Source organism: Lithobates pipiens, unplaced genomic scaffold (assembly GCF_037356315.1).
Source record: "Lithobates pipiens isolate NorthernLeopardFrog02 unplaced genomic scaffold, aLitPip1_a1.2 Scaffold_22, whole genome shotgun sequence".
NCBI lineage: Eukaryota > Metazoa > Chordata > Amphibia > Anura > Ranidae > Lithobates > Lithobates pipiens.
Genome location: NW_027507784.1, coordinates 19,193,998 through 19,482,355, shown reverse-complemented (window position 1 = coordinate 19,482,355; position 288,358 = coordinate 19,193,998). Strand labels below are relative to the sequence as shown.

Genomic DNA, 288,358 nt, shown 5'->3' with positions numbered 1-288,358 from the left:
GTTGATTGTCTATCCTCTTCCTCCTCCGCTAATATGTTGGAAGAACATTTCTGGTTATGGGTGATGCCATCAGTCCAATTTTTCTGCCCCTGTTTAAGAGGGGTGTTTAATTACAATTTTTGATGCAATGCTTTGCAGCAGGGCTAATTCCTGCACTAAAACTAGAGTATATGGGAGAGGTTGCAGTGTCATGGCACCAGCACCAGTGCCTAATGCCCAATTTTTCTGCCCCTGTTTAACAGGGGCGTTTAATTACAATTTTTGATGCAATGCTTTGCAGCAGGGCTAATTCCTGCACTAAAACTAGAGTATATGGGAGAGGTTGCAGTGTCGTGGCACCAGCACCAGTGCCAGCAGCCCAATCTTTCAGCCCCTGTTTAATAGGGACATGTAATTACAATTCTTGATATAATATTTCACAGGAGGGCCCGTTCCTGTGCCCACCCAGAGTAACTGTGAGGACTTATAGTGTTGTGGCACCAGCACCACAACCACCAAAGGTCAATTTTTCTACCACTGTTCAACAGTGGCATGTAATTACAATTCTTGATATAATCGTTCACAGCAGGGCGCTCCAGCGCCCACCAAGAGTCACTTTGAGGGCTTACAATGTTGTGGCAAAACCAACACCTTGTTCCGCCATTTCTGCAGAGCATATAAGGCAGGCCCCTACTTTCAAACATCCAACTTACAAACATCTCCTACTTGCAAACGGAAGGAGACAACAGCAAGTGAGATGAAAAAAGACGGACGGCAAAACAAATTATACAGGGGTGATAACCCTTCCCTATGTTTTCCAAAAAGCTTAAAAATTGTTTTTTGGGCCTTGAACTACACTTTAAAAATGTACCAGTTGAAAATTACAAACAGATTCAACTTAACACAACAAACCTACACAGTCCCTGTCTTGTTTGCACCGCCTGTATACTGCTGTTCTGAGTATATAGGGCCTGGGGGCCACACGTATTTCCTTTTTTTTAATATGGGTACGGGGTTACCCTTAATATGCGTACACGACCCAAAGGGGCTGGTAATGGGCAGGGAGGGCTACCCATGTCATTTTTCTCAATGATTTTCAACCATATTGCAGGAACCAGATATAACATTAAAACCGCAAGCAGTTTTAAATGATGTTATTTCCGTTAAATGTCATTTTGTGCAGGGACTGTTCTAAACACGGGAAACACGTGGCACTTCACAGGCATACTATAGACACCCCCCAGGCAGGATATTTAAAGGAATATTTCACTTTTTTTTTCTTCACTTTAATCGTCATGAAAATCAGTGCTCCCGCCAAAACGGCCATTTTAAAAACATTTTAGGCATTGACCGATGTCCCCTGGGGCAGGAGCCAGGTCCCCAAACCCTTTTTAGGACAGCATCTTGCATATTAGCCGTTAAAATTAGCACTTTTAATTTCGAACGTTTGAGTCCCATAGACTTCAATGGGGTGCTAACGTTCGTACAAATTTGAGGTCCGTTCGAAAGTTCTGTTGCGAACCGAACCGGGGGGTGTTCGGCTCATCCCTAGTGCACACACATCATATACTCGTAACCTGATGACAACCTGAAGGGGTATATGTGAACAGGTGCGGGGGGGGGGGGGGGGGGGGGTAGATTTCCAATACCTTTAACACATGTATGAATACCTTTCCACTGAGGCCTCAGCACACAGACCGGTACAAAATGCACAACACTAAATACAGTAACACAGTGAAAATTCTGATTACATCTCGCTAAATGGCTCCCCCTATGTTGTAGTTCAGAGCATAACTCCAATGTAGAACAGTAAAGCTTAGTAGAAGGAGAAAGTGGTAAATGTTCCTTAACCACTTCAGGACCGCCGTATTGCCATTGTACGTCAGCACAATGGCACAGGCAGGCACAATCACGTAGATTTACGTGATTGCCTTCCAGCGGGTGGGGGGTCCGATCGGACCCCCTCCCGCTGTTTACGGCGGTCCGATTCGGTCCAGGAGCGCTCCGTGATGAGGGGATGGCCGTTGGTTTTCGGCCACCCCCTCTGGATCGCTCCTGGCCAATGAGAATCTTCCTCCCCTGTGTATTGTTTACACAGGAAGGAGGAAGTGATGTCATTCTCCTCGGGGCGGTCTTTTTGACCGGACTACGAGGAGAAGACTAATAGTAAGTGTGCACCAACACTACACTGACATGTAGGTACACACAGGCACACAAACCCCCCCCCCGATCCCCCCCCCGATCGCCCCCCCCGATCCCCCCCCAGTCACAGTGTCACTGATTGAATTGATCATTTCTTTACTGATCAATGCATTCAGTGTCAGTTGTGACAGTAAAAACTGTCAGGACAGTTAGTGTTAGGTCCAGGGTAGCCCCCTATCACCCCCCAATAAAGATTTAACCCCCTGATTGCCCCTAGAGTTAACCCTTTCACCCCCTTTTGCCAGTGTCACTAAGCGATCATTTTTCTGATCGCTGCATGTGTCGCTAGGTAGCTAGTTATTTTTTTAGGTTCACCGCCAGGTTTTTATATCGCTAGGTACCCCGATATACTACCCAATAATGGTTTTAACCCCCTGATTGCCGCTAGTTAACCCTTTCACCCCCTTTTGCCAGTGTCACTAAGCGATCGTTTTTCTGATCGCTGCATTAGTGTCGCTACAGTCGCTAGGTAGCTAGTTATTTTTTTAGGTTCACCGCCAGGTTTTTATAGCGCTAGGTTCCCCGATATACTACCCAATAATGGTTTTAACCCCCTGATTGCCGCTAGTTAACCCTTTCACCCCCTTTTGCCAGTGTCACTAAGCGATCATTTTTCTGATCGCTGCATGTGTCGCTAGGTAGCTAGTTATTTTTTTAGGTTCACCGCCAGGTTTTTATATCGCTAGGTACCCCGATATACTACCCAATAATGGTTTTAACCCCCTGATTGCCGCTAGTTAACCCTTTCACCCCCTTTTGCCAGTGTCACTAAGCGATCGTTTTTCTGATCGCTGCATTAGTGTCGCTACAGTCGCTAGGTAGCTAGTTATTTTTTTAGGTTCACCGCCAGGTTTTTATAGCACTAGGTACCCCTATATACTACCCAATAATGGTTTTAACCCCCTGATTTCCGCTAGTTAACCCTTTCACCCCCTTTTGCCAGTGTCACTAAGCGATAATTTTTCTGAACGCTGCATCAGTGTCGCTAGTGTCGCTAGGTAGCTAGTTATTTTTTTAGGTTCACCGCCAGGTTTTTATAGCGCTAGGTACCCCGATATACTACCCAATAATGGTTTTAACCCCCTGATTGCTGCTAGTTAACCCTTTCACCCCCTTTCACCAGCGATCACAGTATAAGTGTCACTGGTGATGCTGGTTAGCCAGTTAGTTATTTAGGTTCCCCGTCAGGTTTTTATATAGCGCCAGGGACCCCCATATACTACCTAATAAAAATTTGAACCCCCTGATTGCCCCTAGTTAACCCTTTCACCACTGATCACCGTATAAGTGTTACGGGTGACTCTGGTTAGTTTGTTTTTTATATATAATCCGGAAGGCAGTGCTTGGTTTTCGGGGTCCCGTACGTGGCTAGGCTCCCAAAAAGTCCCCCACATGTGGTATCCCCGTACTCGGGAGAAGCAGCAGAATTTATTTTGGGGTGTAATTTGACTTCTGCCCATAGAATGTGTGAGCAATATATCATTTAGTGACAACTTTGTGCAAAAAAAAAAAAAGTTTGTAATATTCCCGCAACTTTTGGCAAAATATAAAATATTCCATGGACTCAACATGCCTCTCAGTAAATAGCTTGGGGTGTCTACTTTCCAAAATGGGGTCATTTGGGGGGTTTTGTGCTATTTTGGCATTTTATGGCCTTCGAAACTGTGATAGGTAGTGAGGAGTTAAATCAAAAATTTGCACCCTTAGAAATCCTGAAGGTGGTGATTGGTTTTCGGGGTGCCGTGCGCGACTAGACTCCCAAAAAGTCCCACACATGTGGTATCCCCGTACTCAGGAGAAGCAGCAGAATGTATTTTGGGGTGTCATTTCACATATGCCCATAGCATGTGTGAGCAATATATCATTTAGTGACAACTTGGTGCAAAAAAAAAAAAGTTTGTAATATTCCCGCAACTTGTGGCAAAATATAAATATTCCATGGACTCAACATGCCTCTCAGTAAATAGCTTGGGGTGTCTACTTTCCAAAATGGGGTCATTTTGGGGGGTTTTGTGCTATTTTGGCATTTTATGGCCTTCGAAACTGTGATAGGTAGTGAGGAGTTAAATCAAAAATTTGCACCCTTAGAAATCCTGAAGGTGGTGATTGGTTTTCGGGGTGCCGTGCGCGACTAGACTCCCAAAAAGTCCCACACATGTGGTATCCCCATACTCGGGAGAAGTAGCGGAATATATTTTGGGGTGCAATTCCACATATAACCATGGCATGTGTGAGCAATATATCATTTAGTGACAACTTTTTGTAAAAAAAATTTATTTTTTATTTTTTTGTCATTATTCAATCCCTTAGGACAAAAAAAATAAATATTCAATGGGCTCAACATACCCATCAGCAATTTCCTTGGGGTGTCTACTTTCCAAAATGGGGTCATTTGGGGGGGATTTGTACTGCCCTGCCATTTTAGCACCTCAAGAAATGAGATCGGCAGTCATAAATTAAAAGCTGTGTAAATTCCAGAAAATGTACTCTAGATTGTAGACGCTATAACTTTTGCGCAAACCAAAAAATATACGCTTATTGACATTTTTTTTACTAAAGACATGTGGCTGAATAAATTTTGCCCTCAATGTATGACTAAAATTTAGTTTATTCGATTTTTCTTATAACAAAAAGAAGAAAATATCTTTTTTTTTCAAAATTTTCGCTCTTTTTCCATTTATATCGCAAAAAAAAAAAATCGCAGAGGCAATCAAATACCATCAAAAGAAAGCTCTATTTGTGGGAAGAAAAGGACGCAAATTTCGTTTGGGTGCAATATTGCATGACCGCGCAATTACCAGTTAAAGCAGCGCAGTGCGAAATTGCAAAAAGACCTCTGGTCCTTAAGGTGTTTATTGGTCCGGAGCTGAAGTGGTTAAATTCTGGATGTCTTCAGCTAGCCTGATATTATACAGCAGGGAGGATTTTGTATTTGCTTGAAATCCAAAATAACAAAAGACAAGGGCTGCAGAACAAGATGCCAATAATTGCTCAGCTGAAGAACTATTCCCAGCTGCAGAGTCCTTCTTACATGTGTGAGTAATACAGTACTGACCTTACAGCACAGGGGCGAAAAACAAGGCCCAAAAGTCTCGCTGTATGGTGCCTGGGTGCAGCAGATCCACAGCCGTGGAACTACAAGTTTCACAAGCAGTCTGTAGGAAAGAAACTCACTCAGCAATACTGTAGTCACTACTTGGATGGGCAGGTGCCCTCTTACCACAATGGATCCCAGCAGATTTTGGACTCCGTCCGGAAGCTCCTCCTGGTGCCTCCGTCAGTGAAGATGGTGCCACTACGCCGTGCTGCAATTCCCGGTAGACTGGAATGCAGATGGATTCAAATGCTCTGAGGCGCAGGCCGATCCACTAGATCAGCAGGGCCGTCCTCCAAGATCCCTCTGGGGCGGGTGATCCCGCTCTCCGCTGTATAGGCCGCAGTCTTTCACTCCTGGTCACTCACAGACCTCCTGCTGGCAGGAGTTGAATGGCGTCCAGTGAGACTGAAAGCAGACCGTACTTGTCCACTTATCTCCTCTCCCAGCAGGCTGTTCTGTGGGCTTTGCATAGTCCTGTAGTCTAGAGCTGATTCAGCCAAACGAGTCACTTCCTCATCCAGACTACATATCCCACAATGCATGGCTCTGCTCACCTCTCAGGAGGAAGGAAAAATCCCGACAGAGTTCAGCAGACACTAGGGGGAGCAAAACTCTTATTCAAGAAATAATGAACCGTTCAACATAATAACTATAGTAGCAACCCCAGGGCTGCATGTAAAAACCACATATACAATTTTTTACATAACAAGAATATATATTCACAATTTAAATTTGAATGGAACAAATTAAATCCAACATCCTAACCCTTGCTTTTTTTCCCCCTTTCTTCAAGCAGGGGTTAGGATGTTGGATTTATTCTCCATTAAATTTTTAATTGAATTGTGAATATATATTCTTGTTTTGTGAAAAATAGTATATGTGGAATTTACACATCTTTGCTAAATGTTTAATATGCGTCTTTAAATACTATTGTAACGATTTCTGTATTGGTGGAGATTTGAGGTCCTGAGGAAGCTGGTTATCCCACTAAACGTGTCAACCTACAATCTATATTGTCTTTTAGGGATCCTACATTTGAAGTCCCTACCATTTACCAATCAACTGGCGTCTAATTGATTTTTAAAGATTTGTAAATTTTAACATGTCTAAATAAAAATATATGACTTTTTTTTTTTTTTTTGCAAATTAGTTTTTATTGAACATTTAAAAAAAAAAAAAAACAGTTTACAGAACAGCAATTCAAAGTAGAGATGGTAGTAGTTGGTATATATCAGGGGTGTCTACCCTTCCCCATTAAGATTAACCATACATATATTTTATTTAAACAGTTATACTGACATGGTTGCTTAACAAAGCTACATGGATCAGTGCTGTGGCAGCACGCAGGTAAAGTCACCTGGTTGTATTCAGGATGGGAAATATGTGTGCCCTAGATTCAGGCTTTATGCAGACCTTTACAATTAGAGGGGAAGAGTTAATGAGCCCAGCTGAAGTAAGTGGGCTCATTAAGACCTCTACAAAAAACCCCAGCATGCTTAGGGAGATGCTCCATCCTGGAACCAGTTTTGTGTTGTATAGACTGGGGAGTGTGATATCTGTTCTGTGCGGTGAGTTAACGCCTGTGTGGCAAACCTCTACAACAGAGACAGGGACTGGTGCAGCACAAGGCTGCACTCAGTTGTTAGACAGGGAATCTAAGTGTGTAGTTAGAGGTCAAGCTGACCAGGATTTATTTTCATGTTTTATTTTTGTTTGGCTGTTATATGTATCACTGCATGTAGCATAAATAAAGCGCACCTTTTGTTTTTTGCACCTACAATGCTGTCTGCTGTGCCTGATTTTGTGTTGTGAACCCATCCAGGGGGTCACACACACCCACTGCCGAGCTAACCCCTCACAGTTGGTGGAGAATTTTGGCAGTTTTTTTTCAATTTTTTTAAAGGCCAGCATGGAGGAGATACTGAGACAGCTGGCTCTAGCAAATGCAAATCAGCAGCAAGCAAATGCAAATCAGCAGCAAACAAATGCGGCTTTACAAAAGAGCCTTGCAGCTCAGCAGAAAGCTCACCTGCAGAGTCTGGAAGCTCAGCAACAAGCCCAGCAGCAATCTGAAGCCCGCTTCATAGACCTGTTGCAGAAGCAAAAGCAGAATTTTCAACAGAAAATAGAGACATTAATACAGCAACGTCCGCAGACCAATGAAGCAAGTGGTTACAATAATACCACATCCTTTGGTGTGAGCCGTTTATTGACAAAAATGACTGGAGAGGATGATCCGGAGGTGTTTTTGACCATATTTGAAAGGACTGCTGAAAGGGAAAAGTGGCCTAAGGAGCAATGGGCTGGACTGGTGGCCCCTCTGTTAACTGGGGAATCGCAGAAAGCTTATTATGACCTAGAGCCTGACCAAGCAAAAGACTATGTGGTGCTAAAAACAGAAATATTGGCACGGCTGGGTGTCACCCTGGCCGTCCGGGCTCAGCGTGTGCATAATTGGACTTTTCAGGTTGGAAAACCCCCCAGATCTCAAATGTATGATCTCATTCACCTGAGCAGGACGTGGCTGCAGCCAGAGACTTTGACCGCACCAGACATTGTGGAACGTGTTGTTATGGATCATTTCCTGAGAGCTCTTCCTACTGCCATCCAAAAATGGGTAAGCCATGGAGACCCAGAAAATGCAGATAAACTTGTGGATCTGGTTGAGAGGTACTTGGCTACAGAGAACCTGACCACCTCTTCCAGGGACTCACGGACTTTCCACCCTAAGACCAGATCATTCCCAGTGGCGGGTAAGATGACTCCAAGGGGTGAGGGTGGAGAGAGTGAGAGGGTGGGAGTTCTACCTAAGGTCTGGCGGGAGCAGCCCAGGAAGCCCATGCTGCAAGAGACAGCGAAAAAGATTATTTGCTACCGCTGCCGCCAAGAGGGACATATTGCAGCCAATTGCCCAGTTGTGGATGAGCCTATGCAATGTGACTTTATAAGGGAGAGACGTCAGTCGCTGTTTGCGACAGTTGCATGCACTGCCATTCGGGGACCTGAGAAACATTTATGTAAAATGTGTATTAATGGTAGAAATGTTGATGTGTTGCTGGATTCAGGTAGCCTGGTAACATTGATAAAAGCTGAATTAGTTACTACAGGGGTCTCTGGGAAGAACAGGGTGGCTGTTATTTGTGTGCATGGGGACACCCGAGAGTATCCTGTAACTTCAGTGTTTTTTGAGACCCCCAAAGGTAACCTCTCTCATCAGGTGGGGTTAGTGTCTCACTTACCACATGATGCTATTGTGGGAAGGGATTTTCCAAAATTCTGGGAACTCTGGGATTGTCCTGAGCCCCCCACTGGTGCCCCTATAAACCAGGAAGATGACCAGAATTCCTCTGGGAGTGGTGAGGACTCTCCTGAATTTCCCTTGTCGGTATTGGCGGGGGAAACTCGAGAAACTGGGGAGGAGCCAACATCCTCAGATGAAAACATGCCGTCTGTGGAGTTTTCGGATCTTGAGGTTCACAGGGAAAATTTTGCCACAAAACAGTTAAAAGACCCCACCCTAATAAAGGCACGGGAAAATGTGGTGAAAATAGATGGCGAGTTAGTGAACCCAGATAAGACTTGCCCTTATCCTTACTTCACTATGGAAAGGGACCTGCTGTATCGAGTGGCTCAAAGGGCAGAAGAAACCATTGAGCAACTTGTAGTGCCCAAACCTTACAGGAAGTTGGTGTTAGAATTGGCTCATGGCCACATTCTGGGAGGTCATCTGGGGACAGAGAAAACCAAAGAGAGGGTATTGCAGAGATTCTATTGGCCTGGGGTCATGAAGGAAATAGAAAATTATTGTTCCTCCTGCCCTGTGTGTCAGAAGTCGGCACCTATGCCACATTTCCGTAACCCGCTGGTACCTCTTCCTATCATTGAGGTCCCCTTTGAAAGGATCACAATGGATTTGGTAGGTCCGATAATGAAGTCCGCCAGGGGGCATCAGTACATTTTGGTTATATTGGACTATGCCACCCGTTATCCGGAAGCAATTCCTCTCCGAAATACCTCGGCCAAAACCATAGCCAAAGAGCTATCTCTTGTTTTTAGCCGTGTGGGTATTTGTAAGGAACTGCTTACGGACCAAGGTACACCCTTTATGTCCAGGGTTATGAAAGAATTATGCAAGTTGTACAAAGTGACGCAATTGCGTACATCTGTGTATCACCCCCAAACAGATGGGTTGGTTGAAAGATTCAACAAAACCCTTAAACAAATGTTAAAGAAGGTGGTGGATAGAGATGGAAAGAATTGGGACTGTCTAATACCCTATCTAATGTTTGCCATTAGGGAGGTACCCCAATCCTCTACGGGTTTCTCACCCTTCGAGTTGCTCTATGGGAGACACCCAAGAGGGCTGCTGGATATCGCCAAGGAAACTTGGGAAAATGAGAGTTCTCCTCACAGGAGCGTGATTGAGCATGTCGCCCTGATGCAAGATAGAATTGCACAGGTAATGCCAATTGTAAAGGAACATTTAACCCAAGCGCAGTTAGCACAGCAGAGAGTGTACAACCGTGGGGCCAAGACCCGTACTTTTTCCCCGGGGGATAGGGTCTTGGTGCTAGTCCCTACGGTTGAAAGCAAATTTCTGGCCAAATGGCAAGGTCCATATGAGGTAATTGAAAAAATTAGTGAGGTGAACTACAGGGTTAGACAGCCAGGAAGGCGAAAGCCGGAGCAGATCTATCACGTCAATCTGCTGAAAGCCTGGAGGGCTAGGGAATCCCTAGTCGCAGAGACTTTGTCACAAGTACAGCCTGATTGCTTAGTTCCTGAGGTTGGAATAGCAGACACCTTATCGAAAGCCCAACAACAGGAGGTTAAAGAGTTTGTACTTCGTAACAAAGAGATTTTCTCTGAGCTTCCGGGACAAACATCTGGCGTAGAGCATGACATTATCACCCCGCCAGGAGAAAGGGTAAAACTAAAACCTTATAGAATACCAGAGGCCCGACGGGAGGCAATATGTGGGGAGGTTCAAAGGATGTTGGAATTGGGTGTGATAGAGGAGTCCCAGAGTGACTGGTCCAGTCCTATCGTACTAGTGCCCAAACCTGATGGGAGCTGGCGGTTTTGTAACGATTTTCAACAATTAAATAAAGTTACAAAATTTGACACCTACCCCATGCCGCGTATAGATGAGTTGATTGACCGGCTGGGAACAGCCCGATATATGACAACTCTTGATCTCACCAAAGGCTATTGGCAAATTCCCCTGGCCGAGTCGGCCAAGGAGAAAACTGCGTTTGTAACCCCAGATGGGGCATTCCAATATAAGAGAATGCCGTTTGGGTTACAGAATGCACCGGCAACATTCCAGTGGAAAATGGATAAGATTCTGAGGCCCCATCAGAAATATGCTGCAGCTTACCTGGATGATGTGATTATCCATAGCACAGATTGGGTCTCACATTTGCCGAAAGTACAAGCAGTCCTAGACTCTATCCGGGAAGCTGGGTTTACGGCCAATCCAAAGAAGTGTACCATTGGACAGGAGGAGGCCAAATATCTTGGGTACACTATTGGGAGGGGGATGATAAAACCCCAAGTCAATAAAGTCGAGGCCATACAGAGTTGGCCACGTCCCAACAGCAAGAAACAGGTACGAGCCTTTCTGGGAATCGCTGGCTATTATCGACGATTCATTCCCCATTTTGCTTTTCAGGCTGTGCCCCTCACCAACCTGACAAAAGGGAAAGAGTCTGTCATGGTTAAATGGTCCCCAGAGGCTGAAGAAGCATTTCAGTCCTTAAAAACAGCCTTATGTAGCCAGCCAGTGTTGTACTCACCAGACTTCTCTAAGGACTTTGTTGTACAAACTGATGCATCAGACGTTGGGTTAGGAGCAGTGTTATCCCAGGTCTGGAACGGGGAAGAGCACCCAGTCATTTACCTCAGCAGGAAGTTGAAGTCCCATGAGGTAAATTACGCCACGATTGAGAAGGAATGTTAAGCAGTGAAGTGGGCTCTAGATTCCCTTCAGTACTATCTGCTAGGTAGGCACTTTGACCTGGTGACTGATCACGCTCCTTTAAAGTGGATGGCTCAGAACAAGGAGACCAATAGAAGGGTAAATAGGTGATTCCTGGCCCTACAAGAATTTAACTTTACAATTAAGCATCGCCCTGGTGTTAAAATGGGGAATGTGGATGCTTTGTCTCGGATACATGCGTGTCTGACTGCTTGTGTTACAACCCCAAGGTTGAAACAAGAGGGGGGGGGGGGTACGTGGCAGCACGCAGGTAAAGTCACCTGGTTGTATCCAGGATGGGAAATATGTGTGCCCTAGATTCAGGCTTTATTACCGCTTCCAGTTTAGTGCAAATGGGGGCCTTCATGCTCCAGTGTTTTAATAGGGACCCCCGTATAAAAAGCATAAGGGTCAAGGACCAGTACTGGGTGGCAACATGCTTAGACCCCGGTACAAACACAAAATGGCAGAAATGTTACCACCGTCACAGAGGGCTGTCAGAATGCAGCACTTCCAGGCCTTGCTTCGAGAAATGCTGCATTCTGCTTTTCCGTGCGCTGGCAGAGGAGCAATTCCCACTCCCAGAGAAGGAGTTGCGGGTACCAATCCAACAGCGCCTGCAAGAAGAGGCCGGTTTGAAGATGTGTTGGTGACTTCGGATATGAGGTCATTCTTTCAGCCGACCCATCGACAGGTGTCATCCGGATCCAGCATCAGGGAACGCCTAGACCGCCAGGTGTCCGACTACATCGGGTTAACGTCCGATGTGGACGCTCTGAGGAGTGATGAACCCCTGGACTACTGGGGGGGCAGGCTTGACCTCTGGCCAGAGCTTGCCCAATTTGCAATCGAACTGTTGGCTTGCCCCTCATCCAATGTCCTGTCCGAAAGGACGTTCAGCGCAGCAGGGGGGATCGTGACCAATAGGCGTACTCGCCTAGCTCACGACAGTGTTAACTACCTCACATTTCTAAAAATGAATGAGGCATGGATCTCGGAGGAATTCAACACATGTGACCAGTAGACCATGTATATGTCTATAAACAATTTTTTTAATCGAGCCCAGAGACCTTCTTTCTTCATTTGGCTCACTTCCTTGTCCAAAAAAAGCACACCGTACTATATGCCTGTACCCTCCTCTTTGAAGAGGTTGAGCGGTGTCATATTTCTACTGGGGCTGCTTATTATGAGGGGCTCCCACCATCCCTGTGCTGTGCTGACATCCTCCTGGGGCTATACCTCTGCTGTGCATATTATGAGGGGCTCCCACCATCCCTGTGCTGTGCTGACTTCCTCCTGGGCCTGTACCTCTGCTGTGCATATTTTGAGGTGCTCCCACCATCCCTGTGCTATGCTCATTATGAGGGGCTCCCACCATCCCTGTGCTGTGCTGACTTACTCCTGGGGCTGCTTATTATATGGGGCTCCCACCATCCCTGTGCTATGCTGACATTCTCCTGGGGCTGCTTATTATGAGGGGCTCCCACCATCCATGTGCTATGCTCATTATGAGGAGCTCCCACCATCCCTGTGCTGTGCTGACTTACTCCTGGGGCTGCTTATTATGAGGGGCTCCCACCATCCCTGTGCTATGCTGACATCCTCCTGGGGCTGTTTATTATGAGGGGCTCCCACCAACTCTGTGCTATGCTCATTATGAGGGGCTCCCACCATCCCTGTGCTATGCTGACATCCTCCTGGGGCTGCTTATTATGAGGGGCTCCCACCATCCCTGTGCTATGCTCATTATGAGGGGCTCCCACCATCCCTGTGCTATGCTGACATCCTCCTGGGGCTGCTTATTATGAGGGGCTCCCACCATCCCTGTGCTATGCTCATTATGAGGGGCTCCCACCATCCCTGTGCTATGCTGATATCCTCCTGGGGCTGCTTATTATGAGGGGCTCCCACCATCCCTGTGCTATGCTCATTATGATGGGCTCCCACCATCCCTGTGCTGTGCTGACTTACTCCTGGGGCTGCTTATTATGAGGGGCTCCCACCATCCCTGTGCTATGCTGACATCCTCCTGGGGCTGCTTATTATGAGGGGTGTGACAGTGGGGTCACTTTGGACACAGGGTGAATAAAAGAAACCCCCGATATGGTCTGTGATAGCCATATTCAAGGCTGTATAATACATTGTATACTGTATGTGGGGGTTAAGTGTCATTGCTGTGAGGAATTAAGTTGTTTTGCATTTCTATTGTTCATTTAAGCCTGTCCTTGTGTGTATTGTAAAGTGCCAGACAGACTGGCTGCTAACCCTTTGTGAAAAGATGTGTATTGGGTGGGATCGTTTGAAGCCTAGCAGACGTCTTGGGATGTGTGGGTGGAGCTGGGCTCTTGTTCATGTTAAAGCATGTGCCTTGAATTGTGTATAAAGTTCAATGTTGGTTTTTAATAAATTCATTCCTACTACAGCAGAGACAGAGTGCGTCTCGTCTTTTTGCCAGAGGGATCGGCTCCTATAGGAAAGGGTCGTTTAGCTGTGGATATTGGTACCGAGTGGATGTGTGTCTCGGAGAGGGAACATCGTAAACGGCGTTAACCCCCTTTATATTAGGGGAGCCGTTACAAGGGGCTCCCACCATCCCTGTGCTATGCTCATTACGAGGGGCTCCCACCATCCCTGTACTATGCTGACATCCTCCTGGGGCTGCTTATTATGAGGGGCTCCCACCATCCCTGTGCTATGCTGACATCCTCCGGGGGCTGCTTATTATGAGGGGCTCCCACCATCCCTGTGCTATGCTCATTATGAGGGGCTCCCACCATCCCTGTGCTATGCTGACATCCTCCTGGGGCTGCTTATTATGAGGGGCTCCCACCATCCCTGTGCTATGCTCATTATGAGGGGCTCCCACCATCCCTGTGCTGTGCTGACTTACTCCTGGGGCTGCTTATTATGAGGGGCTCCCACCATCCCTGTGCTATGCTGATATCCTCCTGGGGCTGCTTATTATGAGGGGCTCCCACCATCCCTGTGCTATGCTCATTATGAGGGGATCCCACCATCCCTGTGCTGTGCTGAATTACTCCTGGGGCTGCTTATTATGAGGGGCTCCCACCATCCCTGTGCTATGCTGACATCCTCCTGGGGCTGCTTATTATGAGGGGCTCCCACCATCCCTGTCCTATGCTCATTATGAGGGGCTCCCACCATCCCTGTGCTATGCTGACATCCTCCTGGGGCTGCTTAAAATGAGGGGCTCCCACCATCCCTGTGCTATGCTCATTATGAGGGGCTCCCACCATCCCTGTGCTGTGCTGACATCCTCCTGGGGCTGCTTATTATGAGGGGCTCCCCACCATCCCTGTGCTATGCTCATTATGAGGGGCTCCCACCATCCCTGTGCTATGCTGACATCCTCCTGGGGCTGCTTATTATGAGGGGCTCCCACCATCCCTGTGCTATGCTCATTATGAGGGGCTCCCACCATCCGTTTGCTATGCTGACATCCTCCTGGTGCTGCTTATTATGAGGAGCTCCCACCATCCCTGTGCTATGCTCATTATGAGGGGCTCCCACCATCCCTGTGCTATGCTCATTATGAGGGGCTCCCACCATCCCTGTGCTATGCTGACTTCCTCCTGGGGCTGCTTACGGTGCAGATGTCAGTGCTGTATATCACGGTGCTGATGTCAGTGCTCTCTGTCACGGTGCTGCTATCAGTGCTGTATATCACGGTGCTGGTGTGAGTGCTTTATGTCACGCTGCTGATATCAGTGCTCTCTATAACGGTGCTGCTGTCAGTGCTGTATATCACAGTGCTGGTGTGAGTGCTTTATGTCACGCTGCTGATGTCAGTGCTCTCTATCACAGTGCTGCTGTCAGTGCTGTATATCGCGGTGCTGGTGTGAGTGCTTTATGTCACGCTGCTGATGTCAGCGCTCTCTATCACGGTGCTGGTGTGAGTGCTTTATGTCACGCTGCTGATGTCAGTGCTCTCTATCACGGTGCTGCTGTCAGTGCTGTATATCACGGTGCTGGTGTGAGTGCTTTATGTCACGCTGCTGATGTCAGTGCTCTCTATCACGGTGCTGCTGTTAGTGCTGTATATCACGGTGCTGGTGTGAGTGCTTTATGTCACGCTGCTGATGTCAGTGCTCTCTATCATGGTGCTGCTGTCAGATGACTCTATCACGGTGCAGGTGTCATTGCTGTATGTCACACTGCTGGTGATCATCTCCTGCACCCTCTTCTTTGCCTACCCTGGTCCCTGACCTTCCCTCTCCTCCATTGCCTTCATGCGCTCCACAGTCCTGAATTGTTACAACAATTTCCCATATAAAAAAAGAATGCTTGTAGTTGTCGATCCCAGATTCACCTCATACATGTGTTATGTCATTGGCCATGTGGTGGGATTATGTTTGCACAGCTATTAATTATTTTGTGGCTGCAAATTTGACCTGTAGGTTTGCGAAGTTTGCCCCCCATTTAAGTCAATGGGGCCTGCCGCGAACGTTCCGGTTCGCGAACTATCGGCCGCGTTCGCGGTCCGCGTTCGCGAAACGTCCCGTCCGAAGTTCTTCCATCACTAGTCCTGAAAAAGATCCGCTATCAGTTCAATTCCCTTACTAGTCCATTCCTTGACACCAATATCTGGGATAGCTTCAGAGATTAAGTCAATAGGAATGGGGATCTCTATTAGATTAACGTCTTGGAATTTTGTTCTCAGATCTCTCCACACCAGCAATGACACTTGTATGCAGGGGCGTAACTATAGTTGGTGCAGCAGTCGCGACCACAACTGGGCCCTGTGCTGCAGGGGGCCGATGCAGCCCCCTCTACATATGGCCGGCAGCAGCATAGACAGCTAGGGGTACCAGTGCACTATGCACACGGGTGGCTGGAGGTGGAGGGTGACTAGCAGAGCTCCATGCTCGACTATCGCACTGGCTGCTCTTTAGTTGTGCATTCCCCGCACAACCTATGTCCTCGTCTGGCTCCTCAGAGTACCCCTCTCCTGCTCCATGCATTGCCGCTCAGTCCGATGTCTGTTCTCCCCAGCCAGAGTCCCGCCCTCCCGAGTCCGACCCACACTGCACTGGTAAACAAACTTTAAGCACACAGATGCAGTGCACCCCTATGAGAGCCGGCTCCCCGGAGGACACTGCAGGCTTGTCTGCCAGCCCCCCTCCTCCCCGTCATACACAGATGATGAAAGGTCTGTCTGGGAGATATGCTGATCGCTTGTCCAGCACACTGGATTGAGCCCAGGCCAAAATGGATAAGTGCGCGGCCTGCAGCTTGGTCATGGTGAGTGAGAGGACCCCATCCCCCACACACCATTACATACCCCCTCCATCTCCCCCTGGGGACAGGGAACCCTTCTCATATGGGGACAGGGACCCCCACGTCCCCTGGGGACAGGGACCCCTTCTCACCTGGGGGCAGTGACTTCATCTGCCCTGGAGAAAAAGACCTCCTCTCTTCTGGGGATGGGGACCCTATCCTGCCTAGGGACAGTCCCCCAATGGGGCACCTAAAAATAAAAAATAAATAATAAAAAAAACTACTGATGCCAGTGGTGGAACTACAGGGCTCACAAAGTTCATACCTGTGACCACGCCCTGGAGTTCCACTGCCGGACTCGGAGGGAAGGGCCCTGGCTGGGGTTCAGGGGGGCCCTTCATGGTTTCTTGCATCAGGGCCCTGAAGGTTCTAGTTACGCCACTGCTTGTATGGTTAAGGAGAGTTGTTTTAATGGGAATGGTTTCCAAATGTCTAATAGTAGCAGGGAAGGGAGGTCTTTAGTAGGGCTCATATCCTGCTCTATAGAGCGCCATGGTGTATGAGCTGTGACTAAAAAACAAGTTTTGAGTTGGGTAAGTATGGCAGCTCTAAAATAGTCATGTAAGTCTATAAAGCCCATCCCCCCCATTGATCTGTGTTTGATTAATAGGGCTTTGGAGCATCTAGGCCTTTTGTTGTCCCATATGTAGTTAGTTAGTATAGAATTCATTAGTTTAAGATGGGTGGGTCCCAAAGGGACAGGGAGTGTGCGGAATATATACAAAATTTGAGGGAGTATAAGCATTTTGAAGGCGGCCAAACGGCCTGACCACGATAGTTCAAATTTAGATAGACGTTTCCTTTCTTTGGATAACTTATCTATGAGGATAAGATAGTTAATCTCAGCCAATTTGGACGGGTCTGCTGTAATTTGAATGCCTAGATAAGAAATTTTGTCACTGCTCCACGAATAGGGAAATGAAGATTTCAACTTAGTTTGAAGATCTTGGGATATATCAAGGGGCAGAATAAGTGATTTGGTATAATTAGCCTTGTAGTATGACATTTTACTAAAATGATCCAACGTTTTGTGGATTGTGTTGTAATGATTGGGCTGGGGAGGTTATAAATAAGATGATATTGTCCGTGAAAAGGTTTATTTTATGCACAGTATCATGAATCTGAAAACCAAGAATACCCGGATGGGATCTAATTCTTTCCGCTAAGGGCTCTATTAGAAGATAAAAAATTGATGGAGATAAGGGGCATCCCTGACGTGTTCCATTGGTTATAAGAAAGGGTTGGGAAAGGGTCCCTGAGGTATATACTTGAGCAGACGGTTTTGAGTAAAGAGCTAAAATTGCCGACAGGATAGGGCCCTCAAAGCCAAATTTGCCAAGGGTGGATCTCATGTATCCCCAGTGCACCCTGTCCAATGCCTTCTCCGCATCCAGGGAAAGGAGCAGAGAAGGTGTCCGACTGGTCTTTGCATATTGAATAATGTCAATAACTCTACGTGTGGCATCGGAGACTAAAACCCTGTTTGGTCTGGATTAATCAGAGTGGGCAGAACGTGGGACAGTCTTAGGGCAAGAATTTTAGCATAGAGCTTGACATTGGTGTTAAGCAATGAAATTGGGCGGTAATTGGCGGGGTTGTCAGTGCTTTTCCCTGGTTTTGGTATAGCAATAACATAAGTTTTAAGCATCTCCGCTGGTAAGGCAGTTGACTCTATGGCCATAGAGAAAATTGATAGTAATGTAGGGGTTAGAGTAGATTTAAACACTTTATAATAATCATTAGGCAAGCCGTCCGGCCCTGGAGATTTACCCGCCGGCAGCATTTGTATTACCCTATTTATCTCTTCTTGTGTGATGGGTTCATTAAGGTTTAGTAAGTGATTTTGTGTTAACTTTGGGAGTTTAATGTGCTCTAAAAAAGATTGAATGGCTTCTTCTGTAGGTTGAGGGGTATCTCCATCTTTACTAATGTTGTATAGGGAAGAATAGTATCCAGCGAAACTGTCTGCAATGTCTTAAGGGTTGAATATTTTACTTTTATTTGTATCATTAGTGAGGTATGGGACTTTTGAGCGTAATCTATATTCTTTTAAACATCTGGCGAGAAATTTCCCAGCTCTATTCCCAGCCGAGTAATATGTTAATTTAAGAGCTTTAGGGTATTTGTCGTGTTGAGATAGCATTAAACACCTGAGTTTATTGCGGAGTTCAGCCAGCCTGTCTGCTAGTCCCATCCCTGGGGTGGCCTTATTTTGAGTTTCAATCCGTTTAATTCCCTGTAAAAGGAAGTCTAATTGATATGCTTTTTGTTTTTTAAGCCTAGAGTTAGCTTGTATCATGATTCCTCTGATAAAAGCTTTGTGGGCACACCACATTGTCATTGGGTTAATAACTGAATCCTTATTTAACAAAAGAATACAATTCACAATGTAGTGCTACAAAAGGGCATACCACCATCTAGTGGAAAATATATATATTGCAACTTGCCTAAAAATAAGAAATAGACAATAATAGACTATATTTAGTCAAAAAATGGTCTGGGAAGGCATATGCATCCCAAAAAATTATAATAATAACATTAAAATAAATGTATTAAAAAACAAATACATGACTAAAAACAAAATAGAATAAAAAAGAAAGCGCTGAACTGTTAATAAAACAATTAAAGTCGCATTCCACATTAAATCCCAGGTGGGTTTTTTGTTGTTAGTTCATAAATCCAACAGATATTCCATTGGAATATTTGCCTTTTAGCATTACTTCCCTGCCAGTGTGGATTACGTTTCTCAAATACAACTAACTCCAGAGAAGGTGGATCTCTTTAATGGCAACAGCAGTAAAGTTTTGGCAGGCTACTGTATGTCCTGTAAAGCCTTTTTGTATATTGGTAGTATGAAAACAAAAAATACATCATGTCCAGAAGGCCACCAAGGAGAGGCAGATGCTCACATGCCACTAAAAGAGGGCAAGCAGCCTCTGTGTTTACAGTCAACAGTGTGGGTCGTAGACATGGTGCATCTTCTGCACGTGACCGTGGGGCATGCTTGTCCTTTTTTTCCTGCTGCTGGCCGTGTTATTGAGCCACAATATGCAGAAGAGTTTGTGGAGTGTCACCCAGACTCCTCAGAGTAGTTTGCCTTCCAACGCAGTTGCCAAAACAGCCTATTCCACCGGCTCTTTGTCCACAGTCATTCCTACCGTAGCCCCACCATAATGCATGGACGAGTCCCCAGAATTATTCTAACACAGTGTCAGTTATATGCTGCTGGATGATGCGCAGCGATTTGAAGGCTCCGATGTTGGTACACAGGTTGAGGAAGGGAGTAACGTGAGCCTAGAGAGAGGGGGTGTCACAGAAGGACAAGAAACTGGCAGTCATGTTCACCCAGCTGCAGCATACTTCCAAGTTTGCTCCTGTGACGAGGAGGGAGGGGTTGATGTGGTTACTGACTCTACTTGGGTGCCTGATAGAAGAGAGGAGGAGGAGGAGGCAAAACTCCAATGAGGCAGGATGTCCTCTAGGGGGCAGCTTAAGGGCAACCACCCTACTGCATCACACCGCAGAGCTCCGCAGGTACAGGGCGCTGCTGACTCCCTGCTGACTTTTAAAAGTTCCTTGGTGTGGGCCTTTTTCGACACATGTGCAGCAGATCGCACCATTGCTGTTTGCAAACTATGTCTCAAGTGTGGCCAAAATAGCAGCCACTTGGGCACCACATGCTTGATCAGACATATGACGACCTGCCATGCAGTCCATTGGCAACAACACTTGAAAGACCCACATCATAGAAAAAGGCAGACTTCTTGTTCCTCATCTGGGATCTCCAACCCTACTATACCTCCAGTCCTCACAAAAACCTACACTGAGAGGAATGAAGTTATAGCAATAGGCATCCCAAATACTTGCAGCCAATCTGCTAGCAGTACACCACCAATTGATTTTAGCAGTCATGACGTCACTTCCCGTTTACTCGGCTGCCAATGGCCCCAGCTTTAAAAATATATACGATATTCAGAATCGCCGTTTTCGGCGATCTGAATGCATTGAAGTGTAAAGGAGGGATGGCCCCCCATCTCTCCATAAAAAGTACCTGTCACCACCTATTACTGTCACAAGGGATGTTTACATACTTGTGACAGCAATAAAAGTGATTCATTTTTTTTTTTTAAACAATTTAGTCATTTTAAAATAAAAAAAATAAAAAAAATTTAAAGCGCTCGCCATCCCCGCGAGCTTGCGAAGCAAAGAAAACGCATACGGAAGTCACGCCCGCGTATGTAAACGGTGTTCAAATCACACATGTGAGGTATCGCCGCGATCATCAGAGCGAGAGCAATAATTCTAGCACTAGACCTCCTCTGTAACGCTAACCTGGTAACCGTAAAAAAAAATTAAAGCGTCGCCTATTGATATTTTTAGGTACCATACTTTGTCGTCAATCCACTAGTGTGTGCAATTATAAAGTGTGATATGTTTGGTATCTATTTACTCGGCGTAACATCATCTTTCACATTATGCAAAAAAATTGGGCTAATTTTACTGTTTTTTTTTTTTTTAATTCATGAAAGTGTCCCTTTTCCCAAAAAGTTGCGTTTAAAACACTGCTGCGCAAATACCATGTGACATAAAATATTGCAACAATCACTGTTTTATTCTCTAGAGTCTCTGCTAAAAAATATATATATATAATATTTGGGGGTTCCAAGTAATTTTCTAGCAAAAAATATGGATTTTAACTTGTAAACACCAAATGCCAAAAATAGGCTTAGTCAGGAAAGGGTTAATCATTATTAAAATCACTGCTCCTGAAAAAACGGCAGTTTTTAAAACTTTTTTTGCATTGATCCATGTCCCCTGGGGCAGGACCCGGGTCCCCAAACACTTTTTAGGACAATAAGGCCGCGTACACACGGGCGGACTGTTGGCTCAACTTTGTCCGCTGAACAGTGTTTCAGCGGACAGTCCGCTCGTGTGTGGGGCTTCAGCGGACAGTTTCAGCGGACAGTTTGACGAACAAAGTTTTTCGGAAATTCCGAAAAACTGTCCGCTGAAACTTGGTTTGAGCGAACAGTCCGCCCGTGTGTAGGCTACTTTCGAAATGAGCAAACTGTTCCCGCTCGGAGGGAAGTCTGCTCATTTCGAGCGCGTGTGCAGGTAGGCGGGGCCCGCGACGAAGACGTCGCGGGCTCCGCCGCCTGGAATGGACTTAAAGGGGAACCCCAACGGCGAAAAAATCGGCGTGGGGGTCCCCCCAAAGTCCACAACAGACCCTTGTCCGAGCACGCTACCCGGCCGGCCAGGAAAGGGGGGCGAGCGAGCGCGCCCCCCCCTCCTGAGCCGTACCAGGCCGCGTGCCCTCAACATGGGGGGTGCCTTGGAGAAGGGGGGGCCGCGCGCCCCCCCCACCCCAAAGCACCTTGTCCCCATGTTGATGAGGACAAGGGCCTCTTCCCGACAACCCTGGCCGTTGGTTGTTGGGGTCTGCGGGCGGGGGGCTTATCGGAATCCGGGAGCCCCCTTTAATAAGGGGGCCCCCGGATACCGGCCCCCCACCCTATGTGAATGAGTATGGGGTACAATGTACCCCTACCCATTCACCTGTAAAATAAAAGTACCCAAAAAAAAACACAACACACGAGATAAAATATTTTATTGCACAGCTCCGGGGGTCTTCCGTCTTCGGGGGTCTTCTCGCCGGACTCCTCCGCTATCTTCTTGTAGCTCTTTTGCTAGCGGAGGAGTCCGGCTTTCTTCCTCCCCGCCGCCGGCCTCTTCTCCCGACTTCGGGGGTCTTATCCCCCTCTTCGGTTCTTCTGCCGGGCCACCGCGCTTTCTTATAGCTCTTTTGCAGGCGGTGGCCCGGTCTTCTGTCGCCGCTGTCGCCGCTGTCGCCGCCGCCTTCCGTTCTTGTTCTTCTTCTTGTTCTTCTTGCTCTTCTCCAGGAGATGTTGACACGTCGCTCTCTCCGGCCGGAATGCCAGAGCCGCGCTGTGCGGCCACTTATATAGTGACAATGGGGCGGTGTCACATGGTATATGTCACATGGGTTGGTCACATGGGTTGATGTCACATGGGGACTATGACATCGTAAGGGGGCGGGGTCACCATGTGACCAACCCATGTGACATATACCATGTGACACCGCCCTATTGTCACTATATAAGTGGCCGCTCAGCGCGGCTCTGGCATTCCGGCCGGAGAGAGCGACGTGTCAACATCTCCTGGAGAAGAACAAGAAGAACAAGAAGAAGAACAAGAACGGAAGGTGGCGGCGACAGCGGCGACAGAAGACCGGGCCACCGCCTCTAAAAGAGCTATAAGAAGGCGCGGTGGCCCGGCAGAAGAACGGAAGGCGGCGACAGAAGAACGGAAGGCGGCGACAGAAGACCGGGCCACCGCCTGCAAAAGAGCTATAAGAAGGCGCGGTGGCCCGGCAGAAGAACCGAAGAGGGGGACAAGACCCCCGAAGACGGAAGACCCCCGGAGCTGTGCAATAAAATATTTTATCTCGTGTGTTGTGGTTTTTTTTGGGTACTTTTATTTTACAGGTGAATGGGTAGGGGTACATTGTACCCCATACTCATTCACATAGGGTGGGGGGCCGGTATCCGGGGGCCCCCTTATTAAAGGGGGCTCCCAGATTCCGATAAGCCCCCCGCCCGCAGACCCCGACAACCAACGGCCAGGGTTGTCGGGAAGAGGCCCTTGTCCTCATCAACATGGGGACAAGGTGCTTTGGGGTGGGGGGGGCGCGCGGCCCCCCCTTCCCCAAGGCACCCCCCATGTTGAGGGCACGCGGCCTGGTACGGCTCAGGAGGGGGGCGCGCTCGCTCGCCCCCCTTTCCTGGCCGGCCGGGTAGCGTGCTCGGACAAGGGTCTGTTGTGGACTTTGGGGGGACCCCCACGCCGATTTTTTTCGGCGTTGGGGTTCCCCTTTAAGTCCATTCCAGGCGGCGGAGCCAGCGACGTCTCCGTCGCGGGCCCCGCCTACCTGCACACGCGCTCGAAATGAGCGGACTGTTGCCTCGTGTGTGGGCGAGTCCGCTCATTTCAAAAGTTGCGCGGACTTAGTACGACGAACAAAGTTTGCCGTATTTGTCCGCTCAAAAAGTGCCGTGTGTGGGCGTGTTCATTCATTCAAAAGTTTGAGCGGACTGTTTGACGAACTTAGTTTCGGCAGACAGTCCCCGCGTGTGTACGCCGCCTAACTTGTATATAAGCCTTTAAAATTGTCACTTTAGATTGTGAACGTTCGAGTCCCATAGACTTTAATAGGGTTCACACGAAGTTTAGGTCTGTTCGCAGGTTCTGGTGCGAACCGAACAGGGGGGTGTTCGGCTCATCCTTACAGAGGAACACCGATCGGTCTCCTCTCCTTGTGAGTCCCCTCCCCCCCACAGTTAGAATCACTCCCAGGGAACATAATTAACCCCTGCAGCGCCCCCTAGTGTTAACCCCTTCCCTACCAGTCACATTTACACAGTAATCAGTGCAATTTTATAGAACCGATCCCTGTGTAAATTTGAATGGTCCCAAAAATGTGTCAAATGGTGTCTGATATGTCCGTCACAATGTCGCAATCACGAAAAAAAATCGCAGATCACCGCCATTACTAGTAAAAAAAAAAAAATGCCATAAATATATCCCCTATTTTGTAGATGATATAACTTTTGCGCAAACCAATCAATATACGCTTATTGCATTTTTATTTACCAAAAATATGTAGAAGAATACGTATCGGCCTAAACTGAGGAAAAAAAAAATATTTTTTTAAAAATGGGATATTTATTATAGCAAAAAATATTGTGTTTTTTTCAAAATTGGCGCTCTTCTTATGTTTATAGCGCAAAAAATAAAAACCGCAGAGGCGATCAAATACCACCAAAAGAAAGTTCTATTTGCGTGAAAAAAATTACGTCAATTTTGTTTGGGTGCAACGTCGCACGACCGTGTATTGTCAGTTAAAGCGACGCAGTGCCGAATCACAAAAAGTGCTCTGGTAAGGAAGGGGGTAAAATCTTCCGGGGCTGAAGTGGTTAAAGAATAACTTGCATTTATATTTTTACCCCCCCCCCCCCCCCCCAAGTACATTAGCTTACGTTTTTCACAGTTAAACTTCATTCGGCATGTAGTAGCCTTCTCCATTAACCACTTCAGCCCCGGAAGGATTTACTCCTTTAATGACCAGGCCATTTTTTGTGATATGGCACTATAAACAAAAAAAGGCCAACAATTAAAAAAAAAAGAGCTTACAGAGGTGGAGTCGGTGTGCTTAAAAGGGGAACAAGTCCTGAAAACCACCTTAACCACCTGAAAATAGCTGAGAAATTTGACAGACCCAGATACAAATGCCGCGTACACACGACCGGACTTTTCGAGGGACTAGGTCCAATGGACTTTTGGCGGACTTCCGACGGACTTTCCGAATGAACGGACTTGGCCACACACAATCACACCAAAGTCCGATGGATTCGAACGTGATGACGTACGACTGGACTAGAATAAGGAGGTTCATAGCCAGTAGCTAATAGCTGCCCTAGCGTCCGTTTTCGTCCGTCGGACTAGCATACACACGAACGGATTTCTCGGTCCGGCGGAGTTCCGGTGGGAACATTTAAAACATATTCTATTTCTAAAGTCCGCCAGATTTTTGGCAAGCAAAGGTCCGATGGAGCCCACACAAGATCGAATTGTCCGTCGGACCTTTGCTGTCAAAAAGTCCGGTCGTGTGTAAGTGGCATAATAGGCTCAGAGAGAGATGGTCAGATGATTTAGAAGCTGCAATTACAGATACCCAGTGGAAATGAGCCTGCACTATGGCACACAAATGCTCCTTAAGTACTAGAATGCAGGAAACGGCATGCAAGGTCCTGACCCACTGGTATGCAACTACAGACAAAATACATAAGTGGTTCCCGCAAGCACCTGATACCTGCTGGAGATGCAACAAGGAAAAAGGAACCTTGATAGATATTTGGTGGCAATGTGATTGAATCAGCCCATTCTGGGATAGAGTTATAGAGTTGACACACAGAATCACGGAGATCAAGCTTAAGCTAGATGCGGCGTGTTGTCTGCTACACATTTCCAACTTCTCCTCTAGGAAATACAAAAACTCGCTCACCAGACACTTCCTAAACGCAGCTAAGTCTCTTATTCCGCTATCATGGAAATCAACAACAGTCCCCACTATGAAGGACTGGATGCAAAAAATGTCATATATTTGCGAAATGGAAGACATCCGAGCCCAATCAGAGGAAAAAGTCGAGCGCCAGGGGCGTAACTATAGGGGGTGCAGCAGTCGCGACCGCAACTGGGCCCTGTGATGCAGGGGGCCCATGCAGCCCCCTCTACATATGGCCGGCAGCAGCATAGGCAGCTAGGGGTACCAGTGCACCATGCACACGGGTGGCTGGAGGGGGAGGGTGACTAGCAGAGCTCCATGCTCGACTATCGCACTGGCTGCTCTTTAGTTGTGCATTACCCGCATGACCTGGGTCCTCGGCCGGCTCCTCAGAGTACCCCTCTCCTGCTCCATGTATTGCCGCTCAGTCGGATGTCTGTTCTCCCCAGCCAGAGTCCCGCCCCCCCCGAGTCTGACCCACACTGCACTGCATACTTCTCCTGGGTAAACAAACTTTAAGCACACAGATGCAGTGCAGTCCTATGAGAGCCCCCCGGAGGACACTGCAGGCTTGTCTGCCAGCCCCCCTCCTCCCCCATCATACACAGATGATGAAAGGTCTTTCTGGGAGATATGCTGATTGCCCGTCCAGCACACTGTATGGAGCCCAGGCCAACATGGATGAGTGCGCGGCCTGCAGCTTGGTCATGGTGAGTGAGAGGACCCCATCCCCCACACACCATTACATACCCCCTTCATCTCCCCCTGGGGACAGGGACCCCTTCTCACGTGGGGACATGGACCCCCACCTCCCCTGGGGACAGGGACCCCTTCTCACCTGGGTGCAGTAACTTCATCTGCCCTGGAGAAAAGGACCTCATCTCTTCTGGGGACGGGGACCCCATCCTGCCTAGGGACAGTCCCCCAATGGGGCACCTAAAAATAAAAAATAGAAGTAATAAAAAAAAACTACTGATGCCAGTGGTGGAACTACAGGGCTCACAAAGGTCATACCTGTGACCACGCCCTGGACTCGGAGGGAAGGGCCCTGGCTGGGGTTCAGGGGGGCCCTTCATGGTTTCTTGCATCGGGGCCCTGAAGGTTCTAGTTACACCACTGTCGAGCGCTACCATGAAACTTGGTCTCCGTGGTTCACTTTCAGATACTCCTGGGAGTATCATAGCCTGATCAATCACCAATGATTATCCAAGTAACCCCAGGGCTAGAAAACTCAGGGCACCACCCATTTTGGGTTAATGCTAAGATTAATGAATTCTACCATGCCATTCTAATTGGGGGGGGGGGGGGGGGGGGTGAGGGTGGGGAGGAAGGGAGAAAAGAATTAAGAAATAAATATATGTCAGCTACCAGAATTCAGTAGACTCCCCACGACTGCAGTATTACAAAGCACTATTCTGAAAATATCTTTACTTTTCTTATTTTCATCTTATTTCCTTTCTTGTTTCTATTCTACTCTTTTCATACTTCATAGAAAGGTGCAAGAACGAAAGTGATTTCAAGAGTTGGGCACAGGCGGTTGGGAATCGTAGGCTACTCATAGATACAATGTGATTGAGATGTTTAGGAAGGTGGCCGTGACCCACAAAGGAGTTTGGTATGTTTCATGTTTATGCCTACCCATGTAACCATGACAAGTTGAATACCAAATATGATTTGCACATTTATATGTTATTTGTTATATGAATCATTTTCTTTCAATAAAAATCTTTTGATGAGAAAAAAATAAAAATAAATGCCGTACACATCCAAAGAAAATACATAAAAAAACACAATTTCTTTATCAGTTTAGGCCAAAATGTATTCTGCTACAAATGTTTGGTAAAAAACAAAAACAAAAAAAAAAACGCAATAAGTGTATATTGATTGGTTTGCACAAAAGTTATAGCATCTACAAAATAGGGGATAGATTTAGGGACTTTTCTTTTTTTTAATTGTTTTTGCTGGTCATGGTGGCGATCTGCGATTTTTTAGCGGGACTGCAACTTTACGGCGGACAAATCTGACCTTAGGTGACACTTTTTGGGGACCACTGACTCCAATACAGTGATCAGTGCTATAAAAATGCACCGATCACTGTAAAATGACGCTGGCAGTGAAAGGGTTAACACGAGGGGCGATCAAAGGTTTAAGTGTGTCCTAGGGAGGTGCTTTCTAACTGTGGGGAGGGGGGGGGAACTGACTGGGAGTACAGAGAGATCGCTGTTCTTGATCGCTGGGAACAGCTGATCTCACTGTACTCCTCTGACAGAACGGGGATCCGCCTTGTTTACATAGGCCGATCCCCATTCTGCCTCTCTGTGGAGCAATCGCGGGTGGCCAGCGGACATTGCGGCCGCCGGGCACGCGCATCGGCTCTGAGGTCGCCTACGCATGCCCGCTGCATCTATTACACAAAGCCCCGTACTGGAATGGTGTTTCTCACGATAGAGCTGCCTTGCCGCAGTACATCTGCGGTGGGCAGTCTTAATTTATTCAGGTCATCTTGTAAGGTTTTTATATCCTGCTGTGTTATTGCCCTGCATATTTTTGTGTTGTCAGCAAACACTGAGATCAAGCTATTTATCCCATCCTCTATATCAGGGATATGCAATTAGCGGACCTCCAGATGTTGCAGAACTACAATTCCCATGAGGCATTGCAAGACTCTGACAACCACAGGCATGACACCCAGAGGCAGAGGCATGATGGGACTTGTAGTTTTGCAACAGCTGGAGGTCCGCTAATTGCATATCCCCCTGCTCTATATCATTTATAAATAAATTAAACAGAATTGGTCCCAGGACAGAGCCCTGGGGTACCCCACTAACCACTCTAGACCATTCTGAGCACACGTTATTTATCCCAACCCTTTGGACACGCCCCGTAGCCAGTATTCTATCCAAGTACATACCCTTTGGTCCATGCCTACAGACCTCAGTTTATAGATTAAACGTTTGTTAGAGACTATCAAATTCTTTTGCAAAATCCAGATAATCCACATCTACCGGGATACCTTTGTCCATATTGCAGCTCACTTCCTCATAAAATGTTAATACAATAGGTTGGTTTGACATGAACGACCTTTCATAAACCGGTGCTGATTAGCAAATTCTTGGATATAGTTGATTATCATCCCCTCAAATAGATTACAAACTACGTTAGACTGACAGTCCTATAGTTCTCAGGAATAGATCTCTGCCCTTTTTTTTTTTTATCATTTTTGAATATTGGTATCAAGTGGGCTTTTCACCAATCTGCTGGCACTAATCCTGTCCGTATGCGGTCCATTAAGATTAGGAATAGCGGTCTGGCTATAAACTGACTGAGTTCTTTACGTACTCTTGTGTGTAAGCCATCTGGTCCTCATGATTTTACATTGAGCTTCTCTTCCTTTGCGGATTCCGGCCTCTGTTAGCCACAAGGGTAGATCCTATGGCGTGTTGCTAACAAAACTGTCTTGGACTGTATATCCATCTGTTTCCTGTGTGAAGACTGAAGTCTTTTGTGGGGGCTTTGTGTTCCTTCCTCGACTTTTTACTGTCAATATATTTAAAAGACTTCTTGGGATTATTTTTATTCTCCTCTGTTAGGTGTCTCTCGTATTCTTTTTTAGCCACCCTAATTGTGTTCTTACACATCACATTGCATTCCTTGTATTGTTTGAATGCTGACACTGACCCCTCTGCTTTGTACATTTTTTTCGTCCTTCATATGACATTTTACTTTTTGGTTCAGCCACCCAGGTTTAACCTTTATTTTTCTATATTTATTACCCCTTGGAATGCACTCTGTGATACTTTGATTTAAAATATTCCTACAGCATTCACATTTTTTCTCTGTGTTTAATCTTTCAAGGATTTGGTCCCACGTAATATCCTACATTATTGAACGGAGTTTAGAAAAGTTGGCTCTTTTGAAATTTAGTGTTCTTGTATTGCCCTCGTGCCTCCCTTTTCTATGTCTCCTGTGAGTCCCGGGTGATCTCTTGGTTGGGCCTGTCACTCACAGGAGACAGAAGACAGAGCAGATCCAGCGGGGCGGGGTTTTATCTGTATCTGGAAGCCTCCTTTAACAAGGAGACCCCCAGATCCCCCCCCCTGTGTGAAATGGTAAGGGGATACAATAGTACCCCTAAAAGTGACAAAAGTGTTAAAAATGACAAGAGACAGTTTTTGACAATTCCTTTATTAAAGTCTTCTTCTTTCCATCTTCTTCGGGTCTTTTTAGGATGCATTAAGGTGAAAAAATAGGAACCTGAGAGCGCATGAGCGGAGTCTACTAAGATTGCGGCGTAAGCCTGGAGCTCCGCACAGTGCTGGCCATGCAGCAATGATAGCAGCGGAGTCCAGCTTCCAGGCTCCCTACCGATAATGGGAGATGACAGGGGAGATATCAGAGACCACTTTCATGCCAGGTGGACAGCCTAGAAGAGAGTTGGGTCCCCAGTTCGAGCCCGCGGACGGCCGCGCCATTACCAAGTTGGCGGCCGCAACACAGCCACGAGACCAGGCCGCAGAGGACTCCTCCATTACAGGCAGGCAAATGCTGAAACCAGCCACCCTCCCATATACAACACTGATGCCAGGACAAGCCCCAGTAGGGGAAACCCCCTCACTAGGGATGAGCCGAACACCCCCCGGTTCGGTTCGCACCAGAACTTTCGAACGGACCCCAAATTCGTACGAACTTTAGAACCCCATTGAAGTCTATGGGACTCGAACGTTCGAAATTAAAAGTGCTAATTTTAACGGCTAATATGCAAGATACTGTCCTGAAAAGGGTTTGGGTACCTGGCTCCTGCCCCAGGGGACATGGGTCAATGCCTAAAATGTTTTTAAAAACTGCCGTTTTGGCGGGAACATTTTTTTTAATGACGATTAAAGTGAAAAAAAAAAGTGAAATATTCCTTTAACCACTTCCCACCCGGCCAATGCATATATACGGCCGGGTGGGAGCCGTCTACTCCTGATAGGACGTTCAGGAACGTCCTTCAGAAGTAGCGGCGCGATCCCAATGTGCTCTTGTTACCCGGACACGGCACATCTCAGATCGGCAGGAGGGCTCTGTGATTGGCCCTCCTGATCACATGACAGCCGTGTCCAATCACGGCCGTCATGTGATGTAAACAAACAGCCGGTTGCTAGGCAATCGGCTCTCCTCTCCTCACACGGAAGTCATCGCTGAGGAGAGGAGAGCAGAATGCTGCAGCCGGCTGATGATCAGTGAGTATGAGCTGTTTTTTACAGCTTTTTACTCACTGATCATCAGTCTAGTGTCAACACAGAACACACCACATAGTACAAACACAGTCCCCACATATGTCCCCAAAACACACATGTCCCCAAAACATACATGTCCCCAAATAATAAAAACACATGTCCCTAATAAAAAAACATGTCCCCCACATATGTCCCACTAAAATCACATGTCCCAATGATTATCTGCACACATATGTACGTGATCACCTGCACACATATGTACATGATCATTTGCGTACATATGTCCGTGATCACACAAACCAATTGTTATACACTTAACGGAATTTTTTTACCAAAAACATGTAGCAGAATACATTTTGGCTTAAATTTATGACAAAATTTGATTTTATTGGATTTCTTTTCAAATAGAAAAAAGAAAATATTGTTTTTTTTCCAAATTTCCGCTTTTTTTGCGCTTATATCGCAAAAAATAAAAAACGGAGTCGTGAATAAATAACAACAAAATAAAGCTCTATTTGTGCGAACAAAATGATAACAATTTCATTTAGGTACAGTGTAGTACGACCGCGCAATTGTCACTGAAAGCGCTAGAGCGATGAAAGCTGAAAATTGGGCTGGGAAGGAAGGGGGCAAAAGTGCCCTGTATTGTAGTGGTTAAATATGGTGCCTGGGGGTGTCTGTAGTATGCCTGTGAAGTGCCACGTGTTTCCCGTGTTTAGAACAGTCCCTGCACAAAATGACATTAAACGGAAATAACATCAATTAAAACTGCTTGCGGTTTTAATGTTATATCTGGTTCCTGCAATATGGTTGAAAATCATTGAGAAAAATGGCATGGGTAGCCCTCCCTGCCCATTACCAGCCCCTTTGGGTCTTGTACGCATATTAAGGGGAACACCGTACCCATATTAAAAAAAGGAAATGCGTGTTGCCCCCAGGCCCTATATACTCAGAACAGCAGTATACAGGCGGTGCAAACAAGATAGGGACTGTGTAGGTTTGTTGTGTTAAGTTGAATCTGTTTGTAATTTTCAACAGGTACATTTTTAACCACTTCAATACCGGGGGGCACTTAAACACCTTCCTGCCCAGACCAATTTTGAGCTTTCAGCGCTGTCGCATTTTGAATGACAATTGCGCGGTCATGCTACACTGTACCCAAATTAAATTCTTATCTTTTTTTTCCCACAAATATAACTTTCTTTTGTTGGTATTTGATCACCTCTACGGTTTTTATTTTTTGCGCTACAAATAAAAAAATACAGATTTTTAAAAAAAAAAAATGTTTTTTTTTTGTTTCAGTTTCAAAACTTTGTAAATAAGTACGTTTTCTCCTTCACTGATGGGCACTGATGGGGCTACACTGATGGGCACTGATAAGGCGGCACTGATGGCCACCAATGATGTAGCACCAATGAAGTGGCACTGATGAGGTGGCATTGATGGACACTGATATGTGGCACTGATAGGTGGCACTGATGGGCACTGATAGGCGAAACTGATGGGTGGCACTGATGGGCGACACGGATGTGCACTGATAGGTGGCACAAATTGGCACTAATAGCTGGCACGGATTGGCATGGATGGGTGGCACAGATGGGCATGGATAGGTGGCACAGATGGGCATGGGTGGGCACTGATAGGTGGCACGGATGGGCACTGATAGGCGGCACAAGTGGGCACTCATAGGCGGCATTGTATTATGTTATACTGTACTAATGGATGCCAATCAGTGCCAAACAATAATGCATGCCAATCAGTGATGCCCATTGTGGGCACTGATTGGCATCCATTATGGGTACTGATTGGCATCCATTGTGGCACTGTCTGGCATCCCTGGTGGTCTAGGGAGGATTACCTTTTGCTGGGCATCCCTGGTGGTCTGGTGGCGTCCCTGGTGGTCCAGTGTGGGCATCCTCGGGGGGGCTGTGCTGATAATCGATCAGCACAGACCCTCCCGTCAGAGGAGCAGTCGATCGGCTCTCCTCTACTCGCGTCTGACAGACGCGAGTGAGGAAAAGCCAATCACCGGCTCTTTCTATTTACACTGTGATCAGCCGTGATTGGACACGGCTGATCACGTGGTAAAGAGTCTCCGTCGGAGACTCTTTACCGAGATCGTAGTTGCCGGGTGTCAGACTGACACCCCGCAACAACGATCGCCGCGATGCTCGCCCCGGGGGCGCGCAGCGGCTCATAATCCTGATCACGTCATATGTCGTCCGATCAGGATTATGCAACCACTTTGCCACCGTCAATTGCCTATAGGGCGGGCGGCAAGTGGTTAAAGTGTAGCTCCAGTCAAAAAAACTATTTTTAAGCTTTTTGGAAAACATAGGGAAGGGTTATCGCCCTTGTATAATTTGTTTTGTCGTACATCTTTTTTCATCTCACTTGCTGTTGTCTCCTTCCATTTGCAAGTAGGAGATGTTTGTAAGTTGGATGTTTGAAAGTAGGGGCCTGCCCTATATGTTCTGCAGAAATGGCGGAACAAGGTGTTGGTGTTGGACTCTTGGTGGGCTCTAGGTGGGCGCTGGAGTGCCCTTCTGTGAACGATTATATCAAGAATTGTAATTACATGCCATTGTTGAACAGTGGTAGAAAAATTGACCTTTGGTGGTTGTGGTGCTGGTGCCACAACACTATAAGTCCTCACAGTTACTCTGGGTGGGCACAGGAACGGGCCCTCCTGTGAAATATTATATCAAGAATTGTAATTACATGTCCCTGTTAAACAGGGGCAGAAAAATTGGGCTGATGGCACTGGTGCTGGTGCCACGACACTGCAACCTCTCCCATATACTCTTGTTTTATTGCAGGAATTAGCCCTGCTGCAAAGCATTGCATCAAAAATTCTAATTAAATGCCCCTGTTAAACAGGGGCAGAAAAATTGGGCCTTAGGCACTGGTGCTGGTGCCACGACACTGCAGCCTCTCCCATATACTCTTGTTTTATTGCAGGAATTAGCCCTGCTGCAAAGCATTGCATCAAAAATTGTAATTAAACGCCCCTGTTAAACAGGGGCAGAAAAATTGGGCCTTAGGCACTGGTGCTGGTGCCACGACACTGCAACCTCTCCCATATACTCTTGTTTTATTGCAGGAATTAGCCCTGCTGCAAAGCATTGCATCAAAAATTGTAATTAAACGCCCCTGTTAAACAGGGGCAGAAAAATTGGGCTGATGGCATCACCCAGAACCAGAAATGTTCTTCCAACATATCAGCGGAGGAGGAAGAGGATAGACAATCAACATAACAGGACAGTCACTCAGCATCAGCATAGGCAGTCTTGAAGGGATGTGATATTTCAAAAAAAATTATTCGGTTACATCAGCTTCAAGTGCTTGGTAGCTGTGGGTGATCCAAGACTGATTCATCTTGATGAAGGTCAGTCGATCAACTGATTCGGTGGACAGGCGCACCCTGTGATTGGTAACAAAGCCACCAGCAGCACTGAAGGTGCGTTCCGAAAGAACGCTGGATGCAGGACATGCCAGTAGCTCAATTGCATACTGTGCAAGCTCTGGCCAGTGATCCATCCTCAAGACCCAGTAAGCCAGAGGATTTGCGGTGGGAAAGGTGTCCAAGTCTGACCTTGCCCCTAGGTATTCATGCACCATGTAAATCAGACGCTGGCGATGGTTGTTGCAACCGATCATACCTTGGGGCTGCGGACTAAAAAATTGTCTGAAAGCATCAGTCAGACGGCCACCTTCTCCACCGCTCCTTCTGACCGATGCCTCAGCAACATGTTGTCCAGGACCAGGAGTTTGTAACCTCCCAGTCTCTGGGAACGCGTTGCACAGACCTTTCTGCAAGGGCTCCCGGAGATGTCTCATCCTCTGCTCCCTCTGCGATGGAAAGATAAGGTCGGCAACCTTACCCTTGTACCGTGGATCAGGAGAGTGGCCAGCCAGTAATGGTCCCTCTCCTTGATCTGAAGAATACGAGGATCCTTCCGCAGGCTATGCAGGATCAGGAAGGCCATGCAGCGTAGGTTAGCTGAGGCATTCGGTCCGGAGTCCTCTGGGTCACTAAGGACAACATGATCCGCAGCTACCTCCTCCCAGCCACGTACAAGTCCACGTGTTTCTTGGAACTGTAAATCATCCCTACAAGACTGCTGCTGCTGCTGATGCTGAGTGCCAGCCTCCACCTCCATGCTGACACAATCATCCTCCTCCTCCTCTTCCTCCTCCTCATCCTCTTCCTGTGTGATGGGTGGCACAGCAGGAACACTGTCTGGATAAAGGGGGCCTTGAGAGGCAAGGAAGTCCTCCTCTTCCTGCCTCTGTTCTGCCTCAAGTGCCCTGTCCATTATTCCACGCAGCGTATGCTCCAAGAGGTGGACAAGAGGTACAGTGTCACTGATGCATGCACTGTCACTGCTCACCATCCTTGTGGCCTCCTCAAACGGTGACAGGACAGTGCATGCATCCCTGATCATGCCCCACTGGCGTGGTGAGAAAAAACCGAGCTTCCCTGACCCTGTCCTGGTGCCGTAGTCGCACAGGTACTCATTGATGGTCCTCTGCTGCGTGTGCAGCCGCTGCAGCATGGCCAACGTTGAGTTCCACCTGGTGGGCATGTCACATATAAGGCGGTTCTTGGGCAGGTTCAACTCCTTTTGGAGCTCAGCCAGCCGAGCGCAGGCATTAAATGATTGGCGGAAATGCACACAGACTTTCCTGGCCTGCTTCAGGACATCCTGTAAGCCTGGGTACCTGCCCAAGAACCGCTGCACCGCCAGGTTAAGGACGTGAGCTACACAGGGCACATGGGTCAGTTGTCCCTGTCGGAGGGCGGAGAGGAGGTTGGTGCCATTGTCGCAAACCACCATTCCTGGCTTAAGCTGGCATGGTGTCAACCACCTCTCGGCCTGCCCCTGCAGAGCTGACAAAACATCTGCCCCAGTGTGGCTCCTGTCCCCCAAACAAACCAGCGCAAGCACGGCATGGCATCGTTTTGCCTGCGTACTTGCGTAGCCCCTGGAACGCCTACGGAGCACCGCTGGTTCTGAGGACAGAGAAATGGAAGAGGCCATGGAGGAAGAAGAAGAGGAGGGGGTGGAGGAGAGAGGTGTGTCACAACCAATAATAGCATTTTGGAGGCGTGGTGGCGGAACAACCTCCAACACTACTGCACCTTGTCCTGCATCCTTCCCAGCTGCCAGAAGAGTGACCCAATGGGCCGTGATAGACAGGGAACGTCCCTGTTCATGCCTGCTGGACCATGAGTCAGCGGTAATATGCACCTTACCACTGACCGCCCTGTCCAGCGAGGCAAGGACATTGCCTTCCACATGCTGGTAGAGAGCCGGAATCGCCTTCCGTGAGAAAAAGTGGCGTTTGGGGACCTGCCACTGAGGAACTGCACATTGTACAAACTCACGGAAGGGGGCCGAGTCTACCAACTGAAAAGGCAGCAGTTGAAGTGCTAGCAATTTAGCCAAGCTAGCATTCAACCGCAGGGCATGTGGATGGCTGGGAGTGAACTTCTTTCGCCGGTCCAGCAGCTGGGGCAGGGACATTTGCCTGCTATAATCGGACGTGGGTGTACTGCTAGCAGAGTGCCCGGAAGCACTTGGCTGTGACACACCTAATTCTACACCTTCATTCCTCTCAGAGCAGGTTTCAGAGAGGACTGAAGGTCTAGTGGGGTTGGAGATGCCAGCTGATGAGGAGCAAGGAGAGGTCCGCTTTGTTCTTTGGTGTGGGTCTTTGAGGTACGCTTGCCAACGAGCTGCATGGCAGGCCAACATATGTCTGGTCAAGCATGTGGTGCCCAAGCGGCTGATGTTTTGGCCACGCGAGATACGCTTGAGACATATGTTGCATATAGCAGTGGTGCGATTTGATGCACTCATCTCAAAAAAGGCCCACACCAAAGAACTTTTAGAATAACGCGCAGAGGCAGCGCCCTGCACAGGCGGAGCTCTGCGGTGTGATTCAGTCGGTGTACTGCCCCTAAGCGGGCCCCGGAGGGCATCCTGCCTCGTTGGACATGTGCCTCCTCCTCCTCTCTCCTACCAGGCACCCACGTGGAGTCAGTGCCCTCATCATCCCCTCCCTCTTCATCGCTGTAGCAAACCTGGCAATATGCTGCAGCTTATGGAACATGACTGCCAGATTGCTGTCCTTCTTGAGCATCCCCTCTCTCTGCATTCACGCTACTGCCTTCCTCTAGCTGAGTGTCATCATCAGAGGCTACAAAACACTGGGCATCCTCCTGGAGCATGTACCCAACACTGTGCTCAAAGAGTTCAGGAGACTCCTCAGGAGGACGTGGCGGGTCTAGGGAAGGAGTCACTGATGATGACATTGAGACGAGGGAAGACAATGCGTTGGCAGCTGCTTTGCTAGTACCCTGAAACTGGGTGAGGGAGGATAAGGAGGATGAAGAGGGCTTGGTCATCCACTCTACCAAGTCGTTGGCATATTGCGGTTCAACATGTCCAGCTGCCGAAAAGAAGGACAAGCGTGTCCCATGGCCATGTGCTGATGACAATGCACCGCGTCCACGACCAGCACTGTTGTCTCTAGACACATAGCCTGCTTGCCCTCTTTTATCGGCTCGCGCCTGTCTGCCTCTCCTTGCTGGCCTTCCAGACATGGTAATGGCCTGAAGGGAGTTGGGTAAAACAGCAGTTGAGTAGTGTATATTGTGCTGGAGGCACACAACACCCACTAACTCCTGCAGATGCCTTTATTATAGAACACCAGAGATAAAGGGGTATACTGTAATGGAGGCACACAACACCCACTAAGCCCTGCAGATGGCTTTATTAGAGAACAGCAATAAAGGGTAGATACAGGTGTATATTGTGCTGGAGGCACAAAACACCCACTAACTCCTGCAGATGCCTTTATTATAGAACACCAGAGATAAAGGGGTATATACAGATGTATACTGTGCTGTACTGGAAGCACACACAACTTCCAATAACTCCTGCAGATGGCAGATGGCTCAAATAGAGAAGAGCTATGTAGGTGGATATAACGGTATGTACTGGGTACAGAGCACGCAGACAGCACGCACAAGCTCCTAACACTACTGACTGCAAGCTCTATTATAAAAGATAGATCACTAGCTATATAAGTGAGGTGAATATATCGGTGTATACTGCGGTCAGGTCACGCAGACAACAACCACTACAGAAGAGCAAGATCGAAAATCGGCCGATAACGATCGGTGTATACTGTGTTGAAGGTACACAGAACACCCTCTAACTGCTTCAGACGCCAACACACTACACAAGGCCGCCGCGCTGGCGGCCTTATATAGTGTGGGGCATGTACTACACAGCCTGAGCTATGATTGGCCACAGCATCCTGCCTGTGGCCAATCATGGCTCTCCTCCCTGCTGGCGCTGTGATTGGCCAAGCATGCGGGGTCACAGTGCATGCTTGGCCAATCATGAACCAGCAATGCACTGCGATGATGCAGTGCATTGTGGGCCGTGAGCGCCACACGAATTTGGCGCGAACGGCCCATAATGTTCGGAATTCGCCGAACGGGCGAACAGCCGATGTTCGAGTCAAACCTATGTTTGACTCGAACACGAAGCTCATCCCTACCCCTCACCAGCCTCCACAGTTTCTCTGTTAGAGCGTTCTGTAGGGCCATATGGACTGTCCTCATTTGCAGCCTCTCCTAATCAGCCTGACTCCATTACAGCTCAAACCGTGCAGGCTCTTGATGTCACATTTAATGCATCTGAACTTTTTACTAAAATCTCAGAGATGCTGAACAGAGATTTATCTCAGAATGCAGACAGGATTACAGGAGAAATCAGAGCAGATTTCCAAAATCAGGGCTCCAGAATTGAACATATTGAGCAGAAGCTGGATATTACTATTTCCAGGGCAAACCAAAACACAGACCATCTGCACTTTGTACAAGAGCAGCTTGAAGTAGCTCAGGCCCAGATTGACGAATCTCAAGAATCGCTCTAGGAGGGAGAATTTTAGGATAAGAGGAATCCCTGAAACAGTTAAGCCCCGTACACACGAGCGGACTTTTCGACATCCAAAGTCCGACGGACTGAGTCCGTCAGACTATTCGATCGTGTGTGGGCTGCAACGGACTTTAGCTTCGCTAAAGTCTGACGGACTTTAGAAATGAAGCATGCTTCAAAATTTTCCCGAAGGAACTCCGCCGGACCTGGTCCCTTCGAAAAATTCGCTCGTGTGTGTGCTACTCCGGCGGACTAAAACCGACGCTAGGGCAGCTATTGGCTACTGGCTATGAACTTCCTTAGTCGAATCCAGTCGTACGTCATCACGTTCGACTCCGTCGGAGTTTAGTGTGATTGTGTGTGGCCAAGTCCGCTCGGTCGAAAAGTCCGCCAGAACTCTGTCGGAACTCCGTCGGAACTCCGGCAGAACTCCGTTGGAAGTCTGTCAGACTTAATCCCTCTCGTGTGTACGGGGCTTTACTGATATTCCGTTGGCTGTGCAGGAGGTTATTAAACATCTGATTCCCTCTGTCCCCTCTGTGTGGCCAAGTCCGCTCGGTCGAAAAGTCCGCCAGAACTCTGTCGGAACTCCGTCGGAACTCCGGCAGAACTCCGTTGGAAGTCTGTCAGACTTAATCCCTCTCGTGTGTACGGGGCTTTACTGATATTCCGTTGGCTGTGCAGGAGGTTATTAAACATCTGATTCCCTCTGTCCCCTCTCACAAATTGTAACTGGACAGAGCTCACAGATCCCTTGGCCCCCCAAGGAAAGATGGATTCCCGAGAGACATTGTGGTGAAACCACACTATTATTGCATTAAGGAGGAGGTAATGAAACATTCCCGCCAACAGGATCGCATTCCGTTTCATGACCAGGAAATTAAGATTTTTGCTGACATTTCCCCATTCACCATTCAAAAACGGAGAGCTTTGAAGCCTCTACTGGCAGCCCTTACCAAGAAGGACATTCCCTTTTGCGCTCAAGTTCTCCTACAAGGGTAAACAGCACACAATACATAACTTCCGTGAGGGCGAACGGTTACTCTTAGAACTCAAGCTCATTTCCTTGGACTGGGAATGGACACATCAAATTCTCAACAGGGGTCTGCCAAACGACCCACACTCCAGAGCCTTAAGTCACCCTTATGGGAGAAGACCAACTCCAAGAGAGCCAAGGATAACCTCCCCCCATAACATTGCCCCATGTGAACTTGGCGACAAATTCCTGTCTTCTTTAACCACTTTCCTTTTCAGGATGGAAGTCTTACTTGAGAACTTTATCTGGGACCGGATGGAACCTATATACCCAATCCTCTGACCTCTGATGATATGCAGCCTTAGGGCCCCATGTCCCCCACCCTCACGGACACCCCAATTACTATGTTCCTCTCTCCCCTGGACACGCTCCCCCAAGTTGGAAATTTTAGTCTACATTATCACATAGGGAGACTGTTGGCTGCTTCTACTTTATAGCAAATTTTAATGTTTTGTTACTACGCTGTATAGGGCCAGGGCTGATGCCTTGTGCTCCATCCTACTACCCAGTCAGGGATCTTTCCATCTCTGGGTGGTGGGACATTAGCCCTACATACGGGCTACACAAAATTGCTTGTTCTGATTGAGGGGAGGAAGACCCTCTCCTCCCCTTAATCCGGGCCTGTCATGGGCTTTGCATCTTTTAAATTGTTGGCAGATTTTTCATCTTCCTTTCCTTCTCTAATTTATATTTTTTGTCTTTCAGCCTACTTCTTGTTACACTTCCTCTATAAGGTGTCCCCAAGGTTTTCACAAGCTGGTGTCGTGTTTCATTTTTCCCTGGTCCCTATGCAGGATGGGGTAAGTGATGGTAGAACAAGTGACATTTCTTCCCTTGAGCTCCATGGCTAAAGACAATACTACTTTGCATCCTTTACAGATAATTTCACACAATACTCAGGGACTCAATTCCCCAATTAAGAAATGAAAGGCCTTTCATGTCTATTGACATAGACTCATAGACGTACTCCTATTGCAGATAACTCACTTTCCGTGGGGTACTCCCCCTCTTTCCTCCATGAACAATTCCCAGTGTTTTTCTTGGCCAATGCTGATGATAAGACGAGAGGGGTTGCGATCTTGTTTGCTAAACAATGCAAATTTTCTGTACAACTGGAACACATGGACCCGGAGGGGAGATTCCTCCTGGTAAAAAGTACCATTGATGATCAACTGTATTCATTAATTTCATATTATGCCCCTAATAAAGTTCAGACAAGGTTCTTTCAGCAAATGTTCAACTCCCTAGGACCTATGTTAGAAGGTATCACAATTATGGGAGGGGACTCTAATATGGCTTTTGATTCTGGGATTGACAAGTCCAAACCTAGCCATTCACAAACAATTAGACCTACTAAACATAGTGTTCAAGTAGCACAACTGATTTTTCAGTCTCACTTAGCTGATATCTGGAGGGAACTAAACCCCTCCTCTCGAGACTTCACCCACATCTCAAGTCCATATCAATCCTACTCGCGCATCGATCACATATTATTATCCACTCGCCATATCCCTCTAGCCCTCAAGTCTAATATCTTAGATATCTTAGATGTTACTTGGTCGGATCACTCCATGGTCCTCCTAGCACTGCGCAGAGATGCTCCCAGACAGAATATTTCCCATTGGACCCTAAATCAGTCCATGCTGAATGATCCTATTAGGGTCACCAAGATACAAGAGGCTCTTCGCGAATATTTCTGACTCAATGATGTTGGGAATGTTTTGGCCGATCTGGGCAGCGCATAAGGTGATGATTAGGGGTAAGCTAATCCAAATTCCGGCACAAAAAAAACGGGGCGATATCGAAAAACTTGAGAGGGATTACTGCGAGCTTCGTAAGCAACATAAAAAAGACCCTTCCAGAGTCCCTGGGCATACTTTGGAACGCAGACCGAGCTGCCTTTAACCTGGCCCTCACAACTAAGGCTGAGAAATCCATTAGATGGACTGGGGCTAAATTTCACCAGAAACGGAACAAAATAGGACCCTTGCTTGCGTCCAAATTATCCCCTAGATTCTTCTCCCTCTCTCTACCCAAAATCAGACAGGCAGATGGCACTCTCACTCTTAACCCACAGAGCATTGTTAAAGCTTTTTAGGACTTTTACAAGGAATTCTACAAAGCAGATAAACATTCTAATATTAACTGTGTAGAGGAATTTCTCAGAGAGCTGAAACTACCAAGACTCTCTGAAGATCACAGAGCAGAGATGGAGGCTCCCGTCTCAGTTTCCGAGGTAGCGGAGGTAATTAAATACTTAAAAGGGAAAACGGCACCGGGGGCCCGATGGATGCTCTATCCCTTATTACAAAACATTATCGGACACCTTGACCCCATACCTCACTAGATTCTTTAATTCAATGATCAAAGGTACCCCCATCGGCAATCAACTCAACATGGCCTATATATCTGTAATTCCTAAACCAGGTAAAGACGCGAGCCAAATAAGGAACTACAGACTCATCTCATTGATTAACAATGACCTCAAAATGTTTACTAAAGTTATGGCAAATCGTCTGGCGTCATTTATAGGCCTTTATATCCACAAAGACCAGGTCAGTTTTTTCCCTGGCAGACAAGGCCCAGACCAAGTTAGAAGGACGGTTGACCTCATCTCAATTGTACAATCAAATTGGACGGGTGAACATAAACAAGAGGGCATGCTACTATCTTGGGACCTTCAACAGGCCTTTGATTCAGTCTCGTGGTCATACCTTTTTGCGGTGTTAAAACAATGGGGTTTTGGACCAAACTTTATGGGGGCTTTGGAGGCCCTTTATTCAAAGCCTGAGGCCAGAGTTAGACTCCAGGGACTTTATTCTGAACCAATAATGATTGCTAGGGGTACTCGTCAGGGTTGCCCACTATCCCCCCTAATTTTTGCCGTAATGATTGAATCACTGGCTATCGCAATCTGCGGACATCAAAGGGGTCCAATAAGGTCAAACAACGCATAAATGCACCCTTTTTGCCAATGACCTCATGCTTTTTGTCACCTTCCCATCCTCCTCTCTCTCTGTGATCTGTGCATTACTGAATAAGTTTGCAGCTGTCTCAGGCCTACACGTAAATATCTCTAAATCTCAAGCTTTCAATGTGTCTCTTCCTAGCTCGCTGGTTTCCATTCTTAAGAACACATACCATTTTGAATGGAGTGATTCCTCTATTAAATACTTGGGGCTTAATACCACACCAAAAATTGAAAACCTCTACCAAGCAAATTATCCCCCAATGTATCGGAAATTGGAGGCAGATCTCAGGAGCTGGGAAACTCATGAAATTTCTTGGATAGGTAAAATTAATTCAGTTAAGATGACCCTTCTACCCAGACTATTATATCTTTTCCGCTCCCTCCCTATCCAGATTAGGAGGGACCATCTTAAGGTGTTTCAGGGCAAAGTCACTACATTTATTTGGAACAAGAAAGGACCTTGTCTTTCCCACTGTACTCTGTTCAATCTCTCCTCTCAAGGGGGACTGGGGGTCCCAATCTTTCGATGGTACTACCAAGCTGCACGGTTAGCACAATTGTCCACCATCTATCTCAAGGTCTAGAAACCTGACTGGATAGCCATTGAATGACAGGCGGTGCCTATATTTACTCTAGACTTTCTGCTATGGTGTCCCTCTAAAAGTAGACCTCCCATTTTAGCTCCAACCTTATCGCACTCATTTTCCCTGTGGGACTCACTAAGGAAGCTTCCCTCACTGGTCTCTGGGTTCCAACCGTTAGATCACTTATTTCACAACCCTCTATTCCAACCTGGCATGGACATAAGAGCCTTCAAATTGTGGCTCAATAAGGGGGTATACAGCATCAGACACTTCTTCTCTAATACAGGTCCTTTACCTCTTAAGCATTTTGTGAAGGAGCATGGTCTCCCCACCACAGAGAAATTTAGGTTCCACCAAATCTCTGGATTCATTCATTCCCTATGGTCAAACAAACCTAATCCCCCAGGGTTTACACAATATGAATCCTGGTGTGGTCAAGCCATGGAGCAGAGGGGAGGAATCTCCGTAATCTACCAGTCACTGGCCACTAATCCACACAAATTGCCATACATGATGGCCTGGGAAAGGGATCTCCAGATCTCCTGGGATGTTGAGGATTGGTATGACTCCTACTTTAGATCCTCAAAGGCATCTACAACATCTCTCTTATAGAGGCCAATATCAAACTCTTAACAAGGTGGTACCTAGTCCCTACCAGATTGGCTCTTATGTATCCCTCCTCATCTCCTCTATGCTTCAGAGGATGCCAAGGCCTAGGTACCATGCTCCACATATGGTGGGAATGCCCTAGGATCTGAGGTTTCTGGAGAAGGGTCTTTCATCTTATCCGTAAGGTAACGGGATGTACTTTCGCCCAGACTCCTGCAATAGTATTACTTAATGGCCTTGCATCAGGCATTCCTAAACTCGCTCGCATTAATTATATTTTGACAGGTGCTAAATTAACCATTGCCAAGGCATGGAAATCACCCTCAGTTTCGCTATCATCCATGAAGAGAAAAGATTCATGGGTGATGGCACAAGAAAAACTGGTGAGTTCCTTGTTAGACACAACCGAGCAGTTTACAGCAATTTGGACCACCTGGGCTCAGCACCTTGGCATTTCACTGATTCCTGGCATAGATAACAAGTAGCCACTCCGGCTTTAGAGCCATGCATCAGGTAGAAGGACACCTTACCTACTCTCTCTTGCTTCTCCTTTCCCCTATCTTTCTTTCTTTTCTCAGCCCTTCCTTTTCTTTCCCTTTTTCTTTGATGTCTTTGTTTGTTTTTGGTGGTTCGCTTTAGGGAGTTGATTTCTCTCAATCCTTGACTATTATCCAAGCTGGTTTAATTATATTACGGATGAGTCCTCATAGTGCGCCCTAGGACTGGTTGTCTCTGGCTCCAAACTGGAGCTAACTCTCAAACGCACAATACTCCGGCTATAAGCTCAGGTTTTGGTACAAAATATTTATAAGCCTTCATTCTACAGAAGCTGGTGATCACTCCCCACATGAAAAGTGGACCTCTATTAGGAGGGGTTCAGCTGGGGGGCCGGGTCCGGGTTCCGCGCCTGACACAGTGTGTTCCCTTTTGCGGTGTCTGGCGGGGGATGCGGTCCTCGGAGATCTCCAGCGTAGAGGACCCCCTTGTGTTTTTCTATAACACTCACAATGTGTGATACAACATTCTTTAGGGGTGATCCCAGACTTAGATGTTCTTGTATTGTAAGGCCGCGTACACACGCGCGGACTGTTCGCCCAACTTTGTCCGTCCAACAGTTTCGGCAAACAGTCCGCTCAAACTTAGCATGGACGGACATGGCCACACACGATGAACGAACAGTTTGCTGAAACCGTGCGCGATGACGTGAACGGCACGTACGACGGGACGAAAAATACGACGTCCTATACACTGCATTATAACTTTCGGCGTGAAAATCCTTTCTGAGCATGCGCGGAACTTTGTTTGACGAACAAGCCTACACACGAGCGGACTGTTCGCTGAAACAAGGTTTCAGCGGACAATTTTACGGAATTTCCGAAAAACCTTGTCCGTCCAACTGTCCGCTGAAACTGTCCGCTGAAAGCCCACACACGAGCGGACTGTCCGCCCAAACACTGTTCAGCGGACAAAGTTGGGCGAACAGTCCGCCCGTGTGTACGCGGCCTTAGTCGTGTGTATTTCTCTCATGTAACTTCTAATCCGCCTCTTATGAATACCATAATAGGACTCAAATGTTATCTTGGATAATACTTTGTATTTCTTTGTAATGATACAAAATAAAAACCTTTTATTGAAACGAAAAAACAGGAACCTTTGCAACCCCTTTAAACCTAAAAGCTGATTGGTTACTGTGTACAGCTGTGTACAGCTGCACCAGATTCTGTGCACTCCAGAAATGGCCCAGACACAGGCACTAGGGGGAGGGCCGGCATGACGAGGGGGGGTGGACGTGAGGCGGAGGCTGAATAGGAGATGGGCAAAGGGCGGCGAGCATAGCGGAGGTGGGCGGAGCTTGCGCGCAAGGGAATCAGTTGGCGCCATATTAATCAGGTAGCAGGAGCTTTTCCCACCCTCCCTCCCTATTTTACAGTTTATGGGTTTGGATAGATATGGTCTCGGGGCGTTCTTTTTGTTAGGTGGTTTACTGACGGTGGTGATGTATGCCAGGATGGTTGTATTGTTTATCGTCGTAGCAGCAGTAGGTCCATGGGGTCTTTGAAGGCGGTGCTAAAATAATGGAGCTCTAGGGGAGTTGGGCTCATATGGAGCTATGGATGTCCATTCCCTTAAATGGTAAAGATGGTGCAGAAGGTTATATCTGGAAGGAAGTTGCTGGTTATTGTCCTCGAGCTTTCGTAATACGCGGCAGGGGCCTGTTCATGGGTGTACCGATACAACTAGTTGGTTGGAAATGATAATTTACCTTCAAAGACCTCTAGATCAGGAATGTGTAATACAGAGATATATATTTGGTTTATAATGTTTGTTGTAAAATGTATTTATATGCATTAACCACTTTCAGACCGGACCAATTTGCTGGTCAAAGACAAGACCACTTTTTGCGATTTGGCACTGCGTCGCTTTAACTGACAAATGGGCAGTCGTGCGACGTGGCTCCCAAACAAAATTGACGTCCTTTTTTTCCCACAAATAGAGATTTCTTTTGGTGGTATTTGATCACCCCTGCGGTTTTTATTTTTTGCGCTATAAACAAAAATAGAGCGACAATTTTGAAAAAAACGCATTATTTTTTACTTTTTGTTATAATAAATATCCCCCAAAAATATATAAAAAAACATTTTTTCCCTCAGTTTAGGCCGATACGTATTCTTCTACATATTTTTGGTAAAAAAAAAATCGCAATAAGCGATTATTGATTGGTTTGCGCAAAAGTTATAGCGTTTACAAAATAGGGATAGTTTTATAGCATTTTTATTAATTATTTTTTATTATTTTTTTTTTTACTAGTAATGGTGGCGATCAGCGATTTTTATTGTGACTGCGACATTGTGGGGGACCCATCGGACATTTTTGACACATTTTTGGGACCATTGTCATTTATACAGTAATCACTGCTATATAAATGCAGTGATTCCTGTGTAAATGACACTGGCAGTGAAGGGGTTAACCAGTGGGTGGCAGTGTAGGGGTTAAGTGTTCCTAGGGGTGTGTTACTAACTGTGGGGGGGTTGGGCTTTCATTTAGTGAACACTGATCTCTGCTCCAATCACATGGAGCAGAGATCAGCGTCACTAGTTGCTAGGCAGAATGGAGAAATGTTGTTTACAACGGCACTTCTCCATTCGGCCGCTCCGTGAGACGATCGCGGGGATGCCCGCGGCGATCGAGTCCACGGGTCCCGCGACCGGACTCACTGAGGCCCCGACCAGCGCGTGCCATTTGCCTGCCCGTGCCATTCTGTCGACGTACATCGTCGTGCGCTGGTCGGCAAGTGGTTAAGTTATGTTTTTCTAAGATTTTTGTATTTTTTCATATGTTGGTAATAAAAAAAATGGCTGCTATGGCCATTCAACTCCAAAAAGAGAATGTGTCGTCTGGTCAATCATAAGTTATTTAGGATAAGGGGGATATGTGTTGTTTTGGGGAGCCTCACGAAATAGGCACCTCCCTTAGTCATGTTTTAGTCAATCCCCTCAACATTGCTTTAGACAACTATGTGCCATTTACCTAGGTTTTATATCTCCTTTAATATTATTATCAGTGCCACATACAGTAATGCATGGAAGCTTAGAACTCACTTTGCTGAATATATGACTCATTTCTTTTTGTACTCCTTTTGGCTACATTACAACAGATCTTAGATTCCCTGACGGGTGACTGAGAAATAGAAACTATCAACAAAATAATCACAAGTGCTGGGATTATAACTCGGAGGAAATGAAACTAACAGTACAGAAGCCGTGTCCGCTCTCATAGGAAGGTGAGTACACAATTTGCTTTTCGCAACTAGAATTTAAAGTGTATGAAGGGTATGCAAACCCATTTTCCTTTCTTTTTTTTTTTTTTGTTGGCAGAGTGTTGAAGGACTAAAAGCCTTTTTTAAGGTTTTTATTGCTGTTGTGCCCCCGCTGGTGAGGTTACCCCTCTCTATTTGTCCTGGTAACCATTGTGGGTGAGATACAACAGAAGAAGAGGTGAGGTGAAATCCTCCAAAAAGTAAACATGTTCTGGTGACAACAGTGAAAGTCGAGATATCCAATCACTTTATTGAGATCTTCTCCTACCTTCCCGTTGTGTCTCTGGGAGAGGAAATTAATGCACACAAGGAAGAAAATCTGTTACAATGGTGTTAATTATTTCCGTTTAAAAAAAAAAAAAAGAAAAATTCTTAAAAAGACCCTATCACCAACTTAAAAACATTGCACATAGAAAATGTAAAAAATGACACACTAAAAATATTTGCCGTGCCTTTTTCTTTTCACAAAATTTTTTTATTCACTTGCAACGTGCCTTTAAATTTGCAAGCAATTGTGAAGGTTTATTTTCCTAATATATATATATATATATCCACATGGCTCAGAGAATAGGTGCAGGTACTCCCCCATTCCTAGTCACCCCTTGTCTCTGCTCTCTACCCAGCTTCCATTACCCCACCTCCCAATACCACCCCTAATAGAGAACCTAGTATCATTTTGTGGGGCTAAGTCACTTGGAATTTGTTAATGATAACAAGAAAGACAGTAAAATATATCCCCTGCAGTCAGCAACAATACATCCCTCCACAGCGATAGTCACCCCCCCACCAACAATAGTTTCCTTCCAGCAACAACAGATCTCACCCAGCAACAATTGACCCCCAGCAACAATAGATCTCCCCCTCTGAAACAATGTACATCCCCCCCAATAACAATAAATCTGCTAGGAACTAGCATCAGTAAGTAGACCCCCCCCCCCCCCCCCCTCAACAGCATGCAACTATATTTCAAAAAGTTGGCAACTATATTTCAAAAAGTTGGGTGGAGTGGGACTTTGATTGTGGAGTTGGGTGGAGTAGGAACAAAAAAGGTAGATATACTACAATTACAAAGAAATAGAAACATTTTATTTGCCTGCAGTAGGCAGTACCTTCTTAAAAATTTGTAAGCCCTTGTACACACAGTCAGACATTCCAACAACAAAATCCTCCATCGGATTTTGTCCGAAACTGGTGTTGCATACACACGGTCAGACAAAGTTGTCGGAAAATCCGATCGTTCGTAACGTGATGACGTTATTTAGTTACGATGGGACTACGTTCAGGCTAGTGGCCAATAGCTTTGGTCTAGGAATTTGATCTGAGCATGCGTGACACTTTGTCCGATCGGAATTCTCTACAAACGATCGGACAAAGTCCAATCGGATCATGTTGTCGGAAAATTTTTAGATCCAGTTCTCAAACTTTGTTGGTCGGACACTCTGACGGAAAAAGTCAGATGAAGCCCACACACGGTCGGATTATCCGACAACACGGTCCGATCGGACATTCTCCATCGGAATGTCCAACCGCGTGTTCAAGGGCAAATAGTTTAAGACAAAATACAGTCTACTATTCTTAAATTCAGGGTGTGCAGGTCCTGGAAATATCAAGAGGTGTGGCCTACATGTTTCCTGGGCAATCCCGCTTCGTCAGGGCCTTAAAAATAGCACAAGAAAACATCATATAACATCATACAGCTAATGAAAACATCAACTAGGATTAGCATGGGTTACAAGATTGCATGAATGATAATATTATATAAAGTAAAAAATGTATATATACAAATAGCTTTGTATACACACATTTACATTAGTGCCATGTCATTCTAGAGTAGCTAGAGATACTTATTAATTAAATCAAATCGCAGCATTGTAGAGCATTTGACATAGAGATACAGTTACATGTTGTACTACTGGATGTGCAGCGGTGTCTCACATACGTATAGCAGGAGAAGGAGTGAGGGAATGAACAGTCGAACATTATTAGATGTCTAAATGTTAAAATCTATTTTTCATAAGTGCATAAGATTTTATTGTCTATTTACCTAAAGACTGTATTGGTAGAGCGCCGCTCCAGGAGGGGCCTGGGGAGCCTGTGGGGATGCTCCACCCAATCCCACCGGAGAAAGCAGGGCAGGCCCCTATGTATGAGTGATCAAACTGTAAATGTATGAAAATGTATCAGAGAGAGTGATGGTGTAATATTCAAACGGAAGAGGGAGGGAAGAGGGCGAGAAAGAAGAAAGGGGGACACTAGAGAGAGGGAGAAAACTGAAAGGAAAGAAAAAAGAGAGAGGAAGAAGCAAAGTTAAATGTATTTGTGGGTGCTTACCGGATGTATACAATAACGATTATATATACTCTATTGAGAATTGTTGGGCACAAAATTCTGAAGATGTATGGAAGTCTTCCAAGGTAGATGATATTTGCCTTGCCATTTTAGACTACATACCAGATAAAGCAGTATATATATATATATATATATATACAGTATGTAGACTTCAAAGGTAATCAGAGAAGGCAACCCAGGGGAGGAGGAGAGCGGAATTCACAGCTAATGGGAAAATAAACAGAAAGACAAACAACCTAATGCCGCGTACACACGATCGAATTGTCCGGCGTACTTAGTCCAGCAAACAAAACGGCGGATAGTCCGGCTGACTTTCTACCGAACGGACTTGGCCACACACGGACACACAGAAAGTACGGCGTTTGTTAGCGTGATGACGTACAGCACGTACGATGGGACTAGAAAAAGGAAGTTCAGTACCCAGTAGCCAATAGCTTCCTTCTCGTACTTGCTTCTGAGCATGCGTCATTCTTAGTCCGCCGGACTAGCATACTGACGAGCGTATTGTCCGCTGAAACCCAAGTCTGGAGGAAAGATTGGACTGCAAAACTACTTTCTAAGTCCGCCGGACTTTGCGCTGAGAAAGTCCGCTGAAGCCCACACACGATCGGATTGTCCGGTGCATTTTGGCGGACTAAGTACGCTGGACAATTCGATCGTGTGTACGCGGCATAAGTGTTACCTTTCTTTGAAGTGGTGTGTCCGGCATGTAATTAGGATAGAGCTGCAACTAACGATTAATTTGTCTGTCGACTAATCTATCGATTATTTTTTCGATTAGTCAACGACTATCCGATTATTTTTTATTTATTTTTTAAATGAATCTAGTGTGTTCTTTTTGTGATTAGATAATAATCCTTTGGATAACTTTACAAAAAAAAACAACTTCTTATATAATATTTCAACTTTTATAAAAAAAAATCCAAAAAGTACTTCAATGTGGTAAAGTTTTTACAGTATAAAAAAGTGCCAAAAATAAAATGTAAACAACACTTTAGCATCAGGCACAAAATATGGCATTGCCATTAATTCACAGCCAGAAGCATTAAAAAATGCCATATAAAAATGCTACAAAAGCACTGCTGCTCAACACTGTGTACAAAACACATGAAAGACATAATATACAAAAATAAAGTGCCCAAAAATAAAAGGTTATGCTTTAGGGCATGAGGCAGGAAAATGCCATATAAATTCTGCCTAACACTTTGCAAAAGATGCATTCAGAAGGCATTGTGCATGTGCAATGTGTGGTAACCTTACCTTACTACTCAACCACACATAATGCCTTCAGAATGCATCTTTTGCTAAGTCTTAGGCAGAATTTATATGGCATTATGCCTCTTGACCTAAAGAGTTGTTGTTTAACAAAAATGCTGGTCAACATACAATAACACTATGTAATTGTAATCATTATTACTTACATAGTGTTATTGTAGAGTTGATTGAGCAGTATTTTTGTGGTGTGTAATTGTAATGTAAAACATACCTGAGGAGGCAACAGTTTTCAAGGAAGGAAGCAAGGAGGAACCAAGCCCACCAAAAGCACTGCTCAACACTGTGGCTGTGCAAAAATATGGCCAATACAACACTGAAGGCAGCCATGAGCCATCTCAACATAAATACACTAATACAGCCCAACAAGAACACAACACAGTCATGACGAGTGCAAAAGGTTGGGGGCCTGTGTTACTTCCTCCATTGCAATGCTATATTTTAGCATTGCAATGGAGGAAGGTTAGCATATCAACATGCTCTGATGTTAGGCTCGCTCTTTTTTTAGTCACAATGTTGCCAGCAACTGAGAAAAGCCTTTTAGATGGGGTTGATGTTGCCGGCACAGACAAGTAACTCTTTGCCAGCATGGCCAAGATGGGAAACCTCTTTTCATTTTCCTTCCACCATTTCAGCGGATTTTCTTCCTTTAGAATAGCCTGCTCACTGAAATACATGTGTATCTCATGACATTTGTAGGACTCTCATGACCAGCCTACCCCCCCCCCCCCTACAAACCCTGTCCCTCTTAACAAATGACTGGACAGATTTTGTAGTAAATGGCCATCAGGCCTAAACTTTATTAACAAAATATAATCTTTAATATATTCCAAAACATTTAAATATGGTAAAACTTTCCCAGCCTTTCCAAGGGGTCATGGGTACGTAGCATCACAACATAAATGGTCACTGCCAACAACTTCAACTGTAACCTCTTGACCTCCAGATGGCAACCCCTGTCTCGGAGGCTATAACCAACTGTAGCAGTGACCTACCCGTTTTAAACCCTTCCAGGTTAACCCCTCGTAAACTGGAAGTACATAAAACCACCCCTATCCCATGGATGGGTACAACAGGCCTTTTACCTGTACCTCACTTCCTCATCTAAAGCCCCAAGAACCGCCCAACGGAACACACTTTCACACCCGAGACCAACCCCCGTACTAAACACAGGGAGGGTGGGTGGGGATTGCTTCCTCCTCCGCTCTTCGACTGCTAGCATTGCCTCTGCTAGCACGTACTAGACGCCGTGGCTCCGCCCACCCCCTAACCATTAAAGCGGCCAGACTCCCTTAAAACAGCGACTGTGCAGTCCAGCACATGTCATGCCATCCCTATGCCTACCTCCCCCTTGTGGATGCTAGCTGCGGGACTCACTTTCTGCACAACTACACTGTGGGTTTCTTGATCTTGGATGTGACCAGTGTCATCCTCGCCATTACTGTGGTGGTCATCTGAATCTGAAGAACCGAGCAAAGTGTCTAACAGAGACACTTTCCTCTTCTCAGAAAATTTCATGTCTGCACTGGTTGACCGTTGTTCCTCACATCGATGTTGCGTTTGCTCTTCCTCATATCTTCTTTTCACTTCAAGAGCAAGAGCTTGGACCTTGGAGGGGAACTTTTAAACTGTCCTCTGCTGGCAGGAATTTTAGTTTGCGGAATCTGGGGTCCAGGGTTGCTGCAATAAGACATCTATTTTCTCCACCATCATCTCTGAATTTAGTTTCCCGCTCCCATCTTGATGTCATCTCCTGTGCAGCAACACTTTGGAAAGCTTTGACTGCTGTTGTCTCGCAAATTGTGCTCCGTATGGATTTCTGGAGGCCTTTTACCAGAGGAGGTAGAGCGGAAGCAGTCACATCGGACTCTCCACTCAAGAAAACAGTAGCACACTCAAATGGCTTCAGGACTTGTTCCACTTCCTCAAGTAAGCTCAACTGATCATGTTTTAAATCCAGGAAGCGCTTCCCTCGTGGTGTGACATCAGGATTGGAAAGAGTTGCAGTCACAGGCCACCTCTGTTCAAGCAGGCGGCTGATCATGTGTAAAGTGCTGTTCCATCTTACGGATACATCATTTATTAGTGCATGCTCAGGGGTACCCATTTGTTGCTGCTTTGCTTTAAGCTTTGTAGTGGCCAGCTCACTTTTTTTTTAAATGTTCCACAAGGCACTTTGCAGCCCTCAGGCCGCGTACACACGCGCGGACTGTTCGCCCAACTTTGTCCGTCCAACAGTTTCGGCAAACAGTCCGCTCAAAACTAGCATGGACGGACATGGCCACACACGACGAACGAACAGTCCGCTGAAACCGTGCGCGATGACGTGAACGGCACGTACGACGGGACGAAAAATACGACGTCCTATACACTGCATTATAACTTTCGGCGTGTAAATCCTTTCTGAGCATGCGCGGAACTTAGTTTGTCGAACAAGCCTACACACGGGCGGACTGTTCGCTCAAACAAGGTTTCAGCGGACAGTTTTTCGGAATTTCCGAAAAACCTTGTTCGTCCAACTGTCCGCTGAAACTGTCCGCTGAAGCCCCACACACGAGCGGACTGTCCGCCCAAACACTGTTCAGCGGACAAGGTTGGGCGAACAGTCCGCCCGTGTGTACGCGGCCTCAGGGTCTTGCTGATCTGGGGATCCCTCAGGGCATGTTTGACAACTAACTGCAATGTATGACCAGCAAACCTGAGAGAAGAGATGCCATGCTTTTCTTCCAAAATACGCAGAGCAGCGACAACATTTGCAGCGTTATCATGGACAACTACATTTACATTGGCCATGGATATCTCAAACTTTTCAGCTGCTTTTTCCACCCAGTTAGCAATGTTTTCAGCTGTGTGCCGATCTTCAAGTGGCATAGTGGTCAGATTGTAGGCTTGTGCAATTCGTTTCGTAACGAATCGAAATTCGGCTGAATTTTGCATCTTTCGGACATTCGGATGCATCTGAATGTCCAAATAAAAAAATAACGAATAACAACGAATACGAAAGAAATATAACGAATGAATTTGAATGAATTCGACATGATTCGGTAATTCTTTAAGGATCTAATGAAACAAAAGGTCAGCTCAAAGTAAATCTTATAGTCCAATCAGCTAATTAATTTTGTGTCGGAGGATGGATTACTGGCAAAGTGCATTCCTGAGAACTGAGTTAGAAGGGCGTTGTATTTGAGCCGAGGAGAAGAGACATTGTCATTGTGTGTGTGTTAAAAGATTCAATAAACAAACGACTTTCCAAACTACGAATCATTATCACGAATGTCTATACATACATAAATAGCGAATTTCAACGAATACGAACGAATGAATTCGACACTCTACGAATAATAACGAATTATCCGAAAACTTATTAATGTAACATAACGAATATAACAGAACGAAATGATGTATTTTACGAATGACAAGGAACCGAAACTAAACAAAATTTTCCGTTGTGCACAAGTCTATCAGATTGTACGATGTAAGATTCCAATCTTCATTGATGAAGTGGCATGTGACACCCAAGTATGCCTCTGTGGCAATGCTGGTCCATGCGTCTGTGGTGAGAGATATTTTTGATTTCACATCTTTGAGTGACGCTTTCAAAATTCTCCTCCTATTTCTTCTCCATCAGTTTAGTGAAATGGGACCTGGAGGGAAGTGTGTATCCCGGGTAAAACGTGTTGATCATCTCACGAAATCCTTGACCGTCTACAATGGAAAGAGGTCTCATATCTTTTACAATCATGTTGAGTATGCTATTGGTATATGCAACGGCCATTTGGGGTGAGCAAACAGTGACATCCTTTCTATGGAAGAAGAACTCCTGTACACAGCTTTGCCTTTCCTGAGAAAAAAAAACAAAAAAACATACACAATAATAATTAACATTTAGGAACCTGAACCAAGTTTAACCAACATGAATGCTCAATGCTGCTAATAATGTACTTGTACTGCACATTTAAAAGAGGGTACGGGTAGGGTAGTAATTTTCTGTCTGCAATTAAATAAATTAATATTATATTGTTGCTGCTCTGTGTATTGGAAGAAAAACATGGCATCTCTTCTCTCAGCTCATACACTGCAGGAAGTTGTCAAATTCAAGGTCATTGTCAACCATGCCCTGAGGGATCCCCAGATCAGCAAGAGGGCTGCAGTGCAAAAAGTGCCTTGTGAATGTGAAACATTTAAAAAAAAAACATGAGATGGCCACTAAAAAAAAGAAATTAGCAAAGCAGCACAGCAACAAATATGTACCATCTGAGCATGCACTAATAATGATGTATCTTACTTACTAGCAGTAGCAGCATGACCATATAATATATTAATAAATATTTACCACAAATTACTCCCATTGTCTCCCAAAACGAACAAAATACTAGTAAGTAGTACTTAAAAAGATGGCGTCGTCCGTTTGAGGCCATACTGCGCCAGGATGTTTTCTTCTGAGGTGCTCGTGCATCGCAGTAGTGCTGCCGTGGACCGCCATTTCGGTTTTGCAGAGGGAACAAAGGACCATTTTATCTGGCCTCTGTTTAAATAATTCCCATACCTTTGAAAGTCGTGGTCTGGCTTTTCGTGCTGCACCGGAACTTTTTTCCCCATTACCGGGAGCAGGGGGAGCAGGAGCATCAGCAGCAGCTGCCGCCATTACCGCCACTTACCCCCATTTACACATGAGATGACACGTGCATGACGCGTCAACGGCATTCACGCACCTCAAAGTATTTTCGTAGTTGATTACGTTGACGCGTTATGGCAGCTCTAAATTAGGACAATCAATGCATAAAGGGAGTGAGGAAAGAAGTTTGTACCTGGTTTCCTAAATGAATACATGTCTCTCCTCGGTGTCTCCAACATGTGAGGAGATGAACCGCAGAGGAGAGACTGATCATGTGTGGGTATATATTGGAGATGGGAGCCGCCATGATTCGTCGAGAAGGGTGTATGGGGGGAGGATCCCTGAGATTGCCCGCGTTGCCCAGATCATGGATCCGAAATGGATCAGAAGGATCTGGAGGGAGGGGGGCAAGCTCATCTGCCCACTCTATGCTGAGGGGGATGCATGCTCAAATTGCATGCAGATCCCCTGATCCTTGTCCCATGGCTGTATATACCAGTGGTGAAATGGGAGGGGGCAGGCTCTCGTCCCTCTCAGCCGTGATTCGTGGTAGAGAGAGGGGGGAGGGAAGAGCCAAGCAGTGTAAAGAGGGGCTGGACCCAAATCGGAATGGCGTCGGAATGACGTACGTCAAACGTGCGTCAACAATGCTGCGTTCCACATCAGGAGAAAGATGAGGGACTGAACACTAGCCAGCCCCGGAAGCTATCACATGTCGGAGTCCCCCAATGGAAAGACTGATGGGAGCGCCTCTATGGGGACACTTTTGGTGTTGGGAATCTGTCAGTGGGTCACCAAAGGGAAAAAAAAAAGGTTCCATGGTGACACAACAGCAACCCATAGGCAGTGGACAGACACGGGCAGCCTGCAAATAGAACAAAGCACATAAAGCTGTTTAATACACAAAAAATAAATGTATTCGAAATAATTTAAAATATATGTACATGCATATATATAGAAAAAAGATCTTTTAAAGGCTTATCGCTCCTCCTATGTTGGATTCACAGCTGGACATTTAGACAATGCATATGGATCTAAAATACATGTTTACACCTTGTAGAAGGGAAAGTGGATACATCCTAAGCTATATGTATCCCAAAGGGATGTCAGTTCATTAAACAGTGCAATGGCCGGGTAGGGGATAGGAATAGGAAGGGGGAGGGGGGGAAGAGAGGCAAAGGAGAGGAAGAGGGTCGGTGGGCCGAGTGGATAGGGAGTGGAAGAATAAATATATTTGAATGATTACAGAAAGGGGGCATAGCTTATAGCATCATTTAAACCTGGTGGCTGAGTTGCCCTTAACTTGAAAATCCATTTAGCCTCAACTTGGAGGATTTTTTGGTCAAAGTTGCCACCTCAAGTTGGTCAGTGTACCCTGGCAAGTACCTGGAATTTCAATGAGTCTGTATTGTAATCATGAAATTCTGCAAAATGTCTGGGTATTAGACATGGGCGCCGTCAATAAATTTGTTTAGTTCTGTTCCGTTTCAATTCGTAATAAAATTAATTCGTACTTCGTATTTCGTGTCCGAAATTCCGTTCTGTTTCGTACGAAATACGAATTGTCGTTAGGTTCGTTAACATGTACGAACGTTCTTTACGATGAATTTAAAGGCAAAAACATTGCTCATTATGCTTGTTATGACTTGCAAAAGACTTCTGTAATAGAAGTCAATGTAAGTTGCCTGAAGACATCAGTGAAGGACTTTCCTCCTCTCTGGGCAGTCTGCCAAGAAAAGATCAAAGTGATACAATGTTTCTTCTTCAATGGGCTGAACTCCTTGTGTAGAAGTTCTCAGTTTAACCATTTAAAGAGGGATTCCACCAAAAAAAAAAATATTAAAAGCCAGCAGCTATAAATACTACAGCTTTTAATAAATGGACACTCACCTGTCCCGGGTTCCAGCGATGCCGGCAGCCGAGGCCGATCGATCGCTCGGCCCTCGGCTGCTGCCGCCACCATTCCAGGTGAGGGAATCAGGAAGTGAAACGAATCGGCTTCACTTCCCGGATCCCTACTGCGCATGCGCGAGCCGCGCCGCGCAATAGGAAATCTCCGCGCTGTCACTGGGACCCGTGTGTGTCCCAGCAGACAGCGCGGCAGGGCAGGAAGTGGCGTAGACTCCCGTGGGAGTCTATGCCCGGAAGTGGGTGAAAATACCTGTCTTTGACAGGTATCTCCACCCCCCTCCCCCCTGAAAGGTGTCAATTGTGACACCGGAGGGGGGGGGGTCCGATCAGCGTAGGTTCCACTTTAGGGTGGAATCCCGCTTTAAAGACTAAATCTTTTCTGACACTTGTTGCTTACAAGTAAAAATCCAGTATTTTCTGCTAGAAAATCACTCAGAAGCCCCAAAAATTATATATATATTTTTTAGCAGAGACCCTAGGGAATAAAATAGCGAATCCCATGAATAAGTCCTAGTGACGAAACATGTCGGGGGCGTGGCTATCTGGCAACCATTGATTGAATCAAACTCTGCAAACAAGGCGGAAGTGTGTGTGCCTCTTACACGAGGAACAGAACTGGAGAGAGAGTGTCATTGAGAGTCTGGCTGTAAGGTACCATACAGCATAAGGAGGGGTGAGAGATATCACTGACACTGCTAATTGCGACCAGTATCCACTGTAACCACCAATGCCTTAGAGTGAAGTTTTGCTGATGTGAAGTATTGCAGTGATTTTGAAGTGCTTTTTACAAGTTTTTTACATGTGAGTGCATTACCAAGTGGCTTTTAAGTGTGCTATTAAAGTTGTTTTATAGTATTACACCATGGGAAGCCTTTGTTTTTCTTTTTGAGGAACTTGGGGAGATAATCCTATTGGAATCTGCAAAGGGGAATTAATGCTCTCTGGATATTTTGTGCTGGACATCTGTGATTCCTAATTTAAACAATAGTGATGGCCGAACGGTTCGCCCGGCGGTCGTTTCGCGGCGAATTTCCGACTTTCGCCGTCCGCGGGTTCGAACGCCTTTTTCCGTCGTTCGCCCCGGCGGACTTACGTGTTTAATGTATACAAGAACTTTAACCTTTCGTGACACGTTTATCATGTGTTACAGGACAACCAATTGAGACATGACAGCTCATGGACACTTGGACATTCCCCCTAACCTATAAATACACCCGATCCGGTGGCCATTTTACATTCTTTCTTCTGTCACTGTAGGGAAAGGATCCTGTGTGGAGTAGGGACAGAGAAAACGCTAGCTATTTGGTACACAAAAGTTCTTTTCAGGACTGGTATAGGTGTTAGGTCAGCAGCCTGAGTTTCTTTTGTCAGTTTAGATAAAGGGACAGAGCGCTGTATGCTGCTATTTTAGGGACAGCTCAGCCAGATTAGTCTTTCTTCATCATCATCATCATCATCATCATTAGCTGTTACTATCAGGTCCACAAAAGAGCTGTTCCAGCTAATCGTTCCAGCCTACTCTTTTTTGCCAATTTGTATAGGGACAGGCAGGAAGCAGTGTGTCAGGCAGTGAGGATAATTTTAAAGACTTGCTGTTACTATTAGTTCCACAAAGGTTCTTTTCAGGACTGGTATCAGTGGTACGGTAATAGGCTTGTACACGTATAATATTCTTTCTTCCAAATATAGAAAGAATATTATACTTGACTGCTGCCCTTCTGCTGCAGTCTGCTAATCATTCACAACTCACTTGTTCCACAAAGCTCTTTATCAGGACTGGTAACTTGGTCTGTCTAGGGTGCTACGGTACATAGGCTTGGGTGCGGTACAGTCTGCTGTTCTGTAAGGACCGCTATCGGTCCACAATACATAGGGTTGCCGTGCACTACTGCTGACCGCTGCCCTATACTGCAGCAGTCCTTCATTGGTATAGGGACTGACGTACAGTCTGCTAATCACTAACACACAACCTGCTTGGTCCACAAAAGTTCTTATAAGGACTGGTAACTTGGTATAGGGTGCTACGGTACATAGGCTTGAGTGCGGTACAGTCTGCTGTTCTGTAAGGACCGCTATCGGTCCACAATACATAGGGTTGCCGTGCACTACTGCTGACCGCTGCCCTATACTGCAGCAGTCCTTCATTGGTATAGGGACTGACGTACAGTCTGCTAATCACTAACACACAACCTGCTTGTTCCACAAAAGTTCTTATAAGGACTGGTAACTTGGTATAGGGTGCTACGGTACATAGGCTTGAGTGCGGTACAGTCTGCTGTTCTGTAAGGACCGCTATCGGTCCACAATAGATAGGGTTGACGTGCACCACTGCTGACCGCTGCCCTATACTGCAGCAGTCCTTCAGCGGTATAGGGACTGACGTACAGTCTGCTAAACACTAATACACAACCTGCTTGGTCCACAAAAGTTCTTATAAGGACTGGTAACTTGGTATAGGGTGCTACGGTACATAGGCTTGAGTGCGGTACAGTCTGCTGTTCTGTAAGGACCGCTATCGGTCCACAATAGATAGGGTTGACGTGCACCACTGCTGACCGCTGCCCTATACTGCAGCAGTCCTTCAGCGGTATAGGGACTGACGTACAGTCTGCTAAACACTAATACACAACCTGCTTGGTCCACAAAAGTTCTTATAAGGACTGGTAACTTGGTATAGGGTGCTACGGTACATAGGCTTGAGTGCGGTACAGTCTGCTGTTCTGTAAGGACCGCTATCGGTCCACAATAGATAGGGTTGACGTGCACCACTGCTGACCGCTGCCCTATACTGCAGCAGTCCTTCAGCGGTATAGGGACTGACGCACAGTCTGCTAAACACTAACACACAACCTGCTTGGTCCACAAAAGTTTTTATAAGGACTGGTAACTTGGTATAGGGTGCTACGGTACATAGGCCTGAGTGCGTTACAGTCTGCTGTTCTGTAAGGACCGCTATCGGTCCACAATACATAGGGTTGCCGTGCACTACTGCTGACCGCTGCCCTATACTGCAGCAGTCCTTCATTGGTATAGGGACTGACGTACAGTCTGCTAATCACTAACACACAACCTGCTTGGTCCACAAAAGTTCTTATAAGGACTGGTAACTTGGTATAGGGTGCTACGGTACATAGGCCTGAGTGCGTTACAGTCTGCTGTTCTGTAAGGACCGCTATCGGTCCACAATACATAGGGTTGACGTGCACCACTGCTGACCGCTGCCCTATACTGCAGCAGTCCTTCAGCGGTATAGGGACTGACGTACAGTCTGCTAAACACTAATACACAACCTGCTTGGTCCACAAAAGTTCTTATAAGGACTGGTAACTTGGTATAGGGTGCTACGGTACATAGGCTTGAGTGCGGTACAGTCTGCTGTTCTGTAAGGACCGCTATCGGTCCACAATACATAGGGTTGCCGTGCACTACTGCTGACCGCTGCCCTATACTGCAGCAGTCCTTCATTGGTATAGGGACTGACGTACAGTCTGCTAATCACTAACACACAACCTGCTTGTTCCACAAAAGTTCTTATAAGGACTGGTAACTTGGTATAGGGTGCTACGGTACATAGGCTTGAGTGCGGTACAGTCTGCTGTTCTGTAAGGACCGCTATCGGTCCACAATAGATAGGGTTGACGTGCACCACTGCTGACCGCTGCCCTATACTGCAGCAGTCCTTCAGCGGTATAGGGACTGACGTACAGTCTGCTAAACACTAATACACAACCTGCTTGGTCCACAAAAGTTCTTATAAGGACTGGTAACTTGGTATAGGGTGCTACGGTACATAGGCTTGAGTGCGGTACAGTCTGCTGTTCTGTAAGGACCGCTATCGGTCCACAATAGATAGGGTTGACGTGCACCACTGCTGACCGCTGCCCTATACTGCAGCAGTCCTTCAGCGGTATAGGGACTGACGTACAGTCTGCTAAACACTAATACACAACCTGCTTGGTCCACAAAAGTTCTTATAAGGACTGGTAACTTGGTATAGGGTGCTACGGTACATAGGCTTGAGTGCGGTACAGTCTGCTGTTCTGTAAGGACCGCTATAGGTCCACAATAGATAGGGTTGACGTGCACCACTGCTGACCGCTCACCTATACTGCAGCAGTCCTTCAGCGGTATAGGGACTAAGAGTTTTGTCACAGGGTCATTTAAAAAATGACATGCAGAGGAAGAGGCAGGCCCTTCCGCAGGGGTGGTAGGGGTAGGGCAGGAGCAACAGGCTTGAGCCAAAGTGGGAAGTTGCAGAAGGTGCGTTCAATTACTTTAAAGGATGCACCAGACTTGGTTGAGTGGCTCGCTCAGCCTTACTCTTCTGCACCCTCCTCATCCTCTCGATCTGCACCCTCTTCTTCACTCTCTGCTATGTGCACCCCCAAAGACACTACCACCAACAACACGACCACCACCACCACCACCACATACCTTCCGCTTGAGTCACTGGAATTATTTTCCGATCCATATCAAGAGGACATTTCTGATGCGCAGCCACTCTTGGTATTGGATCAGGAAGAGGAGGTAGCAACAAGCGCTACTCAGCAGTCTGACGCCAGTACCCAGATCAGCCCAAGGAGGAGGTTGGTCCCCGGTGTTGCTGCCTACTCTACTTATAGCGGTGGGGAAGGTGACGTTGATGATGACGTGTCTAGTGATGTCACGTGGGTGCCCACAAGAGAGGAAGAGGAGGGGAGTTCAGAGGGAGATATGGACCAGCAGATAGGGAGGAGAAGCAGCAATGACTTACATTGCACAGCAGGGACAAAGCAGACTGCAAATGTATCAGGAGCGAGTCATCGACCATGTACGGTCACATCTGGCGCTCCCAGGACACCGGCACATGGCTCCGCAGTGTGGGCTTTTTTTAACGTGTCCGCTGCTGACAATAGCGTTGCCATCTGCAATCTTTGCAGTCAACGCGTTAGTCGCGGTAAGCCCAATACTCACCTAGGGACGACCGCCTTAAGAAGGCACATGAGCAGCCATCACCGAGCCCAGTGGGAGCAACGGAACACACAAAGCCACACTGCAGGCTCTCACCGTCCAGCCTCGTCTTCTACTTCTCCTTCTCCTCTCTCCTCACAATTGTCCTCCACTCCACCTTCCATCACGCCAAGCTCACATTTTTCTGCAAAAAGGCAGGCTTCCGTGGGCCTAATGTTTGAGCGTAAAAAAATGATGACGCCGGATAACCCTCTTGCCCAACGGTTGGCGGCTGGCTTGTCAGAACTCATAGCCCGCCAACTACTGCCATATAAACTGGTGGACTCGGAGGCCTTTCGCAAATTTGTGGCCATTGGAACACCACAATGGAAGGTCCCAGGAAGGAAGTATTTCTCAGAGAAGGGCATCCCAGAGCTATATGGCCATGTTCAGCGGCAAGTGAATGTATCTCTGGCACACAGTGTCGGTGCCAAGATACATCTGACCACAGACACGTGGTCTAGCAAACACGGGCAGGGAAGGTATATCAGTTTTACTGCCCACTGGGTGAACCTTCTGACGGCCGTCAAGCATGTAACCCGTGGCACCCGTGTAGATTTGGTTTTACCGCCACGGATTGCATGCAGGCCTGACTCTTCTTCTCCTCCTCCTACTCCATCCTCCTCCCTCTCCTCCTCAGCTGCCTCCTCCTTTTCCGCTGCTAGCGTCTCTTCCACTGCACCGCCCAAGCTCCCCAGAACCTATTCCACATGCCAGGTGAGACGTTGCCATGCCGTGCTGCGTCTGTTGTGCCTGGAAGCAAAGAGCCACACTGGCCCGGCACTCCTTTCAGCTTTGCGTTCACAGGCAGATGAGTGGCTAACACCGCTCAATTTGACAGTTGGTAAAGTGGTGTGTGACAACGGTGCCAATCTGCTTAGCGCATTGAAACAGGGCAAAATCACGCACGTGCCGTGCATGGCACACGTCTTAAACTTGGTCGTGCAGCGATTCCTTGTCAAATACCCTGGGGTCCAGGACATCTTGCGGCAGGCAAGGAAAATCTCGGCCCATTTCAGAAGATCTTACACGGCCATGGCTCGCCTTGCTGACATTCAGCGGCGACACCATCTGCCGGTCAGACGTCTTATTTGCGATTGCCCGACGCGATGGAACTCAACCTTCTATATGCTTGATAGGCTGCTCCAGCAGAAACGTGCAGTTAACGTCTACCTGTATGAACTCTGCGAAAGAAACGGTTCTGGGGAGCTGGGTTTTTTTTCACCGCGCCAGTGGCTGCTCATGCGCGACACATGCAGACTTCTGCGGCCATTTGAGGAGATCACCAAACTGGTCAGTCGCAGCCATGGCGCCATCAGTGACATGGTACCTTATGCCTTCTTTCTGGAGCGTGCATTGCGTCGTGTCATTGATCAGGCTGTGGAGGAGCAGGAGCGGGAAGATGAGGAAGTCGCAATGCTGGATGAATTCCCAGGGGGGGCTACTCTATCTGAGACAAGTCAACAACAGGAGTCTGATGAGGAGTCAGAGGAGGATGGTGCCGGGGCGGATGAGCAGGAGCAAGAAGAGCATGCTTTAAACCTTTCTGGGATCCCTGTTGTGCGAGGATGGGGAGAGGAGAATGAAGAGGACGACATTATCCTGGATGATGAGCAGGAGCCAGGCCACCACACCGCTTCCACTTTAGTGCAAATGGGGGCCTTCATGCTCCAGTGTTTTAATAGGGACCCCCGTATAAAAAGCATGAGGGTCAAGGACCAGTACTGGGTGGCAACGTACTTAGACCCCCGGTACAAACACAAAATGGCGGAAATGTTACCGCCGTCGCAGAGGGCTGTCAGAATGCAGCACTTCCAGGCCTTGCTTCGAGAAATGCTGCATTCTGCTTTTGCGTGCGCTGGCAGAGGAGCAATTCCCACTCCCAGAGAAGGATTTGCGGGTACCAATCCAACAGCGCCTGCAAGAAGAGGCCGGTTTGAAGATGTGTTGGTGACTTCGGATATGAGGTCATTCTTTCAGCCGACCCATCGACAGGTGTCATCCGGATCCAGCATCAGGGAACGCCTAGACCGTCAGGTGTCCGACTACATTGGGTTAACGGCCGATGTGGACGCTCTGAGGAGTGATGAACCCCTAGACTACTGGGTGGGCAGGCTTGACCTCTGGCCAGAGCTTGCCCAATTTGCAATCGAACTGTTGGCTTGCCCCTCATCCAGTGTCCTGTCCGAAAGGACGTTCAGCGCAGCAGGGGGGATTGTGACCGATAAGCGTACTCGCCTAGCTCACCACAGTGTTAACTACCTCACATTTCTAAAAATGAATGAGGCATGGATCTCGGAGGAATTCAACACATGTGATCAGTAGACCATGTATATGTCTATAAACAATTTTTGGAATCAAGCACACAGACCTTCTTAATTCATTTGGCTCACTTCCCTGACCCAAAAAAGCACACCGTACTATATGCCCCTACCCTCCTCTTTGAAGAGGTTGAGCGGTGTCATATTTCTACTGGGGCTGCTTATTATGAGGGGTTCCCACCATCCCTGTGCTGTGCTGACTTCCTCCTGGGTGTTCTTATTATGAGGGGCTCCCACCATCCCTGTGCTGTGCTGACTTCCTCCTGGGGGTTCTTATTATGAGGGGATCACACCATCCCTGTGCTGTGCTGACTTCCTCCTGGGGCTGCTTACGGTGCTGCTGTCAGCGCTGTATGTCACGGAGCTGCTGTCAGCGCTGTATGTCACGGAGCTGCTGTCAGCGCTGTATGTCACGGAGCTGCTGTCAGCGCTGTATGTCACGGAGCTGCTGTCAGCGCTGTATGTCACGGAGCTGCTGTCAGCGCTGTATGTCACGGAGCTGCTGTCAGCGCTGTATGTCACGGAGCTGCTGTCAGCGCTGTATGTCACGGAGCTGCTGTCAGCGCTGTATGTCACGGAGCTGCTGTCAGCGCTGTATGTCACGGAGCTGCTGTCAGCGCTGTATGTCACGGAGCTGCTGTCAGCGCTGTATGTCACGGAGCTGCTGTCAGCGCTGTATGTCACGGAGCTGCTGTCAGCGCTGTATGTCACGGAGCTGCTGTCAGCGCTGTATGTCACGGTGCTGCTGTCAGCGCTGTATGTCACGGAGCTGCTGTCAGCGCTGTATGTCACGGAGCTGCTGTCAGCGCTGTATGTCACGGTGCTGCTGTCAGCGCTGTATGTCACGGAGCTGCTGTCAGCGCTGTATGTCACGGAGCTGCTGTCAGCGCTGTATGTCACGGAGCTGCTGTCAGCGCTGTATGTCACGGAGCTGCTGTCAGCGCTGTATGTCACGGAGCTGCTGTCAGCGCTGTATGTCACGGAGCTGCTGTCAGCGCTGTATGTCACGGAGCTGCTGTCAGCGCTGTATGTCACGGTGCTGCTGTCAGCGCTGTATGTCACGGAGCTGCTGTCAGCGCTGTATGTCACGGAGCTGCTGTCAGTGCTGTATGTCACGGAGCTGCTGTCAGCGCTGTATGTCACGGAGCTGCTGTCAGCGCTGTATGTCACGGTGCTGCTGTCAGCGCTGTATGTCACGGAGCTGCTGTCAGCGCTGTATGTCACGGAGCTGCTGTCAGTGCTGTATGTCACGGAGCTGCTGTCAGCGCTGTATGTCACGGAGCTGCTGTCAGCGCTGTATGTCACGGAGCTGCTGTCAGCGCTGTATGTCACGGTGCTGCTGTCAGCGCTGTATGTCACGGAGCTGCTGTCAGCGCTGTATGTCACGGAGCTGCTGTCAGCGCTGTATGTCACGGAGATGCTGTCAGCGCTGTATGTCACGGAGCTGCTGTCAGCGCTGTATGTCACGGAGCTGCTGTCAGCGCTGTATGTCACGGTGCTGATGTCAGTGCTCTGTATTACGGTGCTGCTGTCAGTGCTCTGTATCTCCTGCACCCTCTTGTTTGCCTACCCTGGTCCCTGACCTTCCCTCTCCTCCATTGCCTTCATTAGCTCCATAGTCCTGAATTGTCAGAACAATTTCCCAAATAAAAAAAAAATGCTTGTAGTTATCGATCCCAAATTCACCTCATACATGTATTATGCTATTGTCCAGGTGGTGGGACTACGTGCTACCCCCTAATAATTACCCCGTGGCCGCAAATTCGACCTAAAGGTTTGCGAAATTCGCCTCCCATTGAAGTCAATGGAGCCCGCGGCGAACGGTCGTTTTCGCGAACGTTTGTGTCCGTTCGCGTTTCGCGTTCGCGAAACGTCCCGTCGGAAGTTCGTCCATCACTATTAAACAATTTAAAACGCCAGTTGAGCCTGGTGCGAGAGTGCTAGGCAACCTGTCTGGTGAGTGCTCCATCCATAGGGGGTCACTGGTGGTGTGGTGAAGGAGTTTTTCATCGATTGGGGACACTGATAAGAAAGCATACATAAGAAGTTTTTGCTGATTTTTTATTTTATCACTACCTGTCGCTCTACTTTGGGACATTTCTACTGAGCACTTTGTTCTCTTTTTGTTTATGTGCTAAGAAATTGTTTTGTCTCACTTAAGAAAATGACTTGTTTTTTCTGCTTAATATAAACACTTGTGGAATTGGTATACACTATTGTATATATATATTTTTATTTATTTGTTTATTTGTGAATATATTGTTTTTTGTTGAGGGATATGCACATATTTTAATGGATATGAAAATTTCTGTTTACTCTTGCACTTATAATTATTGAATGAACTAGGTCATTTGATAATTTCTATACACTTGATTTGTTGATTTTGCTTATATACACTTTATTTTAGGTGTATGCAATAAGGGTTGGAGAATCCACTCTGTACACTCCCATTATTTAGGTTTGGTGGTTTTACAGGGGGATTGATCTTACCTATTTAGCGCCACAAGGTGATAGTGATTTAACACAGTGTAGGTGTGTGGTTATTTTTACCTTCTAATTATTTAATTTATATATATACAAGTGGCAGCTGGGGGGGGGGGAGGTTGATTACTGGCGCAGTGTTGACACACTGGGTGGCGGTGTTTGATGTGTGTAGTATTTGTGGAATAAAATAGCGGTTGTTGCAATATTTTATGTGACGCGGTATTTACGCAGAGGTCTTTCAAACGCAAGTTAGCACTTTTTTTTTCGGTCGACCTCTAGAGAGCACTGACATCAGCAGCGTGACATACAGCAATGACACCTGCACCGTGATAGAGTGATCTGACACCAGCACCATGATAGAGAGCACTGACATCAGCAGCGTGACATAAAGCACTGACACCAGCACCGTGATAGAGTGATCTGACACCAGCACCGTGATAGAGAGCACTGACATCAGCAGCGTGACATAAAACACTGACACCAGCACCGTGATAGAGTGATCTGACACCAGCACTGTGATAGAGAGCAGTGGCATCAGCAGCGTGACATAAAGCACTGACACCAGCACCGTGATATACAGCACTGACACCAACAACGTGATATACAGCACTGACACCAGCACCGTGATATACAGCACTGACACCTGCACCGTAAGCAGCCCCAGGAGGAAGTCAGCACAGCACAGGGATGGTGGGAGCCCCTCATAATAAGCAGCCCCAGGAGGAAGTCAGCACATCACAGGGATGGTGAACTTTACAAACCTACAGGTCATATTTGCAGCCACAAAATAATTACTAGCTGTGCACACATAGTCCCACCACATGGTCAATGACATAACACATGTATGAGGTGAATCTGGGATCGACAACTACAAGCATTCTTTTTTTTATATGTGAAATTCTGAAAATTCAGGACTCTTGAGACAATGGAGGCGAGGGAAGGTGAGTGTAGGCAAAGAAGAGGGTGCAGAAGATGATCACCAGCACCAGCACCGTGATATAGAGCTCGGTTATACAGAGAACACTCATTGAGTATTCTCTGTATTATGGGAGCGGACAATTCAAAGTGATTTTAAAATACTTTTTTTCCTTACGAAATGACACTTTGTGCAGGGACAGTTCTAAGCACGGAAAACATGAGCCCCTTCACAGGCATACTATAGACACCCCCCAGGTAGGAAATTTAAAGGAATATTACACTTTTATTGTTTCACTTTAATCATTATTAAAATCACTGCTCCTGAAAAAACGACAGTTTTTAAAACTTTTTTTTGCATTGATCCATGTCCCCTGGGGCAGGACCCGGGTCCCCAAACACTTTTTAGGACAGTAACTTGCATATTAGCCTTTAAAATTAGCACTTTAGATTTATCCCATAGACTTGTACAGGGTGTTCCGACTTTTCGAATTTGCCGCGAACACCCCAAATTGTTCACTGTTCCCTGAAAAGGCGATCAGGCAATGTTTGAGTCGAACATGAGTTCGACTCAAACTCGAAGCTCATCCCTAGTCAGCAGGACAGAGGACAAGAGTCAGTAAGGCAGGGTAAAAGGGTCAGCAGGACAGAGGAGAGGAGTCAGTAGGGCAGGGTACAGGGGTCAGCAGGACAGAGAACAGGAGTTACTAGGGCAGGGTAAAGGAGTCAGCAGGACAGAGGACAATAGTCAGTAGGGCAGGGTAAAGGGGTCAGCAGGACAGAGGACAGGAGTCAGTAGGGCAGGGTAAAGGGGGCAGCTGGACAGAGAACAGGAGTCAGTAGGGCAGGGTACAGGGGTCAGCAGGATGGAAGACAGGGTGTGAATAGGGCAGGGTACAGGGGTCAACAGAACGGAGGACAGGAGTTAGTAGGGCAGAGTACAGGGGTCAGCAAAGGACAGTTGGGATGTATGCATCAGTATCCCCCTCATTTGTCCTCCACCATCAGTGTCCCCACACCATCAGTGTCCCCAACCATCAATGTCCCCCCACCATTAGCGTCCCCTTATCTGTCCTCCGCCATCAGTGTCCTCCTCATCACATACCGCCAGCCAGCATCCAGCATGAGAAGTCGGGCTGTCAACTCACAGAGCCCCGCTCTGCATTACCACCTTCGGGCTCTTCTGGGCATCAGAGCAGCAGGGAGCCAATTGCCACCCAGTCTGCCCCTGTCCTGACTCCTCCCTGCCTCCCCCTCTTGTCTGTATGCAGGAAAGCATCACAGCCAAGGAGGAGGCGGGTTCAGCCACAAGCTTTTGTGAGCCGTGTCTGTGAGGCAGCTGTTATCTCTCACCACTGGCTGCCTGTCCCATTTACACAGCTATGCTTGCAGTATGCAAGACACTAGACACCCTCCACAAGCCGCAGGGTAGTGATACTGGTGCCCCCGCTGATGTGTGCTCGTGGGCAAGCCACTGGAGTTAAGTGCTGGAACTTGCTTCAGCACTTGGCTCCACACCGGGACAAAGCCTTTCATCAAGTCCTGGGAAAATCCCGGCGAATCCTGGAAAGTTGGGAGGTATGGTGTAAACAGTGGGCAGTGCCCTCTCACCAGTCCCTATGGTGCAGCTGTAGGAAGGGGGGCTTCCTCAGTCTCTCCACAAGATCTGAATGGGCACCATTGAAAACAATGTGATTTCAAATGCTATGCAATTCTGTGCGGCTGAAATCGCATTTGTGAGAATCAGGCCTTACTGACAGGTCCGCCTTAAGTTTTTGCAAGTTTTGGGGGAAAATAGGAGTGCAAAGTTTATTCTGACACACAGGAACCCGGCATCTCTTCTAATTACAATAATGATAATATAGAATTGTCTATTCTTATTTTAGGAAGCTGGAGTGACATTTACACACCCTCCCCTGTGTACAGACATCTTCCCAGGAAGAGGAGAAGACGAGAACACAACAATAATAACCAAAGACCTTACACCGACGCTCCTATTACTCATATATACAGACAGAGAGAAGATCAGCTGTGCGGCCTGGAGAAAAAAAACGACCACAGAAAATGGAAGCATTGAAGGGAGAGGTGACAGCATTGAAGGGAGTGGTGGCAGCATTGAATACAAAAGTGAAAATGTTGGAGAAAGAGGGGGCAGCATTGAATAAAAAGGTGAAGGTGTTGGAGAAAGAGGGGGCAGCATTGAATAAAAAGGTGGAGGTGTTGGAGAAAGAGGGGGCAGCATTGAATAAAAAGGTGGAGGTGTTGGAGAAAGAGGGGGCAGCATTGAAGCAAGAGGTGTCAGAATTGAAGGAAGAGGAGGAAGCATTGAAGCAAGAGGGGGCAGCATTGAATAAAAAAGTGGAAGCGTTGGAGCAAGAGGGGGCAGCATTGAAGGAAGAGGTGACAGAATTGCAGGAAGAGGAGAAAGCATTGAAGCAAGAGGGGGCAGCATTGAATAAAAAAGTGGAAGCGTTGGAACAAGAGGGGGCAGCATTGAAGGAAGAGGTGACAGAATTGCAGAAAGAGGAGGAAGCATTGAAGCAAGAGGTGTCAGAATTGAAGGAAGAGGAGGAAGCATTGAAGCAAGAGGTGTCAGAATTGAAGGAAGAGGAGGAAGCATTGAAGCAAGAGGTGTCAGAATTGAAGGAAGAGGAGGAAGCATTGAAGCAAGAGGTGTCAGAATTGAAGGAAGAGGAGGAAGCATTGAAGCAAGAGGGGGCAGCATTGAATAAAAAAGTGGAAGCGTTGGAGCAAGAGGGGGCAGCATTGAAGGAAGAGGTGACAGAATTGCAGGAAGAGGAGGAAGCATTGAAGCAAGAGGGGGCAGCATTGAATAAAAGAGTGGAAGCGTTGGAGGAAGAGATGGAAGCATTGAAATAAAAAGTGTCAGAATGGTAAGATGATCTAAATACATTCTTCTCATCTCTGTTTATACCTTGTAACATAAAGTCCCAGCAATCATTAATATTCATAGTACTTTACCCATCACTCACACTTCTTGTGTGCTGAGTAGTTCAGGAATTCAACCCAACTCTCGCTTATATGCCCCCCCCCCCTCCGGTGCCACATTTAGCACCTTTCACGGGGAGGGGGATTGCTGTTCCTGTTAGGGAGTTTCACCCTCTCTATTTGTCCTGTTTCCCATCATTATCAATAGTGAAATCTCCTGGGAGCTCCTGCTGTCCTTGAGCTCAATTCCTCCTCCACAGTAGGGATAGTGCTCCACCTGATCCCCAGCTATGTCGCACTGATGCTGGACCGCTTCACATTTTCCCAGCCAAGGTAGTTCCCGCACAAGTGGTCTGGACTCCTTCTTTCTTCCGAGCTCCAGCTAGCTTGCTCTTGCAGTCAAGATGGTGCCCAATTTCCAGCTCTCACAGGCTTCGTCTTTGAGCAGGGGAGAACACTGTGATGAGGCTGAAGCATTATGGTTGGAACTGCATATGGATGTGCATAGTTCAAAGTTAATCATTGGAGTTTGTTATAGGCCACCCAATGTTACTGAGGAGGTGGAGACTTAGCTTTTTGCACAGATAGAAAGGGCTGCAAAGACTGAGAGGGTAATAATAATGGGGAATTTACCTACCCGGAGATTGGCTGTAGTAATGGCACTGCTGGAACAGTTAAAAGGCACATTTATAAACCTATTACAAGACAATTTTATGGTCCAGTTCATTGTGGCCCCAGCTAGGAATGATGCTCTGCTGGACCTGGTAATCTCAAACCATGCAGAGCTTAGTACCAATAAGGACCATCTGGGTAAGCGTGACCATAACATGATTTGATTAATGTCAGATGTATGCAACGAACACATACAGTAAATATAAAAAAAACTTTAATGCCGCATACACACGAGCAGAAATTCCACCAGCAAAAGTCCGATGTGAGCTTTTGGTGGGAAATTCCGACCATGTGTACGCTCCATCTGACTTTTTCTGTTGGAATTTCCGCCAGCAAAAGATTGAGAGCATGTCCTCTATTTTTCCGACGGAAAAAGTTCTGATCGTCTGTGGCAATTCCGACACGCAAAATTCCGACGCATGCTCGGAAACAAATCAACGCATGCTTGGAAGCCTTGAACTTAATTTTCTCGACTTGTCGTAGTGTTGTTGTACGTCGCCGCTTTCTTGATGGTCGAAAGTTCAGAGAACTTTTGTGTGACCGTGTGTATGCAAGCCAAGTTTGAGCGGAATTCCGTTGGAAAAACCATCCAAGAGTTTTCTGATGGAAATTCCACTCGTGTGTACGGGGAATTAAAGGCTAATAATAAAGCTCACGGCCAAAGTTAAAAAAAAAATATAAATAATAAGAAATGTGCTTTTAAAAAATATGAAAACGAGCGACAGATTGCAAAAGATAGTAGGACAAACCCAAAGAAATTCTTCAAATATATCAATAGTAAAAAGGTCAAGTCTGAGCATGTAGGCCCAAAATAATCTGGAGTGGGTGACTGGGGACAAAGAGAAGGCACATTTATCAAATACATTCTTCAGCTCTGTGTATACAAAGGAGCATGGGGGAGCTCATGTCCATAATGGGGGTGGTAGTGACACAGCCCCAAATGAACCCGCAAGTGATATGGTCCAGAAATATTGAGACAGAATAAAGGTGGATAAAGCACCTGGGCCAGATGGCATCCACCCACAGATCCTAAAAGAATTGACCTTTCAAAGCCATTTTTACTAATTTTAACGACTGGAATAGTACCACTGGATTGGCGTAAGGCCAAAGTGTTGTTGTCTTTACTAAGTAACGACTGATGTGGAAATATGAGGCCTACAATGATTTTTACCTTTAAATTACATTAATGATAGACATTATTTATAACCTGACTTAGGCCCCTTTCACACTGGGGCGGTGCGGGCGTCGGCGCTATTTTTAGCAGCGCTTTACCGTCGTTTTAGCGGCAGTCTGCGGCTGCTAGCGGGGCAGTTTTAACCCCAGCTAGCGGCCAAAAAAGGTTTAAAACAGCTGCTGCGGCGCTTTGCCGGTGGTTTAGCCACGCTGCCCCATTGATTTCAATGGGTAGGAGCGGTTTAGGAGTGGTGAATACACCGCTCCTTTTACCGCTCCAAAGATGTGTCCTGCTAGCGCACCACTCCAGTGTCAAAGCCCTCTGGCTTTCACACTGGAGTGAAAGGGGCCGTTTTTTTCAGGCGCTATTTTTAGCGCTGTAGCGCCTGAAAACCGCCCCGGTGTGAAAGGGCCCGTACAGTGAACTTTTGACATACAGCAGGACTCTAAAGTTTCAGAACACTGCTTGGACATTCTGAGAAACAAAAGGATGCCATAAACCAGCTCTGGAGTTTTATCTGGAGGAGCTATCTGACAAAAGCCTCCTCTCTGGCCATTTGGTAATATAATTATGTATAGATTACAGTATGTGTAATGTCACTTCAAAGGGTCCATCTGAGGTGGGAATGGAACAGGAACCATTTAAAGGAGTTGTAAAGACAGAAGATTTGATATCTTAATGCATTTTATACATTAAGATAAAAAACCTTCTGTGTGCAGCAGCCTCCCCAGCCCCCCTAATTACTTACATGAGCCCCATCTCTCTCCAGCGATGTTCACAAATGTCTAAAACATCCAGGACACTCCTCCTGATTGGCTGAGACACAGCAGCAGTGCCATTGGCTCCTGTGGCTCTCAATCATAGTCAGTCAGCCAATCAGGGGGGAGAGGGGGCGGGGGCAGGTCCGGGGTCCATGTCGGAATGGATACACCGATACACGGAGCTCGGACTCAGCTCGGGTGCCCCCATAGGAAGCTGCTGGCTGAGGTGGTACTCAATAAGAGGGGCCAGGAGCAGCGAAGAGGGACCAGAGGAGAGGAGGATCGGGGCTGCTCTGTGCAAAACCAACTGCACAGAGGAGGTAAGTATAACATGTTTGTTATTTAAACAGTTCCCGACCAGTGCACGCCAGTGTATGTCGGCAGAATGGCACGGGCAGGCATATTGGCGTACAGGTACGTCCAATCTTTAATGCCGCCCTGCCCGCGATCGTCTCACAGGGTCCCCTTTATGCATAGCAACAAGTGATGCTGATCTATGATTGGAGCAGAGATCAGTGTTCACTATATGAAAGCCCAGCCCCCAACAGTTTGTAACACACCCCTAGGAACACTTAACCCCTACACTGCCACCCACTGGTTAACCCCTTCACTGCCAGTGTCATTTACACAGGAATCACTGCATTTGTATAGCAGTGATTGCTGTATAAATGACAATGGTCCCAAAAATGTGTCAAAAATGTCCGATGTGTCCGCCATAATGTCGCAGTCACAATAAAAATCGCTGATCGCCGCCATTACTAGTAAAAAAAAAAAATTATTAATAAAAATGCCATAAAACTATCCCCTATTTTGTAAACGCTATAACTTTTGCCCAAACCAATCAATAATCGCTTATTGCGATTTTTTATTACCAAAAATATGTAGAAGAATACGTATCGGCCTAAACTGAGGGGAAAAAATGTTTTTTTATATATTTTTGGGGGATATTTATTATAACAAAAAGTAAAAAATAATGCGTTTTTTTCGAAATTGTCGCTCTATTTTTGTTTATAGCGCAAAAAATAAAAACCCCAGAGGTGATCAAATACCACCAAAAGAAAGCTCTATTTGTGGGAAAAAAAGGACGTCAATTTTGTTTGGAAGCTACGTCGCACGACCGCGCAATTGTCAGTTAAAGCGACGCAGTGCCGGATCGCAAAAAGTGGTCTGGTCTTTGGCCAGCAAAATGGTCTGGGGCTAAAAAAAAGTGGTTAAAAAAAGAAAAAAACAAGACTTTACAATCACTTTAATTAAATTACGTCTGGCTTAAAGCTGACCTACCTTAAGATTTCCATCATAGCCTAAATGTGCCACCAATTGACTGATTGTGGCAAAAATCTTAAAATACCTTCACCTGGATGGGTGGGAATAAATGTATGTACTACGTGATCCAGCACTTCCGAGTCTGGGGCGTGCATGTGCGCTTCCGGCGACCCGCTCTCTGTGTGATTAGACACAGCGGGAGTTGATCTGCGGATATCGCTGATTCAATGTTCACCGACACTCGTCGATCATTCGTCACAGAGACAGAATGGTGATCTGCCGATGTAAACAAGGCAGATTGCCGTTCTGTCAATAGGTAAGGCTCTGATTCTGTGTTCCTGCAAAGCAGGAACATGGATCTATGCCTTCCCATATTTCAAGCACCTCCCCCCCCCCCCCCCACAGTGAGAAAGCACAGGTTAGGCACACGGTTAACCCTTTGATTGCCCCTGATGTTAACCCCCTCTCAGCCAGTGTCATTAGTACAGTGTATATTTTTTAGCACTGATCAATGTATTAGTGTCGCTGGTCATCAAAAAGTGTCAAAAGTGTCAGTTTGTGTCTGATTTGTCCACCGCATTATCACAGTATAAGTAGCTGATCGCCGTCATTACTAGTAAAAAATAACATTTCTATAAAAATATCCTATAGTTTGCAGATGTTAGAACTTTTGCGCAAACCAATCAATATACGCTTAATTTTTTTTACCAAAAATATGTAAGAGAATACATATTGGCCTAAATTGATGAAGAAATTATATTTTTAAAATTATTGGATATGTTTTATAGCAGAAAGTAAAAAATTATTATTTTTTTTTTCAAAATTGTCACTTTTTTTCTTTATAGCACAAAAAATAAAAACCGCAGAGGTGATCAAATACTACCAAAATAAAGTTCTATTTGTGGGGAAAAAAATATTTATGTGGGTACAGCATCGCACGGCCACACAGTTGTCAGTTAAAATAATGCAGTGTTGTATCGCCTAGAGGCGATTCAGTTCGCATTGTGCGCTATACAAGTATTTCATTCATTCATTCATCGTAAAAAAATGGCAAAGTCATAAAGAGGGGGGGGGGCGGGGTACATCTTCCAGAGCTGAGGTGGTTAATACTGCTTTAAGAGCAAACGATCTTTTGTTTTTAACACATTCGTTATCATTGTTATTAACTTTATGGTAATAAATGTATTACAATTCCCTAGTAGTGATGGCCGAACAGTTCGCCCGGCGGTTGGTTCGCGGTGAATTTCGGCTGTTCGCGGTCCGCAAGTTCGGCGGACTATTGGCGCCGTTCTCCCGGCGGACTTCCGTGTTTTTACTGTGTAAAAGAACTTTGACCTGATGACACATCCATCATGGGGTACAGGACAGCCAATTGAGACATTACAGCACAAGGTCACTTGGACATTCCCCCTAACCTATAAATACACCCGATCCGGTGGCCATTTTACATTCTTTCTTCTGTCACTATAGGGAAAGGTTGCTGTGTGGAGTAGGGAGAGATAAATCGCTAGCTATTTGGTATACAAAAGTTCTTTTCAGGACTGGTATAGGTGTTAGGTGTATATAGGTTTGCTGTGCTACTGATTGTTGCAGCAGCCTGAGTTGCTATTTTAGGGACAGCCAGATTAGTCATCATCATCATCATCATCATTAGCTGTTACTATCAGGTCCACAAAAGTGCTATTCGAGTAACCAGTAAATTGTTCCAGTCTCCTCTGTTTTGTCAGTTTATATAGGGACAGGCAGGAAGCAGTGTGTCAGGCAGTGAGGGTCAGTTTAAACAGTAGCTGTTACTATTAGTTCCACAAAGGTTCTTTTCAGGACTGGTATCAGTGGTATGGTAATAGGCTTGTACACGTATAATATTCTTTTTTCCAAATATAGAAAGAATATTATACTTGACTGCTGCCCTATACTGCAGCAGTCCTTTATCGGTATAGGGACTAAGAGTTTTGTCACTGTCACTGAGTTTTGTGCTGTGCTGATTTTCTCCTGGGGGTTCTTATTATGAGGGGATCACACCATCCCTGTGCTGTGCTGATTTTCTCCTGGGGGTTCCTTATTATGTGGGGATCACACCATCCCTGTGTCCTGTGCTGATTTTCTCCTGGGGGTTCTTATTATGAGGGGATCACACCATCCCTGTGCTGTGCTGATTTTCTCCTGGGGGTTCTTATTATGAGGGGATCACACCATCCCTGTGCTGTGCTGATTTTCTCCTGGGGGTTCTTATTATGAGGGGATCACACCATCCCTGTGTCCTGTGCTGATTTTCTCCTGGGGGTTCTTATTATGAGGGGATCACACCATCCCTGTGTCCTGTGCTGATTTTCTCCTGGGGGTTCTTATTATGAGGGGATCACACCATCCCTGTGTCCTGTGCTGATTTTCTCCTGGGGGTTCTTATTATGAGGGGATCACACCATCCCTGTGTCCTGTGCTGATTTTCTCCTGGGGGTTCTTATTATGAGGGGATCACACCATCCCTGTGCTGAGCTGATTTTCTCCTGGGGGTTCTTATTATGAGGGGATCACACCATCCCTGTGCTGTGCTGATTTTCTCCTGGGGGTTATTTTTATGAGGGGATCACACCATCCCTGTGTCCTGTGCTGATTTTCTCCTGGGGGTTCTTATTATGAGGGGATCACACCATCCCTGTGCTGTGCTGACTTCCTCCTGGGGCTGCTTACGGTGCAGGTGTCAGTGCTGTATATCACGGTGCTGATGTCAGTGCTCTCTGTCACGGTGCTGCTGTCAGTGCTGTATATAACGGTGCTGGTGTGAGTGCTTAAGGTCACGCTGCTGATGTCAGTGCTCTCTATCACGGTGCTGCTGTCAGTGCTGTATATCACGGTGCTGATGTCAGTGCTGTAAGTCACGCTTCTAATGTCAGTGCTCTCTATCACGGTGCTGCTGTCAGTGCTGTATGTCACGCTTCTGATGTCAGTGCTCTGTATCACGGTGCTGCTGTCAGTGCTGTATATCACGGTGCTGATGTCAGTGCTGTATGTCACGCTTCTGATGTCAGTGCTCTCTATCACGGTGCTGCTGTCAGTGCTGTATATCACGGTGCTGATGTCAGTGCTATATGTCACGCTTCTGATGTCAGTGCTCTCTATCACGGTGCTGCTGTCAGTGCTGTATGTCACGCTTCTGATGTCAGTGCTCTCTATCACGGTGCTGCTGTCAGTGCTGTATATCATGGTGCTGATGTCAGTGCTGTATGTCACGCTTCTGATGTCAGTGCTCTCTATCACGGTGATGCTATCAGTGCTGTATATCACGGTGCTGGTGTGAGTGATTTATGTCACGCTGCTGATCATGTCAGTGCTCTCTATCATGCTGCTGTTGTCAGATCAGTCTATCACGGTGCAGATGTCATTGCTGTATGTCACGCTTCTGATGTCAGTGCTCTCTATCACGGTGCTGCTGTCAGATGACTCTATCACGGTGCAGGTGTCATTGTTGTATGTCACGCTGCTGGTGATCATCTCCTGCACCCTCTTCTTTGCCTACCCTGGTCCCTGACCTTCCCTCTCCTCCATTGCCTTCATGCGCTCCACAGTCCTGAATTGTCAGAACAATTTCCCATATAAAAAAAGAATGCTTGTAGTTGTCGATCCCAGATTCACCTCATACATATGTTATGTCATTGGCCATGTGGTGGGACTATGTTTGCACAGCTAATAATTATTTTGTGGCTGCAAATTTGACCTATAGGTTTGCAAAGTTCGCCTCCCATTGAAGTCAATGGGGCCCGCCGCGAACGTTACGGTTCGCGAACTATCGGCCGCGTTCGCGGTTCGCGTTCGCGAAACGTCCCGTCGGAAGTTCGTCCATCACTATTCCCTAGATCTTTATATAGACAAAAGATTGTAATCACTTATTATATTTATCATTAAGCGAATAAGTGAGGGAGTATAATTGCCAAAACAAATGGTGCCCATGTGTGAGGAAAGGTTTTGAACATCTGGGGGAATGTTACTTCTTGCATGGAAACCAAGCATTATTTACTGTACATCTTTCTTTGTTTTTGTCAGGTCACCTGAGACCAGATGACAGATGCACTCTGTAGGAGTCGGAAGTGAACCACAAAGATAGTGGACCCTAGAACTGACTGCTGTGGATAATACCCAGGGAGGTTCAGGAAGCAGATTCCCTAAGACTAACACCAACTCTGAAAAAGGGGATAAAATTCTCTGTGGGGCAAATTTGCCACACGTAGTGTCCCCATCCAGCCCCCATGCACCTAAGAATCCTTCTTCCTTCGCTGGGGGAAAACCAAGGGTATCCTTCCAGTGGAGCCAGAAGGGATATCTGAGGAGCATATTTACCTGATTTATTCAATTCATCTCACACAGATAAAGAATTCCGGGTTAAAGGGGGTGTCCAATCTGAGAGGCCCCTGGATATACTCGGAATCCATGGGGCACCCGCCTGATTCCTCCCTGCCATTGTCTTCTCCAAAGGGACCCACATTTTGCTTGAGGAGTCATGGCACCAGTTCAAAATACGTACTAAAGACTTAGCTTTGTAATACAAATCTACATCTGGTAACCCCACTCCCCCTCCCAGTTTGCTTCTACAAAGAATATCATAAACCAACCTAGGACATCTGTCATTCCATACAAACAACACAAAGGCTTTCTATTGATGTTTAAAAAAGATCTGTGGGAGTGTAATCGGTACCGTATGTAGATGTAGCGCTGGTACTCCTGATGAGTATGCGCTATGTCTGTAAATTTCGTTTTTTTTCTCAGGACTGTAGTTGAGTCTTGGGGTTAATTATGCGGAATTGTATTTTGGCTTCAGTTTGGCTGGTGTACTAAGGTTCTGCTTGGTCATAGGTGGGGTTTTCACCTGTGAGAGGCATTAGAACGCAGCCAATCAGTGGGCGCATTTGTCTCGCTGTTTATTCCGGGAGAGGGTACTTAAGGTGCTGAAGTCACGTGGTTCTGGGTTTTGGTCCAGAAGTTGTTGCTGACTCCATGGTCCTGGTCCTCCTGACCAGCCCCCAGAGGCCCTCATGGCCTGGGGTGCGGATCCATCCATTTCCGAGCCTCGGAACTGGCTAGTCCGAGGCACAGTAACTGGAAGGAGAATTCTAAAGTGCTCCGGTGCCGGCTCGGGTTTGGAGTGGCCCAGCAACTCTACATGCAACCAGGGGAGGACTCTTCAGTAGGAAAGCCACGCACGAGGCTGACTGCTCGGTAAGAGCCTGGAAGCTGAGCTGCTATGGACATTAATTGAATCCACATTTATTACGGTATCGCCAGACCAGCTGCAAGATACTGGAAGTTCCTACTTCTATCCTTCAGTTTGCAACTAAGTTCCCATGAGCATCTAAAGTTTTCCAACCAAGTCTGTGGCAGAGACTTTGCTAAGCTAAAATAACTTGTTGGCTGCTAGATCCACAAGCACAAGATTTATCCAACAGTTAAAGAATCCAGTTGCGAGTGGCTATTCCCTGGATTATGTAGCGAGAGACTTTTATTGAAGTCAGCAGTTCCAAAGTACCTGAGCTATACTTTATCCTTTTACCCTCTTTTCCCCAACTGAGAGACTAAGTTTTGTTCAACTGTTTTATGCAAATAAAAATACTAAAAAGGAAGTCAAGTGTCGGTCTCTGCAGTTACTGGGCCATCAACCTTGGGAACCCCTAGACAAGAACGACGAGTTACGAGCGGGGGGGGGGGGAGGTAATCGGAAAGTCCAGAAAAAAACAGCCGCTCCTTCCGGGATCAGTGCTACAAATATATAAATTATTCTGGGTAATATACTCATCTTAAAGTGGTTGTAAACCCTTATAAACCACTTTGACCTACAGGTAAGCCTAGACTAAGGCTTACCTGTAGGCCCAAGAAATATCTCCTAAACCTACACGGTTTAGGAGATATTTACAAAAAGACAGGCACCGTAGACAGCGGCACGCAGGCACACTGAGCAGGCCGCAGATCACGGCAATTTGCCACTCGTGTCGGCTCCCATGCACAGGAGTGACGTCATCGCGGCTCCGGCGAATCACAGCGCCGGAGCAGCGAGACCCGGAAGTCTCTCTGGGATACATGGCAGCGGTGAAGATGAAGAAGGAGGACCGCTTCGGGGGCTTTCTTCCTAAGGTAAGTTATTCATAATGAACTAGTATGCTATGCATACTAGCTCATTACGCCTTTGCCTTGCAGGTTGCATTTAAAAAAATATATATATAAAGTGCCTTTACTTTCTCTGTAAGAGCACTCACCCTTCCATGTTAAATATTGACCCTTCTATTTCTGCAGGTCGCCTATTATCCCTGTTAATAAAGAACTATAATTAAGATCATATAAAAGTTTTGGATCCCATGTAATATGTACCCCCAAATAAAATATAGAATCAATATTCCAAATTAAAGGATAAAAGTGTTACAGAGTCGTTGCCATAGCTGAGGGGACGTGGCTGGGTAAGAGTACAGACTTCTCCGTTTTTTTTTTTTTAATTAGATAGAATGCCAAATCTATAAACTTCAGACATCAAAGCAGATAATGATGCCTGAGGGGTGGAGAGGTAAAATAGTAAATCGTCAGCAAATGCTGAAACTTTGTGTTCGACAGACCCAATGCATATCCCTGATATCTCCATATTTCTCCTCACTTTAGAGAGGAAAGGCTCCAATATCATAGCAAATAATAATGGAGAGAGCGGACACCCTTTCCTCGTACCATTACATATATGAAAATAGTCAGAGAGTGTACCATTCACCTTGAACCTAGCTCTTGGATTCGCATATAGTGGCAACACTTCGGTCATAAAGACCCAATTCACCCTATCAAATGCCTTTTTGGCATCCATGGATAATACCACTCTTGGGGTTTTATCGGGGCCATGTTGCATCCAGTGGAGAATATGAAGGGCCCGTCTGATCTGGGTGAACTAACTTCACTATATGATCCTGTAATTGAAGGGCTAAGATCTTAGCTAAAAGCTTAGTGTCAGAATTAAGTACGGAGATGGGTCTATAATTAGCACAATATTGTGGAGTACTGTGATGTAAGCCAACAAGGTTTCTGGAGCCAAAGGATTAGAGGCATTAGTTGAATTGAAATAACTACATAATGGGGATGCTAATGTACAAATACATTTCTTATAGTATACATTAGTCAGGCCATACGGCCCCAGACTTTTACCTATTGGCAAGGCTGATATTACCCAGTTCATCAATGGTAATTGGACGTTCTATTTCTTCGATAACCATGGAGGGCAACGTGGGCAGTGATGAATTCTTGATATAATCTCAGATCTCATCAACCTGCTGTCCCTCCTTGGCACTCAAAGAAGACGGCTGGATATTATATAAGGCCTTATAGAATCTTCGGAATTCTGATGCTATAGATTGAGTTTCAACTATCTTTTTACTGTGAACTAGTAAATTATGAACGTGCCTGGAGTCCTGCTTTTTAAGTTGTCTGGCCAGTAACCGGACACATTTATTCCCTTGTTCATAGAACCGGTGTGCAAAATATCTATACTTATTTTTTACTTGAGACCACATCGTATTGTCTCTAATTGTTGGGCATCTGCTCGGTCAAGATGTATTTTATGTTTAGTCTCCAGCTCATTAATTTTTTCCAACAGGTCTGCTATCTCTTTTAATACAAGAGCCATGTGCTATCAATTCCTCCCTAACCACTTTAAGGGCTACCCAGACTGCTTGTTCAGACACTTCCCTGGGTATGTTTATTTCAAAGTATGTTCTCATTTTATTATTATTATTTAAGGTACTTATATAGCGCTGTCAATTTACACAGCGCTTTATACATTGTACATTCACATGGGTCCCTACCCTCAAGGAGCTGACACTCTAAGGTCCCTAACTCACATTCATACACGGGCCAATTAACCTACCTGCATGTCTTTGGAGTGTGGGAGGAAACCGGAGTACCTGGAGGAAGCCCATGCAGGCACAGGGAGAACATACAAACTCCAGGCAGGTAGTGTCAGTGGTTGGGATTTGAACCAGTGACCCTTTTTTACTGCTAGGCGAGAGTGCTACCCACTACACCATTGTGCTACCCGTTTTTGTCAGAACTAACGCCTCCACTACAAGTTTATCATTTAATAGTGACTCATTCAATAGCCAGGTCCGTTCCTAGTGACCTGTGGAAACCGGAAAAAGGGTCAAGGTTATAGGGGCATGGTCTGAAATAGTTATAGATTCAACAGTACAAGAACGTGCATTTTTCAATAAATAAATAAAACTGATCTACAAAAAATAAATCAAGGCGAGAATAGGTATCATGCGTTTTGGAATAATAACTATAATCCTTTACCCTGGTGTGTATTATCCACTAGCTGTCAACCAGAAGGACAGAGTGCAAAAGTTGCTTTACATATTTTAAAACTGTAAAAGATAGTGGGGTTTTACCCGTTGAAGTGTACAGACTTGGATCTAGTGTAAGATTAAAGTCTCCTCCCAAAATCAAAAAACCCTCCCTGAACTTCTCCAACATCCTCAGGGTTTTGGCGAGAAAATTGATCATACCTGTATTGGGTGCTAAATTGAGGTATAACAATGACCATGCCACATACCCTTAACAAAAAGAAAGCGACCCTCTGGGTCCATTTTCAAGGACATAAGAAGCAGTGGGCATGACTTTCTAAAGGTTATTGTCACCCCCTTGCCCTTACAATAAGGGATGTTGCATGGAACCATTGGTTAAATGGATATAGGGGCATACTAGGGGTGGACCCTGCCACAAAGTGCCTCTCCTGCAAAAAAACAAAACAAAAACATCTGCAGCAAGGTGACACAATTCATGCTAGAGACAGCCCCTTTTGTGAGGTGAACACAAACCCCTCACATTATAAGATACAATTTTTAATGGAGCAGCCATTACCTAAATTCCAGCTGGGTACCCAATACAATAACCATGTTACCGCTATCTCCAATTTGTTCTCTGCAAATGCAGCTGAATAGAACACAAATAAAAAACAAAAAAACTGAAAACAAAAAAATTAAAAAACCAAAAGGGAATAAAAAAAAGGAAAAGAAAAATAGAACCGTACCAAAATACTCCACTCTGTGGAGTATACCAACTAACAGGAAGAGGGGTCTGTGCAGGTGTCGACACCCCATACCCGGACCTCTCCACCCGCCTGCTAAATTGCAGATTATCAAATCCCTTATGTCGGGACCAACCTAATGAAAAAAAGAACATATACCTAAATACATTGATGGGGGTCCATCTTCCCCAGGTTCTATAACCTTAAGGCCGCGTACACACGGGCGGACTGTTCGCCCAACTTTGTCCGTCCAACAGTTTCGGCAAACAGTCCGCTCAAAATTAGCATGGACGGACATGGCCACACACGACGAACGAACAGTCCGCTGAAACCGTGCGCGATGACGTGAACGGCACGTACGACGGGACGAAAAATACGACGTCCTATACACTGCATTATAACTTTCGGCGTGTAAATCCTTTGTGAGCATGCGCGGAACTTAGTTTGTCGAACAAGCCTACACACGGGCGGACTGTTCGCTGAAACAAGGTTTCAGCGGACAGTTTTTCGGAATTTCCGAAAAACCTTGTTCGTCCAACTGTCCGCTGAAACTGTCCGCTGAAAGCCCACACACGAGCGGACTGTCCGCCCAAACACTGTTCAGCGGACAAGGTTGGGCGACCAGTCCGCCCGTGTGTACGCGGCCTAAGGCCCAATTTAGTAGCTGAATCAATCTATCTAGATATCTCCTCTATAGGACCATCTATTACACCCACAAAAAAAAAAGAAGAAAAGTATCAAAAACAAACACAAAATACACAAAACAAGAAGGTGCCATAAATACAAATTACCTATGACATCTGATAGTCTCATAGTTAGTAAGGTTGAATAAAGACACCAGTCCATCCAGTTCAACCTGAGTGAGTATCTACAATTGTCCCTATCCCTGTATATTGCACACTCACATCAGTCCATGCCCTCAAGGAGCCCACATCCCAAGGTCCCCACTCATATACTAGGGCCAATTTTTGGACAGAAGCCAATTAACCTACCTGCATGTCTTTGGAGGGTGGGAGGAAACCAGAGTACCTGGAGGAAACCCACGCAGGCACAGGGAGAACATGCAAACTCCAGGCAGGTAGTGTCGTGGTTGGGATCAGAACCAGTGACCCTTCTTACTGCTAGGTGAAAGTGCTAACCACTACACTACACCACTGTGCTGCCCCACTCTACTCTGAGATGTGTCAGTAATTTCAACTATATTTCAACCAAAAAAAAGGGGGGGGGGGAAATGTTTTTCTCTAAGTGGTTCCTGTAGGGGTCGGTCTGCGCCTGCCAACGATTCCTACGCTGGGCCTTAGTAGGAACTTGCTGCCAGCGTTCAGGGCACTATAAGGGAGATCCAGAATTAGTCATTCTCAGTCCAAAAAATCAGTTGGGGGAAGATCCAATGTTTCCACAAACAACTGTAAGTCATCCTTAGTTCGGTGGGTCACTGTTTTGCCATTCTGAGAGGCCGTTAAGCTAAATGGAAACCCCCAGCGATAATTGACCTCCACAAAGCATAAAGCTTCCAGCAGAGGTTGGACAGTTCAAAGCCTGCAAAAGAGTCCGGCGTGATAGATCGGGATATGAGGACAGATATGCTTCATCAAAGACAATATCATATTTACTGCAGGCGATTTTCATAATAGTTTTTTTTACTGAGAATTTGTGTAATTTACATATAACATCTCTCGGCCTCTCTGTATTCTGAATAACATGAGATGGAATACGGTGAACCCAAGCCACCTCAATAAATTCAGGTGCAGAGTCCACCATAATCTGACGAAATAACTCTTGAACTGTTGAAAGCAATTTGGGTGTCCGAATCTTTTCCGGTAAGTCCCTTATGCGGATATTTTGCCGGTGGTCCCTGTTTTCATAATCATCCAGCTGATCCCTGTAGGAGTTTAAAACCTCCTCATGATGTATAGTGTTATGTTGAATATCAGCCACAGCCTGCACCATTGCCTCATGGCCATTTTCCATTGCTTCTACCATATGTTCTAATGCCAGTGAGTCTTCCCTAAGGTGCTCCACTGTTTGTTGGCATGATTGTTCCACAGAGGTTATCAGTTGCTGAATGTCTGCCTTAGTGGGAAGAGCCCTTAAAAGCTCTCTAATGTCCAACTCTATGCCCTCTACAGCCACACCTGACCTTAGAGATGGCTTACCCCCACTCCATACTGGGCTACTGCACATTACCTGTGATGTTGATCCCTCTCCCAGCGAGCTGAGTACAGCTGATACCTGTCTGTTGTCAATGTCCATGAGGTCCTCTTCAAATGCTAGAATACTTATAGAAAAATTAACAAAAGAGCTGCGCCAAATAATATAAGTCAAAAAAACTATTTATAAAGAAAAGTCCATGAAAACTTTATGTTATCCGAAAAAGGAAAACAATCGCACCACAGTGATTCCACACTTCCTTATCGCTATAGTGTCCCACCACCGACCAAACAGCGCGCTTACCAGATGGTAAAAGCACAAGGAGCGTTTAAAGTACCAAGCCACCGGCAGCTCCTCGCTTCCACCGAACACTTTGTCCATAATCCCTCAGGAACGAACGATCCATACACTGTAGCCGCTCCACAATCTCATAAGTAACCCAGGTACACGTTCGTAATATAAAAAGAAAAGAAGCCTCCCATAGTGTAAAAAACTTCAATGCTTTTTTTAATTAGTAGAAATACACTTACATAAAAACGAACGTTTTTCGCATGTAAAATCAAGCCGGCCGGAAAAAACGAGAGCCCGTCCTCCTCTCGTAACACGTGGTGACGTCACAGCGTGCCCTCCCATACACGTTTCGTCATACGTGACGTTTTCAATGGGGGACGGGGAATACTTATGCCCATTGCAGACAGGTCCTCACTAAGAGCTGGCATAGCTGGCATACCACCACTGGCCGCTAGAGGCATTAGGTCACTATGGTCTTGTGCCAGGGGGTCCTGGTCAGAGGCTGGTGAGCCATCCCTGTGTCTCAGAGCGCCATGTTCAGAAACCAGGGACTCCTCATCAGACACCGAATGACCCTGATCGGGGGTTAAAAATATCTCTTAGTCCTGGGGTGCCTCGGCTGGGTGCTGAGCTGCCATGTTCTGGGACCATCCTTCTCTGTCCGGTTGCCACAACCCGATGACAGGGACCCATGGTCTGATCTCAAGGCGTTGCGCCCGCTCGCTGAGTGGCCTCCGCTGGAGTCCAGGGCACCATGCCTCATCTCCTTGTGTCTCCCGACTGGGCTTCCCAGCTCCACTGCACGCGGGAAAAGGTAAGCTCTGTAACGTTGCTTGCCTGCGTGTCATCATGGTCAGCTAGCTGTGTGGATGAGCTTTTAGCAGCTGATTGTGTTATCTCTCAAGGACCGGGGATTGGAGAGTGGAGAGCGTTACTCAGCACGTCCGCTCATCCCCCCCGCATCCCTAGCGATCTCAGTGAATTGCTGGTCTGGTATGAATTCTAAAGGGAACCCGCACCAAAATAAAAAAATGGCATGGGGCCCTCCCCCCAAAATCTATACCTGACCCTTATCTGAGCATGAAACCTGGCAGGCTGCAGAAAAAGGGAGGTGGGGATGAGAGAGCAGCCCCCCTCCTGAACCGTACCAGGCCACATGCCCTCAACATGGGGTCCCCCCAAAACACCTTGTCCCCGTGTTGATGGACAAGGGCCTCTTCCCCACAACCCTTGTCCGGTGGTTGTGGGGGTCTGCAGGTGGGGGGCCTTATCGGAATCTGGAAGCCCCTTTAGCAAGGGGGCCCCCAGATCCCATCCCCCACTATGTGAATGGGTATCGGGTACATTGTACCCCTACACATTCACCCAAAAAAGCGTAAAAAAAGTAAGACAGTTTGGGACAATTCCTTTATAAAAAAAAAAAAGAGTCCCGCAATGTCCATCCATCTTCGATCACAGCACAGACGGACCGAGAAAAAAACTGAAAAACTCTGCCTCGATGGGAGGCATCCCCGCGACTGCAAGCTTTTTTCTTTGACAGCTGTTATATAGCCGAGGATGGGGCCACCGGATGACGGAAATATTTTTTACTATTTGCTATAATAAATATTCCCCAAAAATATATAAAAAACTATTTTTTTTCCTCAGTTTATACGTATTCTTTTACATATTTTTGGAAAAAAATGTCATTAAGCGTTTATTGATTGGTTTATAACTTCTACAAAATAGGGGATAGTTTTATGGCAGTTTTACAAATATTTTTTTTTTTTACTAGTAATGGTGGTGATCAGCGATTTTTATTGTGACTGCGACATTATGGTGGACATGTCGGACAATTTTGACACATTTTTGGGACCATTAAAAATGCACTGATTACTGTAAAAATGTCACTGACAGTGAAGGGGTTAACCACTAGGGGGCAGTGTAGGGGTTAAGTGTGTGTTTTTTTAACTGTAGGGGGCGTGGCTTGGCATCTGACGTCACTGCTCGTCTTTCCCTATGACAGGGAACAGGCGATCAGTGACAGCCACAGTAGGAAGCACGGGGAGAGGTTTGTTTACACTTACCTCACCCCGTTCTTCAGCTCTGTGACCCGATCGCGGAACACCAGCGGCGATCGGGTCCACAGGTCCACAGGTCCCGCGGCCATGGTCACGGAGCTCAGGACCAGGTCGCAAGTGCGCCACCAGCGGCACGCGCGTGACCCACGGCTGGGCACTTAAAGGGAACGTACAGGTAGGTGATTGTGCCCAGCCGTGCCATTCTGCCGACGTACAACGGCGTGAGGCAGTCCTTAAGCGGTTAAAGGGGGATTCCAGATTCCGATAAGCCCCCTGCCCGCAGACCCCCACAATCACCAGGCAAGTGTTGTGGGGAAGATGACCTTCCCCACAACAGGACCTTGTCCCTATCAACATGGGCATCTAATGGCTCCCAAACATCTGTAAACCCTGCTGCGTAAAGGAATCATCCTCTCGTTTCCCAATGCTTGGTGCTCTGTAGTGCATAATAGCTCCTCTATAGTGGTATGAGGGTCCTCTTGCAGGAGCCCATTAAGGGTGGGAGGAACAGTGCTGGGACAAGGTCATCAAGTGCCCAGGGTGAACATACCAAAATGCGCCCCCCCCCCCCCCATTTACAATGCAAGGGTTCAGTAGCAAGTGATGCAGAGCTCAGGAATGGGGGGAAAAAAACGTATTAAGGATTGTGGAAATAGGGTTCAGAAGACTGGTATAAAACCCAAGATGTTATATATTGCAGCTTAACAATCATTAGATGTGGTGGCTGCATTAGTTTTGTCTGGGAAGGAGGGTAGTATTAGATGTAGATTTAGGAACTCTTAGCCCTTGTACACACGGTCGGAGATTCCGACAACCAAATCCGTCAGATTTTGTTCGTTGGATTTTGTCCGAAACTGTTGCATACACACGGTCGGACAAAGTTGTCGGAAAATCCGACGTGATGACGTTATTTCGTTACGACGGGACTACGTTCACGCCAGTAGCCAATAGATTTGGTGTAGGAATTTGATCTGAGCATGCGTGGCACTTTGTCCGATCAAAATTCTCTACACATGATCGGAGTATGTCCGATAGGAGCATTTTGTCTGAAAGTTTTTCCAACAAGTTGGAAAACTTGGTTTGTCGGATACTCCGACGGAAACAGTCCGATGCAGACCACACACAGTCGGAATCTCCGACCGTGAGTACAATGGCTAAGAAGTTGAAGCCAAACTCACTAGCCTATGGAAAACAGGATCACACATTCTCCACACTTCAGCACACTGGACTCCTCTACTTTCTGCTATGCTGTCTAAAGTCAACATGGGAAAGAGAATGAGGAGGACACACGCTGACACACGGGGGGGGGGGCTCTGACACACGGGGGGGTCGTACACACAGAGGGGGCTCTGACACACAGAGGGGCTCTAACACACAGGAGGGCTCTGACACACAGGGGGTCTCTGACACACAGGGGGGGCTCTGACACAAAGGGGGGCTCTGAGACACGGGGGGGCTTTGACCCACAGGGGGGGATCTGACAAACAGGGGGGGCCTGACACACAGGGGGGGCTCTGACACACAGGGGGGCTCTGACACACAGGGGGGCTCTGACACAAAGGGGGGATCTGACACACAGGGGGGATCTGACACACAGGGGGGGCTCTGACACACAGGGGGGCTCTGACACACAGGGGGGATCTGACACACAGGGGGGCTCTGACATACAAGGGGGGCTCTGACACAAAGGGGGGGCTCTGACACACAGGGGAGGGCTCTGACACACAGGGGGGATCTGACACACAGGGGGGCTCTGACACACAGGGAAAGGGCTCTGACACACAGGGGGGCTCTGACACACAGGGGGGATTGGGCACACAGGGGGGCTCTGACACACAGGGGGGGCTCTGACACACGGGGGGGGCTCTGACACACAGGGGAGGGGCTCTGATTCCCAACAACGTCTATGGCATTTGCAGCTTGCTGAAATGTTTCCCAAGCCTTTATCCCCAGTCTGCACATGTACAGAGCTATATGCCAACACCTCAGCTCTTTGCTGGGAATGTGGGGCTGACAGAGCAGGGGAGGGCTCAATACACTGACATCAGACTGGGCTCATAGGGACAGGTAGTTTTTTTTCATTGCACACAGCTTATTTCAGGCAAATAATCTAGTAAGTAAACAGTGAGACATCTGGGGGGGTGTTAGTTAAGCACTGGATCCCCTCCCCATACACAAGTACTGGATGGATCAGTAGAGAACATTCACAACTGAAAAGTCCCAGAATATTCCCAACCAGGACAGGACTTATGGTGGTGGGGGCCCCTGGGCTTTAGTCACTTTCGGGCCCTACCTTCTATACATTATTGTATTTATCGGCGTATAACACGCGCCGGCGTATAACACGCACCCCAAGTTTAGGAGGGAAGTTTAAGGAAAAAAACTTACATTTAAATGCCCATCAATGCAGCCTTATCAGTGCCCATCTGCAACCTTGCCCATCCATCTGCAGCCTTGTCAGTGTCATTTACAGCCTTGTCAGTGTAGCCTTGTCATTTGCAGCCTTGCCTCAGTGTTATTTGCAGCCTTGTCATTGCAGTCTTGAAGTTTAAAAATGGCACCGGGTCCACTCGGATCCTCTCGGCGGCTCTCAGGTCCTCTCGCAGTCCCGAGCGGAGCCGAGAGTAGCCGAGTGTACTCAGCTTGGCTCACGGTCACGCCAAGTCCCTGTGTTATGTCCATCATAGGGCGGGACTGGGTGTGACTGTGAGCAGAGCCGAGCCAAGTAAACTCAGCTATGTATCACGGCGGGGCCCCCTATTGGGTGGGGCCCATGGGCTTGAGCCCAGTCAAGCCCAATGGTAAGTCCTGCCCTGTTCCCAACATATATAAGAATTTTTCTTCTCTTTTTGTAAACCTGCTCTGCAAAGTACAGGGCAGGTTTACAGCACAGCCAGGTACAGTTTGGAAGGCAGAGCAGTGGGCACTCACATGGAAGAAAACTGCCATCCATCCTGTGAGATCTTCATGTTGGGAGAGCTGTGTGATGATCACACTGTGATGTATGCAGGGGGCGGGGAGCAATGATCGGAACTGCACTGTTGTGTTGTCTTCTTGCTCCGCCCACCTGTAGAGGAGCTCTCAGTGTCACAGCCCGATCCAGCCAGACTGATGACAAATCAAGCCGGGAGAGAGAATTCTTCTCCCTCTGTGCCACGATGTGGCTGCTGCTATAGAGAGGAGGCAAGCAATATGTATGGGCGCATCCTCAGTCCACTTTTTGGGCAGGCTGTAGCATTGAGTGGAGCCATAACCTAAATATTCTCTGCCCAGATTCCTGTGCATGCTGCTGCCGGTGACCCGGCGCCGCTCCCACACCCCGCCCAGGGCAGCCACCTCTCCGGCCCACCCCTTGTACCAGTCCTGGGGAGGAAAGAAGGGGAATGCCCAAATAGTGTAGTAACGTTTGCTTTAAAAATGTATTGTTAAAACTTAGCATTGAAAAAACTCACATTTACTACTATGAGACACTGCATATCATCCACAAGCAGCACGCTCATGTTTACGCGTCACTTCTGGTGTGATTTTCAATCTCAACGGGCATCGTCACATGACTTCATCAGGGATTCCCCTGCTAAAAGTCGCTGATTGCTACCAGTATTAGTATAAAAAAAAAATTATAAAAAAATTACATTATATATACCATAGATTGTGGATGTTATAATTTTGTGCACACCAATCAATATATGATTTTTTTTAACAAAAAAAAATATATATTTTTTATTAGATATGTTTTATAGTAGAAAGTAAAAAATATATATATATATTTTTTTTTCAAAATTGTCAGCCTTTTTTAGTTTATGTTGCAAAAATAAAAACTGCAGAGGTGACCAAATACCGCCAAAAGAAATCTATTTGTTGGGAAAAAAGGATATCGATTTTATTTGGGCACAGCGTCGCAAGGCCGCGCAATTGTCAGTTAAAGTAACGTAGTGCTGCATTGCAAAAAAAAAATGACCTGGTCATGAAGAGGGGAAAAAATTCCAGAGGGCAAGTGGTTATAATATGTTTGTTTTTCCAGAGAGACAGTTTTGAGGAGTTTCATTGTGATGGAGTATAATATATATTTTTTTTAAATGGAGTAGATGGTAATGCTAAAATGTTTATTCCGAGCTGCTCATTTTTAACCATGGTGAAGAATAATTTTTTGGGATATTGATGGTATACCATAAACAAAATCCACGTGGAAATAATTAATTTGACCTCAATAATTTTTGGTATTTGGAAAAAGTGCACTGTTCCAAAACAACTAAGGAATTTCTTTTTTTTTTAAAGACTTCCTTGAAATATAATGTACTGTATGTTCACGTTTTTCGTATGCTATGTTTTGGTACATGTATCTAACCATTGGTTTATTTTTTAGGAGAAGAACTGAATGTTTTTTACAAATTTTTTTTTTTTCTGTTTTATCTCTCAGGTTCGATCATTGGCTTTCAGAACAGAAGGAGATCGCAGCCTTCTTGGACAAGAAGTGTCATACAAAATAATTTTTATTTTTCTTGGTTTGTCTGTTTTTCACATGTAAACGTTTTAGCCCTTGTACACACGGTCGGAGATTCCGACGGAATGTGTCCGATCGGACCGTTATGTCGGATAATCTGACTGTGTGTGGTCTCCATCGGACTGTTTCCGTCGGAGTATCCGACGGACCAACTTTTCCAACTTGCCTGTAAAATTTTCCGACAAAATGCTCCGATCGGACATACTCCGATCATGTGTAGCCTACTCCGACAGACAAAGTGCCACGCATGCTCAGATCAAATTCCTACACCAAAGCTATTGGCTACTAGCCGGAAAGTAGTCCCGTCGTCACGAAATAACGTCATCACGTTACGAACGATCGGATTTTCCGACAACTTTGTCCGACCGTGTGTATGCAACATCACTTCCGGACCTCTTCCGGAATTACTCCGACGGATTTGGTTGTCGGAATCTCCGACCGTGTGTACAAGGGCTTAGGTTTTCATCACCATTATCTAGATGGTGCTCCTGTTTGAGGCTGGGTTTACACATACGTGGCTGCGTTTTGCGGTCCGGAGTCCTGTGTGTTTCTGTTCACCGGTTCAGGTGCAAAATTTACCTGAATTTGCACCCGAACCAGACCCAAAAAAGCACAGCACCCTTTTCAAAACTGCACCGCGGCCGCCCCCCCCCCCGCACATGTGTAAACTGGCTCCATTGAAAGCCGATCACATTCACGTTATGTAAATTGGATGCCTTTAAAAACGTGAAACCAGCCTGAGTTTGTCAGTCCATTTCTCTATTGCTGTGTTTGGGTCTAGACCTTGTGTATGTTGTATGTTGTGATCTGACATGTATGGAGCTCTGATATGAACAAGTTTCTTAGCTTCACTCATTGTCAAAACCAACTTAAAAAAGTCAGCAATCCCCTATTACCATCTACAATATGATTAGTCATCTCCAGTCTTACTTAGTTTTTTAGATGGAAATTTGATTACATTGAATAATTTTTTCTCTAAGCCCTTGTACACACGGTCGGACATTCCGACGGAAAATGTCGGATCGGACTGCGTTGTCGGATAATCCGACCCTGTGTGGGCTCCATCGGACTTTTTCCGTCGGAATGTCCGACCAACAAAGTTTGAGAGCTGGATATAAAAAGTTTCCGACAAAATGATCCGATCGGACTTTGTGCGATCCTTTGTAGAGAATTCCGATCGGACAAAGTGCCACGCATGCTCAGATCAAATTACAAGACCAAAGCTATTGGCTACTAGCCTGAACGTAGTCCCGTCGTAACGAACGAACATCATCACGTTCCGAACGATCGGATTTTCCAACAACTTTGTCTAACTGTGTGTATGCAACACTAGTTTAGGACAAAATCCGACGGATTTTGTTGTCAGAATGTCCAACTGTGTGTACAAGGGCTAACACCTATATTGGGCTAAGAAGTGTTATGCATCTATGTCAATCTATGTTACTACATGTATTGTTAAGATTTCTTAGTATCTTGTGAGTATAATACTTACCATATCTTATATTAACCCTTTCATGACTAAGCCTATTTTTGGAATTTGGTGTTTACAAGTTAAAATCCATATTTTTTGCTAGAAAATTACTTGGAACCCCCAAACATTATATATATTTTTTTAGCAGAGACTCTAGAGAATAAAACGGCGATTGTTGCAATATTTTATGTCACACAGTATTTGCGCAGTGGTGTTTTAAACGCAACTTTTTGGGAAAAGGGACACTTTCATGAATAAAAAAAAAAAAAAAACTGTAAAATTAGCCCAATTTTTTTGCGTAATGTGAAAGATAATGTTACGCCGAGTAAATAGATACCAAACATGTCACACTTTATAATTGCGCGCACTTGTAGATTGACGACAAAGTACGGTACCTAAAAATCTCAATAGGCGACGCTTTAAACAATTTTTACGGTTACCAGGTTAGTGTTACAGAGGAGGTCTAGTGCTAGAATTATTGCTCTCGCTCTGACGATCGCGGCGATACCTCACATGTGTGATTTGAACACCGTTTACATACGCGGGCGCGACTTCCGTATGCGTTTTCTTTGCTTCGCGAGCTCGCGGGGACGGCGGGCGCTTTAAAAAAAATTTTTTATTTATTTTATTTATTTTAAAATGACTAAATTGTTTTTTTTTTTTTTTTTAAATTGATCACTTTTATTGCTGTCACAAGGAATGTAAACATCCCTTGTGACAGTAATAGGTGGTGACAGGTCCTCTTTATGGAGGGATCGGGGGTCTAAAAGACCCCCCACCCCTCCTTTACACTTCAATGTATTCAGATCGCCGAAAACGTCGTTTCTGAATACCGGATATTTTTTTTAAAACCGGCGCCATTGGCAGCCGAGTAAACGGGAAGTGACGTCATGACGTTGCTTCCGTGTTTACGATGAGGAGACTGGAACAAAGCCGATTACGGCTTCGTTCCAGTTCCTCCGCAGCAGCCGGAGGCGTCGGACCACTGATCGGTGCTCCCGATCGAGCGGGAGCACCGGTAACAGCGGCGAGAGGGGGGATGTCCCCTCCCGCTCCTCCAGCATAACAGCCGAGCGGCTTTTAGCCGCATCGGTTGTTATGGCTGGATAGCCAATCGCCCGCTGCAAAAAACGGTACCGGGATGATGCCTGCAGGTGCAGGCATCATCCCGGTATAACCCCCGGAAGCCGAGTACGCAGATCTGCATACGCTCGGCGGGAAAGGGTTAATAAAGCAATGGTTTTAGGATAATATACTAGATCTGTACGTCTTCTCTGTCTTTTTGTGGTTTCAGTTGGTACCAGCCAAAAATTGATAGCATGTTCTCAATTTTCCCAATGGAAAAACTTTCTATCGGTAATTCCCAACGTGTGTATGCAATTCCGACACGGCAAAAAATCACGCATGCTCAGATTCAACTACGAGACAGAAGCTATTGGCTACTGGCTATTGAACTTCCTTTTTCTAGTCCCGTAGTACGTGGTGGACGTCACCGCGTTCTTGGCAGTTGGAATTTGATGTGACCGTGTGTAGGCAAGACAGCTTGAGCGGAATTCCGTCGGAAAAACCATCAGAGCTTCTTCCGATGAGAATTCCGATCGTGTGTACGCGGCATTAGTCTCCTGAGTCAGTGGAAGGTATAAGGCCAGTGATAGAGGAGTTACTACAGGAGGGGGTCCTTATCCCTTGTAGGGGTCAGGCGAACACACCAATTTACCCAGTGCCAAAACCATTAAAAGCAGGAGAGGATAGTTGTCACTGGAGATTGGTGCATGACCTCCAGGCAATTAATAAGGTAACTATACCATCAGCTCCTGTTGTACCAAATCCATCCACTATATTGTCAACAATACCTCCGTCTGCCACTCACTTCACTGTGATTGATTTGGCATCAGCTTTTTTTCAGCATACCTATTCACCTCGATGATCAATGGCTGCTGGCTTTCACATTTGATAAAAGCCAAACACGCTAGATGAATGGCAACCCCTCGGGGGTCGGTGTTGGCACAATATGTGGATGATCTATTGTTAGCTTCCCCTTGTCAGCAAGCCTTCACGGAAGATTCAATTTCCCTGATGAATTTTCTGGCCATGATTCAACTAAAGTACAGTGGATTAAAACTAAAGTTCAATATTTAGGGCATTGCATTTCGCAGGGAATCGAGCATCTAACAGAAAAACGTAAGACAGTAATTGCTAAACAGTTGATGCCAAAAACACCTAAACAGTTAAGGGCATTCTTAGGACTGGTGGGGTATTGTAGACAGTTCTTGCCTCACTATTCCACAACTAGGGATGAGCCGAACACACCCCGGTTTTGTTCGAACACTGTTAAAGTCTATGGGACACAAACACGAATAATCAAAAGTGCTCATTTTAAAGGCTAATATACAAGTTATTGTCATAAAAAGTGTTTGGGGACCCGGGTCCTGCCCCAGGGGACATTGATCAATGCAAAAAAAAGTTTTAAAAACGACATTTTTTTTCGGGAGCTGTGATTTTAATAATGCTTAAAGTGAAACAATAAAAGTGTAATATTCCTTTAAATTTCATGCCTGGGGGGTGTCTATAGTATGCCTGTGAAGGGGGAGCATGTTTCCCGTGTTTAGAACTGTCCCTGCACAAAATTACATTTCTAAAGGAAAAAAAAGTCATTGAAAAGTACTAGAGCTAGCACCGGCTATAATGAAAAGTCATTGAAAAAAATCGGCCTGGGATTCCCCCACAGTGCATTACCAGGCCCTTTGGATCTGGTATGAATATTAAGGGAAACCACAAACCAAAATTAAAAAAAAAAAAATGCGTGGGGGTTCCCCTAAATTCCATATCAAAAAAAGAGAAAATTTCACCCTGGCACTTTAGATGAGGTGAGCAATGTTGGCTCGGCTATGTGTAGTGGTGATTATGGGGCCTCTACTTATTAGGCTCCTCTTACCCTCTGCCTTAAAATACCAAGTATCCTGCCATATACCAAACTGTATCCTTTCACCTTAGGTACAATTCATGCACATCTACCCCTGAAGAGCGAGCTGGGACTCGCGAAACCTGTCGGTGTACATCTGATGTTTGTATGTTATGTTATGTGATTGTTCATACACAATTGTACTATTACTACCAATTTTATTCAATCCAGTTATATGTACCTTGTACTAAGTGGCTTTCTCTGATGACAATAATGCTTGTAATACTTTTACTGAATAAAAACATATACTGTACTTACTCTTGTTACTTTTATTGGCTTAGTGGTGCTCACCTCATATAAAGTCCCAGGGCGACATTTTCTCTTTTGTTGCATATTACAGGGATGGAGGCGTGTTACTGGTGACACCAGACCTTATCTTGTTTCTACAAATTCCATATCAGGCCCTTCAGGTCTGGTATAGATATTAAATCACGGATTGTGGGGATGAGGCCCTTCTCTCCATCTCATGAGGCCCTTCTCTCCATCCTCCCCATGTTGAGGGTATGTGGCCTGGTACGGTTCAGGAGGGAGGGGGGGCCGCTCTCTTGCCCCCCCTCTTTTCCTGCGGCATGCCAGGTTGCGTGCTCGGATAAGGGTCTGGTATAGATTTTTAGGGGGACCCCCATGTCATTTTTTTTTTAATTTTGGTTTGGGGTTCCCCTTAATATTCATACCAGACCCAAAGGGCCTGGTAATGCACTGTGGGGGAATCTCAGGCCGATTTTTTCAATGACTTTTATGTGTATTGTAGAAACCCGACAATTCATTCCTTTAGAAATGTCATTTTTCTCTCGGACTGTTCTAAGAACGGGAAACATGCACCCCTTTACAGGCATACTTTACACACCCCCCCCACGGGTACGAAATTTAAAAGAATATTTTACTTTTATTGTTTCACTTTAATCATTATTAAAATCACTGCTCCCGAAAAAATGTTTTTAAAACTTTTTTTTACATTGATACATGTCCCCTGGGGCAGGACCCGGGTCCCCAAACACGTTTTAGGACAGTAACTTGTGTAACGTCCACCATCTTTAGGTGGGTGCTAGTTAGGTAGTGTTAAGCAAATTGCCAGTGCCTTACCTTTTGTTTTGGCCTGGTTGTTTTGGTTTGGTTTGGGATGAGTGATAGAATAGAGGGGGCTGTGGCCACCTGTACTCTGCCCTGAAATATCTCCCTTAATTTCCATAGGAAATATTCTGGAAAGAAGGAGGACTGGGGACTGGGGTGCATGCAGTTTGTATGGAGAGCCCTGGACCAATCATTAATTTGTATTGGCAGGGGCAGGACTCGCATATAAACTGGGGTCACATGCTTCCTGGGAGGAGATGGGAGGAACTGAATCCAGAGAAAGAGCAAAGATGTAACCCTAAGGAGCAGGCTTGAAGGCCTGGGGGTTCAGGGACCCCAGCTCTAGATAGCAGGAACAAAACCTGAAGGCCTGAGGGTTCAGAGACCTCAGTGCTGGATGGTTCAACACCTAGTCACCAAGTAACCCAGGGAGAAGTGGACCGGCCATCCTGGCTGGGATGTTTCTGACCATGAGGAGCGGGAAGTAGCTGCAAAAAGGACGTGGTAGACAGGGATCGGCTTTCTATGGCAATCATGGGCTGTCAGTGGGAGATTGCAATGGCAGTGCAACCCAGTGGTGTCCTATCATCCAGAATTTTCCTGAAAGGACGCGGGAGGATCGCCAGAGTCAAGATAGGCAGGTGAGGCCTGGGGCTCCTAACATACATATACCACAATGTCTTTCAGAGGGGCATTGGTCAGTTCGTTAAGGGAAAGGACTTTAAATTTACACTCAGGAACCAGAAGGAGAGAGGCAGCTCATATTCCCGTGACTGAGCTTGCAACACAACCTAACTAAGAAAATAAAGTTATTTTTTTAACGTTATTGACTGTCTGCTGATGTGATTTGTGCGGGGGTGGAAGAACAGAGGCATGTTAACAGTAAGGTATGAACACACCCAGCAGCTCCCAAGGGAGTAGTGCCTTACACTTGCGTATTATTCTTTAAAATTAGCACTTTTGATTTCTCCCATAGACTTTTAAAGGGTGTTCCGCAGGGGTCAAGTCATGGGGAAAAAGTGTGGAACTCCCACCCAAGATCCCCTCCCCCACCAAAAATAAATAAAAAATTATACGCTCATATGCACAAACGCTTCAAAAGTGGTATTTTTCATCCAATTTTCGTATTGTGTGTATGAAGCTTAATTGTTAGTACATAAAAAAAAAAAAACAATCCTCAATAAACATAAATCCGGTAATTCTCTGAATAATCCACATTCATTCAATTGTGCTTCCATGCAAATGTGACCATCATGTTCTGATCTTTATTGGGGAATGTTATTTTGTATATAGAGTGTTTATGTGGTGAGTTTACACTTTTCATTGAACAGAGTTTGGATAACACAGGGTTAAATGGAAAGGTCATAAATGAACTGCACATTATCTGGACAGAATGCTTGGGGAGATAGTGATGTGTTCCTGCTTAGAAGATGTATGTTAGTTTGGGGGGGCTGCAAACTCTGCAGGGGCTCCAACACACACTCGCTGCTATTCCAACCCTTCACATATTTCCACATAAACTTCCCTCCTGGCATTAAACTTTGCCAGGTATTGTGCTCAGCTTACCACCCCAAACTGATGTTCCTCCCTCAGCTCACCTCTCTCCCTGCATGTCCTGTGAGCAGAATAGCTGTGCTCCTCCTCTGGGGTCTCTCATCATATGGCACTGAAGATAGAGGAGGGGAGGATTCAGCACACAGAGCAAGTATGCAGGAGACTGGGGGGGAGGGGGGATGAGGAAACAGACAATAAGGAGGGGGCGGCGGGGAGGAGCTCATCACGAGAGGTCTGACTAAATACAATCTCTTAGCAGCAGGGACCTGATCTACCCATCAGATAGCTGTGATTGACAGGTAGATCGAAGCGGAAGCTGTCATGGCGCCCCCTACTGGCAATGCCTGAATGGTCAGGTGTGCGGCACTTACTATTGCGAGCTGTGTCGCCGGCTGTTGGTGTAGCACCTCCCACACACCTCACATACTTCAAAGTCTTGCAGGACGTGGCTGCTAATGGGAACGGAGTTCCTGTTGTGGAAAAAGTACAGTAACTCCGTTCCCATCCGTTCCCGCAGGACTTGAGCCCTGGTGTTTTCCGCGGCTTTTGAATTTGCAGTGAACACCCCAAATTGTTCGATATTCGGCGAACTGGCGAACAGCCAATGTTCGTGTCGAACTCATGTTTGACCCGAGCAGACAGCCCATCCCTATCCACCACTATAGGTCCTGTACAGCAATTATTAAAGGGGCATGCTAAGGGTAGTCACAAGTTTACATGAGGATGAATAAACCCCAGCAGTGAAGAATGCTTTCAAAGAGATCAAAGCAGCTTTACTGACAGCCCCAAATCTCGGATTACTTGACTACAGTAAAACCTACTACCTATTTTGTGCAGAAGTTAATGGTCATGCTAACGGAGTACTAACACAGCAGTTTTGTGACAGACACAGACTGGGGGGCTACTACAGGTACCCACTGGACAGTGTAGCCAGAGGACTTCCTGGCTGTTTAAAATTAGTGGCAGCTGCTGCCTTGTTAGTAGAGAAAACAGCTGGCATTGTGTTGGGGAACGCCTTAAACGTGATGTGTCCGCATGATCTAGAAGCAATGCTTAATAATGCTTAATAAGGCATATACTGTACTAAGCATTTCTCCGTACATAGAGTCACTCATTATCATTTCGTTTTACTGTCAGTCTCAAATCTGTGTATCCAATGGTGTCAGACTTTAAATCCAGCGACCTTTTTGCCTGAAGCTGACACTGATGCTGATGACACTAATGACTGCATTAAAGCGGAGCTCCACCCGAATTATAAAAAAAAATCTCCCTAATATTATTTGTAGCTCTGATATACAATGAGGACCTGTATCTTTCATGTACCTTTTTCATTCTTCAAGCGGAGGTCCACCCTAAAGTGGAGCTTCCGCTTGTTGGAACCCTCCCCCCCTCCAGCACCACAATTGACAACTTTCAGGGGGGAGGGGGGTGCAGGTACCTGTACAGTACAGGTATCTGCACCCACTTCCGGCGTAGATATCTGCAGAATATACGCCCCTTTCCGCAGATATCTATGCCCCTTTACGAAGGTCCCCCGCTGTCTGCTGGGAAACACACGGATCCCAGAGACAGTTGGGGACCATCCTTATTGCGCAGCGCGACTCGCGTATGCGCAGTAGGGAACCGGGAAATGAAGCCGCAAGGCTCCACTTCCTGATTCCCATAGCCAAGATGGCGGCGGCAGCACCCTAGAGACGATCGAGAGATCGGCTTCGGGTGCCGACATCGCGGGCGCGCTGGGCGGGTAAGTGTCCTTATTTTAAAAGTCAGCAGCTGCAGTATTTGTAGCTGCTGGCTTTAAAAAAAAAAAAAAACGGCGGACTCCCGCTTTTAGTTACTGGCCATTTCCGGGTTCGGGTTGCTGCGGATATGGGCGGTGTTGCTGCGGATATGGGCAGTGTTGCTGCGGATATGGGCGGTGTTGCTGCGGATATGGGCGGTGTTGCTGCGGATATGGGCAGTGTTGCTGCGGATATGGGCGGTGTTGCTGCAGATATGGGCGGTGTTACTGCGGATATGGGCGGTGTTGCTGCGGATATGGGCAGTGTTGCTATATGGGCGGTGTTGCTGCAGATATGGGCGGTGTTACTGCGGATATGGGTGGTGTTGCTGCGGATATGGGCAGTGTTGCTGCGGATATGGGTGGTGTTGCTGCGGATATGGGTGGTGTTGCTGCGGATATGGGCGGAGTTGCTGCGGATATGGGCGGTGTTGCTGCGGATATGAGTGGTGTTGCTGCGGATATGGGCGGAGTTTCTGCGGATATGGGCGGTGTTGCCAGGGGAGGACTGGCAGTCTTAGGCCAGGGGGGCAAGTCCAGTCAAGTGGCCCATAGAACCACCGAATCAGCTCACTGAGGGCTCCATTCAAAGCAGAAGAACCAAAATGCAATGCGGGCCCATTAGGGGCACCAGGGCGCCGCCCCCTCTCTCCTCTCCACCCCCTATATGCATCTTGCTGCCTGACCCACCACTAAGATAGGGTAAGTGGCAGGCATGCAGCAGGCGGGTGTCCTCCCAGATCAGTCTGCTCCACTGACCGGGGGGGGTCTAGGGGGTGGCTGTGTGCATCTGTGCTGCTGGCCGTGCATGCAGGAGAGGGGGGGGGGTTGGTTGGGCTAGTCCGCTGGTGGGGGGGTGTTATCTAAGTCCGCTGGTGGGGGATGAGGGTGTTATCTAAGTCCGCTGGTGGGGGAGAAGGGTGTTAGATAAGTCGGCTGGTGGGGGAGAAGGGTGTTAGATAAGTCCGCTGGTGGGGGAGAAGGGTGTTAGATAAGTCCGCTGGTGGGGGAGAAGGGTGTTAGATAAGTCGGCTGGTGGGGGAGAAGGGTGTTAGATAAGTCGGCTGGTGGGGGAGAAGGGTGTTAGATAAGTCCGCTGGTGGGGGAGAAGGGTGTTAGATAAGTCCGCTGGTGGGGGAGGAGGGTGTTAGATAAGTCCGCTGGTGGGGGAGAAGGGTGTTAGATAAGTCCGCTGGTGGGGGAGGAGGGTGTTAGATAAGTCCGCTGGTGGGGGAGAAGGGTGTTAGATAAGTCCGCTGGTGGGGGAGAAGGGTGTTAGATAAGTCCGCTGGTGGGGGAGGAGGGTGTTAGATAAGTCCGCTGGTGGGGGAGGAGGGTGTTAGATAAGTCTGCTGGTGGGGGAGGAGGGTGTTAGATAAGTCCACTGGTGGGGGAGGAGGGTGTTAGATAAGTCCGCTGGTGGGGGGTGTTATGTCCGCTGGTGGGGGGTGTTAAGTCCGCTGGTGGGGGGGTGTTAAGTCCGCTGGTGGGGGGGTGTTAAGTCTGCTGGTGGGGGGGTGTTAAGTCCGCTGGTGGGGGGAGGGGGTGGAGTCCGCTGGTGGGGGGGAGGGTGTTAAGTCCGCTGGTGGGGGGAGGGTGTTAAGTCCGCTGGTGGGGGGGATGTTAAGTCCGCTGGTGGCGGGGGATGTTAAGTCCGCTGGTGGGGGGGAGGGTGTTAAGTTCGCTGGTGGGGGGAGGGTGTTAAGTCCGCCGGTGGGGGGAGGGTGTTAAGTCCACTGGTGGGGGGGAGGGGGAGGGTGTTAAGTCTGCCGGTGGGGGGGAGGGTGTTAAGTCCGCTGGTGGGGGGGATGTTAAGTCCGCTGGTGGGGGGGAGGGTGTTAAGTCCGCTGGTGGGGGGTGTTAAGTCCGCTGGTGGGGGGGGGTGTTAAGTCCGCAGGTGGGGGGTGTTAAGTCCGCTGGTGGGGGAGGGTGTTAAGTCCGCTGGTGGGGGGGAGGGTGTTAAGTCCGCTGGTGGGGGGGAGGGTGTTAAGTCCACTGGTGGGGGGGAGGGTGTTAAGTCTGCTGGTGGGGGGGAGGGTGTTAAGTCCGCTGGTGGGGGGGAGGGTGTTAAGTCTGCTGGTGGGGGGGAGGGTGTTAAGTCCACTGGTGGGGGGGAGGGGGAGGGTGTTAAGTCCGCTGGTGGGGGGGAGGGGGAAGGTCTTAAGTCTGCTGGTGGGGGGAGGGGGAGGGTGTTAAGTCTGCTAGTGGGGGGAGGGGGAGGGTGTTAAGTCTGCTGGTGGGGGGGGGGGGAGGGTGTTAAGTCTGCTGGTGGGGGGGAGGGTGTTAAATCTGCTGGTGGGGGGGGGGGAGGGTGTTAAGTCTGCTGGTGGGGGGGGGGAGGGTGTTAAGTCTGCTGGTGGGGGGGGGGGAGGGTGTTAAGTCTGCTGGTGGGGGGGAGGGTGTTAAGTCTGCTGGTGGGGGGGGGGGGAGGGTGTTAAGTCTGCTGGTGGGGGGGGGGGAGGGTGTTAAGTCTGCTGGTGGGGGGGAGGGTGTTAAATCTGCTGGTGGGGAGTGTTAGAAAAAAATCACGCTGCCACTGCCAAAATGTTTAATTGTCATGACTAACTTCTCCCATTACAGATAGCTTACTTCAGGCTGGGGAGTGTTGATTGAGAGCACTGCAAGACACTGTGCCAGGTCCTTGCCACTCGTCGGGGGTGGGGGATGATGAAGCAGGTCTCGTCTTCTCCTTCTCAGCAGACTGCAGTTAGCCACGCCTCCCAGCAGGTGACGTGACGTTCTTGACGCCGGGCGTCCCCTCCCTTGACGTGCCACACACACCTGGCCTGCCTCTGGGACTCCTGGGAGGTGGGAGTTGTAGTCTGCTGCGCTCACACCTCCAGGAGCTTTAGACTACAGCTGGACTACAACTCCCACAATGCAGCGCAGGCTGAGCAGCACCATCGAGCCAGCCAATCGGCGGCGGCTGCGGGGGAGGCTGTTAAGATAACTGTGTGACCCAGGCCGCTCCCATCACAGCATTTAAAAAAATAAAAAAAAATAAAAACTGCAGCCGTTTAAACATAATGTAGACGCCGGCCTGGGGGGAAATTTCCACCCTGCCCCCCGGCCCAGCCAGCCCCTGGGTGTTGCTGCGGATATGGGTGGTGTTGCTGCGGATATGGACGGTGTTGCTGCGGATATGGGCGGTGTTGCTGCGGATATGGGCGGTGTTGCTGCGGATATAGGCGGTGTTGCTGCGGATATGGGCGGTGTTGCAGCGGATATGGGCGGTGTTGCAGCGGATATGGGCGGTGTTGCTGCGGATATGGGCGGTGTTGCTGCGGATATAGGCAGTGTTGCTGCGGATATGGGCGGTGTTGCAGCGGATATGGGCGGTGTTGCTGCGGATATGGGTGGTGTTGCTGCGGATATGGGCGGTGTTGCTGCGGATATGGGCGGTGTTGCTGCGGATATGGGCGGTGTTGCTGCGGATATGGGCGGTGTTGCTGCGGATATGGGTGGTGTTGCTGCGGATATGGGCGGGGCTGCAGTGGATATGGGCGGTGTTGCTGCGGATATGGGTGGTGTTGCTGCGGATATGGGCGGGGTTGCTGCGGATATGGGCGGTGTTGCTGCGGATATGGGCGGTGTTGCTGTGGATATGGGTGGTGTTGCTGCGGATATGGGCGGTGTTGCAGCGGATATGGGCGGTGTTGCTGCAGATATGGGCGGTGTTGCTGCGGATATGGGTGGTGTTGCTGCGGATATGGACGGGGCTGCAGCGGATATGGGCGGTGTTGCTGCGGATATGGGTGGTGTTGCTGCGGATATGGGCGGGGTTGCAGCGGATATGGGCGGTGTTGCTGCGGATATGGGTGGTGTTGCTGCGGATATGGGCGGTGTTGCTGCGGATATGGGCGGTGTTGCTGCGGATATGGGCGGTGTTGCTGCGGATATGGGTGGTGTTGCTGCGGATATGGGCGACATTTCCTCTGTGGCCGCACTGTCTCCTGGGATCCTTTTTTCTTGTTCCCAGGATTCTGTGCGGTGGCCAGGCGCGAGTTATCGCGCTCTCTCTCCTCTTGTCAGCTTCTCTTCTGTTATAATTTCCTTACTGCGCATGCGCGAGATCGGAGCTAGAACGGCCTTTGCATGCTGGGAGATTGATGTGATAGAAGCCGGGAAGAGAATGCAAGATGGAAACGTTGGAGATTTTTTTTTTTATAAATCTTTCTTTTATTCACAAAAAGCAATCAGCACAGATATAAAAAAAAAACGGAACATCTGAATAAGATGAAAAAAGAGAAGGTTTTGGATGGGCACCTTTAAACTCCCGGCGTCCCCGATACGTATTTGTCTACACTAATCTTGTATGTCACCATAGGTGAAACCTAGGGCTGGATGTTCTATTCCTTTCTTCCCTTTTTGGGATAGCTTCATCGATTGTGGGCCCGTGGATGAGCCAGGGTTGCTATTCATCCTCCTTTGGGTCAAAAAAATTGGTTCCCCTGAAGAAGCCATGGTTATGGTGAAACATGTTGGGACTCTCTTGACCAGCGATTCAAATTGAGTAGATTGAATATTGTATCCTTTGTATTGTGGTGTCTTGTGTAGTATTCTTGAGAATACATATATTTTTTATGAATAACTGTCTTTTCAATAAAGCTTTTTTTGCTAAATTTTTATGTAATGAATTATATTCAATTGTCTGAAATTCTGGTAACCTATGTCACACTCTATCACTATTAGGCACCGTAATAATCCCCTCTCCCATATACCAACATTCTCTATCTGAATAAGATCTTTAAGCGCTTATTCATTTATAAATGTAGTGAAAAAAAAAAAAAAACCTCGGAGGCAGTGGAACCCCGTTTCAACCATGATTGTACTACAGCTATTGACAAAGTGACCAGGCCTAGACCTGACTTGCAGGATGTTCCCATAGCACGGTTGGCCCCCTGTGTGGATGGATCATTGATTAGAAAGGATGATGGGCTCACATTAGCCATAGCTCCCAGCTGTCCCTGATTTTGAGGGACGGTCCCTGATTTTGGAGAATTGTCCCTCTGTTCCTCTTTCCCCCTGATTTGCCCCTCATTTTGGTCTGATCTATATAGTTGTATATAAAATACACTTTTTATCTTTCAAAAAGTTTTTCCCACTGCTAAACCTTTCATCCAAATTCTAAATGGCTGCGTATTTCAATTTTAAAAGCCAATATAAAGGAATAGTAGTGGTAAAAAAAAAAGGTCTTGTGGATTTACTTAACCTTTATTTTGTTATTTCCCCTTTAAGGGGGTGTGGCAGGGGGGCGTGTTCTCGGCCTACATATGTTTTCTAGTAGGTGTCCCTCATTCCCATCTCAAGATGTTGGGAGTTATGCATTAGCTGCTAGTGCAGTGGTGAATGGTGAAGGAAATCTGCTGCCTGCTTTAATTCTGTCAAATTCCAAATCTGCACAGGCGGCTGAGCTAACTGCTCTTTGTGTTGCTTTTGAGTTGGCACAGAGAGATACCGTAAATTAGGGTTGCCACCTTTTCTTCAAGTCAAACCCGAACACTGCAATTTTTTTTATAGTATAAACTATACATATATTTTGTTATTAAATAACATTTGTAATCATATGAAGTTAATAAAAAGAGTCCCCCTTTACATCAGAGTCCACAGAGTTCACCTTTTACATCTGAGCTCCCAGAGTTCCCTTTCACCGTAAGGGGGGACTCTGCAGACTCTGTTGTAAGGGAGAACTCTGGGGCCTCTAACATAAGCAATGCTCTGGGAACCCTGATGTAAGGGGTGCTCTGGGAACCCTGATTTGCCTTAGTGTACTCACTCAGATGCTGGGAGACTTCAGTCACAGACAGGGATGGATGTTGAGCTCACTGATCCCTTGGCACCTCTCACCCAGATGTATCTGAGGCTGCTGGACTTAAATTCCCGGCCCCCACTTTCCTTTTCTGAGGCACAGTGCCGGGGATTGGAGTGTGGGCAGACACAGAGGGGTAGGGGGGAGGAAGAGGTGCCCTCTCTCCTCTTCCATCTGTGTGTGTGTGTGTTTGGGGGAGGGGTTTGTTAGTGCTGGCTTTGGGCAGCGTGAAAGAGTGTAGCAGACACTCTAAGCTTAGACAACTGCAGCCAGCAACCCTGCTGGGAAGCCATAGTCCAATCTAATTAACCTGTCCGGGTTTCAGGCAGTCTGAAACCCGGACACATGATTCCAAACCCGAACTGTCCGGGTGAATCCTGTACAGGTGGCAACCCTACCGTAAATGTCTAGAGTGATTCTGCTTAGGCAGTTGGAATACTGCATAGCTTTGCTCAGCTGTGGGAGGAACAAGGTTTTCTAACTGCAGCAGGAACGCCAATACAACACAAGGATTTGATCATCAGATTGTTAACAGCAGTGCAAATGCCCTTGTAACAACATATTCGGCGACCCATCGCAGTTTGCTACGGAAGTGACGTTCCGTCGCCGCCATCTTGCTACACCCCACACTTGTCCACAGTAAGGATACACTAAGAAGGGGGAAAGAGGACATGTTGTTACACCCACTGGAGTTTTGCATTTTACACATATTTATAACAGTAAAGTAAGTTTATATAGGAAAGCCTGGAGCGAAAATAAATAAAATGAAGAAATAGCATAGGGCTGGGCATGAAAGTGTTAACAGGGTGCAGAAGTGAGAGGGCTTACATGATTGGAGGAGCTTGGGGAGGAGGGGACAGGAGAGTAAAAAGGAACTGGTCCCTCCCCCAAGCATCAGTTCAGTGTACAGGAGCAAGCTTTGTGCTTGCTAAAGAGGGAGACAGGCTGAGGAGCCTAGCTGCGGTCAGGATCGGCGGCATAGAGAGCGGGATGGCGGCAGGCAGAGAGTGGGGGCTGGTCTGGGTGAGCGGGCTGTATGTCTGGGAGTCCGCACGTGCTGGCAGACCAGTGCCGCCGGAGCCCCTGTCCCAGGACTTCTCCCCCATGGGACAGCAGCAGGCGGGATGGGGACTACTCACGGTGCACGTGAATGGGGGATCCTAACGCCCCCCGATGGCACTCGGCAGGCGGGAGGCTCCGGGAACAGTGGGGCGGACAGCAGTGTGGCGGCCCTCAGTGCTGCACTTCCAGGAGCGCGCGGGGAGACGGCGGGGGCGGAGCTTTGGCAAAGAAAATGGCCAGCAGCGGCCCGCCGGGCCTACATTGCTTTGGCCAGTGGCCTTTCGCTCTCCAGAGGCCGACGCGGGGGTTACACAGCCCCCCCCCAGACGACCAGTGGCAGCTTTGCTCCCCCCCCCGGCTGCAGCAAGAGAAACATGCGGGCTCCCTCAACCCCCCTGGCAGTGAGACGGCAGGGGAGGCAGAGCCCGGCAAAAAAAAAAAAATGTAAATAAATCCTGCTGCGGACATTGGGCCTCCACTGCCACGGCCGGTGGCTCTCAATGCCCCGGGCAGTGGGCACACTACTGAAGGAGACAGGTAGGGGGACAGGGGTGCCCCCCACCACATGACCAGGCACAGCAATGAAGGAGGCGGAGGCAGCAGCCGTGCGAATCCTCGGCATCCTGGGATGCTTCCCCAGGAGGGCTTCCGCTCGCTGGGGGACGGAATGTGGGAGCAACGTTCAAGGGGGCGCATGGTCAGTGTCGGAAGAGGAAGAAGAGCCACAGAGACGATCAGCGACGATGAAGGCGGGACCTTTGGCTGGTGGGACTCTCACTAGGCAGCTGGGTAAGTCCTTTCACAATTTTCTATTTCTTGGCAGGCTGTGGGTTAGCAGAGGGGATCAGTGTGGGTGGGCCTAGGCCACAGCATATGGGAAAGGACACATGGTCGTGTTTTCCGCGGGGGTTTTCCCCGGGTTCTTTTGGCCCACATTCACGCTGATGCCAGGGTAGATACGGGAGTATGGAGGTTTCAGGGTTGGGGGGAAGATACACAGGTGGCCCATCAGTAGCCTGGTTTCCGCAGATGGGGTGAACAGGGCTGGAGGCTGCTAGTGCATAGGTGGCCATGGGTTTAGCTGCATCGGACACAATAGGCAGGGTTGGTGCTGGTGAAGGGCCCCTAAAAGCGCACCTTACACCAGGGTATGGAGGACGGCTGTGGAAGGTGGGGCTGGGGCACTGTGCTCCTGGAGGCTCTGGACACGTGGCAAGACAGCTGGGGTCTAGCGAGAGTGGAGCACAACGGGGGACGAGGGAATGAGGCGGTACAGAAGGAGCTTGCAGAATTTTCCCTGATTAGTTACTGGCTTTAGCTATTATGGTGGGGTCTACCCCAATACAGGGGCGGGGGTCCGCATGGGAAAAATGGAGGGCCAGGCCCATCTGAGGTATGGATGTCTTGTCCTACCTGGGGGGAAACTAGTGGGTGGGGCCCAGAGGAGGTATGGGGGACCCTTACTACCTGCTTAGAGACGGCGGGTTGTGCCCATCCGAGTTTGGGTGTCCCTGCCTGGCTGGGGTGGTTCTGTTATTAACAAATAAAGGGGGGCTGTGAGCGTCTAGACGGGGTGAGGGTGTGGGGGGCCCCATGGAAAATATGGAGGGCTGGGCCCATCTGAGGTGGGGAGGTCCGGTCCTACCGGTAAAAAATAGTTGGTTGGGCCCAGCAGAGGTATGGGTTGTGCGCATCTGTTGGGTGGCCCTTCCTAACTGGGAAACAAAGTGGGTGTGGCTGATTTGAAGTATGGGGATTTCCTTTCTAACGGTAAGAAACCGGGGGGTTGGGCCAGTCTGAGGTATGGGGGGCCCCTTCCTGACTGGGAAAGAATAGTGAGTTGGGGCCCATCAGAGGTATGGGTTTTTATTTTCCTTCTTAAAAGTGGAAAATAGTGGGGGTTGGGCCCATCGGAGGTATGGGTGCCCTTTCTGAGTTGGGGAAGATAGTGGGTTGGACCATTTGGAGGTACGGTTGTCCCTTCTTAACTGGGAAGAGCTGTGGGTTGGGCCTATCTGAGGATGGGGGGGTCCCTTTCTAACTGTGGACAACCGTGGGTTGCGGCCCATTGGGGGTATTGTCCCTTAGTAACGTTGGATATCAGGGGGGGCTGGGCCCATCGGAGGTATGGTTGTCCCTTCCTGACAGTGGAAAAGATGTTGGTTGGGTCCCATCGGAGGGATGGGTGTCCCTTCCTAACTGTGAAAAAGATGTTGGTTGGGACCATCGGAGGTTGGGTGTCCCTTCCTAAATGTGAAAACATTTTGGTTGGGGCCCATCGGAGTCATGGGTGGCCCTTCCTAATGGTGGAAAAATGTTGTTGGGGCCCATCGTAATTATGGGTGGCCCTTCCTAACGGTGGAAAAATGTTGGTGGGGGCCCATCGAAGGTATGGGTGGCCTTTTCTAAGTGTTGAAAAATGTTGGTTGGGCCCATCGGAGGTATGGGTGTCCCTTCCTGACATTACGGTGGTGACATTGGGGTATCAAGTAAGTATCTGGTAAGTACATAAATAGTTCATTTTACAATCGCGGTGATAACATCGGGGTATCAAGTAAGTATTGGGTAAGTACGTAAGTAGTGTATTTTACGGTCGCGGGGGTAACTTCAGGGTATCCGGTAAGTATCTGGTGAGTGGTTATTGATACAAGCATGAATATGTAGGACTGCATAGACATTAGGGCACAAGGTGAGGTGGGTTTAGTGGTTATGTATTGACTGTTATTATCTACATCTAACTTGTTTTTGTGTGATTGTGGGATGTAATGGTTTGTAATCAAATGCTTCTTGGGGGAGGTTCAGGTAGGTTGGTGATGACGGAAAAGAGTGTACGGGTATGCGACCGTCAAGACAGGCTGTGGGGCTTTCTCTGGAGGCCAGTGGAAGTAGGGTTCCCTTTGCATTCATGAAGTACGCCGGTGAGATACATAATGTATATCAATGGTATGGCTTCCGGTGGTGCTGGCCCTGGAGAAAGGGGTGAGTATGTTGGGGTTCGGTCAGGCCCTTCTATGGGGACATCATAAAGGTGAAATGGGTTACCACATGTTTGCAGTCTCGTTTCAGCCGGGGGTCAGGCCGCTCTGTCCTTTGGGGTTTAGAGATTAGCAGTCATTGGTTAGTGGTGCTGTCCACCTCTCGGGGGTGGGAGTATCATGGCATAAGCTTGGTCTAGCTTGCGTTGGGTAGGTATCCCGGGAATGGGGTTCTGGCGCCGCAGCAACCAGGGGGGTTCTTTGTCCCGTATGCGGGGGTTGGATCCCCTAGAGGTGGGGTCCGGTGGGCCCAAAAGGCAGTAAGGCATGGTACCTTGACTTCATCCTGTGGGGGTTTTGGCAGGAATGCCTGTCGTTGGTGCATCAAGCAGATTTGGAACAGGGGGGCCCAGGGGAGGGTTGCTGGTTCTGTACTGGGGTTTTGCGGATCCTGATGCAGTGGGTTGGGCGTTTTTTCTACAAATCGCAGGATTGCTGGTACTTCATTACAAGTTTTTTTAGGATCGGCACTGAAAGGGTATCGACTCTTTCGTTGTGCCGGGACACGGAGCTTACTGTGTCGTTTTTTAGATTTGCCGGAATGCTTTATGTATTATTTATTTATTTAATTTTAACCCATTGGGTTTGGTGGGTTTTATCTGTGAGGAAATTTCCTTGTTCACGATGGCTTTCTCTTTGTCGTTTCCGTTGGGGCTGGTAGGATCGGCGAGTGGGTTAGCTCTTTCGAGAGGTGCAGGAGGGGGTAAGGCTCAGTAGGGGTGCAAAAGGGACGGTGAGCCCGAAGGTGGGGGGGTCGCTGTTGCGACGTTGGGATGGTTAAACTATGTCCAGATTTCAATTCAGTTTTGGCTGTAAAGTTTAAGGGTGTTAGGTGCTGTTCTTGAGGTGCTAAAATGGCAGGGCAGTATAAACTCCCTCCAAATTACCCCATTTTGGAAAGTAGACACCCTAAGGAAATTGCTAAGAGGCATGTTGAGCCCATTGAATATTTTTTTTTTGTCCCAAGTGATTGAATAATGACAAAAAAAAAGTTGTCACTAAATGATATATTGCTCACACATGCCATGGTTATATGTGGAATTGCACCCCAACATACATTCTAATGCTTTTCCTGAGTACGGAGATATCACATGTGGGGATAAAATGACCATAAAATGCCAAGATGGCACAACCCCCCCCCCCCCCCCCATGACCCTATTTTGGAAAGTAGACACTGAGGAGTGAGGAGTTAGTGGGTGTTGTGTGCCTCCAGCACAGTATACACCTGTATCTACCCTTTATTGCTGGTGTTCTCTAATACAGGCATCTGCAGGAGTTAGTGGGTGTTGTGTGCCTCCAGCACAATATACACCTATGTCTACCCTTTTTTGCTGGTGTTCTCTAATACAGGCATCTGCAGGAGTTAGTGGGTGTTGTGTGCCTCCAGAACAATATACACCTGTATCTACCCTTTTTTTGCTGGTGTTCTCTAATACAGGCATCTGCAGGAGTTAAAGTGGGTGTTGTGTGCCTCCAGCACAGCACAGTATACACCTGTATCTACCCTTTATTGCTGGTGTTCTCTAACACAGGCATCTGCGGGAGTTAGAGGGTGTTGTGTGCCTCCAGCACAGTATACACCTGTATCTACCCTTTTTTGCTGGTGTTCTCTAATACAGGCATTTGCAGGAGTTAAAGTGGGTGTTGTGTGCCTCCAGCACAGCACAGTATACACCTGTATCTACCCTTTTTTGCTGGTGTTCTCTAAGCCCTTGTACACACGGTCGGACATTCCGATGGAAAATGTCTGAGCGGACCATGTTGTCGGATAATCCGACAGTGTGTGGGCTCCATCGGACTGTTTCCGTCGGAATATCCGACAGACCAAGTTTGAGAGCTGGGCTATAAAATTTTCCGACAACATGATCCGATCGGACTTTGTCCGATCGTTTGTAGAGAATTTTGATTGAACAAAGTGCCGTGCATGCTCAGATCAAATTCCTAGACCAGAGCTATTGGCTACTAGCCTGAACGTAGTCCCATCGGAACGAAATAACGTCATCACGTTCTGAATGATCGGATTTTCTGACAACTTTGTCCGACCGCGTGTATGCAACACAAGTTTCGGACAAAATCAGTCGGACAAAATCTGATGGATTTTGTTGTCGGAATGTCCGACCGTGTGTACAAGGGCTAATACAGGCATCTGCAGGAGTTAAAGTGGGTGTTGTGTGCCTCCAGCACAGTATACACCTGTATCTATCCTTTATTGCTGGTGTTCTATAATAAAGGCATCTGCAGGAGTTAGTGGGTGTTGTGTCTTGATCCACGGTACAAGGGTAAGGTTGAGGACCTTATCTTGTCATCGCAGAGGGAACAGAGGATGAGACATCTCCGGGAGGCCTTGCAGAAAGGTCTATGCAACGCGTTCCCAGAGACTGGGAGGTTACAAACTCCTGGTCCTGGACAACGTTTTGCTGAAGCTTCGATCAATCACGGAAGGAGCGGTGAAGAAGGTGGCGGTCTGACCGATGTGTTCAGACAATTTTTTAGTCTGCAGCCCCAAGGTATGATCGGTTCCAGCAACCATCGCCAGCGTCTGATTTACATGGTGCAGGAATACCTAGGGGCAAGGTCAGACTTGGAAACCTTTCCCACCGAAAATCCTCTGGCTTACTGGGTCTTGATGATGGATCACTGGCCAGAGTTTGCACAGTATGCAATTGAGTTACTGGCCTGTCCTGCATCCAGCGTTCTTTCGGAACGCACCTTCAGTGCTGCTGTTGGCTTTGTAACCAATCACAGGGTGCGCCTGTCCACCGACTCGGTTGATCGACTGACCTTCATAAAGATAATTCAGTCTTGTATCACCACCAGCTACCAAGTACCTGAAGCTGATGTAACCGAATATATTTTTTTTTTGAAATGTCACATCCCTTCAAGACTGCCTATGCTGATGCTGAGTGACTGTCCTGTTATGTTGATTGACTATCCTCTTCCTCCTCAATGATCCTGCTGATATCTTGGAAGAACATTTTTTGTTCTGGGTGATGCCACCAGCCCAATTTTTCAGCCCCTGTTTAACAGGGGCGTGTAATTACAATTTTTGATGCAATGCTTTGCAGGAGGGCTCATTCCTGCACTCCAAATAGAGTATATGGGAGAGGTTGCAGTGTCGTGGCACCAGCACCAGTGCCTAAGGCCCAATTTTTCAGCCCCTGTTTAACAGGGGCATGTAATTACAGTTTTTGATGCAATGCTTTGCAGCAGGGCTCATTCCTGCACTCCAACTAGAGTATCTGGGAGAGGTTGCAGTGTCGTGGCACCAGCACCAGAGCCTAAGGCCCAATTTTTCAGTCCCTGTTTAACAGGGGCATGTAATTAAAAATTTTGGTGCAATGCTTTGCAGCAGGGCTCATTCCTGCACTCCAACTAGAGTATCTGGGAGATGTTGCAGTGTCGTGGCACCAGCAAGCAGTGCCTAAGGCCAAATTTTTCAGTCACTGGTTAACAGGGGCATGTAATACAATTTTTGATGCAATGGTTTGCAGCAGGGCTCATTGCTGCACTCCAACTAGAGTATCTGGGAGAGGTTGCAGTGTCATGGCACCAGCAAGCAGTGCCTAAGGCACTATTTTTCAGCCCCTGCTTAACAGGGGCATGTAATTACAATTCTTGATACAATATTTCACAGCAGGGCCCGTTCCTGCCCCCACCGAGAGTAACTGTGAGGACTTATAGTGTTGTGGCACCAGCACCACCACCATAACCACCGAAAGCCCAATTTTTCTACCACTGTTCAACAATGGCATGTAATTACAATTCTTGATATAATTGTTCACAGCAGGGCGCTCCAGTGCCCACCAAAAATCACTTTGAGGGCTTACAGTGTTGTGGCAACACCAACACCTTAGGCCTCCATTTCTGCAGAGCATATAGGGCAGGCCCCTACTTTCAAACATCCAACTTACAAATGTCTCCTACTTGCAAATGGAAGGACAACAGTAAGTGAGATGAAAAAAGACGGACGGCAAAAAAAATTATACAGGGGTGATAACCCTTCCCTATGTTTTCCAAAAAGCTTAAAAATAGATTTTCTGACTGGAGCTACACTTTAAAAATGTACCAGTTCAAAATTACAAACAGATTCTACTTAACACAACAAACCTACACAGTCCCTGTCTTGTTTGCACTGCCTGTATTCTGCTGTTCTGAGTACCGTATATACTCGAGTATAAGCCGAGATTTTCAGCCTCTTTTTTGAGGCTGAAAGTGCCCCCCTCGGCTTATACTCGAGTCATCGCTGTCTGCCCGCTCGATCAGCGTGTCGAGCAGACAGACAGCGGCCATTCTATTCAAAAGCCGCGCCTCCGGCTCCGCCTTCGCCTGTGATAGGCGGAACACTGAATTTCCCAGCAGCCTGTGTTCCGACTATCACGGACATCGTATCATCCTCGTACTACGGACGAGGATGATACGACGTCTGTGATAGGCGGAATACAGGCTGCTGGGAAATTCAGTGTTCCGCCTATCACAGGCGAAGGCGGCGGCGCAGCTTTTGAACTTTACAATGGCCGCCGACGAAGAGGGCACGGGACGGAGGCAAGGGAAGGCACGGCACGGGACAGGACGGGACGGCGGCGGCAAGGCACGGCACGACACGGGACGGATGCAAGGAGGCAAGTCACGGCACGGGACGGAGGCAAGGAGGCAAGGCACGGGACGGATGCTCGGGACAAAGGTAGGCTGGACACACACACACACACACACACACACACACACACACACACACACACACACACACACACACACACACGGATGGAGACACACACAGGGATGGATGGATGGATGGAGACACACACAGGGATGGATGGATGGATGGATGGAGACACACACACACACAGGGATGGATGGATGGATGGATGGAGACACACACACACAGGGATGGATGGATGGATGGATGGAGACACACACACACAGGGATGGATGGATGGATGGACACACACACACACAGGGATGGATGGACGGACACACAGGGATGGACGGACACACAGGGATGGACGGACACACAGGGATGGACGGACACACACACAGGGATGGACAGGCATGTCTCACCCTCGGCTTATACACGAGTCAATAAGTTTGCCAGTTTTTTTGGGGGTAAATTGGGGGCCTCGGCTTATATTCGGGTCGGCCTATACTCGAGTATATACGGTATATAGGGCCTGGGGGCCCCACGCCTTTTCTTTTTTTAACCACTTGCTTACTGGGCACTTAAACCCCCCTCAGTCCCAGACCAATTTTCAGCTTTCAGCGCTGATGCACTTTGAATGACAATTGCGCGGGCATACAACACTGTACCCAAATGAAATTTTTATAATTTTTTTCCCACAAATAGAGCTTTCTTTTGGTGGTATTTAGTTACAGCTCGGAGTTTTATTTTTTGCTAAACAAACAAAAAAAGATGCAAAAAAAAAAAAAAATCATGTTTTAATAGTTTGTTATAAAATTTTGCAAACGGGTCATTTTTCTCCTTCATTGAAGTGCGCTGATGAGGCGGCACTGATGGGCTGCATTGGTGGGCACTGATGGGCTGCATTGGTGGGCACTGATGGGCTGCATTGGTGGGCACTGATGGGCTGCATTGGTGGGCACTGATAGGCTGCATTGGTGGGCACTGATAGGCTGCACTGGTGGGCACTGATAGGCATAGTTAAGGCGGCACTAATAGGCACAGATAAGGCGGCACCAATGGGTACAGATAAGGCGGCACTGATGGGCAAAGATGGGCACAGATAAGATGGCACGGATGGGTGGCACGGATGGGTGGCACGGATGGGCCCTGATAGGTACCACTGATAGATGGGACTGATGGGCACTGATAGGTGGCACTGATAGGTGGCTCTGATAGGTGGCACTGCTGGGCACTGATGGGCGGCACTGCTGGGCACTGATGGGCGGCACTGGGGTGCAGAACCTTTGAGGCAGATTGTGGGCACTGTGGGTGGCACTGCGGGCACTGCTGGGTGGCACTATGGGCACTGCTGGGTGGCACTGACGGGGGCACTTACTTTTTATTAGGGTGGCACTGCAGGGGGCAGGTGGGCACTGGCAGGGGGCAGGTGGGCGCTTGCATTGCTGGCCGTGATCGGCTTTTTTTTTTCTCCTCGCGCTGTCAGCGCGAGGAGGAATACTAGCCGATTACCGGCTCCGTTATATCACCTGATCAGCTGTCATTGGCTGACAGCTGATCACGTGATAAGGGGTCGGGATCGACCCCTTGCACGGATCGGTGATCAGGCGAGTCTCATGGACTCGCCGATCACAGAGCGCGCCGCGCGCGCCCCTCAGGGGGCGCGCAGGCCGCTCGTACACTGGACTACGTCAATACACGTAGTCCCGGAAAAGGAGATCCGCGCTGTAGCCGTCATTTGGCTATAGCGCGGATCTCAAGTGGTTAATTTGGGTACGGGGTTCCCCTTAATATCCGTACAAGACCCAAAGGGGCTGGTAATGGGCAGAGGGGGCTACCCATGCCATTTTTCTTAATGATTTTCATCCGTATTGCAGGAACCAGATATTACATTAAAACCGCAAGCAGTTTTAAATGACGTTATTTCCGTTAAATGTCATTTTGTGCAGGGACTGTTCTAAACACGGGAAACACGTGGCACTTCACAGGCATACTTCAGACACCCCCCAGGGACAATATTTAAAGGAATATTTCACGTTTTTCTTTCATATTAATCGTCATTAAATTCAGTGCTTCCAAAAAAACGTCAGTTTTTAACAAAAATTTAGGCATTGACCCATGTCCCCTGGGGCAGGAGCCAGGTCCCCAAACCCTTTTTAGGACAGTATCTTGCATATTAGCCATTAAAATTAGCACTTTTAATTTCGAACGTTCGAGTCCCATAGACTTCCATGGGGTTCTAAAGTTCTAAAGTTCATCTCTACTCCAGGGGTGTTCGGTTCATCTCTACTCATCAACGCAGACAACTTGATGGGGAGTAAACAAGTCTGCAAAACGTTGGTTGAAGTGGTTTATGAGGGGCCAAATTTTGTAGAGCCGATCGTATTCAGGGTCTCCACAAAGACAACAGAGTTAATTGTCGTTGAAGTGCATGAACCGCAACATCTGCTCGTATTGTGCCCTGGCCATGGAAGCAGAGAACACGCGCATATGGTGAATTGGGTCAGTAGACCAATATGACCGCAACTCACCCTTTTTGGTTATGCCCATGTTGAGGGAAAGGGCCGGAAAGATCTTAAATTTGGAAACCGTAATTGGTGTCCAATGTCTGGCAAGGAAGGACTGGGGATTAGCGGCGATGTCTTGACCAGCGTACAAATTGCTTTGGTCCACAATAGATCTATAGAGATCTTCGGTGAAAAACAGCAAATAAAAATCAAGTGACGTAAAATCAACTGTTTCCATCTGAATGCCGGGTTGGCCAGTGAATGGGGAAAGTACGGTTTCTGTAGAAGTGGTGGGTTCCCAATTAGGATTGGCGAATTCTGCAGGAAGGGCACTATGGGCACGATGGGCTTGTCTTTGTCTTCTTGGTGGCAGTGGGACACTACTTGTGCTTGCCACCTCACCAGCTTGAACTGCACTTATGGAACTCGCCACGTCACCACGTGCTACTGCAGTGCTGGATGTACGTCCAGGGTGTACTAGGCCGCTGGTGCTTGCCAGTTCACTAGAAGGAATAGTGGTGCTAGTACTGCTCTGCTCCATTCGAGGGACCTGCGGATCTTGCACACCCTCCTCTCTCTCTCTCTCTCACTCCCTTTATCTCTCTCTCATCCCCCTTCTCTCTCTATCACCCCCTTCTCTCTCACCCCATTTCTCTCTCTCTCTCACCCCTTTTCTCTGTCTCTCACCCCTTTTCTCTGTCTCTCACCCCCTTCTCTCACCCCTTCTCTCTCTCTCACTTCCCTTCTCTCTCTCACCCACCTTCTCTCTCTCTCTCACCCCCTTCTCTCTCTCTCTCACCCCCTTCTCTCTCTCACTCACCCCCTTCTCTCTCTCTCACACCCTTCTCTCTCTCTCACCCCCTTCTCTCTCTCACACCCCCTTCTCTCTCTCACCCTCCTCTCTCACTCCCTTTCTCTCTCTCTCTCACCCCCCTTCTCTCTCTCTCACCCCTTCTCTCTCACCCCCCCTTCTCTCTCGCATCCCCCCCTTCTCTCTCTCACCCTTCTCTCTCACCCCCTTTCTTTCTCTCTCTCCCCCTCTTCTCTCTCTCTCACCCCTTCTCTCTCACCCCATTTCTCTCTCTCACCCCCTTTCTGTCTCTCTCACCCTCCTTTCTCTCTCTCTCACCCTCCTTTCTCTCTCTCACCCCTTCTCTCTCTCACCCCCTTTCTCTCTCACCCTCCTTTCTCTCTCACCCATTTCTCTCTCTCTCATCCCATTTTTCTCTCTCACCCCCTTTCTTTCTCTCACCTCCTTTTTTTATCTCCCCCTCTCTCTTTCTCTCCCTCTCTCTCTCTCTCTCACCCTCCTTTCTCTCTCTCACACACCCTCCTTTGTCTCTCACCCCCTTTCTCTCTCCCTCTCTCATCCTCCTTTCTCTCTCTCTCTCTCACCCTCCTCTCTCTCTTTCTCTCTCTCTCACACCATTTCTCTCTCTCACTCACCCCCTTCTCTCTCTCTCACCCCCTTCACTGTCTCACCCCCCTTCTCTCTCTCACACCCCCTTCTCTCTCTCACCCTCCTCTCTCACCCCCTTTCTCTCTCTCTCTCACCCCCCTTCTCTCTCTCTCTCACCCCTTCTCTCTCACCCCCCCCCTTCTCTCTCTCACCCCCCTTCTCTCTCTCACCCTTCTCTCTCACCCCCCTTTCTTTCTCTCTCTCACCCCCTTCTCTCTCTCACCCCTTCTCTCTCACCCCATTTCTCTCTCTCATCCCCTTTCTCTCTCTCTCACCCTCCTTTCTCTCTCTCACCCCTTCTCTCTCTCACCCCCTTTCTCTCTCTCACCCCCTTTCTCTCTCACCCTCCTTTCTCTCTCACCCATTTCTCTCTCTCTCACCCCATTTTTCTCTCTCACCCCCTTTCTTTCTCTCACCCCCTTTCTTTCTCTCCCCCTCTCTCTTTCTCTCCCTCTCTCTCACCCTCCTTTCTCTCTCTCTCACACCCTCCTTTCTCTCTCTCTCACCCCCTTTCTCTCTCCCTCTCTCATCCTCCTTTCTCTCTCTCTCTCTCTCTCACCCACCTCTCTCTCTCTCTCTCTCTCTCTCTCTCTCTCTCTCTCTCTCACACCCTTTCTCTCTCTCACTCACCCCCTTCTCTCTCTCTCTCATAGGGTTGCCACCTGTCCGGGATTCACCCGGACAGTGCGGGTTTAGAGTAATTTTGAATCACGTGTCCGGGGCTCCTGCTGCCTGTAACCCGGACACATGATCCAGACCGCACTGTGGCTCAGAGAGCTCCATCTGTTCAGCTGGGGGCCAGGCAGGAGCATTACTACAGGTGGTTATGCTACTACAGCTGTTTGGACAATTTAGTCAGCCTGGACCCCACTTCTGTAGTATCCGCCGGGGAAGGTAATTGCCGGGTCAGAGAATGCACAGGTCAGAAGAGGTGCCCGGCCGGCAGACACTGAGGACACTCAAACCCTGGACAACTTTACAGAGGAGGAGACCGCTATAGAAGAAAGAGTCCGGCCAGCAGTGCACTGTCAGTGTTCGGGTGTCAGTGCAGGATTAGAGGACAGCGCGCTGGATCGGGGATATGAGCTGCATGATCGGCCGAGCAGTATGTACAATATGTCGTTTTCCCAGCTGATCGGGAAAAGACGGTGCAGGAGAACAGCAGCAGAATCAGCTCCATCCATCCACACTACTTGGCTGGGTAAGAAATACACCTATCTGAGGAGGGAGGGGGGAGAGGGGGGAATTCTTAGGATTCTTTGCTATCACCTCTGTGTTGTGATGATCGGGAGTCAGGGCTGGTGCCAGCATAATACAGTGTCCTGTATATGAGCGAGAATAGTGTGTCCCTTCCATGTCACTCTGCCTGCCCCCCTCCATGTCCCTCTGCCTGCCCCCCTCCCTGTCACTCTGCCTGCCCCCCTCCATGTCCCTCTGCCTGCCCCCCTCCCTGTCACTCTGCCTGCCCCCCTCCATGTCCCTCTGCCTGCCCCCCTCCCTGTCACTCTGCCTGCCCCCCTCCATGTCCCTCTGCCTGCCCCCCTCCCTGTCACTCGGCCTGTCACTCTGCCTGTCCCTCTCCCTGTCACTCTGCCTGTCCCTCTCCCTGTCACTCTGCCTGTCCCTCTCCATGCCTCTCTGCCTGTCCCCCCCCTGTCACTCTACCTGCCCTCTCCATGTCACTCTGCCTGTCCCCCTCCCTGTCACTATGCCTGCCCCCCTCCATGTCACTCTGCCTGTCCCTCTCCATGTCACTCTACCTGCCCCTTCCATGTCACTCTAGCTGCCCCCCTCCCTGTCACTCTGCCTGCCCCCCTCCATGTCACTCTACCTGTCCCTCGTCATGCCTCTCTGCCTGTCCCCCTCCCTGTCACTCTACCTGCCCTCTCCATGTCACTCTGCCTGTCCCCCTCCCTGTCACTCTGCCTGTCCCCCTCCATGTCACTCTGCCTGTCCCCCTCCATGTCACTCTACCCGCCCCTTCCATGTCACTCTACCTGCCCCCCTCCCTGTCACTCTGCCTGTCCCCCTCCGTGTCAATCTGCCTGTCACTCTGCCTGTCCCTCTCCCTGTCACTCTACCTGTCCCTCTCTATGCCTCTCTGCCTGTCCCCCCCTGTCACTCTACCTGCCCTCTCCATGTCACTCTGCCTGTCCCCCTCCCTGTCACTCTGCCTGCCCCCCTCCATGTCACTCTGCCTGTCCCTCTCCATGTCACTCTACCTGCCCCTTCCATGTCACTCTACCTGCCCCCTCCCTGTCACTCTGCCTGCCCCCCTCCATGTCACTCTACCTGTCCCTCTCCATGCCTCTCTGCCTGTCCCCCTCCCTGTCACTCTACCTGCCCTCTCCATGTGACTCTGCCTGCCCCCCTCCCTGTCACTCTGCCTGCCCCCCTCCATGTCCCTCTGCCTGCCCCCCTCCCTGTCACTCTGCCTGCCCCCCTCCCTGTCACTCTGCCTGCCCCCCTCCATGTCCCTCTGCCTGCCCCCCTCCCTGTCACTCTGCCTGTCCCTCTCCCTGTCACTCTGCCTGTCCCTCTCCCTGTCACTCTGCCTGTCCCTCTCCCTGTCACTCTACCTGCCCTCTCCATAACACTCTACCTGCCCTCTCCATGTCACTCTACCTGCCCCTTCCATGTTACTCTGCCTGCCCCCCTCCCTGTCACTGTATCTGCCCTCTCCATGTCACTCTGCCTGTCCCTCTCCATGTCACTCTACCTGCCCCCTCCATGTCACTCTGCCTGCCCCCCTCCCTGTCACTGTACCTGCCCTCTCCATGACACTCTACCTGCCCCCTCCATGTCACTCTGCCTGCCCCCCTCCCTGTTACTGTACCTGCCCTCTCCATGTCACTCTGCCTGCCCCTTCCATGTCACTCTGCCTGCCCCCCTCCCTGTCACTGTACCTGCCCCCTCCGTGACACTCTACCTGCCCCCTCCATGTCACTCTGCCTGTCCCTCTCCATGTCACTCTGCCTGCCCCCCTCCCAGTCACTCTACCTGCCCCCTCCGTGACACTCTACCTGCCCCCTCCATGTCACTCTACTTGCCCCCTCCTTGTAACTCTGCCTGCCCCCCTCCCTGTCACTGTACCTGCCCTCTCCATGTCCCTCTACCTGCCCCCTCCATGTCACTCTGCCTGCCCCCCTCCCTGTCACTGTACCTGCCCTCTCCATGACACTATTCGTGCCCCCTCCATGTCACTTTGCCTGCCCCCTCCATGTCGCCTGCCCCCCTCCATGTCGCTCTACCTGCCCCCCTCCATGTCACTCTGCCTTCCCTCCTTCATGTCACTCTGCCTGCCCCCCTCCCTGTCACTCTACCTGCCCCTCTCCATGTCACTCTGCCTGTCCCTCTCCACGTCACTCTACCTGCCCCCTCCATATCACTCTGCCTGCCCCCCTCCCTGTCACTCTACCTGCCCCTCTCCATGTCACTCTGCCTGTCCCTCTCCATGTCACTCTGCCTTCCCTCCTTCATGTTACTCTGCCTGCCCCCCTCCCTGTCACTCTGCCTTCCCTCCTTCATGTCACTCTGCCTGCCCCCCTCCCTGTCACTCTGCCTGCCCCCCTCCCTGTCACTCTGCCTGCCCCCCTCCCTGTCACTCTGCTAGCTATAGATATATATAATCATACACCCATGTGTGTTTTGGCTTTGATTTGGGGTGTCTGAACCGCTTCACAAACATTAGACCACTGGTGCCTGATAAACATGGAATAGTGCAGAGAAATAGAAGGTAAGTGCTTGAGCCCAGGGGTTAAACAGTCCTGTTCCTTCCCCTGGCCGCCAGCTGATTCCACAGAATATACTGGAATGGCTGAACAGCCTTATGGTTCATTTGCATATGTGGTGCCCTCTGAAGAGCAATCCACTTTTGTATTGTTCTTCAGATGGCATTTGGCAGGCAGGGAGGAGGCATTATATAACCTCCTCGCCACCTGTTTAAACCCCACAGCATCGCCCCCCAATTTAATGCATTACACATGGAAGCGGGAAGCCCCCATTCACTTGAATGGTCCACATTTGGCAGGCAATACTGCTCACTGATCCCAACAGTGTAGACATGTTTTGTCGCACTTTGATGCAAAACATTTTGGCTGTGGCAGCCGGCAGGTATACATCCCCCTCTGCTGCCTTTTCAGCTTAAGGAGAATGGTTGGTAGCAGTTAAAACACAGCTCAACCTCTAAATTTTACCCCCAACCACAAGTGTAAACGAAGTCGTAAAGCACTCTGAAGAGTGATCCATAGCGGATCGTGTTTTGAAGGTATTTGACAGGTGGTGAAGAAGAGTTATTTTGCCTCCTCATCACCTGTTTTAAATCCCTAAAAACCCTTGCCATTGTGCTGTAGCCATGTGCATTGAACACGGTTATAGTGCAGCCCCATGACAAGGTAGCCAGATACCTTACTACGCCAATCCATACATGTACACCCCCCCTTTTATACCTTATTCTAAAAATAATGACACAGACACCTGCTGGATGTAAATGGCCTTTTAGGCCTTTATTTTAACAACAAACCAAAATAAACTTTTTATTTAAAACTTCTGTAACCATTTTTATTTTCCATCTATTTTCTTGTAACAAAAACCAGCTCATCAGATCAACAGTTGTTGATCCCTGACGACCCAATTTTTCTTGAGCCTGTAATCCCAACTTTTTTATGGCATTCGTCCCCAGCCGCCAACTTGCCTCGGGGACTTACCAATTGACCACAGACCCCCAACTTATTAGCCCGTCAGTCTGGCCAGCCGCCAGACCACCCGGGAGGACTCCATACATATGATGGGTCCTAACATTTCAAAACCTCATCTTGAAACAGTATAATTTGTATATCAGCCGTCAAGGACCCTACCGCCACCTGCACTCAGTCTTAACACATAGTCCCCACACCCTCCTTACATTAAGGGCGGGCGGGCGGGAACGTTCCTCCTGACCTGCTGCTCCAGACTGCTGACCTTCCTAAACTCACGTGCCTTCACATCAACTCTACTCCACCCCCTCTTACACCATCCTCCAATCAGGTAAGCCTTGCAACTTTCTTAACCCCTCGTACCATTCCCCTGCGTAAGCCTTGCACCCTGTCATGTATGTCCTACGCTTACGTTGCCCTACAGCTACGTACATATCTTTCAGGTGAATGGGTTGAGTTAAGCAAGCGCAGGGCCGTGCACCACTAAAATGTTCGGGTTTGGCTTGAAGAAAAGGTGGCAACCCTACTCTCTCACCCCCTTCTCTCTCTCTCTCACCCCCCTTCTCTCTCTCTCACCCCCTTCTCTCTCTCACATCCCCCTTCTCTCTCTCACCCTCCTCTCTCTCACCCCCCTTTCTCTCTCTCACACACCCCCATTCTCTCTCTCACACCCCCCTTCTCTCTCTCACCCTCCTCTCTCTCACCCCCCTTTCTCTCTCTCTCTCTCACCCCCTTCTCTCTCTCTCTAACCCTTCTCTCTCACCCACCTTCTCTCTCGCACCCCCTTCTCTCTCTCACCCCCTTCTCTCTCTCACCCTTCTCTCTCACACCATTTCTCTCTCTCTCTCACCCCCTTTCTCTCTCTCTCTCACCCTCCTTTCTCTCTCTCTCACCCCCTTCTGTCTCTCACCCCCTTCTCTGTCTCACCCCCTTTCTCTCTCTCACCCCATTTCTCTCTCACCCCCTTTCTCTCTCACCCTCCTTTCTCTCTCACCCCATTTCTCTCTCTCTCTCTCTCTCACCCCCTTTCTCTCCCCCCTCTCTCTCTCCCTCTCTCTCACCCTCCTTTCTCTCTCTCTCACACCCTCCTTTCTCTCTCTCTCACACCCTTTCCCTCTCTCTCACCCCCCTTTCTCTCTCTCTCTCACCCCCCTTTCTCTCTCTCTCATTCCCCTTTCTCTCTCTCTCATTCCCCTTTCTCTCTCTCTCACACCCCCCTTTCTCTCTTTCACCCCCTTTATCTCTTTTACCCCCTTTCTGACCTCCCTGTCTCTCTCTCGCACACTCCTCTCTCTCTCTCACCCTCTTTTCTCTCTCTCTCTCACCCCTTTCTCTCTCTCACCCCCCTCTCTCTCTCTCACCCCTTTCTCTCTCACCCCCTTCTCTCTCTCACCCCCTTCTCTCTCTCACCCCCTTCTCTCTCTCATCCCCTTCTCTCTCCCATACCTCCTTTCTCTCTCTCTCTCTCTCTCACCCCCTTTCTCTCTCTCTCTCACCCTCCTTTCTCTCTCTCTCATCCCCTTTCTCTCTCATTCACACCCTTTCTCTCTCTCTCATCCCCTTTCTCTCTCTCTCATTCCCCTTTCTCTCTCTCGCACACCCTTTCTCTCTCTCACCCACTTTATCTCTTTTACCCCCTTTCTCTCTCACCTCCATGTCTCTCTCTCACCCTCTCACTCTCACCCTCCTTTCTCTCTCTCTCTCACCCCCTTTCTCTCTCACCCCCTTCTCTTTCTCTCACCCCTTTCTCTCTCTCGCCCCCTTCTCTCTCCCATACCTCCTTTCTCTCTCTCTCACTGCCTTTCTCTCTCTCTCTCTCTCACACCCATTCTCTCTCTCACCCTCCTTTCTCTCTCTCCCACCCTCCTTTCTCTCTCTCTCTCGCCCCCTTTCTCATCCTCCTTTCTCTCTCTCTCTCTCTATCACCCCATTTCTCTCTCTCTTACCCCCTTTCTCCCCCTCTCTCTCACCCCCTTTCTCCCTCTCTCTCTCTCACCACCTTTCTCTCTCACCCCTCCCTTTCTCACCCCCTTTCACTCTCTCTCACCCCCTTTCTCTCTCACCCCCTTTCTCTCTCTCTCTCTCTCTCTATCACCCCCCTCTCTCTCTCAACCCCTTTCTCTCGCTCTCTCTCTCACCCCCTTTCTCTCGCTCTCTCTCTCTCACCTTCTCTCTCTCTCTCACCCCCTTTCTCTCTCATCCTCTCTGTCTCTCTCTCTCTCTCTCTCTCTCTCTCAACCCCTTTCTCTCTCTCTCTCATCCTCCTCTCTCTCTCACCCCCTTTCTCTCTCACCACCCTTTCTCTCTCACCCCTTTATCTCTTTCACCCCTTTCTCTCTCACCCACCTCTCTCTCTCTCTCTCTCTCACCCTCCTCACTCTCTCACCCTTCTTTCTCTCTCTCACCCTCCTTTCTCTCTCTCTCTCTCACACCCTTTCTCTCTCACACCCTTTCTCTTTCACCCCCCTTCTCTCTCTCACCCCCTTTCTCTCCCTCTCTCACCCCCCTTTCTCTCTCTCTCTCTCTCACCCCTCTCTCTCTCTCCCTGCCCCTTTTTCATTCCCACTCTCTGTCTCCCCCTCTCACCCAGGTTCTCTCACCTTTCCTCTCTCTTAACCCCTCTCTCCTCCCTCTGACTCCTCTCTCTCTCTCTCTCTCTCTCTCTCTCTCTCTCTCTCTTACATCCTCCCCCTCACTCTCTCTTTCTCCCTCTTCCCCCTCTCTTTATCTCTCACCTCCCCTCTGTCCCCTCACCTCTCTCTTTCCCCCCTCGCTAACCCTCCCTCACCCCATCTCTCCCCCTCCCCCCCAATCTCTCTCCCCTTTCTCTCTCTCACCCCTTCTCTCTCACCCCCTTCTCTCTCTCATACCTTCTTTCTTGCTCTCTCTCTCTCTCTCACCCCCTTTCTCTCTCTCTCTCTCTCTCACCCCCCTTTCTCTCTCTCTCTCTCTCTCATTCCCCTTTCTCTCTCTCTCTCTCCCTGCCCCCTTTTTCGCTCCCACTCTATGTCTCCTCCTCTCACCCAGGTTCTCTCACCTTTCCTCTCTCTTAACCCCTCTCTCCTCCCTCTGACCCATCTCTCCCTCTCTTACATCCTCACCCTCACTCTATCTCTCACCCCCTTTCTCCCTCATCCCCTTCTCTTTATCTCTTACCTCCTCTCTGTCCCCTCACCTCTCTCTTTCTCTTCCCCCCCTCTAACCCTCCCTCACCCCATCTCTCCCCCTCCCTCCCAACTCTCACCTCTCTCTCACACCGCCTTTCTCACCTCCCTTCCTTCCTTTCCCTTCAAATCCCCCCTCCCCTCTCTTCTTCTTCCCCATCTCTCTCTTTCCCTCCTATTCCTATTGCTCCTCCTTCTTCTCTCTCTCCCTCCACCCCATTTTCCTCTCTTTGATTATAATAGGAGTTTCTGTCATATTTCAGGTTCTCTGTAAAAAATGTGTTATGTTAGTAAATTTTCCATGGTTTGTACAAAGTAATAAAATAATAAAAATTGGAAACTAATGACACTGTCCACTGCCCTACTGCCACCGACCTCTGCTCTGCTGCTTTTCAGAGGGGGGGGTGGGGTGGGGTGTTGGGGTCAGAACTGAGTTTTTTCCCGGGTGAAAGAATGTCTAGCTCCGCCCACTGACCCCTGACAATAGCTTCATTAGCTCTTCTGTGCACAAAGTCTTTGTTCAGGCATCATCCAGGGTTACCATCTACTTCCCGGACTGAGATGTCAGCTCAGAGATGACACAGTCATGGAAATCCTGTGCTTGAGCAGTTTTTGGCAGTGTTCAGAAATGTCTGACACAGATCAGTCCATGCTACAGCCTCCCACCATATGACTTGCTACCAAGTTACAGTGTACAGCCTGATCACTTGGGGGGGGGGGGGGAGACTGAGGAAAGGCTTCCTCCTGCCTTGCAGCTGACTGATGACATCATAAGTCACTGACTGGAGACCAAGGACAGATTTTTAACCACTTCCCACCCGTCATATAACAAAATGACTTGCGCAAAGTGGTTAAGTTATCCTGACTGGACGTCATATGACGTCTAGCAGGATAAGCCACCATTGCGTGCCAACGGGGGAGGCAGTGTGGCGATCCTTAGTGTGGTGTGTCAGTCTGACACCCTGCATCACCAATCTCGGTAAAGAGCCTATGACGGAGGCTCTTTACCATGTGATCAGCCGTGTCTAATCACAGCTGATCACGATGTGAAGAGGAAAAGCTGTTCAATGGCTTTTCCTCACTCGCATCTGACAGGCGTGAGTAGAGGAGAGCCGATTGGCAGCTCTCCTGACAGGGGAGGTCTGCACTGATTGATTATCAGCGCAACTCCCCCGAGGATGCCCACCCAGGACCACCGGGGATTCCAATCAGTGCCCAATAGAGGTGGCAATGAGTGCCCATCAGTAATGCCTGCCAGTGCCTCCTCATCAGTGCTGCCTATCAGAGCCATCTATCAGTGCCCATCAATGCCCATCAGTGCCGCCTATAAGTGCCCATCAGTTCCACCTACAAATGCCCATCGGTGCTGCCTATCAGAGCCATCTATCAGTGCCCAGATCATTGCGACCCATCAGTGCCGCCTTTCAGTGCCCAACAGTGTCACCCATCAAGCTCATCAGTGCCACCTATCAGTGCTGCCTATCAGTGTGCATCCGTGCCACCTATGAGGGCCCATTAGTGTCACCTATCAGTGCCCATTGGTGTCTCCTATGAGTGCCCATCTGTGCCATCTATGAGTGCCCATCAGTGCCACCTATGAGTGCCCATTTGTGCTGCCTATTTGTGCCCAACCGTGTCACATATCAGTGCCCATCAGTGTCTCCTATGAGTGCCCATCAGTGCCACCTATCAGTGCTCATTAGTGCCACCTATCAGTGTCACCTATCAGTGCCCATTAGTGCCACCTATCAGTGCCACCTATCAGTGGCCATCAGTGCTACCTATCAGTGCCCATTAGTGCCACATATCAGTGCCCATCAGTGTCACCTATCAGTGCCCATCAGTGCCACCTATCAGTGTCACCTATCAGTGCCCATCAGTGCCACCTATCAGTGCTCATCAGTGAAGGAAACATTTTATAACAGAAACAAAGAAAACCTTTTTTTTCTTCATAATTTTCGGTCTTTTTTTATTTGTTTAGCAAAAAACAATGATAAAAGGTTTTCTGAACAATGATCCTGTTACTGTATCATGTGGCATGTCAGGAATGTATTCATACAGACTTGTACAGCTAGTGACAGGTCCACTTTCTGCAAGCTTGAACCTGGCATTGCCTTCTAAATAAAGTGATGAAATAGAATTATGTGACGCACATTTAAATATGAAAGTGAAAGTACCTGTTACTATTTCAGGAAATTGGAGTTATATTTACACACCCTATGTACAGGAGAGGAGAAGACGAGAACACGGTTGATCACGAGAGACCTCACTGATCGACTTTCCTATCCTCGGATATACAGACAGATGGAAGATCAGCTGCAAATACGTGAAGAAGGCCGGGGAGCCCAGGCAATGGCTGCACAAGGGTAAGAGGAGGAAGCATTGAAGGGAGAGGAGACACATTCAAAGGAAAGGGAGGCACTACAGAAAGATATTCAAAATACTTCCTACAGCTCAGTCTACACTTTGTAACATAAAGGCCCAGCCACCATTTCTATGTGTGCTGAGTGCTTCAGGAAAGTCTCTTTACAGATTATCTTAGATCCACCAGAAACCTGTTACATGGTAGCAGCCTGCCAGCCCAATCAGCTCTAGACATTACATAGTATTACATAGTTACATAGTAGGTGAGGTTGAAAAAAGACACAAGTCCATCAAGTCGACACCTCTTTACATTGAATTTTGTCTTACAGTTGCAAAAAAAGTATGTGAACCCTTTTGGAATGATATGGATTTCTGCACAAATTGGTCATAAAATGTGATCTGATCTTCATCTAAGTCACAACAATAGACAGTCACAGTCGGCTTAAACTAATAACACACAAAGAATGAAATGTTACCATGTTTTTATTGAACACACCATGTAAACATTCACAGTGCAGGTGGAAAAGTATGTGAACCCTTGGATTTAATAACTGGTTGAACCTCCTTTGGCAGCAATAACTTCAACCAAAACGTTATCTGTAGTTGCAGATCAGATGTGCACAGCGGTCAGGAGTAGGGATGAGCTTCGAGTTCGAGTCGAACTCATGTTCTACTCGAACATTGCCTGTTCGCCTGTTCAGCGAACAGTGAACAATTTGGGCTGTTCGCAGCAAATTCGGAACACCCTATACAAGTCTATGGGAGAAATCTAAAGTGCTCATTTTAAAGGGTAATATGAAAGTTACTGTCCTAAAAAGTGTTTGGGGACCCGGGTCCTGCCCCAGGGGACATGGATCAATGCAAAAAAAGTTTTAAAAACTTTTTTTCAGGAGCAGTGATTTTAATAATGATTAAAGTGAAACAATAAAAGTGTAATATTCCTTTAAATTTTGTAGCTGGGGGGTATCTATAGTATGCCTGTGAAGGGGCGCATGTTTCTGGTGCTTAGAACTGTCCCTGCACAAAGTGTCATTTGTGCAGGAAAAAAAGTATTTTAAAATCACTTGCGGCTAAATTGTCGGGTCTCCGTAATACAGAGAACACTCAATGAGTGTTCTCTGTATTAGCCGACAATTCATTCATTCATTGATTAACCACTTCAGCTCCGGACCAATAAACACCTTAAGGACCAGAGGTCTTTTTGCAATTTCGCACTGCGCTGCTTTAACTGGTAATTGCGCGGTCATGCAATATTGCACCCAAACGAAATTTGCATCCTTTTCTTCCCACAAATAGAGCTTACTTTTGATGGTATTTGATTGCCTCTGCGATTTTTTTTTTTTTTTGCGATATAAATGGAAAAAGAGCAAAAATTTTGAAAAAAAAAGATATTTTCTTCTTTTTGTTATAAGAAAAATTGAATAAACTAAATTTTAGTCATACATTGAGGGCAAAATTTATTCAGCCACATGTCTTTAGTAAAAAAAATGTCAATAAGCGTATATTTTTTGGTTTGCGCAAAAGTTATAGCATCTACAAACTAGAGTACATTTTCTGGAATTTACACAGCTTTTAATTTATGACTGCCGATCTCATTTCTTGAGGTGCTAAAATGGCAGGGCAGTACAAATCCCCCCCAAATGACCCCATTTTGGAAAGTAGACACCCCAAGGAAATTGCCGATGGGTATGTTGAGCCCATTGAATATTTATTTTTTTTTGTCCTAAAGGATTGAATAATGACAAAAAAAAAAAAAAAAAATGTTTACAAAAAGTTGTCACTAAATGATATATTGCTCACACATGCCATGGTTATATGTGGAATTGCACCCCAAAATATATTCCGCTACTTCTCCCGAGTATGGGGATACCACATGTGTGGGACTTTTTGGGAGTCTAGTCGCGCACGGCACCCCGAAAACCAATCACCACCTTCAGGATTTCTAAGGGTGCAAATTTTTGATTTAACTCCTCACTACCTATCACAGTTTCGAAGGCCATAAAATGCCAAAATAGCACAAAACCCCCCAAAATGACCCCATTTTGGAAAGTAGACACCCCAAGCTATTTACTGAGAGGCATGTTGAGTCCATGGAATATTTTATATTTTGCCACAAGTTGCGGGAATATTACAAACTTTTTTTTTTTTGCACAAAGTTGTCACTAAATGATATATTGCTCACACATGCTATGGGCAGAAGTCAAATTACACCCCAAAATAAATTCTGCTGCTTCTCCCGAGTACGGGGATACCACATGTGGGGGACTTTTTGGGAGCCTAGCCACGTACGGAACCCCGAAAGCCAAGCACTGCCTTCCGGATTTAAATATAAAATGCTACCAAAAAACCTGTTAGCGATGGCAGGGATCAGGCCTGACTCTGCGATCGCTGCAGTTATGTGTTTAGTGTTTTGTAAGTGACAGTGATCGATCGATACTGCACTTGGGTGGGCTGGGCAGAGGGGCAAAACGCAGGTGCTAGCAGGTATCTGGGCTGATCCCGCTAACAATGCGTTTTTTTGGAACCCTAAACTGCTGGGGACGCTAGTATAGATCTGATCAGATCAGATATTGATCTGTTTAGATTCTATACCACTACGGGAGGTTTATGCTTTGCGTGTGGGTGTTAGCGGTACTGGCACTAACCTAGCGCTGCCTGGGGCGACGCAGACCCTGACCCTAAAACCTAATTGATATCACCCGCCGGGTGATCAGGGGGTTAAACCTTTATTGGGTAATAAATGGTGGGTGCCCTGATGCTATAAAAAACAAACTAACCAGAGTCACCCGTAACACTTATACGGTGATCAGTGGTGAAAGGGTTAACTAGGGGCAATCAGGGGGTTCAAATTTTTATTAGGTAGTATATGGGGGTCCCTGGCGCTATATAAAAACCTGACGGGGAACCTAAATAACTAACTGGCTAACCAGCGTCACCAGTGACACTTATACTGTGATCGCTGGTGAAAGGGGGTGAAAGGGTTAACTAGCAGCAATCAGGGGGTTAAAACCATTATTGGGTAGTATATCGGGGTACCTAGCGCTATAAAAACCTGGCGGTGAACCTAAAAAAATAACTAGCTACCTAGCGACACATGCAGCGATCAGAAAAATGATCGCTTAGTGACACTGGCAAAAGGGGGTGAAAGGGTTAACTAGCGGCAATCAGGGAGTTAAAACCATTATTGGGTAGTATATCGGGGTACCTAGCGCTATAAAAACCTGGCGGTGAACCTAAAAAAATAACTAGTTACCTAGCGACACATGCAGCGATCAGAAAAATGATCGCTTAGTGACACTGGCAAAAGGGGGTGAAAGGGTTAACTAGCGGCAATCAGGGGGTTAAAAACATTATTGGGTAGTATATCGGGGTACCTAGCGCTATAAAAACCTGGCGGTGAACCTAAAAAAATAACTAGCTACCTAGCGACTGTAGCGACACTAATGCAGCGATCAGAAAAACGATCGCTTAGTGACACTGGCAAAAGGGGGTGAAAGGGTTAACTAGCGGCAATCAGGGGGTTAAAACCATTATTGGGTAGTATATCGGGGTACCTAGCGATATAAAAACCTGGCGGTGAACCTAAAAAAATAACTAGTTACCTAGCGACACATGCAGCGATCAGAAAAATGATCGCTTAGTGACACTGGCAAAAGGGGGTGAAAGGGTTAACTCTAGGGGCAATCAGGGGGTTAAATCTTTATTGGGGGGTGATAGGGGGCTACCCTGGACCTAGCACCTCTGGCAACCACCGCAATCCACTTAATTTAGTTTCTATCCCCCTGCTTCCTCTAAGCAGCCCCCCTATCTCATGCGCCCTTTGGAATGCACGCTCCATCTGTAACAAGCTAACATCTGTACATGACCTCTTCATCTCTCATGGCTTCAACATACTCGCCATAACTGAAACCTGGCTTCAAAATTTGGACTCAGCTTCTCCTGCTGCCCTCTCCGAATAGTGGTCTCCATTGGACTCACTCCCCCAGACCCAATGGACAGAAAGGAGGTGGAGTTGGATTGCTCCTATCCCCACAATACACCTTCCAAGTCCTTCCCATCCCTCCCTCTCTTTCCCTCTCTTCTTTCGAGATGCACTGTATTCGCCTGTTTTCTCCTATTTCTCTGAGAATTGCAGCAATTTATCGGCCTCCTGGACCGGTGTCACGCTTTCTTGATGACTTTGCTGCCTGGCTACCCTACTTTCTCTCCTCTGAAATACCCACCATCATTCTTGGTGACTTTAACATTCCTATCAACGTTAACAACCCAACTACAGCTAAACTTCTTGACTTAACCTCATCTTTTGACCTAACCCAATGGACACATACTTCCACTCACTCTAATGGTAATACCCTTGACCTTGTATTCTCTCATCTCTGCAACCCTAGCAATCTCACAAACACCCCCTTTCCTCTCTCTGATCACAACCTCATTAGTTTCACTATATCTTTGTCTCCAACCACCCATCCTTCCAATCAGCAAACTATCACTTGTAGAAACCTTCGCCACCTTAAGCCTTCTCTTCTCTATTCTGCTACTGACCACCTATATGATATAATCTCTCCCCTGTCCTGTCCTGACCTTGCCATCTCTGTCTACAACAGTTCACTCTCTTCATCACTAGATGCACTTGCTCCTCTAACCACACGCAGAATCAGGCCCCGACCATTACAACCCTGGCAAACTGACAACACTAGAAATCTCAAGAGACGTTGCCGTGCTCTTGAACGGCTGTGGCGTAAAACCAAATGCCTCCAAGACTTCACCATATATAAATCTGCCCTTCTAAAATACAATTCCTGCCTCCATGCTGCCAAACAAGCCTACTTTGTATCTCTTATTAATACTTTGTCATCCAATCCTCGCCGGCTCTTCTCAACTTTTAACTCTCTGCTTCGTCCCCCACCCCCTGTACCCACCAACTCACTCACTGCCCAAGAGATTGCCAATCACTTCAAAGACAAGATTGATGCAATTCGCGAGGACACCTCCGCTGTGCGTACATCTTCCCCACCCAACATACCTGGCCCAATAGCACATTCAACACTCTCCTCTTTTGAATTGGCTACTACTGAAGAGGTTGCAAAACTTTTTTCAGATGCTCACCTAACCAATTGTCCCTTGGACCCTGTTCCCTCACAACTATTACGGTCACCCTCTAATTCTATCCTATGCTCCCTCACTCACATCTACAATCTCTCCCTCTCAAGTGGCACCTTCCCCTCCCCTCTAAAGCATGCACAGATCACCCCCATACTTAAAAAACCCTCTCTGGACCCCACCAACCTGAACAACTTAAGACCTATCTCATTGCTCCCATTCACCTCTAAGCTTCTAGAACGCTTAGTCTACAACCGCCTTGGCTCCTACCTCAGTGAAAATAACCTTCTTGACCCATTACAGTCTGGCTTTCGCTCTCAGCACTCCACAGAAACTGCCTTACTAAAACTCACTAACGATCTACTAACTGCTAAAACCAACAACCAGTACTCCATACTCCTACTACTTGACCTCTCTGCTGCCTTTGATACTGTTGACCACCCGCTCCTCCTCAATAAACTACATTCCCTTGGCCTCCGAGATTCTGCGCTCTCCTGGTTCTCTGCCTATCTATCACAGCGCTCCTTCAGTGTCACCTACAACTCTGTATCCTCCTCTCCATTGCCCCTTTCTGTGGGGGTCCCCCAAGGCTCTGTTCTTGGACCCCTTCTCTTCTCTATTTATACCTCCTCCCTTGGTCACCTGATAACCGCCCACGGCTTCCAATACCACTTATACGCCGATGACACCCAAATCTATCTGTCTACTCCTCACCTCACTCCTTCAGTCTCCTCTCGCATTACTAACCTGCTAACTGACATATCAGCGTGGATGTCACACCATTTCCTTAAACTAAACCTCTCTAAAACTGAGCTATTAATAATCCCCCCTGCACATGCCCCCCTCCATGACTTTTCCATCAAAATCAACAATGCAACCATCAGGCCCTCCCCTCACACCAGGGTACTAGGTGTAATCCTAGACTCTGACTTGTCATTTCAGCCCCAAGTCCAATCGCTGTCAAAAGTTTGAAAATTCACCTCCGTAACATCTCTAAAATTCGCCCCTTTTTAACAATTAAAACTACCAAGATCCTCATTCACTCCCTTGTTATATCTCGCCTTGACTATTGCAACTCCCTTCTCATTGGCCTGCCTCTCCATAGGCTATCTCCTCTTCAGTCTATCATGAATGCTGCTGCCAGACTTATCCACCTTACCAACCGCTCAGTGTCTGCCAACCCTCTCCTCCAATCCCTACACTGGCTCCCAATCACCCAGCGAATTAAATTCAAAATACTAACCACCACATACAAAGCCATTCACAACTCTGCCCCGAGCTACATCACCAATCTTGTCTCCAAATATCACCCAAACCGTCCCCTCCGTTCTTCTCAAGACCTCCTACTCTCAAGCTTTCTCGTCTCCTCCTCCCACACTCGTCTCCAGGATTTCTCCAGAGTCTCTCCAATCCTCTGGAACTCGCTACCTCCACCGGTCCGGCTATCCCCTACTCTTGCTACCTTCAGACGATCCCTGAAAACTCATCTATTCAGGGAAGCCTATCACGTCTCAAACTAATCTCCTACCACTTCCATAAACTCATTCCCAACAGTTATAACCTTCTGTACCACCTGCCCCACCCTTTTAGATTGTAAGCTCTTCTGAGCAGGGTCCTCTTAATCCTTTTGTATTTAATTGTATTGTAACTGTATTGTCTCCCTTTTATATTGTAAAGCGCTGCGTAAATTGCTGGCGCTATATAAATCCTGAATAATAATAATAATAACACTAACTGTCCTGACAATTTTTACTGTCACAACTGACACTGAATGCTTTGATCAGTAAAGAAATGATCAATGCAATCAGTGACACTGTGACTGGGGGGGGGAGGGGGGGCGGGGGGGGGGGATCGGGGGGGGGGTTTGTGTGCCTGTGTGTACCTACATGTCAGTGTAGTGTTGATGCACACTTACTATTAGTCTTCTCCTCGTAGTCCGGTCAAAAAGACCGCCCCGAGGAGAATGACATCACTTCCTCCTTCCTGTGTAAACAATACACAGTGGGAGGAAGCTTCTCATTGGCCAGGAGCGATCCAGAGGGGGTGGCCGAAAACCAACGGCCATCCCCTCATCACGGAGCGCTCCTGGACCGAACCGGACCGTCGTATCCAGCGGGAGGGGGTCCGATCGGACCCCCCACCCGCTGGAAGGCAGGCACGTACATCTACGTGATTGTGCCTGCCTGTGCCATTGTGTTGACGTACATTGGCAATACGGCGGTCCTGAAGTGGTTAAAAAAAAAAAAAAAAGCGTGGGGGTTCCCCTAAATTCAATTACCAGGCCCTTCAGGTCTGACATAGATATTAAGGGGAACCCCGTGTCAAATTAAAAAAAAAAATTGACGTGGGGGTCCCCCCAAATATCCATACCAGACCCTTCAGGTCTGATATGGATATTAAGGGGAACCCCGCATCAAATTTTAAAAAAAAATTGACGTGGGGGTCCCCCTAAAAATCCATATCAGACCCTTTATCCGAGCACGCAACCTGGCAGGCCGCAGGAAAAAAGGGGGGGACGAGAGAGCGGCCCCCCCTCCCTCCTGAACCGTACCAGGCCACATACCCTCAACATTGGGAGGATGCTTTGGGGGTCTGTGACCCCTCAAAGCACCTTGTCCCCATGTTGATAAGGACAAGGGCCTCATCCTCACAACCCTGGCCGTTGGTTGTGAGGGTCTGCGGGCGGGGGGCTTATCAGAATCTGGAAGCCCCCTTTAACAAGGGGACCCCCAGATCCCGGCCCCCCCCCCTGTTTGAAATGGTAAGGGGGTACAAAAGTACCCCTACCATTTCACAAAGAAAGTGTCAAAATGGTTAAATAAGACAAACACACTTTTGAAAAATTCCTTTATTAAAAATGAAAAAAATAAAAAAAAGATTCCAGCGGTGCTAATCCAATCTTGCTATCCAGCGACGGATCTCCGGGGTCCAGCGATGGATGATCATATCCAGCGACGGGGGATCTCTCAGTCCAGCGCTGTCCATACATCCTTCTTCTGTCTCCACTCCGGAGACACTGCAGAGAGCCCAGCGCTGACGTTTCTTATATTAGGATGGCAGGGCCACCCGTCACCTGACCCCGCCCCCTCTGACGCTGGTGAAGGGAGCCAGGGGTTCCCCAGTGACGTGTGGGTGACCTCGCCCCCTCTGATGTAACGGAAACCTGCGTTACATCAGAGGGGGCGGGGTCACCCACACGTCACTGGGGAACCCCTGGCTTCCCTCTCCAGCGTCAGAGGGGCGGGGTCAGGTGACGGGTGGCCCCGCCCTCCTAATATAAGTAACGTCAGCGCTGGGCTCTCTGCAGTGTCTCCGGAGAGGAGACAGAAGAAGGATGTATGGACACCGCTGGACTGAGAGATCCCCCGTCGCTGGATATGATCATCCATCGCTGGACCTCGGAGATCCGTCGCTGGATAGCAAGAGTGGATTAGCACCGCTGGAATCTTTTTTTTTATTTTTTTCATTTTTAATAAAGGAATTTTTCAAAAGTGTGTTTGTCTTATTTAACCATTTTGACACTTTCTTTGTGAAATGGTAGGGGTACTTTTGTACCCCCTTACCATTTCAAACAGGGGGGGGGCCGGGATCTGGGGGTCCCCTTGTTAAAGGGGGCTTCCAGATTCTGATAAGCCCCCCGCCCGCAGACCCTTACAACCAACGGCCAGGGTTGTGAGGATGAGGCCCTTGTCCTTATCAACATGGGGACAAGGTGCTTTGAGGGGTCACAGACCCCCAAAGCATCCTCCCAATGTTGAGGGTATGTGGCCTGGTACGGTTCAGGAGGGAGGGGGGCCGCTCTCTCGCCCCCCCCCCCCTCTTTTCCTGCGGCCTGCCAGGTTGCGTGCTCGGATAAAGGGTCTGATATGGATTTTTAGGGGGACCCCCACGTCAATTTTTTTTTAAATTTGATGCGGGGTTCCCCTTAATATCCATATCAGACCTGAAGGGTCTGGTATGGATATTTGGGGGGACCCCCACATCATTTTTTTTTTTAATTTGACACGGGGTTCCCCTTAATATCCATGTCAGACCTGAAGGGCCTGGTAATTGAATTTAGGGGAACCCCCACGCTTTTTTTTTTATTTTTTATTTTTTTTAATCAATGAATGAATGAATTGTCGGCTAATACAGAGAACACTAATTGAGTGTTCTCTGTATTACGGAGACCCGACAATTTAGCCGCAAGTGATTTTAAAAGACTTTTTTTCCTGCACAAATGACACTTTGTGCAGGGACAGTTCTAAGCACCAGAAACATGCGCCCCTTCACAGGCATACTATAGATACCCCCCAGCTACGAAATTTAAAGGAATATTACACTTTTATTGTTTCACTTTAATCATTATTAAAATCACTGCTCCTGAAAAAACGGCCGTTTTTAAAACTTTTTTTTGCATTGATCCATGTCCCCTGGGGCAGGACCCGGGTCCCCAAACACTTTTTAGGACAGTAACCTGCATATTACCCTTTAAAATGAGCACTTTAGATTGTGAACGTTCGAGTCCCATAGACTTTAATAGGGTTCTAAAGTTCACACGAAGTTTAGGTCTGTTCACAGGTTCTGGTGCGAACCGAACAGGGGGGTGTTCGGCTCATCCCTAGTCAGGAGTAATTCTTGACCATTCCTCTTTACAGAACTGTTTCAGTTCAGCAATATTCTTGGGATGTCTGGTGCAAATCATTTTCTTGAGGTCATGCCACAGCATCTCAATCGGGTTGAGGTCAGGACTCTGACTGGGCCACTCTAGAAGGTGTATTTTCCTCTGTTTAAGCCATTCTGTTGTTGATTTACTTATGTGCTTTGGATCTCTGTCCTGTTGCAACACCCATCTTCTGTTGAGCTTCAACTGGTGGACAGATGGCCTTAAGTTCTCCTGCAAAATGTCTTGATAAACTTGGGAATTAATTTTTCCTTCGATGATAACAATCCATCCAGGCCCTGACGCAGCAAAGCAGCCCCAAACCATGATGCCCCCACCACCATACTTCACAGTTGGGATGAGGTTTTGATGCTGGTGTGCTGTGCCTCTTTTTCTCCACACATAGTGTTGTGTGTTTCTTCCAAACAACTCAACTTTGGTTCCATCTGTCTACAGAACATTTTGCCAGTACTGCTGTGGAACATCCAGGTGCTCTTGTGCAAACTGTAAATGTGCAGCAATGTTTTTTTTGGACAGCAGTGGCTTCCTCTGTGGTATCCTCCCATGAAATCCATTCTTGTTTAGTGTTTTAGGTATCGTAGTTTCGCTAACAGGGATGTTAGCATAAGCCAGAGACTTTTTTAAGTCTTTAGCTGACACTCTAGGATTCTTCTTTACCTCATTGAGCAGTCTGCGCTGTGCTCTTGCAGTCATCTTTACAGGACGCCCACTCCTAGGGTGAGTAGCAGCAGTGCTGAACTTTCACCATTTATAGACAATTTGTCTTACCGTGGACTGATGAACAGCAAGGCTTTTGGAGCTACTTTTATAAACCTTTCCAGCTTTATGCAAGTCAACAATTCTTAATCATAGGTCTTCTGAGAGCTCTTTTGTGTGAGGCATCATTCACATCAGGCAATGTTTCTTGTGAAAAGCAAACCGAGAACTGGAGTGTGTTTTTTATAGGGCAGGGCAGCTGTAACCAATACCTCCAATCTCATCTCATTGATTGGACTCCAGTTGGCTGACACCTCACTCCAATTAGCTCTTGGAAATCTCATTAGTCTAGGGGTTCACATACTTTTCCCACCTGCACTGTGAGTCTTTACATGGTGTGTTCTATAAAAACATGGCAACATTTAATTCCTTGTGTGTTATTAGTTTAAACAGACTGTGATTGTCTATTGTTGTGACTTAGATGAAGATCAGATCACATTTTATGACCAATTTGTGCAGAAATCCATTTCATTCCAAAAGGGTTCACATACTTTTTTTGCAACTGTATGTGGCTAAGGGGATGGGGGTGGAGGGGGGGGTGACCGGGGTTTAGGGGGGTGGGGATGCTGATGTTATCATGGACTTAATAGGGCCACATGGTTATATGTACACAACGTCTTTGATTAACCACTTCAATACACTGCCCCCCTTCCCGCCAAGGCCAATTTTCAGCTTTCAGCCCTGTCACACTTTGAATGACAATTGTGTGGTCATACAACACTGTACCCAAACACATTTTTTATAATTTTTCCCCACAAAAAGTGCTTTCTTTTGGTGGTATTTAATCATCACTGAGGTTTTTATTTTTTGGTAAACAAATGAAAAAATACAAAAAATTTGTTTCTGTTATAAATTATTTCTCCTTCACTGATGGACACTGTTGAGGTGAAACTGATTGGCTGCATTGATGGGCACTGTTGAGGTGGCACCGATGGGCACAGATGAGGCTTCACTGATGAACATTGTTGAGGTGAAACTGATTGGCTGTACTGATGGGCACTGTTGAGGTGGCACTGATGAGGTGGCACCGATGGGCACTGATGAGGCTGCACTGATGGCCACTGTTAAAGTGGCATTGATGAGGTGGCACAGATAGGCTGCACCGATGGACACTGTTGAGGTGGAACTGATGGGCACTATTGAGGTGGCACTGATGAGGCAGCACTAGTGGGCACTGATGAGGTGGCACTGATATGCTACACTGATAGGCACTGTTAAGGTGGTACTGATAGACTGCACTGATGAGCTCTAAGGAGGTGGCATGGATGGACATTGATGAGGCTGCACTGATGGGCACTGATGAAGTGGCACTGATAGGATGCACCGATAGGCACTGATGAGGTGGCACTGATACAGTAGGCACTGATGAGGCAGCACTAATGATGTGGCACTGCTGGGCACTGATGAGCTGGCAACGGGTGGGAACCATCAGTAACAACAGAGCCACATTGTTGTCGTCTTTCGGCTATAGGGCAGGTCTGAAGTGGTTAAAGAAGTATGGCCAAAGCTCTTTTGGCCCTTATTCTCCTATGGATCACAGGGATGCACTTCGTTGACTTATGCTGCATACGCACGTCCGGAATTTCCGATGGAAACAGTCCGATGGGAGCTTTTCATCGGATTTTCCGACCGTGTGTATGCCCATCAGTCTTTTTGTGTCGGCATTTCCGACGGACTTTGGATTGAGAGCCTGTCCACACGCATGCTCGGAAACAATTCAAGGCATGCTCAGAAGCATTAAACTTCCCTTTTTTAGTGCCATCTGTAATAGCAATCTGGCTGTATGCTATGCACACAGCCACATCTACTGCTGTGCTCATATAAGCACCCATTTCCATCTTAATGATATAATACTTTAGCTTACCTTCCAACCCATTCATTCCAATGAACAGACATGACCCGCATTCCTACATCCTCATTTCAGCCTGACTGCTCCTCAGCCAGGCCCCCCTGGTTCCCCATTAAAGAGACATCGCCAGCATTCTTACATTCTCCAAATGGTCAGCATGTGTGTCCTCTCGGAACTCGACCAAATCTTTTATTTACATTTCTAAGGAAGCCACGCCCTGGAGGGTTTGCCTCCAACCAGCTAAACACCTCCCACAAAGGTTGTGACCTCACAACAGCAACACAGGATGTGAATGCCCATATAAGGACAATACAATGCAATACAATTCAGAAGAAAGTACCAACCACAGACATGTATACATTCAAATAGTCAGTGACGCAAACTAACTAAATGCTTTCAATGATGGAAACCATACAAAACCAATGAACGATGACTATAATTCCGTTGATAGAAATCCTTAATATACATTGTTCCAGAGAACAATGTATACCTGGATTATTCTACACCTCCTTGTGGATGGAAGGTTATCCATAGATGTGCACTGCCCATCTCCATGTGCTGATCAGACACAGCAGAGACAATGAGCACACATCTGCCTACAACCAATCCCTGCAGAGCAAGCATATGCCCCCAGACGATCGTCTGTACAGTGTACAGGGGCCCTTTTGCTGGCGGACATACCCCCACTCTGCAAACACCTCTTTCCAATCCCAAGAAGTTATCCACTACCTAACGGATCTCAACCAGCGTCAGTCTGCCCCAGTCAGCTCTTTTAGAGCGGGCTGGGGAAGAATGAACACAGGAGGACTCTTATGACAATACATATAATAAATACATCTAAAATTTTCCACAACACATCGAACATGTTGTATGTCACAGTGTTATTGACCATCGGAATTTGGTATGACCGTGTGTAGGCAAGACAGTTTGAGCGAAATTCTGTCGGAATTCCGACGGGAAAACCATCAGAGCTTTTTCCGACGAGAATTCTGACCATGTGTACATGGCATTACAGTCACTTCTCTCTGCTCACTGAGGCCCGAGAACTGAGCAATTTTTAAATAAGATCTATTTTATCTTTCTTTACCATTTGATACATCTCAGTATTGTTGATCTCCTGCAGCCTCTTTGCATTTTCTGTCTGCATGTACTCCAGTAATGGCTGCATGGTATTTCTCAGGGCAGATGTCCTGATGGTGACAACAGTAAACAATGTCTGTGTAATGTATAACCAGTGCACCCCTGACTTTGTATCTTTATATCTTCCCTAGAAATAACTTCCCCTATTCCACCCCATATCTGAAATCCACCAACCCTCATAAATCCATAAAATTGTACCCTACAACCCCCATACCTTGCACAGTATAATCTACATGAAACATTTAGAAGCACACTTGGTCAAGATGATGGCGTTGAAGGAGATTGTTCAATATGATACCCCTGTTCCTATATCCCAACCTCTGATACCCCTGTTCCTATATCCCAACCTATGATACCCCTGTTCCTATATCCCAACCTCTGATACCCGTGTTCCTATATCCCAACCTCTGATACCCCTGTTCCTATATCCCAACCTCTGATACCCCTGTTCCTATATCCCAAACTCTGATACCCCTGTTCCTATATCCCATCCTCTGATACCCCTGTTCCTATATCCCAACCTCTGATACCCCTGTTCCTATATCCCAACCTCTGATACCCCTGTTCCTATATCCCAAACTCTGATACCCCTGTTCCTATATCCCATCCTCTGATACCCCTGTTCCTATATCCCCAACCTCTGATACCCCTGTTCCTATATCCCCAACCTCTGATAGCCCTGTTCCTATATCCCCAACCTCTGATACTCCTGTTCTTATATCCCCAACCCCTGATACCCCTGTTCCTATATCATAACCTCTGATACCCCTGTTCCTATATCCCCAACCTCTGATACCCCTGTTCCTATATCCCAACCTCTGATACCCCTGTTCCTATATCCCAAACTCTGATACCCCTGTTCCTATATCCCATCCTCTGATACCCCTGTTCCTATATCCCCAACCTCTGATACCCCTGTTCCTATATCCCCAACCTCTGATACTCCTGTTCTTATATCCCCATCCTCTGATACCCCTGCTCCTATATCCCAACCTCTGATACCCCTGTTCCCATACTCCAACCTCTGATACCCCTGTTCTTATATCCCAACTTTTTTTTTTTTCTTTGAAAATAGTTTTTATTAAATTGTTTGCGATACATTGCATGTAACAAATTGAACAAAAACACTGAGATACAATCTGAAATACACATTTCAACATAGCACCTCTAGTAGTACAATTTAATCTCATGTCTCTGGTCTTTCTAAGGTACCTTATTACTTCAAGTCAAATCACTCGTGCATTGTCTCCAATAGGGATAAGCCGAACACCCCCCGGTTTGGTTCGCACCAGAACTTTCGAACGGACCCCAAATTCGAACGAACTTTAGAACCCCATTGAAGTCTATGGGACTCGAATGTTCGAAATGAAAAGTGCTAATTTTAACGGCTAATATGCAAGATACTGTCCTAAAAAGGGTTTGGGGACCTGGCTCCAGCCCCAGGGGACATGGGTCAATGCCTAAAATGTTTTAAAAATGGCCGTTTTGGCGGGAGCACTGATTTTAATGACGATTAAAGTGAAAAAAAAGTGAAATATTCCTTTAAATATGGTGCCTGGGGGGTGTCTGTAGTATGCTTGTGAAGTGCCACGTGTTTCCCGTGTTTAGAACAGTCCCTGCACAAAATGACATTAAACGGAAATAACACCATTTAAAACTGCTTGCGGTTTTAATGTTATATCTGGTTCCTGCAATATGGTTGAAAATCATTGAGAAAAATGGCATGGGTAGCCCCCCCTGCCCATTACCAGCCTATTTGGGTCTTGTATGCATATTAAGGGGAACCCTGTACCCATATTAAAAAAAGGAAATGCGTGTGGCCCCCAGGCCCTATATACTCAGAACAGCAGTATACAGGCGGTGCAAACAAGACAGGGACTGTGTAGGTTTGTTGTGTTAAGTTGAATCTGTTTGTAATTTTCAACTGGTACATTTTTAAAGTGTAGCTCCAGTCAAAAAAACAATTTTTAAGCTTTTTGGAAAACAAAGGGAAGGGTTATCACCCCTGTATAATTTGTTTTGTCGTCCATCTTTTTTCATCTCACTTGCTGTTGTCTCCTTCCGTTTGCAAGTAGGAGATGTTTGTAAGTTGGATGTTTGAAAGTAGGGGCCTGCCCTATATGCTCTGCAGAAATGGCGGAACAAGGTGTTGGTTTTGCCACAACATTGTAAGCCCTCAAAGTGACTCTTGGTGGGCACTGGAGCGCCCTGCTGTGAACGATTATATCAAGAATTGTAATTACATGCCATTGTTGAACAGTGGTAGAAAAATTGACCTTTGGTGGTTGTGGTGCTGGTGACACAACACTATAAGTCCTCACCGTTACTCTGGGTGGGCACAGGAAGGGGCCCTCCTGTGAAATATTATATCAAGAATTGTAATTACATGTCCCTGTTAAACAGGGGCAGAAAAATTTGGCCTTAGGCACTGCTGCTGGTGCCACCACACTGCAACCTCTTCCATATACTCTAGTTTTATTGCAGGAATTAGCCCTGCTGCAAAGCATTGCATCAAAAATTGTACTTAAACGCCCCTGTTAAACAGGGGCAGAAAAATTGGGCCTTAGGCACTGGTGCTGGTGCCACCACACTGCAACCTCTGCCATATACTCTAGTTTTATTGCAGGAATTAGCCCTGCTGCAAAGCATTGCATCAAAAATTGTAATTAAACGCCCCTGTTAAACAGGGGCAGAAAAATTGGGCCTTAGGCACTGGTGCTGGTGCCACCACACTGCAACCTCTCCCATATACTCTTGTTTGATTGCAGGAATTAGCCCTGCTGCAAAGCATTGCATCAAAAATTGTACTTAAACGCCCCTGTTAAACAGGGGCAGAAAAATTGGGCTGATGGCATCAACCAGAACCAGAAATGTTCTTCCAACATATCAGCGGAGGAGGAAGAGGATAGACAATCAACATAACAGGACAGTCACTCAGCATCAGCATAGGCAGTCTTGAAGGGATGTGATATTTCAAAAAAAATGATTCTGTTACATCAGCTTCAGGTACTTGGTAGCTGTGGGTGATCCAAGACTGATTCATCTTGATGAAGGTCAGTCGATCAACTGATTCGGTGGACAGGCGCACCCTGTGATCGGTAACAAAGCCACCAGTAGCACTGAAGGTGCGTTCCGAAAGAACGCTGGATGCAGGACAGGCCAGTAGCTCAATTGCATACTGTGAAAGCTCTGACCAGTGATCCATCCTCAAGACCCAGTAAGCCAGAGGATTTTCGGTGGGAAAGGTGTCCAAGTCTGACCTTGCCCCTAGGTATTCCTGCACCATGTAAATCAGATGCTGGCGATGGGTGCTGGAACCGATCATACCTTGGGGCTGCGGACTAAAAAATTGTCTGAAAGCATCAGTCAGACGGCCACCTTCTCCACCGCTCCTTCTGACCGATGCCTCAGCAACACGTTGTCCAGGACCAGGAGTTTGTAACCTCCCAGTCTCTAGGAACGCGTTGCACAGACCTTTCTGCAAGGCCTCCCGGAGATGTCTCATCCTCTGCTCCCTCTGCGATGGCAAGATAAGGTCGGCAACCTTACCCTTGTACCGTGGATCAAGGAGAGTGGCCAGCCAGTAATGGTCCCTCTCCTTGATTCGAAGAATACGAGGATCCTTCCGCAGGCTTTGCAGGATCAGGGAGGCCATGCAGCGTAGGTTAGCTGAGGCATTCGGTCCGGAGTCCTCTGGGTCACTAAGGACAACATGATCTGCAGCTACCTCCTCCCAGCCACGTACAAGTCCACGTGTTTCTTGGGACTGTAAATCATCCCTACAAGACTGTTGCTGCTGCTGCTGATGCTGAGTGCCAGCCTCCACCTCCATGCTGACACAATCATCCTCCTCCTCCTCTTCCTCCTCCTCATCCTCTTCCTGTGTGATGGGTGGCACAGCAGGAACACTGTCTGGATAAAGGGGGCCTTGACAGGCAAGGAAGTCCTCCTCTTCCTGCCTCTGTTCTGCCTCAAGTGCCCTGTCCATTATTCCACGCAGCGTATGCTCCAAGAGGTGGACAAGAGGTACAGTGTCACTGATGCATGCACTGTCACTGCTCACCATCCTTGTGGCCTCCTCAAACGGTGACAGGACAGTGCATGCATCCCTGATCATGCCCCATTGGCGTGGTGAGAAAAAACCAAGCTCCCCTGACCCTGTCCTGGTGCCGTAGTCACACAGGTACTCATTGATGGCCCTCTGCTGCGTGTGCAGCCGCTGCAGCATGGCCAATGTTGAGTTCCATCTGGTGGGCATGTCACATATAAGGCGGTTCTTGGGCAGGTTCAACTCCTTTTGGAGCTCAGCCAGCCGAGCACAGGCATTAAATGATCGGCGGAAATGCACACAGACTTTCCTGGCCTGCTTCAGGACATCCTGTAAGCCAGGGTACCTGCCCAAGAACCGCTGCACCACCAGGTTAAGGACGTGAGTTACACAGGGCACATGGGTCAGTTGTCCCTGTCGGAGGGCGGAGAGGAGGTTGGTGCCATTGTCGCAAACCACCATTCCTGGCTTAAGCTGGTGTGGCGTCAACCACCTCTCGACCTGCCCCTGCAGAGCTGACAAAACATCCGCCCCAGTGTGGCTCCTGTCCCCCAAACAAACCAGCGCAAGCACGGCATGGCATCGTTCTTCCTGCGTACTTGCGTAGCTCCTGGAACGCCTACGGAGCACCGCTGGTTCTGAGGACAGAGCACTGGAAGAGGCCATGGAGGAAGAAGAAGAGGAGGGGGTGGAGGAGAGAGGTGTCTCACAACCAATAGTAGCATTTTGGAGGCATGCTGGCGGAACAACCTCCAACACTACTGCACCTTGTCCTGCATCCTACCCAGCTGCCAGAAGAGTGACCCAATGGGCCGTGAAAGACAGGTAACGTCCCTGTCCATGCCTGCTGGACCATGAGTCAGCGGTAATATGCACCTTACCGCTGACCGCCCTGTCCAGCGAGGCAAAGACATTGCCTTCCACATGCCGGTAGAGAGCCGGAATCGCCTTCCGTGAGAAAAAGTGGCGTTTGGGGACCTGCCACTGAGGAACCGCACATTGTACAAACTCACGGAAGGGGGCCAAGTCTACCAACTGAAAAGGCAGCAGTTGAAGTGCTAGCAATTTAGCCAAGCTAGCATTCAACTGCTGGGCATGTGGATGGCTGGGAGTGAACTTCTTTCGCCGGTCCAGCAGCTGGGGCAGGGACATTTGCCTGCTATAATCGGACGTGGGTGTACCGCTAGCAGAGTTCCCGGAAGCACTTGGCTGTGACACACCTAATTCTACACCTTCATTCCTCTCAGAGCAGGTTTCAGAGAGGACTGAAGGTCTAGTGGGGTTGGAGATGCCAGCTGATGAGGAGCAAGGAGAGGTCCGCTTTGTTCTTTGGTGTGGGTCTTTGAGGTACGCTTGCCAACGAGCTGCATGGCAGGTCAACATATGTCTGGTCAAGCATGTGGTGCCCAAGCGGCTGATGTTTTGGCCACGTGAGATACGCTTGAGACATATGTTGCAAATAGCAGCGGTGCGATCTGATGCACTCGTCTCAAAAAAGGCCCACACCAAAGAACTTTTAGAATAACGCGCAGAGGCAGCGCTCTGCACAGGCGGAGCTCTGCGGTGTGATTCAGTCGGTGTGCTGCCCCTAAGCTGGCCCCCGGAGGGCATCCTGCCTCGTTGGACATGTACCTCCTCCTCCTCCTCCTCTCTCCTTCCAGGCACCCACGTGGAGTCAGTGCCCTCATCATCCCCTCCCTCTTCATCGCTGTAGCAAACCTGGCAGTATGCTGCAGCTTGTGGAACATGACTGCCAGATTGCTGTCCTTCTTGAGCATCCCCTCTCTCTGCGCTCACGCTACTGCCTTCCTCTAGCTGAGTGTCATCATCAGAGCCCACAAAACACTGGGCATCCTCCTGGAGCATGTACCCAACACTGTGCTCAAAGAGTTCAGGAGACTCCTCAGGAGGACGTGGTGGGTCTAGGGAAGGAGTCACTGATGATGACATTGAGAGGAGGGAAGACGATGCGTTGGCAGCTGCTTTGCTAGTACCCTGAGACTGGGTGAGAGAGGATGAGGAGGATGAAGAGGGCTTGGTCATCCACTCTACCAAGTCGTTGGCATGTTGCGGTTCAACATGTCCAGCTGCCGAAAAGAAGGACAAGCATGTCCCATGGCCACGTGCTGATGACAATGCACCGCGTCCACGACCAGCACTGTTGTCTCTAGACACAGAGCCTGCTTGCCCTCTTTTATCGGCTCGCGCCTGTCTGCCTCTCCTTGCTGGCCTTCCAGACATGGTAATGGCCTGAAGGAAGTTGGGTAAAAAAGGAGTTGGGTAGTGTATATTGTGCTAGAGGCACACAACACCCACTAACTCCTGCAGATGCCTTTATTATAGAACACCAGACATAAAGGGGTATATACAGATGTATACTGTGCTGTGCTGGAGTTACACACAACTTCCAATAACTCCTGCAGATGGCAAGTGGTCTCAAATAGAGAAGAGCTATGTAGGTGGATATAGCGGTATGTACTGGGTAGGGATGAGCTTCGAGTTCGAGTCAAACTCATGTTCGACTCGAACATTGCCTGTTCGCCTGTTCAGCGAACAGTGAACAATTTGGGCTGTTCGCAGCAAATTCGAAAAGCCGGAACACCCTATACAAGTCTATGGGAGAAATCTAAAGTGCTCATTTTAAAGGGTAATATGCAGGTTACTGTCCTAAAAAGTGTTTGGGGACCTGGGTCCTGCCCCAGGGGACATGGATCAATGCAAAAAAAAGTTTTAAAAACGGACGTTTTTTCAGGAGCAGTGATTTTAATAATGATTAAAGTGAAACAATAAAAGTGTAATATTCCTTTAAATTTCGTAGCTGGGGGGTTTCTATAGTATGCCTGTGAAGGGGCGCATGTTTCTGGTGCTTAGAACTGTCCCTGCACAAAGTGTCATTTGTGCAGGAAAAAGAGTCTTTTAAAATCACTTGCGGCTAAATTGTCGGGTCCCGTAATACAGAGAACACTCAATGAGTGTTCTCTGTATTAGCCGACAATTCATTCATTCATTGATAAAAAAAAAAAAAAAGCGTGGGGGTTCCCCTAAATTCAATTACCAGGCCCTTCAGGTCTGACATGGATATTAAGGGGAACCCCGTGTCAAATTTAAAAAAAAATTGACGTGGGGGTCCCCCTAAATATCTATACCAGACCCTTCAGGTCTGATATGGATATTAAGGGGAACCCCGCATCAAATTTTAAAAAAAAATTGACGTGGGGGTCCCCCTAAAAATCCATATCAGACCCTTTATCCGAGCACGCAACCTGGCAGGCTGCAGGAAAAGAGGGGGGGACGAGAGAGCGGCCCCCCTCCCTCCTGAACCATTCCAGGCCACATACCCTCAACATTGGAAGGATGCTTTGGGGGTCTGTGACCCCTCAAAGCACCTTGTCCCCATGTTGATAAGGACAAGGGCCTCATCCTCACAACCCTGGCCGTTGGTTGTGAGGGTCTGCGGGCGGGGGGCTTATCAGAATCTGGAAGCCCCCTTTAACAAGGGGACCCCCAGATCCCGGCCCCCCCCTGTTTGAAATGGTAAGGGGGTACAAAAGTACCCCTACCATTTCACAAAGAAAGTGTCAAAATGGTTAAATAAGACAAACACACTTTTGAAAAATTCCTTTATTAAAAATGAAAAAAATAAAAAAAAGATTCCAGCGGTGCTAATCCACTCTTGCTATCCAGCGACGGATCTCCGGGGTCCAGCGATGGATGATCATATCCAGCGACGGGGGATCTCTCAGTCCAGCGCTGTCCATACATCCTTCTTCTGTCTCCACTCCGGAGACACTGCAGAGAGCCCAGCGCTGACGTTACTTATATTAGGAGGGCGGGGCCACCCGTCACCTGACCCCGCCCCTCTGACGCTGGAGAGGGAAGCCAGGGGTTCCCCAGTGACGTGTGGGTGACCCCGCCCCCTCTGATGTAACGCAGGTTTCCGTTACATCAGAGGGGGCGGGGTCACCCACACGTCACTGGGGAACCCCTGGCTCCCTTCATGCGGGGTTACAGTGCATGCTTGGCCAATCATGAGCCAGCAATGCACTGCGCCATCGCAGTGCATTGTGGGCTGTGAGCGCCACATGAATTTGGCGCGAACGGACCAAAATGTTCGGACTTCGCCGAACGGACGAACAGCCAATGTTCGAGCCGAACGTATGTTCGACTCGAACACGAAGCTGCCCCAGGGGACATGGATCAATGCAAAAAAAAGTTTTAAAAACGGACGTTTTTTCAGGAGCAGTGATTTTAATAATGATTAAAGTGAAACAATAAAAGTGTAATATTCCTTTAAATTTCGTAGCTGGGGGGTTTCTATAGTATGCCTGTGAAGGGGCGCATGTTTCTGGTGCTTAGAACTGTCCCTGCACAAAGTGTCATTTGTGCAGGAAAAAGAGTCTTTTAAAATCACTTGCGGCTAAATTGTCGGGTCCCGTAATACAGAGAACACTCAATGAGTGTTCTCTGTATTAGCCGACAATTCATTCATTCATTGATAAAAAAAAAAAAAAAAGCGTGGGGGTTCCCCTAAATTCAATTACCAGGCCCTTCAGGTCTGACATGGATATTAAGGGGAACCCCGTGTCAAATTTAAAAAAAAATTGACGTGGGGGTCCCCCTAAATATCTATACCAGACCCTTCAGGTCTGAAGGGGACCCCGCCCCCTCTGATGTAACGCAGGTTTCCGTTACATCAGAGGGGGCGGGGTCACCCACACGTCACTGGGGAACCCCTGGCTCCCTTCACCAGCGTCAGAGGGGGCGGGGTCAGGTGACGGGTGTCCCCGCCCTCCTAATATAAGAAACGTCAGCGCTGGGCTCTCTGCAGTGTCTGCGGAGTGGAGACATAAGAAGGATGTATGGACAGCGCTGGACTGAGAGATCCCCCGTCGCTGGATATGATCATCCATCGCTGGACCCCGGAGATCCGTCGCTGGATAGCAAGAGTGGATTAGCACCGCTGGAATCTTTTTTTTATTTTTTTCATTTCTAATAAAGGAATTTTTCAAAAGTGTGTTTGTCTTATTTAACCATTTTGACACTTTCTTTGTGAAATGGTAGGGGTACTTTTGTACCCCCTTACCATTTCAAACAGGGGGGGGCGGGATCTGGGGGTCCCCTTGTTAAAGGGGGCTTCCAGATTATGATAAGCCCCCCGCCCGCAGACCCTCACAACCAACGGCCAGGGTTGTGAGGATGAGGCCCTTGTCCTTATCAACATGGGGACAAGGTGCTTTGAGGGGTCACAGACCCCCAAAGCATCCTCCCAATGTTGAGGGTATGTGGCCTGGTACGGTTCAGGAGGGAGGGGGGGCGCTCTCTCATCCCCCCCTCTTTTCCTGCGGCCTGCCAGGTTGCGTGCTCGGATAAAGGGTCTGATATGGATTTTTAGGGGGACCCCCACGTCATTTTTTTTTTAAATTTGACACGGGGCTCCCCTTAATATCCATGTCAGACCTGAAGGGCCTGGTAATTGAATTTGGGGGAACCCCCACGCTTTTTTTTTTTTTTTAATCAATGAATGAATGAATTGTCGGCTAATACAGAGAACACTCATTGAGTGTTCTCTGTATTACGGGACCCGACAATTTAGCCGCAAGTGATTTTAAAAGACTTTTTTTCCTGCACAAATGACACTTTGTGCAGGGACAGTTCTAAGCACCAGAAACATGCGTCCCTTCACAGGCATACTATAGATACCCCCCAGCTACGAAATTTAAAGGAATATTACACTTTTATTGTTTCACTTTAATCATTATTAAAATCACTACTCCTGAAAAAACGGCCGTTTTTAAAACTTCTTTTTGCATTGATCCATGTCCCCTGGGGCAGGACCCGGGTCCCCAAACACTTTTTAGGACAATAACCTGCATATTACCCTTTAAAATGAGCACTTTAGATTGTGAACGTTCAAGTCCCATAGACTTTAATAGGGTTCTAAAGTTCACACGAAGTTTAGGTCTGTTCGCAGGTTCTGGTGCGAACCGAACAGGGGGGTGTTCGGCTCATCCCTAGTACTGGGTACAGAGCACGCAGACAGCACGCACTAGCTCCTAACACTACTGACTGCAAGTTCTATTATAAAAGATAGATCACTAGCTATATAGGTGAGATGAATATAGCGGTGTATACTGCGGTCAGGGCACGCAGACAACAACCACTACACAACAGCAAGATCGAAAATCGTCCGAAAACGATCGGTGTGTACTGTGTTGAAGGTACACAGAACACCCACTAACTCCTGCAGATGCCTTTATTATAGAACACCAGAGATAAAGGGGTATATACAGATGTATACTGTGCTGTGCTGGAGGCACACACAACTTCCAATAACTCCTGCAGATGGCAAGTGGGCTCAAATAGAGAAGAGCTATGTAGGTGGATATAGCGGTATGTACTGGGTACAGAGCACGCAGACAGCATGCACTATCTCCTAACACTACTGACTGCAAGCTCTATTATAAAAGATAGATCACTAGCTATATAGGTGAGGTGAATATAGCGGTGTATACTGCGGTCAGGGCACGCAGACAATAACCACTACACAACAGCAAGATCGAAAATCGGCCGAAAACGATCGGTGTGTACTGTGTTGAAGGTACACAGAACACCCACTGCTTCAGACGCCAACACACTACACAAGGCCGCCGCGCTGGCGGCCTTATATAGTGTGGGGCGTGCACTACACAGCCTGAGCTATGATTGGCCACAGGCATCCTGCCTGTGGCCAATCATGGCTCTCCTCGCTGCTGGCGCTGCGATTGGCCAAGCATGCGGGGTTACAGTGCATGCTTGGCCAATCATGAGCCAGCAATGCACTGCGCCATCGCAGTGCATTGTGGGCCGTGAGCGCCACACGAATTTGGCGCGAACGGACCAAAATGTTCGGACTTCGCCGAACGGACGAACAGCCAATGTTCGAGCCGAACGTATGTTCGACTCGAACACGAAGCTCATCCCTAGTCTCCAATATTACATTTCCTAAAACTGACTCAACAATGCAGTATAGTATACTCTGTCCGGCTCCTTCCGCACCCCAACTGGGATCACGCTGTGCCAGAAGGGCCGCACAGAGTGATATTAGCTCAAAACTTACTGTAATGGTATAGCTACATTACGATATTGCCCTAACTTTGTTCCTGAGGGAATTAATAACCTTCACTTTTTATACCAGTCTGTCCAACATTTCCAATGTACATCAAATTTATGACAAGGGGATCTCCTGATGGCTAATAGTCTCTCATACTGATAATTTAGATTAACCTGTACCAATACTTCTGAGGGGTTTGGGGATAGTGTACTTTTCCAATGTCTGGCTATTACCAATTTTGCAGTGATTAAAACATGGGTTACTACTATACGAAATTATGTTGGATAATTGTCAATTCCAAGATGGAGCACCGCTAGCGCTGGGTTCGGGGATTCAGTATTCCCGTGATTTCTGCTAAAATACTAAATAATCTCCTCCAATAACTAGATCAATTTTTGCATTGCCAAAATATATGCAGTATAGTGCCTGAGATGCTGCAATCTCTCCAGCAAAGCGAGGAGTGAGTGGAGAATATTCTAGATAACTAATAGGGTGTTCTATACCATTTATGAAGTATTTTCTGGGTGAGTTCCCAATGGTTAACACAGTGTGTAGCAGTATAATTGTATTGTATCGCTTTGATCCATTGATCTTCTTCATAGAGTTGATTTAGATCCTTTTCCCATGCTAGAATGGAAGGGGATTTAACAAATTTTTGTTTATGTTGGAGTATGTTGTATAGGAGTGAAATGCCTTTACTTCTAGTGTCAGGTATTGTATAATATTGCCAGATGGTCCTATTTATTTCGATAGATGGTGGAGGGTGTTTAGATATGAAGGATGCCACCTGGTTGTACAAAAGTTTGTTGGTGTGTGGGATATTGTATGTGGTTCTCAGACTGTCAAACAATTTTAAAAGCCCTTGATTATATAGTTCGTCCACCCATTCTATTCCTTTATCCCTGCATTTAATGATAGGACCGTATGGAAGCAGAGTTTTGGAAAGTTTGGATTGGGATCCTAATTTTGGAGTTGGAACAGTCCAGTGGTGTTTGGTTCAATAAGTGTCTCCACGCTAATACCGTCGCTTTAATCGTTGGAGAAAGATGTGTCAGGGTGCTCAATTTCCAACAATCTGCTATGGGAAGGAGACTCATGTGCTGAGTTTTGACCATAGATGCTTCAATGCTTACCCACAAGGGTTCAGGGTTATGTAGGAACCAGTGCTTCATTTGTGCCAATATAGCTGCCCAATAGTAATCCTTGATGTCAGGAAGCCCCATTCCTCCCACTTTTCTGTGTGATATAAGTTTGTTGATAGAGCATCTGGCACATTTGCCTTGCCATATGTATTGTTTGAGTGTTTTGGTTAATTTCTGGAAGTGGGACGCTTTAAGCGGTATCGGGAGGGCTCTAAATACATATAACATTTTCGGGAGGATCAACATCTTGAAAGATGCTATTTTCCCCGCCCAGGATAGGTCAATGGTTGAGATTTTGGAAAGTGCCTGTTTTATATCTTGAAGGAGGTTTTCTATATTGACATCTGCAATGTGGGACAATTTCTTTGTGAGGTATATACCTAGATAAGGAATCTGTTTAGGGGCCCATACATAGGGAAACGATTGTTTAAGATATGAGCTCACGTGCGGGTTTAGGCCTAAATCAAGTATTAGGGACTTACTGGAATTGACTTTGTAGTACGATAGATTTCCAAATATTTCTAGTATTTCATGCGTGAATGGTAGAGACACGACCGGGTTCGATAGAAAAAGGATAATATCATCGGCGAAGAGGTTTACTATGTGTTCTTTTCGCTGGACTTTAAAGCGGGATTCCGCTGCCATTTTTTTTTTTTTTTACCTGTGTCACTGGTGGGAGATTCCTACGGTGTCTTTGCAGTCACAATCGGCGTCTTTTTAACCCCCGGCGTGACGATTTCATTGCTAAGAAAAACTTTTAAAAAAACAGTCCGGCAGTTTCCATTTTCACTGTGGGCATTTGAAGCCCACAGGCATTTACTTCCTGGATGCGATGATACTGAGCTCCCAGAATCCACTGCTCCATCTCGCACATGCTCATTGAGTGTCCTCTTTGTTTTCCTTCCTCTTGCCTCCTGTGCTATAGTGATAATGGCAGATAGAGCTGCCTACCCACTTTCAAAATGGCAATTTCGGACATGCCCTCATCACGTGACCGGCGTCCTCCTTCCGAAATCTCATGAGATTTCGGCATGACTGTGTCCCCCACTGATTCCTGGGAAATAGCTAAAAAAGTTCCCAGGGACCATTGCGAAGCCGATAAACACGCCTACTCCCACGGGAGGAGAGCCCGGAAGTCGGCATAAACATTAAAAATAAAAGGTAAATACTGCATATTATTTTATTTCAATGGTCATAACTGCATCTATGTTCCAAAGCCATTTGAATAAGATGAACTTGCAATATTCTGTACAAAACCGCTTTAAGCCCTGAAATATGTGGGTGGGATCTAATGGCCTCCGCCAGGGGTTCTTTCATCAGGTTTAAAATTGATGGTGACAGCGGACACGCCTGACAGGTACCATTGGATATATTGAAGGCTTTAGACAACAATCCCGAAGTGAATACTTGGGCAGAAGGGTTTGAGTACAGTGCCAGAATAGCTGATAAAGCTTCATTATGAAAACCAAATTTTTGAAACACCGCCTTCATGTAGCCCCAGTGGACTCTATCGAACGCCTTCTCTGCGTCTATTGAAAGAAGCAGAGAAGGCGTTCTTGATATCTCCGCATGATGAATTATGTTTAGCAGACGTCTCGTAGCATCTGATGCTTGACGCCCTTTCGTGAAACCTGTTTTACCAGCTCTGGCATAATATCAAAAATTCTTCTCGCTACAATTTTGGCATACAACTTAATATCGCCATTAAGTAGGGATATGGGGCGGAAATTAGCTGGCTATTCTGGAGATTTCCCCAGTTTGGGCAGAGTAATTACATACGCTTTAAGCATGTCTGCTGGGAAATTACCAGACTTTCTGGCTTCATTAAACATGGGCAATAAATGGGGTATTAATATGTCTCTAAAGTTTTTATAATAACCGTTGAAAAGTCCATCTGGACCAGGAGCCTTCTCCAAGGGTAGGGAATGAATGGCGTTCCTTAACTCATCTGATGTAAACGGGGCACTGAGTTCTTGAAGCTGGGTGGACGATATTGAGGGCAGATGTAATGTGTCTAAAAATCTTCCTATAAGTTCCATTGATGGTTTGGGTGTGTGTGAGTCGTTGTGTAGGTTGTAGAGGGTCGAATAATAATCTGCGAATGTATCCGCGATTGTCTGTGGGTTTACTATTTTGTCTGCCGTTGTTGGGTGGAACAGATGTGGGATTACGGTCCTCAACCTTTTTTCTTTCAGTCTATTGGCCAAAAATTTACCTGCTCTATTATTGTTCCTATAGTAGTTAAGTCTTAGTCTTTTCATAGCCTGATCGTGTTGAGTGCAATACAGTTCCCTTATTTTGTATCGCAAGTGAAATAATTGCGTTGCCAGATCCGTAGATAGAGTAGATTGGTTATGTTGTTCTAATATATGGAGTTCGTTTAGGAGGTCATTTAGGATGGCAGATCGGGCCTTTTGAATTTTGGAGTTTAGTTTAATTAGAACTCCCCTAACAAAGGCTTTATGGGCGTTCCAATTAATGTAGGAGCTTGTACTGTCTGGGTCATTAAAACGAAAATATTCCTCAAGCTGTTGGGAGATCTCTTTTTGATATTTAGGGTCTTGTAGTATTATATCATTACATCTCCAGATACGTGTCGGGGCATGGGCATTACCCCCTTCTATTTGGATCAGTACTGGAGCGTGGTCGGACCACGTGATATCTTGAATATGTGAGTGTGTAACTCTACGAAGCATCTCTTTGTCTGTCAAGAACAAATCTATTCTGGAGTAGGAGTTCGGTATGTGTATTACGTGCGGTAATTGGCAAATATACCGCTTCCTCTCTCCAGAGACGAATGGAGAACATGCGCCAAAAATAAACACAAAACAAAGGAAAAACAAAGCAAAAAAAAAACAAAAACTGTAGAACCAGAGTAAGAAACAAAACCCAATAGGGTCAGGCAGCTAAAGTGCCCGATTGAGGGGGTCTACGGTACTTTAACTTGTACCCTCGACACACAGGGAACTCTATTGAAGCATGTAGATGGAATTGAGGTGATTAAGTTTCAAGTATGGTTCATCTTTGATCTTCTTTGTTGTTTAATTTGCCAATCGGAGTGTAGTTTGTTGAACGGTGGTCCAGGCTGTGGAGGTGGATCCGCAGCTGAGTCAGGCGTTATGATTTGCCAGGTTCTCAAAAGATGCAATCCTTCTTCCAAGGATTTGATGAGGTGAGTGGATCCTTTATATGTCACTTGTAAATTCACCGGATATTTCCACTTGTACAATATCTTATGATTCCTCATACCTTTGTTGATTGTCGCCATGTTGCGGCGGAGCTGTAGGGTATGTTGCGACAAGTCCGGTAGAATCTGTAGTTGAGAGACTTGTTCTGGGAGATTGTCAACCTTGCGTAATGTCTCCAGTATTTTTTCTTTAGTGTGGAAAAAGTGCATTCTAAGCAGAACATCCCTAGGTATCTCTTGAGGGAGGAAGGACAGTTTGGGGACTCTGTGAATGCGGTCTATTGTGAGGTCCAATGATGACAAGGACAGGACCATTGCCTGGAAGAGATCTCGCTCGTAGATAGGGAGCTGTTGTGTTGTGACCGTCTCTGGAATCCCCCTTATCTTTAAGTTGTTCCTACGAGAACGATCTTCGAGGTCCGCCATTTTTAATTGCATTTTATGAATGACCTCCTGGTGTGATACATGAGAGTCCACCAACACATTAAAGGAGGATGTAACATCACACATTCTCGATTCTACCTGGTGTACTCGCTCCCCTAAGTCACTGATTTCCGCTCTACATTGTTGAAGACATGTCAGCATATCAGTCTGCAATGATGTCCTCAAAGACATCAACATCTCTTTAAGGGTGACATCTGAGATAGGCTGTCCTGTGGTTGGAAACATTGCTATTGGATCCACTTGTTGTTGGGATACCGGTTCGCTATTGAATGTTCTTATATCCCAACCTTTGATACCCCTGTTCCTATAACCCAACCTCTGATACCCTTGTTCTTATACCCCATCCTCTGATACCCCTGTCCCTATATCCCATCCTCTGATACTCCTGTTCTTATATCCCATCCTCTGATACCCCTGTTCTTATATCCCAACCTCTGATACCCCTGTTTCTATATCCCATCTTCTGATACCCCTGTTCCCATATCCCCAACCTCTGATACCCCTGTTCTTATATCCCAACCTCTGATACTCCTGTTCTACCCCATCTCTGATACCTCTATTCTTATAACCCCAACCTTTTATACTCCTGTTCTTATATCCCCAACCTCTGATAACCCTGTTCTTATATCCCACGTCTGCTACTCCTGTTCCTATATCCCCAACCTTTGATACCTCTGTTCCTATATTCCTAACCTCTGATACCCCAACCTCTGATACCCCTGTTCCTATATCCCAACCTCTGATACCCCTGTTCCTATATCCAAATCTCTGAAACCTCCTATATCCCCAACGTCTGATACCCCTGTTCCCATATCCCCAACTACTGATACCCTTGTTCCTATATCCCCAACCTCTGATACCTCTGTTCCTATATCCCCAACCTCTGATACCCCTGTTCATATATCCCCAACGTCTGATACCCCTGTTCCTATATGCCATCCTCTGATACCCCTGTTCCTATATCCCATCCTCTGATACCCCTGTTCCTATATCCCAACCTCTGATACCCCTGTTTCCATACTCCAACCTCTAATACCCCTGTTCTTATATCCCAACCTCTGATACCCCTGTTCTTACATCCCAACCTCTGATACCCCTGTTCCTATATCCCCAACCTCTGGTACCCCTGTTCTTATATCATACCATCTGAAACTCCTGTTCTTATATCCCAAACTCTGATATCCCTGTTCTTATACCCCAACTTCTGATACCCCTGTTCTTATATCCCAGCCTCTTGTAGCACTGACCCCCAAAGGAGCTTCTTGTTTTATTGGGCTTACCGTTACCTTCTTGACTGCTTCTCCGTCTAGGGTTTCCTATGGTAAATGGCCCAAAGAAATGTGGAAACTGACACTGAATTTTCTTTTGGGTTATTTACTTGAAGTATAAACAGAGTCTCTCAGTTTAGGGTAGAGGGTTAAGATTAAATTCAGGTACTTTGGACTGCAAAAATAACAAGTCTCTGAGAATAACCATTTCACAGCTGGATTTTACAACCCCCTGATAGACCTCCTCTCACTAGGCCTAGCAGCCGGTAGGGTGTTAAGTAAAGTCTCTGCCACAGACTTGAATGTAGAATACTGGAGTAAAGTATCTGCCGCAGACTTGAGTGTAACATAGACAAATTTAAAGAGCTATCATACCAGTATCTCTCAGCCTGTCCGGCGATACCGTATGAGTGTAGATCCATGAAGAATCCTTCAACTGAGCCTCCAGGCTCCTTCAGAGAAGCCAGCCTTGCCCACAGCCTTCTCCTGAAGAGTCCTCCCCTGGGTGTTTCTCCAGTTGCTGGGCCTCTCCCTTAGATGAGATGGCACAAGACCACCTTTGAATCAATAGGACCTGATATCCATTCAGGCTTGTCCATGCAGATTTGCTTTGCCTCGGGCTAACCAGCCCCGAGACTTGGAAATGCATGGTTCCGCACCCCAAGCCAGGAGGGCCATGCGGGCTGGTCAGGAGGACCAGAACCAAACAGACAGAAAAACCTCTGGACCGGAACCCCCGGATAACATGATGTCAGTACCTAAAATACCATCGCCCAGAATACAAAGCAGGAGACACTCCCACTGGGCTGGTTCAGAAAGAAACGTGGCATTCAATACACCCAGCTAGACTGCGTTATCACACTTGGTGTTGACAGTGACACCCGCGATTAAGGAGAACCCAGTGCAACCCAGCCAGACTGGTATCGAAACCATAAATTTTGTAAAATTAGCCCCAAAACCCAACTGTGGTTTCAGGAGAATTAACTTTGAAAAACATATAGTGCATGCTCGTCAGGAGCCAGTGCTACACTCTGATACCTCTGTTCCTATATCCCAACCTCCGATACCCCTGTTCTTATATCCCCATCCTCTGATACCCCTGTTCCTATATCCCCAACCTCTGATACCACTGTTCCTATATCCCCAACCTCTGATACCCCTGTTCCTATATCCCCAACCTCTGATATCCCTGTTCCTATATCCCAACCTCTGATACCCCTGTTCCTATATCCCCAACCTCTGATACCCCTGTTCCTATACCCCAACCTCTGATACCCCTGTTCCTATATTCCCAACCTCTGATACCTCTGTTCCTATACCCCAACCTCTGATACCCCTGTTCCTATATCCCCAACCTCTGATACCCTTGTTCCTATACCCCAACCTCTGATACCCTTGTTCCTATACCCCAACCTCTGATACCCTTGTTCCTATACCCCAACCTCTGATACCCCTGTTCCTATACCCTAACCTCTGATACCTCTGTTCCTATACCCCAACCTCTGATGCCCTTGTTCCTATACCCCAACCTCTGATACCCCTGTTCCTATATCCCCAACCTCTGATACCTCTGTTCCTATACCCCAACCTCTGATACCCTTGTTCCTATACCCCAACCTCTGATACCCCTGTTCCTATATCCCCAACCTCTGATACCCCTGTTCCTATACCCCAACCTGTGATACCCTTGTTCCTATATCCCCAACCTCTGATACCCCTGTTCCTATATCATAACCTCTGATACCCCTGATCCTATATCCCCAACCTCTGATACTCCTGTTCTTATATCCCATCCTCTGATCCCCCTGTTCCTATATCCCATCCTCTGATACCCCTGTTCCTATATCCCAACCTCTGATACCCCTGTTCCTATATCCCCAACCTCTGATACCCCTGTTCCTATATCCCCAACCTCTGATACCCCTGTTCTTATATCCCAACCTCTGATACCCTTGTTCCTATATCCCAAACTCTGATACCCTTGTTCTTATACCCCATCCTCTGATACCCCTGCCCCTATATCCCATCCTCTGATACTCCTGTTCTTATATCCCATCCTCTGATACCACTGTTCCTATATCCCAACCTCTGATACCCTTGTTCTTATATCCCAACCTCTGATACCCCTGTTTCTATATCCCATCTTCTGATACCCCTGTTCCCATATCTCCAACCTCTGATACCCCTGTTCTTATATCCCAACCTCTGATACCCCTGTTCTACCCCATCTCTGATACCTCTATTCTTATAACCCCAACCTTTGCTACTCCTGTTCTTATATCCCAACCTCTGATACCCCTGTTCCTATACCCCAACCTGTGATACCCCTGTTCCTATATCCCCAACCTCTGATACCCCTGTTCCTATATCCCCAACCTCTGATATCCCTGTTCCTATATACCAACCTCTGATACCCCTGTTCTTATATCCCAAATATAGAAACAAGGTAAGGTCTGGTGTTACCAGTAACACACCTCCATCCCTGTAATATGCAACAAAAGAGAAAATTTTGCCCTGGGACTTTAGATGAGGTGAGGACCACTAAGCCAATAAAAGTAACAAGAGTAAGTACAGTATATGTTTTTATTCAGTAAAAGTATTACAAGCTACAGGTGAGCACTTGAGGAAAACCAATGAGTATACCTGAGTGAGATAGGTGTATAATTGCATCGGTGGTAGATTCCAGTAAGGGGCATCCATAGGCATGAGTGTCCAGTGAAAGACAAGCTGCAAATGAATCCATGCAGTGCTAAACCTCCAAATTATATCCAGGAAGGGCTCAAGAGGCTCCGCCCCCAACTGTACCCTTTTACCTTAGGTACATTTCATACACATTTACCCCTGAAGAGCGAGCTGGGACTCGCGAAACATGTCGGGTACACCTAATGTTTGTATGTTATGTTATGTGATTTTTCATACACAAATGTACTATTACTACCAATTTTATTCAATCCGGTTTTATGTACCTTCTACTAAGTGGCTTTCTCTGATGACAATAATGCTTGTAATACTTCTACTGAATAAAAACATATACTGTACTTACTCTTGTTACTTTTATTGGCTTAGTGGTCCACACCTCATCTAAAGTCCCAGGGCGACATTTTCTCTTTTTTGTTCTTATATCCCAACCTCTGATACCCCTGTTCCTATATCATAACCTCTGATACCCCTGTTCTTATATCCCCAACCTCTGATACCTCTGTTCTTATACCCCAACCTCTGATACCCCTGTTCCTATATCACAACATCTGATACCCCTGTTCCCATACTACAACCTCTGATACCCCTGTTCTTATAACCCCAACCTCTGATACCCTTGTTTCTATATCCAAACCTCTGAAACCTCTTATATCCCAACCTCTGATACCCCTGTTCCTATATCCAAATCTCTGAAACCTCCTATATCCCCAACGTCTGCTACTCCTGTTCCTATATCCCCAACCTTTGATACCTCTGTTCCTATATTCCTAACCTCTGATACCCCAACCTCTGATACCCCTGTTCCTATATCCCAACCTCTGATACCCCTGTTCCTATATCCAAATCTCTGAAACCTCCTATATCCCCAACGTCTGATACCCCTGTTCCCATATCCCCAACTACTGATACCCTTGTTCCTATATCCCCAACCTCTGATACCTCTGTTCCTATATCCCCAACCTCTGATACCCCTGTTCATATATCCCCAACGTCTGATACCCCTGTTCATATATCCCCAACCTCTGATACCCCTGTTCCTATATCCCCAACCTCTGATACCTCTGTTCCTATATCCCCAACCTCTGATACCCCTGTTCATATATCCCCAACCTCTGATACCCCAACCTCTGATACCCATGTTCCTTATATCCCCAACCTCTGATACCCCTGTGCCTGTATCAGGGATATATAGAGGCCACAGTGTAGGGGGTATCAGGGATGAAGTGGAGTCACAATACAAGGGGTATCTTATGGTATATGGTAACAGTGCTGGGTGGATATCTAGGGTGTAGAAGGGTCAGAGTTCGGGGGGATATCTGAGGTGTCGAGGGGTCAGAGTGCTGGGTCGATATCTGGGGTGTAGAGGGGTCAGAGTGCTGGGGGGATATCTGAGGTGTCGAGGGGTCAGAGTCCTGGGGGGATATCTGGGGTGTAGAGGGGTCAGAGTTCTGGGGGGATATCTCGGGTGTAGAGGGGTCAGAATCATGGGGGATATCTGGGGTGTAGAGGGATCAGAGTGCTGGTGGATATCTGGGGTGCAGAGGGGTCAGAGTTCTGGGGGGATATCTGGGATGTAGAGGGGTCAGAGTGCTGGAGGTAATATATGGGGTGTAGAGGGGTCAGAGTGCTGGGGGGATATCTGGGGTGTAGAGGGGTCAGAGTTCTGGGGGGATATATGGGGTGTAGAGGGGTCAGAGTGCTGGGGGGATATCTGGGATGTAGAGGGATCAGAGTGCTGGTGGATATCTGGGATGTAGAGGGGTCAGAGTGCTGGAGGTTATATATGGGGCGTAGAGGGGTTAGAGTGCTGGGAGGATATCTGGGATGTAGAGGGGTCAGAGTGCTGGAGGGGATATATGGGGTGTAAAGGGGTCAGAGTGCTGGGAGGATATCTGGGATGTAGAGGGGTCAGAGTGCTGAGGGGATATCTGGGGTGTAGAGGGGTCAGAGTGCTGGGGGATATCTGGGATGTAGAGGGGTCAGAGTCCTGATGGATATCTGGGATGTAGAGGGGTCAGAGTGCTGGGGGGATATCTGGGATGTAGAGGGGTCAGAGTCCTGGTGGATATCTGGATGTAGAGGGGTCAGAGTGCTGGGGGGATATCTGGGATGTAGAGGGGTCAGAGTCCTGGTGGATATCTGGATGTAGAGGGGTAAGAGTGCTGGGGGGATATCTGGGATGTAGAGGGGTCAGAGTGCTGAGGGGATATCTGGGGTGTAGAGGGTTCAAATTTCTGTGGGGATATCTGGGGTGTAGAGGGGTCAGAGTTCTGTGGGGATATCTGGGGTGTAGAGGGGTCAGAGTGCTGGGGGGATATCTGGGGTGTAGAGAGGTCAGAGTGCTGGGGGGATATCAGGGGTGTAGAGGGGACAGAGTCGTGGGGATATCTGGGGTGTAGAGGGGTCAGAGTGCTGGGAGGATATCTGGGGTGTGGAGGGGTCAGAGTTTTGGGGGGATACAGTGGTGTGAAAAAGTGTTTGCCCCCTTCCTCATTTCCTGTTCCTTTGCATGTTTGTCACACTTAAGTGTTTCGGAACATCAAACCAATTTAAACAATAGTCAAGGACAACACAAGTAAACACAAAATGCAATTTGTAAATGAAGGTGTTTATTATTAAAGGTGAAAAAAAATCCAAACCATCATGGCCCTGTGTGAAAAAGTGATTGCCCCCTAAATCTAATAACTGGCTGGGCCACCCTTAGCAGCAACAACTGCAACCAAGCGTTTGCGATAACGTGCAATGAGGCTTTTACAGCGTCCTGGAGGAATTTTGGCCCACTCATCTTTGCAGAATTGTCCTAATTCAGTTACATTAGAGGGTTTTCGAGCATGAACGGCCTTTTTAAGGTCATACCACAACATCTCAATAGGATTCAGGTCAGGACTTTGGCTAGGTCACTCCAAAGTCTTCATTTTGTTTTTCTTCAGCCATTCGGTGGTGGACTTGCTGGTGTGTTTAGGATCATTGTCCTGCTGCAGAACCCAAGTTCGTTTCAGCTTGAGTACACGAACAGATGGTCGGACATTCTCCTTCAGGATCTCTTGGTAGACAGCAGAATTCATAGTTCCTTTTATCACGGCAAGTCTTCCAGGTCCTGAAGCAGCAAAACAGCCCCAGACCGTCACACTACCACCACCATATTTTACTGTTGGTATAATGTTCTTTTTATGAAATGCAGTGTTCCTTCTACGCCAGATATACTTGGACACACACCTTCCAAAGAGTTCCACTTTTGTCTCATCGGTCCACAGAATGTTGTCCCAAAAGTCTTGGGGATCATCAAGATGTGTTGTGGAGAAATTGAGACGAGCTTTGATGTTCTTTTTGCTCAGCAGTGGTTTTCTCCTTGGAACTCTGCCATGCAGGCCATTTTTGCCCAGTCTTTTCCTGATGGTGGAGGCATGAACGCTGACCTTAACTGAGGCAAGTGAGGCCTGCAGTTCCTTGGACGTTGTTGTGGGGTCTTTTGTGACCTCTTGGATGAGTCATCGCTGCGCTCTTGGGGTAATTTTGGGCGGGCGGCCACTCCTGGGAAGGTTCACCACTGTTCCATGTCTTCGCCATTTGTGGATAATGGCTCTCACTGTGGTTCGCTGGATTCCCAAAGCTTTGGAAATGGCTTTATAACCCTTTCCAGACTGATAGATCTCAATTACTTTCTTTCTCAATTGTTCCTGAATTTCTTTGGGTCTCGGCATGATGTGTAGCTTTTAAGGATCTTCTGGTGGACCTTACTGTGTCAAGCAGCTCCTATTTAAGTGATGCCTTGATTGTGAACAGGTGTGGCAATAATCAGGCCTGGGTGTGGCTAGAGAAATTGAACTCAGGTGTGGACAACCACAGTTATAGTATGTTTTAACAAGGGGGGCAATCACTTTTTCACACAGGGCCATGATGGTTTGGATTTTTTTTCACCTTTAATAATAAACACCTTCATTTACAAATTGCATTTTGTGTTTACTTGTGTTGTCCTTGACTATTGTTTAAATTGGTTTGATGTTCCGAAACACTTAAGTGTGACAAACATGCAAAGGAACAGGAAATGAGGAAAGGGGCAAACACTTTTTCACACCACTGTACATGGGGTGTAGAGGGGTCAGAGTTCTGAGGGATATCTGGGGTGTAGAGGGGTGAGAGTGCTAGGGAGGCATCAATCTAGCATATATATTATATTCACAGGACAGCTTTGTTACTTTATCTATTGAGTATTTTCCCTGTGTCTTTGCTGTACAGAATAATTGTTCATGTAGTTAATGTGGAGCTCCACCCAAAAGAAGAAGCTCCGCTTGTCTGCCTCCTACCTACGTGATGTCTGTTTACCTGCACTGTCTCCATTGTAGGGACCCCAGAGCATTACTTTGCCCAGGGACCCATGATGTTGATAAGACGGCCCTGGGTATTGAGGGGGGGGGGAGATTTGTGCTGGTAGGGGAAGAAGATTTGTAATAAGAGGGGGTGGGGATAAGTGCTGGAATGAGGAAGAAGGGGGATTGTGTTGGGACTGGGAATTTAGGGGATAGAGGAGGGGGACTTGTGCTGTGGAAGGTGGAAGAAGATTGGTTTGGGGGGGGGTTGTTTTGGGAGGGGGAGAATTTTTTTTTGCTGGTCGGGGTTGGAGGGTGAGCATAAAGAATAATGCTGGACTTTTTTTGAAGGAGAGGGAGTGGGGCTTTTTGATGAAAGGGTAAAGTGGGGGAGAGAATTGCTCAGGGAGGGAATTTACTTACTGAAAATACTTACAGTGGAATGTTTTTACTTATGTTTTTTTTGAGCAATTGCATATAGTTTATAACAGTTTTTGTGCTGTAATGGAAATTTGTAGGTTCTGTATATAATTGTATTCTATTTTATATGTATTGCACAATGCCCTCACTGTGCACCAGCGGCGGATCCAGGGGGGGGCAACGGGGCAATTGCCCCCTCCGAGAATATGTCACGCCGGTGCCAGCACGGCCGGTTCCGCGGGTACAATCACGGCCGGTTCCGCGGGTACAATCACGGGCGGTTCCGCGGGTACCAGCGCGGCCGGTTCCGCGGGTACCAGCGAGGCCGGTTCCGCGGGTACCCGAGGCCGGTTCCGCGGGTACCAGCGCGACCATTTCCGCGGGTGCCATCGCGCCCGGTTCCATGGGTGACTGTACAGAGTGGACGGGTGAGGGGGGCAGCTGGGCGGCTTAGGAGGGCTGCTGGCCAATCAGGAAGCCAGCGGGCAGGGGAGCAGAGAGATGACATCATCTTTCACTGCCCTGCAACCCTCCAGTTTCGCCCTCACTGTGCAGGAAGATGTGTGCAGCAGAGAGATTACATCATCTCTCTGCTGCCTATCTTCACTCTGGACTCAACAAAAGAACACCTTAGCAGAAAAGTGACACAGTAGGTGACAATCCGCAATGTGTGGCAGGCGACGTGGCAAGTGGCAATCCGCATTGTGTGGCAGGCTGCGTGTCAATCCGCAATGTGTGGCAGGTGACGTGGCAAGTGACAATCCGCAATATGTGGTAGGTGACGTGGCAAGTGGCAATCCGCAATGTGTGGCAGGCGAAGTGGCAAGTGACAATCAGCAATGTGTGTCAGGTGACGTGGCAAGTGACAATCCGCAATGTGTGGCAGGCTACGTGGCAAGTGACAATCCGCAATGTGTGGTAGGTGACATGGCAAGTGGCAATCCGCAATGTGTGGCAGGCGACGTGGCAAGTGACAATCAGCAATGTGTGGCAGGTGACGTGGCAAGTGACAATCCGCAATGTGTGGCAGACTACGTGGCAAGTGGCAATCCGCAATGTGTGGCAGGCGACGTGGCAAGTGACAATCCGCAATGTGTGGCAGTCTATGTGGCAAGTGAGAATCCGCAATGTGTGGCAGGTGACGTGGCAAGTGACAATCCGCAATGTGTGGCAGGCGGCAATCCGCAATGTGTGGCAGGCTACGTGTCAATCCGCAATGTGTGGCAGGTGGCAATCCACAATGTGTGGCAGGCTACGTGTCAATCCCCAATGTGTGGCAGGTGACGTGGCAAGTGACAATCCGCAATGTGTGGTAGGTGACGTGGCAAGTGGCAATCCGCAATGTGTGGCAGGCGATGTGGCAAGTGACAATCCGCAATGTGTGGCAGGCTACGTGGCAAGTGACAATCAGCAATGTGTGGCAGGTGACGTGGCAAGTGACAATCCGCAATGTGTGGCAGAATACGTGGCAAGCGGCAATCCGCAATGTGTGGCAGGTGACGTGGCAAGTGACAATCCGCAATGTGTGGCAGAATACGTAGCAAGTAGCAATCCGCAATGTGTGGCAGGCCACGTGGCAAGTGACAATCCGCAATGTGTGGCAGGCTATGTGGCAAGTGATAATCCGCAATGTGTGGCAGGTGACGTGGCAAGTGACAATCCGCAATGTGTGGCAGGCTATGTGGCAAGTGATAATCCGCAATGTGTGGCAGGTGACGTGGCAAGTGACAATCCGCAATGTGTGGCAGGCTACATGGCAAGTAGCAATCCGTATTTGGTGACAAGTGACGTGGCAAGTGGCAATCCGCAATGTGTGGCAAGTGACGTGGCAAGTAACAATCCGCATTTGGTGACAAGTGACGTGGCAGGCGACATGGTGAAAGACACCCTCAGGGCTCCCATTGATTCTGCATTATGGTGAGTTGAACCATTTAATTTTATATTACAATGTATTAATAGAAATAATGTGCTTCAATCATCCTGACACCATAACAACCATGGTGCCGTAATGATTGAAGTGCCAATACCAGCCACTTCCCATATAAATTGCCCCCAAAAAAACATATTTTATAGAAGTGCCCCTCCCGAGACTAGACTCTGGATTCGCCCCTGCTGTGCACATGGCACTAATAATGTTTTCATTACATGTTTTGCATTCTTTTGAGTCCTGATTAGAATTACCCTGCCTATGTTACGCCCCTTGTTACCATAAAAGTACAATTGTAATATTAATGTGATACCTACGTAATCATGTGTATAAAAACCTTCCAATGCGTCAAAATATAGGAGAACAGTTATGCTGGAAAGATGCTGAGCGTATCTTTTGTGTCTGTTCCCTACTGCAGTAGTTATTATTAATTTGGAACCACTAATCAATATGAGGATAGGAGTTGCCTATCTACAAAATATCCATTTCAGGTGGCGAAGCCAGCCAGGAGGGGTTCCCAGGTGACCCTGAGTATCCGAAACGAGGCGCTTGAGACAATCCGGGAATTTCTGATAATCAGCCGGCTGAGGTAAGCCTTTTGCTTACATTTGAGTTATCAGACTTCCTTGATTGGTAAGGCATTTTTGGGACAAAGGGTACCTATTTTACTCCCCTTAATCAAACTGTATTGATTGGTGGTTATATGTTATGTTGTCACTGTCTACTGTCCATCGGAGTGTTAGAGATAAGATAGGGAAGAATAGTGCTGTTCACAGGTATATGTAGTACATCTGCTAGATAAAGTAGTTTAGAGGCAAGAGGGTATAGGCACACGTAGAGAAGACTGGCCAGTCATTATGGGCATTAAATTTAGTAAGGGAATGATGGGTAAGAGACCCTCAAAAATGCCCATGAGGAGCGCTATATATGAACCGAAAGTGCGGTTCTGCCTATACTAGATTAATGGTTAAAGTGGACAGGGATCCACAATGGGTAACTGGGTTTCCACCAAAGTCCATAGGGACGAATAATCGTGCAGAGTATACAGCTAGAGAAACAGCTATCTATGTGAGCAGGATGGATCAAGAGTGACATTAAAACGAGACAGAAAGGAACATTTTTGTGTTAAGTTGTGGGATGAATTTGGGGTCAGGCACTACAACTAGTAAAGTCAAGAAACAGTAATGAGAACTAAAACAGAATCCTTTATATGTTGTCAGAGATTGGAGATGGGACGAGCACTATGGCTGCCCGTCTGATCATAGAAGGTACAGTATATGAAGTATGGAATTACAATACATTGGATACAAAGGATATCAGAACAAAATAAAGAAATCAGAAGTTTAAGCAAGGAAGTATTAACATTTTTTAAAGAAAGTGAGAGAGAAATGGTGTCCTTCCAGCTTGTCACCAACCTCTCATCCCAGCTACATTCTTTCATGAGAGCACAAAGGAGGGGGTCACATCTGCGTACATGACACAAGCGATAGAACTAAAGGTTCCAGCATTCACACACATACACCAATATCTAACTCTTTCTTTTAACTTTTTTAATACTTCCTTGCTTAAACTTCTGATTTCTTTATTTTGTTCTGATATCCTTTGTATCCAATGTATTGTAATACCATACTTCACATACTGTACCTTCTATGATCAGACGGGCAGCCATAGTGCTCGTCCCATCTTCCCTCTCTGACAACATATAAAGCATTCTGTTTTAGCTCTCATTACTGTTTCTTGACTTTACTAGTTGTAGTGCCTGACCCTAAATTCATCCCACAACTTAACATGAAAATGTCTCTTTCTGTCTCGTGTTAATTGTCACTCTTGATCCATCCTGCTCACATAGATAGCTGTTTCTCTAGCTGTATACTCTGCATGATTCTTTGTCCCTGTGGGATGAATTTGGGACCCGAGTATTTACTTTTTTTGTAGTGTTATTCCCGGTTTTATACCTAGGATGCTGTTTATCACCCAGAAGGATACTCTGTATTTAGAGTCATTGGATCCTTTTTCCCCAGCTCAAGAAGCAGAGCTCCATGTTTGAGCTATAAAAAGAGTATATATTTATATAGATAGTTGAGATAGAGAGAGCTTTTGATTGCATTTGAAGGGCCAGAAGTTTGTTTTTACTTCGGCGGGTAAACCAATCAAGCATGCCAAGTTAATTTGATCGGCTGTTTTCAGCCTTCCAGGTTCTTGCTGAGGTAGCCATACTAACAGTAAAACTCACATATGGAAGCAGACCAGGCGACTCTAAGGATGCTGCATTTACAGCCCCGGACACTTGCTGGGTCTGTGCAACTCACAGATTCCACCCTAGTTCTGGCCCAGTATAGCTGGGATTAATAATTCAACTTTAACCACTTGCCGACCGCCGCACGACGATGTACGTCGACAGAATGGCACGGGCAGGCATATGGGCGTACCTGTACATCCCTGCCTTCCCGCGGGTGGGGGGCCCGATCGGGCCCCCCCCCCCCCCGGTGCCTGCGGCGGTCGGTATTCATTCGGGAGCGATCCGGGATGAGGGGGCGACCATTCATTCATGGCCACCCCCTCGCGATCGCTCCCGACGAATGGAAATCCTTCGTGACATCACTTCCTCTCCTGTAATGTAAACACAGGAGAGGAAGTGATGTAATCTCTCCTCCGTGTCGGTATTTTTCGTTCCGACACCGAGGAGAGAGGATCGGTGAGTTGCACCAACACGATACTTCACAGTAGAACATGCCAGGCACACTCACACCCCCCCCTTTACCCCCCGATCACCCCCCCAATTACCCCTGCCCCCCCAGTCACAGTGACACCAATGCATTTTTTTTTATTTTTTTTTGCATTAGTGTCATTTGTGACTGTAATAACTGTTAGGGCAGTTAGGGTTAGCCCCCTTTAGTTCTAATGTACCCCCCTAACCTCCCCCAATAAAGGTTTAACCCCGTGATCACCCCCCGTCGCCAGTGTCACTAAGGCTGGGTTCACATTGCAGCGGTTTATGAGAACGGATGTGATTCGCACCATGCGATCTGAGTTTGCAGATCGCACTGCGATATGCGAACTGATCTGGGGGTGTCATTAACATTTCACTGACACTCCCAGTAGTTCGCATAGGGCAGTGTGAACTGCCGCCGGGAGGCATGCGATGCGGGAACCCGCCGCGGATTTGTGGCGTTCCCGCATCGCTCCAGTGTGAACCCAGCCTAATAAGCGATCGTTTTTCTGATCGCCGTATTAGTGTCACAGGTGACGCTAGTTAGGCAGGTAGGTATTTAGGTTCGCCGCAGCTTTTTATAGCGCAAGGGACCCCCATATACTACCGCATAAAGCCCCCTGATTGCCCCCTAGTTAACCCTTTCACCAGTGATCACCATATAACTGTTACAGGTGACGCTGGTTGGTTAGTTCTTTTTTTATAGTTTCAGGGCACCCGCCATTTATTACCTAATAAAGGTTTAACCCCCTGATCACCCGGCGGGTGTCATTTGTGACTGTAATAACTGTTAGGGCAGTTAGGGTTAGCCCCCTTTAGTTCTAAGGTACCCCCCTAACCCCCCCAATAAAGGTTTAACCCCGTGATCACCCCCCGTCGCCAGTGTCACTAAGGCTGGGTTCACATTGCAGCGGTTTATGAGAACGGATGTGATTCGCACCGCACTGCAGTGCAAATCACATCCGATCTCTGTGCGATTCGAGTTCAGCCATACAGATAGTATGGCTGAATTCGCATTGCACCCGCCGCACCCGCCGCAAACTCGCACGGGACCCTTTTTTTGGTCCGCAGCAGAATCGGATCGCATGGGTGTTCACACCATGCGATCCGAGTTTGCAGATCGCACTGCGATATGCGAACTGATCTGTGGGTGTCATTAACATTTCACTGACACTCCCAGCAGTTCGCATAGGGCAGTGTGAACTGCCGCCGGGAGGCATGCGATGCGGGAACCCGCCGCGGATTCGTGGCGTTCCCGCATCGCTCCAGTGTGAACCCAGCCTAATAAGCGATCGTTTTCCTGATCGCTGTATTAGTGTCACAGGTGACGCTAGTTAGGCAGGTAGGTATTTAGGTTCGCCGCAGCTTTTTATAGCGCCAGGGACCCCCATATACTACCGCATAAAGCCCCCTGATTGCCCCCTAGTTAACCCTTTCACCAGTGATCACCATATAACTGTTACAGGTGACGCTGGTTGGTTAGTTATTTTTTTTATAGTTTCAGGGCACCCGCCATTTATTACCTAGTCTCACTAGTGTACCCCTAAATTTAGGGGTGTCTACTTTCCAAAATGGGGTCATTTGGGGGGGTTTGTGCCATCTTGGCATTTTATGGCCTTCAAAACTGTAATAGGTAGTGAGGAGTGAAGTCAAATATTTACGCCCTTAGAAAACCTGAAGGCGGTTCTTGGCTTTCGGGACCCCGTACGCGGCTAGGCTCCCAAAAAGTCCCACACATGTGGTATCCCCATACTCAGGAGAAGCAGCAGAATTTATTTTGGGGTGTCATTTCACATATGCCCATGGCATGCGTGAGCAATATATCATTTAGTGACAACTTTGTGAAAAAAAAAAAAAAGTTTGTAATTTTCCCGCAACTTGTGGCAAAATATAAAATATTCCATGGACTCAACATGCCTCTCAGCAAATAGCTTGGGGTGTCTACTTTCTAAAATGGGGTCATTTGTGGGGGTTTTGTGCCATCTTGGCATTTTATGGCCTTCAAAACTGTAATAGGTAGTGAGAAGTGAACTCAAAAATTTACGCCCTTAGAAAGCCTGAAGGCGGTGCTTGGTTTTCGGGGCCCCGTACGCGGCTAGGCTCCCAAAAAGTCCCACATATGTGGTATCCCCGTACTCAGGAGAAGCAGCAGAATTTATTTTTGGGTGTCATTTCACATATGCCCATAGCATGTGTGAGCAATATATCATTTAGTGACAACTTTGTGTAAAAAAAAAAATAAAAATTTTTTTTTGTCATTATTCAATCGCTTGAGGCAAAAAAATAAAATATTCAATGGGCTCAACATGCCTCTTATCAATTTCCTTAGGGGGTCTACTTTCCAAAATGGGGTCATTTGGGGGGGTTTTGTACTGCCCTGCCATTTTAGCACCTCAAGAAATGAGATAGGCAGTCGTAAACTAAAAGCTGTGTAAATTCCAGAAAACGTACCTTAGTTTGTAGATGTGACAACTTTTGCGCAAACCAATAAATATACAGTTATTGACTTTTTTTTTACCAAAGACATGTGGCTGAATACATTTTGGCCTAAATGTATGACTAAAATTGAGTTTATTGGATTTTTCTAATAACAAAAAGTAGAAAATATCATTTTTTTTCAAAATTTGCGGTCTTTTTATGTTTATATCGCAAAAAATAAAAATCGCAGAGTCAGTCAAATACCTGTAAAAGAAAGCTCTATTTGTGGGAAGAAAAGGACGCAAATTTCGTTTGGGTACAACATTGCATGACCGCGCAATTACCAGTTAAAGCAGCGCAGTGCCAAAGTGTAAAAAGACCTCTGGTCATTTACCAGCAAAATGGTCCGGTCTGAAAGTGGTTAAGGACCCCAGAACGAGAAGCACAAGTGGTCCACAGAGGGCAACTTCTTACGAAACAAGACTTTGGAAAAGGTGATCATTTATGTCTGTCAGACACTCTTTTCCCTCCAGTTTGACACATGGACCGTGTCATCAGTCACAAGCAGTTATGGCTGCCTTAGTAAATGAGCGTGGGATAGAGCCAGGGTTCTCCACAGTTGTTTTTATAACATACCACTTCTTGTTTTACCTGTTACCAAAGGTGTTACCAAAAGCTGAACATCCCTTCCAGAGATAACAAAAAAGATATATCCAGATGCCCAAGTCAGGATCTTACGAGTATGTATTTTGTTTGTATGGACAGGTTTTCTGGATGTCTAGTGGCAAATGCTACTGCAAAGGCCACTGTAACAAAGTGTTCTCAGAAGTAGTTTGTAGGTACAGAGTGCAGAATCTACAGAGAGTAACAGAGGAAATCATTTTTATAGGAGAGTCCTTACTAGAAGTTTTGAGGTTTTAATTTTACACCCCCTACTGTCTACAATGTAGCGGAAAAAGTAGAGTAAGAAACTAGAAAACTTTTGCCTGAATGTTTTCTTATATTTCATCAAGCCCCTAAGTGGATGTTGGACTCTCTCCCTATGGGATTTGGGTTGGGAGTGTGTTACTCACTTGCTTATATTTTGTCTCAGCAGCTGAAGTCCTCCATTCGGATCTCACAGAGAATGTTGCTGATCTTTTAAGGTTTTTGACAAACGTATTTATGTGTTTTCTCCCCAATTCCAGATCCTAAAAGTTTGGAAGGATCTAAAACTAAAGCCAGGTGACTTGTGGATTGTTAAGAGACATTTATAAGGAAATGTTTGGAGACTCAATACAGCATCTATTTCATGTACAGTTTTGCAAAACTTGAAAGAAAAGTCCCCTGGATCCACACCAGACACTGCAAAAATGACTGAATTAAAGGCATCTCTGTGTTTTGACTTGTTGTTTCCCTCTTGCGATCACAGTCTAGGGTACTTTATGATTGAATTACTTTAACCACTTACAGACCGGACCATTTTGCTGGTCAAAGACCAGACCACTTTTTGCGGCACTGCATCGCTTTAACTGACAATTGCGCGGGTGTGGGACGTGGCTCCCGAACAAAATTGATTACCTTTTTTTCCCACAAATAGTGCTTTCTTTTGGTGGTATTTGATCACCCCTGTGGCTTTTATTTTTTGCGCTATAAACAAAAATAGAGTGACAATTTTGAAAAAAACGCATTATTTTTTACTTTTTGTTATAATAAATATCCCCCAAAAATATATAAAAAAAAAATTTTTTCCCTCAGTTTAGGCCGATACGTATTCTTCTACATATTTTTGGTAAAAAAAACCGCAATAAGCGATTATCGATTGGTTTGCGCAAAAGTTATAGCGTTTACAAAATAGGGGATAGTTTTATAGCATTTTTATTAATAATTTTTTTTTTACTAGTAATGGTGGCGATCAGCGATTTTTATTGTGACTGCGACATTATGGCGGACACATCGGACATTTTTGACACATTTTTGGGACCATTGTCATTTATACAGCAATCAGTGCTATACAAATGCAGAGATTCCTGTGTAAATGACACTGGCAGTGAAGGGGTTAACCAGGGGGTGACAGTGTAGGGGTTAAGTGTTCCTAGGGGTATGTTACTAACTGTTGGGGACTGGGCTTTCATTTAGTGAACAGTGATCTCTGCTCCAATCACATAGAGCAGAGATCAGTGTCACTAGTTGCTAGGCAGAATGGAGAAATTCTGTTTACAGCGGCATTTTCTTCATTCGGCCGCCCCGTGAGACGATCGCGGGTATCCCCGCGGCGATCGAGTCTGCGGGACCCGCGACCGGATTCACGGGGGTCACGACCAGCAAGGGAGTGCGACGCCGCCAGCTCGCTCCTGATGGCAGGGTGGAAAATTTAAAGGGACGTACAGGTACGTCCATTTGCCTGCCAGTGCCATTCTGCCGACGTACATCGGCGTGTGCTGGTCAGGAACTGGTTAATTGTAAGGGATATATATATTTGAAAAGTAGTTTAGCCATGTTGAAGTTATATTTGTCTTTTGTACCTCTTCCATTTTATGTAGAATTGTCTGTGTTTACATGTGCTGAAAAAGTCAGCATGCCAACAATTAAGCTAGAAGGCCATTCTGGCCACAGGAGTGTGCAGCCAGTACTCTGTAAATATGTCAAATATAAATATTTATCAATAAATTGTTTTTCACAATGAAAAGTCATTTTGTAATGAAAAAAGCTTCTCATCTATTATTTTCTCCACAATGGAGTTTTTGCCTCTTGGGTCAGGATTACCTCCACCTAAGCGTGTGGAGGTTCCAGGTTAAAGGTGATAGCAGGTATGGTTAGTGATCAAAATATTGATCAGAAGAGAGGAGACTGTAATTGAAATTTGTAGGTTCTGTATATAATTGTATTCTATTTTATATGTATTGCACGATGCCCTCACTGTGCACACGGCACTAATAATGTTTTCAGTACATGTTTTGCATTCTTTCAAGTCCTGATTAGAATTACCCTGCCTATGTAACGCCCCTTGTTACCATAAAGGTACAATTGTAATATTAATGTGATATCTACGTAATCATGTGTATAAAAACCTTCAAATGCGTCATAATAAAGGAGAACAGTTATTGGAAAGATGCTGAGCGTATCTTTTGTGTCTGTTCCCTACTGCAGTAGTTATTATTAATTTGGAACCACTAATCAATATGAGGATAGGAGTTGCCTATCTACAAAATATCCATTTCAGTGTGTGTTTGCAAAATTAAAGTGGGCCGGTCTGGGTGAAGTCCAGGGCCAAATTTCTGTCCCAGTCCAGCCCTGAGCACAGAGGAGGGAAGAAAAATAATATGAAAAAAATATCACAAATATTTATGACCCGAAGCTTCTCCCTCTAGCTGTTCTGCCGTAGACAGTGGCTATAAACCTCCCTATGATATATACAATACTGGTGGTCCTCATTTCCATTAACAGACATCATGAAGGTTACAGACATTCTGAGAATTTCTGAATGTCACCCAGAATCTGCATACATCATTTCTTTAGATCACTTAATATTTCTTTATATCACTTAATCATCTTCTTACTACTTCTCCTTTGTGTTTCAGTGATACAATGAGTGGTAAGAAAAGGTTGAGCGTCTTCCAATTTGCCCCTGAAACCGATGTCACAAACAACCCCAATACCGATGTCACAAACAACCCCAAAACCGATGTCACAAAGGACGCCAAAACCGATGTCACAAAGGACGCCAAAACCGATGTCACAAAGGACGCCAAAACCGATGTGTCACAGCTATTAATGCTTTCGTCACATCCTTCACTCTTTCAAGATGTGTCTTTGTTCTACATTTCTCAAACAGAGCAAAATGACCGAAAAACTTTGGTTGATAGATCCTCCGACATTATCCTGTATCACTCATACTCTCCAGAGACCCCTCTGCCGGAACTGTCTGATTTTAAGGAATTCCTGGATTACTGTCGAGGAAAACATGGTAAGAGTCATACTAAGTCACAGATGAGAAAGAGATCTACTGGATTCTGGGACCATTCTGAACGGCTCCTCAGATCAGATCCCATTGTTCAAACATGTGATAACTGCTGCATTGGCATGCGCACAGGGTGTGATGGATGTGCCAGGGCACACCCTAAACACCCTGTGCAGAGAAAATTCCCCCTTCTGCCCATGCCCTCTCTTTGTTCCCCAGTAAATATATAATTTGCCTACCCCTTCCTTTTCTGAATGAACACAGTACTGATATCGGTCAATCACTGTGTTTACTATGCTTCAGTTTGTGAAGGAAAGGGAAGTCCTCAGTCGCCTTCTCTGTCTCAAACGTGAGACGTCAGGGGTTTGTTTAGACCCCTGGTATGTCACTAAAGCCCCTTAACAGGGCTATATACACACACACACATATACACACGTGTGTTTGAGCTTTGGGGTGCACACCCTAATGCACTAGGTCAGTGTTTCTCAACTCCAGTCCTCAAGTACCCCCAACAGGTCATGTTTTCAGGCATTCCATTATTTTGCACAGGTGATTTGATCAGTTTCACTGCCTTAGTAATTACCACAGCCGTTTCATGAGGGGAATCCTGAAAACATGACCTGTTGTGGGTACTTGAGGACTGGAGTTGAGAAACACTGCACTAAGCTGTGCACACCTATAACAGCTCATGAGAACATAGCTCCTCCTCCTCATACAGGAAACACACACCCACATCACCCACATCAGGGTTTATATTGGAGGCCTCTCCCCACAGTCCTCAGTCCGGCCAGGTAGGAATACAAAGGAACTGTGAGGACTAAATTCTCTCAGGTGCTGCTTGAGAAAGGTCTAATTTTTACCTTTTCTTTTTGCAGCAAGGGTCCCCCAGGAAGTGTCCCAGTTGAGAGGGGCTGTTCATGGCCCCCTCTCCCCTTTCAGTGCTTGGGGGAGAGCCAGTACCACCGGCAAGCTGCAGCTCCTTGTGTCTCCTTCATGTTGTGTCCAGCAGTGTCTAAAGATGCCCATAACGTCATTTCCAGGTGGAGATGGCATGCATGTGGCATCAGTTCTGGCTGCTGGAAGCGGGTGGGGGGGGTGGGTTCCAGCCAATGGTGCAGCAGAGGTCCAGGATGCCGGGATCAGAAGACACAGGCACACTGTTTGCTGCAGGCTTTGAAATGGATTAGGGAGGCAGGAGCGACTGTGATTCCAAGGTCAGGCAGAGGCACCGGCAAAGCCCAGGGAGGAGAAGGGATTCCTGTGGGCTGTGACTTTGCTGCTTTTTTCCTGTGCACACTTTTCTCTGTGTCACTCCCCCTGGTGGCTCAGGACTTGTCTGTTCACTGGATCCTGTGTGGAAAGGGGCATAGCTCTGAACTGTCCCTGATTTTCAAGGGACTGTCCCTGGTTTGGAGCAATGTCCCTCTTTCCTCCTCATTTGTCCCTCATTTTGGTCTGATCTATATAGTTGTATATAAAATTCACTTTTTATCCTTCAAAAAGTGTTTCCCGGTGCTAAACCTTTCATCTGATTTCTAAATTGATGCATTTGTAAATTTTAAAAGCCAATATAAAGGAATAAAAGTGGTAAAAAAAAGCCCTTGTAGATTTAATAAACCTTTTTTTTTTCTGGTTAATTCTCCTTTAAGGGGGTGTGGCAGGGGGGCGTTTCCTATGCCTACATATGTTTGCTAGTAGGTGTCCCTCATTCCTATCTCAAAATGTTCAGAGGTATGCATGTGGTGTGGAGGTAAGCTCTGGCAACTGGCCAAACTGGCAGTGGCATCACTAGGGTTGGTGTCACCCTCCCCCACTAAATAGTCCCCCCTCAGTACAGACCCCCCTCCACTAACTACAGACCCTCCTGCCGCAGTATAGATCCCCCTCCCTCAATACAGACCACCCTCCATCAATATAGACCCCCCTTCCTCAGTATAAACCTCCCCCCTCAGTGCAGACCCCCCCAACAGTACAGACACCCCACCCCGTGCAGACCCCTGTGCAGACCGCCCCAGCAGTACAGACACCCCCCCCTTACATACCTCAGAACAGCAATCATATACACACACACACAGCGGTGTGTGTCCCTCCAGCTCGGGCTCTTCCTCCTCTGTGGATGGAAACAGAGAGGAGGGGGAGGCGGCTTCATTCCGCTTCGCGCCGAGGGACACAGCCACGGCGTGAGACTGTGCTGCGGGCATTGTTAGCGGTGGCGCTACCCACAGGTGTCACCCCTCTGGCGGTGTCACCCGGGTGCGGCCCGCACCCTCCTCACCCGCCTAGCAACGCCACTGCAAACTGGGTGCAATTGCTGTGGTGTGATTTTAGGGCCAGTCAGTGGCTGAAACAGTTATTTTTTTTCCTATTGTGTTTTTGTCTTAAGCTAAGAGCACTGAAAAGGAATCTAGTAGCAAGAAAAGATGTCTTTAGTGCAAAAAATACCGTAAATGGTCAGAATTTAAGAAAAAAAAAGTCTTTATGCAAGGATTGTGTTTCTGCATTAGTGAGAGAAGAGGCAGCTTCAGCATCTAGTGACTTTCCGGCTTCTACGAAGGCTGAGTGGAGTGCAAATTTGCAGTCATTTAAAAATATGTTGGGACCTTCCTCCCAGAGTGCTTCTGAGCCCACAGCCACACCATAGTCATCAGCTTCCTTGGATGCAGGGTCCGGGACACCCTCAGACACCCTTCTCCACCATAGTCTGAAGGAGATTCAGAAGATGATGGGGAAGAGGCTGAGGATTCCTCAACAGCTAAATAAAAATGGTCACAAGAGGAAGTGGACAGTCTTCTCCAAGCGATTCATGCTACCTAATGCTGCGTACAAACACGATCGAATTGTCCGGCGTACTTAGTCCGACATACAATCCGGCAGATAGTCTGGCGGACTTTCTACCGAACGGACTTGGCCACACATGAACACACAGAAAGTCCGGCGTTTGTTAGCGCGATGACGTACAGCACGTACGACGGGACTAGAAAAAGGAAGTTCAATAGCCATTAGCCAATAGCTTCCTTTTTCGTACTTGCTTCTGAGCATGCGTCATTCTTAGTCCGCCGTACTAGCATACTGACGAATGTATTGTCCGCTGAAACCCAAGTCCGATGGGAAGATTGGAGTGCAAAAATACTTTCTTAGTCCGCCAGACTTCACGCTGGAAAAGTCCGCTGAAGCCCACACACAATCGAATTGTCCGCTGAAATGCGTTTCGGCGGACTAAGTACGCCGGACAATCAGATCGTGTGTACGCGGCATTATGCCGCGTACACACGATCAAACAATCCGGTGGAAAAGTCCGGCAAACTCAAGTCCGCCAAACAATCCCCCCGTGTGTAGCCTCCGGCATACTTTTTTGACCTGAAAGTACGGCGGACTTAGAATGCCGTGTTGCACTCCAATCTTCCCGCCGGACTCACATTTCGGCGGACAATCCGGCCGTGTGCGTGCCAGTCCGCCGTACTTTTGAAATGAGCGGACTTTTCCCGCCCATAGAAAAGTCCGCTCATTTCGAGCGGGTCTCCAGGTAGGCGGGGCCCGCGAAGGAGACGTCGCTGGCCCCGCCGCCTGGTATGGACTTAAAGGGGAACCCCAACGCCGAAAAAAAAAAATCGGCGTGGGGGTCCCCCCCAAGTCCACAACAGGGGGGAGCTTATTGCACAGCTCCGGGGGTCTTCCGTCTTCGGGGGTCTGCTCGCCGCCGGCCTCTTCTTCAGACTTCGGGGGTCTTGTCCCCCTCTTCGGTTCTTCTGCCGGGCCACCGCGCCTTCTTATAGCTCTTTTACAGCCGGTCTTCTGTCTTCCCCTTTAAGTCCATACCAGGCGGCGGGGCCAGCGACGTCAGCCTACAGCCTACCTGACAGGGACCCCCCCCCCCCCAAAAAAATATCAAATTAAATTTTTGCTAAAATGCGATGGTAGCAATGCCGTTTTGCAGCCATGGCAGAAATTAAACCTTTGCTACTACTGCCTCCTGACATCTGTATTTTTTTAATAATTTTTTTAAATTTCTGAATAGTAATTTTTCTTTGCGAGACTGGCTGCAACTGTGAGAAACTCTTGGCTGCAACTGTGAGCCAAGTGTTTGGCTTGCAGTTGCAAAGTGGCCCCATTGAATTCAATGGGAAGTTTGATAGGTGGTGCTGCCTGTCAAACTCTGCAGCCTGTGTTAAAATGCCGCAGCTGTGTAGTAAAACATTGCAACTACATAATGTGTACAGCCCTGTCTGACGGTATTGTTAGGATTTGGGTGTGCAGCTAGGGTGATGATAAATCCAAGGCTCAGCCAACCATGTGAAAGAGTTCTTAGGCTGCATTTCCACTTTGTATTTCCTGACCGTTTGACAAAGGGTAAGGGAAACGCATTCTTTGCATTAATTTTAGAAATGCACTGCAATCTTGCATAGTGCTTGTGGTGCCGTTAATTGTTAATGGCACCCCAAAAACAGCTTGCATTTTGTCATGTGACAAACTTGCAAAGCTGCATGCCTGAAAATGTTCTAGAACTTTTATGGTGCGTTTGTCAAATATAGGGTGCCCATTCAAGTGAATGGGCTGCCCTATGTATAAACAAAAAAAAAAATAAAAATTCAAAATAAATGCAGGAACATGTGTTCTCGCTATGCTAGGGCCGGTTCACACTGCGGGCGATGCGAGGCGACACGACTTGCCTCGCCTCGATCTGACAAGTCGCCCCCGTTCTGTACAATCGAACCGTTCTGAGAGGAGCGACTCGAGTCGCTCCGACTCAGAAAAAAGGTTCCTGTACTACTTTTGGGCGACCTTGGGGCGACTTGCATTGACTTCTATACAGAAGTCATTTGCAAATCGCCGCTGAGGTCGCGGCGAGGCAAGTCGGTGTCGCCTCGCATCTAGGGTTGCCACCTTTTCTTCAAGTCAAACCCGAACACTTTAGCGACGCACAGCATTTTGTTTTTATACATATATTTTGCTATTAAATAACATTTCTAATCATATGAAGTTAATAACAAGGGCCCCCCTTTTACATCTGGACTCGCAGAGTTCCCTTTCACTATAAGGGTGACTCTGCAGACTCTGATGTAAGGGAGAACTCTGGGGAGTAAGGGATGCTCTGGGAACCATGATTTAAGGGGTAACACAGAGAACTCTGATGTATGAAGAGGACTCTGATGTAAGAGGAAACACTGTGACCTCTGGTGTAAAGGGGAACTCTGATGTAAGGGGTGACCTGAGAACTGTGACACTCTCAGCTTAGACAACTGCATGCAGCAACCCTGCTGGGAAGCCATAGTCCAGTCTAAATAATGTGTCCGGGTTTCAGGCAGCCTGAAACCCGGACACATGATTCCAAACACGAACTGTCCGGGTGAATCCTGGACAGGTGGCAACCCTACTCGCATCGCCCGCAGTGTGAACCGGCCCTAGAGTAAGTGTGAATGGGGCCTCAGGAGTGGCATATAGAAATAGCTGGTGCATTGTGGCTGGTGGAGATGTTTGTCAGCTGGAATTCTGAACTTTCTGCAGCTTCACCCCACCCCCTTCCTCAGTCACCCCTTTCCATTAGAAGCACTACAACATTCAAACCCTAAAGCTACAATTCACACAGAGCACGGAGTAGAGGTCAGGAGAGCAGAGCTCAGGACTCATCAGGGAGGAACAGGCAGAGAGCTTCTTAACTTCAATCTTTCTTCTTTGCAAGATAACGCTGCAAAGGGGGAGGGGAGGGGGAGTTTAAGGACCCACAGAACTCCGGCAGTGTAATGATTTCAAGGCAGAAGCAGAGAGAGACAGTGTGCAGCTGTCCCTGCTGCTCTAAAATCAGGATGCAGTCCGAGAATAAAACCAGCATGGGAGAGCTTACTAAACAAAGGGACTGTAGGCAAGTAAGTAGAACCCAGGGATAAAGCACAGGAGTCACAAGGCAGAACAGCCAGCTCTCCTCTCCTGCAGTTGTCCGGGCCCCCTTTTGGACTGATGAGGCTCGGGCCCCCTACTGGAGGGCTGGCTGTACTGCCTTATCAGCGGCCCTGACAACAACTCAGGCGCCGCACTCCTGGGAAATAAAAACAACGATCCCAGGAGCCCCTGCGGCCGTCAGGAAGAACTGACCCTATTTCCTCAGCAGCACCGCCCCTTTCCGGAATCTCCAGAGGCAGGAAATTTGAAACAAGAAGAGAACAGAAGAAGACATCAGGAAGGTAAGGGTGATATCTAGCGATTAGGGAAGGGGGGGGGGGGGATTACATAGACGTAGGACTAGTAATTCGGGTGGAGCTCCGCTTTAAAGAGAACATGGCATTCCACAATGGAGAATTTGAAGCCAACTATGGCAGTTACATGCGTGGCACGGAATCTAGAATACTGGTTAATCCAGCCAAAGAAAGAGATTCTAGGTTCTTTTCCTACTATTTCAAGATCAGTAGGTTATATGACCGATGCTTACGCAGAATACATACACATGACCATGCGTTCAGCTGCCTTTTTTATTTCTGCAAGAAGGGCCTTATGGCTGAAAACCTGGCAGGGAGACTAATGCCGCGTACACACGATGGGACTTTCCGGCAAACTTGGTCTGACGGGATTAGTCCGTCGGACAATCCGATTGTGTGTGGGCTAATCCATTCGTTTTTCAGGAAAAAAATCCAGCGGGCCTAGAAATAGAACATGTTTAAAATCTATCCGACGGACTAAAATCAGGAAAACCGTTCGTCTGTGTGCTGGTCCAACGGACCAAGTACGACGCAAGGGCAGCTATTGGCTACTGGCTATTGTACTTCCTTTTTTAGTCCCATTTAGGTCATCACCTTCAGAACGAATGGACTTTAGAACGGACTTAGTCCGTTCGTATGTGGGCAAGCCCATTTGTTCGGAACGTCCATCAGAACTCTGCCACAAGTCCGTCGGGAAGACCGTCGGACCTAGTTTGCCGGAAAGTCCGGTCGTGTGTACGCGGCATCAGCCTCACAAGTTAGGCTATGCTGAATTCCGTTTTTAGGGGATCTCCTCTTCGTGCCAGACTTGGAATCAATTTGGAACCTCACAGCAGATGGGGAAAAAGTATTTTCCTGTAAGAAAGAGAAAACAAACACTTAAACATTTTTTCGATCCAGGGGAAGAAATAAGTCTAGGGGCTGCAGAGAACAAGAGAAAAAGGAATCCAGCCCGAGAAGTCACAATGACTTGCCACTTATGGTGGGAGGAAGACTATGGTCATTCCTTCCGTAGTGGGAAAAAATAATGACAAGCCTGTACATCTGAAATCTTGTCAGGTAGAGTTTGCAGAGGCTCTGCCAAGAAGGTACTCTGTTCCAAATATTAGAAACCAGGTAAAAGTTCTCGCTATGAAGAACCTGGTTTAGGATCTGATACTTAAAGAGAAACTGCAGACTGCTCACGTAATTTTTAATAAAAACATCTTTGCTATTCTGAAGCTTCCCTCCAACCACTTTGCATATTATGTTATACATACTGTGAGTCTGTACTTGCCAAATATGCTGCATAAATCTCCCTCCACTAAGTCTGGCTGCAACCGTTTTAACTGTGGGCAGCTGAAGCTGCTGCCTGTTCACTTCCTGGATTTACCCAGACACACAGAGGCACACCCCCAGCTCTGCAGCTTTTATTGGCTCTTGTATGATGTATGACTCCCCCCCCCCTTCCTGGTAAATTCTCACAAGAGTGAGAGAGAGAGCTGTGCATGATGTCATACGACTAGGCTAATGACCAGACAAGAAACAGGAAGTGGGCTGTATAAGGGATTTACTAGCAGAAAAAAAAAAAAAACATGTTTTACTATCCAAAGTTTAAACAACAACAAGGGCAGAAGATTTAATAGATGGAAAGATGAAAAAATGACCTTAAGTTCCACTTTAAAGAGTGATTGTACTAGTCCCTGCAGAAGAAGAGCAGATGGGGTTTTATACTCATATATCTCTGGTGGGAAAACCTGCAGGAAAATTCCATTTAATCCTCAACCTGAAGAAGGCCGTCCTATACAAAAAGTTCTGTATGGACTATTTCGGTCAGAAATCTGCTGTTTCCAGACTGTTACATGGCATCGATCAATCAGCTTCACATTCCGATCACAGAGAACTCCCAAAGGTTTTTCAGACCGTCCCTGAGATCAGGACAACAGGTCCAGCACCTGCAATTCAGAGCGCTACCACTCAGTCTTTCATTCTCACTCTGCATTTTCACGAAAGTGATGGTGGAGGCCTTAGCTCTCTTAAGGCTCAGAGGCGTCATGGTAATCCCTTACCTAGCTGATCTTTTGTTTCTAGCAAGCTCCAAGGACCCAGTTGAGGAAGGATCTACAGGTGGCCTGTCACTATCTGGAGAGCTTGAGCTGGATCATAAAGCCAGCCTGACCCCACCCAAGAAAGTTCTGTTTCTGGGTTTTTTTGCAAGAGAAAAGGCAAAACGTTTGGGCAGCATTGACTTTGCTCCAGGGCAATCAACAGGTGTCAATCAGATTTATAACGTCAGCTCTCGGCTTATTAGCAGCCTCCATCCCAGCAGTCCAGTGGGCAAGAATACCCTTAGGTCCCTGCAACAATTCATCCTGAGAATGTGGAATGTTGGCTTGGCCTCTCTGTACACCAAGGTGAGGGTTCTCACCAGGTTGAAAAGATACCTCTGGTGGTGTTAGAATTAAGATTCTCACTACATATACCAGATCCTGGGGCTGGGGAATACACTTGGGAAGTTTGACGCAGCGGTAGTGGTCAAGGCTACAAGCAGCAAATCCCTCTAACTGGAGAGAACTAAACGTGATTAGCCTAGTACTGTTATATTTCTTTCAGAAGCTCCTGGGTCAACATGTTCATGTCTGTGTGGACAACGTCACAGCTGTAGCCTATATAATCAGGCAAGGTGGCACACGACGCAGGAGTCTTCAGAATCTGGTAGAGTAAATTCTGAGTTGAGCAGCAATTAATTTTACATCCTTTGTCAGCAGTCTATCTTAAGGGTTCCCTGAACCTGGTAGTCGAGGGAAAATGGTGCTTATATCAGGAAGTCTTAGCCCTTGTACACACGGTCGGACATTCCGAAAACGAAATCCGTCGGATTTTGTCTGACGGATTTTGTCCGAAACTGGTGTTGCATACACACGGTTGGACAAAGTTGGCGGAAAATCTGATCGTTCAGAACGTGATGATGTTATTTCGTTAGGATGGGACTACGTTCAGGCTAGTAGGAATTTGTATATAAGCATGCGTGGCACTTTGTCCTATTGGAAATCTCTACACATGATCGGACAAAGTCCGATCGGACCATGTTGTCAGAAAGTTTTATAGCCAAGCTCTCAAACTTGGTCCGTCGGGTATTCCGATGGAGCCCACACACTGTCGGATTATCCGACAACACGGTCCGATCGGACATTTTCCATTGGAATGTCCGACCGTGTGTACGAGGGCTTACACAACTTAGTACAGGAATGGGGTCAGCTGCAAATAGGTCTGTTGTTTTTCTCATGCAACAGAGAAGACGGAGCAATAGGGATGGATGTGTATGTATATATATATATATATATATATATATATATATATATATATATATATATATATATATATATATACATATACATACACACACCAGTGGTGGCTGGTGAAGTTTTAGTATGGGGACGCCAGACCCCACCCTTCCTTTTTTACCCCCTCCCACTTCTCATAAGCCCCACCCCTTATAGAATCCACCCACTCAGTACCCTGTATTCCACTTGCTTCCACCCATAGTGTTAGGAATATACAACTCAGCAGCACAGGACAGAGTATACAGCCCCAGCATCACAGGACAGAGCATACAGCTCAGCCTTACAGATCAGGGTATACAGTTCAACCTTACAGATCAGGGTATACAGCTCAGCCTTACAGATCAGGGTATACAGGTCAGCCTTACAGATCAGGGTATACAGCTCAGCCTTACAGATCAGGGTATACAGGTCAGCCTTACAGATCAGGGTATACAGCTCAGCCTTACAGATCAGGGTATATAGTTTAGCCTCACAGATCAGGGTATATAGCTCAGCCTCACAGATCAGAGTATACAGCTCAGCCTCAGAGATCAGAGTATATAGTTCAGCCTCACAGATCATAGTATATAGCTAAGCATTACAGATCAGGGTATACAAGTCAGCATTACAGATCAGGGTATACAGCTCAGCCTCACAGATCAGGGTATATAGTTCAGCCTCACAGATCAGGGTATATAGCTCAGCATTACAGATCAGGGTATATAGCTCAGCATTACAGATCAGGGTATATAGCTCAGCCTCACAGATCAGGGTATATAGCCCTGCCTCACAGATCAGGGTATATAGCTCTGCCTCACAGATCAGGGTATATAGCTCTGCCTCACAGATCAGGGTATATAGCTCAGCCTCACAGATCAGAGTATACAGCTCAGCCTCAGAGATCAGAGTATATAGCTCAGCCTCACAGATCAGGGTATATAGCTCAGCATTACAGACCAGGATATATAGCTCAGCCTGACACATCAGGGTATGCAGTATACATCATCGGTATACATCGGTATGCGGTATACACCATCTGTACTGTATACAGCTAGCTATATACACCCACCTTCCTTCCTGTATATAGAGACCTTCCTCCATCATCACTGACTGCAGATATACATCATCTGTCCTGTATACAGCTATATATACAGTAACAGGACAGAAAATTTATATCTGCAGTCAGCGATGATGGAGGATGGTCTCTATATACAGGAAGGAAGCAGGTAGGTATATATAGCTGTATACATTACAGGACAGTTGTACTCACAATTTGTGACTATTATGTAGTGTAACGTAGTCAGTACATGGCATGGCAGAAATCCCCAAAGTCATGTATTGCAAATCAGCCAAGGAGACATGATGTGGCACACTCTCTGACACTGTCTGACACCCTGATGCTCCAGTCATTGTAAAATGCACTCATCATCACTATACTTATCCCCATATTATACACCCGTCATCACTATCCTTATGCTCATATAATACACCCATCATCACTATCCTTATCCCCATATTATACACCAATCATCACTATCCTTATCCCCATATTATACACCAATCATCACTATCCTTATCCCCATATAATACACCGATCATCACTATCCTTATCCCCATATTATACACCGATCATCACTATCCTTATCCCCATATTATACACCAATCATCACTATCCTTATCCTCATATAATACACCCATTATCACTATACTTATCCCCATATAATACACCCGTCATCACTATCCTTATCCCCATATTATACACCCGTCATCACTATCCTTATCCTCATATAATACACCCATCATCACTATCCTTATCCCCATATAATACACCCATCATCACTATCCTTATCCCCATATTATACACCAATCATCGCTATCCTTATCCTCATATAATACACCCATCATCACTATCCTTATCCCCATATAATACACCCATCATCACTATCCTTATCCCCATATTATACACCAATCATCATCCTCATCATTGTATAATACATCTGTCATCGTTATCCTTCTCATTGTAAAATATAATCATCCCATTGTAAAATACACCTGGTGTCATCGCTACCACTTTCAGGACATCTGCCCTGGCCTGGGCCCAGTCTGCAATCACTGAGTGGGGGAGACCTCAACAGAAAAGCAAAGGGAACTGACTGAGAAATGTGTGCGAAGCGGAGGGGTGGCTCGCGGCTGTCATACTCAACTAGGATTCAGGGGAGAGGAGAGGCAGAGCTTTACCCTACCGCTCTGCTCAGGTTAGGTCAGCTTCCACCGTGCGGTCCGGTCGCAGTGAGTCAGTCTCTGCAGTCCGACTCCACAGCACAGTGAGCCAGCTGGGAAACCACAAATGACGATGCGGTGTGAAAAAGCACCACCCAGTCCCTGCCAATATAAAAAAAAAGAAGGACAGGAGCCAGAGACAAATGAGTGAAGAGTGGGAGTGTTTGCGGGTGCATCGCTTGCACCCCGAACATTACCTAAACACGGGCAAATCAGTTTCCCAGCCTGCAACAGCTGTGCACCCCCTATGGAGGGGCTGCCACTGATATATACACACACACACACACACAATCTCACACACACACACAATCACACACACACACAATCACACACACACACAATTACACACACACACACAATACTGTGCAAACGTTTTAGGCAGGTGTGAAAAAATGCTGTAAATGAAGAATGCTTTCAGAAATACAAAGGTTATTAGTTTATTTTTTATCAAATTCCAAAATGCAAAGTCAATAAACAGAAGAGAAATCCAAATCAAATCAATATTTGGTGTGACCCACCTTTGCCTTCCAACCAGCATCAATTCCTCTAGGTAGACTTGCACAACGTTTTTGAGGGAATCCCGCAGGTGGGTTGTTCCAACCATCTCAGAGAACTAAGCACAGATCTCCTGTGGATGCCGGCTGCCTCAAATTCTTCTGTCTCTTCATGTCAATCCAAGGCAGACTCCATGATGGTGAGATCAGGGCTCTGTGGGGGACAAACCATCACTCCCAGGATTTCTTGTTGTTCTTGGCTACACTTAGGCCTGGTTCACACACCGATGCATGTTTTTTTTATGTGTTTTGAGTTTTACAGAAACACGCTACAGTCCATTTAACATGGTTTTCTATGGATGTAGTTCACATCTGTGCATTATATGGAAAGGGCCAGGGACATTTTCTTTTTCTTTTTTTGGCTCCAAAGACTTCAATGGATCAAAAACATGTATTGAAAAATGCAAAATTCACCTGGAGTATGCAACCTATGCATAGGTGCGAGCCAGGCTTTAGAGATGCCCCCCTCTTTTTTTATTTTAGACTGTACCTCCTCGTTGAGGGATATCCTTGGTGGTAGTTGCCTGTAGCTAGGAGCTGTTTGTGGGGGGGTGTGTGTGTGTCTATATTCCAAACAGCACAACGGGCATACATTGAGTGCAAAACAATTAGGCTATCCCTCCGGTTATATATATATGGAAATAATTGCACTGATAATTTAATGAAAGTCCATAGAAATTTACAAAGATTGCATATGTTCTAAAATGCCGTAGTTGTGGGCAAAGTGCTTAACGCTTTTCTTCAGGCTGCAATATATATGGTGTCTATACTGTATATGACTTGTATTTGGTACACATTAACCACTTGGACCTCCAGAAGGTTTAACCCCCCCCCCCCCCCCTTATGACCAGGCCATTTTTTGCAATATGGCACTGCGATACTTTAACTGACAACTGCACAGTCATGCGTCACTGTACCCAAATAAAATGTGTATGCATTTTTTTCCCACAAATAGAGCTTCCTTTTGGTGGTATTTGATCACCTCTGGGATCAAGCTATGGGATATTTAATTAAATTTTATTTTTTTACTAGTAATGGGGGTGACCAGCGACTTATAGTGGGACTGTGATATTGTGGTGGACAGTCGGGGACACCTAACTGATGCTTTTGACATTTTTTGGGGACCAGTGACACTAATACAGAGATCGGTGCTAAAAATATGTCACTATCACTGTACTAATGACATTGGCAGGCAATGGGGTTAACATCAGGGGCAATCAAAGGGTTAAATGTGTGCCTAGCCAGTGTTTTTTTTTTAAACTGTGTGAGGTGCTTTCACTAGGGGAAGGCTTGCTTTGCAGAAACACAGGATCCATGCCTTCTCTAATGACAGTCGTTATGCCTCTGTACCGAAGGATCGGTGGGTGCTGGCGGACATCGAATCCATGGTTGCTGCAGATCAGCTCCTGCTGTGCATAATCAGAGTGGGCCAACGGCACTATCTGGAAGTGCTGCATCCAGGGGCGGACTGACAACTCATGGGGCCCCGGGCAATAGAAGATTATGGGGCCCCCGGGCAATAGGGGATTATGGGGCCCCCGGGCAATAGAAGATTATGGGCCCCCCGGGCAATAGAAGATTATGGAGCCCCCGGGCAATAGAAGATTATGGAGGCCCCTGGGCAATAGGAGATTATGGGGCCCCCGGGCAATAGGAGATTATGGGGCCCCCGGGCAATAGAAGATTATGGGGCCCCCGGGCAATAGAAGATTATGCGGCCCCCGGGCAATAGGAGATTATGGGGCCCCTGGGCAATAGGAGATTATGGGGCCCCCGGGCAATAGAAGATTATGGGCCCCCCGGGCAATAGAAGATTATGGAGCCCCCGGGCAATAGAAGATTATGGAGGCCCCTGGGCAATAGGAGATTATGGGGCCACACAGTATACACACACACATACAGTATACACACACATACAGTATACACACAGAATACACATACACACACTAAGAAGGTACTAGAGAGGCGGGGCAGCTATAATCTTGGGATTTTTTAAAAACTCAGATTTTACATACTGTCCCTGGTTTTATTGAGGCTGGCAACCCTGATGGGGCCCCCTAGTGGCATGGGGCCCTTGGCAGTGCCCCGAGTGCTCCAATGGTCAGTCAGCCCCTGGCTGGATCACGTTCTTGGTACCTGATCCAGCACAGTAGAGCTGCCCTGCCACTTGGTTGTGTAAAAAAAAAAAAAAGTTTAAATCTTTTCCTAGTTTTCAATTAGTTCATTATTCATTTTAATAATGCAATTGTATCTGACAGTTACATTATTCAATGTACAGTATTGCAGATACATATAGTTTAGCCTTAAAGAAGTAGTGTTCATCTGCTGGCTGAAGGCTTTCATTTTATCAGTAGAATCTCCAGCCTGCATGTGATAGCTAACTTACCGCTGACATGATTAATCGTGAAGAATCGAAATCGCAATCTTTTTCCCTTCCCGATCTTCAAAACAGCAGATTACAATCTTTCTAACAAGTGCAGAGAGTTCTGACAACTGGGAAAACAAAATCCAGGCAGCCTACCAAGTTTTAATACAACATGGGAATAAGTGGAAACAAAGTATCTCTTCGTTCTTTTAGCAAAGGAAACAACTCTGGTGTAGATGAAGGAAGTTTAACCATTTAAAGACCAAACCTTATTTGACATTTGTTGCTTACAAGTAAAAAAATCATTATTTTCTGTTAGAAAATTACTTGGAACACCCAAACATGATATATATATTTTTTTTTTTTAGCAGAGACCATAGAGAATAAAATGGTGGTTGTTGCAATATTTTATGTCACACCGTATTTGCGCAGGGTTTTTTCAAACGCAATTAAAAAAAAATTATAATTTTATGAATTAAAAAAGATAAAAATAAACAGCAAAGTTAGCCCAATTTTTTTTTGTATAATGTGAAAGATGATGTTACACCGTGAGAATCGTGATCTTTATTCTAAGCAAAAAAATAAAAAATAAAATGTGATTCTCATTTTAGCGAGAATCGTGCAGCTCTAACTGACGTAGTGGTCACATAATCAGGAGCCACTATTATTGGCTCACAATCATCAGTAGGGACCATAACTGCTGGGATTGAGGGCCAGTAGCTGTGTAAAATGTCACCTACAGGATTTAAAATGGGAGAATACTTAAAGTGGCTGTTACCACAAAAATATATTTCACTGGCAGCCCCTCTATTGTATCTAGGCATAACACACAGGGTAAATGTTTTATTAAAACCAATCTTGTAATGACCTTTTTTCAGCTATCTTTAGGCCGGTCACGTGACTCCTGGTCGGTCTCCTATTCCGATCCAGGGCTACAGCGGGAGGGGCCGAGATCTCCCTCTGACATCAGCTGCGGAGGTCATGTAGCCGCTCAGCCCCTCCCGCTGTAGCCCTGGATCGGAGTAGGAGGCCAACCAGGAGTCACGTGACTGGCCTAAAGATAGCTGAAAAAAGGTAATTGCAAGCTTTGCTTTAATAAAACATTTACACTGTGTGTTATGCTTAGATACAACAGAGGGGCTGCCAGTGACAATTTGTAATCTTTTATTATTTAATAAAACAGCACGAGGTTGGGGGGGGGGGGGGCGGAGATAGAGAAACATACAAGAGCTGACAGGCAGGGAGGGAGGGGGTGAGGCGGGATAGAGGAGGACAGAGGAGAGCAGCGGATGACAGTGACACGCAAGCTGACCATGGTGGTCAGGGCTCAGCAGCCATGATTATTGTAACCATCACAGAGAGGGGGACACAGAAAGTGGCAGCATCAGCCAGGTTTTTTTTTTTTTTTAAGTTTAGATAGGGACAGATTAGACAGCACAAGCACTGTGCTGTTTGATCTGCTGTAAGGGAACAGGTGATCACTTTTTTTTATTTTTTTAGGGTTACAAACATTTTAATACTGTATCCATGGCATGGGGCATTATGCTGGAGAATTTTAATAAATCAATTGCAGACAGCAAGGGGTAAAACATTTGTGAATGGAATGTATAGTAAGACACACACATTGCAGTCTAATTGTAAAATCCACTATGTTTTTACAATAAAATAAAAGTTGAATGTAGGAATTTTACGCTTTTGTATTTGGTTTACATTCTGGGTATTGTTGGTTTTACATATATTGTCTTGTCTGTAGGTTCAGTAAACATAAAAGTTGTGATAAGTGATGTGGAGGACAGAAATTCGGAGAGGAAGATTACAGAATGGTGGATGATGGGGGTTTACCGGGACTGGGAGCTCCTGAGGCCGCGTACACACGGGCGGACTGTTCGCCCAACCTTGTTCGGCAAACAGTTTCATCAAACAGTCCGCTCAAAATTTGCATGAGCGGACTTGCCCACACACGAGCGGACTGTTTGACGAACAAGGTTGGGCAAACAGTTCGCTCAACTTTTGAAATGAACGGACTCGCCCACGTAAGGCGGAGGCAAATCCGCCCATTTCGAGCGTGTACAGGTAGGCGGGGCCCGCGAAGGAGACATCGCGGGCTCCGCCGCCTGGAATGGGCTTAAAGGGGAACCCCAACGCCGAAAAAAATCGGCGTGGGGGTTCCCCCCAAGTCCACACCAGACCCTTGTCCGAGCACGCTACCCGGCCGGCCAGGAAAGGGGGGCGAGCGAGCGCGCCCCCCCTCCTGAGCCGTACCAGGCCGCGTGCCCTCAACATGGGGGGTGCCTTGGGGAAGGGGGGGCCGCGCGGCCCCCCCACCCCAAAGCACCTTGTCCCCATGTTGATGAGGACAAGGGCCTCTTCCCGACAACCCTGGCCGTTGGTTGTCGGGGTCTGCGGGCGGGGGGCTTATCGGAATCCGGGAGCCCCCTTTAAGAAGGGGGCCCCCGGATACCGGCCCCCCACCCTATGTGAATGAGTATGGGGTACAATGTACCCCTACCCATTCACCTGTGAACTAAAGTACAATAAAAAACACAACACAGAGAAAAAATATTTTATTGCACAGCTCCGGGGGTCTTCTCGCCGGACTCCTCCGCTATGTGTGTGTAGCTCTTTTGCTAGCGGAGGAGTCCGGCTTTCTTCCTCCCCGCCGCCGGCCTCTTCTCCCGACTTCGGGGGTCTTGTCCCCCTCTTCGGTTCTTCTGCCGGGCCACCGCGCCTGGTCCGGTGGCCCGGTCTTCTGTCGCCGTCTTCCGTTCTTCTGTCGCCGCCTTCGGTTCTTCTGCCGGGCCACCGCGCCTTCTTGTAGCTCTTTTACAGGCGGTGGCCCGGTCTTCTGTCGCCGCTGTCGTCGCCGCCGCCTTCCGTTCTTGTTCTTCTTCTTGTTGTTCTTCTTCTTCTCCTGGAGATGTTGACTCGACGATCTCTCCGGCCGGAATGCCAGGGACACGCTCCGCTGCCACTTATATAGTGACAATGGGGCGGTGTCACATGGTATATGTCACATGGGTTGGTCACATGGGTTGATGTCACATGGGGACTATGACATCGTAAGGGGGCGGGGTCACCATGTGACCAACCCATGTGACATATACCATGTGACACCGCCCCATTGTCACTATATAAGTGACCGCACAGCGCGGCTCTGGCATTCCGGCCGGAGAGATCGTCGAGTCAACATCTCCAGGAGAAGAAGAAGAAGAAGAACAAGAAGAAGAACAAGAACGGAAGGCGGCGGCGGCGGCGACGACAGCGGCGACAGAAGACCGGGCCACCGCCTGTAAAAGAGCTACAAGAAGGCGCGGTGGCCCGGCAGAAGAACCGAAGGCGGCGACAGAAGAACGGAAGACGGCGACAGAAGACCGGGCCACCGGACCAGGCGCGGTGGCCCGGCAGAAGAACCGAAGAGGGGGACAAGACCCCCGAAGTCGGGAGAAGAGGCCGGCGGCGGGGAGGAAGAAAGCCGGACTCCTCCGCTAGCAAAAGAGCTACACACACATAGCGGAGGAGTCCGGCGAGAAGACCCCCGGAGCTGTGCAATAAAATATTTTTTCTCTGTGTTGTGTTTTTTATTGTACTTTAGTTCACAGGTGAATGGGTAGGGGTACATTGTACCCCATACTCATTCACATAGGGTGGGGGGCCGGTATCCGGGGGCCCCCTTCTTAAAGGGGGCTCCCGGATTCCGATAAGCCCCCCGCCCGCAGACCCCGACAACCAACGGCCAGGGTTGTCGGGAAGAGGCCCTTGTCCTCATCAACATGGGGACAAGGTGCTTTGGGGTGGGGGGGCCGCGCGGCCCCCCCTTCCCCAAGGCACCCCCCATGTTGAGGGCACGCGGCCTGGTACGGCTCAGGAGGGGGGGCGCGCTCGCTCGCCCCCCTTTCCTGGCCGGCCGGGTAGCGTGCTCGGACAAGGGTCTGGTGTGGACTTGGGGGGAACCCCCACGCCGATTTTTTTCGGCGTTGGGGTTCCCCTTTAAGCCCATTCCAGGCGGCGGAGCCCGCGACGTCTCCTTCGCGGGCCCCGCCTACCTGTACACGCGCTCGAAATGGGCGGACTTTCCGAGCGGGAACAGTCCGCTCATTTCGAAAGTACAGCGGACAAGCCCACACACGGGCGGACTGTTCGCTCAAACACAGTTTCAGCGGACAGTTTTTCGGAATTTCCGAAAGACTTTGTCCGTCCAACTGTCCGCTGAAACTGTCCGCTGAAAGCCCACACACGAGCGGACTGTCCGCCCAAACACTGTTCAGCGGACAAGGTTGGGCGAACAGTCCGCCCGTGTGTACGCGGCCTGACTCTCAGCAAAGCAGAAATAAGACTGCTGACTGAGCATAAAATAAACCCTCTATCAGCGGAGAGAAGAATGGCCAATAAACTCCGACACATCTACCAGATCCTACAGGAGGATTTAGGTAACGGAGACATTTCACTAATTTATTCCTCTATTATACTCCTAGAAATACATTGGATTATTATGAGTATTACAATGAGCTCAGAGGAGTAAAAAAAACTGTTATAACCATAGATGTGCGTGCACAGCCTATTGCATTAGGATGTGCACCCCAAAGCTCAAACACACATGTATGTTTGTAATAAATAAATATGTGTATATAGCTATATATATATGTATATATATATATATATATATATATATATATATATATATATATATATATATATATATATATATATAAATATATAAATATATATATATATACAGTGCCTACAAGTAGTATTCAACCCCCTGCAGATTTAGCAGGTTTACACATTCGGAATTAACTTGGCATTGTGACATTTGGACTGTAGATCAGCCTGGAAGTGTGAAATGCACTGCAGCAAAAAAGAATGTTATTTCTTTGTTTAATTTTTTTTTTAAATAGTGAAAAGTTTATTCAGAGGGTCAATTATTATTCAACCCCTCAATTCAACAGAATTCTGTTTGGTTCCCCTAAAGTATTAATAAGTAGTTCAGGCACAAAGAACAATGAGCTTCACATGTTTGGATTAATTATCTGTTTTTCCAGCCTTTTCTGACTATTTAAGACCCTCCCCAAACTTGTGAACAGCACTCATACATGGTCAACATGGGAAAGACAAAGGAGCATTCCAAGGCCATCAGAGACAAGATCGTGGAGGGTCACAAGGCTGGCAAGGGGTACAAAACCCTTTCCAAGGAGTTGGGCCTACCTGTCTCCACTGTTGGGAGCATCATCCGGAAGTGGAAGGCTTATGGAACTACTGTTAGCCTTCCACGTGCTGGACAGCCTTTGAAAGTTTCCTCCCGTGCTGAGGCCAGGCTTGTCCGAAGAGTCAAGGCTAACCCAAGGACAACAAGGAAGGAGCTCCGGGAAGATCTCATGGCAGTGGGGACATTGGTTTCAGTCAATACCATAAGTAACGTACTCCACCGCAATGGTCTCCGTTCCAGACGAGCCCGTAAGGTGCCTTTACTTTCAAAGCGTCATGTCAAGGCTCGTCTACAGTTTGCTCATGATCACTTGGAGGACTCTGAGACAGACTGGTTCAAGGTTCTCTGGTCTGATGAGACCAAGATCGAGATCTTTGGAGCCAACCACACACGTGATGTTTGGAGACTGGATGGCACTGCATACGACCCAAAGAATACCATCCCTACAGTCAAGCATGGTGGTGGCAGCATCATGCTGTGGGGCTGCTTCTCAGCCAAGGGGCCTGGCCATCTGGTCCGCATCCATGGGAAGATGGATAGCACGGCCTACCTGGAGATTTTGGCCAAGAACCTCCGCTCCTCCATCAAGGACCTTAAGATGGGTCGTCATTTCATCTTCCAACAAGACAACGACCCAAAGCACACAGCCAAGAAAACCAAGGCCTGGTTCAAGAGGGAAAAAATCAAGGTGTTGCAGTGGCCTAGTCAGTCTCCTGACCTTAACCCAATTGAAAACTTGTGGAAGGAGCTTAAGATTAAAGTCCACATGAGACACCCAAAGAACCTAGATAACTTGGAGAAGATCTGCATGGAGGAGTGGGCCAAGATAACTCCAGAGACCTGTGCCGGCCTGATCAGGTCTTATAAAAGACGATTATTAGCTGTAATTGCAAACAAGGGTTATTCCACAAAATATTAAACCTAGGGGTTGAATAATAATTGACCCACACTTTTATGTTTAAAATTTATTAAAATTTAACTGAGCAACATAACTTTTTGGTTTGTAAGATTTATGCATCTGTTAATAAATCCTGCTCTTGTTTAAAGTTTGAAGGCTCTAACTTATTTGCATCTTATCAAACCTGCTAAATCTGCAGGGGGTTGAATACTACTTGTAGGCACTGTGTGTGTGTGTGTGTGTATATATATATATATACTTTTATAAATACATGTAAAAAAAAACAGTAGGGCAGTGGACAGTGTCAGCAGTTTTATATTTTTATGGTTTTATTTTTGTATTATTTTTGACAATTTTATTTTTATATTATTTTTTTACAATTTAAATTTTTTTACTTTATTTATTTTTATTTTTATTTTTAGGAGCCCCATTGGGGGGCTTTGGGGAAATATCAACAGGGGCAATCTGTGCCCCAGGGGTGATTAGGGTGTGCCCAGGCACAGCTGGCACGCCCCCCCCCCCCTCCTGCGCATGCCTATGGTTATAATATAAGTGTGATCTTATTATAGAGAATACTTACCAATGGAGGGGGTTAGCATTACATTTCCATTAATTACTTAAAGAGAATCTGTCAGAGAAGTACAGAGACTGCCAAGGCTGTCCTCTGCTCCTGAAAAAAAATGTTTCTCCTCATTTCCTTTCCACAATGTCACATATTTGTCTTTTCTTCTTTACAGAGAAAAACATAAAACAGAAAGTGAATAAGGTAAGGAATATAGATATTAAGCCCCCATTCTCACCAGTGCAACAAACCGCATGACAAGTCGCACTCTATTATCGGCAATGGCACAGTTCTGCACGACGTTGCTCCCCGATTTGAAAAAGTCGTTCCTCCACTACTTGTTGCCATTTCAGGCGTGACTTGCATAGACACTTGTGAATGAAGTCGCACAGATGTCAGATAAGTTACACCTGAAGGTGCACTGACATGCCCGTTTAAAATCGTGCGATTTCAAGGGAAGTTGCACAATTTCAAAGTCACTTTCAGTATAAACCTAGACTTAAAGTGATTGTAAAGTCTTAGTTTAACAAAATAAATAAATAAATAACAAACATGTTATACTTGCCTCCTCTGTTGCAGTGGATTTGCACAGAGCAGCCCGGATCCTCCTCTTCTCAGGTCCCTCTTCGGCTCTCTTGGCCCCTCCCTCCGATTGAGTGCCCCCCCCCCCCAGCAAGGAACTTACTATGGGGACACTGGAGCTGAGTCACAGCTCTGTGTATCCATTCAGGCATGGAGCCCCCCCGACCCGCCCCCTCTCTCCCCTGATTGACTGACTGACTTTGATTGACAGCTGCGGGAGCCAATGGCGCCGCTGCTGTGTCTCAGCCAATCAGAAGCAGTGTGCCAGAAAGGCTTAGACATTGGGGACATTGATGGAGAGAGATGGGGCTCAGGTAAATATTAGGGGGGGCTGCTGCACACAGAAGCATTTTTTTATCTTAATGCATAGAATGCCCCTTCTGCCTTTACATCTCCTTTAAAGTGGTTGTAAACCCTTACAGACCACCTTGACCTATGGGTAAGCCTAGATTAAGGCTTACCTGTAGGTCCAAGAAATATCTCCTAAACCTACACGGTGTAGGAGAAATTTACTAAAAGACAGTGACAGCTGTTAGCGGCATGCCGCTGCTAACGCCAATATGCCGTTAGTGGCGGCTCCCGTGCGCATGTGCGGGAGTGATGTCATAGCTGCTCCGGCGCTGTGAGTGGCTGGAGCAGCGATAACAGGAAGAAGATGGATGCTCCGGACTGCAGGGGACAGCGGTGTCATTGCTGGCTCCTGTGTCAGGTAAGTGACACATAATGGACTACTATGCGCAGGGCTGGTGCAAGGATTTTTGTCACCCTAGGCGAAAAACCTCATTTTGCCGCCCACCCCCCCTCGGCTCCATCCCTGACTCCACCCCATTTGCCCTGCCCATGTATACCCCACCTTTTTAATAAAGCACCAATCAAATGCAGCGTCCATCAAATGCAGCTTCACCAGCGCCCATCAATTCATGTTTTCTTGCTTCCATTCATTTGGGAGTCGGAACACAGACACAGTCCTCCGCCGCCACTGCGCCTTTGACATTATGTGTGAATGGAGCAGCGGCTGGAGAGAGAAGAGAGTAGGAACAACAGTGGCAGGGCGCCCTAGTTTGCCTAGTGGTAGCACCGGCCCTGGTTATGCGATGCATAGTAGCCCATTATGCTTTACCTCTGCAGGGAGATAAAGAGGAAGTAAAACCATCAGGGTTTCCTTCCTCTTTAATGACAATTTGTTACAAAAGGGCATGACTACTTCATAACATTGTTTAAAGGGGTTGTAAAGGTTCGCTTTTTATTTTCTAAATAGGTTCCTTTAAGCTAGTGCATTGTTGGTTCACTTACCTTTTCCTTTGATTTCCCTTCTAAATGTTTTTTTTTTCTTTTGTTTTCTTTGTCTGAATTTCTCACTTCCTGTTCCTCCTCAGTAAGCTGTTCTGGCTATGAACTAGTGGCAATAGGGGCGCTCCTGTGAAAAAAAACGAATTACCTAGGCATTTGATTCATATAGTTGTTATAGTGAAATCTCCTGCAGTATCACCAACAAATAATCCATCAATAATGAAGCCAGCTATACGTGCATGTGTATAAAATAACAATTGCAACAATTGAAAAAATGAATTAAACAGTCCCATTTAGATATTTAGGAAAAAATGTATATCAAAAGTCCATGCAGGTGACTGAACACCACAAAGCAAAGTTGTGATACACTCCAACTGTTATCATTTCCAGAATGCAGTAAAATCTTCTAAAGATGTTTAGAGATCCCTTCACCACAGATTTCAACACGCAGGCACCCAATGGTGATTGTGACGGAACCGATCCCACAATCCGATTTGAGTGCTTCCGTCTATATACCGCTTCCTAAGTCCTGGAACACAAGTCCAATGGATCTGGCTATAGGAACCCCCAAGAACTAGACAACACCAGTCTTGGGGGACATCAGGAATGACCTTTATTTGAGTTCTCACACAAAATATATACAGCAGAGTGACTAAAACCTAACCTAATTAGCATGAGCTAATTATCTAAATCAACACTCAGACTAGTTGACTGAGGGATAAGACTTTTCGGCTCCTAGCTCACTAACAATTCAATTGCAGGTTGATTCGCACAAACAACAAAACAACAATTGGTGAAATACTCTTTAGAATCTGTGTCAAGCCAGACTAGACTCATTTACATTATACAAGACAGACAGGTGGCTGGAGGTGATGACATTAGCATCTAAGCGTTTGTGTCCCAATAGTGTGATTCAGTCTATTGCTAACATGGCATTTACATATCCAGAGTCTACAGTGGTGTGAAAAAGTGTTTGCCCCCTTCCTCATTTCCTGTTCCTTTGCATGTTTGTCACACTTAAGTGTTTCGGAACATCAAACCAATTTAAACAATAGTCAAGGACAACACAAGTAAACACAAAATGCAATTTGTAAATGAAGGTGTTTATTATTAAAGGTGAAAAAAATCCAAACCATCATGGCCCTGTGTGAAAAAGTGATTGCCCCCTAAACCTAATAACTGGTTGGGCCACCCTTAGCAGCAACAACTGCAACCAAGCGTTTGCGATAACGTGCAATGAGGCTTTTACAGCGTCCTGGAGGAATTTTGGCCCACTCATCTTTGCAGAATTGTCCTAATTCAGTTACATTAGAGGGTTTTCGAGCATGAACGGCCTTTTTAAGGTCATACCACAACATCTCAATAGGATTCAGGTCAGGACTTTGGCTAGGCCACTCCAAAGTCTTCATTTTGTTTTTCTTCAGCCATTCGGTGGTGGACTTGCTGGTGTGTTTAGGATCATTGTCCTGCTGCAGAACCCAAGTTCGTTTCAGCTTGAGTACACGAACAGATGGTCGGACATTCTCCTTCAGGATCTCTTGGTAGACAGCAGAATTCATGTTCCTTTTATCACGGCAAGTCTTCCAGGTCCTGAAGCAGCAAAACAGCCCCAGACCATCACACTACCACCACCATATTTTACTGTTGGTATAATGTTCTTTTTATGAAATGCAGTGTTCCTTCTACGCCAGATATACTTGGACACACACCTTCCAAAGAGTTCCACTTTTGTCTCATCGGTCCACAGAATGTTGTCCCAAAAGTCTTGGGGATCATCAAGATGTGTTGTGGAGAAATTGAGACGAGCTTTGATGTTCTTTTTGCTCAGCAGTGGTTTTCTCCTTGGAACTCTGCCATGCAGGCCATTTTTGCCCAGTCTTTTCCTGATGGTGGAGGCATGAACGCTGACCTTAACTGAGGCAAGTGAGGCCTGCAGTTCCTTGGTTGTTGTTGTGGGGTCTTTTGTGACCTCTTGCATGAGTTGTCGCTGCGCTCTTGGGGTAATTTTGGGCGGCCGGCCACTCCTGGGAAGGTTCACCACTGTTCCATGTCTTCGCCATTTGTGGATAATGGCTCTCACTGTGGTTCGCTGGATTCCCAAAGCTTTGGAAATGGCTTTATAACCCTTTCCAGACTGATAGATCTCAATTACTTTCTTTCTCAATTGTTCCTGAATTTCTTTGGGTCTCGGCATGATGTGTAGCTTTTAAGGATCTTCTGGTGGACCTTACTGTGTCAAGCAGCTCCTATTTAAGTGATGCCTTGATTGTGAACAGGTGTGGCAATAATCAGGCCTGGGTGTGGCTAGAGAAATTGAACTCAGGTGTGGACAACCACAGTTATAGTATGTTTTAACAAGGGGGGGGGGGGGGCAATCACTTTTTCACACAGGGCCATGATGGGTTGGATTTTTTTTCACCTTTAATAATAAACACCTTCATTTACAAATTGCATTTTGTGTTTACTTGTGTTGTCCTTGACTATTGTTTAAATTGGTTTGATGTTCCGAAACACTTAAGTGTGACAAACATGCAAAGGAACAGGAAATGAGGAAGGGGGCAAACACTTTTTCACACCACTGTATGTGTCTTGGGGGGGATATGGACCTGAATCCAAGTAACACCACCTCAGGGGTCCCCAGGCATACAGCTCACAAAGAGCACCATTCCCCCAAATGCGAGGGCCCATAATCACAAGGCAAGAGGATCGCATTCAGTCCCCTCCAAGAGCCTTGGTCCCAGCTAGGTCTGTCACAGTGATGGTATAATAATCTCCTTGCCAAATTTTAATGACTACTTTAATTAAAAAGATAGTCAACTGCGCTAATGCAGGTTTGTGCCTGCTCACATAGGATATGACATGGAATCTATAGGTATCACTTCCTCCTCATAGGCTCAGACCGGGCATAAAGAAAGAGCAAACAATAGCCATAGCGTAAGACTGTTTAATTAAAACGTCATTTAAAACATAAAAGCCAAAGGGCTGCTTACATTGCACTGGGGCTGCTCATTTTCAAGTTTACTCATGGTTCCTCGTTGTGTGTGGCGTGCGTTCCACCAAGTACAGCCGACAACCAGGCAAACCGGAAATGGCGTAACAAAACGTGACCAGGTACCGCCTCGACGTACGTTTTCGTTTACACGTCTTCGGGAAGCGTACCTGGTCACGGGGTCAACCTTTTTTTATAGTGCCAATCAACGCAAAGAGCCAATAAGGAAAATAAGTTTGTGCGCAGCCTCAGTCCCACTCAGGTGCTTTGAACGGGCCACCATTCGTTACATCATTTTCTTATGCTCTATAACTAAAAACAACTATAAAAATAGCATTACTAATATATACCTTACAAATTACAAAAAAATAAAAAATAAAAAAATGACAAAAAAATCTTTAAAAACAAAAGGCTCTATGTGCTAATAATTTACAAATCATGGTGGCTCAAGTCCATATAAATTGATTATCTACATGTCATTAACATATTAATCCTCTAGATGTCACCCTATCTTATATATTTAGCTATACAGCTTACAGATATACATAGCAATCTCATAATGACACCACAGATATAGCTAATATGGGTTTGAAAATTATCAATTATCTACCCACTGATTTCATTAATTTATTATATAAAAAATAGTAGGAAAAATTCTATATATATATAAATATAAACAGATGGCAATTGTTAACTTTTTTTATAGATATTTCTCACCTCTCTCTCTTAGTAATTTAATTAGTGATTTACACATTTACAATTTAATACCCATAATCCCTCATTCCAATATCAAATGTATTATTAAATGTATATACATAAAAGTCTGAATATAGATTAAGTTCCTTACTATTCCCCCTTCCCGATGGACTGTTTCAATATCTCCTCTCTGCACTAGAATGGAGCACCGGAAATTATGGATACCCGTGGGTGAATATAAATCAATATTGGATACCATATTAGTTATTTACATTTTATAGCGGGAGAGTGTAGGAATCTCCATATGGGGTACTGATTTCACACCGCATCTTCCAATTGGGATGGAGATATAACTTACAGCTACACTTAAGCCTCATACACACGATCGGACTTTGTACAAACTTTTCCGTGGACTTTTGTACAAAGGACGTGGTCCACAAGTTTGTATTGCATACACACGGTCGGACTTTTTGACAACAAACACGAACGTGGTGACGTCACAACGCACGGACGCCACTTCAAAAGAGGACGTTCAATGACTCCAGCGCCACCTTTGGTCAACTTCTGTATTGTAGTCTGATCGTTTGCATAGGTTCTGAGCATGCGTGTTTGTACCTTGTACAAAAGTCCGATGGTTTTCTGTACACACGATCGGACTTTGCTCCATTGGACTTTTGTTGCCAGAAAGTTTGTCCGTTCGCACAGCCAACAAAAGTCCGATGAAAACAGAAAAAGTTTGTCCGATGGAGCGTACACACAGTCGGATGTTGCTCCAAAACAGCTAATTTGCATGTTTGTTGTCAAAAAGTCCGACCGTGTGTATGGGCCTTTATACATTTATATCAGAAGAAAAAAGGCTTTGTATATAGGTTGGTAATATACTCCTATAATTAGGAAGACGATTTCCCACTTAGGATGAACATAGGATAACTACCGTTAGCATAGTTGCCAACATTGTAAAAAAAAAAAATTCCTTACACTTTTTTTGGCAGCAGGCGGAGTTGTGTTATAATTAGGGGGCGGGGCATGCGGTTACAGGTGTGGCATAGAAAAAGGTGAAAATGCAAAATATGAGCGTGGTTTACGTAAAATAGTGGGTGTGGCTTACATGGGGGCGTGGCTCAAAGGGGGTGTGGTTAGAGTCTGAGATGAAAATCAAAGTTTGAGAGGTATAGAATCGAATCCGCTTTTTATAGCCAACATCCCAGAGTTGAACAATATCGAGAGTTTTCCCCTCAAGAAAGGCGGAACTTTTGAGGCATAAACTGTAACACTTTACAATGATTTTATAAAGAATATATAAAATACTTTTATTGAAACAAATTTAAAATAAAATGAGAAAACACATTCATTTTAAATATTACAAAAGAGTACAAAGCATTAATTCCTTCATATAATCATATTAATAAAACAGTGTATATGTTTTAGAATTATTATTCCAAAGGCATAATGTTGTCAAACAATGTCGTTACAAACATGTGCGTTTGGAAGATACAAAACCATTAATCAAATAAACACTGTGCATGTCCAATGTAGCCTACGCGTTACGGAGTCTTAAGCTCCTTCTTCAGGGATCATTTCTTTTATGCACATTTACTTTGAAAAAAGGAGGACTCTATAAAACATACAAGGAAAATCTGTATACATTTTCAATGCATGGAAAAAAAAAAGAAAAGAAAAAAAAAAGGAGGACAGACTCAACAAACACTCCACCTCTATATTCCTTTTTCCGAGATGCAAGACAATGGGCCCAAGGGGGTCACCTCTCTGGATGGGAACCGGGACCGTGTATATATTATATAATATATATATAAAAATATATATATATATATTTTTTTTTCTTTTAACACGCTTTAACCAGAGCAATATAATGATCTAATGTAACCATAGTAGCATTTACTACTTCAGGGAAGTGATCAGGCTTTTTTGTTTGTTTACACATTATGTTTGCTTATAGCAGTGAATATGCAAGCATTTTACTGAATTTAACTGATTCATTCAGTTTGTTTTTTGCTGTGATTAGCTGTGATTGGGCCAGTCTGTACCACGTGATCACAGTGACCAGTCACAGCTAGCAGCACAATCGTATACAATGGATGGCTTGAAAGGAAGCCATCCATTGTTTACAACTGTCATGTGACCTGCTGGGATTGGTTACAGCGATCACATGGTGCAGTCAGCGGGTCGGTACAGTGATCAGCCATGGTCTGTGCGATGGAATCGGTGACAAATCACGGCACTGCGTGGCCCATAGGCTGGGCGGGAATGGGTTAAACCTTTTCTCCAAAAGGAAAAAAAACAAAAAAAACCTTACTTCTAAAAAAAATTTGTTGGTCTTTAGAACATACTGTGCGTCTCTTACTTAAAATTCATTTAACTCTATATGTCTAACTAAGACTATCCTATCCACAGGGTGACAACACTGCTGTGATTTCCCTGCCGAATGACCAGTGTTGTCACCCTGTTATAGGAAGTGTAACGTAACAAATCCACTAGCAGGATCAATAATACAACTATGTTACACGGGAGCTCAGAAAAAAAACAAAAACGACTGCAATGATGCCACTCACAGACTGTATCAAATATGACATTTTTATTTTGCCTTTATTTACACTTCAAGGAAACTTGTATTAGTAAACACTACACATTTATTTTTATTTTTTTATAGTTTTTCTTTTATATCAGCGTTGTGCCTTCTCACCAATTCTCTTCTGTTTTTTTGAACAGGTTCTTAGAAGTATGCCCTTTGTAAGTAAGGTAAGTAAGTAAGTAATGTAAGTAAGGGGTCCAAACCATCACTTCCAGGAGACCTTGTTCTTCTTTATTATGCTGAAGATAGCCACTTGTAGACCAGGTCTTTTCTGGCACTTTTTGTTTACAAGTTTAAATAAGTATTTCTTGCTAGAAAGAGATAGATCTAGATTTAGGACTCCCTAACATTATACAATTTTTTTTTCTAACACCCTAGAGAATAAAACAGCGGTTGTTGCAATACTTTCTGTCACACCGTATTTGCGCAGCGGTCTTACAAGTGCACTTTTTTGGAAAAAAAATCACTTTTTTGAATAAAAAAATAAGACAACAGTAAAGTTAGCCCAATTCATTTTTTTTATATTGTGAAAGATCATGTTACACCGAGTACATTGATACCCAACATGTCACGCTTCAAAATTGCGCCCGCTGGTGGAATGGCATCAAACTTTTACCCTTAAAAAAATCCATAGGAGACATTTAAAAAAAATTCTACAGGTCTAGGGCTAGAATTATTGCTCTCGCTCTACCGATTGCGGCGATACCTCACATGTGTGGTTTGACCACCGTTTTCATATGCGGGCGCTGCTCACGTATGCGTTCGCTTCTGTGCATGAGCTCGTCAGAACGGGGCACTTTAAATTTTTCATTTTTTTTTCCTATTTATTTTACTTGATTTTATTAATTTTTACACTGTTTTAAAAAAAAAAATGGGTCACTTTTATTCCTATTACAAGGAATGTAAACATCCCTTGTAATAGAAAAAAGCATGATAGGTCCTCTTAACAACTTAAGCTCCGGACCAATTTGCAGCCAAAGGACCAGGCCCCTTTTTGTGATCCGGCACTGCGTCGCTTTAACTGACAATTGCGCGGTCGTGGCGATGTGGCTCCCAAACAAAATTCTTTTTTTCCCACAAATAGAGCTTTCTTTTGGTGGTATTTGATCACCCTCTGCGGTTTTTATTTTTTGCACTATAAACAAAAATAGAGCAACAATTTTTAAAAAAAATGCAATAATGTTTACTTTTTGCTATAATAAATATCCCCAAAAAAATATATAAAAAAACTGTTTAGGCCGATACGTATTCTTCTGCATATTTTTGGTAAAAAAAAATCACAATTAGCGATTATTGATTGGTTTGCACAAAAGGTATAGCGTTTACAAAATAGGGGATAGTTTATAGCATTTTTCTTAAATTTTTTTTTTTTTACTAATAATGGCGGCGATCAGCAATTTTTATTGTGACTGCAACACTATGGCGGACACATCGGACATTTTTGACACATTTTTGGGACCATTGTCATTTATACAGCAATCAGTGCTATTTAACCACTTGCTTACTGTGCACTTAAACCCCCCTCATGCCCAGAGCAATTTTCAGCTTTCAGCGCTGATGCACTTTGAATGACAATTGCGCGGGCATACAACACTGTACCCAAATGAAATTTTTATCATTTTTTTCCCACAAATAGAGCTTTCTTTTGGTGGTATTTAATTACAGCTCGGAGTTTTATTTTTTGCTAAACAAACAAAAAAAGATGCAAAAAAAAAAATCATGTTTAATAGTTTGTTATAAAATTTTGCAAACAGGTCATTTTTCTCCTTCATTGAAGTGCGCTGATGAGGCGGCACTGATAGGCTGCACTGGTGGGCACTGATGGGCTGCATTGGTGGGCACTGATGGGCTGCATTGGTGGGCACTGATAGGCTGCATTGGTGGGCACTGATAGGCTGCATTGGTGGGCACTGATAGGCTGCACTGGTGGGCACTGATAGGCATAGTTAAGGTGGCACTAATAGGCACAGATAAGGCAGCACCAATGGGCACAGATAAGGTGGCACTGATGGGCAAAGATGGGCACAGATAAGATGGCACAGATGGGTGGCACAGATGGGTGGCACGGATGGGCACTGATAGGTACCACTGATAGATGGGACTGATGGGCACTGATAGGTGGCACTGATAGGTGGCTCTGATAGGTGGCACTGCTGGGCGGCACTGATGGGCACTGGTAGATGACACTGATGGGCACGGATATGTGGCACTGGGGTGCAGCACCTTTGTTGAGGCAGATTGTGGGCACTGCTGGGTGGCACTGTGGGCACTACTGGGTGGCACTGACAGGGGGCACTAACTTTTTTTAATGTGGCACTGGCAGGGGACAGGTGAGCACTGGCAGGGGGCAGGTGGGCACTAGCAGGGCTGGCTGTGATCGGGACTGATGTCCCGATCACAGCCGCCGGTGAACGGCTTTTTTTTTTCTCCTCGCGCTGTCAGCGCGAGGAGGAATAATAGCCGATTACCGGCTCCGTTATATCACATGATCAGCTGTCATTGGCTGACAGCTGATCACATGATAAGGGGTCGGGATCGACCCCTTGCACGGATCGGTGATCAGGCGAGTCTCACAGACTCGCCGATCACAGAGCGCGCTGCGCGCGCCCCTCAGGGGGCGCGCAGGGTGCTCGTGCACGGGACTACATCTATTGACGTCGTCCCAGAAAAGGAGATCCGCGCTGTAGCCGTCATTCGGCTATAGCGCGGGTCTCAAGTGGTTAAATGCACTGATTCCTGTGTAAATGACACTGGCAGTGAAGGAGTTAACCACTAGGCAGCGGGGAGGGGTTAAGTGAGCCCTGTGTGTGTTTTCTTACTGTAAGGGGCGTGGCCTGGCATGTGATGTCACTGATCGTCTTTCCCTATGACAGGGAACAGACGATAAGTGACACTGTCACTAGGAGGCACGGGGAGAGGTTTGTTTACACAGGCCTCTCCCTGTTCTTCAGCTCTGTGAACCAATTGCAGGACACCATCAGGTCCGCTGGTCCCGCGGCCACGGTCACGGAGCTCAGGGCCGGGACCAGCGGAGCTCAGGGCCGGGATAAGCGATTATTGATTGGTTTGCGCAAAAGTTATAGCGTTTACAAAATAGGGATAGTTTTATAGCATTTTTATTAATAATTTTTTATTATTTTTTTTTTACTAGTAATGGCGGCGATCAGCGATTTTTATTGTGACTGTGACATTGTGGGGGACCCATCGGACATTTTTGACACATTTTTGGGACCATTGTCATCTATACAGTAATCACTGCTATATAAATGCAGTGATTCCTGTGTAAATGACACTAGCAGTGAAGGGGTTAACCAGTGGGTGGCAGTGTAGGGGTTAAGTGTTCCTAGGGGCGTGTTACTAACTGTAGGGGGGTTGGGCTTTCATTCAGTGAACACTGATCTCTGCTCCAATCACATGGAGCAGAGATCAGCGTCATAGTTGCTAGGCAGAATGGAGAAATGCTGTTTACACGGCATTTCCTCCATTCAGCCGTCCCGTGAAACGATCGCGGGGATGCCCGCGGCGATCGAGTCTGCGGGTCCCGCGACCGGACTCACGGGGGTCCCCGACCAGCGCGGGAGCGCGCCGCCGGCGGCGCGCTACCGATGGCAGGGCGGCATTGAATATTGGACGTACATGTACGCCAATATGCCTGCCCGTGCCATTCTGTTGACGTACATCGTTGTGCGCTGGTCGGGAACCGGTTAAACAACTATAGAAACAACAGCCTCCCGTTCTCAATCAGATGCTTGCAGGCTCCAAACAACTTTCCTCAATCCTTGATGCAGGTACTAACTGACAGGTACCTATGGAATTTCAACTAAAACCGTATGGAATACACCCCTTCATACCTTATAGAACGTTGGGTCATGGACAGCTTTAGAACTAAGGAGAACTAATCGCCTACTACGCGACACACCTCCCCCATGCTGATCCACGATACTGTACAGACCACTTCTCTTTCCTCAAGGCTCTGATGAAGGGGGGGGGGGGATGCCCCGAAACGCGTTAGCCCACTCTGTAGCATTTCGCCCCTTCATGGGCATGCCTGATTTTTTTTTTTTTTATCTTTAATTTCTAATTGTATGTGTACAATCTGTAACCCTGTTGTTGTTGGGAATACGTAGACTTTCTATATGCTTTCATATGCATTGATCTTCTATACATAAATTAAAAGTATGCATTTTTTTTTTTCACCCAAGCATCAGATCACGCTCCTTCCATTTCTCCTTTCTTTCCACTTGGCCATCATATGATTGCCTCCCAGAACTGGCAAGCCGTGAAGTAGCAGTCATTCGGCTATAGCGTGGTCGGGAAGTGGTTAAGGCAAAGGGGCGGTCACACCAAATATTCATTTGATTTGCATTTCTCTTTTGTTCATTTACTTAGTAAGTAAATATATATAAATATAAATATTTATTTATATATTTCTGACATTTCGTGTTTACAAGTTAAAATCCATATTTTTTGCTAGAAAATTACTTGGAAACCCCCAAACATATTATATATATATATATATATATATATATATATATATATATATATATATATATATATATATATATATATAATATATATATTTATTATATTGGCAGAGACTTTAGAGAATAAAACGGCGATTGTTGCAATATTTTATGTCACACGGTATACATGCAGCAGTGTTTTAAACGCAACTTTTTGGGAAAAGGGACACATGAATTTAAAAAAAAAAAAACATTAAACATAAAGTTAGCCCAATTTATTTGTATAATGTGAAAGATGATGTTAGGCCGAGTAAATAGATACCCAACATGTCACGCTTTATAATCGCAGACATTTGTGGAATGACGACAAACGACGGTACCTAAAAATTTCCATAGGCGCCAACTTAAGAAAAAAAAATCCTGGTTAAGGGTTGGAGTTACAGAGGAGGTCTGGTGCTAGAATTATTGCTCTCGCTCTGACGATCGCGGCGATACCTCACATGTGTGATTTGAACACCGTTTACATATGCAGGCCCGACTTCCGTATGTGTTTTCTTTGCTGCGCGAGCTCGCGGCGTAGCAGGCGCTTTGACATTTTTTTATTGTTTTCGTCTTATTTATTTTACAATTAATAAATATTTATTTTTTTTAAATAAAAATTTTGATCACTTTTATTGCTGTCACAAGGAATGTAAACATCCCTTGTGACAGTAATAGGTGGTGACAGGTAATTTATGGAGGGATCGGGGGTCTAAAAGACCTCCAATCCCTCCTTTACACTTCAAAGTATTCAGATCGCCGTTTTCGGCGATTCTGAATACTGTATTTTTTTTTTAAATCCGGCGCCATTGGCAGCCGAGTAAACGGGAAGTGACGTCATGACGTCGCTTCCGTGTTTACAATTAGGAGGCTGGAATGAAGCCGCTTACGGCTTCCTTCCAGTCTCTCCCTAGCCGCCAGCAGCAGCGGATTGTTCATCGGTGCTTCCGATTTGAACGGGAGCCCGGGTAAGAGCGGCGGGAGGGGGGGAGGTCGCATCGGTTGTTATATTTGGAAAGCCAATCGCCCACTCTGAAAAACAGTACCGGGATGATGCCCGCAGTATAACCCCAGCAATAACATAAACTATCTATGAATGTAGGAGGCGATTTGTCATTCGCATTCGTCTAACCGTCTTCCCTTCCAAGAGCGATTTTCATTGCTGGAAACTATAGTCCAGCATTAAAGAGGAAGTAAACCCTGATGAATTTACTTCCTCTTTGATTCCCTGCAAAGGTAAAGCATAATGGGCTACTATGCATCGCATCGCATCGCATCGCACAGTAGTCCATTATGTGTCACTTACCTGACACAGGAGCCAGCGAAGTCACCGCTGTCCCCTGTAGTTCCGAGCGTCCATCTTCTTGGTGGGTCTCGCTGCTCCGGCGCTGTGATTTGCCGGTGCCGCGATGACATCATTTCCACGCATGCGCACGGGAGCCGGAACTCGCAGCATATCGCTGCGATCTGCGGCCTGCCCAATGCGCCTGCACGCCGCTGTCTACGGCGCATGCACCATAGACAGCGGTGCCTGTCTTCAGGTAAATATCTCCTAAACCGTGTAGGTTTAGGAGATATTTCTTGGACCTACAGGTAAGCCTTAATCTAGGCTTACCTGTAGGTCAAAGTGGTTTGTAAGGGTTTACAACCACTTTAATAAGTGGAGGAGGGGGAAAAAAAGGATGGGCATAGTTGGTATTTTTGACGAGTGTATATGTCAGGTCCCTTCTTAAAAAAATGATCTCTTGTCCTGAAGTTTGTGCGTGTCTGTGGGAGCCAAACTTGCAGTACATGGGTTAAAGGCTATTTTGTGGGTACAGGAAATCTGGTGAAGTGTATACAGCGAGTAGGCTCAGACTCAATTTAGCTATTCATTTTTAAGCCACTCCGACCATTGGTGTGATCTTTTACAATCCTAGCAGAAGGGGAAAAAAGGTTTTATGATGGCTTTTAAGAAAATGTTTTAATGATGTTTTAATTTAATAAAGTTTTGGTATAATTACAAGGACCTAACTCATGGTTTGAGTGTTACATGGCATGTCAGTTTATAGAAGATTGGAGTAATTCACTTCTATCAATACTTATTTAAGGCCCATTTTAATGTTCAGTTTAAATGAGCTAAATTCATTCCATGTGCTTCAATACAGAAGGTGTGAAAAAGATGTACAGTTGGTTTACTTTAGAAAGCAGCCACAGCCTGAGTAGAAGATCCTGTCCCCCCCCCCCCCCCCCGCCAGCATGCTGCAAAAGAAGGATCCTTGTGTTCTGTGTGGAAGCAGTGATCTCTCTGCAGAGATCTGAGATGCCCACTGCTCTCAGAGCTCTCCAATTAGCATAGCTTATTTGCACTACCTCAAGAAATATTTATATAGTATTTTTTTTTTTTTTTTTTTTAGTTGAAGTACAGTGTTGGGATCTTCTCCAGAACAACACATAGTGATGATTCCTGCATAACAAAACTGCTTCATTCAGATCATTTCAGGGATCATGATTTAGATGTTAGACATTTAGATATGAGTGATGACCCAACCAACACTGGGAAGAGCTCCTTTGGAATCTTCTACTTCAAGAAGACAAGAGAAATCGAGGAGATGGATATTAAGCTGATACAACAGTACAGAAGGCATCTTGGTGAGAGATATTACAATATCCGTATTTATTAAATAGATGTAAAATCTCAGATAAGCTGTAAAATGTTAATGACAGTTCCAAAGTAATTTTCAATATTTTTTTTTAAATCTGTGGCTTTCATTAAAAAAACACCCCCCACCAGTGATCTTGCTTTGGAGGTTCTTTGCTCAGGCTCATCCCGTTATAGGATGACCCCCTTTTTTTTCCCTATCTTTCAATTGTTCTCTGCATTAACGGCCCAATATTTTACTGGGCATTTTTCAACCCAGAAAGCTGGCGGCATCTTGTACTGGTAGAAGAGGTACAGCGGGGACAGCTCTGCTTAAAAGGTTCATATTGCAGCCAGAGCTCTTTTTATGTTTTTATTTTTATTTTTAACTTACTTGGCCTCTTTGTTTTTGTAAAAAAAAATAATAAAAGGTGTAGTTGGGTTTTAGAGCATTGTTAATAGATGAGAATCAAAGGACAGCTGCAGTTTTATAACAACTTTCACTAAATCCACACTCCCACGTCGGCTGACGTCACAGAACCGGTCCAGGCTCAGGAATGATCAGGACCATATGGTCGGGATCCGCCCACATGCTTGGACCGGCACCGGGCTTGGCCTCCCAGCGAGCCACTGAGAGCCTGTGCTGCCCACTCCCACCCCCTCCACATCCCAGCACTCCTGTGAGCACGTGGGGGGGGGGGGGGGGGGCAGAGCAGATAGCGATGACTGACATCACCAGCTTCCTGTTAACGGAGCTCTGAGATCCGAGCTATTGGCAGTGTTTAATCGCGCGGTTCTCAGTGTTAGAGCCGGTGGGGGGACAGATGCACCATCAGACCAATGCTAGGTAAGTATAATTTAAAATAAAATAAAAAATCCCATACTTCTCTTTTAGGACTGTAATGCCGCGTACACACGATCGGAATTCTCGTTGTAAAAAGCTCTGATGGTTTTCCCAACGGAATTCGGCTCAAGCTGTCTTGCCTACACACGGTCACATCAAATTCCGATCGTTCATAACGCGGTGACGTACAACACGTACGACGGGACTAGAAAAGGGAAGTTCAATAGCCAGTAGCCAATAGCTTTTGTCTCGTAGTTGAATCTGAGCATGCGTGATTTTTGGCGTGTCGGAATTGCATACACGCGATCGGAATTACCGATAGAAAGTTTTTCCGTCTGGAAAATTGAGAACATGCCATCAATTTTTGGCTGGCGGAAATTCAGACAGCTAAATTCCGATGGAGCGTACACATTTTCCGATGAAAACCTCTCATCTGTCTTTTTCTGGCCGGAATTCCGATCGTGTGTACGCAGCATAAGAGAGACTTTAACCACTGATGGACTGCCCGCCGCAGGAATACGTTGGCTGTTTGAAGAGGAATACCGTTGTTATGGTAGCAGCTAGCTGCCATAACCCCGGTATACTCTTCTTCAGCGGGCGGTCCGCTACAAGATAAAAGTGGTCTCTGCGGCGGATACACCACAAGATCACTTTTATCTGCAGTGGGAGAGGCCCCCCCCCCCGCCGCTCTCCTGTACCCTCCGTCGCTTACCGGAGCTGTCGGCAGCGGCGGAGACGATCGGATCCTCTCCTTGCCTGTGTATGGAGATGAGTGAGAGGAAGATGGCCCCCACCCGCCTCCATATCACTGCAGGGCGGAAGCGACATCAAAACGCCACTTCCACCCATAGCTCTTAAAAGGACATTTATTTATTTTTTAGAATGACATACAATTTTTTTTTTTATTGCATTTTAGTGTAAATATGAGATGTGAGGTCTTTTTGACCCCCAGATCTCACATTTAAGAGGGCCTGTTATGCTTTTTTAGTAGGAATAAAAGTGTATATTTGGTAGTTCTCCACGCTTGGTTGTGGGCTGTGCTGCTGCCTCCCTTGGGGTAGTCCCACTGGGACCCCTTTAAGAATTATTTTTATATAGAGGTGTAGGGTCAGTGGCGCTGCCCTTCACCCGAAGAGTGATCCATTACAATGGGTCTCTCTACTGGGTGAGTTTGCAAGCAGGAAGGATCTTTTTTTCTCACATCCGTCACCTGAAAAGTAATCCCCTATTTGGGTCGATTAACACCCAATGAACCCTTGGGTGAAAAATAAAATAAAATAAAATCTATGTTTTCTTTACCAACAAGTGTCAAGTGTTATTTAATGGTCCTATTTGAGTGAAATTATCCTGTGCAAAGTGGAACATAACTCCTATCTGGTCTGCATGTACCTCCCAATTAGAATTGGAAATATATCACATGGAGACCCTGACAACCATTTACTAATATTCCTTCTATGTGATACAGATCCAGTATCTAGGAATTATTACACTTATATATATTAAACAATACACGTGATAAAGATGACAAATGTCCAATAAAAAAAGTTTCTGAAAAACACTTACTGAAAAACAAAACAGGTTTGCAGTCCAAAAACAGTTTAATAAAATATCAAAGAAATTTTCTGTGACTTTAATGCTCTTAACCAGTGTAGTCCGTGCCTAATTTGGGCTGCAAATGTGCCGTAAAGCAAGGCGACTTCCGTTCTCCCCTTCAGCTCCCCACTCACCAGATCCCTGCACCTCTGCAGGGGTAGAAAGCGTGTAGGGGGTGTTTGAGCGGTTCACAGGTCGATCACCTCCTCCTGTGCTTGATGAATGTTGGGGTATCAGGGCTCCTAGGTTCCCCCAATGGCTATCCATCTCGAATGGGTTTGTGGTGATATACAACTCTATGGTTCCTCTATAGGCTATCCTCCAGGATAAAAAAAATGGACTCTCATAGTGAAGTTCTGAATGTTCCGTTTTTTATAAAGAATTTGTTGAAAGGGTTGCCAGCCAGTAATGATTCCCCTCCTTGATACCACAAATCCTAGGGTCCTTTCGCAGGCTTTGCAGACTCTGGGAGGCCATGCAGTGTAAGTTTGCAGAGGCATTCGATTCTTAGTCCTCTGGGTCACTGAGGATGACGTCAGGAACTACCTCCCCCCAGCCACGTACAACTTCTTGGGTTTCTGGGGACTGAAAACCATCCCTTGAAGACCTCTGCGTGTTATTCTCGACATCCATGCAGGAATGTTATCTGCATAAAGGGGACCTTGGGAGGAAAAGAAGCCTTTCTCTTCTTCCTCCCGCTGTTCTGCCTCAAGTGCCCTGTCCATTATTCAGTGAAGCGTGTGCTCCAACAGAAAGACAAGAGGGACAGTATCACTGATGCATTCACTGTCACTGCTCACCATCCTCGTAGACTCCTAAAATGGTGAAAGGACAGTGCATGCATCCTTTATCAATAGCCACTGGCAGGGCGAAAAGATGCCAAGCTGCCCTGACCCTGTCCTGGTGCCATACTCGCACAGGTACTCGTTGATGGCCCTCTGCTGTGTGTGCACTAGCCAACATTGAGGCCCACCTGGTGGGCCTGTCACAAAAATTAAGAGGTTGGTGGGCAGGTTGCATTTCCGTTGAATGTCAGCCATCCGAGCACTGGCGTTGTATGACCAGCGGAAATTACCACAGATGTTTCTGGCCTGCCTCAGGAGATCTTGTAAGCCTGAGTACCTGGTCAAGAAATGCTGCACCACCAAATTCAGGATGTGTGCCAAGCATGGAACATGAGTCAGGTGTCCCTGTCGGAGGGTGGAGAGAAAGTTGGTGCAATTGTAACATACAACCATTCCTGGCTCAAGCTGGCATGGTGTCAGCCACCTCTGAGCCTGCCCCTGCAGAGCTGACAGAATCTCTGCCCCAGTGTGGCTGCTGTCCCCTAGGCAGACCAACTCAAGCACCGCATGGCATCTTTTAGCCTGACTGCTTGTGTAGCCCCTTGAATGCTTACTGAGCCCTGCTGGTTCAGAGGACAATTCTGCAGATTAGACCATAGAGGAAGAAGAAGAGGGGGTGGAGGAGAGAGCTGTGGCAGAATCACCACCAGGTTTTTGGAGACGTGGTGGCTGGAAGACAAACTACTATGAGTCTGGGTGACAGAGGATGAGGAGGATGAGGGCGGCTTCATTATCCACTCAACCAACTCTCCTGCATGTTGTGGCTCAATAACATGGCCAGCAGCAGAAAAAAAGGACAAGCGTGCTCCACGGCCACCTGCAGAGGATGCACCATGTCCACGACCAGCACTGTTGACTGTAGACACATCATACAGCAATGCACTGCGGTCTTGCTGTGCATTATGGGGCGTTCCTTGGCGCTCAAATTCCCCACGGACACCCCATAAAATGTGCTGTTTGGTGAATGGCCGAACACCCGATGTTCCATTGAAACTTAAGTTCGACTCGAACTCGAAGCTCATCCCTACTGATCAGATAAAAGTACAAAAGAGCTTTTTTTTCACTGTAAGAGCTGTGAAAATGTGGAATAGACTACCTCTGGAGGTCGTTCTGGCCAGCTCAATAGATTTCTTTAAGAAAGGCCTGGATACTTTCCTAAATGTACATAATGTAAGTACTAACATTTATAGGTAAAGTTGATCCAGGGGAAAATCCGATTGCCTCTCGGGGGATCAGGAAGGATTTTTTTTCCCCTGCTTTAGCAAATTGGATCATGCTCTGCTGGGGTTTTTTGCCTTCCTCTGGATCAACTGTGAGTATAGAATTGGGTACTGTATTTTCCAGCGCATAAGATTACTTTTTACCCTTAAAAAAACTGGCCAAAAAGCAGGGGTCGTCTTATATGCCGGGTCAGCCCCACGGATGTCTGCTGGATGTGTGGTAATACTGTATGTAGCTTCGGCTACATACAGTATATACCACTGAGCCAATCCCAGTGAGCGATATATTCAAGTGAATACAGAGCCTGCTTGGATTGGAGTAACAACCTCTGCTAATCCGAGCTGGCTACTCTGTAGCCTGCTCGGATTGGCTTTGAGAGTCAGAGAGGTGCGGGCTGATGATGTTACAGCCTCTGCCAATCAAAGCAGGCTTTGTATTCATTAATAGAATACATCGCTCACCGTGATTGGCTCCAGCAGGAAGGAAGGATATGGCTCCAGCTCCAGGAAGAAATATGAAGCGTCGGAAGCCTCGGAAGGGGGGGGGGGGCGTCTAAAGCCCCATACACACTATCAGATTATCTGCTGATTTTTTTCCTTCAGGTTTACCAAAACCATGTAGTAGAAGGGCCTGCCTGATTACATACACATTGAAACTCCTAAGGTTTCACCTCATATTATGTGGTTTTGGTAAATCTGAAGGAAAAACTGTTAGTGTGTATGGGGCCTTATACGGTAAGTACAGGCAAAAAGTCTTAAAAAAATGTAAAATTAGGGGGTCGTCTTATACGCCGGGAAATACGGTATATTGGATTGTACAATATTTTTATTTATTTATTTTTTATGGTTGAACTGGATGGACTTGTGTCTTTTTTCAACCTGACTAACTATGTAACTATGTAAGGAATTGAAAAAATAAATAAATACTAGTCCAGGAAAATTAGGGAGGCTTATTGTCAAGTGCAGTCTATTTTCTTCCCTGTGGGTGGCACTCAACCACAGCGGTGGTGCAGAGGGAGAAGAAGTAGAGAGGAACATTATTTCTCTATGGTTTCCCGGGTCACTGGGGCAGCGATCTGGTTGAATGATAACAGCCCATGTGACTCTGGCAGTTATCTTGGGTCAGGCTCCTGAGTTTTGCACGTATTTAGTGTGTGTTTATTGTAGGGACAGGTCTCCCACCTGTCAGGGACAGTAATAGTGGCAGGGAAAGGTTCCAGAGCGGGGGAAAGCTTAGAGATCCACCACTCTTACTGGGAACTTCCCTGCTTGGGCACGCACCTGCCGCTGTCAGCTCTGCTGAGATCTGCTCTGCTACGATCTGCTCTTCATCCATGAATGTTCCCAGTTGGGCTGCTGCCCCACCAGGCTCCTTGAAAACTATTATACTTTGACTACAATACAAGTTCTTTCTATTGCCTCAGGACTGTCTGTGTGTGTAAGCCCTTGTACACACGGTCGGACATTCTGACAACCAAATCCGTTGGATTTTGTCCAATGGATTTTGTCCGAAACTGTTGCATACACACGGTCGGACAAAGTTGTTGGAAAATCCGATCTTTCAGAACGTGATGACGTTATTTCGTTACGATGGGACTACATTCAGACTAGTAGCCAATAGCTTTGATGTAGGAATTTGATCTGAGCATGCGTGGCACTTTGTCCGATCGGAATTCTCTACACATGATCCGATCGGACCAGTTTGTCGGAAAATATTTCCAGCAAGTTGGAAAATTTGGTCCGACGCATATTCCCGACGGAAACAGTCCGATGTAGACCACACACAGTCGGATTATCCGACAAAACGGTCCGATAGGACACATTCCGACGGATTCTCCGACTGTGTGTACAAGGGCTTACTGCTGCCGCACCACACTGCACCCTCTCATAGGTTGAATGAGCAACAATTCAAGTAAAATGTGACTGTAATAAAAAATGATGTGGATGATGATGATGATCTGTACACACAGGGGGAAGAATGTAATTTATTATGAATAATTTGTGTGTCTACAGGGAAGGATAATGTGATCATAGTAATGGATTATGTGGAGGACAGCAGTGATCAGGAGAAGATCCGGATATTGGAAAGACATCCTTCCTTAAAAGATTTGTACCACAATGTCTTTTTATTTAGTGATCAGGAAAATTCATCAGATTATAGAACCTTATTGTCATCTCTGGTGGACATCAATAAAACCCCCCAACCACAATCTTCTGCAGCTAGAACTCTGAAAGGTAACATTTCAACACTTTAACCTTATATAATTTTATTTAACAAAATGATATTTTTCATTTTCTGGATTGGTTGTTTTTACAGTTTCTCATTAAAAGTTCAACTTTCTTGTGTCTCAGAAAGTCACAAAATCTATAAGTCACCGTGCTAGGGGATAGCAAAAAATAATCCGTAGCCTCCCTGGCGGGATGATTATGTCAGATTTTTGCGTCTCAAAGCGGTAAAAATTGTTTTGCATAGAAATTTGGGCGTTTTATATTGTAGGCCTGTAATTCTTAGCAATAACAAACTCAAATCTGTCCACCAAGAGTCTAGTAGACATCCCGGGTATGATGAAGTTTGAAACACAAAATCATAAATTATAATATAATAAATAAATATAAATAATTATAAAAATATATATATAATAATAAAATTAATTTCCCCACAAATCACTATCGCTCAGTTCTGCAAGTGTTCTAATTTACTATCACTGTTCTTTAGCTGGTCTAAAACCACTTTTGATGTAAAGGGACACTTTTTGGTTACTATGGACAATCTCCAGTTTTCAGGCAGAAAGAACAATATATATCATATAAAACTGCATGCAGGGCATTGTACAAAGCACTGGGGACAAAAGGGAACGGAGCCCGGCACACAGAGGCATCGGGTGGAGGAAACAGCCCGAAGACAAAGCGGTGGGACATCATAGGATCCTGGGGACAAGGTAAGTAACCTGCACCAGGATCCTGCAATGCAATCCCGAGTGTGGCTCAGGGGTTACCGCTAAGGGTGCTGAAATTTAACCCCGAGCCACACTCAGGAGGTTAAAGTGGATGTGAACCCAATTCATGAAATTCATATATCTGCAGTGTTTTGTTATCTCTCTTCAAAGAGCTAAGTCCCATAGCTCTCTCCTGGCCCCTTCCTCTGTTATCAGCCTGATAACTGCCTGGAAAAATTCTCAGACACAACAGATAAAAGCAGCCTGAAATTTGTGTCCAGGGAGGTTGCTATAAATAGATTAGCAGGGAGCTGGCCCTATTACAAAACACCTCTGAGAGTCTCTGCCTATGATGAGAGGGGGGTGTGTGCCTTTCCTCCAATCAGAAATGTTAGCTATCTTGTGTGCCCAGACATCAGACTCTGTGCTAAACAGGAAGAGAAATTTTCCTAACACGATCTGAACTTTCTAAACAGTATATAAATGTGAAGACAGCAGATATGGATGTAAAACTTATGTAGGGGGATTTGTTTCATCTCTGTGTATCATCTGAGGCTGTTCACTTTACTGGGTATATGGAGGGTTTACATCCACCTTTAAGAAACATATAAGTCCTTTGTAGTCCCAAAATGTTTTGTGTTCATATGTGCTCATGCTCAAAATAAACAACCAGTGCTACATTTAACTTGTGCTCAGACCAGGTACCCCACATGGATGTGCACTCACTCTTAGCCCTTGTACACACGGCCGGACATTCCGACAACAAAATCCGTCGGATTTTGTCTGACGGATTTTGTCCGAAACTTGTGTTGCATACACACGGTCGGACAAAGTTGGCGGAAAATCTGATCATTCAGAACATGATGACGTTATTTCGTTACGATGGAACTACGTTCAGGCTAGTGACCAATGGCTTTGGTCTAGGAATTTGATCTGGGCATGCGTGGCACTTTGTCCGATCGGAATTCTCTACACATGATCGGACAATGTCTGATCGGATCATGTTGTCGGAAAATTTTATAGCCCAGCTCTCAAACTTGGTCCTTCGGATATTCCGACGGAAACAGTCCGATGGAGCCCACACACTGTCGGATTATCCGACAACGCGGTCCGATCGGACATTTTCCATCGGAATGTTTGACCGTGTGTACGGGGGCTAAGAGTCCATTCACACAGGGGCAACACGACTTCCAGAGTGACTTTGGGAGGCAACTTGGACACAACTTGAGTATGAATCACAGTGCGACTTGAGGCAATTTACAAGGCAACTTGAAGTTGCCTCCAGGACAGGGGACTTTGCCAATGGCCAATCACATAATAATAAGCTCTGTGGGAGGGAGGGGTTTGCCTAGAAAACAATTTTTACTTGCCTAGAAGTCGGATTGAAGTAGTACAGGAACCTTTTCTGAATTCGGAGCGACTTCAGTAGTGTGCATTAAGACGGCTCTCATTCACTTACATTGATTTTATCATGTTGCGCGACTTGAGGCAACTTGGGACGACTTCGAGTCAGATCCAAAGTTGCCCCTGTGTAATTGGACTCTTAGGTGTTGACAAACTATCTCTAGTAGGGTCACTTGCATATGAGGGGAGACCCTTGCATAAGATCTTTTTTGGCTGGCAGTTCATACACTGGATAAGCCCTCAGATAGATGAATGGAAATAACAATAGAAGAACCTCATTACGTAAAACCGTATAAATATATTAAATGTAAAGAGAATAAGAATTTCAAATGTAGTGGTGCCTAATATCATGGAACCCGGTGTGTACAGCATGTGTTTGTTTCCATCCATCTATCTGGGGCACTTAAAGTGGTTGTAAACCCTTACCAAACCACTTTGACCTACAGGTAAGCCTAGATTAAGGCTTACCTGTAGGTCCAAGAAATATCTCCTAAACCTATACGGTTTAGGAGATATTTGCCCAAAGACAGGCACCGCTGTCTACGGCGCATTCACCGTAGACAGCGGCGCGCAGGCGCACTGAGCGCGGCATCGTCAAGGACGAAGATGTCGCGCTTGTCGGCTCCCGTGCGCATGCGCGGGAGTGACATCATTGCGGCTTCGCCGAATGACAGCGGCGGAGCTGCGAGACCCCCCGAGAAGATGGATGCGCCGGACTACAGGGGGCAGCGGTGACTTTGCTGGCTCCTGTGTCAGGTAAGTGACACATAATGGACTACTATGCGATGCGATGCATAGTAGTCCATTATGCTTTGCCTTTGCAGGGAATGAAAGAGGAAGTAAACCCATCAGGGTTTACTTCCTCTTTAACCAGTGTATGAGCCGCCAGCAAAGGCATCTTATCCAGGGGTCTCCCTACCAGCGCAAGTGACCCTACTAGAGATAATTTGTCAACACCTATGGGTGAGTGCACATCCATGTGGGGCACCTGGTTTGAGCACAGGTTATACGGAGCACTGGTTGTTTATTTTGAGCAGGAGCACATATGAACACAAAACATTTTGGGACTACAAAGGACTTATATGTTTCTTAAGGATTATTTTTGATATCGCCTATAGATTTTTTGACTGTCATTCTGCTATTTAGCATGTTTTTTTCACTGCAGCTGGTGTATTTATATTTAAATCGGTACACTTTTGTCATTTTATATCATTTCTTTGGCACTAAGAATCACTCAATTTATTTTCACTATCAGAAGTGTGACTACAGAAAAGTGTGTCAATGTAAAGACATTGGGGGTTATTTACTAAAGGAAAATCCACTTTGCACTGAACGTGCACTTGGAAGTATAGTCGCTGTAGATCCGAGGGGGACATGCAAGGAAAATAAAAAAAAACAGCATTTTAGCTTGCACGTGATTGGATGATAAAATGAGCTTCCACTCATTTCAGATCTACCCCTCAGATTTAGAACGACTGCGCTTCCAAGTGCACTTGCAGTGCAAAGTGGATTTGCCTTTCGTAAATAACCCCCATAGTGTCACGCTTTACCCCTTATGCAGGTGGTCAGACACTATAGCTGGCTTCTGTGTTCTTCACCTATAGCAACCCCTTTCCTATAAGCCAAGCAGGCCTACCGGTACTCGGTTGCCCCCAGGACTTATACACAATGTTATAGTGCCTGGCCACCATGCCGGGTCAGGCGCAAACTGAGCACAGTGAACAGGTACTTGCGGTTGGCAGGCAGGCAGTGCGGTTCAATGATAATAAATAAATAATAATTAAATAAATAATAAATAAATAGTTTTTTTGTGTTTAAGTGTACACTTTAGATCTTGCAGCAATTTCACTGACTTCACATTCGTTTACATCACACAGTCACTTAATTAGTAGCATGAAGGACCTCACTTTAAAATTTGTGGTTCAATGACAGTCCAGGTACAAGGCAGGCAAGGTTCACATTAGTCAGGGTCAAATACAGTATATAGTCAAAAGGCAGGCAGAATTCTGAGTGTATTCACAATTCAATCCAAGGTTGTCAACGAGGGAATGAGAGCAGAGCAGGGAGGACAGACAGGGAGCTTGGAGCACGTGTTAAACACACAAGCATGAGTGCAGATTTTTGGAGAGTTTGGTCTCCACCCAGAGACTGGCCACATCAGACACCTTGCAGGTGGACAGACAGACAAGGATGCATCATAGCCAAATCCAGTGTGCTGCAATGAGTCCAGCAGCTGTCAAGGAGCAGGAGTGCTACATGCTCCTGACACACGGTCGGAGATTCCGACAACCAAATCTGTCGGATTTTGTCCGACGGATCTTGTCCGAAACTGTTGCATACACACGGGTCGGACAAAGTTGTCGGAAAATCCGATCTTTCAGAACGTGATGACGTTATTTCGTTACGATGGGACTACGTTCAGGCTAGTAGCCAATAGCTATGGTGTAGGAATTTGATCTGAGCATGCGTGGCACTTTGTCCGATCGGAATTCTCTACACATGATTGGAGTATGTCCGATCGGAGCAGTTTGTTGAAAAATATTTCCAACAAGTTGGAAAATTTGGTCCAACGGATATTCCGAATCAGTCCAATGCATACCACACACAGTCGGAATATCCGACAAAACGGTCCGATAGGACACATTCCGACGGAATCTCCGACCGTGTGTACAAGGGCATAGAGTGCAGAAGTTCCCATTGGTGCAGTGTTGGGGAAGTTCATTTCATAACAAAAAATAAATAAACAAAATAAAGATGATAAAATAACGAAAAATGAAATGTGATGTATTGGGGCAAGACAGTACAGACACTTATCTTTTAAGGGTGGCAGGCACCAGGCAACACATTGCCTTGAACACTGCAAGGTAAAGAAATAAGTTCTTTAAAATGTTGTGGATAATGCATTCATCTTACACCGTGGTCTCTCAGCAGCTATTTCCACATCAATGATAAGAGTCACAAGACCTGATAGTTTTAGGTGGGGGAAGGTGGTGATAACTGTCCCTCTCTGTTCTAGTGGTTTTACTTCGAATTCCCAACCACGGCACTACCTGCCTGGAGTTTGCATGTTCTCCCTGTGCCTGTGTGGGTTTCCTCCGGGTACTCTGGTTTCCTCCCACAATCCAAAGACATGCAGGTAGGTTAATTGGCTTCTGTCAAAAAAAAAATTGGCCCTAGTATATGAATGGGGACCTTGGATCCTTGCTCCTTAAGGGTAGGGACTGATGTGAGTGTGCAATGTACAGGGATAGGGACAATTGTAGACACTCAGGTTGAACTTGATGGACTGGTGTCTTTATTCAACCTTACTAACTATGAAACTATGAAACTTTACAATAACAATGGGATATATTAAAGTGTAACTAAACCATCCTATCCTTTTCAGCCAAGGAAGCTGCCATCTTGGCCTTTTTTTGATCTGCAACTGTCATGATGCAGCACATGTAATCAGTTATGACTCCAGCCAATGATAAACACAAAATATTGACTGCGCTAACCCCTATCACATATTCCTAAAATACACCACTTAAAGAGGAGTTTCCCTGAAGAAAAAAAAAGATTAAAAGTCAGCAGCTACAAATACTGCAGCTGCTGGCTTTTAATAATCGGACACTTACCTGTCCCAGGGTCCAGCGATGAGGGGGGAACGAAGCCCCCGCTCGGGTCCCCCTCCTCTCAGTGGCACCGGCATTACAACTGTGGGCACCCGGCTGTGGCTTCACAGCCAGGCACCCACTGCGCATGCACGAGCGGCGCCGCGCGCCGTGATTGGCCGCGCAGTCATCTTGGACCTGTCACATGTCCCAGATGACTGACAGGAGGGAGAGGGCGGAGCTGAGCCCTTCTTGCACCGAAGTGACGTCAGGTACCCGGGCACTGAAGGAGGCAGACTACGAGGGACCCCCTAGCAACAGGCATTTAGAGGTGAGTTCATTTTTTTTTTTGTCCAAATGTTTTTTGTTTTTAGAAATTTTAAGCCTTTTTTTTATGGTGTGTGGAACACCACTTTAAAGTACGCCACCGAATTATTAATTAATTAAATTATCTTATGTACAATGTGCTAGTGCCTATATGACATATATGTAATCATCAAACATTAAATAATATGCTAAATAATCCAATCAATATTATAAGTGAGCCAATCAAAAAGTGTAATAAAAGAACCTAAACGGTTAACGCTGCGCTAGAAATAAAAATAAAAATAATTTGAAATAAATCAAATTGCCGGCACCAGAAGTCCTAAATACAAAACTCAAATCAGCGGAAAACAGGGGGGAGGGGGGTGGTGGGGGGCAACGGGCAACACTAGACAGTGTATATAGCCAATAGTAACAAAAAATGTAGATTTACTTTAAAATTTTCGGAAATTGTGAAAAATCCAAAGAGTGAAAAAACCAAGGCAGAGTTCAAATACATTAAAATTGAAAAACTGCATAAAAATTGCATCTATATTAGTGTCAAATCCAATATAACATTGGCAAACTCTAATAACAACAGAATAATTTGCTCTCATACCAAAATTGATTAATAATAAACACCAAAAATAAATTATGTGAAGCCTAAAAAGGTGCTCATATGAATTAACTCAGTATTCTATTACTAAGTAAGTAAAGAAAATTCACAAAAACATTGAAGAAAAAAATCTATAAAAAATGACAAAGGCAAAATCTCCCAAAAAAATAGAAAAAAAATAAAAAATAGGAAGTAAAAATAAACTGAAACACAGTCCCAAATGAATTGGAAGGTGAACCAAGAAATGTACATGCAAGTGTGGAGACAAGATGTTAACACGAAACCGTGAAGATGGCCACCAAAGCGGTCTCACCAAGCTCAGGAAATTCGGTCTCCCAAAAACCTGTGGATGTCCCAAACTGCTGGATCCGTGTCACTCAGAAACATAAATGGGCCCATAGTGTAGTATTTAAAAGAATAATTTAATACGCTCAAATAGATTGCACTTACAGGACAAAGATCTTAAAGAGGAAGTAAACCCTGATGGGTTTACTTCCTCTTTGATTCCCTGCAAAGGTAAAGCATAATGGGCTATGATGCATCGCATCGTAGCCCATTATGTGTCACTTACCTGACACAGGAGCCAGCGATGTCACCGCTGTCCCCTGTAGTTCCGAGCATCCATCTTCTTGGTGGGTCTCGCTGCTCCGGCGCTGTGATTCGCCGGAGCAGCGATGACGTTACTTCCGCACATGCGCACGGGAGCCGACACTCGCGGCATATCACCACGATCTGCGTCTTGCCCGGTGCGCCTGCTCGCCACTGTCTAAGGCGCATGCGCCGTAGACAGCGGTGGCTGTTTTCGGGTAAATATCTTCTAAACCGTGTAGGTTTAGGAGATATTTCTTGGACCTTAATCTAGGCTTACCTGTAGGTCAAAGTGGTTTGTAAGGGTTTACAACCACTTTAAATGCGTGGTGTATCACAATGTATCACAAAACGTGATGACGTCAGTATCACAGGCCCACCCAATGCGCTTCGTTATGATAGGACGTCGTCGGGGGGATTGGCTGTTGTGATTGTGTCATCATGCACACCATTTAAATAGTGCCGCGGCACCATCTTAACTAAGGGCCGCTATAACTATAATGGTAGAAGCATGTACGCCACACCATTTAAACGAATGGCAAGCTAACTTAAACCAACCACAATGAGGAAGCCACATATATAAAGAACACCTTCGCCATCTAGTTGCGGAACAAGGTATTACAAAACATATATTTAACAACGCCCACAGCAAGGAGCAAGGATTGGAAGCCAAGATAAACGCAGAAATTATAATATTACTGAATAAAGTTAAAATAGAGCCACAATATACATATATGAGATATAAATCATCAATATTTTTAAATTGGGTTTATTTATATGCAATCTAAATAGCTCATATAATGAAATTCTAAATTCATTTAAAAATTGATAAATAAAATCATAAAAATATTGGATTAAAAATGGATAAAAAATCCACATTTTATAAAATAGAAAATGATAAAAGTAAAAATAAAATGACTCCAGCCATTTGATGGTTTGATAGGGGTTTGATAGTTTGGTTGAAGACAAGCAAATGTGACAGTTAGCAATCCTGACATTAAACGAATTTAACTGTTGTTTCAAAGCGTTAAATCAATGTGTTTACTTCCTCTTTGAATGTTGTGTGACCTAGTCAGGGGACAAATTGCTTAGCATTAGTGATGGACGAACTTCCGACGGGACGTTTCGCGAACGCGGAGCGCGAACGCGGCCGATAGTTCGCGAACCGGAACGTTTGCGGTGGGCCCCATTGACTTCAATGGGAGGCGAACTTCGCAAACCTATAGGTCAAATTTGCAGCCACAAAATAATTATTAGCTGTGCAAACATAGTCCCACCACATGGCCAATGACATAACACATGTATGAGGTGAATCTGGGATCGACAACTACAAGCATTCTTTTTTTATATGGAAAATTGTTGCGACAATTAAGGACGGTGAAGCGCATGAAGGCAATGGAGGAGAGGGAAGGTCAGGGACCAGGGTAGGCAAAGAAGAGGGTGCAGGAGATGATCACCAGCAGCGTCACATACAGCAATGACACCTGAACCGTGACAGAGTCATCTGACACCAACATCGTGATAGAGAGCACTGACATCAGCAGCATGACATACAGCAATGACACCTGCACCGTGATAGAGTGATCTGACACCAGTACCGTGATAGAGAGCACTGACATCAGCAGCGTGACATAAAGCACTCACACCAGCACCATGATATACAGCACTGACAGCAGCACCGTGACAGAGAGCACTGACATCAGCACCGTGATATACAGCACTGACACCTGCACCGTAAGCAGCCCCAGGAGGAAGTCAGCATAGCACAGGGATGGTGGGAGCCCCTCATAATGAGCATAGCACAGAGATGGTGGGAGCACCTCAAAATATGCACAGCAGAGGTACAGCCCCAGGAGGAAGTCAGCACAGCACAGGGATGGTGGGAGCCCCTCATAATGAGCATAGCACAGAGATGGTGGGAGCACCTCAAAATATGCACAGCAGAGGTACAGCCCCAGGAGGAAGTCAGCACAGCACAGGGATGGTGGGAGCCCCTCATAATGAGCATAGCACAGGGATGGTGGGAGCACCTCATAATATGCACAGCAGAGGTACAGCCCCAGGAGGATGTCAGCACAGCACAGGGATGGTGGGAGCCCCTCATAATAAGCAGCCCCAGTAGAAATATGACACCGCTCAACCTCTTCAAAGAGGAGGGTACGGGCATATAGTACGGTGTGCTTTTTTTGGACAAGGAAGTGAGCCAAATTAAGAAAGAAGGTCTGTGTGCTCGTTTATAGACATATACATGGTCTACTGGTCACATGTGTTGAATTCCTCCGATATCCATGCCTCATTCATTTTTAGAAATGTGAGGTAGTTAACACTGTCGTGAGCTAGGCGAGTACGCTTATCGGTCACGATCCCCCCTGCTGCGCTGGACGTCCTTTCGGACAGGACACTGGATGAGGCGCAAGCCAACAGTTCGATTGCAAATTGGGCAAGCGCTGGCCAGAGGTCAAGCCTGGCCACCCAGTAGTCCAGGGGTTCATCACTCCTCAGAGCGTCCACATCGGACGTTAACCCGATGTAGCCGGACACCTGACGGTCTAGACGTTCCCTGATGCTGGATCCGGATGACACCTGTCGATGGGTTGGCTGAAAGAATGACCTCATATCCGAAGTCACCAACACATCTTCAAACCGGCCTCTTCTTGCAGGCGCTGTTGGATTGGTACCCGCAACTCCTTCTCTGGGAGTGGGAATTGCTCCTCTGCCAGCGCACGCAAAAGCAGAATGCAGCATTTCTCGAAGCAAGGCCTGGAAGTGCTGCATTCTGACAGCCCTCTGCGACGGCGGTAACATTTCCGCCATTTTGTGTTTGTACCGGGGGTCTAAGTATGTTTCCACCCAGTACTGGCCCTTGACCCTTATGCTTTTTATACGGGGGTCCCTATTAAAACACTGGAGCATGAAGGCCCCCATTTGCACTAAACTGGAAGCAGTGTGGTGGCCTGGCTCCTGCTCCTCATCCAGGATAATGTTGTCCTCTTCATTCTCCTCTCCCCATCCACGCACAACAGGGATCCCAGAAAGGTTTGAAGCATGCTCTTCTTGCACCATCCTCCTCTGACTCCTCTTCAGACTCCTGTTGTTGACTTGTCTCAGATAGAGTAGCCCCCCCTGGGAATTCATCCAGCATTGCGACTTCCTCATCTTCCCGCTCCTGCTCCTCCACAGCTTGATCAATGACACAACGCAAGGCACGCTCCATAAAGAAAGCATAAGGTACCATGTCACTGATGGCGCCATGGCTGCGACTGACCAGTTTGGTGATCTCCTCAAATGGGCGCAGAAGTCTGCATGCGTCGTGCATGAGCAGCCACTGGCGCGGTGAAAAAACCCCCAGCTCCCCAGAACCGGTTCTGCCGCAGAGTTCATACAGGTAGACGTTAACTGCACGTTTCTGCTGGAGCAGCCTATCAAGCATATAGAAGGTTGAGTTCCATCGCGTCGGGCAATCGCAAATAAGACGTCTGACCGGCAGATTGTGTCGCCGCTGAATGTCAGCAAGGCGAGCCATGGCCATGTAAGATCTTCTGAAATGGCCCGAGATTTTCCTTGCCTGCCGCAAGATGTCCTGGACCCCAGGGTATTTGACAACGAATCGCTGCACGACCAAGTTTAAGACATGTGCCATGCATGGCACGTGCGTGATTTTGCCCTGTTTCAATGCGCTAAGCAGATTGGCACCATTGTCACACACCACTTTTCCAACTGTCAAATTGAGCGGTGTTAGCCACTGATCTGCCTGTGAACGCAAAGCTGAAAGGAGTGCTGGGCCAGTGTGGCTCTTTGCTTCCAGGCACAACAGACGCAGCACGGCATGGCAACGTCTCACCTGGCATATCGAATAGGTTCTGGGGAGCTTGGGCTACGCAGCGAAAGAGACGCTAGCAGCGGAAAAGGAGGAGTCAGCTGAGGAGGAGAGGGAGGAGGATGGAGTAGGAGGGGGAGGAGAAGAAGAGTCAGGCCTGCATGCAATCCGTGGCGGTAAAACCAAATCTACACAGGTGCCACGGGTTACATGCTTGACGGCCGTCAGCAGGTTCACCCAGTGGGCAGTAAAAGTGATATACCTTCCCTGCCCATGTTTGCTAGACCACGTGTCTGTGGTCAGATGTATCTTGGCACCGACACTGTGTGCCAGAGATACATTCACTTGCCACTGAACATGGCCATATAGCTCTGGGATGCCCTTCTCTGAGAAATACTTCCTTCCTGGGACCTTCCATTGTGGTGTTCCAATAGTCACAAATTTTCGAAAGGCCTCCGAGTCCTACAGTTTATATGGCAGTAGTTGGCGGGCTATGAATTCTGACACGCCAGCCGCCAACCGTTGGGCAAGAGGGTTATCCGGCGTCATCATTTTTTTACGCTCGAACATTAGGCCCATGGAAGCCTGCCTTTTTGCAGAAAAATGTGAGCTTGGCGTGATGGAAGGTGGAGTGGAGGACAATTGTGAGGAGAGAGGAGAAGGAGAAGTAGAAGACGAGGCTGGACGGTGAGAGCCTGCAGTGTGGCTTTGTGTGTTCCGTTGCTCCCACTCGGCTCAGTGATGGCTGCCCATGTGCCTTCTTAAGGCAGTCGTCCCTAGGTGAGTGTTGGGGTTAGCGCGACTAATGCTTTGACTGCAAAGATTGCAGATGGCAACGCTATTGTCAGCAGCGGACACGTTAAAAAAAGCCCACACTGTGGAGCCATGTGCCGGTGTCCTGGGAGCGCCAGATGTGACCGTACATGGTCGATGACTCGCTCCTGATACATTTGCAGTCTGCTTTGTCCCTCCTGTGCAATGTAAGTTATTGCTGCTTCTCCTCCCTATCTGCTGGTCCATATCTCCCTCTGAACTCCCCTCCTCTTCCTCTCTTGTGGGCACCCACGTGACATCACTAGACACGTCATCATCAACGTCACCTTCCCCACCGCTATAAGTAGAGATCTCGGAGTAGGCAGCAACACCGGGGACCAACCTCCTCCTTGGGCTGATCTGGGTACTGTCGTCAGACTGCTGAGTAGTGGTTGTTGCTACCTCCTCTTCCTGATCCAATACCAAGAGTGGCTGCGCAACAGAAATGTCCTCTTGATATGGATCGGAAAATAATTCCTGTGACTCAAGCAGAAGGTATGTGGTGGTGGTGGTGGTGGTGTTGTTGGTGGTAGTGTCTTTGGGGGTGCACATAGCAGAAAGTGAAGAAGAGGGTGCAGATCGAGAGGATGAGGAGGGTGCAGAAGAGTAAGGCTGAGCGAGCCACTCAACCAAGTCTGGTGCGTCCTTTAAAGTAATTGAACGCACCTTCTGCAACTTCCCACTTTGGCTCAAGCCTGTTGCTCCTGCCCTACCCCTACCACCCCTGCGGAAGGGCCTGCCTCTTCCTCTGCCTGTCATTTTTTAAATGACCCTGTGACAAAGCTCTCAGTCCCTATACCAATGAAGGACTGCTGCAGTATAGGGCAGCGGTCAGCAGTAGTGTACCTCAACCCTATGTATTGTGGACCGATACCAGTCCTTATAGAATAGCAGACTGTACCTCACTCAACCCTATGTACTGTAGCACCTTAGACCAAGTTACCAGTCCTTATAAGGACTTTTGTGGACCAAGTAGGTTGTGTGTGAGTGATTAGCAGACTGTACGTCAGTCCCTATACCAATGAAGGACTGCTGCAGTATAGGGCAGCGGTCAGCAGTAGTGCACCTCAACCCTATGTATTGTGGACCGATACCAGTCCTTATAGAATAGCAGACTGTACCTCACTCAACCCTATTTACTGTAGCACCCTAGACCAAGTTACCAGTCCTTATAAGGACTTTTGTGGACCAAGTAGGTTGTGTGTGAGTGATTAGCAGACTGTACGTCAGTCCCTATACCAATGAAGGACTGCTGCAGTATAGGGCAGCGGTCAGCAGTAGTGCACCTCAACCCTATGTATTGTGGACCGATACCAGTCCTTATAGAATAGCAGACTGTACCTCACTCAACCCTATGTACTGTAGCACCCTAGACCAAGTTACCAGTCCTTATAAGGACTTTTGTGGACCAAGTAGGTTGTGTATGAGTGATTAGCAGACTGTACGTCAGTCCCTATACCAATGAAGGACTGCTGCAGTATAGGGCAGCGGTCAGCAGTAGTGCACCTCAACCCTATGTATTGTGGACCGATACCAGTCCTTATAGAATAGCAGACGGTACCTCACTCAACCCTATGTACTGTAGCACCCTAGACCAAGTTACCAGTCCTTATAAGGACTTTTGTGGACCAAGTAGGTTGTGTGTGAGTGATTAGCAGACTGTACGTCAGTCCCTATACCAATGAAGGACTGCTGCAGTATAGGGCAGCGGTCAGCAGTAGTGCACCTCAACCCTATGTATTGTGGACCGATACCAGTCCTTATAGAATAGCAGTCTGTACCTCACTCAACCCTATTTACTGTAGCACCCTAGACCAAGTTACCAGTCCTTATAAGGACTTTTGTGGACCAAGTAGGTTGTGTGTGAGTGATTAGCAGACTGTACGTCAGTCCCTATACCAATGAAGGACTGCTGCAGTATAGGGCAGCGGTCAGCAGTAGTGCACCTCAACCCTATGTATTGTGGACCGATACCAGTCCTTATAGAATAGCAGACTGTACCTCACTCAACCCTATGTACTGTAGCACCCTAGACAGACCAAGTTACCAGTCCTGATAAAGAGCTTTGTGGAACAAGTAGGTTGTGTGTGACTGATTAGCAGACTGCAGCAGAAGGGCAGCAGTCAAGTATAATATTCTTTCTATGTTTGGAAGAAAGAATATTATACGTGTACAAGCCTATTACTGTACCACTGATACCAGTCCTGAAAAGAACCTTTGTGGACCTAATAGTAAAAGCTACTGAGTAAACTGACCCTCACTGCCTGATACACAGCTTCCTGTCTGTCCCTATTTAAACTGACAAAACAGAGGCTACTGGAACAATAACTTGAATAGCACTTTTGTGGACCTGATAGTAACAGCTAATGACTAATCTGGCTGTCCCTGCAGCACACTGCGTCCTTTCCCTTTCTCTAAACTGACAAAAGACACTCAGGCTGCTGCAACAATCAGTAGCACAGCAAACCTATATACACCTAACACCTATACCAGTCCTGAAAAGAACTTTTGTGTACCAAATAGCTAGCGATTTATCTCTCCCTGCTCCACACAGCAACCTCTCCCTATAGTGACAGAAGAAAGAATGTAAAATGGCCGCCGGATCGGGTCTATTTATAAGTTAGGGGGAATGTCCAAATGTCCATGTGCTGTAATGTCTCAATTGGCTGTCCTGTACCCCATGATGGATGTGTCATCAGGTCAAAGTTCTTTTACACAGTAAAAACACGGAAGTCCGCCGGGCGAACGGCGCCAATAGTCCGCCGAACGGGATAACCGCGAACAGCCGAAATTCGCCACGAAACGACCGCCGGGCGAACCGTTCGGCCATCACTACTTAGCATGTGTGCTCTTCAATGTCCTACACCAGAGGAAGGACACAATAAACCCAAAACACAATGCTTTGTGATTCTTTAATAAATAATCCTATTCTGCAGAAGCGCCCTGAAAATTATTTGTACATTTATATTCCTCGGTTTAAGATTTTCTGGCTAAACTCGGGGCTATTTGTTTTATCTCTATGGGTACCTTAGAGTTAATGTAGTCCCCCAAATTGTCTGTATCTTAACTCCACCTGTCTATCCCTCTCCACAAGTACACATTTAGTTATTTTCCAGTAAACATTACTGATTCCTTGACTCCCATGAGCAGACTCACACGCTGTGTGTTTGGTAAAGGCTCTTGGGAGATGTAGTTCTGGAGGTATACCTATGTCATTGGCACCTGTCCTCTACTAGCAGTTGCCCCTTTTCAAGAATTTGACAAGCATAATGTCACAGGGAATGGTGTAATCTGCTTCTCGCTACAGGACAAGGTGAAAGAACACAGAAGGGAGGAATTTGGGACAACTTGGGGGGGGGGGGGGGGGGTGTATTTTTTTGGTGAATTTGTTGCAAATTTTCTAACCTAGAATTTCTGCCTGCAAGGAAGTCTTTATCTCAAGCTGCCAATCAGTCATAGGTGTGTGCACCCTAAACCTCAAAAACACGTGTGTGTCTACATAAATATGGCCTTGGCACATTGATCTCCCTGCCGGCACAGTGAAAGAGAGGTGCGTAAATACTTCACTTATGGCAGAGCTGGTAAGGGGGAGATCTTTACAATCTTCCCACTGACACACAGAGTGATAATGGCCCAGGCACATCTAGCACGCCCTGTGCACACGCCTATGCAATCAGGGAATGGGCAATTTCATGTAAAAGTGACTCCTCACCACAACTGTATCTGTAGGATTGTATTGGCACTATTATATATCTTGGTTTGTGTATTCTGACATCTTTATATTGTTTCCTCAGGAGCACAGAAACCGAAATGGTGGCCTGATGTAGAACTCGCAGTATGTGATTTTTCCATCATATATTAACTTTGTAATACACCCTCAGATGTTCATTTACACCCAGTAGTAGTATTCTCCATATGTCGCCTTGTACCCTCAGACATCTGTGATTTGGGTATGGTTTCTTGATAAAACCCATATAATACAGCGCTTATTCCTAAATACAGATACTGAGAAATAATTTTTTGAAAGTGAAAAACATATGTAACAAAAATTAGTGAATATATATGATAAATACAGTAAAAACAGCTACAACTTAAAAGTGAGATACCCACAATTATAAATATGAATTTTTCCAAAAAAAGCTGCGCTATAATGAATCAAAACAATGTGTGAAACAAATGAAAAAATAAATGAAAGAATGAAATCCAAAAATACAGACAAAGGAATCTATATATAAATATTCAAATGTTAGTCCATTTCCCGGTCAACAGTAATTCTGCTTATCATCTCCACCGTGTTTTATCACACCGCACCAATGGAAAGAAGTGTCATCAAAGTTGCAGAGAAAGGCTTTCCACCACCAACAATACTGACGCTTACCAGCTATACTGATCCCATCTCAGAGATCAGATATTGCCATTAATAAATCACTCCCTCTGAACATGGACTGCATGGAGGATGTATCTCTTTAAGCACTCTGTTCAAGTGGATGGTATGTTCCTACGGCCACACCGCTCATTGCCCAGCACCTGTCCCCGGTAATATCCAGCTCATATCGATGTATACAAGGAACCCAACTTGTCCTCTGCCTTCTAGAAGACGGTGCGAGGACTCCTGCCCCAGGGGACATGGGTCAATGCCAATTTTTTTTTTTTTTTAAATGGCTGTTTTTTCAGGAGCACTGATTTTAATGACAATTAAAGTGAAAAAAGGTGAAATATTCCTTTAAATATCGTGCTTGGGGGGTGTCTATAGTATACCTGTGAAGTGGCACATGTTTCTCGTGTTTAGAACAGTCCCTGCACAAAATGACATTTAACGGAAAAAAAGTCATTTAAAACTGCTTGCGGTTTTAATGTAATGTCTGATTCCGGCAATATGGATGAAAATCATTGAGAAAAATGGCATGGGTAGGGGCAGCCCCCCCCCCCCCCCCCCCCGCCCATTACCAGCCCCCTTGGGTCTTGTACGAATATTAAGGGGAACCCCTACCCAAATTAGAAAAAGGAAAGGTGCGGGGCCCCCAGGCCCTATATACTCAGAACGGCAGTATACAGGCGGTGCAAACAAGACAGGGACTATGTAGGTTTGTTGTGTTAAGTGGAATCTGTTTGTAATTTTGAACTGGTACTTTTTTAAAGTGTAGCTCCAGTAAAAAAATCTATTTTTAAGATTTTTGGAAAACACAGAGAAGGGTTATCACCCCTGTATAATTTGTTTTGCCGTCCGTCCTTTTTCATCTCACTTCCTGTTGTCTCCTTCCGTTTGCAAGTAGGAGACGTTTGTAAGTTGGATGTTTGAAAGTAGGGGCCTGCCCTTTATGCTCTGCAGAAATGGAGGCCTAAGGTGCTGGTGTTGCCACAACACTGTAAGCCCTCAAAGTGACTCTTGGTGGGTGCTGGAGCGCCCTGCTGTGAAAGATTATAAGAATTGTAATTACATGCCATTGTTGAACAGTGGTAGAAAAATTGGGCCTTTGGTGGTTGTGGTGCTGGTGCCACAACACTATAAGTCCTCACAGTTACTCTCGGTGGGAGCAGGAACGGGCCCTGCTGTGAAATATATCAAGATTGTAATTACATGCTCCTGGAATGAGCCCTGCTGCTAAACATTACATCAAAAATTGTATTACATGCCCCTGTTAAACAGGGGCTGAAAAATTGGGCCTTAGGCACTGGTGCTGGTGCCACGACACTCCAACCTCTCCCATATACTCTAGTTGGAGTGCAGGAATGAGCCCTGCTGCAAAGCATTGCATCAAAAATTGTAATTACACGCCCCTGTTAAACAGGGGCTGGAAAATTGGGCCTTAAGCGCTGGTGCTGGTGCCACAACACTGCAACCTCTCCCATATACTCTAGTTGGAGTGCAGGAATGAGCCCTGCTGCAAAGCATTGCATCAAAAATTGTAATTACACGCCCCCGTTAAACAGGGGCTGAAAAATTAGGCTGGTGGCATCACCCAGAACCAAAAATGTTCTTCCAAGATATCAGCAGGATCATTGAGGAGGAAGGGGATAGTCAGTCAACATAATAGGACAGTCACTCAGCATCAGCATAGGCAGTCTTGAAGGGATGTGACATTTCAAAAAAAAATATTCGGTTACATCAGCTTCAGGTGCTTGGTAGCTGGTGGTGATCCAAGACTGATTCATCTTTATGAAGGTCAGTCGATCAACCGAGTCGGTGGACAGGCGCACCCTGTGATCGGTTACAAAGCCACCAGCAGCACTGAAGGTGCGCTCCGAAAGAACGCTGGATGCAGGACAGGCCAGTAGCTCAATTGCATACTGTGCAAGCTCTGGCCAGTGATCCATCCTCAAGACCCAGTAAGCCAGAGGATTTTTGGTGGGAAAGGTGTCCAAGTATGACCTTGCCCCTAGGTATTCCTGCACCATGTAAATCAGACTCTGGCAATGGTTGCTGGACCTGATCATACCTTGGGGCTGCGGACTAAAAAATTGTCTGAACGCATCGATCAGACGGCAACCTTCTCCACCACTCCTTCTGTGACTGACCTCAGCAATATATTGTCCAGGACCAGGAGTTTGAAACCTCCCAGTCTCTGGGAAAGCGTTGCACAGACCTTTCTGCAAGGCCTCCTGGAGATGTCTCATCCTCTGCTCCCTCTGCGATGGCAAGATAAGGTCCACAACCTTACCCTTGTACCATGGATCAAGGAGAGTGGCCAGCCAGTAATGGTCCCTCTCCTTGATCCGAAGAATACGAGGATCCTTCCGCAGGCTTTGCAGGATCAGGGAGGCCATGCAGCGTAGGTTAGCTGAGGCATTCGGTCCGGAGTCCTCTGGGTCACTAAGGACAACATGATCCGCAGCCACCTCCTCCCAGCCACGTACAAGTCCACGTGTTTCTTGGGACTGTAAATCATCCCTAAAAGACTGATGCTGCTGATGCTGAGTGCCAGTTCTGAAGGAAACATTGTCAGATTCATGTGAGCCCTGATGAATATGGGCTCATAAGATGACCATCCCACAGTCTGTTTTTCTATTTCATATGGGGACAATGTTATCACTGAGCAAGAACATAAGAAATCTTCCCAATGTCCTTCATCAGTCTTGTTCCAAAGGAAAGGGATCAATATTTTTACTGATCGCACTCACTTGATTGAAATGTGTACATCCGGGGGGGACTGGTAGGTTGTGGGCTGGGAGGCAGACACAACCCACTAGTCGTTTTATAGTAGGGACAGGTTTCTGGGGCTAACATTAATTTGCACCATGCAGACTGTGCCATGGTGGTACAGTGATTGGTGGGTATGGTGAAGAAAACTGTTCCTATTGAACAAGACTTATTGTAGATCAACATGTTTTGTTGCTTTTGGCTTTCAGTCACATCTCAGAGCCATAAAGGAATTTGGTGCTGGAAGACTTTCCTGATCTCTAATTGCTGATTTAAATGAGATAATTATATAACACTTAATATGTGTCATTGACTGCAGGCCGTCTCTAATTAATGCCTGAAGCCACCAGCCCTACATATTCTTTTAGTATACAAATGCCCTTCTGCCCCCGGCATAGTCCTCTACTTCTGAGCATTGGTGGCCACTTTGCTATTGACTACCCATTGTATAAAAATGTATGTCAAGTCAATCATTTTTGTTCTAGTTTTGAATAGAGTTGGGAAAGCTTACAACTGTCTATTTTTACTGCTATCGGGGGCTCCATCAGATAGATTTCCTCTCACTTTTTGTCCCGTTGACAACAGTTTTACCAGACTGGAATTGTGCATATATCTGCAACAGAGACACAGACAGAAATACAAATCTGACAGGGGTTCTCACCTCCCCCTACTTTTCTAAAGAAAATAATTTTGTCCATGTTGCTCTTGCAGTTTCCACCTCACTTCCTGTAAAATTGGTGTCCCTGGGAGAGAATCTGAGGGGGGCAGCTCTCTAAAGGAGCCCTGGATAGTATAAACAACCAACAGGTGTCCTAATGCTTCCTCTAATCTATTCAAAACTAAGAAAAATGTTTTGGATGGTTGTACACTTTAACAAAATATACCTAAAATGTGAAAACTGAAATTCTTATTTGGACCTCGATGACCATACTGTCAATGTATTATTTTTAACATATATATTCAAATCTGTAGACATTGAATTGTTAACTTTTTTTTAATTAACAGATGATGAGAACAACTGTTCTGGGGATCTTCTCTCGTTCATCAACAGTAGATTACAGTTGGCTGGAAGCAATGCTCAAGCCCCGATTTGCAGAGGTGAAATGCTTCTACATTACTAACAATGGATTCCGTCAGTTTATGGATGAGGTATCTCAGTGCAAGTTCGGGATTCTGTATCACACCAAGAACAGAGGACGAATTAATGTGACGGATGTCACCCACTCCCTGTATGACGAGGAGCTGGAATATATGTCTGAAAAACTCGGTACAGACTATTCTTTCATAACTGAATTTGAATACAAAAATGGTCCTGAATGAGAACTCCACTTTGCTTTACAAAATTGATATAACATACTAAATATACTTGTAGCACTTACTCCTGAAGGAGTGGCTGAATTTATTGGGCTTACCGTTACGTTCTTCACCTCGCATGTGTCTAGTGGTTTCCCAAGGTAGATGGCCCAAAAACTGCAGAGACTGATGGCAGATCCACTTAAAGGGATTTTTATTTGCGAAAATTAGTTAACAACACAGTCCCTTAGTATAGGATCAGAGGGTTTAGGTGAAAAGTCCAGGTACTCTTAATGTTAAACTTAGTATGAAACAGTCTCTCACTTTAAATAAAATCCAGAGAATAGCCATTCACAACTGGATACTTACCCTAATTTGATAGTCCTTCTCTCACCAGGCCTAGCAGCCAACAGGGTGCTTGAGTCAGGAACAAGTCTCTGCCACAGACTTTGCTATAGAACACGTGAGGGAAACTTGAAAGCTTGTAGAACACTTGTGTGGTACCACTATCTTGCAGCCATTCCGGCGATACCGCACCAGATTGGATTCACTTAGGTCCTTCATCTTGTCCAGGCTCTTGTTGAGAAACCAACCCTTGCGTGGCCTTCTCCCGAAGAGTCCTCCCCTGGATAACTTCACAGTTGCTGGACCTTTCCATTAACCGAGACGGCACCGGAGCACCTCCAAATCCTCGGGCTAGCCAGCCCAGAAACGTAAAGTCGGGTGGATCCGCACTCCAGGCCATGGATGTCCTGGGGCCTGGTCAGGAGGACCAGGACCATGCAGTCAGAACATACTTCTGGACCGGAACCCCCGAAACACGTGACATCCGCACCTTAAGTACCCCCTTCCAGAAGGCACAGCAAGAGCGACACTCCCACTGGGCTGGTTTTGAGAGAGAGTAACCTTAATGCACCCAACTAGACTGTGTTTAATGCCTGTCAAAAGTGACAGCACCCCTCATGGCCAGGCAGAACACCCTGCAGTCCAGTCAGACTGATGCTGAGGTCAAAAATTTAGAACAATTAGACCCAAACCAAACTGCGGTTTTAAGGGTAACATTAACCGGTTCCCGACCGGCGCATGCCGATGTACGTCGGCAGAATGGCATGGGCAGGCATATTGGCGTACAGGTACGTCCAATCTTCAATGCTGCCCTGCCATCGCGAGCACACTGCCGGCGGCGCGCTCGCATGCCGGTCGGGACCCCCGTAAGCCCAGTCGCGGGTCCCGCGGACTCGATCGCGGCGGGCATACCCGCGATCGTCTCACGGGGCGGCTGAATGGAGGAAATGCTGTGTAAACAGTATTTCCCCATTCTGCCTAGCAACTAGTGATGCTGATCTCTGCTCCATGTGATTGGAGCAGAGATCAGTGTTCACTAAACGAAAGCCCAGCCCCCCCACAGTTAGTAACACACCCCTAGGAACACTTAACCCCTACACTGCCACCCACTGGTTAACCCCTTCACTGCCAGTGTCATTTACATAGGAAGCACTGCATTTATATAGCAGTGATTACTGTATAAATGACAATAGTCCCAAAAAGGTGTCAAAAATGTCCGATGTGTCTGCCGCAATGTCGCAGTCACAATAAAAATCGCTGATTGCCGCCATTACTAGTAAAAAAAAAAAAAAAATTATTAATAAAAATGCCATAAAACTATCCCTATTTTGTAAACGCTATAACTTTTGCGCAAACCAATCAATAATCGCTTATTGCGATTTTTTTTTTTTTTTAGCAAAAATATGTAGAAGAATACGTATCGGCCTAAACTGAGGGAAAAAAATGTTTTTTTATATATTTTTGGGCGGATATTTATTATAACAAAAAGTAAAAAATAATGTGTTTTTTTCAAAATTGTCGCTCTATTAAAGTTTATAGTGCAAAAAATAAAAACCGCAGGGGTGATCAAATACCACCAAAAGAAAGCTCTATTTGTGGGGAAAAAAGGACGTCAATTTTGTTTGGGAGCCACGTCGCACGACCGCGCAATTGTCAGTTAAAGCGACACAGTGCCGAATCGCAAAAAGTGGTCTGGTCTTTGACCAGCAAAGTGGTTAAATTGCAAAAAAATATATAGCACGTGCTCTTCAGGAGCCGACGCTACATACTGCATTATTTATACAGCGTTTATTTTATAACTAGTAAAAATTACATTCTGCTTCTATGGTGTTTGGAGCTGGCCATATTGTAATAACAGTGGAAAATGATTCAGATATGGCTTCCTTTTTAAGCATGGAAGTTTTGTATGTTTTATGTACAGAAGTCCACAAGAAATGTAATTTCTTGCTCATCCAATTGGCTTACTCCTGTTCCCATCAGTATATTCTCTTATTACATTATTACTGTTATTATAATGGAATTGGTCATGTGACTGTAGCCGGAAGTAGGAAGTGACTGCAAGTGGAGTCCATGTGTCAGAAATAGCATCACATAGAACAATTCAGTGAAGTCTACTAATATCCTTGCAATTTACGTAACTGACCAGCAAAGTGGAGTTACACTTTAAATGTGTATAAAGAGGTCGGAAAGAGACCCTACGTGTTAAAAAAGCTGCGTAAGAGATATTTAAACTCATCTCTCTGACAGCTTTATTTTAATTCTGGATATTACTGTTTAAAGAACCAAAAATATTTTCCCCTAAATGGCACATTGACAGATAAACATGTATGAATACCAATGTTTAAAAATTAGAAGATTTTATTTATACAATATAATTTTTTTTTTATAAAAAGCATGTACATACAAAAATATGGCATACATTTCGGTAGTTAGTTACTGTTCTCCAGTGTGATATAAGCGTCTTTTATTACTCTACGCGTTTCAAAGAATCTCCTTCATCAGGGTCCCAACAAACAGGATCATATTTGTATAATATACATTTTAAATATATAATATGTGCTGATAATAACTAAATTCCAACATCGTAAAAATTGCTATTACCAAATTAATTTGGAGTATACTCCCAAATATTGCAACAATCAAGTAAAATATTCTATAATCCTTAATGCCGCGTACACACGATCGAATTGTCTGGCGTACTTAGTCCGACATACAGTCCGGCGGATAGTCTGGCGGACAGGGCTTCAGTCCGCCTGACTAGCATACTGACGAACGTATTGTCCGCTGAAACCCAAGTCCGGCGGAAAGATTGGAGTGCAAAAATACTTTCTTAGTCCGCCGGACTTCACGCTGGAAAAGTTAGCTGAAGCCCACACACGATCGAATTGTTCGCTGAAATTTGTTTCGGCGGACTAAGCACGCCGGACAATCTGATCGTGTGTACGTGGCATTACTCACACTTCCTTGAACAGTAGAATACAGTAGAATACAACAGTTATGCCATACACAATTAAAAACATGTGTTGGTTCCTGGTCCTGCTCGATTGTTCAATGTCAGATGTCATGGGAAAGGAAAAGAACAAGCCACGGTGTCTATGCAGACGTGCGATCCGGATCCTCCACCTAGGGCTACACGTGGCACCAGTACACAATAGAAAATTCCCCAAATTGAAGTTTGTGATCTTGGATCGCATACATCCCAACAATAGGGAAGGCTATTGGAACAAGACCCTCCTTCTAATGGAACTTAGATGGATTTACAAACTGAAGGCTCCCCAGCCCTCCAGGCTGAATGATGTTATCAGTTTTAAACCATTTTTGTTTAGCTTTATATCAGGAGAAATGGAAAGATAAATCAATCATCTTCCGTCCGGGTAATTATAATCATATCTTCACGAATTAGGGCAAGTACGTTTGAAAATGTATTATATTGTACAATATAATTTGTAACCTTCTAACAGTTTGTTAATCTTATGCTGCGTACACACGATCGGAATTCCGGCCAGAAAAAGGCCGATGAGAGCTTTTCATCGGAAAATGCGACCGTGTGTACGCTCCATCAGAATTTAGCTGTCCAAATTCCCACCAGCCAAAAATTGATAGCAGGTTCTCAATTTTCCAGACGGAAAAACTTTCTATCGGTAATTCCGATCGCGTGTATGCAATTCCGACACTCCAAAAAACCACGCATGCTCAGATTCAACTATGAGACGGAAGCTATTGGCTACTGGCTATTGAACTTCCTTTTTCTAGTCGCGTTGTACGTGTTGTACGTCACCTCGTTATAAACGATCGGAATTTGGTGTGACCGTGTGTAGGCAAGACAGCTTGAGCCGAATTCCGTCGGAATTCCATCGGGAAAACCATCAGAGCTTTTTCCGATAAGAATTCCGATCGTGTGTACGCGGCATTAGTTTGTATGTCCTGTGCTGGCATGGTTATTTTATGTATTGCTGTGTATGCTGTGCATGTGTTGGTTTCTTTCCTGCTCATTCAATATAACTTTAAAACTGTCCAAAACGCATACTTCAGTGTTGGTGGGGCGCATGAGTGTGACATCACACCGCAACATCGTACAGTGGCAATGTCGCTCCTCTGCACATGCGCGCCAGGACACCACCGCTGCACGCAGTGCCCCAGGGGGCCAACTGGCTCAGCACAGCTGATGCCAGTTTCAACACAGCTGAGATACATCTGGGCAGCAGCCTGAGATGTGTATATACAGTATCTCACAAAAGTGAGTACACCCCTCACATTTTTGTAAATATTTTCTTCTATCTTTTCATGTGACAACACTGAAGAAATGACACTTGTCTACAATGTAAAGTAGTGAGTGTACAGCTTGTACAGGGCCAGATTAAGAACTTCGTGGGCCTGGTGCTGAAGATTTTTGTGGGGCCTTTTATAAACAATAAATAAATAAAAATGCAAACTATTTTTGTTATAACAAATTAAATTAGAGAGAGAGAGGGAGAAAGGGGATGAAAGAGGCGTGAGGGGTAAGGGAGGGAGGATGAGAGAGAAAGGGGGGGATGGAAGAGAGAGGATGCATATGAGCATGTGTGGGAATGACATCAAAGCAGCCTGGCCAAGGCAAGTGTCTGAAGGCACAGAACCCAGAAGGAAGACCGGGTGAAGATGGAAGTGCTCGGGCCCCGCCAGATTGATCACAGCACAGCACTGGAGGGCTCAGTCTGACAGGTAAGTGTACCCTAATGTGCTAATATGCTGGGCATAATTGTACATTGTGGCATAACCTACCCCAGGACCTCTAAAAAGTAGTAATGTTAGAAAAGTTTACTACCGCTTTAATATCACAGGCGCCTGTCATGGGGCCCCCTACCTGTGGCCCTTGGGCAGTGCCTAAGTACATAGTTGTCAACATTTCAAAAATATTTTCAGGGACGCTTTTTTTACAAGTGCTATATCTGGAGTAGCTGACATCCCCTATGTTCCTCTATACATCACAATAGTAATTACAAAATTAAATAAGTACTAATAATGGGGCAGAACAAATATGAGGACTGTGAGATTTCCTTTAGTTGAACTAACAAAAGTGTGCCCATTCTAGAGCTGGTAACATTGAGGATATTCAGTATAATTTTAAAGAACAGTTTTTGTGGGTAAGAGGCATAGGGGAGGAATATGAATGGTATAAAAGTGGGAAGTATGTGCAGGTGAGGGAGAGGAATGTGGAGGGTCTAACAGTGGGCACTATGTACATGAGAGGAGTGCAGAGGGTATGGCAGAAGGCACTATGTACAGGAGAGGAGTGTGTAGGGTATGACAGTGGGCAGTATGCACAGCAGAGGAGTGTAGGGGGTATGACATTGGGCACTATGTAGAAGAGAAGAGTGTGGAGGGTATGACAGTGAGCAATATCTACAGGAGTGTGGAGGGTATGACAGTGGGCCCTATGTACAGGAGAGAAGTGTGGAGAGTAGGACAGTAAGCAGTAATTACAGGAGAGGAGTGTGGAGGGAGGGTATGACGATGGGCACTATGTATAGGAGAGGCGTATGGAGGGTATGACAGTGAGTAGTATGTACAGGAGAGGAGTGTGGACGGTATGACAGTGGGCACTATGTATAGGAGAGAAGTGTTGGAGGTATGACAGTGGGCACTATGTATAGGAGAGTAGTGTGGAGGATATGACAGCGGGCATTATGTATAGGAGAGAAGTGTGGAGGATATGACAGTGGGCACTATGTATAGGAGAGAATTGTGGAGAGTATGACAGTGGGCACTATGTATAGGAGAGGAGGATGAAGTAATCTGGGAATGAAAAATGGAAAGGTTTGTGGAAGGATGTTTAGGGACTGCGTAGTGGTTAAGCGGGCCATACATGGATTGAAATTACACCAATTAAGCAGAGACCAGCCATAGTCGATCTATGTATGGAATAGCTGGTTTTACACAAGTCAACCTATTAACCGACTTGAGTACAACCAGCCTGTCAAGTTTTCCCCAAAACAATCAGTGCTGCCAGCTATAGTTAGCAACACTAATCATTGTATTCACTGGCAGAGCACAATAACACTGCGGGAGTGATTGCCCCATTCACAGGTCAGCAGGTGAGAGGGTGTGTGGGGACAGGCTGGGGAGAGATACTAGTCAGTCCCTGGGTAGGCACTGGTTAGTATCAGAGCCAGATACACACAGATTACATACGCCACGGTCGTTAGAGCGAGATCAATAATTCTACCACTAGACCTCCTCTGTAACTCTAAACATGTAACCTATAAAAAAATGTAAAGCATCGCTTAGTACACAACAAAAAATCATGCTAACTTTAGCGTTTTTTTTTAATGAATGAAACGTTTGAAAAATTGCTGCGCAAATATCATGTAACATTGCAAAGACCACCATTTTATTCCATAGGGTGTCTGCTAAAACAATATATAATGCTTGAGGGTTCTGAGTAATTTTGTAGCATAAAAAAAATGATGATTTTTACATGTAGGAGAGAAGTCTCAGAATGGGCCTGGGTGGCAAGGGGTTAATTATCATAAGTAATATAAAAATAATTATTATAAGCTATGGGAGTTCATCCTCTGAGTCTGCTGCAAAGTGTTCCAGCTTGTATTTATACTGACCGCTCTGTATGTAGCTTATGACAGTCTGCGCAAGGAGCCCCGTATCCATAGATGATAGCAGCCCCATATTTTAACCAGTGCTGGAGTGGGTCTTTAGCTACCTACTCCCCAAATGTGGGGTCTCTGTGACTGATCGCCGAGCTACAATCCTCGTACAAGTCTATCTTTAAAAAAAAAAAAAAAAATTTGATTTTTTTTTTTTTTTTTTTTTGGGAAAATGGGCCTATCTTGAGAAAGGGGCCTGGAGCTGCAGCTCCAATAGCCCCTATGTTAATCCGGCCCTGAGCTTGTATAACAGTGTACATTTCCCGTCCCCTCAAAATAACTCAACACACAGCCATTAATGTCTAAACCGCTGGCAACAAAAGTCAGTACACCCCTAAGGGAAAATATTTTGTGTGGCCACCATTATTTTCCAGCACTGCATTAACCCTCTTGGGCATGGAGGTCACCAGAACGTCACAGGTTGCCACTGGAGTCCTCTTCCCCTCCCCCATGAAGACATCCCAGAGCTGGTGGATGTTGGAGACCTTGTGCTCCTCCACTTTTCATTTGAGGATGTCCCACAGATGATCAATAGGATTTAGGTCTAGAGACATGCTTGGCCAGTCCATCACCTTTACCCTCAGCTTCTTTAGCAAGGCAGTGGTCGTCTTGGAGGTGTGTTTGGGGTGGTTATCATGTTGGAATACTGCCCTGCAGCCCAGTCTCTGAAGGGAGGGGGATCATGCTCTGCTTCAGTATGTCACAGTACATGTTGGCATTCATGGTTCCCTCAATGATCTGTAGCTCCCCAGTGCCGGCAGCACTCATGCAGCCCCAGATCATGGCACTCCCACCACCCTGCTTGACTGTAGGCAAGACCCACTTGTCTTTGTCCTCCTCACCTGGTTGCCGCCACACACGCTTGACCCCATCTGAACCAAATACGTTTATCTTGGTCTCTTGTCTTCAGCAAACTGTTTTCTGGCTTTCTTGTGCATCATCTTTAGCAGAGGCTTCCTTCTGGGATGACAGCCATGCAGACCAAGTTGATGCAGTGTGCAGTGTATAGTCTGAGCACTGATAGGCTGACCCCCACCCCTTTAACTGCTGCAGCAATGCTGGCAGCACTCATACGTCTATTTCCCAAAAACAACCTCTGGATATGACGCTGAGCACATGACCTCAACTTGTTTGGTCAACCATGGCGAGGCCTGTTCTGAGTGGAACCTGTCCTGTTAAACCGCTGTATGGTTTTGGCCACCGTGCTGCAGCTCAGTTTCAGGGTCTTGGCAATCTTCTTATAACCTAGGCCATCTTTATGTAGAGCAACAATTCTTTTTTCTGATCATCAGAGAGTTCTTTGCCATGAGGTGCCAAATTTAACAGACCTGCTCCCCATTCACACCTGAGACCTTGTAACCTTAAAGGGGTTGTAAAGGTAATTTTTTTATTTTCTACATAGGTTCCTTTAAGCTAGTGCATTGTTGGTTCACTTATCTTTTCCTTCGATTTCCCTTCTAAATGTTTTTTTTCTTTGTTTTCTTTGTCTAAATTTCTCACTTCCTGTTTCACCCCAGTAAGCTGTTCAGTAAGCTGTTCTGGCTGACTAACCACCAGTTCGGATGATGGTGTGAAGTTTACTGAGGAGAAACAGGAAGTGAGATATTCAGACAAAGAAAAAAAACATTTAGAAGGGAAATCAAAGGAAAAGGTAAGTGAACCAACAATGCGCTAGCTTAAAGGAACCTATGTAGAAAATAAAAAATTTACCTTTACAACCCCTTTAATGAGTCACATGACAATGGGGAGGGAAATGGCTTATTGGGCCCAATTTTCACTTATTACTGACATTTGTTGCCAGCGGTTTAGACATTAATGGCACAGGGCCAATCAGCACTATCCAGACAGAGTCAGGGGTCCTGGAGCTGCTAGCCAGGCCTTAAGGTTTACTCGCCACCAGTTTCCCCACCCAACCCTTACCATGCCCCACCAATAATCCTGCCCCTAAACACGCCCTCATAAATTATCTAATGAAATGACACTTAAATGATTTATGCAGAATTACGTTACAAAAATAAATATTAACAACTATATCAGTGCCCATCAGCGCAGTCTCATCAGTGCCCATCATTGCAGCCTATCAGTGCCCATCAGTGTAGCCTCACCAGTGCCCATCAGTACAGCCTTACCAGTGCTCATCAGCACAGCTTCAATGCAGCCTGACCTGTGCCCATCAATGCAGCATAACCTGTGCCCTTCAATGCAGCATGACCTGTACCCATCAATGCAGCATGACCTGTGCCCATCAATGCAGTGCAACCTGTACCCATCAATGCAGTGCGACCTGTACCCATCAATGCAGTGTGACATGTGCCCATCAATGCAGCGTGACCTGTGCCCATCAATGCAGCGTGACCTTTGCCCATCAATGCAGCATGACCTATGCCCATCAATGCAGCCTGACATGTGCTCATCAATGCAGCCTGATTTGTGCCCATCAATGCAGCCCAATCTGTGCTCATCAATGCAGCCTAATATGTGCCCATCAATGCAGCGCAACCAATGCCCATCAATGCAGCCTCACCTGTTCTTATCAATGCAGCGTGACCTGTGCCCATCAATGCAGCCTGGCCTGTGCCCATCAATGCAGCATAACATTTGCCCATCAATGCAGCGTGACCTGTGCTTATCAATGCAGAATAACCAGTGCCCATAATTGCAGCGTAACCTGTGCCCATCAATGCAGCTTGACCTGTGCCCATCAATGTAGTATGACCTGTGCCCATCAATGCAGCATGACCTGTGCCCATCAATGCAGCATAACCTGTGCCCATCAATGCAGCATAACCAGTGCCCATCAATGCAGTGCGACCTGTACCCATCAATGCAGCCTGACCTGTGCCCATCAATGCAGCGTGACCTGTGCCCATCAATGCAGCGTGACCTGTGCCCATCAATGCAGCGTAACCAGTGCCCATCAATGCAGCGTGATCTGTGACCATCAATGCAGCGTGACCTGTGCCCCATCAATGCAGCGTAACCAGTGCCCATCAATGCAGCCTCACTTGTGCTCATCCATGCAGCCTGACCTGTGCCCATCCATGCAGCCTGGCTTGTGCACATCAATGCAGTGTAACCTTTGCCCATCAATTCAGCGTGACCAGTGATAATCAATGCAGCCTGACCTGTGCCCATCAATGCAGCCTGACTTGTACCCATGAATGCAGTGTAACCAGTGCCTATCAATGCAGCGTAAGCAGTGCCCATCAATGCAGCGTGACCAGTGCCCATCAATGCAGTGTGAGCTGTGCCCATCAATGCAGCCTTACCATGAGCTGATGAGAAGAGGTATTTAGCAGTTTATATTTACTAAAATAATTGCATTTCCATGTTCTGTGTACTGTGTGAGACCAGATATAGTAAATACAAGCTCCTGGGTCTAGTAACACTTTACTTTACTTTAAGCTTATTATCATTGATTGTGACTTGTTTCTCATACAGGAAAGTTGAAGGTGTGTGTGGTAATTGATGACATGGATGACGACAGTGAAGAAGTGAAGAATCGCATACTGCATAGTCAGCCCAAAATCCAGAATCTGGCCAAAGATCTCTACCTCATTAAACATGGACCCCCAAAGCAGAAAGTCAGAGACTTGGAACAAAGAAAACCCATATTCGGTTCCTTGTATGAACGTTGGATTCTTTAATATCTGCGACTGCAATAGCCTGGATCTCAGGTCAATATTTGAAAAAAAAAAAAGTAATGTCACCGCAGCTCATAATGTGACCTTTTATAGATTTTTACTATTTGCAAAGAGCCATCCACCTTCCCATTTATACTTCATCTTCAGTTTTTTTCTGTGATTTGTTATTGTGTCTATGTTGATTTGATATTGTGAATAAAGAAGAACTAAAACATACGAGAAAAAAAAAGTATTATATTATTCATAATTATTTTTTATTTTTTTTTTAAAACCTGTATAGTGAATAGTGTTGGGAAAGGGTTCGGCCCGAGCATGAGTTTGGGCTGAACATTTGCCTGTTTGGCCATTTGCTGCACAGTGCATTCTGCACCAATCTGGGCGCAGTGTAAGCTGGTTGTTAAAGTGGTGTTGCACAGAAGAAAAGAGAAAATCGAGTACTGTCCGTGATACTTTTTTTATTTGCACTAACATACAATTTTTCAGGACAAGCTTTCGGGGTATGTCCCCTTGAACCTTGGACCTTGAAGAAGGAGACATACCCCGAAAGCTTGTCCTGAAAAATTGTATGTTAGTGCAAATAAAAAAAGTATCACGGACAGTACTCAATTTTCTCTGTCATACAATCACATTAAGTACAGAAGAAAAGAAAAATTCATCAAAATTCCTAAAAACAATAAAAAAAAATTATTTGTTAAAAAAAATGTTTTGAACTCACCTCTAAATGCCTGTTGCTAGGGGGTCCCTCGTAGTCTGCCTCCCTTAGTGTCTGGGCTGGTGACATCACTTCCCCTCGATGCAGGAAGGGCTCAGCTCTGCCCCTTCCCTCCTGCAGTCATCTGGGACACGTACCAGGTCCCAGATGACTGCGTGGCCAATCATGGCGCGTGGCGCCGTTTGCACATGCGCAGTGGGTGCCCGGCTGTGCCCACAGTTAGAATGCTGGCGCTGCCGAGCAGAGGGGGGGGGGGCGAGCGTGGCTTCGTTCCCCCGCATCGCTGGACCCTGGGACAGGTAAGTGTCTGATTATTAAAGGTCAGCAGCTGCAGTATTTGTATTTTTTTTTAAGGAGAACTCTTCTTTAAGGAGCAGGGCCGGGAATCTGGCCATGGCGTCCTTAACAACCAATGAGTCATCAGCTGTCAATGGGTTTCCCCCGCTAACAACTTAATAAAAAAAAAAGTGCAGTTTAAAGAAAAAAAAATGGCGTGCCCCCCCCCAAGAATCCATGCCAGACCCATATCAAGGCATGCAGCCTGGCAGGTCAGGAACGGGAGGGGGGGAGAGCGACCACCCCCCCCTCATGAACTATATCAGGCCACATGCCCTCAACATGGGGGGGTGGGTGCTTTGGGGCAGAAAGCACCCTGTCCCCAAGGGCCTCATCCCCAGAACTGTGGCCAGCGGTTGTCAGGGCCTGCTGGCGGGGGGGCTTAATGGAATCTGGAAGCCACCTTTAACAAGGGAGCCCTCAGATCCCAGCAACCCCTATGTGAATGAGTATAGGGTACACCCCTACCCATTTACCAAACAAATGTACAAAAAAAAAATTAAAACAGGAGACAAGTTTTTGCCAATTAGAAGAATAAAAAAATAGTGTCCCTCGATATAAATCCACCCCGCCTATGTGGAAATTGGAAAAAACTTGTCTCCCATTTTAATCTTTTTTGTACACTTATGCCCTGTACACACGGTCGGAAATTCCGATGGAAAAAGTCCAATCGGATTATGTTGTCGGAAAATCCGATCGTGTGCGGGCTCTATCTGACTTTTTCTGTCGGAATTTCCGACGGAAAAAGTTGAGAGCTGGATATAAAATTTTCCAACAACAAAATCCGATCAGACTTTTTTCCGATCGTGTGTAGAGAATTCTGACTCACAAAGTGCCATGCATGCTCATAAAAAAAATTGGAGACGAAAGCTATTGGCTCCTGGCCTCTACGTAGTCCCGTTGTACGTTTTATACGTCACCTCGTTCCGAACTATTCGGATTTTCCGACAACTTTGCGCGACCATGTGTATGCAAGTCGAGTTGCGGCCAAAATCCGTTGGATTTTGTTGTCGGAATGTCCGACCGAGTGTACGGGGCATTCATGTTCCTGCTTAGAAGAAACACAAGATCTCCATCTTACCCTCTGACAGAATGGCGATCTGCCTTGTTTACATAGGCAGACCGCCGTTCTGTCTGCCTCAGGAATGATCAGCGGACATCGGATCTGCCAAATCTGCTGATTGGTTCCCCCGCTGTGTCCAATCACAGCGGGTTGCCGGCTGGGGTGCACGGTCCCAAGACTTAAAGAAAAAAAGTCAGGTACAGGTATGTGATTTTGTGCTTAAGTGCCGCCCTGCCGCAGTATATGTACGCGGGGTGGTTCTTAAGCAGTTAAAATAGAAAGAAAATGCAAAACATTTTTGTATAGATATAAAACAAACACATTATAAATACCTTTTTTTTTTCTCGTAAGTGATCACATTCCTCTGTTACATAGTTAGTAAGGTTGAATAAAGACACCGGTGAGTGTCTACAATTGTCCCTATCCCTTGCACACTCACATTGGTTCCTACCATCAAGGAGGCCACAATCCAAGGTCCTCATTCATATACTAGGGCCAATTTTGGACAGGAGCCAATTAACCTACCAGCATGTCTTTGGAGTGTGGGAGGAAACCCACGTGGGCACAGGGAGAACATGCAAACTCCAGGCAGGTAGTGTCATGGTTGGGATTCAAACCAGTGACCCTTCTTGACGCTAAGTGAGAGTGCTACCCACTACACCACGGTGTAGTGGGCGGAGAAGAAGCAGTGGCACACTGATCTTCCCAGTGAATGGCTGTGCAGTGGGGGGAGGGGGTGTCAGGACAAGTCTGGTCATTGAAAGAGAGCACAGTGAGTTCCCAGCATAGTTAGAAAACTGACCACCCGAGAGCCTGCTGCAGTGTGGCAGCACCGGTGGGGATCTGGTGAAGGCAGTGGCTGTCTGCCTGAGTGTGTTGTGTGATATCATGGTGCAAAGGAGATGAGCGGAGCGGCTGGAAGCCTCGTCTGTGGGACGGAAGCAAGGCAAGGCGGGAGCGGGACTGTCAGTGCTGTTTGGCCTCATGTGGACTGATGGGCCCTGTGGTATGGAGAGAGACTGTCGCTGCAACTCAGGAGGGAACGTGTCGCATCGGAGTTCTGTGCTGCTGCACACGGCTTTCAGTGTCAATGTGTGTGTCGCCCATTCTGTCCTGTACCTGAGCTACTTACTGTACTTACTGTATCAAAAATAAAATAAGTAATTTGTTTTTTGCCTTAATATGTACATTAACCACATGCTGATCCAGACGCCGTCATTATACGGCGACAGGTCGGCTCTCCTGCGCAAATCACCGTAGCTGCACGGTGGCTCACGCAGGCGCAGTTGCGGGTTTGGTGTGCGCCGCCGGCGGTGCACGCTCGCGCCCGCTGCGGGGGACATGGCGTGGGTCGGGCGGACTCAATGTCTTCCAGTGACCTGCGATCGCCTAGTACAGAGGCAGAACGGGGATTTGCCTTCGTAAACAAGGTGATCCCCATTCTGACAGGGGATATGACAGGGACCTACTGTTCCTAGTGATCGGGAGCAGTGATCTATGTCATGTCCCTGGCAGCCCATCCCCCCCTACAGTTAGAACACATCCAGGGGACACTTAAATCACCCCCTAGTGTTACCCCTTTCCCTACCAGTGTTATTTTTACATTGACCAGCGCATTTTTATAGCCCTGATCAATGCAGTCATTTCACCGGCCCCCAAAAAGTGTAATTTGGGGTAAGATTTGTCCGCCGATATGTCGCAGTCCCGCTAGAAATTGCAGATCGCCACCATTACTAGTAAAAACAATTAAAAAAATAAAAAGTCCCTAAATCTATCCCATAGTTTGTAGATGTGATAACTTTTGCGCAAACTGATCAATATACGCTTTTGTGAATTGTTGTTACCACATGTGTAGAAGAATACATATCGGCCTAAACTGAGGAAGACATTTGTTTTTTTTTTCTATTTTTTTGGGGGGGGGGGGGGGGGATATTTATTATAGCAGAAAGCAATAAATATTGCTTTTTTTTTTTTCAAAATTGTCAGAATTGTTTTGTTTATAGCTCTAAAAATTAAAAACCGCAGAGGTGACCAAATACCACCAAAAGAAAGCTCTATTTGTGGGGAAAAAAAAAAGGATGTCGATTTTGTTTGGGTACAATGTCGCACGACCGCGCAATTTTCAGTTAAAGGGAAGCAGCGACGTATCACAAAAAAAATAAAAATGGCCCGGTCAGGAAGGGGGTAAAACCTTCTGGGGCTGAAGTGGTTAACGAGGCCCCCGTCCTGCTTATTTCTATTACAAGGGATGTTTACATTCCTTGTAATAGGGAAGAAAAAAGTGATCAAAACATTTTTCTTAAGAGTGCAAAAATAAAAAAGTACAATAAAAAAGAAAAAAATTATTAAAAAATTGAAATCGTCCCTCCGAGCATGAGCGCAGAAGCGAACGCATACTAAAGTTACGCCCACATATGTAAACAGTGGTCAAACCACACATGTGAGGTATCACCGTCATAATGCAAATTAAAAAAAGAATCATGGACAATACTGAACTGTTTTTTTTTTGTTTTTTTTCACTACAATCTTTACTGACATTTCAACAAAGACAGTACACCTAAAAATAAGAGAATATTTTGCAAAGTGTAGTTTTTATATCCATATCAAACAAGGCTATTACAATAGCATACAATACACAAGAAGGCAGCATAAAATGTGAAAATGTTTTTCCATATTTGATGGTAAGTCCAATTTCTGCCTTTGAAAATAAATTGCTGATCATGTACTAGTGACACTGGCTGGGAAGGGGTTAACATCTAGGGGGCAATCAAGGGATTAACTGTGTGCCTGACAATGTGTAATGTGTAAAATGTGTGCTGCTTTTATAGGTTTTTAGCTTCCTAAAGGGCGGCACAGTGGTGTAGCGTGTGACACTCTCACCTAGCAGTAAGAAGGGTCGCTGGTTTGAATCCCAACCACAACACGACCTGCCTGGAGTTTGCACGTTCTCCCTGTGCCTGTGTGGGTTTCCTCTGGGTACTCTGGTTTCCTCCCACACTCCAAAGACATGCTGGTAGGTTAATTGGAATCTGTCCAAAAATTGGCCCTAGTATATGAATGGGGACCTTGGATTGTGGGCTCCTTGAGGGTAGGGACAATTGTAGACACTCACTCAGGTTTAACTGGATGGACTGGTGTCTTTATGTAACTATGTAGCTTTTACTAACAGATCCATCTGTTTTTCGTCTTTGCTTTTCAAGGAGAAGAAACAGCCAGATCGCTGCTCTGTGTACAGAGCCCTGTGTTATTGTGATGTGACTGTGTGCTGTGATTGGACATAGCCGATCAGTAGGTTGCAGCCATAAATCATTGGCCAGGACCTGCTGACCAAATCCTGCTGTAGCACAGAGATCAGTGCCAGTGTTGCCAACCGTCAGTATATTTACTGGCAGACAGTAAAAAATACAGGCGATTTTCTCTTGCCAGTAAATGCCAGTAAAAGCAAAATGTTGCCAGTGAAAAATATGGTTGCGATGTTCGGCTCGGTCCAGAGCCGGCCGAGACCATCCGAGTCCCTGCTACAGTGTGATCGGGCAGCTCTGGTGGAGGCGATGTCCGAGCGTGTCCTGTGATGCCATGGTGCAAGGAAGCCAAGCAGAGTGGCCGGAGACTCTTGTGTGGGTTTCCAGGACAGGAGCAGGACAGGTCGGGAGCGGGACTGTCAGTGCTGTTTAGACTGGAGTGGACTGAAGGGACCAACTTCATGTGTGTGTGCCTTCCTATTCTAATTTCTTGCCCTCCTGAGTCCTGTCCCTGAGCTACTTACTTACTATATCGAAAATAAAATAAGAAATATGTTTTTTGCCTTAATATCTACGTTAAAGAGGAAGTAAACCCTAATGAGTTTATTTCCTCTTTGATTCCATGCAAAGGTAAAGCATAATGGACTACTATGCATCGCATCGCATAGTAGTCCATTATGTGTCACTTACCTGACACAGGAGCCAGCGAAGTCACCGCTGTCCCCTGTAGTCCGGAGCATCCATCTTCTCAGTGGGTCTCGCTTCTCCGCCACTGTCATTCGGCGAAGCCACGATGACGTCACTCCCGCGCATGCGCACGGGAGCCGCCACAGCCGGTGGCTGTCTTTCAGCAAGTATCTCCTAAACCGTGTAGGTTCAGGAGATATTTCTTGGACCTACAGGTAAGTCTTAATCTAGGCTTACTTGTAGGTCAAAGTGGTTTGTAAGGGTTTACAACCACTTTAAATAACATTGGTAATTGTATATTGTACTTGTTTGTAGCCTAAATACTAAAATTTGCACTTAAAACTGTAATTTTTAAACTTTTGGCAATGCCAGTAAAAACTTGGCTGTGCCAGGAAATTTTGGGTGTCGTGTCAGCAAATTTCAATCTGGTAGCTTGGCAACACTGATCAGTGCTCGCGTGCAGAAGCGAAAAGGATACCTAAGTCACACATGCATATGTAAACTGTGTTCGCACCACACATGTGAAGTATCGCTACTAATATTAGAGCGAGAGCAATAATTCTAGCACTCGATCCTCCTCTGTAACTGTAACCTGTAAACATTTTTAAAGGGTTGCTTATGGAGATTTGTAAGTACTGTCGTTTTTCGCCATTCCACGAGTCTGCGCAATTTTAAAGCATGACATGTTAGGTATCAATTAACTCTGCATAACATCATTTTTTTTTTCCATCATTTTTTTTGTTCAATATGAAAAAGGTAAACAGACAAGACAGTACAATGGTCATATGAAGTCACATTACCAACTTAATTGAAATTTACAGTAATCGGATACAAAATATGAGAACATGAATAGGCTAGGAACAAAACATGTGATTAAGACATAGCATTAGTAAGTGGAGGGTCTCTTTTTCATTTTCACCTCCCCCCAGTACAGCTGAGGGCAGGAGGTAACTTAAAAGATTGTTCTGGGTCAGAGCTATAAGTATATTGTATGCTGGTGTGGCAGGAGAAAAGATATAAGAAGAAGAAGGGTGGGGGGTGTGGTGGTTCAGGTCGAAGGTCAAGCGTTCAACCGAGAGGGGGAGGGGAACAGATGGGGAGAATGTGGGGGGAAAGAAAGTAAGGGAGGCAGTAGGTGTGTGGGTGTAGGTAAGGGGGCATAGGTATGAGCTTGAATGAGCAGGGGGGGGGGGAGAAAGGAGGGTTGGGGTGAGGGGAGGAGGCATGGGGTGAAAAGGAGTGTTTCTCGGCCAGCCTCGTGTGTACCCTCCCCCCAGATCCCCCCCATCCCCTATAATCCAGTAGAGACCAAAGCAGTGTAGCACTAACCCCCAAAGCAGCTGCTGGTTATTTTCCGACGGAATGTGTCCGAACGGAGCATTTTGTCGGATATTCCGACTGTGTGTGGTCTGCATCGGACTGTTTCTGTCGGAATATCCGTCGGACCAAATTTTTTCCGACAAAATGCTCCGATCGGACATACTCCGATCATGTGTAGCAAATTCCGATCGGACAAAGTGCCACGCATGATCAGATCAAATTCCTACACCAAAGCTATTGGCTACTAGCGTGAACGTAGTCCCGTCGTAATGAAATAATGTCATCATGTTCTGAACGATCGGATCGCGTTCTTAGATCTCCAGTGTTTAGGTATGTAGCTATGCATGGCTAGCGACTTATAGTAATTCTTTTTTGCTAAAGATGTGTGATGCAGAAGAAACTGGGCAGGAGTATAATCCAGCGTGAATGTAGTGACATGAGTGATGAGATTGTGAACCTCTTTCCAGAAAGGTTGTATCTTTTCACAGTCCCACCAAATGTGGAGCATGGTACCCTCCACTTTCTCGCATCTCCAGCATGTATTAGAAATGGAAGGGGAAAATTTATGAAGACGAGATGGAGTTCTATACCATCTGGTTATCACTTTGTAGCAATTCTCTTGGATAGCAACATTTAGTGAGCATTTGTGACCGTATTCGTATACGGTGTTCCAGTCCTTATCAGTTGGGGGTGTTTGCAATTCCCTATTGCATGAGACTTGCGAGGGATGTGGGTCATGAGTGGTCTCCTCCGAAAGGAGGGATATAATATGCCTTTGTGGTATTTTGCGATGGCAGAGGGACTCGAAAGGTGTGAGTTGTCCAGTTTGTTTGTTGGGTATGGGTTGTGAAGAAGTGTTGGATTTGCCTATTGGTCCAAAAGGGAAATGAGGCGGTCCTAGTGATAGTGTTTATTTTCTCTAGAGGGATAAGGGTCCCACCTGAGAAAAATTGGAGGACTAGTACGTCCTCAAAGGGCCATTCTTGGTTTTGGAAGTAGCGGGATTCGCCCGGGTTGAAGGCAGGGTTACCTCTCAATGTGGTTAAAGGGCTGGGAATGGGCACAATTGTCCCAGATTGTGAAGCTTTTCTGAATGCCAGAAGGGAGGGGTAGAAAAGCGGATGGGATGAGAGGTTTGGTGGCCAGTGTTTGTAAGGTAACCAGGAAAGTAAGTGTAAGGGTTTAGGCGTGAAGGAGTTTTCCAGGTGTACCCATTTCTTTTTTAGGGAATATATATTCCAGTATATGATTCTGGTGAGGTGACATGCTGTGTAGTACTTGCGTAGATCTGGCAGTCCAATACCCCCTTTGGTTTTATGCAATGTGAGGTGGGTGTATTTAATACATGGAGGGGAGTTTTTCCATATGAAAGCAGAGCAAACTTTCTGGTAGGTTGCAAAAAAGCTTGGTGGTAGATGTATCGGGACAGATTGGATTAAATAGAGTAAAAGTGGAAGAATGATCATTTTGATCAGGGCTGATCGGCCGAACCATGAAATATTCAGGCCCATTCAGTCCTTTAGATGTTGTAGGGTCTTGATGAGGGCTCTGTGAAAGTTTTTCATATAGAGATCCATCAGGGGGGTAGGAATTTGGATGCAAAGGTATGTGATTGCCTCCTTTTCCCATAGGAATGATTCTTGGCAGTGGGTTACTTCATGTGGAGGGAGAGTTATGTTTAAAGCATGTGATTTTGTGTGATTGATTTTAAGGTTGGTTACGATACCGAAGGCTTCAATATCTTTGAGGAGGTTGGGCAGGGGGGTTCGAGGGGATTTTTTTTTTTTACAAGTAACAAAGTGTTTATTGAGAAGAGTAAAGACATTTTAGACAGTATTCATCAATACAGCAAAAAGTGGTACATATCCAGACATGTGATATGGCAGTTGACATACATAAATGCAGTAACTTCTTATGTATCAGTGCATTAGGGCAAAAAACCAAACGGTTTACTACCGACATTAACATAGAGTAGCCAGTTGACATAACTATCACAGTGCAGCTGCTTGAGCCTAGTGGTATAAAAGAGGAGCCAAGACATCATATACCAATTTGTAGTGGGCTTTAGTCATGTATTGCATTACAAGTGGCAGCATTCCCCAGCCAAGCATCCCATACCTTGCCATATTTAGTGGGGCAACCCCTGTGGGAATAAATCTCTTTCTTATATGGAAGCACCCTGTTAACTGCTATTTTCCACTCCTGGATTGATGGTGGCACATTCTGAAGCCACTTTCTGGCAATTAGCAGTCTGGCAATAAAGAGTGATTTCTGGAGGAATATTTTATGAAATTTATGGGAGTCAGGGTCTGGAAATATTCCTAGGAGGCATTGTTTTGCGCATAGAGTTAAGGGTGATCCCATTTCATCGTGGATGAATTGCACAATATGGGTACAGTAGTCCTGTATCACAGGGCAAGACCACAGTATGTGAAAAAACATACTGGAGGGGCTACTGCACCTGGGGCATAAAGGGTTGTAGCTGGGTTTGTATTTAGCTAGTCAGATCGGGGTCAGGTAAGTTCTGTGTACTATATATAATTGTGTAATGCGGTCAGACAGTTTGGTGGATACATTCTTGCATGTGTCTAGCGCCTCTTCCCATTCATCCTCCTCCATCCCACCCACATCCCCCACCCATCGGTCTTTCAATTTGTCTGCAAGTACCCCTGCTGACGGGCGAAGAAGGGACTGGTATAGCCATGAGATTAATTTGCGGGGTTCTGTTCCCTCTATTAAATAGGTGATATCTGTGTTGAGGGGGGGGGGTGTCCGGAAATTGTGCCCGGAGGGCGTGGCGGAGCTGGAGGTAGCGAAAGTGCATAGAGTTGGGAAGCGAGAAACCGTCCTTACACTGCTGAAAGGATTTCAAGATATTGCCATCATAGATGTCAGACAGATATCTCACCCCGCAACTCACCCACACATGATAGTCCGGCACACTATGCAGTTCCTGCAAACCCTGGTTAGGGGTGTGTGGGAGTGTGTATTGGGCAGTTTTAATTTACGTTTAGTCACCTCCCAAATCCTGCAGTGGTGGTATAGTAGCCCTCTTCGGTTGCTAAGCGCATACGTATTAATAGGGTCTTGGAAGATAACTTGGAATGGGTGGGTGTACCTGAAGGGACCAGGGGGACAAACCAGTGAAATGTAACGTAATTTGTAGGTTTTGTCTATGTAGAAGAGGTGAGATAATTGGGCTGCCAAGTAGTAGAGGGGTTTGAGGGGATTTTAAAGAGAACAGAATTTCATCTGCAAATGCTGCGACCTTGATTTCCCTATCATTCACGTTCACTCCATGTATGTCAGGGTTGTTTCTTAGTCTGTTGAGAAAGGGTTCAAGAGTTAGGATGTATATTAGGGGAGAGAGGGGGTATCCTTGATGTGTGCCGTTGCTAATGGAGAAGGCGTTTGACAGGTGTCCATTGACCATTACGGACAGGAGTATAGGGACATTATGTGTGATAGCATACGAGTCTCAAGGCCCAAGGCCACGAGAACTTGGCAATCTCCAGCACTTCTCCCGAGATGGGGCTCTCCATCTCTTGAACCTGTTGGGGAGTTAGTGATTTTGGGCTGTACTGGGATAAAAAAATTCTTTAATGTTCTTAATGCGTGTTTTAGTGGAAATCTGGTTTGTGCGACTGGGTGTAAATTGTAAAGCTTTGAGTAGAACCTTTCAAATTCTCTGGCAATGTCTTCATTCTTGGCCAAAAGGGTTCAACGCGGATTGCGGATCTGGTGAATTGCAGAGGAGAGTTTGGAGGCACGAACTGATTGGGCAAGAAGGTGACCGCATTTATTGGCTTGCTCATAGAAAATCCTCTGGCCAAGGATGCAACGTCGCTTAGTAAGTTTACCTAGTTCCTCCAGAAGTAGGGAATGGGTATGCATTAATTCTTGGAGGGTGGATTGTGCATGTGTTTGTTTGTGGACAATTTCCAGATTTTTGATTGTCTTGGTAAGAGCATTAATATTAATAATAATATTGCCAATCGCGATCTATACATTTCAAATGATACCAGTCCCCCTGCCTACGAGTTATTTTAGAAAATTAAAATCTTTGGTCGTGTCGTTTATATTAGCCCCGAAAAGGTATCGCGTATAATGTTTTAGTAAAGGAGAAGGACCGAGAAAGAGTGGCATTGCCAGACTTTAAAAAATATTACGAAGCAATAGTAATCTCCAGAGTAGCGGACTGGTCACATAATCAGAAAGAGAAGAGTTGGGTGGAGCTAGAAACTAGACTGAGTGGGACGGAAACCGCAAAAATGATATGGATACCACCTCATTTGCGGAATTTAGGAGTAAGTACTAGCATCTTAACAAGGCATACACTTGAAATTTGGGATAAAATTAATAAGGCACACAACTGGAACTATAATTCCCCACTAATGTCACTGTTGGATACAAATTACTTTTTACCAGGGAAGGAGGAGCGTTTATATTTTAGTAGATGGGCAAAGAGAGAGGAAATAACACAAGGGGAGGTAATTAAAGGGAATAGGTTATACACGTATAGGGGAATTACACAAGGTTGGGGTCACAAATCACTAGACTGATGAAGACACACCCAATTATTACACTTCACACAAGGGTTGCCACAGCCCTTACGAGGAATGACACTGTTAAGGCTACTAGAGAAATTGCTCAAGGACGCACAATGTCTAGTGAAAAGGGTATCGAAAATATATAAAATATTAAGGCGGGAGGCAGACTCTGAGCTACCGGCATACTTGGGAAAATGGGAAGGGGAATTAGGCCCACTAAGAAACGAAGAGCACAGGATGAAAATAATTAAATTGAGTCATTCACTCCCAAGAGATATCCGAACGCTTGAAATGTCATATAAATTAATAGCGAGGTGGTATATGACGCCCCAAAGAATGCAGAGGTTTAGAGGGGAAGAGCAGTCAACTTGCTGGAGGGAATGTACAGCACAGGGCTCCCTTAATCATTTATGGTGGGATTGCCCTAAAATAATTCCTTACTGGGATAAAATAATAGAAATTATATTTGTGGTGACAAGAAATAGGATTGGAAAATGCCCATGGGTATGTTTGTTCCATGACACAGAGAAAGGAGTAACGCAATACAAGGGCACAATAATCCCGCATTTACTGAATGCAGCCAAAGCGCTGATCCCATGCCATTGGAAAACCACACAGGTTCCAACAATAACTGAGTGGATGAAGAGGGTGGAACAAATAAGGGTAATAGAAGAATCAATACATAAAATAGAAGAAACAAAAGGGAAATACCAGGGTATATGGCAACAATGGCTGACATTCTTGGAAAGGGGGGATTATTTTGTAATGCTCGAGGGACAAGGGGACAGAGAGGGAGGTGAGTGAGAGAAGGGAGTTAGAGGGGTACCCCCTTTTTTTTTCCTGGGTGGGGGGAGGGGGGAAGAGGGTAGGAAAAGGTTGTTTAATTGGAATGTAATTTGTAAGAAGAGGCTGTGAAAGAAGACCTCTGAACAAATTGTAGAAAATGTTTTTATAAACTGTATGTATAAAGAGGAAAAAGAAAAATAAAGAATATAAAAAAAAAAAAAAAAAAAAAGAGAGCATTAATATTTGCTTGGGACTCTTTTTTGGGCTTTCGCAGCCAAGGCCATTAATTCGCCTGAGCCACCTCAGATCAAACATTTATGTGCTTCCCAGAGGGAAATTGGAGATATCTCTGAGCTGGTGTTTTCCGCGATGTACAGTCGGATGCAGGTATGTAAGTGTTCTATTGTTGTAGGGTCTTTAAGAAGGGAAGGGTTCAAATGCCAGGTTTTTGCTTTAGTACATGTTTCAGGGAAGGAGAGGGTTACCGTGATCGGGTGGTGGTTAGAGAGGAACATTGTTTCTATAGTGGACTGTTGTAAAAGGGGTAGGTCTGTTTGGGGGAGGAAAATATAGTCAATCCTAGAATATTTCTGGTGTGGGGCAGAGTAGAAGGTATAGTCTTTGTTGGAGGGAAACATGGTACGCTAAGTGTCATGAAAGGTACGATTCTGGAGTTGTAGTTTAATCTGGCGGAGGGCCTTGTATGGTAGAGTAGAGGTGCCTGAGGAAAAATCCGGGATAGGATTTAAAGGAACATTAAAGTCGCCTCCTATTAGCACTAATCCTTTCTGAAATGAAGATAGAAGATCACAAGTTTTCTGAATGAAGGTTAGGTGGTGTTCATTTGGGCAGTATATGTTAGCTAGCTTTAATTGTTTTGAGGCGTATGTGCCTTTGAGGAAGATAAACCTGCCTTCAGGGTCAATGAATGAGAGAACCAAATATGTGAAAGTTGGCGTGTTTAGAGATTAGTATAGAAACTCCTCTGGTCTTGGATTCAGGGTTAGTAGCATGAAAAGCTGAGTGGTATTTGTGATTAGAGAGTTTAGAGTTGTGTTTCTTACAAATAAACGAAGCAGGCTTTATGTTTAGTGAGGGAGGACAATATTTGGGATCTTTTTTCTGGTAGGTTGAGGGCTTTTAGGTTTAGCGATACACATTTCCACATCAAAGATAGCGATTACTCTGATGGTATTGTTGTGTCTAGATGAGTGATGTTGGGTATCAAGTGAGGGGATGATCAGCGAGCGGGGAGGGGGTGGGGGTCCACACGAGGGGCAGCCGACTGATGTAAGGGGTGGTATGTGGAGGGGAGTGGGGGAATGTATGGGGTATGACAGAAGTGGTGGGGAAGGGGGTTGTGGAACAGCAGGGATGAAGAAAGGGGGAGAGCAGAGAGGAATAAGAGGAGAAATAGAGGAAAATGAGAGGTGATAGTAGGCTATCTACTCCACCTATAGGGAGATGGAGGAAGATGCTGGGGATGTCAGCAATAGTCCCGGAGGACTGCTGTGTGGGGACGAAAGGAGGAATGAAGACCACGGGGTATCGAAGATAAGGGAATTTTTGAAGTTGTGTAGAAGAAGGTAGTGGGGAGCCAACCGAACAGTTCAAGTTCAACACGAACATTGGCTGTTTGATCGTTCGTCGAAATAGATCATTATGGAGCGTTTGTGCCAAATTCGAGCGGCGCATCACGCCCCATAATGCCCTGCAACATCGCAGTGCATTGCTGTCTGATGATTGACCAAGCATGCACTATGACCCGCATGCTTTGGCCAATCACAGCGCCATCAGCAAAGAGTGCCATAATTGGCCCAAGGCAGGGTGCCTTGGGCCAATTATGGCTCTGGGGGTTATGTCCACACTCCACACTATATGAGGCCACCTGCACGTCAGCCCTGTGTAGTGTGTTGCTGGCGTTGACTGAGAGAAAGTGTCATTTCATTTAGATTGAGCAGGCAGGGGATTCAGTTAGCTTCAGTGTATTTAGTATATATACATCCAGGCTTGTGTATATATATATATATATATATATATATATATATATATATATATATATATATATATATATATATATATACTGTATCCAGTTTAGCTAGATCTGACTGCAGGCCGTTCCTGGTGTACTGTTTCTAATATACTTCAGACAGGCAATACAGTGAGCTGCATTGTATTTAGTATATACATACATCCCGGCCTGTATATATATATATATATATATATATATACACACACATATACAGTCTCGTATATATATATACAGTGGTGTGAAAAAGTGTTTGCCCCCTTCCTCATTTCCTGTTCCTTTGCATGTTTGTCACACTTAAGTGTTTCGGAACATCAAACCAATTAAAACAATAGTCAAGGACAACACAAGTAAACACAAAATGCAATTTGTAAATGAAGGTGTTTATTATTAAAGGTGAAAAAAAATCCAAACCATCATGGCCCTGTGTGAAAAAGTGATTGCCCCCCTTGTTAAAACATACTATAACTGTGATTGTCCACAGTTCAATTTCTCTAGCCCCACCCAGGCCTGATTATTGCCACACCTGTTCACAATCAAGGCATCACTTAAATAGGAGCTGCTTGACACAGTAAGGTCCACCAGAAGATCCTTAAAAGCTACACATCATGCCGAGACCCAAAGAAATTCAGAAACAATTGAGAAAGAAAGTAATTGAGATCTATCAGTCTGGAAAGGGTTATAAAGCCATTTCCAAAGCTTTGGGAATACAGCGAACCACAGTGAGAGCCATTATCCACAAATGGCGAAGACATGGAACAGTGGTGAACCTTCCCAGGAGTGGCCGGCCGCCCAAAATTACCCCAAGAGCGCAGCGACGACTCATCCAAGAGGTCACAAAAGACCCCACAACAACGTCCAAGGAACTGCAGGCCTCACTTGCCTCAGTTAAGGTCAGCGTTCATGCCTCCACCATCAGGAAAAGACTGGGCAAAAATGGCCTGCATGGCAGAGTTCCAAGGAGAAAACCACTGCTGAGCAAAAAGAACATCAAAGCTCGTCTCAATTTCTCCACAACACATCTTGATGATCCCCAAGACTTTTGGGACAACATTCTGTGGATCGATGAGACAAAAGTGGAACTCTTTGGAAGGTGTGTGTCCAAGTATATCTGGCGTAGAAGGAACACTGCATTTCATAAAAAGAACATTATACCAACAGTAAAATATGGTGGTGGTAGTGTGATGGTCTGGGGCTGTTTTGCTGCTTCAGGACCTGGAAGACTTGCCGTGATAAAAGGAACTATGAATTCTGCTGTCTACCAAGAGATCCTGAAGGAGAATGTCCGACCATCTGTTCGTGTACTCAAGCTGAAACGAACTTGGGTTCTGCAGCAGGACAATGATCCTAAACACACCAGCAAGTCCACCACCGAATGGCTGAAGAAAAACAAAATGAAGACTTTGGAGTGGCCTAGCCAAAGTCCTGACCTGAATCCTATTGAGATGTTGTGGTATGACCTTAAAAAGGCCGTTCATGCTCAAAAACCCTCTAATGTAACTGAATTAGGACAATTCTGCAAAGATGAGTGGGCCAAAATTCCTCCAGGACGCTGTAAAAGCCTCATTGCACGTTATCGCAAACGCTTGGTTGCAGTTGTTGCTGCTAAGAGTGGCCCAACCAGTTATTAGGTTTAGGGGGCAATCACTTTTTCACACAGGGCCATGATGGTTTGGATTTTTTTTCACCTTTAATAATAAACACCTTCATTTACAAATTGCATTTTGTGTTTACTTGTGTTGTCCTTGACTATTGTTTAAATTGGTTTGATGTTCCGAAACACTTAAGTGTGACAAACATGCAAAGGAACAGGAAATGAGGACAAACACTTTTTCACACCACTGTATATACACATCCACTGTATCCAGCGTAGCTAGATCTGACTGCAGGCTGTTCCTGGTGTACTTGTTCTAATATACTGTCAGCCAGGCAGGGGATTCAGTGATCTACAGTGCATAAAATATATATACAGTCTCCTAGTCTATCCACTGCATTCCAGTCTAGCCAAGCCTATATCTGACTGCAGGCCATTCCCGGTGTACGTTTCCAAATACACTTTCAGGCAGGCAGGTGATTCAGTGATCTGCATTCCATTAATTATATATATACAGTCTCCTACATATATACAGTATATATATATATATATATATATATATATATATATATATATATATATATATATTGTAATGTTCGGGGGACCAGGTAGATCGCAGGACACAGGCTTTTCACATAACAAAGGGTTTATTAAACTTAAATCGCTTTACAGCAGCCAAAAACAAAAAGGAAAACGTTTTTAGTCTCACCGACTTGCAAAGTTCAGAATAGCTGTCTCTATCAAAACAGTGCTTGATCTTGATGGCAGGTAGCTTCCCCTGCCAGGAGCCTTCCAAGAAGGACGCTGCTGTCCATGTCTGTTGCTGCAACAACCCAAAACAAACACCATCCACCCTCCACCAGGTCTTCTCCACTCCTCCACACCCATCTATCACTTCCTGTCTTGTTTTTAAAGACACTTCCTCTCACAGGTGGGTTGGTCAATTTTATTCCCTTAAAGAGACCACAAACCAAATAAAGGGGAAATATAGCGTCCTTCCAGGACCCAGCCACGGCGTCCTGTACAATATATATATATATATATATATATCCACTGCATTCTAGTCTAGCCAAGCCTATATCTGACTGCAGGCCATTCCTTGTGTATGTTTTCAAATACACGTTTAAGCAGGCAGGCAGGTGATTCAGTGATCTGCAGTGCATAAAATACTGTATATATACAGTCTCCTACATATATATATTCACTGCATTCTAGTCTAGCCAAGCCTATATCTGACTGCAGGCCATTCCTGGTGTACTTTTTATAGTAAACTTCAGGCGGTATTTTGCTAATAAAATTTTAGAGCATGTCTAAAAGGCTACCAAGGAGAGGCAGACGTTCACAGGCCACTAAAAGAGGGCAAGCAGGCTCTGTGTCTACATCCAACAGTGCTGGTCATGGACACGGTGCATCCTCAGCATGTGGCCGTGGGGCACGCTTGTCCTTTTTTTTGGCAGCTGACCGTGTTGATCCACAACAGAAGAGTTGGTAGAGTGGATAACTAAGCCGTCCTCATCCTCGTCATCCTCTGTCACCCAGGCTCAGAGTAGTTTTCCTGGCAATGCAGCTGCCAAAGCGGCCTATTCCATTGGCTCACTGTCATCAGTTACTCCTTCCCTTGCCCCACCATCATGCATAGAGGAGTCCCTCGAACTATTCAACCACAGTGTCGGGTACATGCTGCAGGAGGATGTTTTGAAGGCTCCAATGATGGTACCCAGGTTGAGGAAGGCAGTAACGTGAGCCCAGAGAGAGGGGGTGCCCAAGAAGGACAAGAAATGGGTACTCATGTTCTCCCAGCTACAGCATACTGCCAGGTTTGCTCCAGTGACAAGGAGGGAGTGGATGATGAGGTCAGTGACTCTACATGGGTGCCTGATAAAAGAGAGGAGGAGGCACATCTCCAATAAGGCAGGATGCCCTCCAGGGGCCAGCTTAAGGGCAGCCACCGACTGCATCACACCACAGAACGCATGTGCAGGGCGCTGCTGACTCCCTGCGTATTTTGAAAAGTTATTTGGTGTGGGCCTTTTTTGATACGTATGCAGCAGATCGCACCATTGATGTTTGCAACATATGTCTGAAGCGTATCAAGCGTGGCCAAAACATCAGCCGCTTGGGCACCACATGCTTGACCAGACATATGTCGAGCTCCCATGTAGTCCGTTGACAGCAGTGCTTAAAAGACCCACAGCAAAGAACAAGGCGGACCTCTCCTTGCTCCTCATCAGCTGGGATCTCCAACCCCACTATAACTTCAGTCCTCTCAGAAACTTGCACTGAGAGGAATGAAGGTGTAGAATTAGATGTGCCAAGTACTTGCGGGCAATCTGCTATCGCTACACCAACATCCGATTTGTAGCAGGCATTTCCCTACCCCAGTTGCTAAACTGTCTAAAGAAATTCGGTCCCAGCCATCCACATGCTCAGCGGCTGAATGCTAGCTTGGCTAAATTGCTATCACGCCAACTGCTGCCTTTTCAACTGGTAGACTCTGCCCCCTTTTGTGAATTTGTGGAATGTGCGGTACCTCAGTGGCAGGTTCCCAAACGCCATTTCTTTTCATGGAAGGCCATTCCGGCTCTCTACCGGCATGTGGAAGGCAATGTCTTGGCCTCATTGGACAGGGTGGTCAGCGATAAGGTGCATATTACCGCTGACTCATGGTCCGGCAGGCATGGACAGGGACGTTACCTTTCTTTCACAGTGCACTGGGTAACTCTGCTGGCAGCTGGGAAGGATGCAGGACAGGGTGCAGTATTGTTGGAGCTTGTTCCACCACCATGCCTCCAAAATGCTAGTAGTGGTGATTTTGCCACATCTCTCTTCTCCACCCCCTCCTCTTCTTCTTCCTCTATGGCTTCTTCCTCTGCAGATTTGTCCTCGGAACCAGCGGTGCTCCGTAGGTGTTCAAGCGGCTATGCAAGCACTCAGGCAAAAAGGTGCCATGCGGTGCTTGAGTTGGTCTGCTTAGGGGACAGGAGCCACACTGGGGCAGAGATTCTGTCAGCTCTGCAGGGGCAGACTCAGAGGTGGTGGACGCCAAACCAGCTTCAGCCAGGAATGGTGGTTTGCGACAATGGCACTAACATACTCTCCGCCCTCTGACAGGGACACTTGACCCATGTTCCCTGTTTGGCTCATGTCCTTAATTTGGTGGTGCAGTGGTTCTTGTGAGAGTACCCGGGCTTCCAGGATCGCCTGAGGCAGGCCAGGAAAGTCTGTGGGCATTTCCGACGGTCATATAATGCCAGTGCTAGGCTGGCTGACCTTCAAAAGGAATGCGACCTGCCCAAGAACGGCCTCATTTGTGACATGCCCAGCAGCTGGAACTCAACGTTGGCAATGCTGCAGCAGCTGCACATGCAGCAGAGGGCCATCAATGAGTACCTGTGTGAGTATGGCACCAGGACAGGGTCAGGGGAGCTTGGCTTTTTTCGCCACGCCAGTGGCTATTGATCAAGGATGCATGCACTGTCCTGTCACCATTTGAGGAGGCCACAAGGATGGTGAGCAGTGACAGTGCATGTATCAGTGATACTATCCCTCTTGTATTTCTGTTGGAGCACATGCTTCGTGGAATAATCCTACAGGCCCGCTGATCACACAGGAAGAGGAGGAGGATGAGGTTTGTGTCAGCATGGAGGTGGAGCCTACCACTCAGCATCAGCAGCAGTCTTCAAGGGATCATTTTCAGTCCCCAGAAACTCATGAACTTGTATGTGGCTGGGAGGAGGTAGCTGTGGATCATGTCATCCTTAGTGACCCAGAGGACACCAAATCGAATGCCTCAGCAAACCTTTTCTACATGGAATCCCTGATCCTGCAAAGCCTGCGAAAGGACCCTCTGATTTGTGGTATTAAGGAGAGGGATCATTATTAGCTGGCAACCCTTCTTGATCCACATTACAAGGGTAAGGTTGTGGAACTTATCCGCAGAGGGAGCAGAGTATGAAACATCTTTGGGAGGCCTTGCAGAAAGGTTTGTGCAATGCAGTTCCAGAGCCTGGGAGGTTACAATTTCCTGGTCCTCCTGTGTTGCTGAGACTTTGGTCAGTCACAGAAGGAGTGGTGGAGAAGGTGGTCGTCTGACCGATGCGTTCAGACAATTCTTTAGTCCGCAGCCCCAAGGTCTGATCGGCTCCAGCAACCATCGCCGGCATCTTATTTACATGGTGCCTGAATACTTAGGGGCAAGATCAGACTTGGAGACCTTTCCAACTGAAAATACTCTGGGTTACTGGGTCTTGAGGATGGATCACTGGCCAGAGCTTGCACAATATGCAATTGAGCTACTGGCCTGTCCTGCATCCAGTGTTCTTTCTGAACGCACATTCAGTGCTGCTGGAGGCTTTGTAACCGATCACAGAGTGCACCTGTCCACAGACTCAGTTGATCGGCTCACCTTCATAAAAAGGAATTAGTCTTGGATCACCAGCTGCCAAGCATCTGATGCTGATTTAACCGATTCATTTTTCTATGAATAAGAGATCCCTTGAAGACTGCCTATGCTGAGTGACTATTCTGTTATGCTGAGTTACTATCCTATATCCTGTAATATTTTGTAACAGGGCTCGTTCTTGCGCTCAACTAAAGTATCTGTGAGGGGTTGCAGTGTTGTGGCACCAACACCAGTGCCTAAGGTCCAATTTGGCTGCCCCTGTTTAACAGGGGCATGTAATTACAATTTTTGATCTAATATTTCACAGCAGGGCCCATTCCTGTGCCCACCAAGAGTAACTGTGAGGGCTTACAGTGTTCTGGTACCACCAACACCTAAGGCCCAATTTTCTGCAGAGTACTATATATAGGGCAGGCCATATAGTATATACAAGCGGTCCCCTACTTTCAAACATCCGACTTACAAATGACTCCTACTTACAAACAGAGAGAGACAACAGGAAGTGAGAGGAAATCTACCCATAGGAAGGGAACTTCTCTCCTGTAAGAGTTAATAAGAGTGGGAAAAAGTGTCTCCCCTAATGCTTTATCACCAATCCTTGTTTCCCTAATAACCCCACATTTTCAAAATCCAATTGTCATTGGAACAGAAAGTGAGGTGAAATCTTCTGAACAGGGGCACAGACAGCAAAACAAATGTTACAGAGGTGATAACCCTTCCCTATGTTATCCAAAAATCTTAAAAATAGATTTTTTGGCTAGAGCTACACTTACAAAATGTATCTGTTCCAAATTACAAACAGATTCAACTTAAAGCGGAGGTCCACCCTAAAGTGGACCTTCCGCTCATTGGAATTCTCCCCCCCTCCGGCGCCACAATTGGCACTTTTCAGGGGGGAGGGGGGTGCAGGTCACACTTAAGTGTTTCGGAACATCAAACCAATTTTAACAATAGTCAAGGACAACACAAGTAAACACAAAATGCAATTTGTAAATGAAGGTGTTTATTATTAAAGGTGAAAAAAAATCCAAACCATCATGGCCCTGTGTGAAAAAGTGATTGCCCCCCTTGTTAAAACATACTATAACTGTGATTGTCCACAGTTCAATTTCTCTAGCCCCACCCAGGCCTGATTATTGCCACACCTGTTCACAATCAAGGCATCACTTAAATAGGAGCTGCTTGACACAGTAAGGTCCACCAGAAGATCCTTAAAAGCTACACATCATGCCGAGACCCAAAGAAATTCAGAAACAATTGAGAAAGAAAGTAATTGAGATCTATCAGTCTGGAAAGGGTTATAAAGCCATTTCCAAAGCTTTGGGAATACAGCGAACCACAGTGAGAGCCATTATCCACAAATGGCGAAGACATGGAACAGTGGTGAACCTTCCCAGGAGTGGCCGGCCGCCCAAAATTACCCCAAGAGCGCAGCGACGACTCATCCAAGAGGTCACAAAAGACCCCACAACAACGTCCAAGGAACTGCAGGCCTCACTTGCCTCAGTTAAGGTCAGCGTTCATGCCTCCACCATCAGGAAAAGACTGGGCAAAAATGGCCTGCATGGCAGAGTTCCAAGGAGAAAACCACTGCTGAGCAAAAAGAACATCAAAGCTCGTCTCAATTTCTCCACAACACATCTTGATGATCCCCAAGACTTTTGGGACAACATTCTGTGGATCGATGAGACAAAAGTGGAACTCTTTGGAAGGTGTGTGTCCAAGTATATCTGGCGTAGAAGGAACACTGCATTTCATAAAAAGAACATTATACCAACAGTAAAATATGGTGGTGGTAGTGTGATGGTCTGGGGCTGTTTTGCTGCTTCAGGACCTGGAAGACTTGCCGTGATAAAAGGAACTATGAATTCTGCTGTCTACCAAGAGATCCTGAAGGAGAATGTCCGACCATCTGTTCGTGTACTCAAGCTGAAACGAACTTGGGTTCTGCAGCAGGACAATGATCCTAAACACACCAGCAAGTCCACCACCGAATGGCTGAAGAAAAACAAAATGAAGACTTTGGAGTGGCCTAGCCAAAGTCCTGACCTGAATCCTATTGAGATGTTGTGGTATGACCTTAAAAAGGCCGTTCATGCTCAAAAACCCTCTAATGTAACTGAATTAGGACAATTCTGCAAAGATGAGTGGGCCAAAATTCCTCCAGGACGCTGTAAAAGCCTCATTGCACGTTATCGCAAACGCTTGGTTGCAGTTGTTGCTGCTAAGAGTGGCCCAACCAGTTATTAGGTTTAGGGGGCAATCACTTTTTCACACAGGGCCATGATGGTTTGGATTTTTTTTCACCTTTAATAATAAACACCTTCATTTACAAATTGCATTTTGTGTTTACTTGTGTTGTCCTTGACTATTGTTTAAATTGGTTTGATGTTCCGAAACACTTAAGTGTGACAAACATGCAAAGGAACAGGAAATGAGGACAAACACTTTTTCACACCACTGTATATACACATCCACTGTATCCAGCGTAGCTAGATCTGACTGCAGGCTGTTCCTGGTGTACTTGTTCTAATATACTGTCAGCCAGGCAGGGGATTCAGTGATCTACAGTGCATAAAATATATATACAGTCTCCTAGTCTATCCACTGCATTCCAGTCTAGCCAAGCCTATATCTGACTGCAGGCCATTCCCGGTGTACGTTTCCAAATACACTTTCAGGCAGGCAGGTGATTCAGTGATCTGCATTCCATTAATTATATATATACAGTCTCCTACATATATACAGTATATATATATATATATATATATATATATATATATTGTAATGTTCGGGGGACCAGGTAGATCGCAGGACACAGGCTTTTCACATAACAAAGGGTTTATTAAACTTAAATCGCTTTACAGCAGCCAAAAACAAAAAGGAAAACGTTTTTAGTCTCACCGACTTGCAAAGTTCAGAATAGCTGTCTCTATCAAAACAGTGCTTGATCTTGATGGCAGGTAGCTTCCCCTGCCAGGAGCCTTCCAAGAAGGACGCTGCTGTCCATGTCTGTTGCTGCAACAACCCAAAACAAACACCATCCACCCTCCACCAGGTCTTCTCCACTCCTCCACACCCATCTATCACTTCCTGTCTTGTTTTTAAAGACACTTCCTCTCACAGGTGGGTTGGTCAATTTTATTCCCTTAAAGAGACCACAAACCAAATAAAGGGGAAATATAGCGTCCTTCCAGGACCCAGCCACGGCGTCCTGTACAATATATATATATATATATATATATCCACTGCATTCTAGTCTAGCCAAGCCTATATCTGACTGCAGGCCATTCCTTGTGTATGTTTTCAAATACACGTTTAAGCAGGCAGGCAGGTGATTCAGTGATCTGCAGTGCATAAAATACTGTATATATACAGTCTCCTACATATATATATTCACTGCATTCTAGTCTAGCCAAGCCTATATCTGACTGCAGGCCATTCCTGGTGTACTTTTTATAGTAAACTTCAGGCGGTATTTTGCTAATAAAATTTTAGAGCATGTCTAAAAGGCTACCAAGGAGAGGCAGACGTTCACAGGCCACTAAAAGAGGGCAAGCAGGCTCTGTGTCTACATCCAACAGTGCTGGTCATGGACACGGTGCATCCTCAGCATGTGGCCGTGGGGCACGCTTGTCCTTTTTTTTGGCAGCTGACCGTGTTGATCCACAACAGAAGAGTTGGTAGAGTGGATAACTAAGCCGTCCTCATCCTCGTCATCCTCTGTCACCCAGGCTCAGAGTAGTTTTCCTGGCAATGCAGCTGCCAAAGCGGCCTATTCCATTGGCTCACTGTCATCAGTTACTCCTTCCCTTGCCCCACCATCATGCATAGAGGAGTCCCTCGAACTATTCAACCACAGTGTCGGGTACATGCTGCAGGAGGATGTTTTGAAGGCTCCAATGATGGTACCCAGGTTGAGGAAGGCAGTAACGTGAGCCCAGAGAGAGGGGGTGCCCAAGAAGGACAAGAAATGGGTACTCATGTTCTCCCAGCTACAGCATACTGCCAGGTTTGCTCCAGTGACAAGGAGGGAGTGGATGATGAGGTCAGTGACTCTACATGGGTGCCTGATAAAAGAGAGGAGGAGGCACATCTCCAATAAGGCAGGATGCCCTCCAGGGGCCAGCTTAAGGGCAGCCACCGACTGCATCACACCACAGAACGCATGTGCAGGGCGCTGCTGACTCCCTGCGTATTTTGAAAAGTTATTTGGTGTGGGCCTTTTTTGATACGTATGCAGCAGATCGCACCATTGATGTTTGCAACATATGTCTGAAGCGTATCAAGCGTGGCCAAAACATCAGCCGCTTGGGCACCACATGCTTGACCAGACATATGTCGAGCTCCCATGTAGTCCGTTGACAGCAGTGCTTAAAAGACCCACAGCAAAGAACAAGGCGGACCTCTCCTTGCTCCTCATCAGCTGGGATCTCCAACCCCACTATAACTTCAGTCCTCTCAGAAACTTGCACTGAGAGGAATGAAGGTGTAGAATTAGATGTGCCAAGTACTTGCGGGCAATCTGCTATCGCTACACCAACATCCGATTTGTAGCAGGCATTTCCCTACCCCAGTTGCTAAACTGTCTAAAGAAATTCGGTCCCAGCCATCCACATGCTCAGCGGCTGAATGCTAGCTTGGCTAAATTGCTATCACGCCAACTGCTGCCTTTTCAACTGGTAGACTCTGCCCCCTTTTGTGAATTTGTGGAATGTGCGGTACCTCAGTGGCAGGTTCCCAAACGCCATTTCTTTTCATGGAAGGCCATTCCGGCTCTCTACCGGCATGTGGAAGGCAATGTCTTGGCCTCATTGGACAGGGTGGTCAGCGATAAGGTGCATATTACCGCTGACTCATGGTCCGGCAGGCATGGACAGGGACGTTACCTTTCTTTCACAGTGCACTGGGTAACTCTGCTGGCAGCTGGGAAGGATGCAGGACAGGGTGCAGTATTGTTGGAGCTTGTTCCACCACCATGCCTCCAAAATGCTAGTAGTGGTGATTTTGCCACATCTCTCTTCTCCACCCCCTCCTCTTCTTCTTCCTCTATGGCTTCTTCCTCTGCAGATTTGTCCTCGGAACCAGCGGTGCTCCGTAGGTGTTCAAGCGGCTATGCAAGCACTCAGGCAAAAAGGTGCCATGCGGTGCTTGAGTTGGTCTGCTTAGGGGACAGGAGCCACACTGGGGCAGAGATTCTGTCAGCTCTGCAGGGGCAGACTCAGAGGTGGTGGACGCCAAACCAGCTTCAGCCAGGAATGGTGGTTTGCGACAATGGCACTAACATACTCTCCGCCCTCTGACAGGGACACTTGACCCATGTTCCCTGTTTGGCTCATGTCCTTAATTTGGTGGTGCAGTGGTTCTTGTGAGAGTACCCGGGCTTCCAGGATCGCCTGAGGCAGGCCAGGAAAGTCTGTGGGCATTTCCGACGGTCATATAATGCCAGTGCTAGGCTGGCTGACCTTCAAAAGGAATGCGACCTGCCCAAGAACGGCCTCATTTGTGACATGCCCAGCAGCTGGAACTCAACGTTGGCAATGCTGCAGCAGCTGCACATGCAGCAGAGGGCCATCAATGAGTACCTGTGTGAGTATGGCACCAGGACAGGGTCAGGGGAGCTTGGCTTTTTTCGCCACGCCAGTGGCTATTGATCAAGGATGCATGCACTGTCCTGTCACCATTTGAGGAGGCCACAAGGATGGTGAGCAGTGACAGTGCATGTATCAGTGATACTATCCCTCTTGTATTTCTGTTGGAGCACATGCTTCGTGGAATAATCCTACAGGCCCGCTGATCACACAGGAAGAGGAGGAGGATGAGGTTTGTGTCAGCATGGAGGTGGAGCCTACCACTCAGCATCAGCAGCAGTCTTCAAGGGATCATTTTCAGTCCCCAGAAACTCATGAACTTGTATGTGGCTGGGAGGAGGTAGCTGTGGATCATGTCATCCTTAGTGACCCAGAGGACACCAAATCGAATGCCTCAGCAAACCTTTTCTACATGGAATCCCTGATCCTGCAAAGCCTGCGAAAGGACCCTCTGATTTGTGGTATTAAGGAGAGGGATCATTATTAGCTGGCAACCCTTCTTGATCCACATTACAAGGGTAAGGTTGTGGAACTTATCCGCAGAGGGAGCAGAGTATGAAACATCTTTGGGAGGCCTTGCAGAAAGGTTTGTGCAATGCAGTTCCAGAGCCTGGGAGGTTACAATTTCCTGGTCCTCCTGTGTTGCTGAGACTTTGGTCAGTCACAGAAGGAGTGGTGGAGAAGGTGGTCGTCTGACCGATGCGTTCAGACAATTCTTTAGTCCGCAGCCCCAAGGTCTGATCGGCTCCAGCAACCATCGCCGGCATCTTATTTACATGGTGCCTGAATACTTAGGGGCAAGATCAGACTTGGAGACCTTTCCAACTGAAAATACTCTGGGTTACTGGGTCTTGAGGATGGATCACTGACCAGAGCTTGCACAATATGCAATTGAGCTACTGGCCTGTCCTGCATCCAGTGTTCTTTCTGAACGCACATTCAGTGCTGCTGGAGGCTTTGTAACCGATCACAGAGTGCACCTGTCCACAGACTCAGTTGATCGGCTCACCTTCATAAAAAGGAATTAGTCTTGGATCACCAGCTGCCAAGCATCTGATGCTGATTTAACCGATTCATTTTTCTATGAATAAGAGATCCCTTGAAGACTGCCTATGCTGAGTGACTATTCTGTTATGCTGAGTTACTATCCTATATCCTGTAATATTTTGTAACAGGGCTCGTTCTTGCGCTCAACTAAAGTATCTGTGAGGGGTTGCAGTGTTGTGGCACCAACACCAGTGCCTAAGGTCCAATTTGGCTGCCCCTGTTTAACAGGGGCATGTAATTACAATTTTTGATCTAATATTTCACAGCAGGGCCCATTCCTGTGCCCACCAAGAGTAACTGTGAGGGCTTACAGTGTTCTGGTACCACCAACACCTAAGGCCCAATTTTCTGCAGAGTACTATATATAGGGCAGGCCATATAGTATATACAAGCGGTCCCCTACTTTCAAACATCCGACTTACAAATGACTCCTACTTACAAACAGAGAGAGACAACAGGAAGTGAGAGGAAATCTACCCATAGGAAGGGAACTTCTCTCCTGTAAGAGTTAATAAGAGTGGGAAAAAGTGTCTCCCCTAATGCTTTATCACCAATCCTTGTTTCCCTAATAACCCCACATTTTCAAAATCCAATTGTCATTGGAACAGAAAGTGAGGTGAAATCTTCTGAACAGGGGCACAGACAGCAAAACAAATGTTACAGAGGTGATAACCCTTCCCTATGTTATCCAAAAATCTTAAAAATAGATTTTTTGGCTAGAGCTACACTTACAAAATGTATCTGTTCCAAATTACAAACAGATTCAACTTAAAGCGGAGGTCCACCCTAAAGTGGACCTTCCGCTCATTGGAATTCTCCCCCCCTCCGGCGCCACAATTGGCACTTTTCAGGGGGGAGGGGGGTGCAGGTACCTGTACGCCCCTTTCCAAAAGTCCCCCGCTGCCTGCTGGGAAACACACAGATCCCAGAGGCAGCGGGTCCATCCTTATTGCGCAGCGCGACTCGCGCATGCGCAGTAGGGAAGCTGGAAATGAAGCCGAAAGGCTCCACTTCCTGATTGCCATACCCAAGATGGCGGCAGCAGCACCCGAGAGACGATCGAGAGATCGGCTTCGAGTGCCGACATCGCGGGCGCGCTGGGCGGGTAAGTGTCCTTCTTTTAAAAGTCAGCAGCTGCAGTATTTGTAGCTGCTGGCTTTAAAAAAAAAAAAAATGGCGGAACTCCCGGCGGACTCCCGCTTTAAGAACAAACCTACACAGTCCCTGTCTTGTTTGGATCGCCTGTATAATGCTGTTTAGAGCATATAGGGCCTGGGGGCCCCATGCCTTTCCTTTTTTTAATTTGGGTGTGGGGTTCCCCTTAATATTTATACAAGACCCAAAGGGCCTGGTAATGGGCTGGGGAGTTAGCCATGCTGTTTTTCCTCAATAATTACTGAAAACTGTTTCTTATGTCCCTTTTAACACCTGTATGTGTGAGCTCAACCACATCGTCCACCTTTAATTGAAACTGGGATCTGCTTGCTAATTCTGTGTATGTGCTTTTGGTGATCTATGCTACCTTTTAATTCTTTACCTCTGTCCATATCACTGTAATGTTTGTTTTACTTTCTTATTGTCTATACCTAAATTATGAGCTGCTCCTATCTTTATTACTGTGGCCTTTCTGCTCTCTTGCTGTGTCTTGTAGTCAGTCAGCCTTTGGTATGAGAAGTTCATTCTGTTAGCCATGTGTTCCTCCTATGCAATCCTGTCTAATTAATTGGCAATACCCCCACCCAAACTCAGTATAAATTAAGGCCCTCTCTAGGGGATGCACAGCCAGGGGTTTGCACAGGCAGGGATTGCATTGGCAACTGTGAACTATCCTCTTGGATAAATTATTCTTGTAGCCAGAGTCTTCAAGTGTGAAATGCAATACTCCTAAGAACCAAGGCCTGAGGTGTGCCTTGGCCTAGCTGGTCAGTATGCCTGAAAAGAGGGCATACCCTGAATGTAAGAATAAGAACAAAATACTATGAGAATGTATGAAAAACTGGGGAACGGGTGGGTGGGAACCCAGAAATGCTGACAACACTGGCCCTGACAGAGGAGGAGGTTTAAATAGCCCTCTCAGGCTCCTCCTACAAATACAGGTTGGCCTATGGCCAGCCTTTCAACTTGTAGTCAGAGCCTTTTATGCGTGAAATGCGATACTCCTAAGAACCAAGGCCTGAGGTGTGCCTTGGCCTAGCTGGTCAGTATGCCTGAAAAGAGGGCAAAAAGACACAAAATTTAGGTGAAGAAGGGAAGGTAATGAACCATCACGGGTAAAGGTGTGCTCCCGGACGGCAACAGTACGTATCCAGCAAGTAACCGGAAAGTATTCACTGTGGCAAAAGAACACATCGACTCCTGGCTTGGTGATGAGAAGGAACCCCCTATCGACCCTGCGACACTACCCTGAACCCAAATGAACATCCCCTGAAAGATTGAATTGAGCCTGATGCCCGCGACACCCAGACCCGAGAATGAACTGCTTGTGAAATGAGAGGATACGTGAGGGGAAAGGAACAAGGCCTGGCCCGAGGAACCCCTGCAAATGATGGCGAAATACCTTAATGAACACCAGTGAAATAGCACAAAGACATACACCCCCCCACCAAGAGGGTGAGTGGCAAAAAGACCACTAGTAGGAGTGCGAAAAGCTGGATACCTGATGGATGTGATGGAGTAAGCGGATAAGGCCCATGCACCATGGCAATAATATCGTCAAACATGGAGAAACCATGCTGGACACAGGACCCTGGTCCCACCGGATACGATCGGGTCATGCTACAGTCTGAACCTAACAGCTGAGTCGGAATCCTGAACCAAGGAGGGCCAGACTCCCTCCCGGGGGAAATAGTCCCATGGCATGATACAGACATACCCAAGCCCCCCCTACTTGGAACAAGCTGGGGATCGGAAAAGACGACTGGACTGATGTCCCTAAGTAGAACTCCAGGCAATAAGTTTAGACAAGATCAGAGCCAAGAGTGGAATCCAGAATCATTATGACATCTGCTCAACCTACCACCCAAGGACCGTCACGGGGACGTGGCTTAGCACACACCCTGAGAGAGACTATACATCCCTGGGCGGTTACCAGGGCCTCAACACAACAGGACATCAACTGAAAAAAGATTTGCGACTCCTTCTGACCCAAGGGTGAGCCCAGTGGTGAAATGACATCAGCACCAATCAACTAGCCCCCAACAACGGCCAGGCTGATGGAAGTGAGTGCAAGCATGGTTGATATCAGTATGGATGCCAAGATGGCCCAACCTGAAACACAAACTAGAGTAATGACAGACAACCAGACATGAGAACAACAATACCCCCCTGCCGAACTAAGAATGAAACATGAGCAGAAAAGTCAAGACCACTGCGCGTAAAAGAACCTGACGGACAGACCCCCCCACCCACATGTAAGTGGTAAGTGAGCCCGAGTAACCTGCAGCGCAGAGACAGGTAATTAACTAAAAACTCAGGGCTAGTGTACCCACAGGCCATGGTGGGTAGTCGTATAGATGTGGTGAATGAACATGCAACATATGACGTATGGTAGATGGGCGAGAAGATTGTGGACAACAATTAATTAACAAACTAAACCTCAGCCCGTATGGATCTATAGACATGACAGATCCTGATGTGTGAGCCCTAGCTACTGACCCAGGTACCAAACATGACACAGACAGGATGGGACATGACAATCAACAAAGACGAAAGATTACCAGAGTATGCCATGAGTGAACTACGCCCCTCCGAGAAACTCTGAGACTGAACACCAAGGCTGACATACTATGACAGACATGCTGGCAGCAACACAAAGACAGAAATGCTGAGACAGAAACGCTGAGACAGAAACGCTGAGACAGAAACACAACACGCCATGATGAAAAACACCATGACAGAAAACGCTGAAACTTAATGCTAATGCAGAAATGTAGTGACAGAACCAGGGGCAGAAACGCAATGACAGTAACAACCAAGACTGAAACGCTGAGGCATAAATGCAATGGCAGAAATTCTGGGGCAGAAATGCTATAACAGAAAAACTGAGACAGCGAAGCAACAGCAGAATCCTGGCCAGAAATTCAATACCCGAAAACACGTTGAGAGTGAACGCTGAGACAGAAATGCAAAGACAGAAATCCTGAGGCAGAAACGCTATGACCGAAAGCTAAGGCTGAATGCCGAGCCAAAACACTAAGACTGAACGCTGAGCCAGAAAAACCTGGCGCAGAACACTATGACAGAAACACTGGTGTAGAGACGCAAAGACAGAAAAGCTTGGTCATAACGCTATGACAGAAAAGCTGGGAAGCATGCTGGGGCGGACCCCTGTGACAGAAAATGCTGGGGCGGACTACTGTGACACAAATCCTGGGGTGAAACACTGACAGAAATCCAGGGGCAGAACGCTGTGATAAGTCCTGGGGCAGAACGCTAAGGCAGAAGTCCTGGTTCAGAACGCTATGACAGAAGTCCTGGGGCAGAACGCTATGACAGAAGTCCTGGTTCAGAACGCTATGACAGAAGTCCTGGGGCAGAACGCTATAACAGAAATCCTGGGGCAGAACACTATAACAGAAATCCTGGGGCAGAACGCTATGACAGAAATTCTGGGGCAGAACGCTATGACAGAAGTCCTGGGGCAGAACGCTATGACAGAAGTCCTGGGGCAGAACGCTATGACAGAAATCCTGGATCAGAACGCTATGACAGAAATCCTGGGGCAGAACGCTATGACAGAAATCCTGAGGCAGAACGCTATGACAGAAATCCTGAGGCAGAACGCTATGACAGAAATCCAGGGGCAGAAACGCTATGACAGAAATCCAGGGCCAGAAACGCTATGACAGACATGCCGGGCCACAAACGCTATGATGAAAATGCTGGACGGAACTCTATGACAGAACTTCTGGGCAGAACGCTATGACTGAACTGCTGGGCAGAACGCTATGACAGAACTGCTGGGCAGCACGCTATGAGAGAAATGCTGGGCAGAACGCTATGACAGAAATGCTGGGCAGAACGCTATGACAGAAATGCTGGGCAGAACGCTGTGACAGAAATACTGGGCAGAAACGCTATGACAGAAATGCTGGACCGAACGCTGAGACAGAAATGCAGGACCAAACGCTGAGACAGAAATGCAGGACCAAACGCTAAGACAGAAATGCTGGACCGAACGCTGAGTCAGAAATGCTGGACCAAACGCTGAGACAGAAATGCTGGACCGAACGCTGAGACAGAAATGCTGGACCGAACGCTGAGACAGAAATGCTGGACCGAACGCTGAGACAGAAAAGCTGGACCGAAAGCTGCAACAGAAATGCTGGACCGAACGCTGGGACAGAAATGCTGGACCGAATGCTGATACAGAAATGCTGGACCGAACGATGACGGCGAAACCTGGACAGAATGCTATGGCGGAAAATTGGACAGAAACGCTGGACAGAACACTATGATGGAGAAGCTGGACAGAACACTATGGCAGAAAAAACTGGACAGAAGGCTATGACAGAAAAGCTGGACAGAACGCTATGACAGACATGTTGGACAGAAACGCTATGACAGAAAGCTGAACAGAACGCCACGACAAACTGCTGGCCAGAATGCTATGATTGAAAAACTGGGCAGAACGCTACGACTAAAACGCTGGACAAAATACTATGACAGAAAATGCAGGGCAGAAAATGCTGGACAGAAAAACGTTATGACAGAAATGCTGGACAGAAAAACGCTATGACAGAAATGCTGGACAGAAAAAACACTATGACAGAAAACCTGGACAGAAACGCTGGCTGCGATCAAACACTGACCAAAGAAAGCAAAATTACCAGTAACCGCAGCAACCCTGGCAGACCTGTCACCTCATGACTGGCCGTTGTCAGGATTGCTATGGGGAGGAAAGGAGCAACGGACCGCCCCCCCAGAGCACCGGCGACCCACCCTCCTGGTGGAGCCAGAGTAAAGGAGCAGGAGGGGGCAGATCACTGCCCTCCCCTCACCAGGTGTGCGGCATAGATGTGAGGATGGATGTGCTGATCCCCCCCATAATCTGTGGGAGGCCAGACGCAGAAAGAGCATGGGGAGAGAGGAGCTGGCGGCCGGCCAACCCCCCCCCCCCACACTGGGAGAATCGGCGGACAGAGCAATGCCCAAGTGAGAAGAGAAGGGAAGCCGGCGGCAGCTGATCACCTCCCCCACCCCCCACACCAGGAGAATCAGTGGGCGGAGCACATGGGGAGAGAGAGAGAGGAGCCGACAGGCGGCCGATCACCTCCCCCTCCCCCCACACCGGGAGAAACGGAGGAACACTGCCCATGTGAAAAGAAAAGGGGAGCCGGCGGCGGCCGATCACCTCCCCCTCCCACACACCAGGCAAATCGGCGGGCAGAGCGACATGCACATGGGGAGAGAGAGGAGCCGGCAGGCGGCCAATCCCCCTCCTCCCCCCACAACAGGAGAAACGGCAGGCGGAACACTGCCCATGTGAGAAGAGGAGGGGAGCAGGCGGCGGCCGATCA

At 46.5% G+C, this 288,358-nt stretch overlaps 3 protein-coding genes across 5 annotated transcripts; all 3 read left to right on the top strand.

The window, feature by feature from the left end:
• The first annotated feature begins 47,644 nt into the window (after positions 1-47,644).
• LOC143923372 (uncharacterized) lies at positions 47,645-94,274 on the top strand. Of its 3 annotated transcripts, none has more exons than XM_077446998.1 (4): positions 47,645-47,799; positions 70,578-70,860; positions 70,945-71,585; positions 93,470-94,274. In XM_077446998.1, exons 2-3 carry the CDS (start codon positions 70,756-70,758, stop codon positions 71,569-71,571), a joined length of 732 nt encoding a protein of 243 aa, XP_077303124.1. In that variant the 5' UTR covers positions 47,645-47,799; positions 70,578-70,755; the 3' UTR covers positions 71,572-71,585; positions 93,470-94,274. The 3 variants fall into 3 exon arrangements, with proteins under 3 accessions (XP_077303124.1, XP_077303125.1, XP_077303123.1); XM_077446999.1 differs by having other exon boundaries at positions 70,578-70,866; positions 70,951-71,585; XM_077446997.1 differs by having other exon boundaries at positions 70,578-71,585.
• A 36,652-nt stretch (positions 94,275-130,926) lies between these two features.
• Positions 130,927-199,247, top strand: LOC143925621 (uncharacterized). Its single transcript, XM_077450090.1, has 4 exons — positions 130,927-131,120; positions 179,848-180,233; positions 196,670-196,783; positions 199,234-199,247. Exons 1-4 carry the CDS (start codon positions 131,059-131,061, stop codon positions 199,245-199,247), a joined length of 576 nt encoding a protein of 191 aa, XP_077306216.1. The 5' UTR covers positions 130,927-131,058.
• Positions 199,208-254,704, top strand: LOC143923371 (uncharacterized). The gene is made up of 8 exons (XM_077446996.1): positions 199,208-199,343; positions 201,755-201,783; positions 209,864-209,893; positions 216,625-216,859; positions 223,364-223,585; positions 239,215-239,255; positions 243,564-243,825; positions 254,279-254,704. Exons 1-8 carry the CDS (start codon positions 199,295-199,297, stop codon positions 254,482-254,484), a joined length of 1,074 nt encoding a protein of 357 aa, XP_077303122.1. The 5' UTR covers positions 199,208-199,294; the 3' UTR covers positions 254,485-254,704.
• Positions 254,705-288,358: the final 33,654 nt, after the last annotated feature.

What these genes read in the sequence shown, in the direction of transcription:
- LOC143923372 (XM_077446997.1), top strand. Translation starts at nt 70,756, where the DNA reads ATGGAAGCATTGAAGGGAGAGGTGACAGCATTGAAGGGAGTGGTGGCA.
- LOC143925621 (XM_077450090.1), top strand. Translation starts at nt 131,059, where the DNA reads ATGGAAGATCAGCTGCAAATACGTGAAGAAGGCCGGGGAGCCCAGGCA. An exon ending in CAGGCAATGGCTGCACAAGG is followed by an intron (nt 131,121 to 179,847) that starts GTAAGAGGAGGA and finishes TTTGTGTTTCAG; the next exon opens with TGATACAATGAGTGGTAAGA. An exon ending in TTACTGTCGAGGAAAACATG is followed by an intron (nt 180,234 to 196,669) that starts GTAAGAGTCATA and finishes TCTTGTCTGTAG; the next exon opens with GTTCAGTAAACATAAAAGTT.
- LOC143923371 (XM_077446996.1), top strand. Translation starts at nt 199,295, where the DNA reads ATGGCCAATAAACTCCGACACATCTACCAGATCCTACAGGAGGATTTA. An exon ending in TAAAACAGAAAGTGAATAAG is followed by an intron (nt 201,784 to 209,863) that starts GTAAGGAATATA and finishes TTTTTTGAACAG; the next exon opens with GTTCTTAGAAGTATGCCCTT. An exon ending in GGCCTGATGTAGAACTCGCA is followed by an intron (nt 239,256 to 243,563) that starts GTATGTGATTTT and finishes TTTAATTAACAG; the next exon opens with ATGATGAGAACAACTGTTCT.